We start from the raw sequence: 287,573 nt of genomic DNA, 5'->3' as shown, positions 1-287,573 counted from the left end.
GAGGGAGAAGCAGGTTCCATGCGGGAAGCCCGATACAGGACTCCATCCCAGGACCCCAGGATCACAACCTGAGCCAAAGGCAGATGCTCAACCACTGAGTCACCAGGTGTCCTGCATCAGTTTTTCTAAGTTTTTATTTCACCCCTCTAGAATTCCCAGAAATATGGACCAAGATGTTCATATATTTAGAAAAACATACGAACCGATTACTTTTAAATTACTTTTAAATTACAAACTAAAGGAACCCCAAACTATCCAACTTCATATCCACACGCAGAAATTCTAACATCACAGTTCGAAACTTCTAAGTCTAATTACTGTGCCAGTATTAGGATTATAATGCACCCCATTCTTGATTATTCAAAGACTAATTATCTAGGCCAGGCACTTAAGCTTGTCCCTATTCCCTTGGTTTTTTGCCATTTGGTTATTTTAAGGTTCACTGGCCTCTTCACATGTCAGGCAGAGGAAATAGAATATGAGACTCAAATCAGCAAATTTTAACTTCTCATATGATCTACCCCAAATTTTGGGATACAGGAGGAATAGCTAATAGGACAAATGAGGTTCTCTATGCATTTGATTTATTCACCGCGTTGTCTTTCTCCAATGATAAGCTGGCCAGATGTCTTGAAGTAAGTAAAATAACACTTGATTTTAACTCTTTGACCTTCCTATTGTTTCACTTTATTGATTAATTTTGTCCCTCAGATCCCAGTTCTTCCTCCCTTTGTCCTTCCTTCTCCCTTTCCTTTCTGTCAGCAAGATTTACATTTATTTACTAAATGACAGTACTTTATTTCTGACTTTGAAAGGGAATCCCTAGGATATCCAGGCCTTTCCTATCACACTTTTAACTCTACTAGATTTGTTAAGCTAGACCCTCCCTTCTATATGCTTACATGCTTACATGCTAACCCCAGCAGAGAATGGGGTGCAGTCCTGTAGCTCCTCCCTCAACTATAAGTTTTTCATGTCTTGTCACTTTAGATACTCATACAGATTTTTAAGACGACCCACTATCCAGCCACATGGCTCTCTCTACTTCCACTATGTACCTTTGTAAGTGACAAAATCCTTAGCGAATAGGATATAAACCAAAGCATTACTTCTTTCAGTCCTGCCTTCCCATCATCGCTTGTTCAGCAGCCAAAGCCACAAAAGTTTCCTACAGTTTGAGCTGTATAGGATTCCCCAACCCAGGCCAGAATCCCCATGAAGAAGACTCTTTTCCAGGTGGCCTTTTTACAAAGTCAACCACGAACTGCTAGGGGAGAAGGATATAAAATGGTATTACCTAGAGATGTGTAGATGGCATATGGAGCACAGATGATAAGCAGAAATAACCTAGAAAGTTGGCACCAATAGAAAGATGCCAGTAATAAAATACAGCAATAACTGATATGGTAATTAAAATAAAAATAAAATATTATAGATATCCCTGAAAGATACAAGGTAGACTTGAACAAATGGAATGTTTCGTCTATCCCTGGATAGGATGATTCAACATCATAAATACATTGGTTCTTCCTAAGTTTTATTTATAAATTTAATTCAATACCAATAAAAATGCCAACAAGATTTTCTGTGGAATTGGGCAAGTTGAAACTGAAGTTCATATGGAAAGCAAACATGCAAGAATAGTCAGGAAAATACTGAGAAAGAAAAGCCATAAAGTTGTGATGGGAGGGGGAACTGGCTATCACCAGACATTAAAACATGCTAGTGGAAGCTTGTAAGTTCCTACTTAGTCTACAGGTTAGAGAAAGGCTTTTAATCATGGTTCAAAACCGAGAGGCAATTAAAAAAAGATTATTAAATGTGATTACATAACAATAAACATTTTTGTATGGCAAAAGAAAAAACACTATAAGCAAAGTCAAATGTCTTTGATAAGCTAAAAGAAAATATTTGCGACACATGCCACATACCACCAGCAGTCAATATCCCAAATATATAAATAACTCTTAAAAATACAAAAACAATGGCTTAAAATGGAAGAATGACATGAACACACACACACACACATATGATCTAAAGTAGCCTTTAAACATATAAAAAGTGATCAGATTCACTCATAATTACAGAAATGCAAACTTAAACACTGAGATGCCATTTCTCATTTCTTAGATTGGTGAAAAATTTTAAATGTGACAATATATTCTCTTGGCAAGGCTGTAAAGCAACAAGCACTCACATACAATGCTGATGAGAAGGCAAACTGATGGACCCTTCTGGAAGATAATTTGGCCATATCTAACAAAGTATATATGCACATATCTTTTGACTCAGGAATTCCACTTTTAGGATTCTAGCCTAAAGGTATATCTCAAGTAATACAAAAATACAGATTGACAAGATTATTCATTGTGTAGTAGTGTAAGTGCAAAATATTAGAGACAATCTAAATGTACATACACAGGAGAGTAGTTGAAAAAACTGTGGTTCATCCACACAATGGAGTACTGCATTATAAGCAGCAAACAAGGAAAAGGAAGAGCTCTATGAACTGATATGGAGGGATTTTCAGGATATGTTGTTAAGTGAAAAAAAAGCAAAGTACAAAGACAGTATCCACAGTATGTAACCTTTCATGTATGAAAGACAGAAATGTAAGAAAATATATATCTGCTCATTTGTATAAAAGGAATACAGGAAGGGATAAAGCAGTAACTAATGAGCATGGTTACTTTCTGGTTGGTGGAAAAAGAGGGCATGGGAACAGGTAGTAAGGATGAAGGGAGTGACATGTCTCTGAATATACCTTTTTATATAACTTTGGCTCTTAGAACCATGGTAAAGTTTCATGGTAATATATATTTTGTGGATAATGAAAACCATGTTCCCTACTCTCAGAGAAAGAAGCTACAACTCAGGAAAAGAGAAAAGCTGGAATAAACCCTGTGGTGTTAAATTGAAATCAGAGGTATCAGCACAAACTCATGGATTTTAATATACGTACCAATGGATACATACAGGAATAAATTATACACACACACACACATATACATGTGTGTTTATCTACATACATATATTTTCTGGCTCTTCCACTTGAGAGAGTCTAGAAAAAAACTGACACTTGGTCATTTAGGCACACTCAGTGCCCAGATCCTAGTTTCTAAATAACATTCTCCTATGATAGGGACCTAGGCTTCTTGGAGAAGTGGCCAGTTCTACAGCTGAGAAAGGGAAAATACAAGGTAAGCCTGGAACATCTTATGTGTCAGAAAGTAAAGAAGTGTTCAAAAAAGCTATAGACCTGTTACAAGGACATGGAATCCAACCTGAAGAAGCTCCTAACAACCAAAGCTGTTATTTTGACTAACAAAATAACAATAATAATAATAGTAATTGATTATAATCCACAGAATATACAGCAAATACCCATGAGACCATATTAATCTAAATAAATAATCAGCCACAATTAAACAGGGAATAAGCTAGTTACAAGAAGACAAATACTGTTATATTCCTCTTCTATGACATTTTTGGAGGAGTTAAATTCACAGGCACAGAAGGTAGAATGGTGGAGGTAAGAATAGGGAGTTAGTATTTAGTGTGTACAGAGCTGCAGCTGGGGAAGATGAAAGAACTTCTGGAGCTGGATGGTGGTGATAGCTACACAACAGTGTGAATGTCCTTAATACTGCAGAAGTGTACACTTAAATATAGTTAAAATGGTAAATTTTATGTTACACATATAAAAATTTTTAATGTATTTAAAAAGCAAAAATAAAAATAAATACTAAACAGAAGAATGTCCAGCTCTTCCTTAGAGAACTCTAATAAATGCAGAAAGAATGAGGGAAAATAAGAAAACCTCCAGTAAGCCAATGCTAGTGTATTAACTGCTGCTGTTAGTGGATGTTAAAATTTTTTGAGCAAAAGTATGCTGAGGGTTGTCTGGGTGGTGCAGTCAGTTGAGCATCTGACTGTTGGTTTTAGTTTAGGTCCTGATCTCAGGGTCATGAGATCAAGCCCCACATCAGGCTCTGCACTGAGTGGGGAGTCTGCTGGAGATTCTCTCTCCCTTTCCCTCTGCCTAACCCTACTCTCTTTCGCGTGCTATCTCTTTCTCCAAAAATCAATCAATCAATCGATCAATCTCTTTTTTTAAAGTATAATGAGAAACAGGGTATTTGCATAGTCAGAGTATCTCCCCAAAGATATTTATAAATTACAAAGGGGAAGATATTAACTTTAAAGTGCAAAAACTTGGCAGACACCATCCTAGCTATGTGTTCAAAGGTACTACTACCACTAATAAGACATATCAACATAAGAGATATGGATATTCTTGCCAAAATGCATCATCAAAACCCAATCATGAGAAAACATTAGACATACCTAAACTGAGGGACATTCCACAAGACAACTGATCTCTAAAACTTCAGAAGAATCAAGATCTTTAACCCAAGGGAAGATTGAGGAGCAGCTGGGGAACGATTTCCTATAAAGGACATTATTGGCATAGCCCGAGAAAGTAGAACAGTGTTTGAGTACTATAAGGTAGTAACATATCAGTTAATTTCCCTATTTTGACAATTGCATTGCAGTTATATAAGAGACACACTTACATGTAGGAAATACATACTCAAGTACTCAGGGGTAACAGGACATTAGGTCAGCAATGTAGTCTCAAATTGTTTGGTGAGAAGAAAACTACTTGTACTGAACTAAAAGATAAAGGGCTGGAAAACATGAAAGAATGGGAGAAGCTCCAGCATTTATCTCATATAATTTCAAAAGCAGAGAATTAAGGAAGGGGCAAAGAGGAGGCAAGGGGCAAAGGCACCACTGAAGAAGTAACAGCTGAGAACAGCTAAGAATTTTCCAGGCTGGGGAGTGAAGAAAGCCCAGAGTGAATGTTTACATCAATTGCTGAGACAGAACAACAAAAATAAATCCACATCTAAGCATACCATAGTGAAAATTCTAAACAGCAGGGATAAAGAGAAAATCCTAAATGCTACCAGGAGAGAAGACAGATTACCTACAAAGAGGCAGTCATTAGGCTGAAAGCAGGCTTCCCATGGGTGAATTGACGCCAGCAGATACTAGAGAAATAGCTTCCAAGAGATAAGCAAAATAATGCAAAACCAGTGTTGCTCTGACCGCAGTAGGTCTTGAAAGGATATCCCTCAGCAAGAAGAAAACTGAACGCAGAAGTAAGGAGTGGGATTTAAGGGATATACTTAGCAAAGAAATTAACAAAACGGCCTGTAAATCTACCTAAGTAGTGGTTACTGATAATCACAACAGCAACCACAGCTACAACAACAACTAATTTTTGCCTTTAAAAGCTGGTAAAACGAACAATAAAATGGCAGATTGTGGGTAATTAAAGCCTGATAAATTCCTTGTCTTGTTCAGAAAGAATAGAACAACTGAAGCATTATAGGCTTTTGGTAGAGAGCTTAATGTGTATGTTAAAAAATTATTTAAAAATTAGAATTAAAATTTTCAAACTGCTGAGGTGGAGGGAAAGAATAATAGTGTATAAATCCAAAATAGAGCAAGAAATGATTTTTTTAAGTAGGTAAAAGCTTGGTAAATAAAAATAACATAAGGTAGTAAAAATAAGTCCAGCTATGTCATTAATCACAATCAATGGAAACTGATTAAACACAGCTAATCAAGAAAGCTACTATATCAATAAAGAAATAGACATCAGCAATGAGCTCAAGAGATGCACCTAAAACAAATAAAGAAAAAAAAGAGATGAGAAAAGATAACCCAGGCAAATAGTAAGCAAAAGATTTTGAGTGAGCAATCCTGACAGTAGATAAAATGGAATTTAAGGCTACAGCATTAACAGAGATAAAGAGCTTCATTCTAAAATGATTTTTTAAGTCTAGAAAAGATTATAACTATATATAGATTATAGCTATCATGAATTATATGCATCTATTAATACAGTGTAGATATATAAGATATAAATACATATATGATATAAAATCTTAAAGATTTTATCTTTAAGTAATTTCTACACCCAATGTGGGGCTTGAATGCACAACCCTATGATCAAGAGTTGCATGCTCCACTGACTGAGGTAGCCAGGTGCCCCAGCATAGGTGCATATAAATAAGAAATTTTCTTATAAATAAGAAACAGAATTACAAAGAAAACTGCATAATCCACATTCAGAGTAAAAGATTTTAACACAACACTCTCTGAGACACTTATAAGTCTGACAAAGGATCAGACAACACAATTAACAAACATGATATATTGGACAGATGCATTAGGAGAACACTATACCAAAAAATAGAAAACATACATTTTTCACGTATATGTGGCAAATTTACAAAAAAAATCAATCGTTAATCACAATGGAAGTTTCAACAAAATTCAAAACATCAATAACATATCCATATCCAATATCAGTTTGCATACTCTGACCACAGTATAATTAAATTAGAATCAAGAATAAAAGAGTAAAAATAAAAACACCCTTATTCTATTTGGAAATGAAAACTGCATTTTTAAATAATCAAAGATTAAAGAAGAAAATACAATGGAAATTGTAAAAGATTTAGAACTAAAGGCAATAAAAATATTTGCTCTTTAAAAGTGTTCTTTTGGGGTGCCCAGGTGAGTGATTCAGTTGGTTAAGTGTCTGACTCTTGATTTCGTCTCAAGTCACGATCTGGAGGTTGTGGGAGCCAGTCCTGTGGCACTCAGTGCGAGTCTGCTCAAAATTCTCTCCCTCTGCCCCTCCCCTGACTCAGGTGCATGTGTGTGCATGCTCTCTCTCTCTCTCTCTCTAAAAGGAAGAAAAGAAAAAGAAAAGAAAAGAAAGAAAGAGAGAGAGAGAGAGAGAGAGAAAGAAAGAAAGAAAGAAAGAAAGAAAGAAAGAAAGAAAGAAAGAAAGAAAGAAAGAAAATCTTTTTTAAAAAGTATTCTTTTAAAACTTACAGGATGTAGCAATACCAACTCTAAACCTTCTCCCCTCCTCTCTCCCAGTGCATTCACCTAGAGCCATGGCCTAGACAAGCAAATATCCTTCCTGCCTATCTTAAGAATGCAGAAGGGGTGAGGTGTTTTCCAGTTTAATCATCATATGGGTCCTAGACTCATCCTGCAGATCTTGAATCCAACTTCCCACCTTGCTAGGGATCTCTTTCTCTCCTGTTCTTCATTAAGAGTCTATTAAAATTGAAGGTCAAAGGATGAAAACAAGGGAATCTAAGGACTGTCTTTATTTTTTTCTAGGTTCAAAATTCATATTTTTTTAAAAGATTTATTTATTTATTTATTTATTTATTTATTTATTTATTTGAGAGAGAGAGAGAGCAAGTGGAGGGAAGGGGTAGAGAGAGAGGGAGAAGCAGACTCCCTGCTGATCAGTGAGCTTGATGTGGGGCTCAATCCCAGGACCCTGAGATCATGACCTAAGCTGCAGGCAGACACTTCACTGACTGAGCCACCCAGGTGCCCCCAAAATTCATCTTAATATTTAAAAAAAGTTCAGCATTGTAGGTGCATTTGTAGGAGCATTTATATGGATTACTGTGCTGTGATTGCTTAAGAATGAGGACTTGGTTTTGCAGGTAGCTTCTTGGGATATCCAGCCTACCATTTTGCCCACACTGGAGTGTCACCATTTATTAAGTTACCTCTTCTTTCTGCCTCAGTTTTGTCTTCTATAAAATGGGAATAATAATGGAATCTACCTTATAACTTTGGTGTGGGGAGTCAGTGAGAGAGTACATGTAGAGTCCCTGGCACTGGTAAGTGCTCAATAAATTCTGACTATTAGCAGCAGCAGTTGTCCTGAAAACTTAGTATCAACAGAGTACAGAAGAAATCAATATCACAGAGCAATCTCATCTATGAATATACACGAAAAATTTCTAAGTAAAAAAAAAATTAAGCATGAAATCCAGTAGGGGTATAAAATGGCCAGGTAGGTTTATCTCAGGTGATTCCACATTTAAAATTTTGTTTATAAAAATCAACCAATGTAGTTGACCTTACTGAAAGATTAAATGGAGAAACAATATGATCATCCTAATGGACATGGTCAAAGCCACAGAATTCAAGCTTCGGTCATTGTAATCACCCTCAGCAAGTAGGGGGTGGAAGAGCCTCCTCAATCTAATGAAGTAACTACAAAACACCAAGATCAAACATCAGAAATAAAGGTGATTCTTCAGAAGGATTACCACTGAAATCACAAGTAAAACAAGGAGTTTACTTTCACCATGATTAGTCAACATTATACTGGAGTTTCTTCACTAGTGCTGACCAATAGGAATGTATTGAGAGCCACACATGCATTTTTAAATTTTCTAGTAGGCACATTAAAAAAAGTCAAAATAAATAGAAGAAATTCACTTTAATAATACATTTTATTTAACCCAGTATATCCAAATTGTCATGTCAACATACAATCAATCCAAAAAATTATCAATGAGGTATTTTACCTTTTTTTCATATTAAATCTTCAAAATCTCATTTCTTTACATGTGTAACATGACACAGACTAGCCACATTTCGGGTGCTCAGTTGGCACATGTGTAAGGGTGCTAATCAGGGAAACTCATCAGGCTGAAAAATTTAAAAGTCTGAAAATGACAAATACTGGCAAGAATATGGAGGAAGGACTCATACATTGCTGACAGAAGCTCTCCTACCATTTGGAGAACAATATCTAACATTGGAAAACATGTATAATATTCAGCCTAATAATTCCACTTCTAGATATAAATTTTTAGGAAAATTCTCCCTTACGTGTGTAAATAAATTGTCTTCAGCATTGCTTGTAATTGGGGAAAAAAATGGAAAGACACTAAATAGCCATAGGTAGAAAAAGGAGAACAACTGAGTTATACTTATAGAAAGGAGTAATATACAGTAGATAAAATGAGCTACATGTAAATATAGTAAAATAGGCCACACTTAAGAACAACAACAGAACAATATATAACTATACACACACACACATACACACACATAGTATGAAAGCATTTATATGGAATTTACAAAATGTATAAAAACAATACTGCATATATTTTAGCCAAATTCTATATTTAGTAAAAATATAAACAATACAGAAGATGGCTGCAGAGCAGAATCACAATAATGGTGCCTCTGGGAAGGAAGAGAAGGAAGGAAATGAAAATGAGGAAAGAAGGGATCAAAGATTTATCAGTAAGGCATTAGTTCTTTGATTTTAAAAAAATCTGAAGCAAATATAATAAATGCCATTTGGAAGTTCTGCTTGATGGCTACTGGGTATTACCCAGTGTTGCTTTTAGCAGTTTTCTGTATTTGGGGAAGTTTTCTTTTTTTTGGGGGGGGGAAGTTTTCATGATAGTAATCATTTAATGCTTCTTTCTATTTATGTATCAAAGATGAAAGATGCTTCCTAGCTACATAGAAGCAGAACAGCTGTTACTAAAAGGAAACGAAAGTTCTGCATATGAAGATCTGTGTGTACATACCTACACAATGGATGCACACAAGCAACTGGCAGAAGTCCAGTCTGGTATTAAACAGGCAGTGGCCTATGTCTAGAATAGTGTCTCACACAAAGCAAGCACTCCATCAGTACTAGTTCAATGAATGCATGAAGTGTGTTGTGCTAGTGGGTGGGACTCTCAAGAGCCAATTTGCACAGAGGGAGGTTTGCCATGATTGTTGTGCTGTGATTGCTTAAGAATGAGGACTTGGTTTTGCAGGTAACATTTGAGGGTTCACAGTGGGGAAAAATATGGTGCCTGACCTAGATATTGGTCATCAGTCCAACTGAGGTCTCTTCACTTTATAAAAAGAGGAAGAGTATCTAGGATACAGGGGAAGTGACTTCTCCCCGAGGTTACTCTGAGCACAGTCATTCTACTTTGGTAGCCAGGTGACAGAGCACATCACACACTGGATGAGCATGAGAAAGTTGGAGGAAGGATATTTTCCCTACTTCCTCAGAATCCAGTATGGCTTTGGCTCAGCAAAGACTCCAGGACACTGACTTACTTTGGAACTTCATGACTTTAATACGGAAAGGTATATGTATGTTAACTGATAGAGTTTCATGGTAACTTGACCTACTATTACATAATTTTCAGGATCTCTAGATGAAACCACTTGCCCACATAGAATATGTATATACCATAAAAGCTGGTCGAACAACAATCTATGGAAAGATAGATGATAGCAATAATAGGTAACTTTTCCCCTAAATGAGAAGATATCCACTCTACTAGAAAAAATTTAGCTGCTATGAGATGGAGCAAATATGCCAAACTCTTGAGACTTCTCTGTTAAAAAAAAAAAAAAAGTCAGATCCTCAGGAATGTTTTTCAATTAACTATGCTCTGTGCATAACAAACCTAAGTATGAGAATTGGCAATGAGACCTATAGATAGTGAAAGGAAGGGGATTTTGAGCACTTCACGTTGTCTTTTTTGGCTCCAAGTTAAGAGAACCAGGATGTGGTTTCAATTTTGGATGTGCTAATTATGTTTGTCAATTGTGAGCTTTGCTTAATTAATTAGTCATGCAAATTTAACTTTAGTATTTTTTGCACATCTAAATCATTACTATAGCAATTAAAAAGCTGCTTTGATTAGCCCCTTTCACAGTGCATAGCACAGCATACTTTTGTCAATTTCCTTTTGACAATCTAGCATTTGGGTACTGTTTGGAGAAAATATATATGTTTGGGGAAAAATAACAACCAAGACAGGTGACAAGAAAAGTGGCCTAGCATGAAAGCTTAGTCACCAACTGTTGACAAAATAAAATCAGTGAATACAGACCAGAAATTATAATGGCAAATGTTCAGAAGGAATTCCCAGGGGTGGACAGAAGTTGGTGTGCTGAATAAACCAGGAATATGTTTCTTTTGGTAAATTAAGGTGGGAAGAAGATTTAAATGTCTTTGGTCTGAAATCAATGTCAAAACCTATAAAAAAAAAAAAAACACCATAGAAACCAAGCCTGTGCCTGTCTGGGAGACCTAGCTTGACTTTCATAATCATTAATAAACACTGTGGCCAGGTGAAGCCTTGTGCCAAGGGAAGCTCTCCCCAGGGCCATTTCATACTTTAACAAGCCCAACTGTCAGGAACATTTTATGATATTAAGTTAAACTTCCTCTTAATTGCTAAATAAGTGTTGCATTCCCCTATGAACTACCTGTGGATGCTGTATTACTCTCTGCAGAGTGAGAACTTCACACATAGTGGGATTTAAGAGAGTTCTCCCACCCAATGGAAATTAGTAGCAAATTCAAGAACAAATATAGACTTTTAGTCCCCAACCCCTGCCCTGTTCAGAGCTTTGTGTCAACCAAACCTTCCCATCCCATCCCCTCAGCACCAGATCTACAGGCAGGATGACAGCTAATAGCTTATTTCACATCCATGATGTTTTTAAAGATAGAACCAACAGCGACTATTTACAGAATATAATGCCATTTCTCATTTTAAAGTCATCCCCAGGGGTGCCTGGGTGGCTCAATCAGTTAAGCATCTGCCTTTGGCTCAGGTCATGACCCCTGCATCAGGCTCCCTGCTCAGTGGGGGAGCCTGCTTCTCCCTCTCCTCCCCGCTCATGCTCTCCCTCACTCTCACTCCATCTCTAAAAAATAAAATAAATAAATCTTTAAAAAATAAAATAAAGTCATGTCCAAAGGCTAATAACTTCACACATCTGGTTTGACTCAGAGGGTTACCAGCATCTCTGTAGAATCCAGCTGTGGAATAGAAAATAATATATCATCTAAGAAGTGGATGACCCACAGGCAGCACATGAAAAACCACTATGGAATGCTCTAAGGTATATTAATACAGAGGGGGAAAGAGCTTTGGGTGACTCATGGAAAACTCAGAGCCAACAAAGGTAAACGAATGGAAAAAGGTGAAGGAGAGAAGAGTTTCTTTAAGGAGTCTTCAGTGATAAAAAAAACAAAAACAAAAACAAAAGCAAAAAACGTATGCCTTTCCTGAACACTCCAGAACAAATCATTGTGCTATCAGTTAGAATTCAACAAATGTGGCCCTGTTGTTCCAAACTTTGAGAAATTTAATAACTAAAAAAACATGATTAGGATTCCACAGTTCCTCAATAACCCAAATCTTCCAGTGCCCTGATACAATTGAAATTTATTTTCAAATTTTTCTCAATAAACTTGCCCCCCTGAAAATATCTCAAATATGTGAATATGCAGATACGTATATACATGTGTGCTGAATATATTCTTATTAAATTCTCAGACACTTAGGGCTTCTCAGTAAAGACCTGTGCTGGAGACTTGTTTTCTCCCACCTGCTCACAGACCTCCCTTAGCAATCTCACTCACACACACACACACACACACACACACACACACACACACAGCATTGTCTTCAATCTTCCACCATTCTGGATTCCTCCACTGCACATATTGATAAACTCCTACCTCCCACCCCAGCATTTTCTCTGGCAATCATGTTCTCTCTCCTTCTGCCTTCACAGCCATCCTCATGAAGATGTCTAGTCTCACTGTCTCTGCTTCCTTGCCACTTACTTACTTCTCAGCCCACTTCAATCTGCTTTCCACTGAAACTGATCCTGTGGAAGTCTCCCAAGCCTCTCCAGCCGACAATTCAAGAGAGGATTTCTCAGTCTATTCCATGAGGTCTTCCTAAAGCCCTGGACACTGCTCATGTGTCCCCTCTTGAAACACTGCTGCCAAGGCTTCCCTGGTTCAACTTTCTCTCAATCTCCTCTCTCTCCCCATCTCCCTTCTCAGCCTCCTTAACTAGCTTGCCCTCTTCCAACATCTCCCTAAAAGTTGAAAGCCCCATAGGCTTTCCTCAGCACCATTCTCATTCTCCTAGTCTCCCTGTGGTAGACATATTCATCTAAATTGGAAGCCTAGGACTTACCCTGACATGCTGTCATCTTCTTCTCCACTTTCAATGCACCTCTAGGCCTATTGACTTTATGCCTTCACTTTCTACCCAGCTTCTCTGTTCTCTAATCTACTGTACAAATTTCAACCAGAGTGAGATTTCTTTTTTTGAGAGAGTGGCGGGGGGGGGGGGGGGAGATGCAGAGGGAGTGGGAGAGAATCTCATGTGGGGAGTCGGATGTGGGGGTCAATCTCACAACCCTGAGATCATGACTGAGTTGAAACCAAGAGTCAGATGCTTAACCAGCTGAGGTACCCAGAAGCCCCTGGAGTGATATTTCTAAGAAGCAAACCTGATCATATCACTTTGCTGCTTGACACCTTACTGTGGTTCTCCATCAATTACAGGTGTGGATTTCTAACTTTTAAAAAAATTTTATTAAGATTTTATTTATTTACTCATGAGAAGCAGAGACATAGGCAGGGGGAAGCACACTCCCTGTGGGAAGCCCAATGCAGAACTTGATACCAGGACCCTGGGATCACGACCTGAGCCAAAGGCAGATGATCAACTACTGAGCCACCCAGGTGCCACTCTAACTTTTTTTAAAGGAATATTTTCTACACTAGGAGGCCATGAATTGTGTATGTCAGCACAAGGCCTAGTACCTACTATGTGCTCAATGAACAGCTATTGAGAAAAATGAAGTCCTGCTTCAAGCATGCACATGTAAACCTGCATGGTTCCTATAGAAGCAGGAGTAGGGGTACCTTCTTGCCTTGACCACATTCCCACCAACATCTCAGGCATCTCTGTGAATCCCCTGATATCCTAGGGCATATGTGGAAAACCAAAGACCTGTGTGATAACGTTCAAGCTCCCTAGCATGGCTACAGATGCTTGATAAACTGATTTCTACTCACTCTCTAACATCATTTCCAATTGCACTCTGTCTTCACCCTTCACTCTAGCCTTGCCAAACTGAATTACTTGCCATGCCTAGACTTGTAAGGGCTTTGCACATGTAGTTCTTTCTGCCTAGAATATTCTTACTCTCCTTGATTAGCCTAGAAAACTCCAACTTATTCTTTAAAACCAGCAAAAAAATAAAACCTTTTCTGATTCCATAAGCAGAATATATCATTCCTTTTGTGTATAAATATATCTTATACATATCTTTATTAAAAATTTTTTTTTAATTTTTAAAGGTTTATTTGGGAGCGAGAAGAAGAGAGAGAGAGAGAGAGAGAGAGAGAGAATGCAAATGACTGGGGAGAAGGGCAGAGGGAGAGAATCTCAAGTAGACTCCCTGCTGCTGAGCATGGAGCCTGATGCAGAGCTTAATCTCACGACCCTGAGATCATGACCAGAGCTGAACTCATGAGTCTGATGCTTACCCATTGGGCCACCCAGATGCCTTTTTTATAAATTTTATACTCTAAATCAATTCTTATTTATAGGCATCGCTCTTCTTCTAGTGGGGCTACGAAGGCGAAGACTATTTCTGATTTATCTTTATAAACCAGAGCCTAGCAAAGTGCCTAGTACCCAGAAGGTACTCATTGTATGTTTGTATAGTGAACAAAATTCTACTGGAACAAATCATTCTTTTATCATATCCTTTTTGTAATGAGGTGGAGAACAAACATTTTTTAATCCTTTCCATCATTTTTGCAAGTCACAGGGTGTCCCATATTAAAAATTGGCCAGTTAACCTTCTACTATCCATGTTTCAGCAGAAATGAATTTGGATTAAGCCTTGTGGATACACCCAAATATTTAGAGAGAATATTAGTCTTTTTTAATTGAAATTGAGATGTCTGAGATCTAATGGGTTATTGTAGCTGTCTCTCTCTTGGGAAATATTGAAATAATGTATTGCATTATACAATGAGTTTTATACAATGAGATAAATACGAAAGGAGAAGCATGTGGATCATATTTGTTCAATGTGGACAAGACTGACAGAGTACAAGAATCTGATCCCTTAACGGATTCAGATGGGGGCCATCTCTTTAGTGACATAAAATTGGAAGTGAGAAACATCAGATGGAGATTAGTTAAAGAAAATTTGATGGCAGAATTTAACTCAAGCTATGAAAATGAGACTTTTTGCAATTTAAAAATATCCTCTAATTCTCCCCCAGTGGCCTCCAGAGTCAGTGTTTCTACATCAATTGTTGCATTAGTTTCCTTATGATTCTGAAACATTGTGTTGGTCTCCTGATAGATTATTTTGTCTTCCACTTCTGGGACAGTTTTGCAATTATGTAGCCTTGAATTATATACATCTTTCACATATATCACTCAATCATGCTATGGTAACAACTAATTTATCTACCATCTTATTCACCAAAAAACCCCCAAATGGTATAACACAAAAATCCTGCAAATACCTATATAATGCATTGATGTTCACAAAGATAGTTTTGCAGGACCCTGAATTAGCCTCTGAATCATGGAAGAGAGATGAAATTAATCCCTTGAGTCTTGTTTCAGATACAAGTATAATTTTTGTATTCTAATTCCCTGAAAAACCATGATTCAGATAGTGCATATATGAAGTATGTATGTGTGAAATTTTAAAATTTGTAATACCAAGTTCACCAACCATGATCTATGATAGACTCTAAATTAGGGATTCTCAAAGTGTGCTCTGGAGATCCTAAGGAAACTGGATAATATTTCAGAAGTTCTACAAGGTCAAAACTGAATTTATAATAATACTAAGACAAGATTCATCTTTTTTATTCCCCTTCTCTCACAAGTTGGAGTTTTCCAGAGGCTACATAATATGTGATATTAAAACAGATTGAATGCAGAAGCAGATATGAGAATCTAGCCTTTTTCTATTAAGCCAGACATGAAAGATATTTGCAAAATGTAAAACAATCTCATAAATTTGGGCTTGGAAAATACAGTTTTATTTCATAAAATATGCTATGGTAAAATGCAGTGGAAGAATCTGGAATTTATTGTGCTCCCTGAACCTGATGAGTCGGTGTCTTTTACCTATTCTGGAAAATTCTCACCTATTATCTCTTCAAACATTTCCAATCCTTCCCATTCTCTTCTCCATCTAGAATACCAATACATGTTTTTCCTTTTCATGTTTATGTGTTCAGCATTTTTCATACTTTCCATCCTCATAACTTTGGGCTACACTTTGGGTACATCCTTTAGATCTTTCCAGTATGCTAATTCTTTTTACAGCTGAGTCTGATCTTCTTATATAGCCTTTCTACTCCATTCTAAAATTCAATTATTGTATTTTTTATTTTTAAAAGTTCTATTTTGTTTTTAAAAAATCAGTCTTGTTTATACTATGTATGTATTCTTAGTTATATCTTCTGATATCATTTCCTTAAGTCTTCTAAAAATATAAAACTCATTTTATATTCACTTATCTGATGGCTTGATTATCTGAAGGTACTAAAGGTCTAATAATGGCTGTTTTCTCCACTTGCAACATACATGGAAATCTTTTTTTCCTCTATGATGCAAGTTTGGATTATCAGTTTATGTTCCATCAAGCCTTAGATCCATGGGAATCTTATGCAGCCTGGGTTGAAGATATGAGTCTTTACAGATTTGCATTTGCTTCTGTTAGGCACCCAAAGTGCCAAGGTAATATATATATATATATATATATATATATATATATATATATATATATATATATATTAGAACCCCTAATCAATTTGAGGACAGGCCTCTGGTAATGAATTCTGAGGAGGCATTGTGTTATTAGGCCAGGCTAGAGAATGTACCTTAGAGCCTCCTTTTTTGCTGGTTTTTTTTTTTTTTTTTTTTTCTATAGCCCATCTTTTCATGACAAATGTAGTGCTTGAAGATTCCAGTTCCAGTGAGGGTCCTCATTTCCCCTTGATTCTCGAGATGCTGGGCCCAAGGTCTAGTCTTCCTGTGACTGTTAAACACTGAACATCTTGGTTACCTGGAACAGCAAATACCCTTGGGCATCAGTGGCTTCAATGCCTGCTTCTTTCCTTGTTTTTCAGCTTCTTCATTTTTGGTACTTGGCGATTTGCCTTACTTTTTTGCAACCCTAGCTTTACAGATGAGATATTTGTTATATGTTGTTTAATATTTCAGGGGTCTTTTTGGGGGGGAAGGTGTTCAGATTATCTAGTTTGCCTATTGTTCAGGAATACAAATTGGCACATTTCTGAAATATAAAATGCACATTCCACTTGATCTCAAGGAATTTATTCTTTGAATGAAAATTTGGCAATATCTATCAAAGTTCAAAATATATACAAATTTTAATCCAGCAATTCTACTTCATATGAATTTATCCTACATATATACTCACATTTGTATAAAATGCCACATGAATAATGTTAATTGTTGCAGGCTTAGTGAAAGTTTGAGGATTATAATAACAGTGTAAATGTTCATCATTAGGAGACTAGTTCAATAAAGTACTTCTGACAATATTTTGCAACAGTTAGAGGAATTTAAAAAGATCTATATGAGCTGATATAAAAAATGTTTATGATGCAGGTACACAACTTTTTTTATGTAAAAAATACAAGATATGCTTATATGTGCTTACATATTCATTAAAAGCTTCTGAAAAGATACACAATTAGCTGTTAATAATAGTTTACCCCACAAATTGGAATTGAAACATTGTTATACAAATATTGCTTCTAAATGATAAATGTGCTAATTTGAGATGATTTTTTACCCATTTATTAATATCAGCTCCTTACTTCTTTATTATCATTAGCAGTGCTACTGGAGAGCACTTCTTCTCTACAAACTATTCTACAACTCCTATCATTTACTACCTGTCCGTTATTCCTTATCTGTCAATTATCCCAAGTAATCTGGTTGCCCTCTGCTGACTTTACTAGGACGCTCATTATCTAATGCTCTAAATATAATGGCAGAGACTGAAATAGGCAGATTTCCCACTCTCATCTGCGCTAAGATTCCTAATGGTTTACAGTCTATGTAAGCACATATAAAGGAGCTGGAATTTAAATGCATTCCACTCCAGAGGAAACAAAGGGCTCACTGAGAATTAAGTGAAGAAGCTAGGCCAAGGCTTTGGCTGTGTTACAGCTTGATCACCAGGAGATATTGATATCAACATCTGAGCCTGGATGCAACTTCTGACTGGATTTTGAATTTTCAACAAGCTGCTCAATTTGTAAGGACTAGTAGCTGAATTAGGCATTTGCACATGTAGGAACATTTTCTGGCATAAGCCTAAAGGTTTTTCTTTCACATGAAGAACTCCTGGTGATGACAGTGTTCAGCTACAGACTTACTTAATTTCCCATTAGATTTATATGCACAAATATGACAGACTCCACATACTTTTATGTAGCCTTTCACATATTAAAACATGACTTCCTTTTTCATTCTCTTTGAAATAGGCTTCATGTTCATTCTATGATGAAAGATGGCCCAGATACTATTCTACATCTGGACTACAATTTGCATCATTTTGTATGCTATGTCTTGAGTTATGTGTTTAAGATATTTTTGTGCAAATAGGGTGTTTTGATTATGAGTGGCATTTGTTTGTTTTAGTTTGATGGGTTGGGGGTTTTTTGGCTTTTATTTTAGTTTGTTTTGAGAAAGAATGGAGAAAAAGATCAGAAGAGAAAAGTTTTCCTTTTAGGAATATGATTATTTCCATTTTAAGTTTCTTTTTTTAAAAGAGTGTAATACCACTTACAGAGTTTAAAAGCAATACTGTACATTATCTCTGGATGCCTGCAAGCACATCAGTGATAAAACTATACCTGCATATAAGCAGTATAAAATTGTAAGAGAGACATCTTGGTGTCCCCCAGGAAAGCCTCCGACCAGGACTAGGGTGCAGGGCATTTATTGAGAGATGATCCAAGGGAACAGGAGTGATGGTTAAGGTAAAATTAGACAAGAAAAAAAGAGAAAAGCAAGGAATTCAGAACCTTGGAGAATTGTCTGTCCCTAAGGATGTTAAACAAAGTTCTGTCCCCTTTAGTTGATGTTTCTCCTGAGGGTGTTAATTCTCTCCTATCTTCTTTTTTTCTTCAGGTAATAGTTCTTGACACAACTTTCTTTTTTTTCCATCTTTACTGAGGTATAATTGACAAAATTGTAATATATTTAAAGTGACAATGTGATGATTTGACACATGTATACATGAAAGGTTTCCCACCATCAAGTTAATTAACAAACACATACATCACCTCAATTATTTACCTTTATTTTCCCTTTTCTGGTGAGAATATTTAGGTTCTATTCTTTTAGCAAATTTCAATCATATATTACAGTGTTAGATCCCAAAAACTAATTCATCTTCTTAAAAAAGATTTTATTTACTTACTTGAGAGAGAGAGAGCATAAGCAAGTGGAGGGGCAGAGGAAGAAGGAAGAGGGAGAAACAGATTCCCCACTGAGCAGGAAGCCCCACATCCCTGAGACCATGACCCAAGCTGAAGGCAGATGCTTAAGCTACTGAGCCACCCAGGAGCTTAAGACCCTATTCGTATTATAACTAAAGTCTGTATCCTTTTTAACAGCATCCTCCAAATTTTCCCAACCCCTAATTTTTCTAAACCACTAGTCTACCCTGTTTCTATGAGTACTATAAAATAAAATAATAAAAGTGGCAAGAGTGAGCATCCTTGTCTTGTTTCTGATCTTAGAGGGAAAGCTTTCAGCTTTTCATCACTGAGTATAATGCTAGTATGGCCTTGTCATCTATGGTCTTTATTATGTTGAGATACGTTCCTTCTACACTCAGCTTGTGAGAGTTTTTATCATAAAAATGTTGAATTTTGTCACATGCTTTTTCTACATCTATTGAGAAGACCATATGGTTTTTATCCTTCATTATATTAATGTGGTACATCTAATTTATTGATCTACATATGTTGAACCATCCTTGTATCACTGGAATAAATATCATTTGATCTTGGTGTATGATCTTTTTAATGTACTGTTGGATTTGGTTTACAAATATTTTGTTGAGGATTTTTGCATCTGTGTTCATCAGGGATAATGGCCTGTAGTTTCCTTTTCTTATCGTGTCCATGTCTTTCTTTGGTACCAGATAAATGCTGACCTTGTAAACGAGTTTGAAAGTAATTCTCCTCTTCTATTTTTTGTAAGAGTTTGAGAAGGGTTGGTACTAATTCTTCTTTAAATGTTTGGTAGAATTTACCAGTGAAGGTATTTGGTCCTGGACTTTTCTTTGTTGAAAAGTTTTGATTACTAATTAAATGTCCTTACTGGTAATTGGTCTGTTTAGATTTTCTATGTCATTATGATTCAGTCTTGGCAGGTTGTATATTTCTAGAAAGGTATTCATTTCTTCTAGGTTGTCTAATTTGTTGGCATATAAGAGCAGTTTCTTATGGTATTTAGTATTTCTGTGTTATCAGTTGTAATGCCTCCTTTTTCATTTCTGATTTTACTTGGGTCTTCTTTCTTTTTTTCTTAGTCTACCTAAAGATTTGTCAATTTTATTTTTCCTAAAATCCAGCTCTCAGTTTCATTGATCTTTTCTATTGTCTTTTTAGTCTCTATTTCATTTCCTTTTTCTCTGTTCTTACGTTATCTCCTTTCTTCTATAAATTTGGGCTTAGTCTGTTCTTCTTTTTCTAGTTCATTGAGGTGGAAAATTAGATTGCTTATTGGAGATTTTTTTCTTAATGTTGGCATTTCTTGCTATAAACTTCACTCTTAGGATGGCTTTTGGAGTACCCTGTAAGTGTTGGCGTGTTGTGTTTCCATTTTCATTTGTCTCAAGGTATTTTTAAAATGTCCTTTTTTAAAAAGATTTTATTTATTTATTCATGAAAGACACAAAGAGAGAGAGGCAGAGACACAGGCAGAGGGAGAAGCAGGCTCCATGCAGGGAGTCCAATGTGGGACTCTATCCTAGAACTCCAGGATCACACCCTGAATCAAAGGCAGAGGCTCAATTGCTGAGCCACCCAGATGTCCCTAAAATTTCCCTTTTGATACCTCTTCTTTAACCCAATGTCTAGCAGCATGTTATTTAATCTCCATGTATTTGCAGATTTTTTCCATTTTTTTCTTGTAATTGATTTCTAGTCTCATGACATCATGGTCAGAAAAGATGCTTTATATGATTTCAATATTCTTTTTTTTTTTTTTTTTTTTTTTTTTTTTTTTAATTTTTTTTATTTATGATAGTCACACAGAGAGAGAGAGAGGCAGAGACATAGGCAGAGGGAGAAGCAGGCTCCATGCACCGGTAGCCCGACATGGGATTCGATCCCGGGTCTCCAGGATCGCGCCCTGGGCCAAAGGCAGGCGCCAAACCGCTGCGCCACCCAGGGATCCCCATGATTTCAATATTCTTAAATTTATTAAGACCTGTTTCCTCACCTAACATATAATCTTTCCTGGAGAATATTCCATGTGTGCTTGAAAAGAACGTGTGTATTCCATTGCTGTTGGATTGGAATGTTCTGTATGTCTGTTAGACCCACCTGGTCTAATGCATATTTTAAGTCAAATGTTTCCCTATTGACTTTCTGTCGGAATGATCTATCCATTACTCAAAGTGGGGTACTAAAGTTTCCTACTATTTTTTTAAAAGATGTATTTACTTATTTTAGAGAGAGAGCAGCACACATAGTGGGTGGGGGGAGGAGTGGCAGAGGGAGATGGAAAGAGAGAATCTCAATCCAATCAATCTCAATCAAACTGAGCATGGAGCCTAATTTAGAGCTCAATCCCAGGGCCCAAGATCATGACCTGAGCTGAAATCAAAAGTTGGATACTTAACTGACTGACCCATCCAGGTGCCCCCCTCCACTATTCTATATATCTCTCCTTTCAGATCTGTCAGCATTTGCTTTATACATTTAAGTGTTCTGATATTGAGTGTGCAAATATTTACAATTATTATACACCCTTGTTGAATGGCCCCTTTATAATTATATAATTATCTTGTCTCCTGTTACAGTTTTTGGCTTAAAACCCATCTTCTCTGATGTGTGTATGTGTGTACTCATGCTTTCATTGGTTTCCATTTGCATGGAATATCTTTTACCAGCCCTTCACTTTTCATTTATATGCTTCTTTAACTTTCACAAAGATGGCGTTTTTTCTAAGAAAATAGAAGACAACAACACATTTGTGTTCACTGTGGATGTCAAGGCCAATAAGCACCAGATCAAACAGGCTGTGAAGAAGCTCTATGACATTGATGTGGCCAAGGTCAACACCATGATCAGGCTTGATGGAGAGAAGAAAGCATATGTTCGACTGGCTCCTGACTATGATGTTTTGGATGTTGCCAACAAAATTGGAATCATCTAAACTGAGTCCAGCCAGCTATAAATCTAAATATAAATTTTTTCACACACACACATAAAAAGACTGAAGTGAGTTTCTTGTAGGCAGAATAGAGTTAAGTCTTCATTTTTTAATCCATTCAGCTACTCTGGATCTTTTGACTGAAGAATTTAGTCCATCTATGTTTAAGTAATTATTGACAGATATAGACTTACTACTGCCATTTTATTATTTTCTGGCTTTTTTGTAGTTCCTTTGTTCCTTTCTTCTTGTCTTGTTCTCTTCTGCTGTGATTTGACCACTTTCTGTAGTGGTATTTTTTATTCCTTTCCCTTTACTTTTGTGTATTTACTACAAGTTCTTACTTTGTGGTTACCAAGAGGCTTACATAAAACAGTTTACAGTCTATTCTAAGTTGATAATGACTTAATTTCAAATACATATAAAAGTGTTACATTTTTATATACCCCCAAATTTTATTTTCTTGATGTCACAATGCACATCTTTTAATACTGTGTGTCCATTAACAAATTACTATAGTTAGGTGCAATTGTAAATGGGATTGACTCCTTAATTTCTCTTTTTTCAGTCTCATTGTTAGTGTATAGAAATGCCATTGATTTCTGGGCATTGATTTTGTATCCTGCCATGCTACCAAATTGCTATATGAGTTCTAGCAAACTTGGGGTGGAGGCTTTTGGGTTTTCTATGTAGAGTATCATGTCATCGGCGAAGAGGGAGAGTTTGACTTCTTCTTTGCCAGTTGGAATGCCTTTAAGGTCTTTTTGTTGTCTGATTGCTGAGGCTAGGACTTCCAGTACTATGTTGAATAGCAGTGGTGAGAGTGGACATCCCTGTCTTGTTCCTGATCTTAGGGAAAAGGCTTCCAGTGCTTCCCCATTGAGAATGATATTTGCTGTGGGCTCTTCGTAGATGGCTTTTAAGATGTTGAGGAATGTTCCCTCTATCCCTACACTCTGAAGAGTTTTGATCAGGAATAGATGCTGTATTTTGTCAAATGCTTTCTCTGCATCTAATGAGAGGATCATATGGTTCTCGGTTTTTCTCTTGCTGATATGATGAATCACACTGATTGTTTTATGAGTGTTGAACCAGCCTTGTGTCCCGGGGATAAATCCTACTTGGTCATGGTGAATAATTTCCTTAATGTATTGTTGGATCCTATTGGCTAGCATCTTGTTGAGAATTTTTGCATCCATGTTCATCAGGGATATTGGTCTATAATTCTCCTTTTTGGTGGGGTCTTTGTCTGGTTTTGGAATTAAGGTGATGCTGGCCTCATAGAACGAATTTGGAAGTACTCCATCTCTTTCTATCTTTCCAATCAATGCCCAGAAATCAGTGGCATTTCTATACACTAACAATGAGATTGAAGAAAGAGAAATTAAGGAGTCAATCCCATTTACAATTGCACCCAAAAGCATAAGATACCTAGGAATAAACCTAACCAAAGAGGTAAAGGATCTATACCCTAAAAACTATAGAACACTTCTGAAAGAAATTGAGGAAGACACAAAGAGATGGAAAAATATTCTATGCTCATGGATTGGCAGAATTAATATTGTGAAAATGTAAATGTTACCCAGGGCAATTTACACGTTTAATGCAATCCCTATCAAAATACCATGGACTTTCTTCAGAGAGTTAGAACAAATTATTTTAAGATTTGTGTGGAATCAGAAAAGACCCCGAATAGCCAGGGGAATTTTACAAAAGAAAACCATATCTGGGGGCATCACAATGCCAGATTTCAGGTTGTACTACAAAGCTGTGGTCATCAAGACAGTGTGGTACTGGCACAAAAACAGACACATAGATCAATGGAACAGAATAGAGAACCCAGAAGTGGACCCTGAACTTTATGGTCAACTAATATTCGATAAAGGAGGAAAGACTATCCACTGGAAGAAAGACAGTCTCTTCAATAAATAGTGCTGGGAAAATTGGACATCCACATGCAGAAGAATGAAACTAGACCACTCTCTTTCACCATACACAAAGATAAACTCAAAATGGATGAAAGATCTAAATGTGAGACAAGATTCCATCAAAATCCTAGAGGAGAACACAGGCAACACCCTTTTTGAACTCAGCCACAGTAACTTCTTGCAAGATACATCCACGAAGGCAAAAGAAAAAAAAAAAAAAAAAGAACTATTGGGACTTCATCAAGATAAGAAGCTTTTGCACAGCAAAGGATACAGTCAACAAAACTGAAAGACAACCTACAGAATGGGAGAAGATATTTGCAAATGACATATCAGATAAAGGATACTATAGATCTAGTTTCCAAGATCTATAAAGAACTTATTAAACTCAACACCAAAGAAACAAACAATCCAATCATGAAATGGGCAAAAGACATGAAGAGAAATCTCACAGAGGAAGACATAGACATAGCCAACATGCACATGAGAAAATGCTCTGCATCACTTGCCATCAGGGAAATACAAATCAAAACCACAATGAGATACCACCTCACACCAGTGAGAATAGGGAAAATTAACAAGGCAGGAAACCACAAATGTTGGAGAGGATGCGGAGAAAAGGGAACCCTCTTACACTCTTGGTGGGAATGTGAAATGGTGCAGCCACTCTGGAAAACTGTGTGGAGGTTCCTCAGAGTTAAAAATAGACCTGCCCTACGACCCAGCAATTGCACTGTTGGGGATTTACCCCAAAGATTCAGATGCAATGAAACACCGGGACACCAGCACCCTGATGTTTATAGCAGCAATGTCCACAATAGCCAAACTGTGGAAGGAGCCTCGGTGTCCATCAAAAGATGAATGGATAAAGACGATGTGGTTTATGTATACAATGGAATATTACTCAGCCATTAGAAATGACAAATACCCACCATTTGCTTCAATGTGGATGGAACTGGAGGGTATTATGCTGAGTGAAGTAAGTCAATCGGAGAAGGACAAACAGTGTATGTTCTCATTCATTTGGGGAATATAAATAATAGTGAAAGGGAATATAAGGGAAGGGAGAAGAAATGTGTGGGAAATATCAGAAAGAGAGACAGAACATAAAGACTCCTAACTCTGGGAAACAAACTAGGGGTGCTGGAAGGGGAGGAGGGTGGGGGGTGGGGGTGAATGGGTGACAGGCACTGAGGGGGGCACTCGACGGGATGAGCACTGGATGTTATTCTGTATATTGGTAAATTGAACACCAATAAAAAATAAATTTATTAAAAAAACAAATTACTATAGTTATATTTAATACTTTTGTATTTAACTTTCAAACTAAAGTTATAAGTGATTTATCCATCACCATTGCAATATTAGATTATTCCAAATTTAACTATGCATTTACCTTTACCAGTGAGTTTTATATTTTCATGTAGTTATTTAATTAGTGGGGCACCTGCATGGCTCAGGTCATGATCCCAGGGTCCTGGGATCAAGTCCTGTATCAGGCTCCCAGCAGGAAGCCTGCTTCTCTCTCAGCCTATGCCTCTGCCTCTCTGTGTCGCTCATGAATAAATAAGTGAAATCTTTAAAAAAAAAAAAAAAAGCGGGGAGGGGGGAATCCCTGGGTGGCTCTGCCGTTTGGTGCCTGCCTTTCGCCCAGGGCACGATCCTGGAGTCCTGGGATCGAGTCCCGAGTCGGGCTCCCGGCATGGAGCCTGCCTCTCACTCTCTCTCTCTCTGTGTCTATTATAAATAAATAAATAAATCTTTTTTTTTTTAAAGGATACTAATTAGTATCTTTTCATTTTACCATGAAGAACTCTCTTCAACATTTCTTATAAAACTGGTCTAATGGTGATTAATTCTTTCAGCTTTTGTCTGGAAAACTCTCTCCTTAAATTTATCTTTATCTCTCGTTAAATTCTGAGGAACAATTTTGCCAGGTAGAATATTCTTGATTGACAGTCCTTTCAGCACTTTGAATATATCATCTTACTCTCTTCTGGCCTGCAAAGTTTCTGCTGAAAAATTCTGCTGATAGTTTTATGGGAGCTCCCCTAAATGTTGCTTTTCTCATGCTACTCTCTCTGTCTTAAATTTTTGACAATTTAACAATAATATGTATTGATGTGTCTTTAGCTTCATCTTATTTGGTATTATTTGGGCTTCCTGGATCTGTATGTTTGTTTCTCTTCCCAGGTTACGAAAGTTTTCAGACTTTAATTCTTTAAGTAAGCTTTCTGCTCTTTCTCTCTTCTCTTTTGGGACTCCTATAATGCATATATATGTCAGTTTTATGGTGTCCCATAAGTCCCTGAAGCTATCTTCACTTTTTTTTCTTTTGCTCCTCTTATTGGATAAATATGACTGCTCTGTCTTCAAGCTCACTAATCTTTTCTTCCACTTGTCTAGTCTATTGCTGAACTCCTGCTGAATTTTCAGTTCAGTTATTGTACTCTTCAGCAATATGATGTGTTTGGTACTTTTTAATATTTTCTTTTTTAAAAAAAGATTTTATTTGTTTAATCATGAAAGACACACACAGAGAGAGCAAAAGAGAGAGAGAGAGAGAGAGAGAGAGAGAGAGAGGCACAGGCACAGGCAGAGGGAGAAGCAGGCTCCATGCTGGGAGCCCGAGGTGGGACTTGATCCCGGGTCTCCAGGATCAGGCCCTGGGCTGAAGGTGGCGCTAAACCTCTGAGCCACTAGGGCTGCCCCTTAATATTTTCTATCTCTTTGTTGAAATTCTCTTTGCTCATCCATTGCTTTCCTGCCCTCAGTAAGCATCTTTATGATTGTTATTTGGACTCTCTACCAGTTAAATCACTTATCTCCATTTTATTAAAATTGGCTTCTAGAGATTTATTATGTTGTTTTAACATATCCCCCCTATCCTTCATTTTCCTTGACCCTCTGTGTTGGGTTCTGAACATTAGATAAAATAGTTACTTCTTCTAGTCCTGACATCTAGTGTAGATGAATGCTGTCAATCAGCCTGGCCTGAGCTCTTAGTTGTCCCACTAAAATGTTTGTGATTTTTTAAGCTACTGTATTTATTCTCCAGTAGCTGGTGGCTCCGGTAGCTGAGGGTGTGCCAAGACCTGTCAGTGTCCAAAGGGGAGGATTGCAATCAGCACACAAATGCAGGCTGATTAGAAGCCAGATCCTCAAGCAGCAACTGGGAAAGTATGTGGTTAAACCTCTCCAAGGAAAATCTGGGAGATGGGTATTTTTGCCTGCTCCCTCTAAACTGAGCCTAGGTGTACAGCCATGGAGGGATGCCCTGCACCCATTTGAAAACTGTTTCTGGGACGCCCGGGTGGCTCAGCAGTTGAGCATCTGCCTTCCGCCCAGGATGTGATCCTGGAGCCCTGGGATCGAGTCCCATATCGGGCTCCCTGCATGGAGCCTGCTTCTCCCTCTGCCTGTATCTCTGCCTCTCTCTGTGTCTCTCATGAATAAATAAATAAAATCTTAAAAAAGAAAAGAAAAGAAAGAAAACTGTTTCTTTGCTATGGGATTCATACATGCAAGCCCCATTAGCTATCAGAGCCAGGTAATTCAGGGGTCCAACTCTCATGCTACAACTGCAAAAGCTGTGGAAGGCCAGGTATGTACAAAAGCTCCTTCAAAAGACATGTTGGAGGGCAGCCCTGGTGGCCCAGCGGTTTAGCGCCACCTTCAGCCCAAGATGTGATCCTGGAGATCTGGGATCGAGCCCCACCTCAGGCTCCCTGCATGGAGCCTGCTTCTCCCTCTGCCTGTTTGTCTCTGCCTCTCTCTCTCTCTCTCTCTGTCATGAATAAATAAATAAAATCTTAAAAAAAAAAAAAAAAAGACATGTTGGAGACCTGGTTTTATCACTGAAGTGATTAAGGTAGAAGGCAATGACAGTGACCATGAACTCCCCCAGGCTCTGTGGAAGATTGCAGCAGTTAGCCCTCATATGTGTGCAAATTAGAAGCCAGACCCTCAGGCAGCAGATGGTAAGGTATGCAGTCAGTTTGTTTCCAAAGAAAGATAGGAAGATGAATATTTTTGCATACTCCATATTTGCTGAGATGTTGAGGGACAGCTACAGTGAGTGTTCACTCACCTGTTAAAAACTACTTCTTTGTTTTCCGTAGTCCTGTGAGTCTTGTGAATACAAGCCCTATTGGCTTTCAGAGCTAGGGGTTTGGGGAGCCCATCCCTTGAGTGGGAGCCTTAAAGGTTGGGGCACTAAATGTGCAATTCAAACTCTATGCTTCTGAGGGAGAAGTTGAAGTTAAGGGTTCCCTCCCAATTATATGGCACTGTGCCATAGGTGGGGTTTATGATGACAGCATGTCCTGGAATTTCTTACTCATTTTGCTGTAGGTATTTTCTCAGTTATCTGATGTGTAAGGAGTCATTCAACTATATTCCGGATTTCTCTCAGAGGGAACTGCTCCATATGTAGCTTTACATTAGGTGCATTTGTGGGAGAAAGGAGGTTTAGAAGCCTCCTATGTTGCTTTCTTGGTCCTTTCCCACTTTTGAGTTTTTATTTACTTCAAAATCCATGAGAGTTGACCCTGAGTTCTTTGGAGGATGAGATATGTTTAAACACAAATAACAGGGTGCATGGGTGGCTCAGTCAGTTAAACAACGGCCTTTGGCTCAGGTCATGATCCTGGAGTCCTGGGATGGAGTCCCACATCTGGCTCCCTGTTTTGATGGAGAATCGGCTTTTCCCTCTGCCCATCCCCCACTCATGCTCTCTCTTGCTCTTTCTCAAATAAATAAAATCGAAAGAAAGAAAGAAAGAAAGAAAGAAAGAAAGAAAGAAAGAGAGAGAGAAAGAAAGAACAAAAATAGTGTTGTGAGGTAATGTGGTCTATGGGTGCTCGAAGAGAATTGGCCCCCAAAATATCTCTTATAATAGCCTTCTTCAATGCCAATATCTACTCATTCTTTGTATTTCCCAGTCTTCTGTTAAAACACAGACACTTTTAAAGAGAGATATTTGGGGTCCACAGTCAATCATTTAGCTCTATGTTCACCATATCACTTTTCAATGTGAGAAGCTGATGGTGACTTAAAAATCATTCATGTAATAAGAAGGTGGTGGAAAAGCATGAAAGTGAGGGCCATGGGAGAGTAGGGTAGGAAAAATTTCAGACCATCAGCAAAAATGTATCAATACTTGCACATTCAAAAGGTGTTTTAGTTGCAAAATGGAGAAAATAGTTAAAACAAGTGTCCAAATCTTTAATTTCCTAAATATGGCCAAAGATGTAGTGTAACTGAAACTCATACTAGAGATAAAAACATACATGTTTGGAAAAGAACTTTAGGATTCCATTCCTATGATCATTGTGCTTGAAATAGAAGTAAAATTGTTTCTTATTCCAAACACACAGAACTTCTGAGTAAAATATTAGTAGAAAAAAATTAACACATAGCCAAGCTTAAAAGAAAGCAAGAATTCTCCCCAACTGACAGGAATGAATTGGGAATATAAGGCCAGAGCAACAAGAGACATTATGAAGAAGTGGTATTAAATCTAATAATGGGTCTTGGGGCTGGAAACTGCAAGGCACAGAGGCAGAAAATACAGCTTTGGGCTAGAAGCAGGAGAAAGCTGGAAGCTGGGCTTCCAAATAAAGCCAAAGCCCTTTAAGGACTGCTTTGACTGTGGCAACCAAATGGAGAAAACTTTACTCACCAGCTCAGCAAAGCAGTTAAGTTGTTATCTTCCCAGAACACTGTGTAAATTCTCCTGTGAGACAGTAAATCATTCAGATATTCTTGCTGAATTACTTAAGGGTGTACTTCAGGAAAAAGGAAATTGAACCCAAAAGGAAAGAAGGGACTAAAAAAAGCAACAAAGAGGTAAGAAACTGGTAAAACATCAACAACAACAATAACAATAATGTCACATTTCATGGATATTAAAACAAGAAAGAACTTCAATAATGGACATGTGAGACTCAGGTTGGATTTGAAAATAAAATCTGGTTATAGGTTGACTCTAAGAGCCACAACTAAACCATAAGGACACAGAAAAGTTAAAAATAAATAATGGAAAAACATACCAGGAAAATACTTACAAATCATATTTGCTTTAATATCAAGCAAAAAATAATGTATGAACAAAGACAGTATTAGTAGGAATACATAAAAATTAAAAAATCAACTCATTAAAAGATATAATAATTCCAAACTTGCATAAACCTAACCACACAGCTTCAAAATATACAGGGAAAATAGTTATAATAATAGAGGAAAAGATGCACAATCATGATTGATTTTTTTATGTGCCTCTGTAATCAAAAGATAAAAACATTGAGGCTGTAAATGATATGATAACACAATTAACAGACTTGCCGTAATGACCATAATTATATGGTGCATGCAAATGATAATGCATGCAACAATTTAAAAACTTACATTCTTTTTATTTTTTATTTATTTATTTTTTTAAGATTTATTTATTTATGATAGACATAGAGAGAGAGAGAGACAAAGGAGGAGGGAGAAGCAGGCTCCATGCCAGGAGCCTGACGCGGGACTCGATCCCGGGACTCCAGGATCACGCCCTGGGCCAAAGGCAGGCGCCAAACCGCTGAGCCACCCAAGGATCCCTACATTCGTTTTAAAATAAAAATGGAACATTTATGAATGCTGTCCACATAATAGGACAAAGACAAATCTCAAAAACCACCAAGGAAAATATCAAACAGACCATGATATCTACTCAAAATGTAGTAAGTTTAGAAATTGGTAACAAAAAAAGATCTAAAAATATTACATATATTTGGAAATTTTCAATTTACTCCTAAATAATTTATGAATTAAAAGAAAAACTCACAATGAAAATTATAAAATATTTAAAACTGGTTCACAATAAAAAAGTATATTTCTATATGTGTGGGGCGTAACTAAATGAACAAATTATAAAACATGAAAAATTAAAAACTAATGACTCAAGAGATTTGGAGGAAGTTGGTAGAATGACAAAACAAATATAAAAGCAGAAATTAATGAAATGGGAAACAAAGAAACAATAGGAACAAACCTTAAACTTGTTTTTTGAAAATAAAAAAATAAATGAACTATTTTGTGATTAAGACTAATCATGGGGAAAACATGAAGACACAAATAAAGCAGATACAAAAGTAAAGGGGGGCACAAATACAATAGACATTTTTAAAAATCATAAGAAAATAGGTTGAGTAACCTGCTGCCAGTAAGTCTGGAAACATAACAAAATTTGAATGATTCTCTAGAAAAGATAACTTAACAAAACAGACTCAGAAAATCAAAAATCTGGGATCAAGTCCCACATCAGGCTCCTTGTGGGGAGCCTGCTTCTCCCTCTGTCTCTGCCTCTCTCTCTCTCTCTCTCTGCCTCTCCTGAATAAATAAATAAAATCTTAAAAAACAATAATAATAAAATGAAATGTAAACCTAACAGTGCCCAGTATTTTCGCTAATCTCATGTGTACCAAAAATGTATATGTTATTAATATTTAGCTACCTAAAAAAAATATTTAGCTACCTAATCAAATATTTAAAAATCTTGAAGAAATGCAAGCTTGCTAACATGTGAAGAACTCTGAGAAATTGTAGGGAAAATGCAAAAATGAGAAATCAGAGAAGAGCTCACAAAGACTAGGAGACTGAAATGAAAAAAAGTTAAGGCAGAGAAAGTTGACCAAAGGGAACTTCTGAAAATGACAAGAGTGAAGTGTTCTGGTAGGGATCTTCAAAGAGAAGTACCAGATACAAATCCTTAACTGGATGTAAACAGCAAAGACAAGCGTAACATAAAAGAGGAGAGTGCTACTCTGCAGACTGCATTTCATGATACGGGTACAAAAGTTAAGTGCATCAAATAAATATGGTCATGGTGGAATTCCGCGCTGAAACACCTACTCGGGACGAGAGCTGTTTTCATTGCATACATGAGAAACAGAAGAATCCAGTCAACATATATACAAAAGGGCACTAAGATGGAATCACTGTATTTAGTCACAAACCATATGGTTTTCTCAAATACAACAATTATACCAATTGAGAATTGTATCTAAGATAGTTAATTGTGTTTACCATGCAATATAAGTAAATATGAATAAATAAGATTAGTTGCTATTTTATCATTTACAAATAGGAGCTGCTAAAACCACATATGTTCAGTAGTTGCTGTCATGAATCTTTGGAAATAGCAAGAATCATGATGCAGACTTCCACAGAGTATCAGAGCTTTGAGGTAAAAAGAGGAAAACTTCCTCAAATTTGAAAGTAGAAAAGGTGGTATCATCAGAAGCTTACAATCACTGTCTAGCAGTACTTGCTTTCAACCCTAGAAAGGTTGGCATGTCAGTTTAATGGAGGGTGTTGATGATGACACATGTGAAAACCTCATCTCCCCAAAGTTCTTCCAAGATTAGGTGAGAAGAAGATCAGGGGCCTTGAACCAAGTGAAAAATCAGGTTGGTTCAGGTACAGTTTGAAGTATCTTGGTTTGTGTTTGGTTTCTGCTACTTGAAGTCATTAAACACATAATGCATTGATTCCTAAACATATTGATTTGTTGGGAGAATTTTAGTTTTGGTTGGAGAGTATTATTGAAAAGAACCACAAAAAATTGCAATAGCAAATATTTTCAAATATTTTAGCTGTCTGTTTGTTGTCATCTTCATATTTCTAAACAATGTTCTTAAACTGCTATGTCTTAATTCATGGATTTTGGACACTAACCATTGACTTATCACACTATTTTGGTGATGATGTAGCTCACTTACATCCACCCTCCCCTCCTCACTTTTCCATTATAAGTATATCCCATGTTTTCTTTTTTTATCAAAGCAAGAATCAGATTTATTAAATATTTGAATACTGTTTATTGCTGTGTTATGCAGTTGACTACGATTACTTCTTTTTTCTCTGTGCAACTTTTTTCTCTAAATAATTGTTCAGTAACTGTTCTTCCTTAGGATTGGCTATTGTGCTGCTATTGTGTTGTTCTAGTGACTAGATCTTCCCATACCCTTTAAGAGCAATTTAATTCAACTTTTCATTTGGTGTAAGCAAGATGATGATCCTTTTTCCCTGGAGCCCTCCACCCTCCATGCCAGTCTGGACCAGTTGCTTTCTAGGCCTAAACACAAAGCTGTCATCCTGAGATCTTCCTTCGGCACTATCCTGAGAATCCCTTACCAATTTCTGCTGCTTCCTGAATCTCAAACCTCCTCTTTCTTGGCTAGTGTCTCGCTGTGGTGAAACTCATCCTCCTGTAGCTTCCTTGGAGAAGGTAAATGGGTAAGGCTGAGGAGGTCTCATCAGTCAAAATGCACCTTTTAACTTAATCTCCCTGCTCCTCTTCTTCAGTTTTTGACTTTGGGATATCATGAAAGGTTCTTAAGTAAAGATTATTTCAGAGAAAGCAACTATTATAGCTATAGCTTTATATCATTTGCAAGTGCCAGGATAGGTTGTAAAAAACATATTATCAATAAGTCCAAAATATGGAGTATTCAGAGTAAAGGGTTTTTACCATAAGTCACAGAGTAGAAAGGATATAATTTATAATGCAAGGGCATCTCCCAGAGTGCATAATGTAGAAGAAAAGCCTTTTCTGGGCTGGAAGAAGGCATCAGGGCAGAGAGAGGGAGGTGAAGAGCAATAAAGTGGAGACTCAGTGGAAGTCTATTTTCTCCCCTGCCATCCTGGAATTGAAACCCCAAGGGATGATGGAAACTCACAGCCTTAGGAAACATGGGCAGGCATGCTCACACATACTTCTCAGAGCACAGCCCAGGAAGCGACAATGTGAGCAGAGGGGCAAAGCAAAAATGTGCAAAGAGGATGACCTTAATTCAAATCTGATTTCACTTATATCAAGTTAGATAGGGAAGACAGACAGTGATATGTGTTGGTTTCTATTTTTCCTAGAAGTAACCTTGGGTTACACACTACTTAGGAACAGCAGAGTTATAAGCAGTGTACCCATGGTGATGTGGTTAAGCTGAGCCAGGGCAGTAGAGTCTGTCTGCTTTGTCAATCATTAATTCTGAAAGCCTTGGGAGCTTTTACAGGTTGGTACACATGCTGATATGGCTGAGAATGGGGACCATGATTGAAGAGCATCCACAAAGGGCCACCGTCCTATTTAGATGATCCTTTTTTACTCTATCTAGCTGAAACGAAAAGTTATTCAGGAACACAGTGAGAAAAAAAAAAAAAAAAGAACACAGTGAGCAAAAAGCAAACCTGTCATCAGGTTTGGCATCCTCCTCAAGAAGTCAGACATCCTTTCATTTTCCAGAGTCCACATGAAAAGTCTGTAGCATCCAGTGATAACATAAAGAACACCCAAACTGGAGCTTGCAAGAGTGGCTTCCACCCTTGTGTACCACTAGCAGTAATGTGAACTGGTGCAGCCACTATGGAGAACAGCATGGAGGTTTCTCAAAAATAACCCAGCAATTCCATTTCTGGGAATATGTCCAAAGAAAATGAAATCATTATCTCAAAGAAATATCTGCACTTCACTGTTTACTCTAGTAACATTGTTCACAATAGCCCATACATTGAAACAACCTAAGCATCTATCAACTGATGAATGGATAAAGAAAATGTTACACACACATATACATATACACACACATACACACACGGAGCAATATTATTCAGCCTTTAAAAAAGAAGGAAATCCTGCCATTTGCAACAACATGGATGAAATCGGAGGACATTATACTAAGTGAAATCAGCCAAACAGAAAGACAAATACTACATGATTTCACTTTATATGTGGAACCTAAAAAAGTCATACTCTTAGAGCCAGAGAATAGAAAGGTGGTTGTCAGGGGTTCAGGGGAGGGGGAAATGGGAAGATGTTGGTCAAAGGGTACAAAGTTTCAGTTATGCAAGATGAATACGTTCTGGGGATGTAATATACAGCATGGTTACCATAGTTAACAACACTGTACTTATTATACTTGAAATTTGCTAAGAGGCTGAATCTTGAGTATTCTCACCAAACACAAAAAGATGGTAATGATGTGAGGTGATGGATATGTCAATTAGCTCGATTGCAGTGATCATTTCATAACATATACATATATTAAAACATCACTGGGGAGCCTGGCTGGCTCAGGCAGTGGAGCTTATGACTGTTGATCTTGAGGTTGTGAGTTTGAGCCCCACATTGGGGGCAGAGATCACTTAAAAACAAAAATCTTTTTAAAAAATCACTTGCCTACCTTAAATACATGTAATTTTTATTTGTCAGTTATACTTTAATAAAGCTGAAAAAAATAAACAGTGTGTTCTTATTCATTTTCTTAATAACTAGCTCTGTGACCTTGAACCAGTCACATCTCTTCTCTCAGCTTGTTAGCTTTCTATAATTGAAAGGGTCGAACTGTGCCTTTGTCCTATGGGTCATCTGAGTGCTTCAGCAGGAAAGGCAGCTGAATAATTTTAGGTGGCTGAAGTGAATAAAAATTAGATTTCAACCACAATGCTGTTATTATTAAATGGCTACCTAATCAGACCTCTCTTTCATCCCAAATTAATCTGTAATGATTTAAATTATAACTTACAGTTTTTGAAGTGCTTGCTTCTACATTTTCCCCTTTTTCTCCCTTCAACCCATTTGAGGTAAATAGGGCAGGCATTTATATCTCCATTATTTTCCTTGTTGGGTGAATGTACTACTCTCACCCCAGGATCTCCACGGTCTATAGCAGCAACTCTCACGTCAAGATCCATAGAGGGCACCTATTACAAAGTCTTATTTCTGAGTCCTTCTAGACCCACTAAATCAGAAGCTCTGAGCCTGAGGTCCTGGGATTTATTTGCATTTCTGATAAAACACTTCCAGGTGATTTCTATACACCATAAATGTGAGAATCACTAGTTTACAGAACATGTGAAGCCTTATTATGTGTCAGGCACTGTACTAGCTGCTTACATATATCCTTTCATTCAATCCTTATAGATTTATGGAAAGTTTGCAATGGTAGCTATGACAGTGTATCCTCACCCAGTTTCTGTGGCCCTTACTGTTATTATTCATATCACTGCGATTAGTTTGCCAAAATTAAGAAACCAACATTGGGAAATTAGTGTTAACTAAACTCTTAATTTTATTTGGCTTTCACAAGTTTTTACATTAATGTCTTTTTTTTTAAGATTTTATTTATTCATGAGACAGAGAGAGGCAGAAACACAGGCAGAGAGAGAAGCAGCTCCATGCAGGGAGCCTGATGTGGGATTCCATCTTGGGACTCCAGGATCATGCCCTCGGCCAAAGGCAGGTGCCCAACCGCTGAGCCACCCAGGTGTCCCTACATTAATGTCTTTTTTTCTGTGCTAGGATCCAGTCCAGAAGACTACATTGCATTCAGTTGTCATGTGACTGGTCTGTGACAACTTCTCTGGTCTGTGACAGTTCCTTAGTGTTTCTTTCCCATTGGTGACCTTGGCAGTTTTGAGGAGTACTGGTTAGGGATTTTACAGAATATTCCTCAAATTGGATTTGTCTGATAAATTTTTCTCATGGGTATTTTTCAAAGATTACCACAGACAGGAAGTGTCTTTCTCATCACATGATATCAGGGGTACATGATATTCATAGGACATCACGTGGTGATGTTAGTAAAGTATATGTTTGTAATCCCAATTCAACCAATTAGGAAACAAAAGTTTATCAAGCCCACTGTTCCATGGCTGCTAAGTGATGGAACTAGGTAAAATTTCATTTCCTTCTTCTGCCATTTTGGTTGCAAGGGACCATTCCAGCTTTAGCCTCCCCCCATAGAACCCTCCAACCAATCTGACTTGCCATTCCCCTACATTGTTTCATGCTTCACTCAGCACCCAAGTTTTCCATGTTTTCAGTGTTCACCTCAAATTCAAACCCCTCTTTGAAACTACCTATGACTCCCAACATAGTCTTGTTTGATGAAATCCTGAAGCACTTACTGTCTGCCTCTAATTTTCTACTTTGTGCATATTTTCTTAACCTCTGTGTTTCCAAGCTAACATGGAATGATAAGGGAGAGAGACCAGCCTGCATGAGAATCCATTTGCTCCTGAACTAAATGACCTTAGTATCTTATCCTCTTCAATCCTCCACACTGTAGTCAGAGGAATGCTTCCAAACCACAAATCTAATTATACCATTTCCTTGCTTAAAACTTTTCAATGTCTCCCCATTATCTGCAATGAAAGTCCAAATGTCTGATCCTCACATATAAGGCCTTTCATGATATGACCCCTGTCTACTATTTCACCTCTAGCCATTGCTTCACTCTTCACAAAACCCTGCATTTCAGTCATGATGAACTACTGGCAATTTCTAAGTACCATGTGACCTCTCTGAGTCCCATGCCTTTGCATCTGCTCTATTATCAGTGAGGATGCCATTGTGGGAGACTCCAGTTCAGACCGGCTGATAGAACAAGGACAAGTAAAACATCATGTGACAGGAAGCTAAAAAGCAGGGACAGTTGTCCAGCAATTCAACAATGTCATTGAAGACCCATGTGGGTCTTTTTCTCTGTTTGCTTTGCCATCCTCAGAAAACTCAATTTGCCCTCAGATTGACTCCCTTCGTAGTCATAAGATGGCTGCAGTAGTTCTAAACATCCCTTCTAAGCACAGCAATCTCTAGAGACCAAAACAAACAAACAAACAAACAAACAAACAAAAACAAGCAATCTTTTCCAGTGTTTCCCTCTTAAGAGCAAGAAACATTTCCTAAAGTCCCCCAAACAGATTTCCTTTTATATCTCATTGGCCCAAACTGGATGGTATGCCCGCCCCTTAGCTAATCAAACAAGAGTAATGGACCTACCATAATTGGCTTAACCTAATCAACACCCCTGAAAGTAGGACTAGGTCAAGGGGGCAGAACACACCTAAGCAAAATGCCAGCTCTTCCGGAAAGAAAGGTGATGGGTGTTGACCAGGCAGCTAACAGTGTTGCCCACACTGTCATTGTTGCCTTATCTTCCTTATCTACCAGATAGACTCCTTTTTGTCCTATAAGACTCAACTCAAATGGTACCTCTTTCGGGAAGCTTTCTCTGGTATCATCAAGCATACAGAATGCCACATCCTCTAAACTCCTATATTACTGGGTTCATACTTCTACTATAGCACTTATTACATATCTATAATTCTGCTACCTTCAGAAAGAATGAAACCCTAGAAGAAATGACCATATTCTATTAACCTTTTGAGCTCAACGTTGTTGAAAAAAAGAGGTAAAAAGAAGAAGAAAGGAAGGGAGGGAGGAAGGAAGGGAAGAACTTAACTTCTCTGAATCTCAGGCTGTTCATCTGTAAAATAGGAATTGTTTTAATTCCTAATAATTGTTTTAAAGATTAAATGGTATAAAAATTAATGGTAAAAGCATACAACACAGTTTCTAACACATAGCTTCACATATATTTTTAAAGAATATGCACTCATCCTATATTGTTTAAATACCATCCTCCCATCCTTCACATGCATTTCCTAGCACAATGCTCTGTACAAGTATACTTGCTCAATAAATGTGTTGATAGCTTGTTTCAATCTAAAAAAATACAGATTACTGAACAAATTAAACAAGCAGTTCACCTTGCCACGTCCTGATTTTTATTAGACTGGCTAAGAGAACTTTTAACATTTCCCCAATTCTCTATTAACAGAATTCTTAATTGAGGTTCTCCTACAACCGCCCCAGAATATGAGATATGCATTCTCTGCTTCAGCGACCTCTCACTAGGCACTCTTTTGCTTTTCCACTCCACTCTCCTCAGTATTCTGGGCTTCATTTCAGATCTTTCTGAGGTATTCTTTCCTCCCCTTCCTAACACTTCTTTGTTGCTAAAAATAGGTGATGTCCCTTCGGAGCAAAAACACTTGGCAAATCAGTTAGCTTTTATAGGTACAGCTTTATACTGGTCCCTGTAAGATTGGGGGATGGACTAAGTAAAGGAAGAAGCTCACCACCATCCCTTTCTCTCTGTGTACCCCTACATTCCTCAAAGGAGTTTACAAAATGTATGTAAAAATAGTAATATCATACTCATCAAAAATGCACAGGCTAAAGGATGCTAAGTGAGACTTTGCAGAATGCTAAAGAGTAAACAAAACAGCAAGCTCAGAAAATCACCAGAAAGCATTTTGAGGAAACATTTCATTAAAGAGCCCCATACCCAACTCAACAAACTGGGACTGGAGCTGTTGCTGGTTATGATTTAGTAATATACCAAGGAAAAGTGGAACATGTAGAATGGCCAGTTTCCTTCAGATTATAATGGATATAGTCAGGAATTCTCTCATTTAGACTATCTCCTGATATGATACTGTCAGCCTGAGTCCTGCTTGCACTTAGTTCCTATACATCCTGTGAAATTTTGTGACATTAACCCTGAAAGAGGCATCAGTCAGCATATTATGTAAAATATTATTCTCAGCATATTATGTAGAATATTATTATTTTATTGAAAATACTTGAGTATTTTGGCTTGAAAATACTCCCTTTCTCTGCAAGTGAAAATTTCCTATTAGATACAATATTTTATCTTCCTTACATCTGGTATATGTGTGAATTCCATGTATTTATGTAGATAGATCCATATCTCCGTGGATATTGAGGCATGAGCATGTTGTTGCACACACATGTATATATTTGTGCATGAATTTGTGTATGTACATACTTGAAAATGAAAGTGTTCTCACCACTCTGTACTTTTGAAATTCATCTCTGGAGTTGCATTGTCCTAATTTCTTTGAATGAAAGTAGCAAAGTTACAGCACAAACTGAAATGGCTCAGGCCTACATTTAAAGGTAACTAGCCCAATTTAGTACTCAATTAAATCCTATTCTGTTTCATCTATTAGCAACTGTGTCGAGCTGCTTGTCAACTGCTCTTTTCTGATTCTTCCATCCTCAACTCAAAAGTCATTCCACCTTCTCTGTCTTTTCTAGAGTTCATGTCAAGTTCCCTGCCTGCTATTCAGTATTTCACACATATCCTTAGAGTCATAGTTCTCATAGCTTGATTTGTAGGCCTCTGGTTATCTGTCAAAAAGATTCCTTAGTTATAAAAATAGCCCAACAAGTGAGTCATACAAAAATGAATATAAGAGGTCAGAGGGAAGTATGAAGAATTAGAAATATTCTCTAATAAAAATTGTTATTATCACAGAATAGAGCAGAAAGAGTAGATCAACATCCCAACAATGTCATCACTGATGGGCTACCTAGCCATTAACTGACCATCTCCAGTGCTAGGAAACAGAGAACCATCACTAAGCATGCCTTCCAACCATGACAACACTTTCTTGTATATCATGGTCATATTTGTCTTCCAGTAGTTTCTACCATTCAAGTATTCATCTAAAGCCCATTAGAGTAATTATTATCCTCTAGTGGTTGGTCTTTGAGATACTGTTTTAAGAATTGAATGAAAATTATACACTCTCTCCATAGAAAACTGCACATGCAAAGATAATTCTTCTTGCAATTTCAGAGAGCTCAAAAGTCCTAAGAAGCCTATCCACCCGTGGACTCTCAGGTAAAGAATTCCTCACTACTGTTTTGTACTTAGTAGAGAAATGGAGGAAAAGTAAGCCATGATTTCCTCCTTCAAGTTCACCTTCCAATAACAAATACTTGTGAAACATTTAATAGCAATAAAGCAGTATATGGTGAAGTACTCATTGTATATGGAGAGGCAGAAAATTCTGCTCCTCCTTAGACAGCAGGATGGAAGTCCTTGCAAATGGCCATCGTGCATTCATATTCCCTAAGAAAAATAAAAGTCTTTTGTTATGTTCTCAAAAGCATCAGCTGATAGCACAGTAACAGAAGAATAGAGGAGGGTGCTAGCCACGGTAAGGCACATAGTACTCAATAAATGTTTGGTGAATAAGTAAATGATCCAAGAATAAAATGTTCCTTGATCCTCCAGAGGAGAAAGTTGAAAGGAACAATAAAAATATTTCATTAGCCTCCAAGCCTCCTTAAGCTTCCGTCCACCTCACCACTTAATCCAAAAATGTCAAAGTATTTCTAAACCTAAACAAACCTCTAGGAGACATGTTTTAGATGAGTTTTAAAAGGTTAAGAAGATGTGTCCAAGGTCACAAAAGCCAAACCATAGAATAGAATGCAGAAGGTTCTCCACTCCAACTGAATCTTAGGAAGCTAGTACTCACACTCTCATTTTAATTTTTTAATAATGATACCTTCTAATAGAGTAATTGGACAGCTTTCAGAAGTGATTAATTTTCTTTGAAATCCAGATGTTAACTCTGCTCTCTTTATATGAGGGTGACCTTGAAAGTACAATAAAGAAACTTCATCAAACAAAGTGACCAGAAAAAAACTCTTGGCTGGTTCACATTGATTTCTATTTGTCCTCTAACACTGCTCTTTAATGAACATAAAATATTTCCTTTTGGGTTGGGCTGTTGCTCTTTAGTTCTTCATATCATATCCTTAAAGTAAGACACATTTAATGACTTGTTCCAAAGTCTGGTGGCAGAGTAAAAACAGTAAAACAGCAACTGAATACACTGACTTCAGGGTTCCCAGCTTAATATGTTATTCAATAGCCAATTAACAGTTACTAATGCATTCTAGAATATATGTATATTTTTACCATAGTGTTGATAGACGAATGGGGAAACAGTCCTTATTTTTTCATTTAAAATATACAGAGTCAGCAAGTTCAGAGAAACAGCAATTCAGAAGCGTAATCCTGAACAGATGGCTCCTCTCCACATGCTATCTCTGAAGGGGATTTTTTTCAAGGTAAATAGACACAAATGTTTTGGTGCATTGTGTACCAAACTATAGATCTCACAAGAAGCATTTTCCAGCAGGAAACAAGTTTCTTATTAATCACATTTCATGACAAAGACAAAAACTGGTCTGTGAGTTAAAAATAGAGCTACACTACGACCCAGCAATTGCACTGCTTGGGGATTTACCCCAAAGATACAGATGCAGTGAAAGACCAAGACACCTGCACCCCAATGTTTATAGCAGCAATGTCCACAATAGCCAAACTGTGGAAAGAACCTTGGTGTCCATTGAAAGATGAACGGATAAAGAAGATGTGGTCTATGTATACAATGGAATATTACTCAGCCATTAGATATGACGAATACCCACCATTTGCTTCAACATGGATAGAACTGGAGGGTATTATGCTAAGTGAAGTTAAGTCAACCAGAGAAGGACAAACATTACATGGTTTCATTCATTCGGGGAATATAAAAAATAGTGAAAGGGATTAAAGGGGAAAGGAGAGAAAATGAGTGGGAAATATCAGAGAGGGTGACAGAACATGAGAGAGTTCTAACTCTGGGAAACAAACAAAGGGTAGTGTAATGGGAGGTGGGCGGGGGTGGGGGTGATGGGTGACGGGCACTGAGGGGGGCACTTGACCGTATGAGCACTGGGTGTTATACTGTATGTTGGCAAATCGAGCTCCAATAAAAAAAATACCAAAAAAAAAAAAAGGTCTGTGAACTAGTTTAAGGCATACACTGCAATTCCATCATTAAACTTTTATTGATCGACAATATGTTCAGTTATTTCTAAGGTATTTAAGTCATTTCAAATCTGCCCATTCTCTTTCCCTCATTCCTATACCTACCCCACACCACCCCCATTAATCCCTAACAACATTAGCCACAAAGGCAGTATGTCTCTCCTTAAAACATCCCTCTTCTAAAACAAAACAAAACAAAACTTTTTAAAATTAAAACGTTTCTCGGGATCCCTGGGTGGCGCAGCGGTTTGGCGCTTGCCTTTGGCCCGGGGCGCGATCCTGGAGACCCGGGATCGAATCCCGTGTCGGGCTCCCGGTGCATGGAGCCTGCTTCTCCCTCTGCCTGTGTCTCTGCCTCTCTCTCTCACTGCATGCCTATCATAAATAAATAAAAAAAATTTAAAAAAAATAAAAAATAAAAAAATAAAACGTTTCTCTTCTATCCAACAAAGTCTGAGTGTGTTTAGGAGGACAGTATATATTGTTGTTTATTGTTATTGTTAAGTTAATGAAAACTTATTCAATTCAACAAATGTATTTCAGGGAGCCACACTATGAAGGGGTAAAAGATACAAGTCCCAATTCTGTCATTGATTAAATGACATTCAAGACACATTGTAATTTCTTGCCTCAGTTCCACCATCAGTGATATCTGACCTGCTCACTTGATAAACCTTTGTATAAACATGTTCATTCATTCATTCACTCAACAAATTTTCATTGAGCCCCTACTCTGTGCTAAGCACTGGCATGGTGCTATAGATATAGTAGGAAAGCAAACAGACCTGAGCCTGACATCACGGGCTTTACCTGTAAGAATAAACAGAAGGAAACAAAAGTGAACGCTGTGTTTGAATACGAAAGTTAGAGAAAGATATCCTAACTTGGAAGCTTTTGGACTGTGGCCTCCTTTTACCCAGACTTATAGGTAAGGCTCCAGAGAAATGGTATGGATTACAAGAGAAAAACATTATCAAATATGCAAAAAGCGACCACCTCATAACTACTTCATTATCCTATTGGCTCAAAATATGACTTCAAATACAATCCAAAATGTTTCTTATTTTAAGTGTGCTCCCTTACCCTGACTTGCTCATGGTGGCTTTTTTTTTTTTTTTTTGGGAAGCAAGTTGCTACATATAAATTTATGTATAGGACTTTAAATACAAATACACAAACAAGAGCAGCATCCTCAACAACAATGGATGGTGCACTATCTTCTGTAGCCCAATAGTTCCCACAACATGGCTAAGTAAACCACTGAAAGACATGAAATTATTGCAGGTGGTACATAAATAACATTTTTGTAATAGTTATGTGTTTATCTTAATGTGTATGAGAAAAAAACATAACCAGCATGTAAAAGCCATGATTTCACTGATTTGGGGCTTAGTATGAGGCTAAAGTACATAGTCATGTAAAAGTCCACTTTCTGCAGCCCACATGAATTACAGGAGCAAGGCTCTGAATGTTTCCAACCTTGTACCATAACTTCAGAGACACAGGAAGTACAAGTGTTATCACTAGCAATTGGATCTCCCATCCTGAAGGACCAATCTGAACTTCCTGCAGTCTTGCCTGAGATAGGTCATACTGTTACTGAAAGTAGCAACAGCTCCAGAAGTGTTGGGGAAATCTTAACTGGCTCATCTTGAGTCACTTGCCCCCTTGAAGTGAACATTGTGGCCAGTGGGAGGAGATTCTCAAATTAGCCAGTCCTAAACTTTGTTGTCGCCTTTGGCACCCGAGCTAGAGTAACCCCACCTAAACCATATGGATTAACAAGGGAGGAGACGTGGTTCCACAAAAGAAAACCAAGAGACTATCCTCTGTATGTATAATGAAGATAGCAACTCTTACATTGTAATATTGTGGTGAGAATTTTTAAAATAAGTAATGTACTTGCCTGACTGACTCAATGAATGGTGCAAAGCCAGCATTCAACAAATGGTGGACTAGTAGCAGTAATAATTGTTATTATGGTTTGTTAACATGATGATTATTGTTGTTACAGTTGTGGCTTCTAACACAGTTTTAGGGCCCCATTTGTTAATTATTTTATCAATCCATAAGTGAAGGATAATTATTTGAATATAATCTCTGAAGAGCCATTAAGTCTAGGTAGCACTTCCTTCAATTATATCCTGAGTTTGTTTATCATCTTCATGCGTAATCAAGGTACTCAGAATTACCACAATCAGTGTCTCACCAAATAGCTTCTGCTACATTCTTAAGTGACATGTAGTTTTACCATAACATAATTTTATCTAAATGATTATACACCGATAGTGTCAGTATTTACGGTAATGCTATATTTACAATAGACTGTAATGTATTTTTCATAGAGCCCATATGATATTGTGAGCTAATTTAGTGTTTAGAGTTTCAAAATTAAAAGTAGTGATAATAAGGATAAAACAACAGTATCAGCAAGAGCTTAGAAACATTGTTAGAATCTTTGCTTTTTATTTTTTTTTATTTATTTTTTTTTTTTTATTTTTTTATTTTTTTAGAATCTTTGCTTTTTAAAAGGCATGTTATGCAGTCAGGGAGAAGAATTAAAATAAATGTAGAAATTGAAAAATAAAAAATAAAAAAAAATAAAAAAAAAAAGAAATTGAAAAATAACAAAATAAAGCCAGTTATACCTGTGTGGACCAAGGATAGTACTGTATACACCCTTTAAATAACCCAATTAATTGATAGATTGGCATAAATTCAAAAGTTAACCAACATATTTCAGTAAGACAATATATGAATAAAACATACTTGGTTCATCATTTTATGAGTAGACTTAAGATTATCATCTGTTAAGATTATCATGAAAAAATACACATAATAAATATAAAGAATTAAATAAATTTCTTCAATATATTAGGCCCTCAACAGAATGTAAAAACAAACTTTTAAAATATAGATACAGTATATTTTACCTTTATTGCAGCAAACCTTGATAAAAGTCAGTAGAAATGAGACAAAGGTGGGTGAAATATTGCCTAAATATCATAAATTTAAAATATTCTATAATAAGTCATAGTAATGAATTTTAAAATCTTGGAACTATGTGTGCTAATTATGGCTGATTTTTTTAATGCAAAAATGATATCCAAAAGAAACCAAAAAATGAGCTCACCTTAAAATTAAATTCTATCTGGACTGTCAAATAAATTAAATGTTATAGGGACGCCTGGGTGGCTCAGTGGTTGGGTATCTGCCTTCAGCTCAGGGCATGACCTTGGGGTCCTAGGATCCAGTGCCACATCGGGCTCCCTGCAGGGAGCCTGCTTCTCCCTCTGTCTATGTCTCTACCTCTCTCGGTGTGTCTCTCATGAATAAATAAAATCTTAAAAAAAAAAAAAAGAAAAAGAAAGAAAGAAGGAAAGAAAGAAAGAAAGAAAGAAAGAAAGAAAGAAAGAAAGAAACTAAAAAAAAAAAAAGATATCACTCCACTATCTTCTCTCATTTCCAAAGAAAAGTCACTCTCATCCTTATCTTTGTTCCTGTGCACATAGCGCATCTTTATTCCTTGATTGCCTTTAAACTTTTTCTTTAATCACTGGTTTTGAGCAGTCTGATTATGATGAGCCTTGGTATAGCTTTCTTCAAGTTTCTCATGCTTGCAGTTCACTGTGATCTTTGGATCTATGAGTTTGTAGTTTACATCAAAATTTGAACATTTTTGGTCTTTTTTTTTTCAAATATTTTTCTACTTTTCCTCTGGGAACTCAAATTATAAATATATTGGCTCTCTTACCTCAATGATGCTCTTCTCATTTTTTTTAGCAGTTTTACTGAGACATAATTCACATACCATAAAATTCATCTGTTTAAAGCATATGCATCAATAACTTTTAGCATATTCAGAAAGTTGTCCAACCATTACCACATCATAATTTTAGAACACTCTCATCACCCCCAAAGAATATCCATTATATTAGTTTTCTATGGCTGCTGCTGCTGCAATAAGTTACACAAATTTGGTAGCTTAAGCAATATGAATTTATTATCTTAGAGTTCTGGAGTCAGAAATCTGAAATGGCCTCACTGGGCTAAAATTAAAATGATGGCAGGCCTGCATTCTGTTTTAGAGGTTTAGGGAAACATCCATTTCCTTGCTTTTTCCAGCTTCTAGTGGGCATCCACACTTATTGCTTCATAGTCCCCTTCCTCCATCTAAAAAGTCAGCAACTGCATGTCTCTGACCATTCATATCTCCCTCTCAGACCAAACATGAGAGAGGGTCTCCATTTTTAAAGATTCATATGATTAGATATTTATGTGGCTAACTCAGGATAATCCCCCCCATCTCAAGGTCTATGTACTTACTTGATCACTTCTGCAGATTCCATTTTGTCATGTAAGGTAATATATTTGTAAGTTCTAAAGATTAAAATATGGACATATTTGGAGACCATTATTATGCCTAGCACACCCATTTACAGTAATTCCCCATCCTCCCCCACCCTACACTAGACAACCACTAATTAGCTTTCTGTCTTTATAGATGTGCCTATTTTGGACACTTCATATAAATGGAATTTTATGATATCTAGTCTCCCGTGCTTGTTTTCTTTCACTTACCATAATGTTTTCAAGGTTCATCCATGTTGTACTATGTATAAGTACTTCATTCTTTTTTATGGTTTAACAATATTCCACCATATGAATATGCCACATTTTGTTCATCATTTCATCAAATGATTGACAATTGGCCTGTTTGTATTTTGGGACTACTATGAACAATGCAGCTATGAAGATTAAGCTTTTGTGTGTATGTATGTTTCCGTTTTTCTTGGGGATAGGAATTGAATTGTTGGGTCATGAGGTGTATTCAATTTTTTGAGAAACTACCAAAGTAGCTGCACCATTTTACTTTCCCCTTAGGAATGTATGATGGTTCCAATTTTTCCACATGCTTGTGGAACTTTATTGTTTATTTTATTACAGCCATTCCAGTGAGTGTAAATTGGTAGTTCATTATATTTTTGATTTGCATGTCTCTGGTGGCTAATGATATTGAGCATCTTGTTATGTGAATATTGGCCATTTGTATATCTTCCTGGGAGAAATCTTTCAGATCCTGTTTCCATTTTTAAATTGGGTTATTTGTCTCTTTTCATATTGATTTGTAAGAGTTCTTTATATATTCTGTATATAAGTCCCTAAATAGACAGATTTGCATATTTTTTACCCACCTATGGGCTGCCTTGCACTTTCTTGATGATGTCCTTTGAAGCACTGAAAGGTTTTAGTTTAGATGAAGTCCAACTTACCTATTTTCCTTTCGTGCTTGCACTTTTCATGTTGTATCTAAGAAAACATCTCCTCAATATTATGAATATTATTAAAACTTACTCCTATGGTTTCTTCTAAAAATTTTATTATTATAGTTCTAATATTTAGGTCTTGGGCCCACTTTGAGATAATTTCTGTGTATGGTGTGAGGTACAGATCCAATTTTATTCTTTTTAATGTGAGCATCTAGATTGTTCTTTATTTGATTATCTCAGCACTCTTGTTGAAAATCAATTGAGAGTTTATTTCCGGACTCTTAATCCTTTTATATTGATCTATATGTCTCTATATGTTTGTCCTTGTGCCAGGATTACACTGGCAATTTTACACTTCTTGAATACAAAATCAAGAAGCATGAGTCCTCCAGCTTGGTTCTTCCTTTCTAGAACTATTTTAGCTATTGTGGGTCCCTTGCATTTCCTCATGAATTTTAGGATAAGCTTGACAATTTCTTCAAAATAAGCCAACTGAGAATTTGGTAGGGGTATGTTGAAACTGTAGATCAATTTGGGCAATATTTCCATCTTAATAATACTAGGTTTCCAATCCATGAACATGGGATGTCTTTCCATTTATTTGGATCTTCTTAAAATTCTCTCAACAGTACTATGTAGTTTTCAATGAGCAAATCCTATAATTCTTTTTTAAAATTTTATTGACAAGTTTTTTGCTTTTTATTCTATTGTAAATTATAGTTTTCTTCATTTTGCTTTCAGATTGTCTATTGATAGTGTATTGAAATACAACTGCCTTGTATATTGATCTTACATCTTGCAAACTTGCTAGATCTTGTCATTTACAAATGAGACTTTTACTTCTTTTCAATCTTGATGCCTTTTATTTTTTTCTTGCTTAATTTACCTGACCAGTATCTCCAGTAAAATATTAAATAGAATAACAGCTGACATCCTAACTTTGGGATATTAGGGAGAAAGCATTCAGTCTTTCACCATTAAATATAATGTTATCTGTGGGGTTTTCATAGATGCCTTTTATCAAGTTGAAGTAGTTTTCTTCTATTCCTACTTTTTTTACTGGTTTTATCAAGAAAGAGTGCTGGAATTTGTCAAAAATTCCTTTTCTGTGTCAACTGAGATGATAATGTTTACTCTCCTTTTATTCTATGAAGATGGTGTATTACATCGTTTTTCAGATACCAAACCAACCTTGGGTATATTCCTGAGATAAATCCGACTTTGTCATGGTGCATCTCCTGTGTACATGATTGAATTCAGTTTGCTAGCATTTTGTTAAAGATTTTTACATCTGCATTTGCAATGGATATTGGTTTGAAGTTTTTCTGTGATATCCTCGGTTTTGGTATTACAGAAATACTGGTATCATAGATTGAGTTGAGAAGTATTTCTTCCTCTTCTATTTTTTGAAACAGTTTACAAAATATTAGAATTCATCTTTAAAAGTTTGGTAGATTTCACCAGTGAGACCATTTAGGCCTGCAATTTGTGGGAAATTTTATTTCACTTTGTTTTTCAAGATCTTATTTTTAAGTAATCTCTACACCCAATGGTGGGCTTGAACTCACAACTCCAAGATCAAAAGTCACATGCTCTATCAACTGAGCCAGTTAAGCACCCAGGAAAATTTTTAATTATTAATCCAAACTTTACTCAGATCTTTTACCTTTTCTTGAGTCAGTTTCAACAGTTTGCTCATTTAATCCATGTTATTTAATTAGTTGGCACACAACTAATTCATTGCATTCCTTTGTAATCTTTGAAAAAGATTACAAGAAAAAGATAATCTTTTTCTCTAAGATTAGTGATAATTTCCTCTCTTTCTGATTTTAGTAATTTGAGTGTTTTCTCTTTTTTTTTCTTGATCAGTCTATGTGTTTGTATTCTGTTGATTTTTTCAGAGAACCAACTTTTGGCTTTATTGATGTTCTCTGTTTTTATATTCTCTATTTCTTCTATTCTACTCTTATTTCCTTCCTCGGCTAGCTTTGGGTTATTTGCTCTTCTCTTTTAGTTTCTTATAGTGGAAGATACAGATTTTAGATATTCTTTTTTAATATAGGCATTTATAAATTTCCCTCTAAGCACTGCATTAGCTGAATATCATAAGTGCCGGCATGTTGTTTTCACATTCATTTATTTTAAAATATTTCCTAATTTCTCTACTTAGGAATATGTTACTTTCAACATATTTGTTAATTTTCCAAATTTATTTCTGTTATTAGTTTCTAATTTAATTCCATTGTGGTTAGGGATGCTCTTTTTTACTTAATCTTTTTAAGTTTGAGGCTTGTTTCATGGCCTAACATTGATATAGCCTGGAGAACATTTCATGTGGGCTTGAGAAGAATGCGAATCTTGCTGTTTTGGGGTGGAGTATTCTATAGATCCCTGTTAGGCCTGGTTGACTTATATGCTGTGCAAATCCTCTATTTCCTTGCTGATCTTCTGCATAATTGTTCATTCATTATTGAGAGTTGGATAACAAAGTGTCCAACCATTATTACTAAATTGTCTATTTTTCCCTTCAATTCTATCCATTTTTTAAAAGATTTTATTTATTCATGAGAGAGAGAGAGAGAGAGAGAGAGAGGCAGAGACATTGGCAGAGGGAGAAGCAGGCCCCAGGCAGGGAGCCTGATGTGGGACTTGATCTCGGGACTCCAGGATCAATCCCTGGGCTGGAGGCAGATGCTTAACTGCTGAGCCAGCCGGTGTCCCAATTCTGTCCATTTTCGTTCCACATATTTTGAGGCACTATTAAGTGCATATATGTTTGTAATTGTTTTATACCCAAATGTTATTATTAAATCTTCCTTGCATCATTATAAAATATGTTTCTACTAACAATTTTTGTCTTAAAAATCTATTTTGTCTGATATAAATGTAGCCACTAAGCTCTCTTTTGGTACTATTTGCATGGTATATCTTTTTTTCCATCCTCTTATTTGTAATGCATTTGTGTCTTTGAAACTAAAGTGTATCTCTTGTAAACATCATATAGTTGGGTCTTATTTCTGCCTTTTACTTGGAGAATTTAGTCCATTTATATTTAATATAATTATTGATAATGTATGATTTATGTCTGCCTCAAATTTTAATTCTTCTTTCTCTGTGTGTTTCATTTGAATAGTTTCTATTTTATATTATTAAGTTCATGAATCTTTTTTCTTTAATATCTAATATGGTATAAATCCCATCTAGTTTATTTTTTACCTAAGACATTATAATTTTCATCTCTAGACATTTAATTTTTATTATTAAAAAACATTCTAAGCCCTACTTCAAGATAAGAAGCAGTTAAATAACTTTTATGGTCTTTGCTAATTCTAATATCTGTGTGAGTTCTAATTTCCTTTTGCTTAATGGCTTGCCCTCCATATTATGGGTCAGATTTTCTTGCTTATTTGAATGCATGTAATATTTATTTGGATGTCAGACATTCTGAGTATTACCTTGTTAGGTACTGGGTATTTTTGTACTTTTTTTTAAAGATTTTATTTATTTATTCATGAGAGACAAAGGGAGAGAGAGAGAGAGAGAGAGAGGCAGAGACACAGGCAGAGAGAGAAGCAGGCTCCATGCAGGGAGCCTGATGCAGGACTCGATCCCAGGTCTCCAGGAGCACACCCTGGGCCAAAAGCAGGCACTAAACCACTGAACCATCCAGGGATCCCCATTTTTGTAAAAATATTCTTGAGTTTTGTTTCATAACAATAAAGTTCCTTGGAAACAGTTTGATCATTTTGGATCTTTCTTGTTGGGTAGGATCAATGTGACATTTAGCCTGAAACTGATTATTCTCCACTACTGAAACAATATCCTTCTGAGTTCTCTCAAATACTCCATGAATTGTGAAATGTCCTGGTCTAGCCAACAAGAAGGACAGGCCTTATTATTGGACCTGTGTGAGTGCTGCCACTGCTCCCTCTAATCGTCTCTGATGGTTCCTTCCCAGTCTTAGGCAGTTTCCTCACATGCATGTGCCAATTACCAACCTGAATATTTAAGAAGGACTCTGCAGATATCCAGAGTTCTTTCTGTGTGCAGATCTTTCCCCTCCAGAACTCTGTAATGATAACTCTAGCTTCCTTGGTCATTTTGGTTTCTCAATTCCATCTGCTCAACCCAGGAGTCTGCTGAACTCCACCTGGATTCTCCCTCCCTGTACCACAGACTGAAAATTCCCTTAAGGCAGTAAACTGTGGCAATCATAGGGTCATCTCATTTGTTTCCTGTCTTTCAGGAATCAGTGTCCTTTACTGCTTGATGTCTAAGGTCTTGAAATACATTCTCATGTATTTTGTCTGTTTTTTTTTTTTTTTTTTTCTAGTTGTTCCAAGAGGGAGGATAAACAGGCAAATACTGTTTACTCCATCTTGACCAGAAACGGAACTCTTGCTCTGGGTTTCTTGATGTCCCCTGGGGGTCCCAAATGACTCAGAACTTTTTCTACATCACTGGGAGTGCATTTTCACATACCTGATATAATGGAGTAGAAGGTACACAACAAGCCCTTTGAAGTATTCTTTTCAAAAATGTTTAACTGAATCTGAGGAATATTGCATCTGGACCAGCGTGGGCCTCAATAAGCCACAACCCTATAACAGAGAAGTTCTCTTGCACTTGAACTCCTCTGTCTCCAGGGCTCCTGTGTCCAGCTCTTTAATTTTTATGCCAATCTATACATGAACTTATGATACTCCTATAATGTCATACACTGATGAAGGCAATATTTAAGCATGAATCCAGACCCAAGAAGAGGAAGACACATTCTTCCACTGTCCTAAAATGCAGGCTGCTGATAGAGACATTGATTCACACACTTCTTAGACACCTAGCTATCTTCACCACAGAGAAGTCAGAGCCCAAAGCATAAACCAGAATCTGAACTCTTTAAATTGTAGTATGTTTAAATGACTTACTAGCCATTTAAGAGGTAGGAATTAGAACCTCTGTAAAGTTCCCAGTAAACAGAAAAATATAAACAAAAATAATATTCTAAAATACAACGATTGTGATATTCAGAAAATGCTCATGGAAAAGTGATTTTCTCATGATCTGTCAAAGTCAGATTTGGTTGGTGATGGGATGAGCCTAAGGAATAATCAAGGTCCAGAGACTAGACCAAGTTTGTCGAAGTGCGGTTTTTGTACTCAAAATTATTTAGAGATATATGTTTAAATGCAGGATTCTAAGCCCTGTTTCAGAATAACTAAATCACAATTTCTAAGGGTGAAGCCCCAGAACCTGCACTTTCAATAATCACTTTTGGTGATTTTAATGCACAATAAAGTTTGATAATGACTCTGGACAATACCACTAAAATTGGACAGGGTAGCAGATTCATTCAATGAACACCAAAAGGAAAAACTCCAAATATGAAGGCAAGACATGGTGTCAAGGGAATTTGGCAGTAAGCAGATAGTTCATGTAGACCATTATGGGAGTGGGAGGAAGGCCCTACAATGTCAACAGATGGAGACCAAAAATGGAGAGAGGTGTTAGGAGTTGAGGATTAGCAATAGGTAAAATTTCAAACAGATAGATGATGGACTTCAGAGATGTGGCAGCTTTGTAGTAAGTCATGCAGACTTAGGTTTAATAATTGCATTCTAATTTCTACAAAGTTGAAGGGATCAAAGTAGAATTCCAAAACCGAAGCTGGGCCAGAAAGAACCTAAAAGAGCCTATTACTGGAACCAGTCACAAGGACCAAGGTGAGAGGCTGTTCTGTTGGGCCAGGGCTGGCTCAAAGAAGGACCAGCACAGAGACTAATTTAATGCTTAGCCACCAAAAAGCACATCTAGGGGCTCTTGGATTTCCTTGGTCACAGCATGGATCAGTCCAGGACCCATTACAAGAGTTAGCTTGCCTCAGGGAGCAAGGACTGACTGCAAAGGACCTATCTGACCCAACTTCCCATTCCCTACTTGAATTCTGTTTCGGACGTAAGCCTCAGGATGTTGTCATGGGGGTTATAGTGGTTCTTCTCAGTAGTTATAATGCAGACAGCCAGCTGTAAAGGAGGTTGAGTCCTAAATAGAATAGCTTCCTAAGGGGAACAAGGGGTAAGTGGATCTTGGAGCCAATAGTAAGTTGTCCTCACTCCCAAGAAATTCTGAAATGTCACAGCCTAGTCAATCCAGGGTACAGAACCCAGATATTCTCTGTTCAATTCACTTTTCTTTAAAATAGCAGATTACTTTTGCAGGGAAAGAAACACTTTAATTTTTATCTCACTATTAGTTGAACCTGTAAATCCTTGGTTCTTTCAAGCTTAGTGCTTGGTATCTCTAAAGTTGTGAAAGTATATGCCGAATTCCTCTATTCCCTCCATGAAACTCAGCAAACAGGCAGGGAGCAACTAGTAGTCTCTAATAGAGTGCTTACTAATCTGGCAGATGTACTCTGGGAGTGTGGGAAGTAAGTGAAGCATTGGGAGAACTGTTAGAGTCAATGCCAGAGAAAATCAAAATGGTAAGGCTGAACAGATCTAGTAGAGGGTGTTGAGAGAAGGCTGGACCCTTCAAGCTTTTCTGCCCCTTTGGTTACTTAACTACTAGCTGTCTCACTCCGGGGATCTATAGGATTCCCTTGGCTATCCGTCTCCAGCCCTGTGGGATGTTCCCCACTCATCCCATTCACCCACAAAGAAATATGCTCAAAATCAATTGGGTGGTGATTATGAGCCATTATCTGCCTGCTGTGCTGAAAGGAATATGAGGCAATCTGGAGAAAACCTCTTCATGATGTGCGTTAAAAAAAAAAAAAATTCCAGTATATCTAAGAGTGGTGTCATTCCTACGTTGAAAAATCAAAGTCGAGCTATGGTTCTTTCATAATACTGGCTTGTTTTGTTTACAAAAGTGTCCTATTTCTAAAGCAAATGCTGTAAGAGCTATGGAAGAGTCATTCTTGATCTGAAGGGAGGAAAAGAGGAAAGGGAATCATTTCAAAAGTAGAATAAGATTTATTTATTTATTTATTTATTTATTTATTTATTTATTTATGATAGACAGAGAGAGAGAGAGAGGCAGAGACACAGGAGGAGGGAGAAGCAGGCTCCATGCCAGGAGCCCAACGTGGGACTCGATCCCGGGACTCTAGGATCGCGCCCTGGGCCAAAGGCAGGCACTAAACCACTGAGCCACCCAGGGATCCCCTCAAAAGTAGAATAGACGGATTCAGATTCAAGGACTGAATGGATTTGTAACATTTTCTCACTATGCTCCATTGGTGGGGCCAATGTTGCTCTGCCTCCTATAGTCTCCCCAATGTCACTCTCCAGGATCTCTGTCCACTTAACTCAGATTTAGAATTATGTATGTAGAATACAGCAGGTGCCTGAAATTCAATTCTGTGATTAAGGAAATGAAGGCCTGGAAAAAAGAACTGAATGTCCCAAAGTTGGCTGAACCAAGACCAAATCTTCTGTCTCTTGATTCTCAGTCCAGTGTTCTTTCCACTCTGCTGCCTTTCTTGATGTCACTTCCTTTTAGTTTTCAAAATTACTTTCATTTATTATTTGTCCAAGTCTACTGGAACTAAAGCTTTCTAATATCTTCCTTTAACAGCTGTACATCAACTACTCTGCATTTCTAGCTGTTTTCTTTGGGGGAGGTGTCACAAAACATGGAGAGCATTCTAATAATTGTGTGTTATAAAAATAATTTATTCTGTATTAAGAGCTAGGAATCATTTATTGGAATAAATATCATGGGATCACAAATTGCTTAGATAAAGTCCATTTATGATGATCAATAATATCTGCTAATGCAAGGGAAGATTATTGAGTAAGGTAAGAACTAACAAAAACGTGAATAATACAATTAGCCAAGCTGCTATTTCAAAGAGCAACTTAGATATAATCTTTGAAGCTCGGATCTCGGGGAAGTAGCATGAAGTAGCAGGAAGGCCACTGTCTTAGAATGTAGAAAATTAGGGTGACCATCCTGATCGCAAAATTTATCAGCTGATCTTCAGTAAATCACTTGAACTTCTCTAAGCTTAACTTCATTATGCATGAAATGTAAATAGAAATCTTGGCTATTTCAAAGTTGTTAAAAGGATCAAATCAAATAATGTATGAGAGATGGTATGATTCAAAGATCAGAGACTATGTGTACCATGATGCCAGAGAGCCATGTGTGTTGTATTATACAGTTTACTCCTGGCATCTAGCACAGAATCTGGCACATGGTGCACACACACACTGGCACACTAGCAAGGCAAGAATGGGCCAAATGTCGTTCTTCTCATTATTTTCTTGCAGGAGAAATGACTGGTGTCACTTCTTTCCTAGAAAAAGCAGAGGTAGTAGAATCAAAAGAAAGGATGATCAAACTGACCAACTCTTTTCAAGCCCCATTCATCCACCTCTGAATCCGAGATCACACCATTGATTTTTTTTTTTTTTAAGATTGCTTTTAGGCATCCACCTCAATAATTTTGGTCATTTTAAAGTACTACATTCAGTGTTTTTACTGAAATCTGTATGTCTTCTCTTTGGTCTTTCAGAACAGCACTGGTTTTAATTTATAATGGATAAAATTAATTCAGAATCATCCTCCTTCTTTTTCTTTCCTCTCCTCTTAGCTCTCTCCAAAAGCTATGATGGCCATGAGAAGATGTAGCGACAGAGACAGCTTGAGAGGAAAATCAGTTCAGTTCTCTTCTTTCTACTTCTAGCTCCGAATGATTTTAACTAAAAGTCCTATGGGATAGGTGTCTGGTTAAAAATGTGTCTCTCTCTAAATTGCCTTCTTCAATTTTATAGATGTGCCCCCGTTACACACATAGGAATTTCATTAAAATGTTTTTTCTCTATCACAGAGGTCAGGATTTTTCAGGCCTTTGGAGAATAGATAGCATGCACAAACATCGGCTCAACTTAAGATGATGTTATCCCACTGGAACAGCATGTTCTTGGTATTTTGGCAGACTCTGGGAACACCCCCAAATCACATGTAGAGGATACAGACAGGTCACAAAATTAAATCAGTCTAGTCAACCTACTTCTACCCTCAACCCACTTCTAATAAGTTTGAATTAGTTAATGCCTCCCATCCTGTCCCCCTAGTCATACTTGTTAACAGCCAGTTCAAACTGGAATTAACTGGATTCAGATAAGATTCACCTACTTTTTGCTTTCACAAATACAACTGACAGGAACAAAGAAAAACATTTCTATTTGTATAGAGCAATGTGTTGATAATTCCTTGGACCTTGAAGCTTATAGAAGACAATGAGATAATGTCTAAAACGTGTTGGAGCTACACGCATGAAAGGCTCTATGGAGAAAGAAAATATGATAAATAATGCAAGAAACTTTCATGTCAGGAAACCTCCTGTCTTCTGGAGGACTTAGTAATTATTAAATAAATACTTTACGAATACATACCTGCTAATCTTATCTGTCAGCTTCAGCCAAGGGAGTTTGAAAAGTACTATTATTCCCATCATAACAAAAAGAATCTTGATTTCTAAAGAAAAATTTTTTCCAAGAAAATTCTAACACCTACCACAGGCTGGTAGGTGATGCCTTCATATTAAGCCAAACTTCTAACTTCAATTTCAGCTCTTGGTCAATCTTACCAATGTGAAAGCACTAGTCCTATCCCCTCAAACTTTCCACTCAGTCTCAGCCAAATGCATCCGTGGGGGGGATTCTCTTGCTATCCTAAATTGAGAAAACTCAGAAAGCACACCCTCTTTGGGGTTCTTGAACCATCAAAGTATGCTCAACAAATAATGTTCTTAAGAGTGACCACATAATGAATTTCAATAACTTAAGAGCTCAATTCAATTACCTACAAGTCTTAATCTGCTCCTTCATGCAAGTCCCTTCATTTAAAAACACACGAAACCTTTATTTCTTCCCTTGGCATCTTTATTCCTAACAATTATAAATAAAGAAACTACTTTTTTTCATGAACTCAACAAAATAACAAAAGAGACACAAAACTTAGCAAAGAATTTTCTGATGGGGACTTCAAAAATATTTGACATATGCTCTCTTCTCACCAAATGCCAATAAATCTCCCATTTGTTTATTAAAAATCAGTATCATTTCAGTTTCCAGAACCTTACTTGAAAACAAGCCACTACCTTTTTTAACTTACTCAATCTTAAAAATCTTCTCAAATCATCAAGTCACAAAATTTCTATTAGATTGAAAAATCAAAAAGTCTCAGAGCTGGGGAGAACTTTGGTAAATGATCTGATTTAACCCTGGCCTATAGATAGATGAATGTAGTTTATGAGTATTAAAACTGATGACCTGTGGACAGTGGGCCATGCTTGACCTTTTGGGACATACACCAAGTGGTAAGACAACCCCCTCACCTCAAAGGGGTTGATGTGTTTCCAATGATGTGTTTCCCAAATTGTACCAGTATCACTGAGGGGGAAAGGTATGATTGTAAAAACGAACATTTCCAGGCCCTGTCTCAGACTTGCTGACTCAGAAAGTTTAGGGATGGGACCCAGGAATCCACATCTTTTAAAGCATCCCAAGTAATTCTTAGCACCATTCAACATTTGAGAACCACTACTCTGGTAGGTCTGAGAGATGTGCTCAAAATAATACCAGTCAGAAAAGTGTTGAATATGGACTGAATGCGGGGGGGGGGGGGGGGGGGAGCTTGTCTTCTAGGGCCATAAACAAAAATTTGATCAGCATCTTCCTTCGTTAATGCCAGATATATCAGAAAACACTAAGTCATCTCTTAGCCCGACTCAGACATTTTTCTAAATTATGTTGACCACTAGGTTAGATTGTGAGCCATTAATTTCATAATAGATGAATAGAAACCCTTACTGGGGAATTTTAAAAGCTCTAGTGATCTACATTCTCCCTAAAATGCCTAACTCACTTGACATTTAGTATGGATTCATTTAGTTCGTGCACTACATGTTAGTCTATTTTCTTCCCATGACAATGGTGTTCATAAGGAATAGCAAATTTCATTATATTTTCCTTTGACAAAAAATATAAAAAACTAGTAAACATAAAGTTGAATTCATAAACGTGAGGTATTTGAACTTTAAAAAAGTAAACTCCTGACAGAATTAATTGGCACATACAGATTCTGTATAATGTATAATATCTAGCACTTTGTGTACATAAATATCATCTGGGGAGTAGCTATTGATGCAGATTGCCCAAGAGTTTGACTTGGTAGAAGTAAGACGGGTAATTGAATTTTTAAGTAGCACCCCAGCTAATTCTGATGTGAATGGTTTTGAAAAAAAAATTCCCAGGATTTCAAGAATCCAAGCTTATGCCTACCTAAACTTTCCTTTGAATCCAAACCAATATATTAAACACAGTATATTGTCAATGCATGCATATTTAATTAAAGTAATCACAAATGGGAAAAAGTAGGGAAATTCAGCTCATCTAATCAGAGCCCACATTCTATAATTCAGAACTGGGGAATCTTGTGTTTATCATAAATTACTGTCTTCTAGGATTAGGAGCCACATGTAGTAAAAAAGGCAACTTAACATAGGCTTTTGCTGTTGTCCCTTGTAGAGAGTATATGCAACATTCTAATTCCCTACTTTTCAAACTTAAAATATGATGAAGAGTGTGTGTATATGGCAAGGGAGATAGTTGACTGAGGGTACAGTAAATGCGCATGATTCTCCAACCAAAACAATAACCAGAGAAACACAATTCTGAGGATCATACAAAATAAAAGCAAATGGAATCTGTCCTTGATCACTCTCGATGTTAGGATTGTAATTTCTCCATTCCCACAGGAATTAATTGTGGACAAATTAAACACTTGTGGTATTATCTACTTACTAACAACTCAGAGAACAGGGATGTTCCCATCCTCATTTCCTTTGAGGAGTGCAGATATATGTGGGTTCTGGGGCTATGAGCATTCTCAGAGTCTAGAAAGTATGCTTTATATATTTACACGACGTTTTTCGCCTGAATAGTCTGCAAACCTATAAAAGGAGCTCTGTTTATTACTTAATGATGGCCTAACCTTGAACAAGTTATTTGCCCCGTCAGAGGCTCAGTTTCCTCAACTGTAAAATGGATACCCAGGCTGATCTGGATTCATAGTTCCAGCTCTTTCTGTTCTGCAGTGACACTCCCCATATCACAGTGCCTAACTGAGGTTTACATGGGAGGATCCTAAGAGGTAAATTTTACAAAAGCACCCAGTGAGCTGTAAAGCATTATACAGATGAAGTGGGTTATAATTAGTTTTATGAAGCCCAGTTATAAAGGTGCAAAATGACCCAGAAAAAGAAGACAGGGAGACAGACCTGAAATACAACATCTATAGTGCCTATCTACTATAGTGCCTGTCTAAATGGTAGATAGGTGCTTAATAAGTACTAAGTGAAGGGACACCTGGTGGCTCAGTGGTTAAGCATCTGCCTTTGGCTCAGGTCATGATCCCGGGGTCCTGGATTTGAGTTCCGCATCAGGCTCCCTATGGGAGCCTGCTTCTCCCTCTGCCTGTGTCTCTGACTCTCTCACTGGGTCTCTCATGAATAAATAAATAAAATCTTAAAAAAAAAAAAAAAAGTACTGAGTGAAGAACACACACAAAAAAACAGGTCTGTGCCTTCACCATACTAGGTATGATACCGAGAAGGAATAAATATAACAAAAAGCAAGGATAGTTTGATTTAACCATACAAGCCACAATTCCAACAGCCTAAAATCTTAAAAATGACTTGACATGAAAGAGGATCCAAATGTAAGATTGACCCAACATCTTCAAAGAAGTGGTTATATTCTTACCTCTTTGGTCTTTCAGATGCAGCCTTGTGGGGAAAACTGAATCTGGGTGAAGTTGCTGAATTTCTCCCTGTATCAGATAGATCTGCATGATCATCCTAGCAGGCTGTAGAGGAAACAATAGATTGTATAGAATATTGAGTGCCAAAGCTGTGTTTTGGATCTGGAAGGGTAATTTTTGGTGACATACTGATTTTAAGCAAACCAGATTTATCCCGTAAGTTTCCCTCCCCAGAGACACATCAAAAGGAGGCTAGGGGGTCAGAGCAGGGAGATAGTGAAGACGTTATTTATTTTATAAAACAGATTCTTTACCAGTCCTTTGTCCGTTTCCTAGAATACATAAAATGTGATTCAAATTTAAATATTCAAATTGCATTACATACAACCTTTGACATAGCTATTTATAGAAAGAGACAACACATTAAAAAATTCAAGGGAAAGAATTTTTTTTTTTCTGGGTGGGCCTTAACTTCGTTTCCCCCACCCCACATCCCCATTGCAAATATATTTTTATGCTGGGTGACGTTTCTAAAACAGGAGTGCTCTTTTCTATTGTTGAAATGAAACAAACAAGTTTGCTTTTAGAGCCACAGAAGTGCCCAACTGTTAGAAAAAAAAAAAAAAAAAAACGTTTTCCACTGGCCTCTTGCCTGCCCTATCCGCAAGCAACCTTTCCCATTGGCCCCTTTCTCTAGGAGGGCCCCTGGGGCTGTCTGTACTCACTGTAAAACCATTTTGTGCAGTGAGAACTAGTTTCTTCAAAATCCCAGGGACCACCCAGAACATGCCTGGTTTTTGGCAAATGTGTACGTGTTTCCTCGGTCTTTGATTAGCTGTATGTGAAGTAATCGACCCGGGTTTCTGGGTCTTTATTTGAAAAAGAGATGGGGAGAAAGTGTTTTTAAAAACTGATGAAAGGAAGAAAAGAAATCTGTTTTCTCACCAAAAATCTACTTAAAATTCATTTTACGTATTTGTGTTTGGGGGAAGGGGCAGGACGAGGGAATTCAAGACTTCAAACGAGCTAAATCGTTGCAGAATGAGTAAAAGCCGTTTTAAACTCTGGGTTGCGAGTAAGCCTGTGCCTCCCGACGCCGCGCTCCCGGGGTGGGCCCCGCGGCCCGCGCCCACAGCCGCGGCCGGGATCCCGGAGCAGGCGCCGCGATGGCCCCGGGGGGCACGGGCTCCCGGACTCCAGGCCCGGCTCTGGCTCCTCCTGTCGTCCCTCTCTCACGGCTTCCTCTCCCACATACTAGGTGCTCAGTTAATGCCTGTGGGTTGGGTGGGTTGGGTGGGTTGGGTCGCAGCAAGCGGGCACTCAGCAGCTGCCCCCACGCCGCCGGCGACGTTCGCTGAGGTCACCTGGGTCCCGGCTGCCGCGGCCCCGGCGCCTGGAAAGTGACCAAGAAGCAGAGCGGCCGGAGCCAAGATGGAGCGGAGGCGGGAGAACCGAGGAGGCAGCGCGGGGCGCGAGCTGGGGGGCCCACCTGCCGGCGGCGCTCCATTGACCAGGAGGTCCGCGCAGCCCGCGCGCACGCGGGGCGGGGGCGGGGGCGGGGGCGGCGGCGGCGGCGGGGAGGGAGGGACGCCCCGGCGCGCGCCCGGCCCCAGGCTCCGCCCCGCCAGGCTCCGCACGCGCCCACTTCGCGGAGCCGCGGGCCGGGGGCCGCCGGGAGAGGGGAGGTCGCGCCGCGCGCGCACGCGCGCCGCCGCCGACTGACGCGGGCCCCGGCGCGCGCCTCCCCCGCCCCCCAACCCCGGTCCCGGGGGCCCGGCGCGCGGCCCTGCTGACGTCAGCGGGCGGCTTGCGGTGCGGGGTGCGCAGAGCCGCTGGCGCACTCGCGCGCTGCGCTCGCCCCCTCCCCCGCCCGGGCTGTGGCGCGCGCGCTCGCTGGCTCTCCCTTCATTTTTTTCCTCCCCTCCCTCCAGCCTCCCCGCGTCTCTCTCTCTCTCCCCCCTCGAGCTGCCAGCTGCCCGCGGCTCCCTCGCGCTCCTCTCCCTCTCCCGTAGGCTCCACCGAGCGATGCGAGCTTTGGGAGACAGCGACGCCGCCTCCCGCTAGAGACCTGCCCCCCGGCCCGGCCCGGCCCCCTGCCCAGCCCTGCCCTGCGCGCGGGGGTCGGCGAAGGCGCCGCGGACGCACCGACGGCTGAGGACCCGCGATGCACATGCACTAGCAGCACCCCCTCACTCGCTCCCTCCACACCCCGCGCCGCCGCCGCCGCCGCCGCCGCCGCCGCCGCCGCCTCCTCCTCCTCCGGCAGCAGCGGCAGGAGGACCCACCCTGCCCCCCACCCCACCCTCCGCCGGCTCCGGCTCCGGCTCCGGCTGCGGCTCCTGCCTCAACTATTATTTTATTTATTTTGGGTCGTGCACAAGCCTCAGTGCCTGCAGCCCGCGCCTCCTCGGACCGCGGGCGCCTCCTCCCTCGGCCCCGGAGCCCCAGACCCCGGCCACCTTCGCCTCGACACCCCTAGAGCCCGCCAGCTGCCGCCAGTCTCCGCTGCTGGGATCTTGTCCGCGGCTGTCTTTTTGGGGGGTTCTGGTTTCCCGACATTTTTGTTTTCAGCCAAGGGAAGGATATCGTGGTTTTTTTGTTGTTGTTGTTGTTTTGTTTTTGGTTTTTTTTTTTTTTTTTTTCCCCACTGAGCCCAGGCTCTGCTCTCTGGGGGGGTGGGGGGCGCGCCGAGCCGGGGAGCCGTGCCAGCCGAGTCGTGCGGGCTGTGGCAGGGAAGGGGCCACCATGGGATGTACTCTGAGCGCAGAGGAGAGAGCCGCCCTCGAGCGGAGCAAGGCGATTGAGAAAAACCTCAAAGAGGATGGCATCAGCGCCGCCAAAGACGTGAAATTACTCCTGCTGGGTAAGGACCGGGGCTGCCACCCCCATCTCGCGACCCCGAACACTCCGCACCCGCCTCCGCCCGCTCTCCCACCCTGCTCGTGCCTGGGGAGACCTGGTCCCCCGGTTCGGTCCACCCTCTCGCATGCCTTACCCACCCTCCCTCCCCCTCCGTTCCCCTAAGCTGACACTCACCAGTTTTTCCCCCGGTCTGTCCCAACAGGGGCTGGAGAATCAGGAAAAAGCACCATTGTGAAGCAGATGAAGTAAGTCCCTGTGGCATTGGGATTTGTACTTTTATTAATAATTTTTTGTCATTTGTATTATCTTGCTCATTCCACATTGCTCTCCAGGCCTGGTTTCTGATTCATGCGCGCGCGCGCACACACACACACACACACACACACACCTGGATTTGATTCCCCTCCCCCACGCCCTACGTTGGTTCTGGGTCCTCCACCCCAACTCCCGGGTGGGTGGTTTTTCTTTTTTTTTTTTTTTTTTTGCAGGGGGGGGGGGAGGGAGGGAAGTGGAGCGCCTGTAGTTTGTATGAATGACAGTGTCCGCCATATTGATCAGAACATCACACTATTGGCATGATTCTAATCATTACTCTTGCTCCTTGGGTGTATCACTACCTCCATTATTGTCTGTTTCATTCTGTATTTCTCTCTCCTCCCTCCCTCCACCACCACCACCACCACCACCACCCATTCCACATCCATAATCCCACTTGCCCCTGCTCTTCTCCTGGGGCAGTGATTTTGAACTTGGCTAAAACATGGAAGGGACCCAGCCCTAGACTGGGGTGGAGGATCAAGTGTCTGCTGTTCATGGATTTGGTGCTGAATTGGGAGGTTGTGGTTTCTACCCCCCCCCCCCCCCCCCCCCCTTCAGAGAAGCACTAGGGTTAGGGGAAGGGGTATGTGGTAGGGGAGAGGTGGGCTTCCAAGCAGATATTATGACTGGCACAGCAGTATCCAAGGCAGAGGTGGACGGGGATGCTGGTTGAGGCTGAATGCCCAGCCCTTGTTTCCCCCCTCGTCGCCCCCCCCCCCCAAGCCTTTGCTCTCCTGACACTCCCTGGCCTTTATCAATGTATTTATTTACACTCTGCATAGGCCATCTTCCTTATAAATCTACCCTCAATGCGGATTTCAGGCCCCACTTGCCAGCCGCCCCCTTCTGCCTTACATATCAGTTTCGCCTCCTAATTAACTGGGGGTGGATTTGAGTGATGGTTGAAAATTAAAACAAAATGGGATATTCCTTCCCTTCCACACTTTGTCGGTTAGGAGCCTCGCCCCTCCTTCCCACTCTTGAAGCTTGCTTCTTGCCCCATCCACTCCGCAATTCCTGGCGAGCCCACCAGGCAGCTTTGCTTGGGAGGGGGTGGCCTGTGGGGAAGGGGTGTGTGCCCTCGGGGCCTCCTGGCCCTGCTGCTTCCGTTGGCCTGTCAGTTCGGGACGTTAAGACCGTTTAGCGAGGATTCCACGTCGCTTTGCTGTGACACCTTCGTGCACACACAGCTCCTAATTAGGGGTTGCTGTGCAGTAAACAAAAATGATTATTTTTCAGCTTGACAGAATAGCTGAAGTAATTGCATCCCGTAGGAAAACAATGGAAAATAAAAACCCCTTTCGCGGAAAGGTGGGTGGGAGACAAAACATGCTTGCGGTTTCAGAACCAAGATGCAAAAAAATCTTGCATGTGTAACAGGCATGACAAGCGGGTTCTAGGCGGCGCCATGATGGTAGGGAATAGCGACTCGGAGACAATTTCCCCACGTCTGCTTGACATATTCTTATTTTCCTTCGAGAGCTCCCTGGGGCTTGCTTTGCAGAGGCCCCCTCGGCTCGCCGCACCCCTCTGAGCCACGGGTAATTTGGCCTGGGGCTCCTCTAGAGCTTGTGCAGCCCAAATGGATGGGGAGGCGGGGCCTGGGGAATTGCTCTTTGCAACAAGGTGCATGTTGCATCTGCCTGGAGCCCTTGCGGGTCGGCAAATGCAGGCAGCGCCACCCCTCTCTCCCAGAAGGGGATGTTTCAAAACTTCAGGAGTCTGTAATCTGCAGTGGCGGCCTCGGAGCCGGCTAGAAGCCCCAGCCACCGGGCTGAGTGAGGTTTCAGGCGTTGCAAGTGGTGGACAGCGCCCAGCTGAGGCCGGAAAAGTCGCTGATGCTCAGCTCGGAGGCGCTCGGCTCGGTGCGGACTGGGCGCGGGGCTCGGAGGGACTCGGCAGTGTTCGGAACGGAGTCGGGGCCCCGGCGGAGAGAACCGAGCCTCTTCGGAGGGGGCCGAAGGCATTCGGGAAGGCTCAGGGAAGTCGCGGGTGGGGGGCGGGGGTGGGGGAGTCTGCAAATTAACTTTGCATCCACCAAGGCAGCTCCCTCCCTGCTTCTCCCGAACATGCCCTATAAATTAGGTTGATTTAATAAGAAGTTTAAAAATATATACTGAGTCCCCCAAAGGGTATCTCGCCTTTTTTATTCAAAGAGAGCTGAGCTCTCCGAGGAAATAGGTGTGCCATTTTAGAATGAAAGAAAATTCCTAATTATATAGTGGGACAGGAAATCTTAAATGAAGGCTGTAAGTAGGCTTTTCCCAGGAAAGTCTTATGTGGCTCATATTTAGTTACACTGAGGAGGGGGAAAAGGGCAGGCCTTTGATGTGTGAGATATCAGAGCATATCTTCTCTTTTCCCTGTCCCCCCCCCCCATGTTTCTTACACCCACAGGATATATTTTTGAAGAAAAATGTTGGGCAAAACTGAGATTTTTGTAGGTAAAATTATTAAAATATATTTTTAAATATACTAACTCTTTAGAAAATAGGTTAGGTTTGTTCAAAAGGTCAGTGAGAAAGACTTCTGGCCATGTAGATTTTGCCACAAGGGACCCTGGCATCCTGTCCTCCTGAAGCATTCATGAATGGCAGCCTTTCCTTTGAGCCCTCCAGCTTGGCTTGAAATAAATCAGATCAGGGCCTTGTGCCAAGCTGGATGCAGGACTTGTTTTATTAACCACAAAATGTGGGATTGGTGTCACTGTATCCTAGTGACAAATTCTTTTGAGTCCTCCCTTGCAGAGATGATTTTCCCCAATCGCCACTTGACCGAGAGTCACTTGAGTCAGGAGATCTGTACTGTGGGTGGGGCAGGGTCCAAAATGTGGGCGGCACTTACAGAAGGCAGTTTTGAACTTGACTATGCAGTGTGATTGGTGACCAACCTATCAGGCCATATGTATGAATTAATTTGGATGCTGCTTTATTTCACTTAGGTAGATGGAATTAGAGAGTTCTCCATGGGTGGTTGCCCTGTGAGAACTTGATGATTTCCTAATAGGGTCCAGGATTTAATAGCTCCTGTTATATTAAGAGAAAGAATATTGATATTCAGACATCTCCAGACCCTTTTAAATCAGCGTTTCCAGAAGAGCAAAGAGCCATTCCGTTGAGTTCATATTCTCATCTGTGTTGTGGCATGATGATTGGCTTCCATATATGCCCCAGTAAGTGAAGTTATATGACAAGGGGCTGATCGTATATGCTGCTTAGAACAAAGTGTTAACACCCACATCAGGCTAGAAATGCAGGAAAACTGACCTTTGAAATTCTTCTGCTTGATACATGTTATAGTGGGAAACCTCTGTCCATTTAACAGATGCCACATATTAGACCATCATTTTTAAAAGCCTGATTCTTAATACTTTATTAAAAGTTTCATTTGAACATAGCTTGCTGGGGTGTTTTTTTCTTAGCATATGTGATCATGAGCTCGCTTTTGGGAGCTCTGTGTCAGACAATCCAAAATATTTCAGCACTGAGACATAAACAACAATAATTGAAACAGCACAAATAAAATTTTACACACACCATGAGTAATCAGTGACCTTTTTTAATATGTGGTATTTAAATAATTCTGCTCGTTAGGAGGCTGTGACCTTACCTGTGATATGGCCTCATCATTTTTGCAATCTGTGGGAGTCTTTTATTCAGACTAACCAAAATTTTTAAAGGAGGTGTTAATTTTATTTAACTACCAAAACCTTTACAAAGAGCCCTCTTGAAGAATTATATTTTATGAAGTATGGAAGCAACAGATTATCGACTTAAGTGACTTCCCATTTTGAGCAGTGACAAACTGTTTGGGCTAGCCTGATGAAAATGTGAAATGAACTTGTGGAGTTGCTGTAAGCACCACAGTTTGCCCTCATTTGAGGTGTTGACTTTTCTGTGATGTCACATCTAGGCTATCTGTTTCTGGAGCAGTAAATGGATTTTTAGGAAGATAGAGTTAGAAGGTGGCAATGAGGCGTGGCCTGCAGGCTGCTGGCCTTATATGTAAAAGGACACGGTAAAATGGAGCACTCCCAGGGTGCCTGTTTGGTGCCAAATTCTAGGATTTGCCTGGTGAAGATGTCATTTCTCCTACAAATATCCCAGCCCTTACAGTGGGTTATGATTCTTGAGGACAGACCCCATCCTATGGGGGAAGGGTGTCTTAAGAAGTCACCTGCTGCCAAAAGCTGGTGGTTTCCTCCGCCCCCAGCTGACCCAGCCTTTGTACGTAGGGTGTCTCCTGTTTGGCTTAGGTTCATGGCGAGCTTGTGTTCATTCAGCACGCTGCGCTGTTCAGTGCCTACTAAGTGGTGGTCATGAGCGGAAGGGAATGGCCACCCGCAGCCATTGCCCTGTAAAAGTGCAGCTGTCTAAAGGGGCGTTTCCCTGCACATCCCCAAAGGGTCCCACATGGAGGCAGCACTCTGGAGAGCTACTCTTTCAGATTTGTGGACTTGTTATTTCTGCAATCATCTCTTTGCCTGCTTTACCCTTCCCCCATCCTCCTGTCTCCATGTTTATTCAAATGGATGCACCCTGCTCTCTGGAGACTGTGTGAGCGCAAACAGAATGTCAGATCAAGTAGCAGATGAGTTCTCCTTTGCTGATGGATGGTGCTTTCTCCCTGCTTACTGTTCACTGAGCTGTAAATACCAACAGACCTTCCTGCCAGAAGAGTAGCAAACAGTCCACCTGATCTCCTCAGGAATCAGCCCATGGAACCCTTGAACCTCACTTACCTGTTGGATCCTGTCTGCTGGTTGAAAGGGTCGTTCCTGAGCTGATTAAATGGATGAGGCTTCATTCAGGATCAACATGGCTCTAAAGGAATAAGGAATTTCTGTTCTCTCTGTGTGGGACTAGATTAGATTCACAGTACTCAGAGGCAGAGTACTGTCTGGTCTCTTTAACACTTGGAACTCCCCAGATTATAGTGTGCTCCTCAGTGTGCCACATCTGCTCAAGATAGGGCAGGTCACTCATGCTCTTCAGCTGCTCACAGTACCTATTTCTGTTAACACTGGAGATTTAATGTGAGCAGAATATTAAATGTTTTTCTGACATGTGGTCAGTCCATCTGGATGCAGGGACTGGGTTCCCCATCTCCCAGGGTGTCTTCAGACTCTCATTTCTTATGAAGCTAGAGAGACCTTTATCATAAGAGCCACATTGTGATCTGAAAGACAAAAGACAAGCTGGGAAGGGGATGATTTCAAAGTGAGAAAACATATTGGAAAGGGTTACCCCCAAACTTGACACTGGCAAAGAACAACTTTTGATGTCGACAAAAGAAAATGTGTGTATGTGTACCCATACTACATGAATTTAAGAACAGCAGGTACTATGAGTACTTTTACCTTATGGATTGCATCACCATAAATAGCTTAATGGTGCTCAAATGATCCCCATTCTAGGCATTTGTTTAAATTTGCATCACATTCTTATTTTATCCTGTGCTTCTTGCTCAAACACAATACTGGTTAGAAAAGAAACCGTCCAGCAAATCCATCATTAGCATAGAGGGAAAGGAGAGGAAGGAGCAGCAGCCTGTTACCGGTTCAAGAAAATAGCTAGTTTCTTTTTTAGAGAAGCCATTTGGCATCTCTAAAATTGAGAGGTGATTAAGAGCATGCACTCTGTAACCAGGTTACCTGGCTTCAAATCTTAGCTCTGCCACTAACTAGGTGTGTGACCTTAAACACGTTACTTAACTTTTTGTACCTCAGTATCTTTGCCTGTGAAATGGGGCTGATAATAAAAATACCTAATAGGGTTGTTGCAAACAGTAAATAATGTAGTATATGAAATGCCCTTATAACAGTGTTCTAGAAATCATTATACAAATGTCAGCTGTAGTTTTTATTCTTTTGACTGATTAGTGGGTGTTCCCTTCCCATATGGAGTTCTCTTCTGAAGTATGTGGGCCTTATCTTCCTTGGGAGCCAGAACTGGAGTGCTGTGGTTCATGCTCGTGGCTTCTTCCCCTTGCCTGCTCTGCAGCACCAGTTATATAACTCACTGTGTTGTCATAACTGATGTGACATTTTTGATGGTGCAGCTGCTTCAGTCCATGAGGCTGGAGTGATGTTACAAACTGTGGGAAAGAGCACTGGACCAGGAGTCAAGACAAGTGGTTCTCCCCCTGCCTTTTTGGGGGTTCTGTTTCCCCCAACTCCTTCCCTGTTCCAAGTGGTCCATAGAATTGGGGACTGCCTTCATTTTCAGGGTCTTTGAGGTCTTTGATGCAAGAGGTTCTAAACATAAAAGCATCAATTATGGTTCCATCCTGCGGGGGTAGGGGGTACCTATGAAAGCTCTTTGAAGGCCAAGATAATTGCAGAATAGCAACCTCAACCACAAAGCTTTGTCGGCCAAGAAAAGTCATAGTCCTGAAAGGCATTTTGAGGAAACCACCTCTAACCAAACTTTTCATGCAGATGTGGTTCTCAAACCAAAGAGGAGGATCTGAAAGTATCCTGTTAGTAAAAAACAGGATGTTTCTGGGAGGAGAGCCCCAGTGACATGCTAGAGGGAGAAGTGGTTTGTCTGTGGCTTCCAGGATTCTTAGAATCTCCTTAGAAATGGAGACAGCCTGGCTCGACCAGGGATGCCTGCAGGTGAAGGAACTTGCCTGAGTTCAGGTGCCTCAGATCCCAGCGATTGGGAGATTTGCAGACCAGTAAAAGGGGAGGATGGGGAGAACTGTGCTTTAATTTTGACTCATTCTCTAATTTGACTTTGAGCAGGTCAGTTAGCCCCTGTGAGCCTCAGTTTGTTCATCTCTTAATTAGAATATGGGCTTTCACCACAGAATTTCTCAGGCCTCTTTCAGGTTTCTAGATCTAAGATCCAGTAAATGCAAAGAGAAACCTAGAAGCCTGAAATGCAAGGGGGAATAGTGGGAGTATTTACCGCCCACAGCTTTTATCTGCTGAGCCATCTTTAGTTCTAATTTTCTTTACAGAGAAGAGGAAAAACATTGTGCTTTTCATAGCACAAAAAAAAATTAAAGTAAAATAAAATCCTCCAAGGCTAATAGTCAATGCCCTGAACTTGTCCCCTTACTCACTTAATTTCTCAACCAAGAAGGAGGAAAGAGAAAAGGGGAAGAGTATGTAAGAATAGTACTCCATAGCCAAGAATCTACCTGGATTTTCTATGTCATAGCCAACTGATAGGTTTTCTGTGGAAGATTGTTACTTTGTAGGGACAGCTTCTCCATGCCATAAAATCAGCCCTGGGTCACCTGCCTTCAGGGTCTCAGAGCACTAATAATTGTTACATATTGTCAATCAATTATGTGTGTGATGGATCTGTCTCCTTTGCTAGTTTTGGTGCCCCTTCCTTACCAGGGCTCCCTAAAGCAGGGACAGTGACTTGATTTTGCTCATAATACAGCACTGAGCCCAATGTCTGGCACATAGGAAGTGCTTCATAAATGCTTGATAAGAAAAGAGAAAGAAATAAGGTTCACAAGGAACTCAAACTCATTTGTACATAAGCCCGAGTAATAATATTTGAAACCTTTGAGGATCGTAGCATTCAGCATTTTCAATCCGATCCATAATCCTCATTTGTTTTTTTCATATCAACCTATGAGGAAATTATAGCCATCAACTCCATCTTTCAGATGAGGAAGCGAGGCTCAGAGAAGTTGGGTGACTTGCTCAAGGCCACACAGCTTCATAAGTAACAGCGATGTATTCAAACTGTGATTTGTTTAATTCCAAAGCCTACATCCTTTCTGTTCTAACCCTGCATGGTTCTTACTAGACCACCACCAATGCGGGCAAAGGAGAGCTGGTGGACTGGGACCCAGTGCCCATCAGCAGATGGAATCGGCATTAGTGTTGGTTGAATAGTGGCTGAAAGAATAGCAAGTGCTTGATTGGTGCTGGGTTCCTTTTGGAGGTGGAGGTGGTGGCCATCCTCACGTGTGACATTGATTCTGACACCAGAGTGTTTCCTAACCATCACCTGGACAGCTCCTGAAATCATTTCCCATTGCTGCCTCAGAAGTGTGGGCCATTTGTGGGTGGCAGCAGAAAGAAGTTGCCACCGAAGACTTTGGCTTTGGTAGAAGCAAGTGGTTCTGAGCAGACTTGGGAAAGACAGAACAATAATATACATGTCCATTCAACCATCTATCCATCAATCAATCCATCTTTCCATCCATAAGCATTTACTGAGCATCTACTGTATGCTGGATGTATACATGGTGTCATAGAAGTAGAGAGGAAAGTCTAGCTAGGTCCCTGCCCTTCCGGAATCTAGCCTAAAGGGAGCAACATGTAAAAGACACTTATACTTCGGGAGCAGGAAGCCCACAAGGAAAAAAATTTAAAAAAAAAAAAAAAAAAGGAAGCCCACAAGGCTATGGGAGAATGGAGGACGCCATCTCTAGGCAGGAAGTTCAGGGAGGAAGTGGCACATGGGCTGTCTTAAAAATGGGTGGTAGCTAGCCAGGTGGGAAAAAAGAATGCCAGGCAGAGAGGCCAACATGTAGAAAGTCTCTAAGATATGTCAGCACGTGGTGCAGGCCGGGAATGTCAAATAGGTTGGTTTGATTAGAGCTCAGTCTGTAAGGGGAATGAACACAGATGAAGGAGGAAGGAGGAGGTAGAGATAGATCATGAAGGGTCTGGTCTACTATGCTAAGGACTTTAGATTTTATTCTGAATACAATGAGATGCCACCAGGAGGACTTTTTAAAAAATTTTTATTGAGGTGTGATTAATGACATTATATTGCTTCAGGTATTCAATGTAATGATTTGATATCTGTAAATTGCAAAATAATCACCACAATAAGCCCAGTCAACATCTATCACCACACACAGGTAATAGATTTTTTTCCTTGTGATGAGAATTTTCAGGAACCATAGGGTTCCAAGGAAATGGGTGGCAGGATCATCTTTTGCACTTGAAAAAGATCATATGTGTGGACTAGAGGGAGTAGTGTCTGGAGGTTAAGAGACCAGGTGGAAAGTTATTTTTGTGATCCAGATAGGAAAAGATTAAGAACTTAAAGCAGTGGAATAGGAAAAGGGAACAGACTTAAGAGGCATTTGGGCAATGGAATAATTGAACTTATTTGATAGTCAATTGGAAGGACATTGTGGAGAAACTTCATTTTATTTATTTATTTTTAAAATTTATTTGTTTATTTGATAGAGAGCAAGCAAGCAAACATGAGTAGGGGAGAGGGGCAGAGGGAGAGGAAGCAGACTCCTTGCTAAGCAGGGAGCCTGATGTAGGGCTTGATCCTAGGACTCTTGAGATCATGACCTGAGCCAAAGGCAGATGCTTAACCAACTGAGCCAGGCAGGTGCCCCAAGGAACTTCATTTTAAAGGATATAGACAAGGGGGCGCCTGGCTGGCTCATCCAGAAGAGCATGTGATTCTTGATCTTGGAGTCATAAGAATGAGCCCACACTGGGTGTAGAGATTACTTAAAATAAAATCTGGGACGCCTGGGTGGAGCTTAGTGGTTGAGCATCTGCCTTCAACTCAGGGCATGATCCTGGGGTCCTGGGATCGAGTCCCACATTGGGCTCCCTGAGGGGAGCCTGCTTCTCTCTCTGCCGATGTCTCTGCCTCTCTAAGTCTCTCATAAGTAAGTAAATGAAATCTTTAAAAAATTTAAAAAATAAAATCCTTAAAAATAAATAAAGGATATAGACAAGAATGAGTCCAGGGCTCCTGGTTTGGGCTACTGGTGAGGTGATAGTGCCATTCCTTGAGATGGAGCAATGTAGGAGGGAGAGGGAAGGCCTGCAGAGAAAAATAATGACATATTTTGTTCCTGATCCTGTGGATCGTCCAAATGGAGATCCCTGGCAGGAAGTCAGATATGTGGGGTAGGACATAGGGCAAAACCAGGGAGAAGGGTCAGTTTGAGATTCTGTGCTGCTGTGGGCAGTGGGAGCCATGAAAGTTGGTCACCTCACCAGGCTGAGTGAAAAGGCAGAGGATGCATCCCCCACCGCTCACATACACTCCAGCTCCAGGATATGACAGTCATTTAGGAAGAGGAGCCTGTGAGAGAAACCGAGAAGGGGTGAGCTGAGGGATGGAAAGGAAGCCAGGTGGAGCAGCAGCATGTAAGCCAAGGAAGGAAGGAATTTCTAGAAGGAAGAGGTTAATTGAGTCAGATACTGCAGTAGTCAAATAAGCTGAAGACTGATGGGTGTCCATGGATCTGGGAAATTATTGGTGAACTTGGCAAGAGCAATCCCAGTGGAGCGGCAGATGAAAAGCCAAACTGCAGTGGGAGTTAAGTAAGTGGGACTGAGCAAGTGGAGGCTGTGAATGGAGGCCCCTGGAAAAGAAACATGGGTTCTCGAAGGAAAGAGACAGAGGGAGAGAGGGAGGGAATAGAATTGAACAAGTGCTTTATTTTTATTGTTCATTTGACTAGCATGGTGGAACCTGGATCCACTGAGAAGCAGAAAGGAAAGGGCCCAGATGGAGAGAGATGTCAAAGGTAGAGGAAAACAGTGGCAGAAGGAGCAAAGCCCCAAGAGGACAGGCAGAGAGACAGGGTGCAAAGTATGGTTGGGCAACCTGGTATTGACACAAATGTCAGAGACTGTCAGAGGGCAGTGAGGACAAGAGAATACATAGAGAAACTTGGAGGGGGGATGGTGGGGACAAGATGTTGAGGGAGTTCCAGCCTTACCTTTTTTTCACTGAAGTGAGAAGAATTAAAAAGCAGCTGTGCTTTTTTTTTTTTTTTCCCCTGGAACACCAAAGACTGGTAACCTTTCTTCTATTCAAACCATTCATTTATTCATTTGCCCAATATTTATCTAGCACCTGTTATGTGTTAGGCACTGTTCTGGGTGCTTGGAGATTCAGTAGTGAACCAGTCATGTCCCAGGGGACTCAGGCAATAACTTCATAAACAAATAATCAGGCATAGTAATTGCAGACTGTGAAAAATTTTTTGGAGTCACACCTTTGGGTAAGACCTGACGCTGATCACCGAGGGATTCAATTCCCGCCCTCAGAGAGTTGAGTCAGTTGAAGGAGACAAATTGGTACCATGAAGGCCCAGAAGAGGCAACAATGGAGTCAATTTGGACAAGGGCTCAGGATTACATGTGCCTCAGACAGCTAGGTAGGGAAATGAGAGTTTAGTCGACACCCATTGCTTTGCCCTTTCCAGGCTGTTCCAGTAAGACCACCTATCACCTCCCCCCACTGCCCACCCCCACCACTTGAAGATAAGAAGTAAGTGTGTGACCCAGGCCTTGCCATTCAAAAAAAGTCCCCTTTTTCTGGCCACACAGTGACTGGGGGATAGGATGAGACTCAGTCCAGGCCAGTCAGAATCCTTCTTTGAAATTTGATGGACAGTACAAGAAAGAAGCTCTTCATCTGGGATCCCAACAGGGTCTTCACTGGGTTGGAATGGTGAAAGCCAGGAGCTGTCTGTAGCTGCGTTTCCATATCTCCATTACTCTGCAAGGAGGAAGCTTACTTTATCACGGGAGATACTGGGCCGTGAGGGAGGGAATGAGGAGAAGATAGGAGACAGAGGAAGCCAGAAAGACATCTGACAGTAATTATTATAATCTCTGAAGCTGGCTCTGTGGACCTGAAAGTTAATGTGAACTGATAAATCCCTTCTTTTACATAAACGAATTTCAGCTGGAATTCTTTCCTTGCCATCCAGGAAGAAGAAACAGTGTGAGCTAAGTGCAGAAGCAGTGCTCAAACATGCAGGCGCTGTGCCATCAGGGAGCAGTGGGCAGTCATGTGTGACCTGAGGGTTTGTGGGAATATGAGGAAAAGTGGTTCAAAAGGAAGAGTGGAGCTAGACTGCTCTGCTAAGGCACATATACTTTGAATATAGAGTAGGGTGCCAAGTGGCAGAGCTCAAAGAGGAAGACCAGAGAAGAGGTTTAAAAGCAGAGAGAGATTTTTGTAGGCTGAACTAGGAAATCGAAGGGAAAGGCAATGGGAAACTGGGTGGGGGAAGAGATTTTGGGAGGCAGAATGGATGAGACCTGGTGTCCAGCTGAGAATGGGGAGAAGAGAGTAGATCAGACAAGTCCTCCGGGGTGTTGGAATTTGGTGATGCCATCAAGTCAGGAGGCATAGGTAATAGAAAGAAGGGCAACTCAAACCACAAGCCTGAATTTTGGGTCCTTGCAGGATAACTTGTATTATGTTCACATGGCTCAGTGTTTGTCTTAGGAAGTTGTTCTGGCATTTAGAAGAGAGGTCAGGGAAGGCAGGAGGATTGGGCTCCGCTGCCCTGTGTCCTGAGGCCATTAGAGTGGATGCAGTTCCCTGGGGGTGGGTATGCAGATGCAGAGGAGAACCGGACGGAGGGGGGGGGGCACTGTTGTGGAGGCAAACAGGGAAACCTGCATTCGGTAGTCTCTTTTTTTTATATAAATTTATTTTTTTATTGGTGTTCAATTTGCCAACATATAGAATAACACCCAGTGCTCATCCCATCAAGTGCCCCCCTCAGTGCCCGTCACCCAGTCACCCCCACCCCCCGCCCACCTCCCCTTCTACCACCCCTAGTTCGTTTCCAAGAGTTAGGAGTTTCTCATGTTCTGTCTCCCTCCCTGATATTTCCCACTCATTTTTCTCCTTTCCCCTTTATTCCCTTTCACTATTTTTTATATTTCCCAAATGAATGAGACCATATAATGTTTGTCCTTCTCCGATTGATTTATTTCACTCAGCATAATACCCTCCAGTTCATCCACGTCGAAGCAAATGGTGGGTATTTGTCGTTTCTAATGGCTGAGTAATATTCCATTGTATACATTTCAGTAGTCTCATAAGTATCTTCACTTGGGAAAAGGGACTGGGAGTCATAGGAGCAGGGGGAGCCACCTGCTGAGAACCCCAGGGAGGGGCAGTGCTTTGGGAAGCTGTGTGTGGCAGCATAGTTCGGTTCCGTGGCACTGCCAAGCTAGCTAGATAAGGACTGAGAAAGGGCCATTGTGTTCCGTGATTGAGGCCATCAATGGCCTTTGAAAGAGCAGTTTCAGTGGAAGGAAGGGGGTGGAAGGCAAACTCAAGAACATCCTAGGGTCTATAAGTCTGAGTCCTACGCCAGCTCTGTTCATCTTTAGCTCTGTGGCCCCAGGCAAGTTCCTTAACTTCTCTAGGCCTCAGTAGCTTCTCATATAGACTTAGCTGGATCCAATGATCGATAAGCTCCCGCTCAAGTCTTTAGGTCATAATTTAAATTTTGCTGTCCAACAAAACAGATGTTCTCGTGGCAAAGGAATTCCGTGCTTTCTCCCTTGGCCGCCCCCAGCTGAGATAATAAATTATAACAAAATTAAGCTTTCAGAAGTCTAGTGCTAATTGAGAGAGAAAACTGGGACATCAGCTCAGGGAATTGTGGACACCAGTGTGTATGCGTCCACGTGCACACTCCACGGAGAGGTTGGAGCCCTGGAAGGGAGGAATTTGCCTCCAGATGCTATCCTGGAATACGAAACCAGGACCCTGTGCTCCTCTTCCTTGGAGGGGGGGGGGTGGGCAGGGAGGGAGTGCTGAAGATGGTTCCAGAGTGCAGCTACAGAACGACCTCGGGGGTCCCCCTTTCACTGGATTCACACGAAGACAAAGAAGGCTTGTGAGCTTGAGTTGGCTGTATGGGGAAGCTCCAGCCAGGGTGGGCCAAGAGGAGCTGGAGGGACCCACGCCTCAGGAGAGGAACAAGCCCGAGGTCACCCAAAGGCGAGGGCAGGGGAGGTGCCGGCTCTCTCTCAGGCATCTGTGGCCCTGTCAGTGAGGGACTTTGGGGAAGGGATGGTAGAATGGCACCTGGTTCTGAGTTACTGCTAGTCTTCCTACCCTTTTGTTCCCCGTGTGCAAAAAGCCCTGTCCTTTTTTAAATCTTTTCCCGAAAGTTTCAATTACATGGATCTCACTATAAGGTCTCTGGCTCCTCTTTGCTCATTCTCCGAATACCAGTGGTAGACCAGTCATATGTTGGCACTAAGTTTCTGGGAACAGAGTTCTTAATGAAACTGACAGGCTCCCTGCCCTCATGGACCTTACAGTTTTGGAGAAGGGACACAGACAATAAACAAGTAAATGAACGAGGAAGGTCATTTCGTACAGTGATGTGTTCTAAAGGAGAAAGTAAGGCTTGAATAGAAGAGAGTGGTTGGCAGAAATGAGGGATAAGGAATCAGGTCAAGAAAAGATCTGAGGAAGGGGTGCCTGGGAGGCTCAGTCAGTTAAGCGTCCCACTCTTTTATTTTTAAGATTTTATTTATTTATTCACAAAAGACACAGAGAGAGAGAGAGGCAGAGACACAGGCAGAGGGAGGAGAAGCAGGCTGCATGTAGGGAGCCTGATGTGGGACTTGATCCCAAACTCTGGGATCACGCCCTGAACTGAAGGCAGATGCTCAACCACTGAGCCACCCAGACGTCTCATAAGCTTCCTACTCTTGATTTCAGCTCAGGTCATGAGATCGAGCCCCACATCAGGCTCCATGCTGAGCATGGAAACTGCTTAAGATTCTCTCTCTTCTTTTCCTCCTCCCACCCTACCCTGCACATGCATGTATTCTCTCTCTCTGTCTCTGTCTCTCTCTCTGTCTCTCTCTCTGTCTCTCATTCTAGCTCTTAAAAAAAAAGGCATCTGAGGAAGAGGGAACAGCAAATGCAAGCACCCTGAAGCAGAAATGAGCAGAAGGAAGGCTAGGGAGGCTGGGCACAAGATGGAATTAAAGAGATGGGGGTGGGGTGGGGTAGGGCAGGAGGGGGGGCACTGTTCAGGGCCTGGTGGCCATGCAGGGAGAGACATTTGGGTTTCACACTGAATGCTAAGAGTGATTGAAATATGGGACAACTTGACCAACCATAAGAGCACAAATCACATCACTGGTTTCTGGGGAAGGTGGGAAAGAGAAATGGACTACAAAGGGGCACAAGGGAGCTTTTGATGGTGATAGAAGTGTTCTGTCTCTTAATTGTATGGTGGTCACACAACCATATATATTTATCAAACCTCGTCAAACTGTATGCCTAAAAATGAATTTACCGTAATTAAATTATAATTCAATAAATCTGCCTTGTAAAATGTACATTATTTCATTAAAAAAGAAAACAATTTCAGTAAGCCTTAACAAAATCCCTTTGGCTGCCGTGTGGAAGACGGAGGGAGTGCACAAGCCTTGTACAGACTAAGCAGTGCCCTCACTGCTGGTCTTACAGTTGAGCCTGTATTAAGTGCTTCTCCTGGTGGCTTTCTTAGGTCAGTTTATTGATATGTGTTCCCAATTTTCCGTTTACTTAGCTTTCCTTTACAATTGGTTTGAGAGCTCAATGTGGGTAGAAGCCATCTGCCTCTTTCATGTGGGCCCATGGTAGATGCTTGTTACATATTATTGTCCTCACATTTTAATGGTTCTTGAGAATTTACAAGCTGTTTCCATGTTCATTATCACTTTTGGGCCTAACAACAGTCCTGTCAGGCCACGTAGACAACACCTGTATCCCCATTTTCTAGACCAAGAAACTGAGGCAAAAAGAAGTCTATGTAGCAATATCAGAGAAACCTAAATCTTGGAGATCTTAGTTTTGCCATTTGTGGACTCTCAGTGTGATTTGAGGAAAATTAGGTAGTCTCTTAAAACCTCAATTTCTTAATCATGAGAAAGAGATGAAAAAGAAACACATTGTGAGGATTAAATGAAGTAACAAATAAAAGGACTTAGCACATAGTTGAAATTCACTAAATGTTTGCTGTTTGTATCATTTTTACTATCAGAGAAAAAAGATTTATTCAGGTTAATATCGTCAGTACATGATGGAACTAGATCCCAGTTTTTCTTGTTTCATTATGTCCCTCCTTCCATCACATCACTCAGTACATTCTAACTGGTTGGCAATTGATTGGTCCAGGGCTAATTAATACTTTTTATCAAGTCAGACCCTTCAGTGCAGTCATTGATTAATTCAACAAATATTTATTGAGCACCCACCATATGTGCAACACTGTGTAGGATATGATGGTGAGCCAAGACAGGCTTCATCTCTGCCCTTGAAAATGGAGATGTCCTTCCAATTAATAAGCACCATGGCCAGGTAAAAGCTGGATGATGCTGTAGGTTAGTTGGAGGAAGCTGAGTGAACACCTACATCAGTTTGGGGTGTGGGAAGACTTCCTGGAGGAGGCCACATTGAAAATGTCTTTTTTTTTAATAACAAAAAAGTCTTTTAATTATGACATAAATTAATATATGCACAATGTTCAAAATGTTCATTTGTTTTAAAAAGCAAGCATTCATGTAACCGTCAACGGGTAAAAAACTAAGATGTTGCTAATGACCAGGAAAGTTCCCTAAATATTCCTTCTTGATCACAGCTCCCTCCCTTACTCCCTACCACCTGACTTTCATGGTGTTTCCTTATCTATCTGTAGAATTTACCACCCATGTATGTATTCTATAATCATGTGGTTCAGTTTTTCCTGGTTTGGATGTAATTGGAATCATACTGTTATGCATTATTAAGTGATATCTTTCATTCAATATTGCATTTGTATTCATGTTGTATGTAGTTGTATTTCTTTTATTTTTATTACTGATAGTACTCTATAGCATTCTCTTCTAAAACTTATAATTTTTCTGTGTATTATTCACAAATATTTGTGTACATTGATGAATATGCTATATGTTATCAACTTCAATGATAATAGTATACATTGTTATTTACCAGCTATGGTAGTGTAATTTATTTATCCATTCTACTGTTGATGTACCTTTGGGTTATTTTAAATTTGAGGCAGTTATAAAGGATGCTGCTATGAACACCCATATGGATATATATCCTAAGACACATGTATCTGTGAAGCATTCTTTGCAGTGGAATTGCTGGGAATCTTCACCTATATTAGAGAATGCCACATTGTTTTCCAAAGTGGTTATTCCATTTTATATTTGCACTAGCAGACAGAATTCCTGTTATTCCAAATTCTTGCCAATATTTGGTGTTGTCAGACTTTTACATTTTTGCCAGCTGTAGTAGCTCACTGTGCTTTTACTTTACATATTCTAGATTACTGATGAGATAGAGCAGCTTTTCACATATGTATTGGACATTTAATTTCCCCTTGTGTGAAGCACCTGTTCTTTTGTGACCTTGTAGATTAGGTTATAATTTTATTATTAATCTGTAAGGGTTCTTTATATGTTCACGATACTAGTCCTTTTCCAATTTTATTCATTACAAATAGTACCTCCCATTCTCTAGCTTATTTTTTCACTTTGTTAACCATGATAAAAAGAAGTTCTTATTTTTAATGTAGTCAGATTTTTCAGTCTTCCTCCTTTTGGTTATTATTTTTTGTGTTCTTATTTAAGTAATCTTTCTTTATCTTGAAATGGTAAAAGCTACCCTCTTTTTTTTTTGCCCTCTTCTAAAAGCTTTGAAGCTTTTTTCCTTCCATATTTAGGTGTTTAATTCACATATAACTCTTATATAGGGGGTAAGATAGAGGTCTAGTTTTATTTTTTTCCCTAATAGATACCTATTTGTGCCAGCATTGCTTATCCAAAAGGCCATTTTTTCAGTCACGGTTCTGTAGAACTACCTCTATTTTAAGTCATGTGTTTATATATGCAGGGACCTGTTTCTTGTCTCTTTAGACTCTATTCCTATGTCAGTACCACACTGTCTCGATTACTACAGCTTTATAATATGTCTTGATGTTTAGTTTAGCAAATCCCTCCTTTTGGTCATCTTCATGAATTTTTTGGCTATTCTCGGCCCTTTGTGTTTGCATGTAAATTAGTATCAGTTTATGATACTAATCTATTTGGATAGAATTGACATCTTTATATTTGACATCTTTAAATCTTGAGTTTTCCTGATCCATCTACATGTTATGTTTTACCGTTTATGTAGGTTATCATAATTTCTTTCAAAAATATTTATAATGATTCTCATAGAGGTCTTTTATACTTTGTTAGATTTATAGCTAGATACTTGATATTTATAGCGGTCTTATAACATTTTTTTGAATTGCATTTTGTATGTGTTGGTAGTATATAGAAATACAAGAGATTTTTGTGTATTGATTTTGTATTCATGAACTTTTCTTTTTATATAAATTCTAATGGTTAGAATTAGATTGTGAGGCCCAGAGAAGGGAGTGACCTTTCTAGGTTCCCATGGCTAGCTAGTAACAGAGCAAGAATGAGTGTAGTCCCATTTCTCCCATTTCTACTTCCTAATAACTGTTCAGGAAGGGTTGGGGGTAATCCAGCTGGGAAGAAGGAAAAAACATTTACTGAACACCTATTATTTATGATGTTTACTACACATGATCAGCTTAACTCTCATTGGAGGCCAGTTTTTGGTTATCCCCATTTTATAGATGAAGGAAGTATTCAGAGAGCTTCTTCAAAAAAATTTGTTCAGGGTCACACCTTGGTTCATCACAGAGAGGACATTCCAAACTGGAGGAGTCCTATTTCTTTTTCATGCATATACTAGTCTGTACACCTTCTCATTCAAGTTTAGACACCCACAGAAGTCTTTGGGCCTCCTACCCTCAACCAGGCTGTCTCTCAGGGCCCCCTCTCTGCTGGAGCTGCCTCTTATAAAGCTGTACTATCATCCTCAGACTCACAGGGGCCTGCTTATTGTCAACTCCTGGGTTGAGTTCCTACCCAAAGTCCTGAGATCACTTCCACTCCGTCCCCCCTACATAGTTCTCTCCCAACTGAGAAAATTAGTTCACAACTTGTTGGGTTCTAGGAACCAAATTAGGAGTTGCCCTGGGCATCTTGTTTCAGTCCTCACTTGAAAATATGGTTGGGGTTTTATGACCCTGCTTTGTTATACAGTGGATCAGAGAGAATTTATGGTGCAGTCCTTCCTGGCACCCCTTCACCCCAGTCTGGCTGATTGGCGGGAGCTGCCTGCGCGCAAAGAGGAGATTTGCTGTTGCTGGCTGTGCAAAGAAATTGTGAAATGCTGTTTGTGCACACAGCCCAGCAGTGCTCTATTCAGGATGACAGCTTCCTACTCTGGAACACACGGCCCTTCACAGGCTGACTGTAAATTATGCAACTCTGGAGTTAAACAATGAGGACTAATGGGGGAAAGGAGGGGACAAACTGGATTTCGGCCTGGATCTGCAGCGGTAGAGTGCACACTTTGGCTACTTGGCGATCAATGGGAGGAAGGTCTTTAGCAATTGAGAAAAGCCAGGAAGTCCTGTCACAGTGCTACTTGTGAGAGTGGGTTTTAACTTTTGAAAAAATGTAAATGTTCTTTTCAAACTCTGTTTATCAATTCAGGGAGAGTTTTAGAAACTAGGAGGGACATGTACAAAAGAAAGTAGTCATATGGTGTTACCAAAAGTAATTGAATGCTGTACACAGTATTTAACCTTTGTCCTCATGGCCTCAAGTCATCATTTTTTTCTTCCTGCTTTGTGCTAAAAGTCAGCAGTGCCCCAAAGGGCAATTGATGTACAGACCATTTCCCACCCCCTGTCCCCCCTGCCCTGCCCTATGGTCTTGGAATGCAATTAACTCCCACTTTGATATGCTTTCTATAATTTTCCTGTCTCTTCACTTGCTGTCATCTGTCATGTCTTGATGCTTTCTGTGTTCCTACCTCAAACCTTATCTCCCTTCTCTGGTTCTACTCTGAATCTGTAATGGCCTAGAAAACTACATGTCTGGGTTTGTCACAATAGTGTGTCGGGCAAGAATAAATAAGATATAAGTGAGGACCTCTTTTACAAGCAGAGCACTTGTGCTTTAGTACCTGGACCTTTCTGCCCTTGTGCCTGTTAATGGCATGGTATTAAGTATGTAAAAATGAATTGGCGACTGTGAACTGCTCTACAAACGTCCATGATGGGGACAGGGTTGCTATTGTTGTGCACCTCTGGTGCTCAGAGTTCTTCATTGCCCTTCATGGCTCCTAGAAGGGTTTTGATTCACAGTAATTGCTGGACAAGTAGCTTCCAGATAAGGGTGATGCATGGTCATTTGTTAACAAAAGATGGTGGGCTGGCTTTAGCAGCAAGGAAGCTGCTATGAAGAATCTCTGTAGTGAAAGGGTTCTGCTGGGCCCTTTCTGTAAAATGGCATGGGCACACCTGGATACCATGTGGGGTCAGGCCATGTGATGGGCCGGGACATCCCCAGGAGCCCTCTGCAGTGGTGGGCAGCATGGATATCCACTCACCTGCATGCGAACTTAAGGTCATTCAGTGAAGCCAAGCAGACCAAGTTGCTAGTTTGGGGTCAAGGCCTACACTAGCAATTCTTCCAGGGAAGAAGCAATGTGAAGTTGGCTATTTTTGGATGTCTGTAGCACTCACACTAAAGTGCTTGAAACCCCTTTAGTCAAAATGCTCTCCACCAATACTGTCCATTCATTTTTTCACTCTGTAGATATGTACTGAGTGCCTCCTGCATAAGGCAGAGGAGTAGGGAATATATTACCATTTGAAACAGTGGTCTGGGAAGGCCACCCTGAGAAGCTGAAATTAGACCTGATGGAGACAAGGGAGCTTGCCACGTGCAGTTGGGGAAGAGGGAATGAAGGGGTGAAGACTCGCAATCAGGATTGTGCCTGGTGTGCATGTGAGGAACCACAGGGAGGTCTGCATAGCTCCAGAGTCACCAATGAACTGGGGAAAGGGGTCAGTGATTGTTTGGAGTGTAGGGTCAGAAAGAAAGGTTCGTCACTAACTACATAGATCTTTTGTCTTGTGGGCGTGTAGACCGTGATTCACTGCAAGGCCAGCTGCTTGGGGGTGAGGGGTGGGGTGTTCTACATATGTATGTGTTCTGACAAAGGACATTGGCAGGAAGGAACCCTGCCAGAAACAAAGTGGGTTGACCCTGCATGCCTAGGAAGGACCACTCATTTCTGGCTAGCCTGCAGGAGACAAGCACTGAGAGAGAGGGTGGGCCACTCTGTCCTGCTGGTCTCCTAGTGGAAGAGGCTCATCACTGGCTGCAGTTCAGCAGCCTGCTCTGCCACAGCACAGTTTCCAGGCTGTGAGCACTGAGGCTTGAATGAGGACAGGGAGGCTGTCCTACAGATCCCATTTAGGGTGGCTGACCCAGGTGTGGCCTCGGCATTAGACACACCCAGCAAGCAAACATGATGTCAAGGTGCAGATCCCCAGGAACCAGAGCCACAGGGCATCTGTGCAGTATAGCCAGAAGGTTTAGTAGTATGCAAGTGAACACATATGTTAGTATGTTTATTTTAATGTGTTTTGGGATAAAAGGTCTCCAACACATCAAAACCATAGTGTTACGGATAATTATGGTTTAGGATGAAGTTCAAGTAGCAAGACATTTTTTTTTTTTTTTTTAAAAAGACCCAAGAACCACGAAGGTGGCAAAAAAAATATTTGGGTAGTGCTATCCTCAACTCTACTGTCAGCATGGCAGTGTTGATTCCAAGCAAGGGTTCTTGCCCCTCTAAGGGACAAGACAGAGCTCCCCCTCTGTCATCTTGGGGAGGAGGTAGCGGTATCTCTGTCCCAACCCCAGGCCCATGAGCTGCTCTAGTCAATCATCTTTCCCACACTTGCCTGACAGGCATGTCTGTGCCATTGCCTGGGCCAGCCCTGGCCCTTCACTACTCTCTCAGCCTTTCTCTGGGTCTGGTACATAGAATCTCCCTTAGCTTTCTTCCAGAAATGCTGCTTTTGCCCTTGGCCATCCTGTTCAACCACATCAAATGGTTTCCTTTCACCCTTTGCATTGGGTCTGTAACTGTCCTGAGCTCGGAGAACATAACCACAGTCCAGCTTACCACACTGATCTGCTTACCACACTGATCTGGAGCTGTCTCTCACTCTGTAGAATGCTTCTCTCTGACATCCACCCAGACCCCTGCCTCCATATCTGCTTCTGTGCTGGATGCCAAGGCAGGCTTCCTGTCCTCTTCGTGTGCAGGTCCAGCCTCCGAGGGCCAGCTTGGGTCTCATCTGCTCTGGGGGCATTCCTCTGAATGCTAACTCACACTGGTATTTCCATTCTCTAAATTATATTGTATATGGTGTCTGTACCACAGCATTAGAGTTTTTTAATATGCTATCATGGTCCCTTCGTTTATCTGGGTTTCATACACATGCACAGGTACCAGAACAATCTTGCTCTCCACAAGCCTAGCAGAGAGCTCTGCCCATGAGCTGTTTGGAGAGAAGCAGTTCGAGTATAGTGGTAAAGTGTACTAGCTTTGGTGTTAGCACTGCCTGGTCTGAATCCTCACTGTACCACCTTTTAGCTTTTGTGACCTTGGGCAAGTAGAGGACAATATGAAACAGAGGGGAAAGTATTTAGCCCCATACTAGGAACATAATAATTAATGACCATAGCTGTTATTGTTCACCAATTGTCAAGCATTTGGTACGTGTAAGACTCGCTTCTTCATCTAGACTGTAAACCTCTTGTGGAGGGAATCCCAATTTGTAATCATTTCTACCCCATAAGCCAGATAGGTCCAAGGTGCACAGTGAATACTCAGGATAAATTTACATAGTAAGTTGAGTGGCCATTTACACTCTTTTGGGTTTTCTTGTAAATTGACCGTTGGGCATAGAAGTTGCTGCAATGCTTTTGTGAAACTTCAGGATAATACATGGTATGTGTTATTTGTGTACTTGGGTCCCCAGTGGGTTAAGGATTGCTGAGCCTGTTGCACCACAGCTCTTTATTGAGCACTTACTGTATGTATGGAGAGGGAAGGGCTCTGCTGCTCCCCCCCCCCCCCGCCCCCGTGGAAGAAACTTCCATCTATGACTCCCCTGTGTCCCTTCTCCATAGCCTAGACCTGTGCCTCTGTTCCCTTGTGCTGCAGATCTCCCATTTTCAACTCATTCCATCAGGTGCTAGGGCCAGATTTAAGCAGTAGAGGAGTCTATGGCAGGGCCTTTCGTTTCCTTCCCATACATTTACTGCTAAGGGCAAAAACCTAAAAGAAGTAGTATCTTGATCTAGGCAGTGCTTCCACAGGATATACTTCTATACAAATCTGCTGGGCTGTGTACCTAAAATCTGTATGTCTTACTATATGTATTGTTCTGTATGTATTACTATATGTGTCATTTCTCAGTCCTTTAAAGGGTGATAATAAGGGCCTGGGAAATTAAGCAGTGCCCCTCTCAGGAGAGTCAGATTCTGCGGGGAACAAGGAGGATCCTCAAAAGAGGAGGGCATGCCCCAGACACCCCAGTTTTCCCTGCTCAAATGCAAGCATCAGCCAGCCATCTGTGAACCTTCTTCATCCCCAGTGTTTGCACCTGAAAGTGAGGGACTGGGAGAAGATGCCCCAGCACCTACTTTAGATGCCCTGAACTGCCCAGTACCCAAGTTCATGGCCACAGCTTTGGCACAAACCTGCCTGCCACTGCGGAGCCCAGAGATTCATGTCCTGTCTCTGCCATCTGTGGGCTAGGAATTAGCAAGTCCTTACCTTCTCTGAGCCTCAAGGAAGTTCTGCCCCCTGTATGATGGTAATAAGACCTGCATTATTAGTCTCATATGGTTGTCAGGAGTAGCAAAGGAGATGAGGGATGTGGAAGTCTTATAGGGATAAAATATAAACTATCAACGAGCACACCCCCAGGCTCAGCGTTAAGTCCACCAATGTTTGAGGGCCCAGGTTTTAAGGGGCAGTAATTTCCAGTGGTTGTGTGTAGGCTCTAGAAGCAGACTACCTGGGTTTATTGGTCCTGGCCCTGCCACTTACTAGCTGTATGACCTTGGCAAGCTGCTCACACTCCTGGTGCCTCAGTTTCCTTAGTTATAAACTAAGGATAATGACAGCACTTGCCCTACAGTGTTGTACTAAGGATTAGATGAGTTAATCCAAGTGAAGAACTTTACCTAGGGCTCAGTTATGCAGCTAATACTACCATGGGCAAGGATGTCTAAGTGTTGAGAGGACATCTTTATAGAGCAGAAACGGACAAAAAAAATTTTTCTAGAGGTCTTATTTGAATGTAACTGCTTCATGCTGTAGCTATATTTTCCATGACTTGGGGCTTGAGATTGATTATTTGCTGTATTTGGTAAGTTTTTCCATCCTGAAGCCTTTAATCTTTCAAGTTTGTCTGATAAATAAAGGCCCCATGTGACATGTCCTTGCCTTCGGAGTTTTGCTGCAGCATCAGTTGTGAGCTCTGATTTACAATTCAGCGAAATAGTGACAGACTGGGTCTTCTTGTTCAATTCAAGGTGATTGCTGCATAGTCATTTTTAACAGGACACCAGATTTAGCTAACTGCTTGCAGCGAGGTAGTGTTCACAGTAAATTCGGGATGGTGGTTATACAGGCCAGGCCTCTGCAGCATCCTACTATGAGCCTAGATTCTAAGAAGTCCTGTACAGCTGACCTAGTGGCTTCAGTGCTGCCCAAGGGGGTAGGAGACCTCTGTCATTAGTCAAGTGTTGACTCTTTTTTCATCCAACTTTTTTTTTTTTTTAAGATTTTATTTATTTATTTATTTATTTATTTATTTATTTATTTATTTATTTATTTATTTATTTATTTATGAGAAACACAGAAAGAGAGGCAGAGACACAGGCAGAGTGAGAAGCAGGCTCCCTATGGGGAGGACCCCAGGATCACACCCTGAGCCGAAGGCACACACTCACCACTGAGCCATCTGGGTGTCCCTTCATCCAGCTTTTTAAATGAGTGTTTATGAAGCCCTTGGCTGAATACTGTAGGGAATGCAGAGAAGTAAGAGGGGACACATTTGTTGGAGGTCTGCCCTGTGCCAGGTGTTTTACATGCATTAAGGTGATTTAGTCATCAGACATTACACCATGAAGTAGGTATTATGACTCTCTTCTTACAGAAGAGAAACCTCAAGCAAGCTTAGGTCTGTTGTCCAAGTTCATCCTCATGGAGTGTGGCCAGGATGTGTTCTCAAGAGCTTTCCTAGGACCCTGTGTTGCACTGTTCCACGGTTATCATTCCTATTGTGTTATGTATTATGAATAAATGATCTTACTTCTGAGCAACTTAAAATCAAATAAGAGAGATAAAAACACATAAGTAAATAAATTATAACACATGGTAAAGCCCAGTAAGGGGCAAAGAATGTGTTGTGTATGTTCCAAAGAAGGGAAAGAGGGAAGAAGTACGTACTCAGATGGAGGCAAGGGAGATGCCAAACAGCTTGTCATCTGAAATCAGTTCTGTTGTGCTTTGCATTGTGGTCCAAATGTCCAGTGCATATTTCTGGTATTCTGGGGAATCCTAAAAACAGTTACAAAGCCGTGCACAATCCTAAGTGGGCTAGGCAGTCTTCCCAAATGGCCTACTGTGGCTTCCCTCTACTTTTCCTTCCTGCCCTTTGCAAGAGGTGAAAAATGTCCCCTTGCATTGAACAAAGCTGTTCCCTTCCCAGGCTGGATGCTCACCTGGTTCTCACTGTCCTGAGCCAGGAGATGATTTCTCTCTGGGCCTCAAGAAGTCTTTCCTGGTAAGTGAGGATGGACCATCACACAGCCTTTCCGTTCTTGCCAGGGTGTGAGTTGTTGGGAGTGACGTGGGGCAGGAGGTACCACTGTCAGTGGAGAAACAAAAGCAGAGCATTCATGTTCTGTGGTGATGTGTGTGGCGAGAAAGATTTCCAGCATAAAATTCTCACATAAAATGTGAGATGGTGAGACCTGACAGTGAATTTGGGGCCCAACCACACCACCCACAATGCTAACTGGCTCCACAGGCCACTTGAGAAGGGCATTTTTTCTGCTCCCATGAGAGCTCCACCGCAGCTTGCTGGCGCCCTACTGCCCGATTCCCTGGGATAGGTTCTGTGCACTCTGGCCCTGCCTGCCTCCCTAGCCTCTTCCCTCACCAGTCGCCTTGCCTCCTTGCACGCTTGAACCACAATGATCTTCCTTCAGTTTCTGACACAGACTCTGTGCTGTCTCATGCATCTCCAGGCCATGTTCCACATGGTGCCCTATTCCTGGCACCCTTTCTACCCCACTCTGCCTGGCCAGATCCGGGCCTGCTCACCATCCGGGCCTCCGTACAGCAAGCACTTCACAAGAAGCATTCTTTGAACCCATAAGCCACTGGTGTTCCTGTCACATGGTGGTCAGACATACCCACTGCTCCTGTTATCTTTTCATTGTGGGTATATGCCCACACCTTTTTTAAAATATGAAAGACATCATTTTGAGGGAATGTGCTCAGTTAGAGCCATTCCTTGCTTCTACGAACTCTGAGCTACACCTCTGGATTGACCCATTCCAGAGAAAAGTCACTGCACCCTAGGGACATATATATATATATATATTTTTGGAAATGTATTTATGTTTTTATTCCAGAACAATCAAAAGATTTGAAGTACCGTTTTGGTCTATATCACATTGTATACACACTTTGGTTCTGCTCCCTCCCTTATGCAAATCCACAGATACAAAATGTGGAAAATATGCAGTTTGCATCTTAGAAATAATAGCATCCCCACAGAGGACCTCATGAGACCTGGAGATTCAGCTCAAAATGGGCAGCCCACTCCTCTGCCTCAGCACTGCCATGGCACAAAGGCAAGTTACATCCATATGTTAAAATGTCAAGAACATTAAATGTCCTAATGTCAAAGACCTGGTTGCTGGTGGAGATGCTGATGCGCTCAGGGAGCATACTGGTACTTAATTACCAGACCTTTTCCATCCCAGTGGATCTTGGGTTGAAACCACCACATTGTGTTAAGGTTTGCTACAATTAGCCCTCCCCTCTCTTGCAAGCCCCAGCTTAGGGAGGAAGTTCCTGTGTGGTTGAGAGGTCAGCCAAGCTTAGAAAGCTAGGGTGTCCCATAGTGTCTTTGCTCTTCTTTACACCATCTCACAACAAAAGACTTCTTGGAAATCCCCTTAGTTGGTCAGATAATCATGTTATAATTGCCTTCCAAAAAGCCAGAGGTCTTTAAAGTTTTGTCTTTTGTAACAGATAATCAGAGATCTTTCCTTCTCCCATCCTGTATCCCATCCCCCAGGTAAAGATACTAATATACCAAGAGTAATTTTAACTTTTTCTGGGTCACACAGCAAACCAGAAGTTAAGACTTGAACCCACATCCCTCGACTCTTGACACAGGCCTTTGTCCATTGCCATGTTCTGCTCCTTACGTGGCTCTGTCATGACTTCTGTTCTCTGGAAGAATGTTAAAACCCCCAACCCACAAAATAGCCCCTGTGAGAGAGAAGCCTCTGGAGGCATGTGCTAAAGTTCCCAGAGAGGGGAGATATCTGCCTCTTGGCTCTCATCAGTATGATAAAGTCCTGATGCCTTGGGCTCTCCAAGGGTCTGAGGATCTCAGTTTCCAGAACTAGAGAAGGCCCTCATCAGTCCAAAAATCCAGCAAAGCAGAGGAAGATGGCCTGTCTGCCTGATGCTAAGAAACAGTATGACTGGAATGGTAGGCCCAGAAACATGCCAAGAAGGGCAAGATTTGGAGGCACTTGCTGGCAAAGCTCTTCCACACCTATTATTTTTGTGAAACCTCCCCATAGCTCCTTGGACAGCTGTGTGGGAAAGAGGTCTCTGGCCTCTTTTTGCAGGTAAAGAAACAAGTTGGAGGCAGACGTGGGACTAGGACTCAGACCTCGTATAGCCTGGGGGATCTGCCATTGCCCACCTGCCTGCAAAAATTCACCCCCACCTCCTCCACTCACACTTTCTTCCCCGCATGAACACACCTTGGAGGATGTTTTCAAGAATCATTCTTTTCAAAATCATTTACTAAGAGCCTACTACAGCCAGGTTCCATGATAAGCTCCAGGCTCTGGAACAGAGTGGTACTTTAACTTTCTCCTGCAAGTGTTCAGAGCCTCTTGGAGGAGGTAAGGGCCTAAAACTGGGGTTGTTAATGTCGCTCAGGTCGGAGACCTCTTTGAGAAACTCGTGAAACTATTAAGAGTCTCCTCAGAAAAATGCTCCTGTGTTTTTGAATTTGAAGAAACAGTGTTTGTATAGGGGGTTAACAGTCTCCCAAAGGCAGGCTCTTGACCCAACACATCCTGCCTGGGCTGCTTCTGGATCACAGATAAAGAAACTCTGGACCACATAATGAGATCACAGCCTTGTTCCTTGAAAATAGTTGTTAAGTCTCCAAAGGCAGCTCGTCACAGCAAACAGAGGATGGGAGCATGGGTGTGTCTCTGTGGCAGTGGTTATCATGTGAGCAAAGTTGTACCAGTGCCAGTGTCCTCTAATCTCTGATTTGTCATCCTAGAGATGAGGAGGAAGCCAAGGCAGAGAAAAAGGTGACCAGCACCAGAGTCAGTGATGGTGCTCAGAAAGAGGGAGCTGTGGGCCCAAGCACCCTACTTCTGTGGGGGAACGGCAGGAGACCAGATGGAATGTGGGGGAGACTTAGAAAAAGAGCCAAGAGTCAAGCACCAGAGTTTTGCAATGGGATTTCACAGAGTTTTTAAGAGCTCAACTTTGAGATGAACAGGAGGTTTAGAAAGCCTTTATAAGGTCTTCCTAAGTGCTGCTGACAGCTAAGAGTGGCATGCCCCTGAGAGTCTATGATTATCTCACTGGAGAGATCTTTATGGGAGCCTTATTAAGAACAGAGCATGTCAGTGGGAGGGAGCAAGGGAGCAGCAACGTGTTCACAGCTCTGGAGGGCAAGTGAGGCAGCTTCCTTGGTTTGCAGCGTGTCTTGCAGTCCGTTTCATTATCTTCGCAACAGACCCACGAGAGTGGCAGAGAACCCCCCTGCACCCCAGAAATTTTAGGACACTAGGGTTGTCCTAGCAAGAGGTAGTGGGCTCCCTGTCTAAAGGTATCCTTAAGATAAACCCTTGAATGACCCCTGGGTTTGCCCCTGTACAGCCAGGGTGATGTGACAATCCAGATTAGAATGTACCCCCAGGCCCTGGGGCTCTATGATTCCCTGGATTGGTGGCCTCCAAAAAAAGAGCATCAAGGCTGTTCCCCCAGTGAGATTTTATCCCCTCACGTGTGCTCCCTGGTGCAGGAATTCCAGTCAGCCCCTCTGAAGACTTGAGGCTCACCCTGGAGCCTGGGAGCCTGCGCTTCCACCTCCTGTGGAAATGCAAAAATGGAGTGAGCCAAGGATAAACCCAGGAGACAGATCCTGGGAGAGCATGCAGGTCAGCCCTTCCTTTGACACATGGGAAAACAATGTGACATAGCTTTGCTGCTACATTTATGAGAACTGCTGATGAGGGTGATAACGGTAGCTAACATATTTTGAGTGCTTGCCCAGTGCCAGGTACAGTGAATTGGTATTAATCTTATGCATTCTCTGTGAGATGAGCATCATAGTGTGGTTGAGTATCCGTGTTATGCACAAAGGCCCTGCATAGAATGTGGGCCCTGGAGCCCCAGCCCCCAGATCTAATACCTTCTAGGTATTAGGTAGTAGCTGTATTAGTTTCCAATTGCTTCTGTTCCACATTACCACCAATTTCGTGGCTTAAAACAATACAATTTATTATCTTAGAGTTCTATAGGTCAGAAGTCTGGTACAGGTCCCACTAGACTAAAATCAAAGTGTTGGCAGGTTTCGTTCCTTTCTGGAATCTTGAGGGGGAGAATCATTTCTTGCCCTTCCGGGTTACTGGCCGAATTCAGTTCCTGGTGATTGTAGGACTCCCCCTTTTCTTCCTGGTTGTCACCTAAGGGCTGTTCCCAGTTTCTGGAGGCTGCCACCTTCCTTGGTTTATAGCCCCTTCCCTCCATCATCAGAGCCTGCAGTGGTGAGTGGAATCCTCCATCGCATCTCTCTGGTCCCTCTTCTCTCACTGCATCTCTCTCTGACCCAATTGGGAAAGGATTCATGTGATTAGACCAGGCCTACCTGGATAATCCAGGATAATCTTCTCATCTCAATGTCCATAACCTTAATGACATCTGCAAAGCCCCTTTTGCTGAGTAAGGATGCAGAGGGATTAGGGTGGGGACTTCTTTGGGAGGCCATTCATTATTCTCTTATCACAGTGACCAAGGGAAGAGTACTTGACTTCTTGGTTCTGTTAAGTGAGGAAGATGATGGTACCTGCCTCTTAAAGGCCAGCAGCGTAGGTCCTGGCACAGTGGTAAATGCTTACTCGGTATTAGCTGTGGGAATTATTATCAAACCTGTTCTATAGTTAAAGAAACCAAGTCTAAGAGACATTATGTAGCTTGTCCAAGGAATAACATTCAAAACTCTATGAGAGAAAGGGAACATTTCATTCATCTCTTTCATCCCTGTAGCCCCTAACATAGTGCCCGCCCCAGAAAGATGCTCAGTAAATGTATGTGAAATGAACAACTGAGAAGCAGAAAGAGAAAATGACCCCTATGAGCACCATTAGACTCAAGGGAGTGTCAGAGATGAAGAGAACCTCTTAGAGGTCAATAGCTCAAGCCCCTCATTTTACAGCTGTAAAACAACTGTAAATCAACTCAGTGGAGAGGGGACCTGCCTGTCTCCGGTGAGCCCCAGAATGTAGCCTGTGCCTCCCTGGCCAGTACGTTTTTCTCTGCACCAAACTGTATTCACTTCTGTAGGGATTTCTAGACTCTGTGGGCCTAGCCAAGCCAAAGGCAGTCCAGTGAGTTAGAGGTATTGACTCTGGACCTGGCCCCTGGCACAGCCTTGGAGGGAGGAACTAGCATAGAAGAGAAAGCCTCCACCCTCTCAGAGGTGGCCTCTGGCAAGACCTGTCTGCAGCATGTTCTTCTGGCTTCTGTAGGTTTCTGGAGGCAGCTGCCTAGTAGAACAGCAACGAGATGCCTGATGCCCACTCATGCCTGCATTACTGTTCCCTTGCTGCAGCAGAAGGCCGCGTGGCTGGCAGTCAGGGCGCCTGGGTTTATTCTACCCATTTCACTTAGAGCATTATGGGACCAGGGGCCATTTGGTTCCTTGCGACATTTGTTCAGTTGCCACATTTGTAACCCATCTGGACGTCTCCACAGTTCCAAGTGACAACCCTGGATATCAAGCCCCTTTCAGAGGGGTGGTTTGAGAACATTCACATCAGCCTCAGGGACAGAGATGTACTGTTGTCCTGAGAGCTCCCTGGCTCTGCTTAGACTGAACACAGCTTAGCAGCCAATGAGATCTTTCTGGACAGCTGGTAGTGTCCCCTATCTCCGTAAGAGCCAGCTAAGGCGGGACGGAGTGCAGCCCAGTGTCTGTGGTCTCCAAGGCTGTGCCAGGCTACCCCTGACACGAGGCCGCCACAGGGAAAGCCATTATATTTCTACAGAGCAGAATGTGGCGTTTACCCTGTCTCTTGGGAATTAGGGCTTCATCATTGTGTCTGGTTGTGTGAGGAGAGTTGAGCAAACTGAATTGCTCCTTTCTAGGTGAGAAATGTCAAATATCACAATGTTCCGGGTACCGGGTAGCTTGTTGGAGCAATGGAAGATGTGGTGGAGGGTACCGTGCAAGTGGAGCTAATGTGTGCTCGGACTGTACGCAAGCCCAGGGTTTGGCACTTTTGTAAATGGCCTACATTGACTTACACCAATCCCTTGAGGCAGATAGAATTTTCCGCAGTTTTACAGATGAAGAAATGGAGTCTGGGAAGTGGTGACTCAGCCTGGTCACCCAGAGGGTACTAGCAGGGATTATTTGGGCTCTAAGTAGTTGAATCTGAGCATCATTTGGCTGTCAGGTCAGCATGTAGGTGTGTGCATTCTGTCCAGGTCTGATGGGGCTGGAGGAGTTTTCTTGCCAACCTTCTGATGGGAAGATGGAGTTCGTTCTAGCAGAGAGGAATAATAGCAGCCCCATCTATCAGTAAGACAGGTCAGTGCTTACTGAGTGTGTGCTGTGTGTGCCATTCTAGGCACTGGCCATACAGTTGTAGGAGTCAGAGTCCTCAGAGAGCAGCCATTCTAATCTCAGGAAGACGCACAAGCACAAGTAATAGATGACAGGTACTGAATGCCATGAAGAAAACAAGAGGGGGAACTGTGATAGAGGAGAGCTAAAGCCACTGCTTTAGCTAAGTGGTTGTTGTTGGGGGGTGTGGCAATTTCCTTAGGGACATCTGAGCTTGGACCCCAATGCCAAATAAGGGTAGTCATGCAAAGACCTGGGAAAGAACTTTCCAAACTGGAGGAACAAGAGGAACACAAAGACAGAGATGGTGGTGAGCACGTGATGACTGGGCACCAGGAAGGCTACCAGGGTGGCTGAAGCCAAGTGGGGGATGGTGAGGGGGAGCCTGGGGCTGTGGGAGGGGCCCAGGGGCCGTCAGGGCCCTCAAGAAGATGTGGTAAGAAGTCCCCAGAGGGAGTGAATTTGAAGAGATATGATCTGATTTATAATTTGATAGCTCACTCTGGCTGCTAAGTGGAGGAGTGAGAGAGAGCAAGGAAACAGGGAGACAGCCTCCTAGTCTTCCAGGTGGGTGAGAGGTGGGGGCAACTGGGACCTGGGTTGTGGTCCTGGATGTGAGAACTTCCTGGAGTTGGGAAGTATTTGGAGCATGATTAGGACAGTGGCGTGCTGCTCAGCCAGCCCAAGGTGGGAGGGAAGCTCTCCCCAAGGTGGGAGGGAAGATGAATATTGGACATCTATTTTACAAGTCCCCGGCATACGCATACTTCATCTCATTTAAATACTAACCCTTCCAATACCACTGCTGTTTGGTGGTCTCTTCTCCAGTTGCAGAAGAATAAAGCACAGATAAAAGGGGCTAATAAACTTAACCAAAGTTGGACAGCCAGTAAATAGCAAAGCTGAGTTTGAACTCAGTTGGGTTTCATTCACCCCTAAGAGCCTAACCATTGCACTGCCTCCCGCCCTGAAACCGTGCCATCTTCATCTCTACCTATATTTCTTAGGAGTTTGAAAGTAGGTCTTGAGAAGGTTTGTGAACAACCTTCAGACCAGAGATTGCAGTGTGGTTGCCTCGAGACCCTACCCTACCCTCAGATATGTTATATGGGGCATGGGTTTTTTTTGTTTGTTTTATGAAGAGGAGCTTTTCTTGTTTGTTTCATTTTGTTTTATTGGCCTATATGGCATTAAAAAAAAAAAAAAAAAGAAAGAAAGAAAAACTATTGTTTTAGGTGAGTTCTCTGGCCACCACCTCAGACTCCCCCCACTCCCCCACACCTGCCTGCCTCACACACATGTGGTACAGTAGGATCGACAGGAAGGTCTCACCCTGGAGTTGGCTTGACCAGGTGACCCTGAATGCTGCTACAGAGCTGATGGCATTTTCCAGAGCCAGGGAAGGAGTCCAGCCTGCCTCCATCTGGACAGGTTTATGCATCCCAGGCGCCACCAGAGAGGAAAGCTGGGACAGCAAGGCTCCCCAGACCTTTTGGATTTCATACCTCTTTAGTACAAAAAACGTTGGGGTCTGTATCCTTAACATATGCAATTATATTATGTATATTAAAATGTGTAAGGACAAATAGAAAAATTGAAAAATTGTTGTAACTAGAAATGTTTGTGTTTCTTCCCCTCCCTGTGGATCATGGCCATGTGCTCCCTCCGTGTCCACCCCCACTGGTGAGCCAGGCCTGCTGGCCTAGAGCTAATGCCCGTGGGAAGAGCCCTGGGGGGCTTGGAGCCCCAGGGCTGCTCATTAGTTTACTGCGTGCTATGCTGGGAGCTCGGCTTCTCACCTCACTGCCTCAGGGCTGCACACATGTCCCCTTCTTAGGGCTTTTCCGACCACCTGCCCTGTATCAACTAGCATCCCACTTCACTGTTGCCACCTCTTCTCTTTCCCTGCCTTTTATTTCCCAAAAGTACCAACTGCTCTGTGATGTGTTTATGTACATCTTTTGTTCATTATGTGTCTTTCCCTATGTGTGCTCCAGGAAAGCAAGGATCAGTTGTTGTTCTCTGCTGTGTGCCTGGCACATAGAAGGAACTTAATAAATATTTGTTGATTGAACAAATTACCTCCTCTCTATATAACCTGCTTAGCGAACCTTTGTGATGGAGGAGAAATGAAAAATGACTTTACTGCTTGAAAAGAGAATTTAGAGGATAGAAGTAGAATTGTGTGTAAGGAGTGTCTGCTTTGTTGGAAGACGCCACAGTTGTCTTCCCTATTGTTGGGGGGACAGAAGCTATGAGTAACGGGGTCTCTGCTGACTACGAGACACTGTCCTTGGAGGTGATAGACAAAAAGAAAGAATTTAATCTTCACCATAACCCAGTGAGGTGCATTTATTATCTCAGTTTTACAGAATGAAAGCAAACAAACAAACAAAAGAAACACTTGAGGCCCAGAAACTCCAATGTATCTAACTCCAAAGTGTGGAAAACCATGGGGCCTTACGACAGGCACCCAGAGAGTATCTGTAGAATGAAAGCAAGCCCAGTGCTTTACACTCCTAAAGCTTCTCAGGCTCTTCTACCACAAAGCCCTCATGGAAGGGCAGTGTGTGCCCAGGGAGGCCACAGGGTGCCGCCACCTGCAGCAGCCCACCTCAGGCCCAGAGTTTCTGTGACATCTGGCTTTTTATTCTAAAAACTCACATGAAATTCATATCATAAAACAAATCCCTCTTGTTTGTCTTACCGTAAAAATGATGCTTCTGATTATTTAGCTACTTATATGACATAATTTTTTTTAAGACTTTAGTTAGACCTGCTACTCTGCATTTAGCTCCTGAGTAGTATGCTCCTGGTGTGAGTTCTGTACACCAGGAGTTCTCTGGCCCAGCGTGCAAAGGCCACAGTGGAGTGTGGTGTGGGGCCTGGTCTCTTCCATCCCCTCAGCAGGATCTCGTGCTACTCGTCCCTGTGTAAACATGGCTTGTCCAGAGGAAACGGGATGTTCACTTCCAAGCCCGAGCCATCTGTTGTTTCAGACCTGGATGCTGGCTGCACCTGGGCGAATGGGGCCTTTGGCAAACAGAGCCTTGCCCAGCCCCCTGATAAGGGTTTGCCTCTCAAGCAGATTTTATAGCTCTGCCCTTCATCCCCAGTCAGAGAGTGGGTGGGGAGAGTATGAAATAGCCCTGAAGCTGTTGGAATAACCTTTATGGTTTGTTTTATGTAAACCAGAGGTCCAGTGTGGTATGTGAAACGGACCACAGAGACTCAGCCTGCAAGACTTTGATGTCGGTAGAGCCAAGGGCCTTTGGGAAAGGACCTCTTTTCAAGTTAACGCCAGTGATGGAGTTTCCCATCACTTCTAAGGGGGGAGTGATGGCGTTCCCCTGGCTCTTGGATGAGGTTTCTTTATCTATATGTCTTTGTTTTCCTTTCCCCGGAAACCCAGTCCTTGCATGTTCAGAGTCATACAGTGCTTGACAACTGAAAGGGCTCTTAGATTCCATCCAGCTCACATATTTTGCAGACGGGAAACTGAGGCCCTACCCCATTGCGATCTGTTGGTCTGTGGCCTCACAGTCCAGGGCTGTGTAGTTGGCGCCCTACATGTCTGTCTCTGTTGGGAAAGAGCTGAAGCTTTGCTCACTCTTCTGATCAGTTAAACTCCACCCCATGAATATATCATAAAACTGGGTCCCAAAGACACAGCAAGAGGCAAGGAGAATGAGGATGATCAAATCAAAAGACGGTGCCACCATTACATGGGCAGTCTGGCTTACTCTGTCTCTGAAGGACTTGCTTGGTTCCCTACTCAGACCCAATATGACCAGGTCCCAACCCACTAAAGCCTAGGGTGGCTGACTTGGAGAGTGTGACTGGCTCAGTGAGTCTGACTTAGAACAGATCACTCCACTCATCTTCGTTCAGATCTCTAACCAAATGTCACCTCTTCCAGGAAGCCTTCTTTCAAAATGACACCCTGCCTTTTAAGATAGTACTCTTTGGGTGCCTAGGTGGTTTAGTCAGTTCAGCATCTGACTCTTGGTTTCAGCTCACATCATGATCTCAAGGGTTGTGGGCTCGAGCCCTGTGTTGGACTCTGTGTCATGTGGAGTCTGCTTTAGGTTCTCTCTCCCTCACACACACACACACACTCTCTCTCTCTCAAAGAAATAAATAAAAACTTAAAAAAAAATAGCACCCCCTCATTGCTTACTGTCCCCTTACTCTGCTTAATTCTTCCCTTACCATAACCTCTCATGTATTTATTTGTTCATTGTCTGTTTTCCCTTTCCAAAATAGACCTTGCCTGAAGGCCAGGGCCAGGTCTGCTTTATTCACAGCCATATCCCCAGAACCTAGAAGAGTACCTGGCATGTCCTGTGTGCTTAATACATATTTGTTGAATGAATAAAAGGAGTGTGGGGGATTGGAAGAGCTGGGTATAGTGTGAGGGTACTGGAAGGAATTGGGCAGTTCTGGGGATGATGAAGAGATCTGGAATGGGCAAGAAGGAAGTGTGTGTGCAGACTGGGGGCCTCTGCACGATGTGGAGCACTGGAGGTGCTTCTAGACCAGTAGGTAGCAGTGGGAAAAGAGGCCATGGTAGGATAGGGTTAGAGACAAAGTAGTATTTGGAGGGGCAGCTGGAAGGGGCTGGATCAAGACAAAGAGTGAATACCTTCCTGATTTCTGAACCACTTATAATTTCTGAACCACTTACCATAAATCTGAACACAGACTGTGATTCTTTCAAAACCCACCAAGCTTGATACTGGGCACTGGCATCTGAAGTCAAGAGGTTTTGATTCCACAGCAGCGCAACCTGTATTTCCCTAGGTGCCTCTGGTCCTTTGAGCCTGGTCCCAGGAGGCAGGCTGTGTCTCATTTACAGCGTCACCCCATGCTGCCCGCCACTGGGTGGCAGATCCTAGTGAGAAAGAATTGAGAGAGCTGGAGGGACCCCCAGTCCATCTAGTCCATCATCATCTGTTGCAGAAGGGTGAGTGGGGACTGATGCCCAGCGTGGATAAAGGACCTATCTAAGGGCACACAGTGGGAGATCCTGAGGTCAGGACCTGAGCTGAAACCAAGAGTCTAGCCACCCAGGTGCCCTTGAGGGTGTGAGCTTTTAATGTTCTATACCCTCCCCATAAAATAGTTGTAAGGCATGTAAATCTAGAAAACGCTGCTGATTGAATCCCTGTCTTGGGAAAACTCAGTGGTCTTTAGTATATTAAAGGCTCTGAGAAGTTCTGTAGTTAAAAAACAAAAACAAACAAACAAAAAAACTCCCAGCAGCTCTTTTGGTATTATTCCCTCACAAAACCTCTTTGACCTCAGAACTCTTTTTTGCATGAAAAGCTGTTGGCCTCTCACAGACCTGGTCTCCTCCAGCCACAGACCAACTACCTCACTCACTCAAGTGAGTACCTTTTGCTTTTTATTTTATACACATTTTTTTTTTACTTTAATAGTAAAATATACTGGGGAAAATATGTTCTATAGGCCTTCTCAAAGGGGGTGGGGGTGGAGTGCCCCCAACTAGCCTTTGCTGCTTCTTACTAGAAGGAAAAACAATAGCTTCACAAGGACATTTCTTCTTTATATCCTTGTAATTCTGTTTTTATTGTCTTAAGAGCATATAGGCTCTTTCCATTTTGTGGGTATAGCAAAGCCTGCCTTCTACACAAATGGTTTTTAAGATAAACCATTGGGAAGTTGCATCAGTGACACTCACATAGCTTGGGAGGCAGAATGTCATTGCAATGAAATTGGTTTGAATCCTGCCATGACCAGGGAATGTTATTCAATTTGGCTATAATCGTAGTTTCCTCACCTGTTAAGTGGGGTGCTCACAATATCTGCCTAAGGCTCTCTTGAGGATGACATGACATTCATGTTTAGCATTTAGAATGGTGTGCAGTGCAATGCCAATATTTATTGAACATTTGCGTATTAATATTATTTTCACTAAAATGAAAGCTCCATGTAGGCAGCAACTTTGTTTTGCACACTACTGTACTCCCAGTGTTTAGAACAGGGGCTGGCACATAAATGCTTAGTAAAGATGCGTTGAATGAGTGAGAAAGCAAATGGATGGTCTTTTGTAAACATTTATGAGAATCAGATTCCAGAAAAGCAGGCATCAGGTTGAAAATGAGCTGCTTTCGGCAGGGTGAGGCTTTGACTTCCTCTGCCCTATCCTCTGTGCATAAATGGGGAGCCAGCACTCAAGAGAATGCAAGTCACAACGTAGAACCCAGAAGCAGAGTGCAAGGCAATTTCCTGGAAGGTGACCGTCATCTGAATGTTTTGGGCCTCGAGTTTCCAAGCCTTGTGGATTTCTATTCCTGGTTATTGCACGCAGATCCGTGTTTGCCTCAGCCGGAGAGTTACCAGCATGACAACCATTTACCTTTGTAGTGTCGCAGGAAAGAGGCTGCCTCTGGAGCTGCTTTCCAGAAGGGAAAGTAGGCTTGCTGTCTAAGTGGGACCAAGAGCCCTCTGACCACCTTGGCATCCTTGCCCCCCAAAGGCTCCACATTCCTTCCTCTGGAGTTTGCACCACAAAATGGCATGTGAACCCTTGGCCTGCCGATGTTGATTTTATTTTCTCTTGAGGAAACAAAACTGAGGCACCAGACCAAAATAAGCAGCCCAGACACTGTGCTGACCTGGCTCTGCTGGGAAACCATAATATTGATTTGCCCCTGGCCTCTCTTGGCCTTCAGTAACCCTAACTCTGCCTGGGGTACCTAAGCTGAGCGGTTGGTTGCACTCTATCTCATGGCAGCGTGTTCATCTATACACCTATGTCCAAATTGTTTCATTCCTAAAGGAGCCGGGATTTACCCAGACTCAAGTATTTTTAAGGACTGTGAGTGGCCCAAACATTCCCAGTCTCTGGTGACACTCCAATGGGAGTCTATCTGTCCCACTCTCTCTGGCTAAAGGACCCAGTAGCAACTAGTCTAGGGAGTGGCAAAGGTCTGAGCAAAATGTGTGACCAGCCAGGCTCATGGCCTTGGCCCTCTGGCCCAGAATGTCCTGAGGCTGGGGACACTTATGACTGGGGAGAGGTGTATATCAGACTGATCTCTGGAAATGGGGGTGGACAAAAATGCTTGAGTCCTGCCGCCGAATGCTGTCTTTCAGGAAGTGCAGCTGGGAAGAGAGATTAGTTGTGATTCAGCCAGGCCTGAGATTCCTCAGTGTTCCCATGGGGTTCTAAGAGCCAGTTTGGAGAGAGCTCACCAAAGGCAAAAGCCTGGAGTGAGCCTGTGAACTGTTTCAGAGCTGATTCAGCTTCTCTCAGCTCTGCAGCTTCCATTTCCCCCAGTCCCTGGGTCATTTGCTTCTCATATCTGGAGATCTTCTCTGAGAGCATAGGAGTTCTTGAGGGCATGTGGTTCAGAATAGGACCAGTGCCCACACCCTATCCCCAGAGCACAGTTGTTCTAGTGACCTCAGTGGGTGTGCAGACAGCCCTTTCCAATTCACACATTCCCCCAAGAGAACACATTCTAGCCCTAAGAATTGAAGAAACCAGTCTGCCTCTCTCCCTATGGTCAACAGTATCACAATATCTTAAGACCTGTTCACCCCGAGGTGACAGGTGCATGGCCATTTACATCTGCACTGCACCTGGCTTGTGAATATTCAGCCACCAGCTTCCCTTGAGAATGTATTCCATATCTCTCTTACCCCCAGCTCCCGAGGGAGTTTAAATGTGGGCCCAGGTGCTTGAGATCCATAGATGACACTCATTCTTTGACCAGGCAGGGATGCTTAGCCACAGCTCACAGCTCTGAGGGTGTGGTGAGAAACAGGGGAAAAGGTATCAGGTTTGTGCCCTCTTGATGGCTGACAATTGAGATGAATTATTACTTCTAGCATGTGAAATTTCAGAATTGCCCTCTGATTGCCATCAGGATGTTAACAAATGTCTCTACATGGTGTAGATCATCCAGAAACATGAAAAAGATTTAGAATCACAGAAAAGTCCAGGAGCTTAAAGAGAGCATGTATCTCACCCAGTCCTTTAACAAAGGAGGAAGCTGATGCCCACAGAGGCCACAAGGATGTAAGCAGGTGAATGGCTTCCACTCTGGCAGCTTCTGCCACTATCATTTCCCCTCACTTCCTGGGGTATCCCTTAGGAGTACACATCAATCTAAAGCTTGTCTCCAAAGGTAGTGCTCATGGTGGAATGCTTGCTAAGAAAGAACTTTCCACTTTTGTGGGACTTTGGTGGAGATATGGAGTGTGTCCAGCCTTTTTCCGGCCTCCCTGACTTCTCTGCTGTGTGGGCTGCAGCCTCTGTGTCCTTTTACCCTCTGACTGCATCACCTAGCTCTATCCTGGGACTGAGAAAGAGTAATCCCCCTTGCAGCTAGATTGTTGGACCAAGATGAATGTACAATGATTCTGGCAGGAGGTAAGATACTGATCTTCACCATTGGACCTGTGTACATCTTATGTGTCAAATAGGAAAGGAAATAGAGTGACACTTTATGTACATGGCCTGGCTAAGTCTTTGTCATTTGAAATCATCACAAACAGGGGTCAGGACTCACCTGAGATGGTAAGTCTGAGTCATAGCGTAGTCTGACATGGGGAAGCTAGCATCCATCTTAAGATAATGACTTTGTTGTCATTTGTCAGCCCAGTCTCCATTTGAGTCCAGGCACTCCCACTTGATTGGACTTCTTAGGTAAAGAGGATACTATGTTTTCCCATCATTGCTTTTCAAATCTTTCCTGAAGATGCTGAACTGATTGACCTTTGCTGACAAATCCATATTGATTTCCTTTGAAGAAAATAAATGAGTAGTAGGGGCAATTCTGGCTGTAGATGATGTTGGAACACCAAACTTTTAGAACTGTTGGAGAGAAGGGAGCCTGTGTTAAATTGTGTCTTTTCTGTTCCCACACACACAACACACACACACACACACATACACACACACACATACACACACACAGAGGGATCTGTTTAAATCTGTGGAATTAGCTATCAGAGGTAGACTGAAAGAGAAGAAGGAGAAGTACCCTTCTTAGGGACTTTAGAGATTCCCATATATGTTTTACAATAGATCTGAAACTCACTGGTCCAGGCCGGCCCCATCAGTTTAATTGGCCAGGCTCAGAGAGATGAAATACTAGTCTTTGGTCATCCTGCAAACAAAACTCCTGACTCCCAGTCTAGTACTCTGTTTCACTACACCGTGTTACTTCTCTTTTGGAGTGATCGTTCCTGGCTGGCCCATGACTTACCAGAGCAGACTGGCCTTTTGGCCTTATCATCACACCAGCAGCTTTGTTCCCAAACTTCCGTGATCATCACATACCTTATGGCTTTGAATTACTTGTTTCACAAATTCCGACTCACCAATAGAGAATGAAGTTTTACCACCATTAAATATTTTCAGATGCTGAATACATTCTGGAAAGAGTAGTCAGACGTGCTGTAACCAGCAGCAGTGTTGGTGGAGTGTATGGGTTGGCACATTTGGATGTCTGTATTTAGTTCCACAACTGACTGCTCGGTGATCTTGGATAAGTTTATTTCATTTATCTGTGCCTCAGATACCTCGTCTAAAAGATGGGAATAGTAATGGGACCTAATTTATAAAGTTGTGAGGATTGAACGTAATATTATATACAAAGTGGTTAGCATGCTGGTGGCACATAAAAAGTGTTCAGAGAATATTTGCCACCATCATCCTTAATGTCACCATAACATCATTTTATTCTCTTTTCTCTTTTTTGTTTATTTTTATTTTTTTTATTTTTATTTACTTATGATAGTCACACAGAGAGAGAGAGAGAGGCAGAGACACAGGCAGAGAGAGAAGCAGGCTCCATGAACCGGGAGCCCGACGCGGGATTCGATCCCGGGACTCCAGGATCACGCCCTGGGCCAAAGGCAGGCGCCAAACCACTGCGCCACCCAGGGATCCCATCTTTTTTGTTTAGATTAATCTCTCTTATAGTTGTAGGTATTATCAACTGACACAAATAGAGATGAAGGATCAAAGAACTAAAGAGTAATAACATGAGACTAGTGGGGTTTGTGCAGTCATCCAACAGATATTTATTTTATTATTTTTTTAAGATTTTATTTATTTATTCGTGAGAGACACACAGAGAGGCAGAGACACAGGCAGAGTGAGAAGCCGGCTCCATGCAGGGAGCCCAACGTGGGACTCAGTCCTGGGTCTCCAGGATCATGCCCTGGGCCAAAAGCAGGCACTAAACCGCTGAGCCACCCAGGGATTCCTAACAGATATTTATTTTAAACACTTAATATATGCAAGCTGGATTTTGGAGTAAATAAGATAGATGTGGTCCTACCTCCATGAATCATACCATCTTGGAAGGGATACTGGCATCCAAAGGGTAATTACAACCCTGTAGAGTGTCACCACGTGGATGCCCTGTGTCTGAGAGAGGAAGGAGAGAGAAGAAATCATGCATTCTGGTGGCCACTCCACTGTCCCAACCAGAAGAACTCAATGATCTCCCTGGAAATCGGTTTGTATAAAATAACTCCAGGGGGAAAAACAGAGCCGTTCCATTTCCAAACTGGAACTCTCCCCCCATGTGTTTTTGGGAAGCACAGATGCCTTGGCATTTCCCCTCTAACAATAACAGAGATTGTTCACAATTATGAATGGTTTTGGTTGACTTCAGCTCCAACAAAACCATGAATCATTTCATAACTTCTGAAATTGCAAAGAAATAACAAACACTCTGGCTCCAGGGGGGAAAAATGGACAAGTTATGGAGCACAAAGTCATCTAAATTAAAACATGAATCCTTTTTTGTTTATTTAGCAGCTGCACATTGCAAGGCCAACTGGCAGTGGATAAAAAAGTTCAGTATCTAGGTACCTGGGAGCACCACTAATATGGTCTCATCTGTATAATCCATAACTGGCTATGATATAACCTCTGTTCTCCAGTTTTCTCAAAACTTTCAGCCCAGAGCACCATTTCATACCTTTTATCATGTTCTAAGGAAGTGAGAGGGAAAGGAATGGGTTGAGTCTCATGTGACAGAGGGTCTCCATCACAGATCCCCATCATAGACATAGGTGGGACCACTTTTTCCAGTAGACTTGTTGGGTCCTTCTGATACTTGGCCACAAGGTGAAGTTTTTAAAAGGTGGGGCTAGGAGGGCCAGGCTTCCCTATCTGTGACAGTCTGTGTTTGAGGTGCTGACAGAGGCTGAGATTGGAGATACAGGCTGAGATATAGGTTGGCAGCTCCTTCTCTTCCATCTTAGTCTAGAAAGATGCACTTTTTTTCTTAAAAAAAAAGTATATCCTGACCAAAAACACTCAAATGTCCTTGCCCATGCATGCATTCAGAAGCGCAACTGGGCTTTAACATCTCAGAGCTAAGACCAGGTTGAAAGGTAAGGGCAGACGCGTGATAACAGGACCATGGTCTCTGAATCTTGCCATTCATCCTATGAGGTTCTTTCTTCCTTTTTTTTTTAATAAAAAAATATTTTATTATTTAAAAGTAGATTTAATAGTAGTAGGTAGATTATATCAAATTGCACTTTAAAAGGTTGCACAAATTGATACCCTCACTGAAATGTGAATGAGATTTAACATCTTTTTATATGTAGAAATGGCAGTTATTTCTTCTGTGAATTACTCGTTCATATTCTTCACTTATTTTTCCATTGTGTTCAACTTTTTTCTTTTTTTGTTCTTCTAAAATTTTATTTTATTTTTTTAATAAATTTATTTTTTATTGGTGTTCAATTTACCAACATACAGAATAACACCCAGTGCTCATCCTGTCAAGTGTCCCCCTCAGTGCCCGTCACCCACTCACCCCCACCCTCTGCCCTCCTCCCCTTCCACCACCCCTAGTTCGTTTCCCAGAGTTAGGAGTCTTTATGTTCTGTCTCCTTTTCTGATATTTCCCACACATTTCTTCTCCCTTCCCTTATATTCCCTTTCACTATTATTTATATTCCCCAAATGAATGAGAACATACACTGTTTGTCCTTCTCCAATTGACTTATTTCACTCAGCATAATACCCTCCAGTTCCATCCACGTTGAAGCAAATGGTGGGTATTTGTCGTTTCTAATGGCTGAGGAATATTCCACTGTATACATAAACCACATCTTCTTTATCCATTCATCTTTCGATGGACACTGAGGCTCCTTCCACAGTTTGGCTATTGTGGACATTCCTGCTATAAACATCGGGGTGCAGGTGTCCCGGCGTTTCATTGCATCTGAATCTTTGGGGTAAATCCCCAACAGTGCAATTGCTGGGTCGTAGGGCAGGTCTATTTTTAACTCTGAGGAACCTCCACACAGTTTTCCAGAGTGGCTGCACCAGTTCACATTCCCACCAAGAGGGTAAGAGGGTTCCCTTTTCTCCGCATCCTCTCCAATATTTGTGGTTTCCTGCCTTGTTAATTTTTCCCATTCTCACTGGTGTGAGGTGGTATCTCATTGTGGTTTTGATTTGTATTTCCCTGATGGCAAGTGATGCGGAGCATTTTCTCATGGCCATGTCTATGTCTTCCTCTGTGAGATTTCTCTTCATGTCTTTTGCCCATTTCATGATTGGATTGTTTGTTTCTTTGGTGTTGAGTTTAATAAGTTCTTTATAGATATCTGATACGTCATTTGCAAATATCTTCTCCCATTCTGTAGGTTGTCTTTTAGTTTTGTTGACTGTATCCTTTGCTGTGCAAAAGCTTCTTATCTTGTTGAAGTCCCAATAGTTCATTTTTGCTTTTGTTTCTTTTGCCTTCGTGGATGTATCTTGCAAGAAGTTACTGTGGCCGAGTTCAAAAAGGGTGTTGCCTGTGTTCTCCTCTAGGATTTTGATGGAATCTTGTCTCACATTTAGATCTTTCATCCATTTTGAGTTTATCTTTGTGTATGGTGAAAGAGAGTGGTCTAGTTTCATTCTTCTGCATGTGGATGTCCAATTTTCCCAGCACCAATTATTGAAGAGACTGTCTTTGTTCCAGTGGATAGTCTTTCCTCCTTTATCGAATATTAGTTGACCATAAAGTTGAGGGTCCACTTCTGGGTTCTCTATTCTGTTCCATTGATCTATGTGTCTGTTTTTGTGCCAGTACCACACTGTCTTGATGACCACAGCTTTGTAGTACAACCTGAAATCTGGCATTGTGATGCCCCCAGATATGGCTTTCTTTTTTAAAATTCCCCTGGCTATTCGGGGTCTTTTCTGATTCCACACAAATTTTAAAATAATTTGTTCTAACTCTCTGAAGAAAGTCCATGGTATTTTGATAGGGTTTGCATTAAACGTGTAAATTGCTCTGGGTAACATTGACATTTTCACAATATTAATTCTGCCAATCCATGAGCATGGAATATTTTTCCATCTCTTTGTGTCTTTCTCAATTTCTTTCAGAAGTGTTCTATAGTTTTTAGGGTATAGATCCTTTACCTCTTTGGTTAGGTTTATTCCTAGGTATCTTATGCTTTTGGGTGCAATTGTAAGTGGGATTGACTCCTTAATTTCTCTTTCTTCAGTCTCAGTGTATAGAAATACCACTGATTTCTGGGCATTGATTGGAAAGATAGAAAGAGATGGAGTACTTCCAAATTCGTTCTATGAGGCCAGCATCACCTTAATTCCAAAACCAGACAAAGACCCCACCAAAAGGAGAATTACAGACCAATATCCCTGATGAACATGGATGCAAAAATTCTCAACAAGATACTGGCCAATAGGATCCAACGATACGTTAAGAAAATTATTCACCATGACCAAGTAGGATTTATCCCCGGGACACAAGGCTGGTTCAACACTCATAACACAATCGATGTGATTCATCATATCAGCAAGAGAAAAACCGAGAACCATATGATCCTCTCATTAGATGCAGAGAAAGCATTTGACAAAATACAGCATCCATTCCTGATCAAAACTCTTCAGAGTGTAGGGATAGAGGGAACATTCCTCAACATCTTAAAAGCCATCTATGAAAAGCCCACAGCAAATATCATTCTCAATGGGGAAGCACTGGGAGCCTTTCCCCTAAGATCAGGAACAAGACAGGGATGTCCACTCTCACCACTGCTATTCAACATAGTACTGGAAGTCCTAGCCTCAGCAATCAGACAACAACCTTAAAGGCATTCCAATTGGCAAAGAAGAAGTCAAACTCTCCCTCTTCGCCGATGACATGATACTCTACATAGAAAACCCAAAAGCATCCACCCCAAGATTGCTAGAACTCATACAACAATTTGGTAGCGTGGCAGGATACAAAATCAATGCCCAGAAATCAGAGGTTCTTTTTTTAACATTAGTAATGTCAATGTAGCTACAAAAATTTGTCAAAAAGGTCCTTTTGGAAAACAGGTTCTAGTGAGCCATTATTGCCTCAACTCTGCTTCTGCTCTTGGCCTGTCTCCACTGTGGGAAGGAACAAGACAGACAGCAGTAGACTAAGACCTGCTGCTCTGGCTTGCCCTTCCATACACACATTTGTTTTTAATAACATTTTTGTTTACAATTAATACTTGTGTATTGTAGATAAATTAGACCATAAAGACTTAAAAAATGGAAGAAAATAAGTATCTCCTACGTTTCCACTACTCAAAGAAACCATGGCTAGCATTTTGATATATATATTTACAGACTTATTTCAAACAGAAAGAAGAATGCCTACACATACATTCTTTCAATGCAATGTATGTGTTTTTAAACAAAAATCAGGAATGCCACGTGGTTCAGTGGTTGCGCCTGCCTTCGACCCAGGGCATGATCCTGGAGTCCCAGGATTGAGTCTCGCATGGGCTCCCTGCATGGAGCCTGCTTCTCCCTCTGCCTATGTCTCTGCCTCTTTCTCTCTCTCATGAATAAATAAATAAAATCTTAAAAAAAAATCAGTATCAAACTGAATACATAATTTTATTAACCCTCCCTATACTTAATACTGACTCTGAACATTTTCCCATATCAAACAAATATGATTGCATATCACTTTGCATGCTGTGTGGACCTCTTGAAAGGTCTTTCTTTTGTTTCTCTCTTCTTGCCTTTAGAAACAGAGACAATAGAAAATGTACTTTACCATTGCATCACAGACTCACATCTTGAGCACCTTTGAAAGTTTTGCCATGGCCAATCACAAACACACCACCTGAGACTCTTCCTGCTCTGAGTTGTAATTATGAGTACACTCAGTATATCAGCCATGAGCCATGACCAGGGTGAAGGCCACCTCTGTAAAATGCACCAGCAGCTTTGGCACTATGGATATAGTGGGAAATTGCCTTGGTGCTGCTCAGAAGCACTGAGTAGTTGCCTCAACAAAGAAAAATTTTTAATAGAACTATCTTCGATAATTAGATGCTTTAATAAAAAGCCAGGTCAGTGTTCCCTTCTCCAGTCTAGGCTTCCTGTAGCTGGGGAAAAAAAAAACCCTGCAGGGACAGAGAAGGTCCTAGGGACATACTGGATAGGCCCTGTCCTCCCAGCTGCAAAGCCCACAAAGAATGGTAAAACACTACCAGATAATAATATCTGTCCCCTTTTGGAGCCTATATCTAGAGGCACTGAGGCATCATATTCTTCTGGTTTTAACGAAGAATTGTTTTGTGATGAGTATTCGAGATAATTGCTCAATGTTTATTATTTTGATGAAAAGTTAAGAATTTTCATATTTACAAGTACCTGGATGGTTCAGGGGTTGAGCATCTGCCTTTGGTTCAGGGCGTGATTCTGGAGTCCCGGGATTGAGTCCCACACTGGGCACCCTGCATGGAGCCTGCTTCTCCCTCTGCTTATGTCTCTGCCTCTCTCTCTCTCTGTGTCTCTCATGAATAAATAAATAAAATCTTAATTTTTTTTTAATTTTCATATTTAGAGCAGATTGGCTAATGTAGGAGCCTACTACATATAATCCAGTTGCCACACCCTTCTGAATGTCATTGTTAATTATCCCTGAAGCCTTCGGCCATGGATCTCTTTTCCAAAGTGGATATATAAGATTATTTATCCATTAAAAGACAGAGACAGATAGCATACAGCATCTCAGGGTAGGCCTTGACAGAGGCTGTGATAGTGCCTTTGGAGAAGGGTCTCAGTAACTGCTCTTGGGCTATTCAGAAGAGGAGGCCTATCTCCACAAAGGTAGGTCAGGCTTTCAAATCAGGAGTACAATTTGTCATTGTCCCCTGGGACTGGAGAAGATGAATGGGTGGCTGGTCTAGAAAGTGAAGCAAGAGCCCTCATATAACATATGCTGGGTGGCTCAGTTGGTTAAGTGTCTGCCTTTGGCTCAGGTCATGATCCTGGGGTCCTGGGATCAGGCTCTCTGCTCGATGAGGGGTCATTCTCCCTCTCTCCCCGTACATGCTTGCCCCCCCGCCCCCTTTGAAATAAATAAATAAATAAATAAATAAATAAATAAATAAATAAATAAATAAATAAAAAAAAAAAAGCTTTAAAAAAATCCACATGCTGGGTTCAGGGCAGGGACTCAGCCAGCTCCTGATGGCTGGGGAAGAGATGGGAGATACATCTGAAAGTCTTCTCAGCAGCCTCTGGGGAAGTGTCCTCTTGTTGGTTTCTGCTCAGTCTGTGTCGGGCTCAGGAGTGGGAACACGCAGGTGTGGAGATGCTTTGTTTTATGAAAACCATTCCCTGGACGCTTGCTTGTCCCTCTGGTTATGCAAAGTGTTTTGCTGTTCCCCACATCCAGATTTAGTTTAGTTTAGTTACCCCATATCCAGATTTAGTGAGTGCCTTACCTTCAGGTGTCTGTGGAGGAGGCAGCTGTGAATACTAGAGTAACTTTACTTCCCAGGGTAATAGCAGTTTTCCATCATTTCCCTAAAATGGCTTTTTTTTTTGTCCCATCATTCATGGCCCTGTTTAATGCTTTTATTGGGTGCTGGGTCCCCTATGTATATACTTTTGAACGTGTCAGTTTGATGGCATTTCTCCTGTTGTCTTGGACTTTAACTGAACCTCTATCAGAATCTAATTGTTCCCATTTCTATAGACCTTTGTCAGTTCATCCGGGAAATGCCTATACAACATTCTACTTGATCTTGGTTTGACTGGTTGATTGGCCTAGACTATGATTTTCTCCCTCTCTCCAGGCCGGATGCTGAGGGTAGTAACAAGGTTGTGGGGTTTGAAGCAGGTCGGGACCCGACCCGAGTCGGGTCATCCTTCAGAGCCCAGGTGTGGGAGGGGTGTTTGGAAAACTGTAATAGGACAAGTTCTCTGTGGGCTCTGGCTTGATTTATGTTGGCTCAGGATGGCCACCCTTGTGCAGAGGGAGAAGACAGGTGACAGCCAAGGACCAGGCGCCTCCAGGGGAAAAGCGCTCCTTCCAGGAAGGTGACATTGGCACCATCCCACACCCTCCTGGGCTCTGTCCTCCTCACACTCTTCACACAGGCTCTCGTCACCAAGTCATGGAGCAGGGGCAGACCATGAGAACAGAGCAGTCCTGCTGCTGCAGCCCAAAAGGAGCCATGCAGTACTTTTCCGCAGACACTACAGTGCTCCTGTACAATTTCTCCTGCTGAGTTTGGAACACTCTGGGTGGTGCCCAGAGCCTGTGTGGTAATCCCCACCATCAGGGAATGCCAGGATGGTGGAGCATCAAAACTGGGGGTGGGTTGGGGTGGGGGAGGCATCACTTCTCAAACACACATCTCAGCCTGGTGTGCAGCCTTGGAAGTGCAGGTGGGACTGTACATAGCATCCCACTCTGTCACTAAGTAGGGGGGCTTGAGCCCCCTCTTCTGTTCTCTTCTAGTCCTTCTGATCAAGTCGAGGAGAGAGTTTCAGTTGGGCACTAAGACGTCTTTAGTATCCCCCTCTAAGGTTTGCTAATCTTCTTTTTAACAGAAAGCATTTTGTTACATGGTTTTGTTCCCATTGTGTTTATTTTCATAGTTAACTCTTATTTAAAGCATGTGATCCCGGCTTTCCGTTTAAGGCAACAATATAAAATTTCTTTTTTAAATAATAAGATATATTTGCTTCTAGCTTATAGAATTATATTAAACTACTAGGCTAATCCAATATGGTGGGACATGACTATGAGCACAAATCATGACTAAAGTTTGAGAAATGCTCAATCAGACCTGTTCTCTTCCTTACCACACAGCCCTCGTATCCTTTCTTGCCAAGGCAGCTGAGAAGGCATTTTGATTGAGTGTGTGTGGATTATATCACTCACAGGAACTCCTGATTACAGGCCTGTGGGAGCTGAATATGAGCTGAGGTCGTGCTATTGCTGGCAGAGCCCCCAGTCTTGAGCCTCAAGGGGAAGCCACACTTGGGAAAATGAAAAGCCCTGGACTTGGGAGTTCCCTGTACCATAGCTAGAAACAGCCTGCATTACAGGGTGGTCACCACCGGAACCAGGGGGTGGGGTGGGGGGCGGGGGTTGTGGAGGTCACTCAGCCCACTCTCCTGCCAGCATAGGACAGCTTCAGAGACTGCAAAAACACTAATAACAAACATGTTACTGAGCTCTTACTATGTGCTGGCACTTCACATGGGTTATCTTATTTACTTCTTGTAATGCTAAAAGGTAATAGTAGTAGTGGTAGTTGTAAGAGGAGGAAGAGGAGGAAGAAAAAGATGGGGGGAAATGTTGATATTTATCTCCCCCAAAATGATCTGCAGATCCATTGCAATGCCTATCAGAATCCCAGATGACTTTGTTGTAGAATTTGACAGCTGATTATAAAATTTCTGTGGAATTTCAGGGAATCCAAAATAGCAAAAATAATCTTGAAATAAGAAAAATAAAGTAGAAAAAAAAGAAAAAGAAAATAGAACTTATGCCTTCCAGTTTCAAAACTTACTACAAAGCAATAGAAATCAAACAGTGTGGTACTGGCACAGGATAGACATATATAGATCAATGAAGTAAAGTTGAGAGTCCAGAAATAAACTCATTATACGTATGGCCAACTGACTTTTTTACAAGGGTGCCAAATCCAATCAATGAGGAAAGAATAGTCTTTTCAACAAATGTTGCTGGGACAACTGGATAGTCATGCCAAAGAATGGTGTTGGACCCTTATCTGACACCATATATAAAATTTTTCTCAAGATGGATCAGACCTAAATGTAGGAGCAAAAACTATAAAACACAGGGATAAATCTTTATGAGTTTGGTAAAAGATTCTTAGATATGACACCAAACACATAAGCAACAAAATTGAAAAATAGATAAATTGGGCTTTGTGAAGGTTAAATAGCTTTTGTGTTTCAAGACATGATCAAGAAAGTGCAAAGACAGCCCAAAGAATGGGAGAAAATATATGGAATTCATATATCTGATAAGGAATTTGTATCCAGAATAAATGAAGGACTCTGGCAATTCAAAAGACAAATATCCTAATTTAAAAAGGGGCAAAGGATCTAAATAGATACTTCCCCAAAAGTGATATACAGATGGCCAAGAAGTATATGAAAAGATGCTCAACATCATTAGCCATCAGAAAAATGCAAATAGGGATCCCTGGGTGGCGCAGCGGTTTGGCGCCTGCCTTTGGCCCAGGGTGCGATCCTGGAGACCCGGGATCGAATCCCACGTCGGGCTCCCGGTGCATGGAGCCTGCTTCTCCCTCTGCCTTTGTCTCTGCTCGCCTCTCTCTCTCTCTCTCTCTCTCTCTCTCTCTCTCTGACTATCATAAATTAAAAAAAAAAGAAAAAGAAAAAGAAAAATGCAAATAATAAAAACCACAAGATACCACTTAACACCCACTCGGATGGCTAGAATCATAAAGTCAGAGAACTCATGGATGAAGAAATCAGAACTCTCGTGCACTCCTGATCAGAACTCTTGTGCACTCCTGGTGGGAACAGAAGATTGATACAGCTGCCAAGAGAAGCAGTCTGGCAACTCCTCAAACAGTGAAACAGAGTTACCTTACAACTCTGTGGTCTGACTTCATGACTTCATGGTTGGAAAATAACCCAAATAGACAAATGGGTAAACAAAAGGTGGTACATCCATACAATGGAACATCATTCAACCATAAAAAGAAATGAAATACTGATGTGTGATATCACATGGATGAACTGTAAAAGCACTGAACTACATGAGAAAAGCCAGTCACAAAAGACCACATACTATATGATTCCATTCATGTGAAAGTCTAGAGTAAGGAAATTGATAGGGACCAAAAATAGATCACCAGTTGCTTAGGTATGAGAAGGGACCTGGAAGGGGAGGTGAGGAGTGGGTGATGGCTAATGGTTGCAGGATTTCTTTTTGAGGTAACAAAAATCGTCCAAAATGGAGTGTGGTGACGATTGCACATATCTGTGACTATCCCCCAGATTATTGAATTGTATACTTTATTTTTTTTTAATTTTTATTTATTTATGATAGAGAGAGAGAGAGAGGCAGAGACACAGGCAGAGGGAGAAGCAGGCTCCATGCACCGGGAGCCTGATGTGGGATTCGATCCCGGGTCTCCAGGATCGCGCCCTGGGCCAAAGGCAGGTGCTAAACCGCTGCGCCACCCAGGGTTCCCTGAATTGTATACTTTAAATAAGTGAGTTGTATGATATGTGAATTATATCCCAATAAATCTATTATTTACTGAGTACTTACCAAGTGCCAGTCATGGTTCTAAGTATTTAACCTGTATTAATTGACTTTGTTTTCACAGTCACCCAAGGAGGCATGCCTTATTATATGAATATCCCCCATTTTGCAGCTGAAGAAACTAAAGCAAAGTTGCTCCAGGGACTATTCTTGCCTTAGCCCATAGGAAAAATGAGGCACAGAGCTTAAGAGCTGTGTCTGTGGTGGCCACGTAACAAGCACACAGTGGAGGGAGAATTGTAGTCTGATACCAGATCCCCCCACTCTTGGCCACTCACTGTGCTGTACTAGATGGAAAGAATGTCCTTGGGGAGTCACTGTCTACTTGAACACGTGCATAAAGGAGAAAGACATGCAAGCAACACTGTGTGGCTGACCATCTACACTAATTTACACAGACTTTAGTGAAGGCACAGCATTACTGGGCCTGTTTCCTCTTCTCTTAAACCACGTCTTAGGGACACCTGGGTGGCTCAGTGGTTGACCGTCTGCCTTTGGCTCGGGTCATGATCCTGGGGTCCAGGGATTGAGTCCCACATCAGGCTCCCTACAGGGAGCCTGCTTCTCCCTCTGCCTATGTCTCTGCCTCTTTCTTTGTGTCTCTCATTAAAAAATAAATAAAATCTTTAAAAAAACAAAAATCCATGTCTTAGGCTAGATGCAAGAGAGCCCCATCCTGGGGTTTTTGAAGGTAGTAATGCAGGTCTATGGGACAACCTTTAGCATTAAAAAAAAAATAAATTCTAGCAGAGATCCTGTGAAAAGGCCTCACAGTCTAATGAGACTGTGGAGCGTCTTTGCTCTTAGCTGGAATTACATCCAACCAGGACGGTAACCCTGGTTACCTCAGGCTGATGAGAAGCTCTGATTAGCAGTTACATATCTGACTCGCTTAGCAAAAATAAGAAATTGAATCCTCCATTGCCTGAGAAGTCCTGTGTGCTTTCCTAGCCTGTTCTCTGGACCACTTGTTGGAGGAGGCTGGCACACGTCTGGAGGCCTCTACCTCTTTGTCAGGTTGTGATTCTCCAAGGTCCTTTGACTTCCATGGGACTTGCCCTGCCCTGGACAACTGGCTTCCTCTGGTCACTCAGATCCCAGCTAAGGAGGCCTCTCCTCCTCACTCAGGAGTTCCCTGTGGAAGGCTGGAGCCAAGGCAATCAGCCAGCCAGTGGGGGGCCAGCCGCCATAGCCAGGCTGACCTAACACCCATGTTGTCAGGAGAATGGGCAGGGCCTGCCGTGCTCTGAGCCACCACTGCTTTTTCTCTTTTAGCAGAAAGCAAGGCCCCACGCCCACTCACTAGCACCATCCTCCATTGTACCTAGGGAGCTCTGCAAATAAGTCAGATTAGGAATAATTGAGGTATAGACCGCATTGATGGCTCCTCAGGCCGATTCCAGCTCTACTAGTGTTCCATGTCACTAATTTTCAAAACGTGTTTCACTGAAATGTTTCCATTGCATAAAATGGTGCCTTTGGGAACAGCCCACACTAGAGTCTAAAGACAATTGAGCCACGAAGAAGCCATTAAACAACATTTATTTATTTTTATAGATGAAGAAACCCTTTTTGGCTTTTTTAAAAAGATGCCTCATCTGCCACTGTTTGGTCCGGGGAGACGTGACCTTTTAGTCAGCTGGTGCTGCTGCCCTGCTAATCAGGATCATTTATCCATCTGTCAAAATCCATGACTGGTGCTTCTGCCCTGTGCAACTATTAAGTTCACTTTGTATGGATTTGTCTTGGAATCACAGCCTTGATGCTGCATTTGATTCATCTTGGCTGGGGTGATGCTCAGGTCTTTTGTGGAAGAGTTCATGGCCCTGACCAGTTAGAGTGGCATGCCCTGGGGGAGCCAGAAAATCTTGCTCACTGACTCATTAAGGCACAAACATAGCAGGCAATGCATTGCCCTAGGTATTTGAGAAACACATAGAAGTTGATGTGGATGTGGTCCTGACCCAGAAGGAGGTAGTGGATGTCTGTGAGGGTAAATGTTTTGTAAGGTGCATGCATTGCTCACCCTAATACAGAGGGAGAAAATGCTTGGGCCAGATGGAGGGCTGGGGCACTTGAATATAAGGAGCAGCTATTGGATGCTCGAGGCCCATGGGAGATTTTCTGGAGGATATAGCGTTTGAGCTGTCCCCTAAGGAATCTGTAAGATTTGGGAACTGATATGGTGTACTTTCTCTGTCAAAACATGGCCCACTGAGAACAAGAAAAATAGCAGTTGAGACACTCAGAGTACCAAGTCTGGAGGCTACAGCCGAGGGGGCGGATAAAGGGGAGGTTCCTTCAGAAGATCATCAGGGTAAATCACTTCCCCTCTCTGTGCCGGGTTCTCCATTCTCAACATGGTGGGGCTAGTAAGACAGATGGTCATCTGCTTTCTGCTCTCACTTCTGAAAATCCAGTCCAAGCTCCTTGTTTATTTAGAGGCACTGATGTGCAGCTACCATCCATTAGGTGGTGGCGGCGCATGGTGCTGAGTGCTTCACATATACCAGAAATGCCCAGGGAGCTCAAGGCATTTGCTCAGCAGATACATCTATTCACCTAGCAGACCATGAGAAGTACTTCTGTGTGCCAGGTCAAGTGCTGCCCTCAGCACAATATAATTAGCCACACACGCATGGCCAGTGCTCTAGTGAAGCTTAGAAAGTTTTACGGAGGAGAACAACAGTAAACACACACACACACACACACACACACACTCACACAAAGCAATCTCATTATAAATTGTGGAAAATACAGGCATTTTAGGAGAGAGGCTAGTGGGAGGGTTGTAGTTTAGTTCGGGTATGTTGGGGGAAGGGGCAGCAGAATTCAAACCCAGACCTTCTGAGTTCAGAGCCTAATTCGTGATGACTCTGCTGCTTCCCAGCTGAGATCTCTGCAGGTACCCTGACTGAGTTTGAGACAGAAATTGGGTCTCCCAAGCCCCTAGGTTCACCTCCTTTCCTCACAGCCCAGGCATCCTTCAGGCTATGACCTCAGGGCACACACCTGTCTGCCTGACGTAGGGGGAAACATGGCTGACTCCCACCGAGACACCTCTCTGAGGTGAAGTCAGAGGCACCCTAATGCCCAAACTCCTTTCCCTCCAGCTCCTCAGGGCTCATGAGTCTCAGGTCCTCCTAAAACAGTCGTTAAGCTTTCCTCAAAGGTCATGTTATGGAAAACCCCTATTTAAACCTGCCAGCTGTAATCACAAAGGGCATCAGTGAGAAAAACCTCCCGTATGGAGTCTGTGTTCATGGTGACACACCCAGGTCGCAATCTGGGACACTGGAGCCCTGTGCACAGAAGCTGGGATCCCGCTGCAGGCATCCCTGGATCCTACCACTGCCTGGTGAGTGGGTAATTGAGTTCAGGGTCTCCTGGCTAAACACCACTCTGGGCACTTCTGGGTGGGGGCCCAGGACAGGGAGCCGGTGTGTCCGTGAACCAAAGGTGCCTCTCCTGGGCCCAGGGTTTCCTTCAGGAATGGTTCACAAGCACCACTGTCCCCCTAGTACTCTGCTGGGGCCTTGTCTGTGCTGCATGTTCTCCTCCATGTGTCCCCCCTGCCATGCCAACCCCAATCATCTCTGTGGCCAAGCTGCTACTGTCTTTCTTTTTACCTGCCCCACCTTTCCTTTCCTACAACCCTTGCCCTTGGCATGGTCCTCCCAGCTCTCTTCCCTGGGTATCCACCTCTTCAAAAAGATTTTATTTTATTTATATATATATATATATATATATATATATATATATATATATATATATATATATTTAAGATCTTATTTATTTATTCATGATAGACACAGAGAGATAGAGAGAGAGGTAGAGACACAGGCAAAGGGAGAAGCAGGCTCCATGCAGGGAGCCCGACGTTGGACTCGATCCTAGGTCTCCAGGATCAGCCCTGGGCTGAAGGCAGCGCTAAACCACTGACCCACCCGGGCTGCCCTCAAAAAGATTTTTCAAAGAGCAAAAGTTGAATTTGCATTTGTTCATTAAATAAATTGATCAAATAGACCTTATTATGTAATATTTTGTACATATAAAAAGAATATATATGACACCTGGGTGGCTCAGTCTGTTGGGCATCTGCCTTCAGCTCAGGTCACGATCCTGGGATGAAGGATCCTGGGGTCCTGGGATCAAGAGTCCTGCAGTGGGCTCCCTGCTCTGAGGAGAGTCTGCTTCTCCCTCTCCTTCTGCCTGCCACTCCCCTTGCTTGTGCGCTCTCTCTGTGTCAAATAAATAAATAAAATATTTTTTTAAAAAAGAATATATGACATCAATATAAAGTATTAATAAAAAGCCCGTTTGCCAGGTTAAATATCCTTTGTGACCCACCTCTAGAGTGACAGTCTCTTTAACTGGTCATTTTTCTCCTTTCTCCCCAGTGTAATTCAATGTTCACATGACTGCTGAGGCAGCCTTTCCTCAGCTCAGTTCCCCTCAGTCTCTCTCACACACATGTGTACACACAGGTGTGCACCTCTGTACTTCCCAGAGCACACAGGCTGGGACTGGCCATTCTGAGTGGAACATAACCGCCTGCACCCTGCACTCTGCTATCTGCCTCCCTTGGAGCGCACACTTTCCTTTACCTGGAGTAACCCCACCCACATGTCCCACATCTCTGCCTGTCACACCCACCTCTCCTAGGCCGAGAAGTGTCATGGTTTTCCCAAAGCCACACCTGATTTCTCCATCAGTTATGCTTCCTCCTCCTCTGAGGCCATTTAGAACATGGGTGGTTTTTCTTTTCTCTTGCAACGTCTGACATTTTGCTGCTTTTTATTAAGGTTAGTTTTTCTAGATGTTATCTCACATACAGGATTATAAGCCACTGTGGACTAAACCCATGTCTTTGAATTTGCAAGGTCAAAGTAGACCACTGTGCATGTGATTAATGCTCAATAAATAATTGGATTACAATGAATTGAACAGTCCTCCAAAGCCCAACTCATGTCTTCCCTGAAGCCCTGTAAAAAGAGGCACTCATTTGTCTCCCTAGGGAAACAGGGGCTCCTTAGGCAGGAATATGGTTGATTCTTGGTGAATACTACCTAGATGAAGGAATATTTGCAAGTATTCCACCAAAGATAGAGGGTTGGATTAAATGCTAAGGCAAAAAAAAAAAAAAAGTTAACCTGTGCCACTTCTTGATAAATAATTTCCCTATAATGATATTTGGAATTGCAAACTAAGTATTGTGTGAAGACAAAGCAATTATGACATTGAATGTGCATTTTTACAAATATCAGTTAAGGATCACAGATCTCAGAAAATTATTCATAAAAGTTTGAAGTCCCTCTATAAGTATCTTTGGGGGTTAGGGGTTTTGAGGGAAGTTTTGTCTGTATGGTCTCACTTATCTGTACCTTTAACAAAACACAAACTGCTTTGCTTTAAAGAAAAATGCTAAGAAAAACATGCACAATTCTTTGAAACAATTTTTAATAGTATATGTATGCCTTTCATTTTTACTGTCATAACAGGATTTATCATATTAAAACCTCCACCAGCCTTAACTGTTCTATTTTTCTGTGATATTCTCCAGTCCTTGTCCATTGGTAGCAAAGAAACTTTTCATTTCTGCCAGAAATGAAATCAGGGTACTGATGTGAACATGAAATCATTATGAATGTAAAATCTAGTAGACAAACTTTGTGAGCTCCCACTAAGGTACAAAATCCTGTGCTGCAAGTAGGGAGAAATAAGGAGTTTGTCCACTAAACACATGTTCGCCAAGTACCTGCTCTGTGCCTGGAGCTGCTCTGGTCTTTGAGGTGCAGTGCTGAATAAGGCAGAGTCCCCAAAGAGAGAGAAAAGTAATATGTAAGGGGCAGGTAAGCCCTCTTTTATAAAGGAAAATAAAGCCCAGGAAGGAGGGTAGAGGGAGCTGAGGGTGTTGGAGACCTCTCCTCTAAGATAACTGAAATCGGAGACTTGAAGGAAGTGTGGGAGAGCGTGAAGAGTATTCCCAGCAAAGGCAACACTAAAGGCCATGACATGGGGCCTCAGGTGTTTAAGGGCTGACGAACGGTGGGCTGGGGAATTGGGAGGTCAGGAGACTGTGCAGGAGGCTCGCCTTAGCCATGTTTGAGGTTGTAGTAAGGACTTGAGCTGCTGTTCTGAGATGATGGGAGTCTTTGGAAAGGATTGATCTCACTGTGCAGAACAGTCTGGGGGCAAGGACTGGACACGGGAGAAGGTTAGAGACTGTTGGAGTTACTCAAGAGAGAAACCGTGGTGGCCTGGACCAGGGCAGTAGAGCTTTGGGGAGGTAGTAGAGTGGTTCTGGATATGTTTCGAAGGTAAAACCAACAAGATTTCCTTTACTCGATTGTGAATGTGAGAGAAAGAAGAAATCAAGGGTGAGTCCAAGGTTTGGGGCCCAGGTAACTGATAAAATGGAGATGCTGCTCACTGAGACCTAGAACACAGGCAGAACAGATTTGGATGGCAGAGTCAGGAGTTCTGTTTGGACACATGAGGCTAGATATGCCTCTTCCCAGTGTCATGGCAGACACTGCCATAGCACGGGTCCCCACTCAACTCCACTGTATCCCCAACATCTCCTCAACACTGTACTTCAGAAACTCACTCCTAGAATGAAAACTGTTCCTGGTATTAACAGAAAATCCAGTGAGTGTGCTTTGGGGATGAGGCTATTGCTATGGACTGGCATGATCTGGGACAGTTCCAAGGAGGAGCAGATTTTGAGGTGAGATTTCTTACCAGTTAGGGGGCTATTGGTTTTAAGTAACAGAGAACACAGCCCCATGTGGCTGAAACCATATAGGAAAGTATTAGCTCACAGATCAAGAAGCCTGGAAATGAAGCAGTCCCCGCATTGCCCAGTGAAGCCATCAGGGACCCAGGACTTTCTGCTTTTGCTTTCAGTTAGCCCCAGCACATCAGCTAGCTCCTTGCTGCAGCAGCTCCAGGCAGCATGGATTCACACACCTAAATCCAGGTGCAATAAAAGGGTCTAGCCCTTCCTTGTTTCAGAAGCCCTACTGGTAGACTTGCCCTGAGTCTCATTGGACAGATTTGGGTCACATATCTCTTCTTAAGCCAGTCATTGGCTAGGCAGGTGGAGTTATATGAGGCGCTTAGACCAGTCAGGAAGAGATAACAGATGTCAGAACTCAGCTGCTACTTGGCCAGCAAGGAAGAGAGGAAACAAGGTGGATGGCTCGGCCACCAACATGTCCTCCCCACCTTGTATTGTCAGGAGAAATCAGTGCTGAGAGTTAGGAAGGGAAGATGCTCTAGGTGAGATGAAAAGCTTGAGAGAGGCACAGCAGCATAAGATATAAGGTAGGTCCATGAGACAAACTGGCTGGGTTGATGAATTGCATAGTGTGGCAGAAAGGCCAGAAAGAAACCATAACCACAGAGCTTATCCACCTTCTTGGATAATCAAAGATCTAAAGAATAGTCCTTAAAAACCACAGATCTCAAAGATCATTCCATCTCAAGGAAGGAATTCTTGAAGAACTTAGAGGCTTGGACAATTAGAATAGGAAAGGCTACTCCTAAGTAGAAAGTGGTAAGTAAGTAATAAGAAGAAAGAAGTGAGAATTTTCCTAAACAGTTCTACTTTGTACTGAAGATGAATGTCCTCAGCCCTGTGCTAAGCCCTGTGCTAAGGCCAGGGTTAGTTGACAGCTCTTGGGTAGAAAGTGGAGCATGCGGGACAGAATATTTCCCTTTGGAAAACATAGCCAGAAATGCATTCTGATTCTTGATCATTCCTGCTTTCATTCAGGTTGTTTATCCGTCCCTTTCAGTTGCAGATGATAGAAATCCTGCCCACACTGGCTTAAATTAAAAAGAAACTTAGCAACACCTGTCACTGAAAAGTCTGGATTCAAGGGCTCCAAAGACATCATCAGCACTTGATGTGTCTCGCCTCTGCTTTCCTCTGTTAACTTCACTCTCAGATGGGCTTCCCCTCTTAGGGCCACAAGGTGGGCTGCCCCTGCCTCAGGCCATCCTCATCCTCAGCTGTAAATCCCCTTACAAAGCATGGCTTTCTTTCCTGGGTATCCCAGGAAAAAGCTTACTGCTTCCTGCTGATTGTAATTGGCTGACATTCCCATCCCTGAACCAACCACTGTGGCTTTGAGAAATGTAGCGTGCTCAGACCTCACCTTAATGACATTGACCCAGAGCCGGGGAGGGGTGGCACTCCAAACTCCTGATAGAGGAGTTCTAGACACCAGAACACAGCTGGCAAAAGGTGAAACAATACTAGAATGTCCCAAGCCGCGAATATCCAATCCAAAATTCTACTTCCACGTCCAGGAAATATCTAACATCTTTTAGTCTAACATGCCTTCATGTGTTTTACACCCTATTACAAGCCATCGCAGACATCTCATTTCATCCCCACAATATCCCTAAGAAAGTGGCGGGGTGAGAATTATCCCACTGTACAGATGGTCAGAGAAATTAACTTATTTATTCAGGGTCATCCAGATAGGAAATAGCAGGTCTGGCGTGGGAATCCAGGTCTTGTGGCTCTAAGGCCACAGTTCTAGCCTACTCTGCCAGGAAAACTGCCCATTACATTTATGACTCACTGAGTCTGCATGCATATTTGAAGAGAGAAGTTCTCAAAACTGCACAAATGAAATCAAGTTGAAGAGTCCGCTCAAGGAGTTAACATCACTTGAAGGCTTGCAATATGTAAATGGTAAAATAAAGAACATCATTAAGCTCAAGGGCATGTTTTAATAACAGTTAATTAACTTGTACAAACAGTCAGCAAATATTTCCCCCTTCTGCTGAGATGGGCCCTAGGAAGGATTGTAACATCGAACCCCAGGTGGCCAAGTGTGAACTGGATTTTCCTAATAGTCTCCTTTATAAAGAAGAGCTTGCCTGTGAGTGAGCCTCCTTGTACTCCCCACCTCCCCGTCCCCTTGCTGTCCCCCAGACCATCATCAGCTGATGGGCCTGCAGATCACGTCACAGAATTCAGTCGCTCCCAAGGTTGGTACCCTTAGCTTTTCTCTGTGGGAGTCCTTTCCATACCAAGTGCGATTGTGTGCCCACCACCCACTTTACCTGAACTCCCAACTCCAGTTGGCCAGCCAGGCTGCCATGTTCCTGATCAGGAGGTGGTTCTAGGGTAGATTCAAGCACACCCTGTTAGAGTTCTGGGTGTTTGTAAGTACTTTTTCTGGGGTCCACATAGAATCAGAAGGCTTCAGGTGAGAAGGCACTAGCTAGTGTCACCAGTTCTCAGAGGCCCTGTTATGAGGACAACAAATTAGACCTGTTCCCTACAGAAGGAGCAAGGGCAGAATTTATAAGGAGTAAGAAATTATTCTCCACCCTCAGTGTAGGGCCACATCAAAGAGGATAGAAGGAAGTCCCATGTCAAGTGAGTTGATTAGGCCAGAAATTTGAGTTTGTAATTCACTGGGAATAAATATGAAAGTTGCAAAGTAAATAATAGGTACTGTACTGTGTGTCCCCCCGGTTATTAGTCTGTGGGTTATTATTGCAGAGCAATAATGGGACCGAGGCGGACAGCCTCTGTGAACCCAGGTCTTCTGACTCCCAAGTCCCTCAGCTGGTCCCCCATATGCCAGGAGTCTGCCAGGAGCCTCTCAGATGAGGGCTCAGATAAGCAGTGAGCCCTGTGCTGTACTGACCAGCTTCAGCAGGACGCCAGAGGTGTGTGGAGAGCAAGGTCAGCCCCGGAGGGAATCGGGATGAGCTGGGCCACTCTAGCACCTTGGTTGCAGTTAAACAGAAGCCTGGCTCTGCTTCCTACATCCTGTGTAACCTTGAGTGAATGAGTTCATTTCTCCTCGTGTCTATGTTGTCCTCTGCAACATGGGGATGATAAGAGTGCCTTCCTCAGAGAGGGCGGGTGGAATGAGATGGTGCATGCAAACCACTGAGCATGCTGTCTGGCACAGAGCAGAGCAGTTCTTCAGCACGTTCCCCTCAGGCTGCAGGCTCCCCACCTCCTCCGTCCCACCTTGGGGTCTGGGTCCTCCCCCCGGGGTTCCAGTGTTACTTCGGCACCCACCCTCCATGAAGACTGTAACCTCATTGGGAACATTCAAGTGGACTCACAGACGCACTATATACTTCTCCTGGTACCGGCCCAGTCTTGCTGCTCCTCAAGGGCAGTTGGGTGGGCCCCCTCTTCATAGAGTGGAGGCATCCAGCTGCTCTGATATGCTGCCTCCCTACCGCTCTCTGGGCCTTCCTGGCAGGCAGAGTCCAAGGCGCCCCAAGGAGGTGCCATGCCAGAGCCCGACTCTGAGGCTGCAGTAGGGCTTGTGGGTGATGGGCCGACACACTTGCCTCCTTCCAGGAGTTCATCTGGGGAGCTGTTCCCTCCTGACCTCTGAGTGTCCGATGAGATAGCAGTGGCAGCAACCACCTCTGGAGCCAAGTGTTTGAGCAGGGAATGGCGTCACCCTCCTCCAGGCCTCCCCTAGCCTGGCCAGGTTCTGGCCAGCTCTCCCAAAAAGGCTGTCTCGGGGACCCTGGGTCTGTTGCCAGGACCCATCGCCCCCACCACTCTTCCATCTCACCCGCAGCAGCGTGTGACTCGCCTTATCACAGAGATTAGCGGGAAGGAAGCCTGGGATATGGAGTCAGAAGACTGCATTCAGAGCCCCAGTATGGCTGCTTGCCAGCTTGTGACCTTGAACAAGTCACATTACCTTTCCAAACTTCTGCTTTTTCTCCTGGAAGACGGGGAGAAAGAGGATAGCTGTCCTTTCTCCTTAATAGAATATATGTGAATGTCAAATAAGTTAACTCCTGGTGTAATGCTTAGGTGGTTGAGAAGCTTTTAAATAAAGCCAGAGGTGAATCTTAGAAATGAAAATATTTTTTTGCAGTCTGGTGGGGCAGATATTATTGACCACTTTTTTCATCCATTTGGTTTTGGTGGTTGACAGCATACTGAACTGGATTGCCAGTCCAGTGCCACTCTCACTGGACTTATCAGCTTAGTTTCAATGCTGATCTTTATGTTACACTGCTGGGTCTCTCTCTGATCCAGTCCCCACTAAGAGGCAGGTGGGGCTCTGACCTAATGGGCTGCGCACTTGCGTCATCTTCTGGAAACGGGGGATGTGTGAGTGGCTGAGTGGGAGAGAGGATCCAGCATTGAGCCTCTACCTCCTCAGTCTGGGAGTGGGAGAGAGATGTCAAGTCTTCCTGTGATCAAGCTCCCAATTAGAAAAACAAAACAAAACCTTCTTGAAATTCTAATTGGAATTTGTATTAAATTCCAATATATGAGGTGGGGTGGGACGGGAAGGGAAGATTTTTAAAAAATATTAAGTGCTCCCATTCAAAAACATGTGTCTTTTCTTCAAATCTGTTTTATTGCCTTCAGTAGAATCTTTTTTTTTTTTTTTTGAAGTGTAACATATCTGGTAAATATACACAAATCTTAATGTACAACTTGATGAATTTTCACAAAGTGAACACACCCAGGTACTCAACACCCAAGTCAAGATATAGAACATGGTGGGCACTGCTCTCTTTTCATGATTACCCCCACCTGGATAGCCACCCTTCTGGCTTCCAAAGCAGAGATCGGTTTTGCCTCTTTTGGTATTTTATATAAATGGAATCATACAGTATATACGCTTTTGTTTTTGTCTTTCACATAACATTCAGGTTTATCCATTCTGCTGTGTATATAGTTGTCGTTTCTCTGCATTAGTGTATAGTATTACATTGTGTGACTGACCACAATTCTATTTATTCCTTCCCCAAATGATGGAGGTGATTTCTGATTTTGAGTTATTATCAATAGTGCTGCTAGGAACATTCTTGTTCATGGCTTTTGGTGAACATATATGAGTACATGTACTCAAGTTCTCTTGAGTATAGACCTAGGAACAGAACTGTTGGGGATTAAATTTTCATAGTTTTCTTCATGTAGGCTTCTTGTATAATTTATCCCTAAATATTTATAATTTTTTCACTGTCATGAATAAGCTATTTGCTTTCTTTTCTTTCTTAGGTACTTATTGCTAATGGGAGAAAACATTAATCTTTGAATATTTATCTTAGATTTAGCCACCTTACTGTTTCTCTTAATTATAGTAGACTTTTAAAAACAAAACAAAACAGGGGCACCTAGGTGGCTCAGTAGTTGAGTGTTTGCCTTTGATTTAGGGCATGGTCCTGTGATCCTGGGATTGAGTCCTGCATCGGGCTCCCTGCAGAGAGCCTGCTTCTCCCTCTGCCTATGTCTCTGCCCCCCTCTGTGTGTCTCTCATGAATAAAATAAATAATCTTTAAAAACAAAACAAACGCAGTAGCCTCTTAGTTTTTCTGAATATACAGATATCATCAAAAGGATATTTTAGCTCTTGTTTTACATCACTGACACCACTTTCTTGCTTTACTACATTAGGTTGTAGTGGTAGATCTTGATAAGTACTAATGGTGATTACTGCCATCTTATCCAGCTCTAGATTTTAATGGAAATGATTATAGAATATCACTGTTTATAATCATATTTTCTGTTGGGCTTTGGTAAACAGTTTTTATTTTGTATAAGTAATTAGCTTCTATTCCTGGTTTTTAATGAAGAATGATTTAAATGTTACCAAGTACATTTTCAGCATCTATTGATGTGAGCAAATAGCTTTTCCCTTTTTGTGGTTGCCATAGAAAACACTGTTGAAATACTCACATTCCTAGAATGAACAGGTTACATGGTAACATGTTTTTTCTCATGAGACATGGCCATATTCAATGTGATAATTTTCTAAAATAATTTTTGCATAACTTATAATAAATGAGAATGGTCTGTAGTGTTCTTTCTTATGCTAGCTTCTTCATGTTTTAGTAATTAACGTTATGATGGCTTCATAGCACTAATTGGGGGATTCTCTATCTTTTAGTGTGACCAAGGATCCTTGAAATAATGTTGAAATTGTCTGTTGCTAAAGGTTGGCTAAAATTCACTGAATCTATCTGGCACTAAATACCTAGTGCCATTTTCAGTAATAGATCTTTAATCACCTTTCCAACTTTCTCTATGGCAAATTGTTTTTTTTCAAACGTTTCTCTACTTATTGGGTCAATTTTAGCAATTTATATTTGGCTAGAGAATTATGAGATTTTCATGTTTGTGGCCATAGATCTGCATGCAGTGTTCTTTTATGATTTTGTCTTTCTCTTCTGCAGCTGTGGGTGGGTATCCTTTCTCATTTCTCATCTTTATTTGCTCTTCTCTTAATTGGCTCACTAGGTTTTATTTTACTCATTACATTTATTTATATTATCTTCTATTCCACTATTTTTTAATTTTATGAATTCCAGCTTTTTTTTTTTTTTTTTTTTTTTTTATGATAGACATAGAAAGAGAGGCAGAGACACAGGAGGAGGGAGAAGCAGGCTCCATGCCGGGAGCCCGACGTGGGACTCAATCCCGGGACTCCAGGATCGCGCCCTGGGCCAAAGGCAGGCGCTAAACCGCTGAGCCACCCAGGGATCCCCCCAGCTTTTAACTTAGTAATTTATAATCGTAGTTGCATTTGATTTGGTTCATTCTTTCTGTGATCTCTTAAGAAAAGGACTAAATCCCTTTATTCTTCATATTTCTTCTTTAATCCTATGGGCTTTGACTCTCCTCTGAGCATGACTTTTTCTCTGTCCCGTGAGGATTGGTACGAAATGTTCTCTTTTACTGTTTTCTATATAGTTTGTCATTTCCCTTTTGATTTCCTTTTTAATCCTAGATTTATCTAGGAGTGGGTTTCTTAATTTCTTAATTTCTAAGTCAATATTTTTCTTCTCACCTTTTTTAAATTTCTAATTTTGTTGATTGTGATCAGAAACTGTGGTCTATGAAAGCTTTCTTTTGTAAAATTTGTTAAGGTTTTAGCTCTGAAATTCAACACATGATCAATTTTTGTAAATGATCCAGGTCCCTAAAAGTAATCCATTCTGTACTCCAGGAATGTAAGGTCATGTATAATATTTCTAGTAATTCAAGTTATATGACTCATTGTCTTTGTTATCTTAATTAATATTTGCCTATAAGGTGTGTTCAATAGACATCTTTGAAATTTCACACTAAAATTTCATTTATTCAACTTCCAATACACGCTTTATATTTAGTTTCTCTCTCGTTTAATGTTTACAGGTTTCGGATGATTCTAACTGCTTCATAATGCATTCCCTTTATCAGGGCACCTGGGTGGCTCAGTGGGTTAAGAGTCTGACTCTTGATTTCAGCTCAGGTCTTGATCTCAGGGTTGCGAGTTCAAGCCTCACACTGGATTATGGAACCTACATACAAGAACAGCAAAAAACATTAAAAACAACAACAACAAACATTCTGTTATCATTACAGATATCGTTATTTAGCCTCTGCAATTTTTTAAACTAAAATTCCCCTTTGCCTAATTAATTTTGACACTACTACTTCCCTTCTGTTTGCATGCGTCTGGTATCTTTTTTTCTATGCATTTATTTTCAACATTTCTACATACCTTTATTTTAATCAGTTTTCTTATAAATATCATCTACCTGGGTTTTGGTTTTTGTTTTAATTTTTTAACCCCATCTGCTGTCTTTTAGTGAGAAATTTAGCCCATTAATTGATGTTGATTTTATTCCTTCCATCTAATAGTATGTTTTTAATTTCCTTCCATCATTATTTCTAGGTTTTTTTCTTTCTTATTTGTGCTGATTTGATGTAGTTGCTTTGCATTCCCTTCTTTTTCCCATGCCAATCTGGAATTTCTCTACTTTTCCATCGTATTAAAGGTTACACTCCTTTCCTCTTAATTCATAACAAAAGACATATTGCTCCACTATTATTTGAAAGCAAGATAACATGAATTAACTACTTCTCCCTCCAGGATGCTCCATTTCCTCCCTGCTTTTCTCTACTTCAATGGGATGAGACCTTAGAATTATTTCCCTGTCCACTACTTAAGATGAGACCATGGAAGACTTTTATTCCCTTCCTCTTCAATGCCTTGATTTTGTTAGAATTATTTAATATCTTTAGCTTTAGGCTGTTGTTGGAATTTCCCTCATATTATGGCCCTTCTATTTTCAGAGTCCTTATTAACCAGTTCCATTTAGGTTTCTGAGATGAGGGAGGGAGCAAATGTGTAAGCAAGTGTCTGTATTCATCAGAGTTTCCCGACCTGTTCATTTTCCTCCACAGTAAAGTCATTTTTCTGGTGCATTTATTGTTTGTTCGTTTTTTATTTTTTCAAGATCTTATTTATTTATTTGAGAGAGAGACAGAGAGCATGAGAGAGCACAAGCACAAGTGGGAGGTGCAGACGGAGAGAAAAAACAGGCTTCCCCCTGAGCAGAGAGCCCAATGGGGGCTCAATCCCACCACTCCGGGATCATGACCTGAGCCAAAGGCAGGTGCTTAACCAACTGAGCCACCCAGGTACCCCTGTTGTTTGTTACTTTAAGTATTTTTCATGTATCAGTGATAAACTCTGTGATTTCTTGCATATCTGAAAATATCTTTTGCCCTGAAAAATGATGGGCAAAGTATTTGAGGGGCTTTGGTTCTCTTTTCTGAGTCATCTGTATGTAGATAGTATTCCATGCTCTTACAGCTCCTAGTGTTTCAGATGAGAAGTCTAATGTCACTCTGATTTGTTTGTTTGTTTGTTTTCTTGTAGGCAATATGTTCTTTCTGTCTAGAAGCTATTTTTTTAAAGAATTAATTTATTTGAGAGACAGCGAGCCCACAGGGGGAGGGGCAGAGGGAGAGAGAGAGAGAGACTCTGAAGCAGAGTCTACACTAAGTGCAGAGTCTGATGCAGGGCTTGATCCCAGGACCCTGAGATTATGACCTGAGCTGAAACCAAGAGTCAGACACTTAACCAGCTGTCTGGAAGCTTTTAAAGTTTTGTGTTCATCCTCAAAGTTGGAGAACTTTACCAGGATAACCAATGTGTATGTTTCTTCTTGTCATCTTTCCTGGAACTTTGTGAGCTCATGCAGTCTGCAGACTCATCTTTTTTCAACACAGGGAAATTGTCTTCTCTTTATCATTTAATTACTGGCTTTCCTCCATCAGCTCCTTTTGCTTCTTCTAGAACTCAATATTCTCAGGTTAGATCTCCCTGGGTCTGTCTTCCAGGCCTTTTATCTTTTCCCTCATGGATTCTGTCTCTATATTTTTGCTCTAGACTTGGAGAGTTTTTCCATTTGGTCTTCCAGGCCACTAACTCACATCTCAACAGGGATTTACCTCCTATTGTTGGGAAGACTGATTTTTTTCTTAATATGCAGCAGGTCTTTTATGTCTGGCCTGAATAGCTTTAGGGCACACGTGATTTTCTGTTCGACTTGTCATTTGTCTCTTAGAGCAGCTCTGCTTCGGCAGCCATACGTACTGCTTGTCCTGCTGATCTTCTGCTAGTAGAACTTGGAAGTGTGTTGTCAGTGTTCTTTGTTTGATGTTGGCGCCTTGGTTGTGGAGTCTGGAGCAGCAGCACTCCATTGTGGAGTGGAGGTACCCTTGCCCTCTGGGCCAGTGGTGTCAAAGCCGGTGAGCCGCCAGCATGTGCTTGGGTCATAGGGACAAATCTTTTCTCCCTGGCCTCCCTCATCTCCTTCAGCCCCACAGGCAGAGGGTCAGGTGGTGTGCAGCCCACATATTCAGCTACATCTTGGCCTCCTGCAGTCCAGGGAGACCTGGGCTGCTTCAAGCAAATATCCTCTCTCCTCCCGTCCTCTCCTCCCTACACTCTCACACACATACTGGGCTCTACAGGTGTCTCTTGGCCAGGCTCTTCCTAGCATTTGCAGCTTTTGTTCCTTGCTCTGACATTCTCTGCAGCTGGTCTTCAGATAAAGGGGAGAGATCCCCATACCAGTTTTTCAGTCTTATTTCCTGCACATATCCCCACCTGCCTCAAAGCCTCAGCAGTTCTCTGATTTGGAATGGGCAGATAGAAAGGGGATGCTAATCTCCTTCGGGTTACTCTGTTCCCAGAATCACTGTCACTCTCTGTCAGTATCCAGTGGGTCAGCTGAGTCTGGATAACCCCCTACCCTTCCCTTCCTCGGGGCACTCAGGCACTTGACCATCCTGCCCCCATCCCCTAAAGCCCCCTCCACTCTTCTGTTTGCTGGAATCAGATTAGACACTGGGCTGGATTCCAGAATCATATGTTCCAAGGTCCCTTGCATTGCAGACTAGACACTGTTGATGACCCTTGAGATGACTTGCTCTAGTATCAGGGACACAGGGTTCAATAACCGTGAAACCCATGGTGGGAAAGCTTTTTGGTTTTGGGTTTGGGTTTGTTTTTTTTTTTTTTTCCAGTTCTTTTTTTTTATTCTTCTGATTATGAGAAATAGAAAGTCATGGGTTTGGTGTTACTATGTCTTTGACACCTCTTTAACACTTATTAATCTCTGTTTTAACAAAAAAAAAAAGAGCAGGTTTCTTGCTCAGAGTCTTTGGTAGGCAACAGAATTTGCCTTCAGCTGGGGTGGGGAAGGCTGATAGGGGATGAGGTTTGGAAGGAAAATCAGTAGTTCAGTGAGGGACCTCTCTCAGGTCTGCAGTGCCTAGTACATATCCAAGTGGGGATGTTGAGTAGGCAGTCCAGAGTCTGAGCCCTGGGGTATTCCAGTGTTTAGAGATTGGATTCTTTCCTCATTGTCAACCAGTACATAGGTACCTTTCCCACTTGTTGGCTGAGTGCCTTTGCATTGGCTAGCTCAAGAGATTTGCTTCCCATCACTTCTGGACCACTTCTCGGCAGCCGAGGCCACGTGATGGTCATTAGTGTTCCATATGTCTAACCCAGCAGCACTTACTTAAGTGCAAACATGGACTGTGGCCAGACTTCCAGCTGTGCAGAGCCTTCTGGTTGGCCTTGTATCCTGCAAGATCCATGGGGTGTGCGGTATCCTCCAACAAGGCTGCATAGAAAGATGGAAGCAAGCTGGACCTGTTTCCCAAGTTTGAACATGGTTCATACTAAATGTTCCAGATTCACTGAATCTGTCAAATTCCTGGCTACTACCCTTATTTAATAAGGCAACAAAAAAAGGGGGAAGGAGAAGTCTGCCATTAGTTTAGCACTTTTCCTTCCTACTAACATACTAGAAATGTTTATTCTGCCAGGAACATGTGGCTAATGTCGCTTAACCAGCTCTTTGGAGGGGTCACCATGCCGACAGGGCCGGCAGGTAATAGCTAAGGGCTGTGGATTAGTGGGGCCTGTCTGGTTGCCGGAGCACATCAGCCCTGCCAATGGCAGGCAGCCAGACTCAGGTCCCACCCAAACAAGGCAGAGCCACACATCTGATTTTTTTCAGAGGCCAGAAATCAGTATCTTTTTGTGAGAATTCTCCTGATTTATAAACATTTGCTGCAATAAGAACCAAAATAAACAACAACAACAAAAAAAACCCTCCAAACTACTGCAGGCCAAACAAAATACTCTCTTTCTATCTGGCCCAAATGCAGGCTGCAGATGACTGGTCTGAGGCCTCTGCTCAGGGACAGTGGACCAGCCAGTTGCCCTGGTTCTTGCGCCTCCCCCCAACTACTGTAAAGTGGGGCACTGTGAGGGCCATTGGGATGGACGTTATAGAGGGAACCCTGCTTCAATCCCCAGGGCTACTGTTTACCAGCTCCATGACATCGGCCACACAGTTGATTAACCTCCCTAAGCCTCAGTGTCCTTATCTATAGAATGGGGATAACTGTGTTACCTATCCCTGAGATGTGTTGTGAGGATTAAGTGAGATAATGTATATAAATACCTAGTCCAAAGTTAGTATTTAATCAGTAGGAGCTGTTATTATTCAAATAGTATCTGTGAAAATGCTAGGAGAACTTAAAAAGGAAGCATTGGGTATTCATCATTATTAGGGGCAAGGACACAACAGCCAGGAAGCTCCTCACTGTGTCTCCCCAGCAGTGGTAGGCAGCAGGGCCATACCACTAATGGCCTCACTCAGCTTTCTCACCTTTATTTTGTTCACGAAAGCAATGGCTGTGTTACTATCCCTGACGTCCCGGGACTTGCTGTCCTAGTGCCATGTCTCCACAGCTTCCCTGTGGGCTGGTGTCAGAGGCGGGCTGCCCTCCCACACGGGGCCCTACCACACTCAGCCTCTGGGCAGCTCTCCCCACCCAGGATCGAGGGGTGCTAGGAAAACAGAGGGAGGGTTTTTGTCATCTCCTTCGGGAGAAGTGAGGGTTTGCTGCATGCCATGCCTCTTGCCCGAGAGCAGGGCTGGGAGAAGTTTTAGTCTGAGATTGGACAGGGGACCCCGTGTAGCTCTGGCCCCCAGAGCCCTGATGGTACTTCTTATTTGGATGTGACATCGCGGTCCGAGCTGCTCCTGTACACAGCTCTTTGTTCTTTGTAGAAAGCACTGCCAAGCACACACTTGGCTTCAGATGGTCCATTATTTGAGGTCCAGAGTATGGTAACAGGCTTGAAACAACAGACCCGCAGCGGGAAGCAGAATCTTTGCTTAGGCATTCCTGCGCAACCAGCAGAAGAGCCTCAGGGATTGTTTGTGATCAGTGCGAGTCAGCAAGTCCACGTTGGAGCTGGGGAATGCTGGAGCCTGCAGGGGCGGCCTGCTTTCCAAGGGCAGCGGCAGCAACCCCCAGGAAGGCCCGTCAGGGACCAGAACCACATACCAAATTAGACCAAGTGCACCATCAGCTTCACACACTGTAGGAATGCCATGACAGAGCGTGCTCTCCACCGAAGAGACCAAGACCATGTCTTGCACTTAGTAGGCATTAGGAGGTGTTTGTTGAATTGAATTCCATTCTTGGCAGCCCTGTTTGTGTCCGATGCTGGAAAATTGTCTTCTCTGACCTTCCCACCATCCTTCCCAGTCCCTAACCACCTCTGCTCCCAGGCTGTTCTAATCAGCATGTAGGTTGAAGCTCAAAGCCCAGAGGATGCAAAAGTGCCCTAGGGCAGTTGTCTCAGCAGTCGCCTATGGTGATAATAAACAAAATGAATGTGGTGGAGATACGTGGCAGTGTCAGGGATCCCCCAGGACAGACTCCATCCATTCATTTGTTGTTCACATCTCCTGCAACCATGTGTCTGGCTCCGTGGCTTTCAGCACAATGAAAGCAGAGACGCATCACAAGGCATCAGAATATCAGGTAGAGAACATTGAGCAGAGCAGATACAGCGCTGGAAGTGGTTGCAGAAAAGCCAGGACAGGGGCGCCTGAGTGGCTCAGTTGGTTCAGCATCAGCTCTTGGTTTCACCTAGGGTCGTGATCTCAGGTTCATGGGATCGAGCCCCATGTTGGGCTCTGGGCTCAGTGTGGAGTCTGCTTGTCTGTCTCCATCTGCTTCTACCTCTACTCATGTTCTCTCTCTCTCTCTCTCTCTCTCTCTCTCTCTCTCTCTCTCAAATAAATAATAGAATATTAAAAAAGAAGAAGAAGAAGAAGAGCCAGGACAGGGGTTGATCTCATGAGGATTTAGTGATGACTGGATGTTTAATGAGGGTTAAGAGCTTCTGATTCAGGGCCAGTGTGACAAGAGAAACCTGACTGTGGGTACCCCTTAATGTGGCAATGCCTTTCCCCTCCTTTCCAGGCAGCCAGCGCTTTTACCCCCTCCTCAATCTGGTCTCCTTTGAATGTGCTTGAGGGTCAGCAGTGTTTCTTGGAAACTGTGGTCCACAAGCCATCCATAGAGTGGTCAGGGGCTCGGGCTCTTGGGAAGACCTGCCTTTCCTGACCCTAAGAAAGCTCGTTAACTTCTCTGTTAGCCAGTTTCCTCGAGGAAACTAAACCTTTCACTAAGGCTGGATACTGGGAGGTAAGGTCTGAGGGTGGTTGGAGGGAGTCAGGATGTGGATGTCCCTGAAGACCTCAGCGCATGCTGGCAGCCTATGGGGGCTTCAACAGCTGCTAGCTTCATTGTCCTTTCTCACTACCCATCCTCACAGATGGAAAGAGCTCAGACAATTGGCAGTATGCGTTTCTCTTGTGTCCGTACCTGAAATCCTAATGAGCCTCTGACTGAGTGCACAGATTCTTAGGATGGCCACATGAGAGGCCCATCCTCCTTGGAACACTTGATTTCAGTCTGAGCCAATTTCAGGCTCAATTCCCATTCATAGCCCCTGAGCTGCTAGCTACTGGCCCAGAAGCAGGTCTCCTCAGCATCAGTTCAAAGACCATGAGGGACCAGGAACTAGTCACCCTCCTGTTGGCCTCGCAAGTGAGCAACAGATCCACCAACGGAGCCCTGATTCCATTGCATGTCAACCCCACCCAAGGCAAAATCAGCCGAGAGGGCACAGCTGGGCTCCCAGCAGTATCTGTTCCACCTGCAGTCTGGGTGGATGCCTTTGGCCATAAGAGCAGAATACACGGCCCTACCCAAACATCTCTAGAGAGAGGAATGGATGTGGAAGCCCACAAAGTGATTTCTGTGGACTCTCTCTTTTGGGCCATGACCATACCATAGTGGTTATTAATGAGGAGCTTCCATCTGCTTGAGGAGGGCTGGGGTGGGAAGCCCCAGAGGCCACGGTGGGGCTATTTAAATCCACCACACAGAGACCAGCATCCTTTCTGGGTCACATCCACTGCCAGAGAAGGAAGGCTGGCTGGGCTGGGGTTTGCTCCATTTTTCTGTGATTATATTTCTCTTGATCTGGCAAGACAGGCCCTCACCTGGAATTCTCCCTCACCTTCTTTCAAAGACTCAATAAAGGGATGATGCAGAGGGAACCAGAAGAATGTGGCTCACGTGTTTCAGAAAGGCTCAGGGACCTGAATGCAGACATGGCCGTCTTTGTCCAACGAAAGTTGGCATGACAACTGACTGGCTGCTGCTGTTTGATTGGAGGGACACATGAGTTACCTTGGAGAGGAATGTGGATTCAGACTTGCTTTTGGCAGACTTTCCTGCAAGTGTTGCCCCAGCGGGCATGAGAAATGTGATTTCCCCCAAGGAGCCTTGTTTCAGTGATCTGTACCTCTTGCCTTGAACTCTCCTTGGCAGAGATCTGAGCAGGGTACTTTTTATGTGTCTCTCTGTTTCAGAACAAACACTCACCTAGAATTGTCTGCCATCTGGGGCAATGCTTGGGGGAGCTCTATGGCACATCTCAAAGTCATCCCCTGAGTGCATGCCAAGCAGTCTGAACTGGAGAACAGGGGGTTCTTTTCATGCCCTTTTGTCTCTTTAAGTTGGTGGTGGGTGTTTTGGTGTCCTTCCTCCCAAGCAGAAGAAAAACAAGTCCTCGTTTAAAAAGAAGAGAAAGGGGAGAACCAAGGGCCTGTGAAAAGCCTTTTCCAGGTTGCCTTGGTCTGTAATCTAGAAAAGAAGCAAGAAGAGTGGAGTTCCTGATGCTTTTTTGGGCTTTCGGGGCAGTGGACAGTGCCTGGGGAGCCGCTGGCCCCTGATAATGCCTGTAGGAGAAAGTGACCTGCATGCAGCTTGACTTGGCTGCTTTGAAGTGGGCCTGGGGCAGATGTTTTCCTGCAGTGTCATAGCCCTCAGAACCCTAAGAAGCCAAACAATAACCAGACACCCCCTTTCAGATCAGGAAGTCTGTGTGGCTAGTCCAATGTCTGTCACCATCCTTCCAGACAAAATCCCGGGGTCTCTGTGGTCATCATCATTGCAGTGTGGCTGAAGCACAAAAGGAAACATTGTGTCATGTAACTGAGTAGCCCGGGCATAGCTAGATCCAGGTACGCGCTACCCTGACTGGGCCGGTGGGGAGCAGGGCCGCACCCCAGGAACTTAGGCTAGAGATAGGGAGAGACCCCATGGTGGGAGGAAGGATGGTTCTCCAAAGGAGGGGCGAATAGAAGTTGGGCAAACAAAAACAGCAGATGTCTGCTACAACCCTCATTTGCCATTTACAAAGCTCATCTTTGCTCATAAGGCGGATTCTGCAGTGAGTCACTGCTGCACCCCACAGCGAGTGGCAAGGGAGCCGAGAGGAACCCAGATAGGAGCCCTCCCACAGATTGTCAGAGTCCCACCTGGTCTGCTGAGATGACAGAGCCTGTCATCCTGAGATTGGAAGAGGAGATGCTTTAGATGGCTCAAGTTGGCAAAAGCCTTGTCTGTGAGCTGTCTTCCAGAGACAGTGGGCTCCAGGGGTCTTTTCTCTCTTTCCTGTGGTTCATGAGACCGCACCCAGGGCCTAATGAACAGGGATCATAAATAATGAACAAGCATACTGTAAACAGGCAGGGAAAAAGGGCTTTTTTTCCCCAAAGGATTGAACAAGATGAGCAAAGCTCTGCAGCCTCACTTGTAGCATTCTCCACAAAATATAATTAAAAAGCTGTTCACACTGCCCCTCAATGTATAATATTATTCATATATTAAACATAGTGTACTAATAAGAATACTTCATTTCATTATGTCAGCAGAAGAAAGGGCAATCTAGCAGCTGCCCTAATCAGGCAGATGGGAAACCAGAAATGTTACTTAGATTTAAGCAGTAAAATCGACATTGAACCAATTTGCCTCACTACAGGCTTTTACTGTGTTTAATGAAAGCTCATGGCTTTACATAAGGCATTGTAAAAAGGGCTTAGAAGCCATAAAGCTCTCTGTCATGTCTTTGCAACATAACCAATGAATTTTAACAGTTGGATTTCAAAGAATGGCTTTGGATTTTTCCAGAAGTGAGCATAGAGTAGGCAACATAAGGTATCTGTATGTGCTGGCCCTTAGGAAACCTATATAAGCCAAGGTTAGGGGTAAAAGGGAGTGAACTCCCACCAGTGAATGAGGGAGTAATTCTAATTAACATCACTAGAAAAAGGGCCACAGACCCTGGCCCCTGAGGGGGAAGACTAGTCAGCATCCAAGGTGGGAAGACAGGAGTAACAACCAGAGGTTGAGGTGGTAGGTGAGTCAGGGGAGCCCATTCATCCTGGCCCACAATTTAAAGGTTACCTACCATCATAGGAAGGAGTCATGTGTAGAGCTGCCATTTTGGAGCTGACGAGGCGCTAAATGATCACGTTTCATTCAGCCATCCAGCCACCATTAACTGCCCATTCACCATGTCTAGGCACTGCTTAGGGTACTGTGGTTTGTAAACGAGACAGACAAGGCCCTCACCCTCATAGAGCTCATTGGAATGTGGGGAGACGGTATACATGTAAATAGATATATCATAAGGCAGGAAATGATGGTGGGAGCAGTCTTTTTTTAGCCATAGTGATCTGAGGAGGTGATATTTGAGCAGAACTTGAATTGAGCAAGGTATGCAGGTCTCTGTTTCAGAGCTGCTCAGTTTTTGGTCCATCAAGAGTCCCTGTAATTTCTTGCCGCCATGTTTTATGAGCTGTTGGATTCCAAATAGACTACATTTGGCAAAGACAGAGATATGACTACGGAACTGGGTTAACCTGAGTGAAGCAGGGTCACCACAGGGAACTGACACAACCCAAGTCCAAAGCTGAGGCAGCACACATAGGACATGTCCAAGCTCACTGTCGCTGGTCAATGGTGGAGCCAATGCCAGGCCCCAGGTCTCCAGGGCAACTAAACTAAGATCTAAGCTGTAACAGTAAATGGAGCATTTCTTAAAAATGCTGACATGATTGGGAGGCCATAGGAGGTTATGCCTCCAATACCAAGGTGGAGTCCCAGGTCAAGGTGATGATGCTGACCTAAGAAGGGTGAGCCAGACACCCTAGCTCTCTGGGGACTTCTTTCGCCCTTTCCACTTGGGGTCATGATGCTTGTTAGTGGCCAAACTTCCTAAGAACCTGGCAGGTCTTCTGTCTCCAAGGCCAAGGTCCCAGGATTCAGACCAGCCAAACTGCTAAGAAGCAGAGCTCTAGAAGGCAGTGCTCTGAGCGTCACACCTGCCTAGAATGGGAGCTGGCATGTGCCCCCCACCCTCCCAGCACTGAGAGTCTTGGGAAAGGACAAGGTCCACATTACTTTCCAGATAATGGCAGCAGAGTCTCTGTACTGGAATCACAAGTCCTGGCCTTGCCCCTGGCTCCGTCTGGTGACAATTGGCAGCTGACATCATTGCTTCTGGCCTGAGTTACCCCTTATTAAAAATGGCATCTTTATAACAGATTTCTGCAAGTCACTGTCAACAGGACATATCCCTTGTTTTGTACCAGTCATTCCCCTGGGCGACTGATTTGTTTAATACTGTTATTTTAAAGACCCTTCTATTCTGTTATTCTTAGACTATCAAGTCTTAAATATCATATTAATTACTAAAGGATCTTACCTACTTTTTAAATAAATTTTCACAAACCATGCAACTCCATTTCACCATTAAATAGCTGGATTTTAAATTGGATCTTTCTTCTCTTCTTTTCAAATCACTGAAAGATCCCATTTGTGCTCACACGCTTCACTTGAGCCCAGCCTATAAGGCCGGGGGTCACCCAGCCTCTGGCTTATTCTGTGCAGGTTTTGTAGCTTTCTGCCCTTATTAGGAGAAATTCGCTCATGGTCAGGCAGCCTCCCCAGCAGCTGACTTTGAAGCTGGGAAGAGCTAGCTTCCATCTACAAGCAACCCAAGAGTCCACTGATGGTCCAATGACTCAGGCCCCACTCAGATGAAGGGACACCAAGCAGCCAGTGACAACTGCTGCATGATGCAGAGGCACACGGTGTGATTCCATTTCAGGAAAGACCGTGTACATACGGACTCTCAGATAAAAGGACTGAAATACACACTAACATGTGGATGGTGCTTCCCTCCAGGTGGTGGGATGATGGCTGATTTTTTTTCTTCTTTTTTGCTTAGCTGTGTAAGTTGGAATCCATAAGTGTTCCAACAACAGGCCTTTCAGACAGAGCTGGAGAAGTTAGGGAAAGAGGAGGGAAAGCTATCATTTAAAGGCGATCCACACTTAGAAGCAAAAAAGAAAAAAAAAGCAACGGTAGAAATCACAATGGTTTTGGGAGGACACTACACTTTTTTATTTTATTTTGTTTTATTTTTTTAAAATATTTATTTATTTATCTATGATAGACAGGGAGAGAGAGAGGCAGAGACACTGGAGGAGGGAGAAGCAGGCTCCATGCTGGGAACCCGACGCAGGACTTGATCCTGGGACTCCAGGATTGTGCCCTGGGCCAAAGGCAGGCGCTAAACCGCTGAGCCACCCAGGGATCCCCGACTTTTTTATTTTAATAGGTTTTAATGCATATTATGAAAAAAATATAAGTTGTACAATAACCCCATGTGATCAGCTCCCTGCTGCCCTCTTTGACCTCATCTCCCCCCCCCCCCCCCACTTTCCCTGGTACTTATTCCATTGTGGCCCCACTAACTCTTCACCATTCTTCTAACACAGAGGAGGGGGGCAGGGCCTTTACACTTGCTGTTCTCTCTACTCAAAATATTCTTCCTCACATATATGCAGGGTTCAGTTATCATCATTCAGGCCTCAGTTTCATATGCCACCTTCTTTCCTGGCTCCTAACTCCACCCCGCCAAACCCCATCCCTCTACCCTTCTTGTGTTCATCACTCTAAATATTATTTATTCAGTTATTTATTTTCTGTCTTCCCCAGCTACATGGTGAGTCCTTTGAAGTCAAGGTCTATGTCTGTCCTGTCCACCACTGTCTGCTGGGTGCTGTAGGACTGGTACCTGGCATGAGTAGTCAGTTCTATGGATGAGAGGAAGAGGAAGTCATCACCTTCAGGAAAGCTCTGGCTCTGCCAGTTATGGAAGCTTAGACACAAGCGAAGCTTCTGACCCCCATCAGGGCCTCCGGGTCCCACTGCCTCTGCTCTGGGGAGAGGAACTCTGGGAAGTCAGAAATTGAGGTCTCAGCATATTACCTTGTAAGCACACAGGTCTCATCTCTGCCAGTGGTCTCTGAGCTGGTCATTCAAAACATGGATACCCTCCACCCATTCATCTAGGTCAAGACAAACTGCTGCTCTGGGTAGGAGGCAGACCCAAGGCCCCGGGAGACAAGACAAGTATTTTTTTTTTTTTAAGATTTTATTTATTTATTCATGAGAAACATGCAGAGAGAGGCAGAGACACAGGCAGAGGGAGAAGCAGGCTCCCCATAGGGAGTCTGATGTGGGACTCGATCCCAGGATCCTGGGATCGTGGCCTGAACTGAGGCAGACGTTCAACCACTGAGCCACCCACGGGTCCCGAGACAAGACTAGTTTAGTCCTGCTTTGGCACTGATCAGTCTGTGACTTCTACATAATACCAGCAGTTGGTAATAATGGGCCTGTGTGCCAGCTTCTCCTTGCACATTCTTTAACACTGCTGATGGCCCTGTGAGGGACAGTCATTATCCCTAATTTAAAGAGTAGAGACCCAAAAAAAAACGAAAGAAAGAAAAATAAAGAGTGGAGACCTGGGCCCACAGAGGTCGGCAACCTGCCCACAGTCCATGCTGTTAGCAAGTAGGAGAGTCAGGGAGTGTCTAGCTCCTAACAGGTGCTCAATATATACATTTATGGAATGAATGAAGGAAAGAATGATGTCCTCTAGGGAACTGGAGCTGCTGCAGGGCTGGAAACACCCATCTCCCATCCACCTCTGGCCCTGCCCACACAGTACCTCCTGGACCACTGTTGACTGCTCCACTTAGTCCTCACTCTTGGTGGCACCCACAGAATCAGGGGCCAGGGTCTTTCCTGCAGTTCACACCCAACTTAAGCTTGATCCTTCTGTGAACAGTCAATGGGAGCTTCAACAGGGAAGAGAAGAGGTGGGGCCTCCTGCAGGACCTTCTCCTCTGCCTTTTGTTTCGGGTGCCTCCCCTCAAGCTGGCTGGCTCTTCCTGCTGGCTGGTGTTGTGACGTTTCCCACACTGGATTAGCTTGCATGTTTTCCAGGAGATTGGGTGGAACCGTCCCTGGGGAGGAAACATCAGACCTACGCCCTCGCCAGATCCAGAGCAGCCTCCCGACTGGGATCTCTGGCTTCCAGTCCCACCTGCCAGCCCAGGAAGCTCCTTCCGTTCCTTTACAGCACGTTTCCCAGCACCCCGTGTGCCTGCTGGGCGCGGGTGGGGGACCTCTGGAAGACACGCAGAGACTGCGTACAGAAGCGGCTCTCCAGAGAGCCGGTGTGGCATGTGCTGATTCCCTCTCCGGAGTCCTGTGTTGTTCTCTGTCCCTGCAGCCAGCTCGTGTGCAACTTTCCTTGCTGCCCCCAAGCCCATACTATAGGTCCTCCTCTCGTATCTCTTGCCCATGATATTTTTCTTCTTGGTGGCATTTATTCCAATTGTAATTTAATCAATCATTTGTGAAATTGCTTATTTGATACATACCTTCTGCAGTAGGAGTCAAGCTCTCTGGTGTCTGCCAGTTGACTCTTCTGTCCCCAGCACCTGACACCGTGCCTGGTACATAGTAGCTACCCAGACAATATGGGGAAAGTGCATTAGGGGACGAGTGAATGAATGAACCAGAGACGCTTACAAACTACCTTCAAAGAAGCCTCCAAATTATTAGGAGCTAGAGATTTTAAGATAGAAGAGGGAAAATCTTTCTGTTTTGCAATTGATAGATGTTTTTCTTGCCTGGTGTCACCCACTAACCTCCTACTTCAGGGGAGCACTACGGAAAGCAAGGAGCCTGTGGCACAATGGAGAACCTCCTGGAATTTTGTCCCTACTCCATCACAAGCTAACTGTATGCCTATAGGCAAATCTCTTCTCTGTAAGTCATAAGTTCCCACCTGGAAAATGACTATTTCTGTGTTGGCTCCAAGGAGGACCATTTCCCTATCCCAGGTAGAGGGCATCATGGCAAGAGCATGCCCCCTGGTATCAGATGGCCCCAGGGTTCATTTGACATTTAGGGAGCATCACTGGGAAACCGCTGTGCCCCTTTCATCTGCCATCCTCAGGGTGGTGGCATTTAACCTCACAGTCACAAGATGGCTGCCATGGCGCCAGTGTTCACTTTCTCACATAACCACATATAGAGGCAAGAATCCAGGGGATGGCCGGGGGAGGGACAGCCAGGGGTAGAGGAACGGTGGAGTAGGGAGGCAGAAAAGCTGTTCTCTCTTTGAACCAAGAAGGAAAACCTTTTCTCAGAGGCAGGTCCAGCCACTTCCCCCTCAGTCTTACTTGAACTGGATCACATGGTCACTCTTAGCTGCAAGGGACGCAGGGAGAGGACCTCACCATGATAAGAAGGGAATGGCTTTTGGGTGACAGACCCTTCAGTTGGCCCTTGGCAGATACCACAATAGTTAGCTTTCTTGTTCTCAACACTCGCCTTATTGTCCAGAAGGAGAATACCAAGGAGGCAGGGACCAGGCCTCATGGGCTTCAGAGTCTGATGAGATCTTATATCCAGCTGAACCTAGGTGACACATGCCAGGAAATTCCTATTGATTAATGACTCTCCCCTTCTTACTCTAGACCCCTCTCCTGGCCAAAGTGGTCCCCTCTGTTAAACATGAAGTGTCTGCCTCCCACCAAAAAGTATGTGTTGTTCTTTCAAATAACAAATGCACATTTTTTTAGTGAAACAAAACAGACATGTAAAGAGAAAAAAAAAGTCACCAAATGCCACTGCCTTAAAGTGATTATTGATGATATTTTGTTAAGCATCCAGCCCTTCTCCCCCCTACTCCCTCCACACCCCTTCCTCCTACCAGCACCATCACACACAAATGTAGTTTTATAACAATGGCTGCGCAGGACACACCAGATACTCTAAGGGTGTTTTCATGTTACAATCCTGTCCAGGCTCCATGCAGTCTGATAGGTTCTATGGAGCTCCTAATTGCTGGTGTGTGTCATTAACTCACTGTTGGATTAAAAACGCATTCTGTGAATCCAGGGAAGTCGTTTCCCACCACTGCGAGGCAGGGGTGTGGCTCCAGGGCCATCTCCCTATTGCTGACCACATCTCCCTGATGACTGGGAACTGTTGTCAGTGGTAAGGTGCTCAGCACTGACCCTCACCTACAACAGTCAGCATATGAATCCCCAGCTGCAATTAGAAACACATAACATCCCTAAGCAGCCCCCAAATCAGGAAATTCAGCCTTTCAACCCACTGTTGCTTGGCTGATGTTCATTAGGCAAATGAGTAGCTTCTCTGCTCCAGTGCCAAGAAAGCCCCCTCTCCCTGCGTCCTTCTTTCTGTGGCTGTTGCTGTGGCTATCTCCTCCTGGCAAGCAGTGGTCCAACCATGGCTTCCTGGCTTTCCTGCCCTGTGGCCCTGGGTTATGTCCTCTCCTCAAGAAGAGAGACATGGGACAGCCAGCAAACTGCACTCCCTGCCCCACTGCCATCCTGTCACCAAATACAACAACAATAACAACAATAATAACAGCGGGACCAATTGAGTGCTTACCATGCCCAGCACTTCTCTTTATGTAGAGGAGGTGAGGAGGGTTGGTACTACCAGGCCCATCTCTGTGGAAAGCTGAGGGAGCTGAAACACTAGGCAGCTAAAAAAATGACTCTGCTCCATAGCTCGAGTCTGGCTCCCAAAGCACCCCCTTAATCTGGATCCCCAATGGGACTATGGTGGAGAGCAGAGAGACAGTCCCAGTGCTGGAGAAAGGGAAGTGGAGGAGGGGCATTTAGTCCAGGCTGGAGATAGTGTGAAGATTATGCATTCTAGCCACCTAGGGCCCTCGAGTTTCTGAGCCTCCAGAAACTAGGAGGAAAAGTGTGTGTTGGTGCATTCATCACAATCTCAGAAGCATCTGTGATTCAAAGGAGGAGAATGGCTACTGGGGCAGATGATCCTCTACGGTCTCTTCCAGCTCCTGAGCCTGTGGTTCTGTGACCATATAAGGCCACTGTGCCCAGGGAGTCTCACTGCAGCTGAGTGCAATCCTGTGCTGAGAGGGGGAAGCAGAGAGCAAAGAAAGCCCTTGTCCAGGCCTCCTGTAAGGTCCCTAAGGCAGCAAAGATGAGGAGCCAAGGCAGGGGAGGCAAGGGGTCCCTCCTTGTTTGCCTCTTCCTAGGAATTTCAGACTTGCTCTGGTGGGCTTGGATTCATCCCGCCCCCCTTCCATTTCTACTTGAGATCTCCTCCTTCAGTTGCATTGCCAGGTTTCCAGAGTCCAGCTGGTGGCTCCTGTCCAAAGTCAAACATTGAGGGCTACAGAGGCAGCCTTTGCCTGCTGGTTCTTCTGGTTTGGTAGCTTGGTCCACCCTTCAGAGTCCCTGAGCTTGTGGTGGGCACGATTGCAGCATCTAACCTGGCTTCCCTCTGCTACCCTGGCTCTGCAGGCGTAAGAAATCTGGTGGATTCCCACCCCAACATTCTCTCTCTCTCTCTCTCTCTCTCTCTCTCTCTCAGACACACACACACACCTCTGTTAGTGAGCTCCTTGGGCAGGGGTGGGGCTTGTGTATCTGTCTAATCCTGGCTCACATAGTTATGTCCCACTTTCTCTGAGTACTGTCCAGAGCCCAGTGCTGTGCCAAATAATATGGAGAGGAAGAAGTGAGAAGGGTGAGATGTGGTACCTGGCCTCCAGGGGCAGGCAGGCTGGTGGTAAAAGTAATAGACAAGCCTAGCAGGAGATGATCTCTAATGATTGTCATTAATCAAGGTGCAGAGCATGTTTGAGTCATGACTGTATTAATTGTAAGTGGCAGAAACACAAGTCAAATTAGCTTATGCAAAAATAAGAGGGAATTATTGGGCTCCTGTCACTCAGAAGCGTAAAGGAGGATTAGCTTCAGGTATGACTGGATCCAGTGGCTCAAATGATGTCCCTGGGACTTTATTCTACACTTGGATGAAGATCAGTTTGTAGGGCTGCTGCAGTGTGATGCCAGAGATGCCACTGTCACTAAGGTGTCGCATGCAGCCTCACTCCTGCTTTACAAATCCTGGAGTTACCTCCCCAGGACTCAGACCTCAGCTGAGACCAGACTCCCCTGGGCTGCCTCTCCAACCCCTGACCAGGGGCACCTGGCTGGCTCAGTTGGTAAAGTATGTGCCTCTCAATCTCAGGGATGTAAGCTCAAGCCCCATGTTGGGCATAGAGCCTACTTTAAAAATACATACACACATACATACACCCTGACAAGACACCTCCTTTCTTTGCCCCACACTCCTGGGCTGATATCATAGGACATGTTCTGATACTCACTTTGTGTGTGAAATCTCTGGATCTTCTGGGAGCCTGGATATAGGATGTGTAGGTTTTTATTATACTTGCTTGACAGAAGAAGAGGTGAGCCCGAGAAAGACAGAGTAATCTGCTAATGTCTTCTCAGCCTAGGAGCAGAGCATGGGTCCCCAGTACACTTCACTTTTGTACTCTGCCTCAATGCTTGGACTGGACTGGATAGAAAACTGCCTGGAGGGTCTCAGCCTGGTGCCTGGGGTGGCACAAGATAAAGAAGCTTCATGTAAGGTTTGCAGAAATGATTCAATGTGGGAGAAACTTGCTCTAGTCCTGTTAGTTTTGTAACTTGTTCAGACTGGCTTATATTAGCTTAAAATTGGGCTTCCTGTTTCAGGGTAGAATTTTAAATTGGCCTCTACCAAGAAGTAGTGCTAACACTGGAAAAGTTGGACCATACAAAACAATATATATAAAAAAAAACAACAACAAAAAAAGATACTGTTAGTAATCCCACCACTCAGGGGAAAACACTAAAATTTTTAAGAATCAATCCTTTTAGTATTACTTTCATGCCACCTTCCTCATCTTCTTTGCCCTCCACCAGCAATGATTTGAGTCATATATCCTTAAAAGTATCACTTAAGATCTTTATTTTCTATTTCCCCATCTTATCTGGAGAGGCAGAGTAGAGCAGTGGAAGGCTGACTCCTTAGGCTCAGGAGCCAGGCAGATGTGGGCAAGCCCAGTTCTATCCCTGGGTGTCATTGGTAAAGGACTTAACCCTTCAGGTCTTGAGTTTCTTATCTACGAGGAGCTATTGTGAGGAATAAATGCCAAGTGCCTGTCACATCATAAGTATATAATAAATGGTAGCTCTGAATAGTAATACCCACATTCTAAAGTCAGAATCCCCCGAACAGAACTTCCTTCATTGGTGGTGTAAAAGAAACAAAATAGAGATGCCTAGGCAGCTCAATAGTTGAGCATCTTTCTTTGGCTCAGGGCATGATCCTGGGGTCCTGGGATCGAGTCCCATAGGAGCCTCTCTGCAGGGAGCCTGCTTCTCTGCCTGTGTCTCTACCTCTGTCTCTCTGTGTCTTTCATAAATAAATAAGTAAAATCTTGAAAGAAAGAAAGAAAGAAAGAAAGAAAGAAAGAAAGAAAGAAAGAAAGAAAGAAAGAAAGAAAGAAAGAAGAAAGAAAGAAAGAAAGAAAGAAAGAAAGAAAGAAAGAAAGAAAGAAAGAAAAGAAAAAAGGAAGGAAGGAAGGAAGGAAGGAAGGAAGGAAGGAAGGAAGGAAGGAAGGAAGGAAGGAAGGAAGGAAATAATAACAGCAGCTGATGTTTGAGGACTTACTATTTGTGTTAGGGTGGTATGATGAGTGATACTAATGGGTGTGAAAAATTAGAGTTCCAAACCCTAGTGGAGGCAGATCCTGAAGGCAGCCAAGGACCTAGAGAGTATTACCAGGAGAGTGGTAAGGCCTGCTGGTCCAGAACATAGAATGAGAAACTCATTGCACTGGTTTCTTGAGAGAGAGTATCATGAGGACTGACTAGTCCCAGCTGCACCTCTTAGGTTACCCAGCAAGTCCCACCCTTGGAGGGGTGTCTGGTTGTGGAGCCTGGGTAACAATTGGCTTTTTAAAAAAAAAAAAAAAAAGATTTTATTTATTTATTCGTAGAGACACAGCTAGAGAGAGAGAGAGGCAGAGATACAGGCAGAGGGAGAAGCAGGCACCACACAGGGAGCCCGATGCGGGACTCGATCCCAGGTCTCCAGGATCACGCCCTGGGCTGCAAGCGGCGCCAAACCGCTGCGCCACCAGGGCTGCCCACAATTGGCTTTTTTATATAGCTTTTAAGTTGTCTACAATTTACAGTATATATCTTAACTTACCATGCTTTACTTTTAAGTGCTTCATTTATCAGAATTTTTCAACAGTATATTTCTATTTTAGCCCTCCCATCCTTTGTGCTATAATTGCATATGTTTTAGTTTTACATATATTATAAATATCACAATGCCTTTTTTTTTTTAAAGCCTTTTTCCTCTCTTTGCTTTAGTTTGGATAGTTTCCATTGTGTTCAAGGTCACTAACCTTCTATGAGTTAACCCCATACTGGGAAATTTTTATCTCAAATATTGTATTTTCATCTCTAGATATCCCATTCTGTTCTTTTTTGTGTCTTCCATTCTCTACTCATTATATTCATATTTTCCTTTAATTTCTTGAAAATATTTTAAATAGGTATTTTTAAAGTCTTTACTGTTAATTATATCATCTCTGTCACTCCTGAGTCTGCTTTTGTTAACTGGTTGTGGGTCACATTGGCTTCTTTGCATAGCCAGGAATTTTGTATTGGATGCTGGATATTAAAAATATCATATTGTTGAGTGTCTGATTTTGTTGTTGTCACTGAAAGTATTGAACTTTATTCTAATTAAGTTACTTAGGGGTCAGCTTGTTTTTTTTTTTTTGTTTTTTTTTTTTTTTAAGGCTAATTTTTAAGCAGGGGCAGGTCTAAAGTAGCTTTAACTCTAGGGCCAGTTTCGCCCTACTGCTATGGCATGAGCCTTCTTAGGGTCTCTGCTGAGTGTCCTCAGTGTTCAGCAAGGACTCTCCACTCTGCCTAGGTCAGAACTTGCACATCTTCCAGCCTTGGATGAGCCCTGGGAAGTATTCTGCTTTTAAGCTCCCTGGTGTTTGCTCCTTGCTGAGCTCATGCGGTCTTACCTTATTCAGCTCAAGACCCAAGAAGATGCCTATTCATGCAAAGGGAGCTTCCTTTCTCTTTGTCTCTCTAGTTTTCTCTCCTGGAATCCCAGCCACCTCAGCCTTCCTGAACTTGGATCTTTGCCTCATCAACTTAATAATTCTGCACTCTGCCTAGGCTCTCTGAGCCTGCGCTGAGGGCTGGTAAATGCCTCCAGGGGAAAGCCGAGGCCATCACAGAACTCCCCATTATTTGTTTCCCTTTGTCTCCAGGATCACAGTCCTATATGGTCTCCGAAACTGCTTGTTTCATATATTTTCTCCAATTTTCTAGTTGTTTACAGTGGGACCTAGCAACTTCTTTAAGATCCCTCTAGGGTAGTGCACCAATGATCCAGACTGGGTGTATACTCCCTCTGGAAACTTGCACAGAAATAGATGTAGGGGTAAAGAAGCCCATGAAGTCAGAAAGGTCATTCTGATCTGCTTCTTAGAGAAACCCCAGATAAAGACCTAACACCAGTATCAAGTCAGATTTTACAAAAAGAATTATTAGTGTCCATCCACTGGTGGATGGATAAATAAGATGTGGTATATCCATACAATGAATATAATTTGGCAATAAAAGGAAATGGAGTACTGAAAGTTTCTGTGACATAATGAATCTTGGGTACCCGGGTGATGGGTGGTTGAGTGTCTGCCTTTGGTGCAGGGAGTGATCCCGGAGTCCTAGGATCGAATCCTCCATCAGGCTCCCTGTGGAGAGCCTGCTTCTCCCTCTATGTCTCTGCCTCTCTTTCTGTGTCTCTCATGAATAAATAAGTAAAATCTTAAAAAAAAAAAAAAGCATGATGAATCTTGAAACATGATGCTAAGTGAAATAAGCTAGTTATAAAAGACCACTTATTGTATGATACCATTTATTTATGTCCAGAATAGGCAAATCTATAGAAACAGAATACAGCTTTGCGGTTGCTTACTGGGCATGGGGGTGAGGAGTGACTGCTATAGGTAGTAGGTTTCTTTTGGGGGAAGGGACAAAATGTTCTAAAATTAGACTGCAAGTGATCATTGCCCAAGCCCACGAATGGACTAAAAAACTTGATCGCACACTTTAAATGGGTGGATTGTACAGAATGTGAATTATATCTCAGTAAAACTGTTTTTTAAAAAAAGAACTGTGAGCAATTTCCTTCTGTACTGAGAGTAATGAAGGGATGGAAAGCAATGGAAAGCGCTGTGGGGGGTTGGAAGAGAAGTCTCAGCTCTTAGATGGATGTATGTTCATATTGTAAGTAATATTCAACCCTGAACTGAAAAATGTGACCAGTGAGGAGTTTGCACAGTTTTCTTGGGGGAGATGGTGTCTACTGTCAGATGTTAGTCTTTGAATCCACTCACTCTTTCTTAATTGCTCCAACCATAAGAGAATTCTTGCCAAATTTTGGTTTTTTCATCTCTTCCCCGCCTTCTCTCCTGTTGGGAACCTGGTTGGCAGTGAGCACGTGTTGAGTGGCTATTATCTGCAGGGAGATGGGACATTAGGGCACGTCTGGCCTTACCCCTGAGCTCAGAGGAACCTGAGAACAGGAGGGCAGAGAGTGTCATGTGGCCTCTGGGAACTGTGATGTCAGCTTTGTCATGTCACTGTTCAGAGCCACCAGAATAAGGTTGACGTGGTAGTCAAATCCTAGCCAAGGACAGAAGAGTAGACACATGCCTTCTGTTGAGTCTTCTACTGTCAAAGATGAAGAAGATTCATTTTAAGTGAGTCCTCTTACATGTAAGCACTGTGGATTTTCTGCAAAAGAAAAATCATTACTCACTTGCAGGTTCCTGCAGGGGTCTTCATCAGTGTAATTCTACGTGGAAACTTAGGTTAAGACCATGAGCTTTGCTTAAAAATACTAACCGCTAACACTTACTGAGTGCTTACTGTGTGTTCCTCCTGTTCTAAGCATTTTCAAGTATAACTAGCACCTTGTTGCCTGATACTTCTTTTGCTATATATAAGTAGTATAAAAGACTATATTTCTTTTTGCCACTATTCTGTTTTTCTGCTTAATTCTCAGTAATTCAGGTAAACTCCTCTTTCAGATGTTATGGTACTAGTGCAGCAGCTGAGGGATTGAGCATCCAGGTTAGACACAGCCCTAGGCCAGCTGAGCCAAGAGGTTGGCCCCAGGGGTGTCACATGCCTGGTGTTCCTTGGTACCAAGTGAGGACAGTGCACTCATCAGATGTGGTGTGTGTGGTTTCTCTCTAGGATCATTCACGAAGATGGCTTCTCTGGAGAAGACGTGAAACAGTACAAGCCTGTTGTCTACAGCAACACTATCCAGTCCCTGGCAGCCATCGTCCGGGCCATGGACACTTTGGGCATTGAATATGGTGACAAGGAGAGAAAGGTAGGCCATTGTGCCCATGGGCACTGCAAGGAGAGGTCCTGTGCTCTTTATAGTGTCGACTCTCTTACAGGAACCAGAAGAGACTGTTGTCTATGAAAGAGAAGTCTAGTCACCAACCTAAACCAGTGTACCAGTCAGCCTGGCAAATCCAGTCAAACAGAGGCTTAGGTGATAAGCATACCTCCAAAGCAAAGTCACCAACAAAGACAGCAGCCACAAAATGTGGGATTTATCTTGCATGTGACAAAGGATTACTGATGTCCTAAATTGGGACTCCCACAGCACTGTACAAGTACTTGCCCTTGAGTAGTTAACTTGAGCAGAAAAAGTATTTCTCAAACCAAGCGAGCACTAACTGAGCACCATCTCCCCTTTTTAGCAGAGCTTTCCTTCCCTTCTTGGGGGAGTGGGTATCCATTTGAATTTGACTCTTTCCTCCTTTACACCAAGGGATGTGTCCCAGGTGAGTCTGAGGACCTAAGGTGCTCTCCTTCCTGCGAGAAGTTGATATCCTAGGACAGGGACTATTTTACCTCTTTTTTTTTAGGTTTTCTTTAAATTCCAGTTAGTTAACATACACTGTAATATTAACTTAAGGTGTACAGTTTAGTGATTCAGCACTTACATACAAGGGACTGTTTTTCAGTTGAGTTCCCAGGTGTTTGATAAGTGATGAATGGAATAAGTGTATAAAAGCCTGTTATTTGCAAACATTTGCATTAACTGTAAGACTAAAGCATCTACAGCTATGCTTGGCAAAGCTAAATAAAAGAGCAAGAGAAAGAAGGAAAAACATCCTTAGAGAGTTCTATCTAGAAGTAGCTCTTTGTAGGACTGTGAATCCCAGCAATCCTTTCCCTGCGTCCTGGAGGGAAGAGAAAGGGAGCACATGGGGAGGTCTTTGAGCGCCTGGGCCCTGCATTGGAGTCTTTGGATAGAGAGAATTAATCTCTGAATACTGTGTGATTCAGTTGTGCGTTCTATACATATCCTTTATATTTGCTAAAAGAATCAGCTCCCTCACAGAGGAAAACGATCCTTGCCTCTGGGTCTGATAAGTGATCTATGACAAATAGGTTTAAATGTAAAATTCAATATTTTATGCACAAAATTCTAATTCCATGGGGCAGAGTCATCCTGTCATCCTGCCTCGGCTCCTCCTCCACAGGGGGATTTGTTGACTGCGGGTGTGTCTGAGGCCAGCCTGGGCCAGAGAAGCCCGGTGCTGGCCGGAGGGCCAGGGTCCCATCCACTGCTCCTCTGGGAGGTGGAGTCCACCAGCTGATTTCACAGAGGAAGCGCTTCTGCTTCTGCCAGCCCGGGGAGGGGGGACCAGCTTCGGTTCGGTCATAGAGCCAAGGACTGTGGAAAGAGGGGCACTCCTGGTTCTTTAGTCTTATTTCCATGAAGTATAAATTGACAGCTTTCAGCGTACCAGGCAGTGTGCTGACTGCTAGGGATTCAGAAATGGACACAGTGGGAGTGGTACCCTGAGAAACCAGGCATCCAGCACATGCCTTACTCAGGTCATCAGCATTAGCCAAGATGGTTACAGGGCTCCATTCATTTTAATAATGATGGCCACAGTGGTAATAGGATCATTTACTGACCACCCCCCTCTCTGCCAAGCACTATATTAAGCATTTTACATATGTTAACTCATTTTAATGAACTCATGCTTTAAAGCCCAGAGCAGGAAACACTTGGTGTGATCTTTAGACCAGGACAGGCCACAGGCCTCTTGGCCAGAAAGTGTAAGGTACCTGATTCTGTTACCCAAATGATAGGTTCCATACAAAAGGCACATGTGTCCACAGCACATACCCTACATACTTGCACACACACATACATACACGGCCTGTGAGGTGTATGTGTGGTCACTGTCATGCCTGCCTCCTAACCAGCTTTTCCTTTCCAAAAACTTCCTGCCCTGATTAAAACCCAGAAAAGTCACTATGACTTTGGAATCCTTTTCTTCAATTCTGAAAGCACTACTTATTCCTGTGGGATTTCCCCCTCCCCCTGCCCCCTCACCCATTTGATTATCCTAAATAGAGAGGTAGTTGCTTGGGAATTGCTGAGAATAAGACATATCAAGGACTGTGCTGGGGGCCCCTGGGGCCTCTTTGGCTGTTCCTCTTCTGTGAGGTTTCCCTGTCAAGACAGTCATCGAGTAGGAGGGCAGGGAAAGTGTCAAGGCAGAGGGGATCAGGAACAGAGTGGAGACACCCAGGAGAGTCCACTGGACACAGTAGCATTGGAGCCCAGTCCTGTTACAGTGGGCTGCACCATGGCAGATGGCTGACCCATCCCCAGCAGCACAGGCTCCTCAGGCACAATCCTTCTGGCTGACAAAGGCCTCCAAGCCCTGGGGCACCTCCTCCCTCTGTTAGATCACCTGTGAGGAGCAGAAAAGAGAAGTTGACCCAAGACTCAGGCCAAAGTGAGCCAGACCTCTGGGAAAGGTATTTTCTAGAAGCGCACTGGTATGGATTTGCAGTCTGGGTAGCTGAGTGTAGGGACTATAAATCAGGGTGGGGGTGTGGGGAGAGCTGTTTCAGACTGAAGTTTCCCCTGGACCTGGAAGGGTCATCAGGGATGAAACTTGGCTATGAGAAGGAGCCAGCTATGGGAGCAGAAGGGGACAAAGGTTCCAGACAAACACCAAGGCCCTGAGAGAAGAGTGAGGCTGACATGTTGGGAGAGAGAAAGCCTGAACTACACCCTGGGAGAGGGGTGAGGCCCTGGGGTACTGGACGCCTTCCAATCAGGTCTACCTACAGCCGGCCAAGTGGTGCCCAGATGCCTTGACCCCAGGGCTGGTTCTCCAATCTCTTTCCTCTCTCAGGGCCCAGGGGTGGCCCAATTGGAGGATCTGCTGTTTGGATGTTGTAGGAACTGCCCCATGCAGAGCAGACCCAAACTTGTATTTTGGCCTCAAAAGACCTCCTTCACTCTCTTGGCTTCTCCCCTAATCCATCATGAAATATCTAGAGGAAGACAGCCCCACATCCAGAGCCTACTTGGGCCAGCCAGCTTTGCAGTCTCCATACAAAGAAGCATCTAGAAGTTTCCTTGCTGTATCTCATTAAAACAGGTGTCCCTGACTTCTCCTGGCAGGTGGCTCATCACCCACCCTGGTCCCCCAGTGTAGGGAGGAGTAACTGGTTTCTCCTTCAGCCTCCCTGTGCATGAGCCTAAGCCTGAAAAAGCTGCTACACGGGGCAAGCAGCAGGGATCTCCTTACATCAGTCCACACCCCATGCCCCAGCCACACCAGGCCGCAGACCCCCTACCCAAAGACACCACACATTCCCATTCCTCCAGGTCTTGGCTCAGGCTGTATTCTCTGCCTCCAATGCCTTTCTCTCCTTCTCTTCCTTCTGATATTCCTTCTATTAAGTGACACCCAGCCTAGCTCCTTTCTCTTCCATGAAGGTTTTCTTCTCCATCTTCTTGACAACAAAACTCAGCTCAAGGCTTTCTCTCCATTGAGAGCTTACTCATGTACTGGTATGAAAATTGGTTATGTTACTCTTTTCTTAGAGCAGTGACCCTTGCACTCTAGGGTGATCAAAACCATTTGAGCAGCTAATGAAAGGAATGAGCCTCCTCTCCAGAACAATGCACACATGCACACATCTGGGAAATTTGCATACAATTTGAGGAGGCTCTGGCACTCATAAAGCCCACCAGTGGAGCCTAGAATAAGAACTCCTTCATAATTTCACAAGGCCTGTCCTTCTGCACAAGGCCTGTGTCATTCATCTTTTGGTCCCCTCCTCATTCAAACAACCTGCACTGTGCTCAGAATATAAATCTCCCAAAAAGTCCCTTGAGTGGAATGACAAGTCTAATTCCAAAAGTGTCATAGAAAAAAGTAGAAGCACCTGTAATTTATCACTAAATGAGCAGTTGTTGATTGAGTACCTACTATGGGTAGGCTTTGCACTAAGCCCTGTGTAAACATTCAGAGGTATGTGACACAGAGCCTTTAAGGGGGGGTGGGGGGAACAAACCATAAGAGAATCTTAATGATAAAGAACAAACTGAAGATTGATGGAAGGAGGTGGGGTGGGGAGGATGAGCTCAATGGGTGATGGACATTAAGGAGGGCATGTGTTGTGATGAGCACTAGGTGTTATGTGTAAGGGATGAATCATAAATTCTACTCCTGAAACTAATACTGCACTATATGTTAACTAACTAGAATTTAAATAAAAATTTGGAAAAAAAAAAAAAAAAGGAGTTGATCTCCTTGGGAAGACAGGGCTCACTAGCAGAATGCACTCAGCTAGCTGTTACTGGGGGTCAGGGAGAGCCTCTTACCAGAAGTGAGGCTGATACTGACCCTGAAGTAGGGGTGTGGCTTGACAAGGCAGATGTGGGTAAGGAAAAGGACTGGAAGCAGGAAGAACAGGAACAAAGGCAGTAGGTTGGTAGCAGCCAAATCAGATCTGATGGACAAAGGAGGCCAGGAACAGGAACAAAGGGTGAGGATATGGCAAGGTGTGGGAGAGCTAGAAGACGTAGTGAGGTCCAGAAGGTGTGCCAAGGAGTTTGTGTTTCTTCCCGTTGACAGCAGGCAGACATTGATAGATTTTTGAGCTGGGGAGGGGTGGGATGAAAATGAGTTTTTTAGGAGATTCTCATGATGGTGGTGTGGAGGTGGAGGGACTGGTGGGAGGACTGCAAGTGGGGAGGAGGGTTGGGGAGCTACAGTGAATGATACACAGGCGGAGTGTGGTTTTCTATGGGGTTGGAAAGGAAGCACAGCAATGTGATGTGTGGTGATGAGAGGCAGATGAGGGCCTGGGATGGAATGGATGGGCTATCAGGGCCGAAAGGCAAGGATCCAGAGACTGGGAGCAAGTGAACCCTCTGGAAGCAAGCAGGAGGTGGAGCTGGGCTGGGCCCAGGGTGCTATGCCTGGTGGGAGTGATCAGCAAGCAGATGGATCAGAGAACTGAAGCTTTGGGAATTAAAGGTGATGATAAGTGACTTCCGGTCAGTATGTTTCAGGGCCCGATTTAAACAACTGGCATTAATTACTTAATCCTCAAGAGTACCTGTGCAGTGGTTCGATGGTTATTCCTTACAAGTGAAGAAAATGAGGCTGAGAGGCTCAGTGACTTGCCCAAGGTTATGCAGGCACAATATATACATATATGATCTGGATCAGACCCCTAATGAAGCTATCATCCACATGGTTCAGGTCCAGAGCAGAGTTCCATTTAAATAGGCACAATCAGGCACAGCAGATCTTTAAAACAACCTCAGTCTTTATCCTAAGACTCTCTAGAAATATGAAAAGGGACCCAAAGAACAGCTGCCACTGCTTTTCTCATATATCCTTTTACATCTTCCTCTTGTCTACCCCACCCCTACTGCCTTGGGCTGCTGTCCCCCCAAAGTCTGCAGACACTCCTTCTCTGCACCTCCCCCCTTCCAGTCTGCAAGGCTTTCCCTCTCTTGGCCTGTTTCTCCTTCTCTCTCCCACCTCTTGTCTCCCTCCTCCTTCCTCTCCTCTCTGCCTGTGAGAGGTTCTCTCTCATCATCTCCCTCCATCTCTCTTTCCCCCAACCTCCTTTCTCTCACTCTCTCCCCCTCCCTCCCTCCACACACTCCTCCCCCCCACCCACTCATTATCATGTAAATTGTCTTAACCTTTGGAGCTGGGCTCTCCCCCTCCTGCTTCCTCTGTTTTCAGCCTTGGGCCTTCATCTGCATCATAAAAGTGGAGAAACTGGTCTGGTGAAACTGGCCTGAACCCAGACATTAGAAGAAAGGCTGGGGGAAAACGGACAATAACAGGATTAGAAGGTTCACTTGGACCAGTGGGGGGATGGGGAAATAGTCCCTTGTTAATAGATTTTATCACACAAATACATATGAGCAGACGTAACCTTTATGTGCATGTTTCTGGATACTCACGTGTGTAACATACATTGTAAACTAACAGGGCAGTGGGAAGAGGTAATGCCTTGAACTTGCAGGAGGCTTTGTTCAGTTGAAAATATTCTCATTTTCATTTGTTCACCATTTGTATATGTGCTTATTTCTCTCATCAAATTATAAACTCCTTGAGGACAATATAGGTCTTCAGTACAATGCCTGATACAAGTATTAGATACTGTGTTGATATCCCAGCTATTCCACCAGCTCTATGGCACTGAGGCAAACCTCCTCAGTGCTCAGTGTTTGTGTCTTTAAAATGGGCATAATCCCAATACCTTCTTCATTCATCTGCTCTAACATTAAGTGAGATAATGCTGCAACGTGCTCAGGATAGTGCCTGACGCATAGAAAGTTCTCAACACATATTAACTCTTGCTCTTTTATTTTGTTTAAAATTATTGATAAAATCTTGATGAATTATCTTCCCAGCAACTTAGTGAGGAGTGGGTACAGTTTTATCTGCATTTTGCGTGTTAGAAACAGAGGCACAAGGCACTTAATTGGCTGCGCAAGGTGGTTGACCTAAACAGGACTGAAGATTGGTGCTGGTTGGCATGGCTGCCAGGTGCTCTTCTATTCCACCAAGGGGCTTCATTAGAACTGCCCCCCACCCCCGAGATAATGGCAGCTCTTTGGGGAGGCTGAATCACATTTCATACTTGGTTTCCAGAATGTCATTGGATCTCCTCTGGTAAAGGAAATATTGACATTTAAGTCACACCATGGAGCTCAGAACTCCTTTTTTTTAATCCGGGAAATATTGTGGCGCATTCACCCTGTAGTGTGCATGAATTCTGAAACGAGCAAAAACAAGACTGCTCTCCGGCCTGTGTCTGCCTGAGTTCCCCCGGGGCCTGGAGAAACCTCAGTGGTGGTTGTCAGATCTGATGGGGGTCAGGGGTGGTGACAGATAAAGGCCTAAGTGCATCCGTGCCCATACTTGAGGCCTGGAACAAGCTTCTGCTGGACAGCAGCATGCACACCTGTCACATGCTGCACACCCAGGCTCTCCAGCTACACCAGCCCAGGCCGAGTCCTGCTCTGACCTTTTGCCTGCGCAGATTGGTAGAGTTGGAAACTCCTCCGTTCGAGACCATCTAAAGTCTACTGTTCCATTTTGCAGATGCGGCAAAATAGGCCCCATCTGGCCCAAACAGGAAAGGGACTTACTCAAGGGATAATGTGGCATACCCAGGACTAGGACTCCAGGTTTCCGGAATCATGGTCACTTCTCTTTCCATCTGACCAGTCTGCCTCAGATGACCCAGCCAATGTGGGGCCTCATTTTCCTTCATTCGGTTGGTCAGTTAATAGTCTCACGAATACTTACCAAGCACTTATTTCCTGGCCGACCATGTGTAGGATGGCAGAGTTGATCCAAAGATAAAAAGATTTAAGGGCTCCCAAACTTGGGCAGAGATCATGTCCTGGGATGAGAAGGTAGACTTTGTGATTTCTGAGGCCTCAAGCAGCTCTGGCTTTCCAGCTCTGCCAGACTAAATGCAGCCAGGTCGGCCCCCTCCCTGTGGTCCAAAAGCCAGATGAGGCCCCAGGCTCCAGATCTAAGACAGGCACCTGTTGTCTAATAATAGTGAAAGGGAATATAAGGGAAGGGGGAAGAAATGTGTGGGAAATATCAGAAAGGGAGACAGAACGTAAAGACTGTTAACTCTGGGAAACGAACTAGGGGTGTTGGAAGGGGAGGAGGGCGGGGGGTGGGAGTGAATGGGTGACGGGCACTGGGGGTTATTCTGTATGTTAGTAAATTGAACACCAATAAAAAAAAAAAAAAAAAAACTCATGGCCCAAATAAGTTAATAAAACCAAGGCATGGTTAATGGAAAAAAAAAGAAAGGGGTGCGCCGAGGTGATGGGAGGCACAGTGCAGAGTCCTGGGGTGGCAGCGAGCGCTCTGGGGGATGGGGACTCCGAGGTGGTGGCAGAGGTGGGGCTTAGTTTTTTCTCTGGTTTTTGCCTTGGTCTTAGTCCCACTGTCTTAGTCTCCTCAGGCTGATGTAACAACAGTACTGTAGATTTAAACAACAAAAATGTGTTTCTCACCATTTTGGAGTTTGGGAAGTCCCAGATCAGCAGATGAGACCCACTTCCTGGCTCCTGGACAACTGTCTCCTCACTGGGTCCTCACATGGCAGAAGGGCTCAGGGAGCTCTGTGGGCTCACTTTTATAAGGGTCCCCATGACCTCATCACCTCTCACGGACCCTCCTCCTAATATCATTAACACTGGGGATTAGGTTTCAACACAGGACTTTGCAAGGGGGCAGAGACACAAACATCCAGTCTATAGCACCACCGTAGCTCAGAAAGTCGATGTTGTCCCCGGTGGCACCAGAGACAAAAAAGCAGCTGGTGGCAGGTGAATTCTGGCAATGCAGACCTGGTGGCAGAAGTCCGGGGGAAGAACATCCATCCAGATGATCCTGGGGCAGACTCCCCGGGCAGAGCACTGTAGTCAGGCACCCTCAGCCCCACCCTTCCCCAGCACCCCAACTTCTGGCTCCTCAGGTGTGGCCGAGGCCACAGCCAGCCCTGGCCCCCATCTGACCCCAATGTCCCTTCCGTGCCATGTCAAGTAGAGGGGTGTTAAGGCTGGGCCTCTGTAGTCTTTGTCCATTCACATGTTCATTGCTTGTAGAAAGGGGCCTGGGATTTTAAAAGAAAGAAAAGGAAAAGAAAGCGTAAATGGGAGAACCCACAGGAACAAAATGCAGTAAACAGTCAATGAAAGCCACAGGCTATGATGCTTGCACTTGCACACACACTCTCTCTCTGTGTCTCTCTTGCGCCAGCTTACTCCCCTCCCCCCTGCAAGCCCCTAATTACTCTGCTCTGATAAACATTCCAGAGCCTCAGAATTGACCGGGATCTCCACTAATGGCCCTTCCCATGGGTGTCCAGAAGGCCCTCTATGTTACAGCCCTTCCCGTGTCTATTTGGCCACCCCACAGGGGGAACTGCTAGCTTCTTCTTTGTAGAGGGATCCTTGATACATTCTTCAGGCTCAGCATCATTGTTTTAAAGGGGCTAGCGAGCTCACAAGCAGTCCTCCCAGCCTCTGTAGATGGCAAAGAATGGCTAAGAGAGGCTTGCCTGGCCAGTGCCAATTTTGTGAGATTCCTGGCATATTGAATTCCCAAGTCAAGATCATGAAACTGTGGTATAGTTTAAATGTCTATGCCTAGCAATTAATACCTTGGACCCACCACAAATACAATGCAATATAGTTGTGCCACCTAAAAAGCAGCTACAAGACTTATGCATTAATTCACAGGGCAGTGCCAGCTGTGTGGTCCCATCTGTGGTAGATCATAGGGGAAGGCTTTGTGATGAGTGATGTCACCTTTTACTACAGAGGTCTCTCCCTGACTAGGTCTATTAATTACCTCCCTTGCTCCAAGACCCAAATTAGAGCCCTTTGTGAACATGTGGTCCCTTCGTGGTGACCCAACACACCGCAGAGGAGCCTGTTTGCTGAAATCCAACTCATTGGTAGGTGTCAGGGATAGAGAAAGGGGTTATTGTTGAGGCAGCAGCACCATGTGGGGGAGACTAGGAGTCACAGGCCAGATGGGGATGGCCAAGGTGGCATCTGGGTCTCTACCCAGCTCAGAGGCCCTGCTCATTTGGAGATGGGGGCTAAAGCAGGGGCAGGAGGTTTGCAGGTAGTACCACACACGGGGGCGGGAGTGGCTTCACAACATGTTTTACTCAGTTTCCCCCTCCTTCGTATTACTTGCAAGGCAACTGACAGTGGTCCGGTATCACTGCCAAAGGCCCTTCTTTGGACAAGTTAGGACTCTTTTGGTCACAAGTATAGAAGGCAGCATCAAACAGACTTATGAAAAAAAATCACCTGGCTCAGGGATTAAGTCTAGAGGTACAGCTACAGGTGAGACTTGATTCAGCAGTTCTGATGACATCCCTAGCTTTTCCTCATTTCTCCGCTCTGTCCCATTGTGTGGTCTTCACTGTGGGCTCCACAAAATGGGACATACAGAGACATGGCACACCTTATAGGCTCTTCCCTGAATAGCTCCCTAAGGCCTAGGAGTCCCTCTCTCTCGGTGGCCCTGTTGGATCACATGCCCATCCCTTAACCACTCACTGTGACCAGAGTTTACCAGGGGCTAGAGCCGGGCCTTGGAGTCAGAGAGACATGACCTTGAGTCCTAGCTTTGCCTTTCACTGCATTGGACTGCAGGCTGGTCACCTGGCTCAGTGTCCCTCAGATTCCTCATCTAAAAAGTGAGAATAATAGTACCACATGTTTACAGGGTTGTTCTGGTTAAAAGATAGAATGCAGATGAAGAGCTAAGCAAAGTGCCTAGCACCTGGTAAGTGTTCAATAAACATTTTCATTTTCCTCTTAACTCTACTTCACTGCTTGTCTGGTGAAGAGCCAGGACTAGAAGCCTGGACATGACAAGTGTTTCAAAATTGGGGTGAAGAGTGAGTGCCAAGGCCTCTGAAACTACTGCAGGTCAAAGAGAGGGCCTCACCCCTCACCTCTGCAAAAGGGACCTGTTGGTTCTGGTTCTGACTCCAGGCTGGGAGACAGGCACTCCAGCCCCTGCCCTCTTGCTGGCTTTGCAAGAGGGAGCTGAGGAGCATCAGCTCCTGAACCGGAGCCCAGCAAGGCCTGAGAGAGAAGCCGAAAGAGGGAGAGACAGGAGAGAAGAAGCAGGGTCACAGAGAGAAGGAGGAGAGGCAGACAGTTCTAGATGCCTGAGAAGTACATGAGGTGTTTCTTCATGAGTGGAAGGGTTACCCCATCGGGTGTCCCAGAGTCAGTGGGGTGATTAGCACAGTGCTCGGCAGCTGCTTATACATTTATGTTGGGGCTGCCTTGGCCCTGTGAGCGTCATTCCAAAAGCATACCCCCTCCCCAGGCCCTGCAGGTGCAAATGTCTTCTCCCTCTCCTACGTGCCCACATCTATCTCTCTTTCATTCACCCATCCATTCATTTGAGAAATGTGTGTTGTGGCTATGTCTGTGCTGTCAGTGTGCCAAGCCCGGGCACACAGTGGTGAGCAGAAACAGGCAGGAGTGCTACTGTCCTAGAGCTCAGCCTGGGGAAAGATGGACACTCCTTAGACCTCTAAAGAGCTGAGAGCATCCTGGCTGCAGGCCCATTCTGGCCTGTGCTAGAGGACGAGGTATCTGAGAAAGAGCTGCAGGGACTGGCATAAGTGAAGCAAACATGAGCGCGAGAGAAGAGGCAGGACATTGCAGGCAGATGGAATAGCATGTACAAAGGCCCTGAGGTGAGGAGTCCTGGCCAAGTGTATGGGTCTGGAAGGAGGCCAAGGTGGCTGATGCCCAAAGGTCGAGGGGGCAGAGGGGTAAGAAATGAGGCTGAAGAAGGAGCCAGGGGGCCTGCCAGACGAGAGGAGCTTCTCAGCCATGGGAGGAATTTTGGCTTTGTTCCTAGCTCAGAAGGAAGGCACTGAAGGTTTTCCCCTGTGGCTCCCAGGTGGAAAATGGATAGGTGGTGGCAAGAATGGCACCAGGGAAAGGAGCAGAGAGGCTACTGTGGGGATCCAGGGAGAGAGAGGGACACAGTCTGTCCCAAGAAAGGACTGGGCCTCACTCTGGTTCTGCCCACCATCCATCTGACATGAAACCCTGTGCCATATTGCCCCGCTGGACCACAGACTCCTCCAGGCACACTGCCTGGCTTGGAGCCTGCCTTCATTCCCTCAAGCCCCTGCCCTTGGACTCTGTTTCCTCATCAGTAAACTAGAGATAATTCCATAATTATGATAACAAATAACCATGGACAGGGAGCCCTTGCGCTGCAGTGTGCTCTGCAAACATGGCATGAACATGTTACTTTCACCAACGCCCACAGGCCCTTCTGGCTCAGACAGGGAGCTCACGTCACCCAGCACAAGTGCTAGCAGGCCAAGTTCCCTCCTTCGTCTCTTCTGAGGCAGCCCAGGAGCAGCTGACAGCTCCTTGAGGAGCTGTGGACCAAGAGCGTTCACACACCCAGACTGCCCTCCCTCCCCCAGTATCTCTGGTCCGAGGTCCCCAGGGTGCAGTCCTGAAATAGCTCACTGCCAAATTAGGTCCAGCGTTTCCAGCTCTGTGGGCGCCTCCCCTCCTTTCCCAGCCCTCCGTCTTCCTTCCTTTCTCCTTCCTGCCACACTTCCCTGCATGGTGCCCGGACCAGCTGGTTCCCCTGATGACAACTGGCCAAGGAAGGGAAGGAGCTCTCTGGGCCCAGGGAGCCTGCTGGGGGCTCTGCGCCTGCGCACCTAGATGGTGACTAGGCTTGACTAGTCAGGGTTACCCCTGACTTGACTCCCAGATTCTGCCCTCCCCAGGACAGGGTCCAGGGGCTTTGGCCTGCAGCAAGGACCCTGAGGGTGACCTCCCTGACTCGTGCGTCCTCTCGTGGAGAATGACCTGCACCTCCTCGAAGTGAAGCTCTGGGTGTGGTGGGCAAAGAGGGCATAGGGGTCAGACAGGTACAGAGTTAAAACTGGATCCTCCTTTTTCAGCTCTATGATGTCAGGCAGCTTCTCATCTACCCTAAACCTCAGTTTTCTCATCTGTAAGAAGGAAATAATGCCAGTGTGTATTTCAGGGGCACCTGGTTGGCTCAGTTGGTAGTGTGTGACTCTTGATCTCAGGATGGTGAGTTCAAGACCCAGGTTGTGGGTATAGATTACTTTAAAAAATATCTTAAAAGGGAAGCCCCGGTGGTGCAGCGGTTTAGCGCCGCCTACAGCCCAGGGCGTGATCCTGGAGACCCTAGATTGAGTCCCACGTCAGGCTCTCTGTATGATGCCTGCTTCTCCTTCTGCCTGTGTCTCTGCCTCTCTCTCTCCGTCTCTATGAATAAATAAATAAAATATTTTTAAAAATATATCTTAAAAAAAAAACAGCGTATTTCAGTCAGAATACAGGCTTACCTGCTGCAACCAAGACCCCTAAATAATGGTGACATATGTAAGAGAAAGACGTTTCTCTCTTGCCTCAGCTGCCCATATGTGACACAGGATCAGGCCCTTCTGTCCACAGCTGAGATGCTCTGTACTCTTCAGGATCACTGCTTCCATTTCAGATCGGAGAAGTGTCTCCAGCAGCAGGGGGCAGAAGAAGAGAGGGGTTACATCGTTGAAGGCCTTCACCATTAGGCCGTGGAGGATAGCTTCTCCGTGGCATGGGCCAAGAGTTGTCAAGCTGTGGAAGAGCCCGTGCAGAGCAGCGTTCCACTATCACTGCATAGTGGGCAGGATGGTGCACGTCCTCGCTAGTGCTTGTTGCTTCCTGTCAGTTTGCTTCAGACTTAACCTTTTATCCAAAGACCAGCAGTTCTTCCCTGACCCAGAGCGTCAGAGTGTCAGACACCCCTCCGTGGGGCAAGCCTCCCTCCACAGCACGGGTCTCTGCCTTGCCCAGTGCCTCCGGCTGCTCCTCAGGGACCCATGCTTCCCTTCACTGGGCCTCTCTCTCCCTTGTGGTCTGTGATGGCCCTACGAGAGTGGAATCACAGCTTTCTTAGTGAGCACTTGCTGTGAACGCACGATTTGGTGCTAGAAGAATCATTGACACCCTTCCAGCCTGGGACTCCTCAGGCAGTATTCCTGTGAGGTGATCGAGCAAAACATGCTTTTCTTGTCGAGTAAGTTTGGGAACGTGGACTACATCTCCTCTTGGGAAAGCACAACATACAGTCCAGTGTCAAAGACATTCTGCACCCTGCAGAAAGGACGCTTGTTGATGTGCGTCTCGTCCAGAGTTTCCCAATCCTGTTTTGAGTCATCTGATTAAGTTATGTAACCACTCCCTGGGACCTGCGTTCTTGCTCAGGTCCTTGCTTTTACAGAAGGGGAGACAGAGGCGCAGTGGGAGGAGAGGCTGGTGTAAGATCACATCACAGGTCACAGCAGAGCTGCTTTCCAGTCCAGGGGTTTTCTTCCACTTGCACACATCTCTCCTGTCCTCATGGGAAGCAAGAGCCACACTCTCACTTTCCAGGGACTGCTTCAGATCTTTCTTCCCTGCTCCATAGTCCCCATCCCACACCTCTGCTACGTATCTGGTCTCCCCAAACACTAGGAGGGCAGGGCCATTGCCCTGTGCTGCCGTTGCTTCTGCTGGTGGGACACAGGACCTCTGTGACCAAGAGTGAAACACCATACGTTGGGCTGGTGGTCTCGTCCTTGCCATCCCTGAATTAGAGTGGGTCCAAGGTTATCCTTCTAAGACTCCACCCTCACGTGCACTCTGCTTGTGCCCAGAAGCATGGAGAAGGGCAGCCCTGGGCACCTCTGTAAGCTGATAATGCTTGCCCTGTGCCCGTACTGTTCTGACCACTGTCTCCATGTGAACTCATTTGGTCTTTGTCTTGCCCCTGTGAGGGCATCCCGTTTCTTGGTGGGACCCCCACTGATATATAGATTCCATTACTGTCCTCATTCTACAGATGAGAAAAACTGACATTCAGAGGGAGGAACTAACAGTGAAGCCCAAGGTCCCACTGCTGTGGAGCAGGTGCAAACTCAGGCAGTCTGAACCAGAATGTGTGCTTTTAACTGGTCTAATGAGGATGCGGGCCCATGTTCTCCATCTGGGCTTCCCCACTAGGAAGATCGTGGGGAGCCATGGTCTGAGGCCAGGCTCTGAACTGTGTACATAGATGGGCAGTGAATCCAAGAAAACCGGGAAAGGACCAGCCTTAGCTAGCCATGGACTCAGACGCCATGCCGGGGTCACTCAGCCTGCTGGCAGATGAGGCCAAGGTGCTGACAGAGCAACTGTTCCATCCCCTGCACTGGCTCCTGGGCCTTGCCAGCCACAGGGGTGAGTGGGTGAGAAGACTGCTCCAGTGTCACCCTCTGAAGCATGCCCAGAGCATATCCGTGGGCTCCAAGTCCTAGAAGTTTTCAATCTGGGCAGGGAGAGGAGAATCAGGCTTCACCTCTGCAAGAAAGAGTAGGGAAGATAGGAAATGCATCCCCACCAGCCACCCAGCTCGAGAGGGAGAACAGCCGGTGTGGGGCCAGTCTAATTCTCTGTGACTCTGACGTCCCAAGGGTCAGGAGCCCAGTCTGCCTGGGATTCCCCAGGAGCGCAGCAAGGAGGGCCTGGGGTCTTAATCACATGAGGATCCTTCTCAAGCCAGAGGCATGCCAGGCCTCAGCTCCTGGCAGAAGAACACGGACCCTTGACAGAAAAGCCTGGTTCCTGGCCCGGCCCCTCTCCTGGCTGGCTGTGTGATCTCAAACAACTCCCTTATCCTGCAGGGCTATACAGAAGAACCAGATGGCCTCTAAGATCTCCCGTCCACCTCCTCCCCCAAGTTAGTTCTATAAATTCTAAACAGTTCTATAAATTCTCCTGGCAGAGCTTGCTAAGGTTAGGTGATTGCCAGCACAAGGCTCTTTCCTCGTATCCAAAAGAGAAAGAGCCGCAGAGTTGCAAAAGCAGGACATGGGTGGAAGTTGAAGGCTGACTTCTCTCAAGGTGGGAATTGCTGTCAGTGGCAGAGGCAGCCCTGCCCCGGTGGGGGCTTTCCATAAGCACCCAGGGCCTGCTGCTTGGGGTGGGGACCAGGGTGCCTCTGTAAGGATGGATGAGGTCCCAGCCCCACGGGAGCCCCAGTAGGACCGGCACTGTATAAGCCACTGAGCCGTGGGGACGAAGCCACTAAGTCAGGCAGAAAAACACTGTCAAGTGTGACCACTGCTGTGTCTGTGTCAAGGGTAACCGTGTTGCGGGGCGGCAGGGGCAGACCAAGGGCTGGGTAAAGCTGTCAGTTTGGTTCTGATCAATCTGGAAGGCTCCCTGGGTGTTGGGGAGAGGGAAGGTAGGTTTCCGGAGCTGCTTGCTTGACGAGAAGTAGACTGCAACGCATACGGGGCGGGTCCAGGGTAGGGGTGTGACTCCAGGGAGGCCCCTGGGCATTGTCATAAACAGTTGGCACACATGTCATTGACAGACTCACACACCCCAAACCCAGAGCACATGGGCAGGTGTGCCATGGTGCTCAGAACAGTGGTACGTGCTGCTGCTGCTGCCTTCAGGCCCGTCTAGCACCCCACTCGCCCCACTCAAGTTCCCAAGAGTCTCCTCACCAGCACTCAGCCTGTCCTGCCCCTCAGAGTCTGTGCTCTGTGCCACAGCTAGCAGGAACTTCTACAAATGCATAGCTAAGGGGCACCTGGGTGGCTCAGTCAGTTAAGTGTCTGCCTTCAGCTTAGGTAGGTCGTGATCACACGGTCCCCACGTGGGAGGTGGGGGAGAATTGGTGGAGAATTGGTGGAGAATCTACTTCTCCTTCTCCCTCTGCCCGGCCCCCCGCCGTCTTGTGCTTCTGTTTCTCTCTCTCTCTCTCTCTCTCTCTCTCTCTCTCTCACACACACACACACACACACACACAATCACTCTTGCTCACTCTTATTCCCTCTCAAATGAATAAATAAAATCTTAAACAAACAAACAAATGCAAAGCTAATCCTCTGTTTACCAGCCCTCTGCACTATTGGCCCTCAAAATGAGCCCTGCCAGCCTTGGGTCTGTGCTCCTGCCACAGGATCTGCTTCTCATGTCTTAAATGCTGCAACTTCATGGCTCCAGAACCCCTGTGGGAGACGCCGTCTCCTACTTCTGTTCACCCCACTCATCCCTACCACCTGCACCCCACCTCCTTAGACTTGGGATCTATGTCACCTCTGGGAATCCTTGCCTGACCAGCCCCACTCCCTCCCCCAGATCAAGCCAGGCCTTTTTGTCTTGATGCTCTCAGGGCCCTTGGCCCCTTCATGACCTCATCACATTTGTAAATGTTTGTGTGTAGAATATATGACCCCCTGCTAGACCACAGAGAAGGGCCAGTGCCTGTATGACTACAAGTGGAATCAGTACCCAGCACCCAGCATAGCACCTGGGCCAGAGCAGGTAGGTGCTCAGTTAAACTCTACTCCATAAACAGAGTTACTTGCCTATAGTGTGCTGAGTTGTCTGCTAGGGTCAGAATGTACATATCTCTGGTCCACCCCACCTTCCAAAACTGAAAGGCCACTCCTTGCCAATGTCTCTGTTGAGCCCAGGAAACAGCTTTAGGCAGGCTCTTCTCTACCCAGCCCTCTTGGTGCTCCAGCCTCAGGAAGCAACTGTCACAGAGTCAAGAGTCCCTGAAGACACCGTGAACCCTGCAGGCTTGGTGGAGTCAGAGTGTCAGGCGGCCATCTTCCTCCCCAAGCCATGGCCTGAGAAGAGTCTCAGGATGGTGTGAGTTCTGGATTTTAGGCCCAGCTTTACTAGTGGCTAGCTAGCTGTGTGGTCCTATGAAAACCTCAGAATGCATGCTCTGACTGGGTCTCTTGGCCAGCTGACTGTGTTGATCCTGAGGCTCCTGGGGCCATGGCATCCTCAGATGTACAGGGAGATGGCTTCCCATGAGTATAATCAAAAGTGAGTATCCCATGGAGTGTCACCAAAAGAACCAGCCAGAATTAGGTACATACACTCTATGTACCTGAATTCCCCATAGCACCGAAAAGTCCTGAGTTGGGGTTATAAGAACCCCCAGAATGTTGGGTGAGAGTATGGAGACTGTGCTATGGGGGAGCCAGAGGCCCTGGTGGCCCTGGAGCTCCCTATTGTCACTACCTAGGCCTGGACATCTCTCCATCCTTCCTCCAATGTTTACAGAGCACATGCAAGTGCCAGGCTGGCAGCAGACAAATCAATGTACATGGGGGCTCACAGACTTGTCACCTCCATTCCAGCACCGAGCATAGTGTTCAGGCGCACACGCTGTACAGCTAGCCTGCCTTCTCACAGAGCACAGTGCTGCTGCTCGCCAGTGGTGTGGCCCGGGGGAAATTGCCATCCACTCTGTTCTCCTTTTTCCTTAACTATCATCTACCTTGTGCGTGGCACAGTGTGAAGGGCTCGGCCAGTTGCCCAACATGTTAGTACACAAAAGCTCCTTATTCATCTGCTCAGGCTGCCATAACGAAACATAGACTGGGTAGGTCAAAAAACAAATTTCTTTTCTCACAGTCCTGGAGGCAAGAAGTCTGAGGTCAAGGAGAGCTCTCTCCCTAACCTGAAGATGGCGACCTTCTCACTATGTCCCCACATGGTCTTTCCTAGGTACATGCCCACAGAGAGGGAGAGAAAGCTCTCTGATAAGGACGCTAATCCTATCAAATCAGGGCCCTACCCTTATGATCTCATTTAACCTCAATCATTTCTTCACTCCAAATGCAGCACTGAGAGCTAGGGCTTTGACATAGGAATCTTGGGTGGATACATATATTCAGTCTATAGACTCTAAGACTTAGCCTTTATGATCTACTACCCTGATTTGACTCTCAATGATAAACTTACCTGCATGTATATAGCCTTTACCAATTACACAACTCCGTGGTGAGCCCCCTCTAAGGGCAGAAACCCAAGCTCTGGGCTTGGCACAAAAGTAAATCCCTGTCAGTTCTGACATCTTTTCCCTAATGACCAAGGATGTTGAGTGTTTTTTGTCATATCTTCTTGGTTATTTATATATATTCTTCGGAGAAATTGTCTCTTAAAACCTTTGCCCATTTTTCAGTTAGATTATCTTATTGTTGAGTTTTAAGAGTTCTTTATGTATTCTCAGTACTAGTCCCTTCTCAGATATATGATTTACAGATAGTTTCTCCTGTTCCATGGGTTGTCTTTCCCCATCCTCAATGGTGTCCTTTGACATCCCGCCCACTTCTGCCCCTGCCCCCTCATTTGGGCCTCCATCTCCTTTCTGGGCCTGCTCCTCTTTCTTGTGTTCTCGTCTGGGAACTTGCACTCCTGGGGCTATGGGAACTGGTTCTTACCTGTTTCATGGACATTCTCTCCCAGTGTCACCAATATGTTCTCACCCTGCCAGCAGCCTGACCTGTACCCAGACTGTTGTTGTCCTTGGGTTTGGGGGGTTCTGAGGCTGTGTGCTGAGCTGTGCCCACAGCCCCACAGCATGAGTGTGGACAAGGGGAGAGGAGACCACCATACACTGCCCACTGCCTCCTCAGTGCTTTGCATGCATCCCCAGAATAGTGTCAAAAGACACTAGTATTTTCTCAACCCTGTGGATAAAATAGATTTACCATCCAGGACTGTACCATATGTGCCTGGCTCGTGGGCAACAAGTCCCCCTATCCTCTTTAGTTAGTGTCTACTCTGGGAGGGTCCTGGGGCTGTTCAGAAATACTAGAGAAAGTATAGGTACTTCCCCAGGACTACGTCCCAATACAGTAGCTACAGAAGTCCCTTGACACTTCAGAAAATGCCTGACTTCACCTGCTGGGACAAACCACTCCACAATCTCAATAGCTAAACATAGGAAAGGATTGTTTCTTGTTCACATCAGGGTCAGATGTCAGAGGTGGAGGGGTATGCTAGCCACACGGTGAAGAGCCAGCTCCTTCTCTCTGATCAGTGGCTTTGCTAGGCCCTCGGAGCCTTCTGCTGGACACATTGAAGGTTATGAGAGAATGTTTTGGGGGTCAGGCCATACATCATTGGCCAGAACTTGGTCCCTTGGTCATACCTAATGCCAGGAGATCTGGGAAATGTCCGGCTATGATCTCACAAAGAAAAGTCAAAATGCTCTTGACCATAGGAAGCATCTGGCCCGGGCCTCAGATGTGAATTTGAGCCAAATAGCTTCTAGCTCCTTAAAGCACTGCCTCCAAAGTGGTGAGAGGTCCATTTTTGTGGCTCCTTCGGCCCCGTTTCCTGCCCCACGCTGGGGCCTGGCTGAGAGGTTAAAGAGCGTTGATTGTCTGGGACATGAGGGAGCAAAGCTTCGAGCTCACTTGGTGGCAATTGTGGTCCGGTGTCCCCTTGTTGTCCTGTCTCCTTTATCCCAACTCCATAAACATGGGCTGTCCTGGTGCTGGCATGCATGACAGCTCTGGGGCTTGGACCCCATGTGCTGTGTGCCAGCGTTCTAAGGACTTCTTTTCTATCAATGTTTCTCTGGCATGACATACATACTTTGGTGAGTAGAAGATTAGGTAATACATGTAAACCTTTTATTTTTACTTTTGAGGTTATGTATTTATGATAATGTGTTTTAGAAGAAAATTACTGACGTAAGACCCATAACTTTGCATAAATTGTCACTCAAAATGAAGCTAATTTGGGGGCTCTACTGATACGGGGGAGAAGTGGCCACATGAATGATTGAATTTGGGAACTTTGTATGGGATGAAAAGGCTCAGCTGCCAGTCTACCCTGTTGAAATATGGTGCCAGTGCTCACTGGCTGTATGACCTCACTTGTATCCATTTCCCTCCTCTGTAGCATGTCCGCATAATAAATATATGGGGGTAGGGAGGTTAGGGTGTCAAATGATACATACTATCTGCTCACTAGGTACTGGTTACTAATGTTAGTTACTGGGAAAAACTGCATCACATCATTTAACTATGCCAATACTTCTGTGATAGGTGTTATTAATGCCATTTTATAGATGAACAAAGAAAAGCTAGCTAAGTCACTTGTCCAATGAGCAGCAGAGCCAGGCTCTGACCCTGGCATGCCTCACTCCAAAGCTGGGCTCTCCAAGGGGAATTCAGTTACAGTCCTGGCTCTGGGGCTCACTTAGGGGGCCACTTGGAACAGGCCACATCCCTCTCTGAGCCCCAGGCTTCCCACGTGTATGGGGCAGGGGACCAGCTTAGTGCTTTGTGCAGGACCCAGCCTGCAGAACTTAAGGATTCACATCAAGCACTGCAGAAGCCTTTGCTTTAAAAACAAAACAAAACAAAAAACAGAAAAGATAAAAACTAGACAGAACGTGATTAGATGCATACAAGCTTTGGCCCTCTCAGATCATCTTCCTGGCTCTGGAGTCTCACTGCCGTCTTTCTCCAAACACCTCAATATTTCGTTGTGACCAGGCTGCAGAATCACCCCAGAAACAGACCAACATTTTTTTTTATCTGTTCATCTGTTGATGGACATCTGAGTTATTTTCTTTCTGGGGCTAATATGAATAATGCTGCAAGGGGGCACCTAGGTGGCTTTGTCAGTCGAGTGTCCGACTTCAGCTCAGGTCATGATCCCCAGGGATTGAGCCTCTCTTTGGGCTCCCTGCTCAGCGGAGAGCCTACTTCTCCCTCCGCCTCCTTCTCCAGCTCATGTACATGGTGCCCACTTGCTCAATCTCTCTGTCTCAAATAAAATCTCTAAAAAAAAAAGAATAATGCTGCCCAAAATATTGATGTGAGGTTTTTGTTGTAAACATTTTCTTATTTTCTCTTGGTAAATATCTAGGAGTGGAACTGCTGGATCATGTGGTAGGGATATGTGAACCATATACAAATCTTTCAAACTGTGGTCCAACGTGGTTGTACTGTTTAAAACTCCGTGAGCAACGTAGGAGAGCTCCTGCCGTGCTGCACCATCATTGACACTTGGAATTGTCAGCGCTTTTCATTTTAGCTCTTCTAGTCTGGACGTTTGGTATTTCACTGTGATTTTGATTTACATTTCCTGATGACGGATGATATTTAGTGCCTTTTAATGTGCTTTTTGGCCATTCATATATCCTCTTTTGTAAAGTATCAGTTCAAATCTTTTATTCTTTCCTTTTAATGGGTTGTTTGTCTTCTTATTACGGACTTCTAAGAGTTTTTAAAAAATATGTCCTGGATCCAGGTTCTCTGTCAGATACACGTATTGTGAATATTTTCTCCAGAGCATGGCTTGCCGTTGCGATGAACATTTTTAAACGGATGAGTGACTGTTGATTTGTAGACTCTTCAACTTCCATCTCTAGCCCATACCACCCTTTATTTTTTTTTAAGATTTTATTTATTTATTCATGAGAGACACACACAGAGAGAGGGAGAGACACAGGAAGAGGTAGAAGCAGGCTCCAAGCAGGGAGCTTGATGTGGGACTTGATCCCGGGTCTCCAGGATCCTACCCTGGGCTGAAGGCAGGCACTAAACTGCTAAGCCACCCAGGGATCCCCCCATACCACCCTCTTGAATGTTGGCAACCCCTTTACTAATTATTTCTGTCTGGCTTTGGGATAGCCTTATCTGCAGGTGAGGATGTGGAACTGCATTAGGGCCTGTGCTTGCAACTCTGGAATCAGACAATCTGAGGTCCTAGGCCCAGTCCCGTGGCTTCTGAGTGGGTGGATCCTTCACCTCTGCTCTCTACATTTTGCTTTTCTGGCTTGTAAAATGGCAACAGTGAATCCATGTCTCCACAGCTGATGTGAAGATTAAAAGACATGATAATTGTAAAGCACCTAGTGAGAGCACACAAAAGCCCAGTTGTGCCTGTTAGCTCGTGTCACTAAGACCTCTCAGCACCCGACCCCAGTGACCCCAGCCCCTGCAAAACTGGCGACATAAAGGAGCCTTCTTCTACCTTCTTTTGTCCTTTAACATAAAACATTATGTTGCTTTCAGGGGTATACCACAATGATCCAATATATGTATGTATTGTTACCTTCCTTCTTTATACTGAACATACCACCTTCCTCCCTGTTACTCAAGCCAAAAACCTTGGATTTCCTGTCCGCTCACTTCCTGTTCCAGAATGGCTCCTGAATCATCTTCTTTGTCTGTCTGTACAGGCCTCTGCCCCAGTCAGGCCTCCTCCTTCTCTCCAGTGCTCTTAGAATAAACTCCTTACCAAGACAGTCCCCCTGCCTTCTGTCAACCCCATCTTGCACTCTGCATGCCACAGCCACCAAATGCCAAAGACTTCCTTTCTGACCCAGGAACCCGGGGCTCCTGGGGTGCCTGTTTGGGGGAGACCACTTTGTAAGGGCAAGGCTCAGTTGTCACTAGCCTCTTCCCTAGTTATAAATAACAGGCTCTATTCTTAGCCCACCAGCCGTTAGTTCTCCTCCCCTACCTTCCAGAGCCTCCGTCAGGGACCTTGGCTGTCCTTCTTGGAGACAGGCCATTCCTTGGCCTTTGGCAGGACCCATTCCTTCAAGACGTGATCAGAAAATTCAATTATAAAACCAATTACCGATTTCCTGAGCTTTACAAGGAAGACAAGAAAGTTTGATTAAGTTTGAATTCCTGTTTGGCAGATTGCCAGCCAAGGCCAAATGGGCTTGTGGGAGATTCTTGTTGTTGATCCTGTTTTGTTTTGTGGTTATACTCTTAGAGTGGGGGGAAGGTACATGGGTTCCCCCCACCACTTGCTGAATGGCTGTTCCCTGTTGTGATGCAGGAGATGTAAATCCCCCAAAGACTCGTTGCTAGGGCGACAGGCTCCGGAATTGAGCTCAGCTAAACAAAGTCCTTCAGCTCTGAAGGGAGCAACATTTGTTTCCCTTGTGGAGTCCAGTTATAGCGGCCTCAACAAAGCTGCCTTCAAGGACGCCCGCATGAACAGGGATCCAGAAGTGGCTCACTGGTCACTTTAGAGTAGCTTCAGCAGTGTGGTTGAGCTCTGTCTGTTTCCAGCGCCTACCCAAGGGTCCCACAGATACGGAGGTCTAGGATCCAAAGGTCAAAAGACCATGCGTCTCCCCAGGGAGTCACTTCTCCCCAGTACCTGCCTGCAGCCTGCTGGGCCCAGGCAGCGAGGACCCTGGGCAGGTAGGGATTGGAAAGCAAACCTTTTGTCCCCAGCCAAAGCACCTTGGTTTTTCAGGGGCGCCTGGAAAATTGAATAGAACCTGTGCTAGGAGCTGGCTGAGGCTCCAGGTCTGGTCCTGTTCCCAGGTTCCTTTCTAGGAATAAAATGATCATCTCCCAGTTCTTTGGAAGCTGTAAATCATCCCAGAACTCTTCCTACAAGAGGCATATTATCCAAAAAGTGGTGATGGAGCTCCACTCAACAGTGTCTCCCCCAAGCCTGAAATGCCCCAGTTAGAGATGGAGCTTTTTGGGTTTTAAAGGCTTTTAGGTCTCTAGGAATCCTGGCTAAAGTACTAAAACCCTTGGTTGGAGAATCATCTTCCAGTGATGATTAGCCTTTTGGCCATCTGAGAAAACAGCCTTGGGAGTAGGATATGTGATTCCTTGTACTTGAGGTGGGATCAGATAAATTCCCCCTGCCTCCCAGCTTAATCGAGGCCAGGCCCAAAAGTCACCCCTTACACCAAAAAAAACAGTCACCCCTCTAATGTCTATGTGACCTACACCTCACAAGGCACTCACACCTTGCCCTTTGTCCATACAGCAGCCTCACTAGCCAGCCTGAGGCAGCGAGGCTCAGAGAGTTCCTCACTGGCCTTGCCCAGCATCACACTGATGATAAGTCCAGATCCTGAACTTAGACCTGGGGCTTCTGAGTCCAACCCAACCCTCTTTCTTTTGCACACACAGCCTCCAGCTGCATCGAAGCCATGGGCACAGTGCACCATGTCTGATCGGCTTGTTTGTTTGTTTTTACAAGGTGAGAATTTTTTCCAAGTTTTGAATTTGAGGGCTTTTTTTTTCTTCTCTCTTTTTTTTTAAATGAAACTGTTACAGCTTCCTGGTGGAGTTGTAATTAGGAAATCCTGGGTTAGTCAGGTAGACAGAATTGACAAATAACCAGGTGGTGCTGGATAGAGTACTTTTTCCCTCCTTAGAATTCCAAGTTTTACCAAATTGAGGGGAAGGAGTTGTGATGAGGAAAATGTGTGCAGCTGTGCTGATTCCCTCCTTAATGTACAACCAGACAATAAAAATGCCATCTTTGTGTGGGGTGATATTCTAGATGTGCAGACAGGAGGTGGCAGTGGAGAGGTGGGGAGAAACCGGAAGGAGGAACCCAGACTGGGGTCTGGGCTTTGTCAAGAAGGGTATTAGTAGCCCAGAGGGAGGGAAGGGCTCTTGAAGCAAGTGCCCGGATAGACCCCACTGTCACCCTGTTCAGCCTGCACTTCTGAGTGACAGTGGTGACAGCGGGGCAGTGACCAACTACCTCATAAATGGAGCTTTGTCCCAGACCCTGTCGTTTCTGGTTTTAGTGTAACTGACATGCTTCATTTTAATAGTGACATATCTATTTTAATACGAATCCAAAAGATAGGTAGCCCCTTCAGCTCATGATGGCCAAGATACTAGAAGGCCAGAGTCGGGGCTTAAGTTTTTTCAGAAGTGAGTCAAGTAAAAATAACAGTGTGCACTGAAGGGGGAGTACACAGATAAGGCAGGAGTTCTGAAAGCAGAGCAGAGAGGACTGAAGTCTGGGAATGCTCACCTGCCCAGCAGAGCTAGTTGAGTCTGCGATCCTGCTCATTTTACAGATAAGGAGACCTAGGCTCAGAAAGGGTGAGTGACTTGCCCATGGTCACACAGCTGATAAATGACAGAGACCAGGACCAAGCCCCAGGCCTGCCTGACTCCACAGGCAGGTCACCAGTCCCAGGGTGGCTCAGAGCACACAGCCCAGGGGAACATTGTCATCTTCAGTCCTGAGGTGAAGCCCCTTTCTGGGGCTGTCTGCTGGAGAAGGAAGGCTTTTCTGGCTCTTTACTGAAAGGTTAATGGAGGTGAATCCCACTTTGGGGAAGTGGGGCCCTTGGTCTGCTTCCTCCAATCGGCATCTATTTCTCTCAAATAAAAGCCTTTTCAGGAAGAGCCCGGTGTGGCACTGCATGTGACTGTCAGAGCTGCAACTGCCAAGCAGTCACTGTGCGGCCTGTCCTGGGCCTCCGGCTCTGCCGCAGCCAGGTCCTCCCTTTCTTCCGTTTCCCTTCCTCCCCGGCCCCTCCAAGCTCTTCCTTTTCTTCTTTCATTCTTGTCTCTGAATCACTTTTTCCAATAAGCTATCAGTATATCAAATACCCCCTGAATGATTTCAGAAAGCCTCCTCCTGGTAAGTGAAGCCTTGGAGTTGGAAACACATTTATATTTATGTGGGACCAGGACTTCAGAACATTATTAAATTTGCATGGGGAGGCGGCAGAGGAGCCTCTTCAATGCAGCATAGATGGTGAGGGACCAGCATCTTCCACAGGATGGGGATCATCACACAGGCAACTTTGCCAGGCTTTTGCTCCACTGGGAGAAATCAGCCCCATTTACCGGGCATCCGGGAGGGGCCCCGCCCCAGACCATCAGAACAACACTTGTGGCTTAGACACCACTTGGATTCCTGTGTTTTATGATAGGCCAGGTTCCTAATCAGGGATTCTGGGACTGTAACCCCCAAAATAAAAGGAAAGTTGGGGTATGTGTGTGTGTATGTGTGTGTGCACACGCACCTGTACATCTGATGTGTAGTCCCAGGTGTGGTTTTGTGTATGTTTGGCTAAGAGAGAGCCTCAAGCTTTGTCAAAGCCCCCTCAAAGGGGCCACCTATAATCCTGAAAAGGTTCCATTAAAAGACCCACTATGTGTCAGCATGCAGGCTACTAGCTGAAGACTTTGAGAAGAGTAAATTCAATCTCATGGAAATTAGAGCTCAGAAAAGAAAAACAATTAAGGAGAACAGCCAGACTGTGGTCTCACAATGCAAAGGATATAAAGAAGCAGGTGCAGTAAATGGGTGCCTGCTTCAAGTTAAGGTGGTAACCACCTGGCTTCTGCTGGCTGCTCACCATGTGTCCGGCACTGTTCTAAAAGGCTTATATTCAACCCTGTTTTTTATATTAAAAAGAGTATCTTTTAAAACAAACTTTTATATAAATAGGTCTGAAAATCATACCCCTGCTTTTGGCCCAGCAGACCTTGATGGAGCAGATGGCGTGTTTGTGGCAGTACTATAGGCGTTCTTGTTTTCTTGGACTGCTTCAGGGCGGTCAGTTGAACCACCAATGAGAGGAGTTCTACTTAAACCTCATTTTACAAATTGGGGACTGACCCATCGCCCACTAACTTGTCAGGGTTCCCAGTGAGTGCTAGCATTTGTTCCAGAAACCTGACCTTTGCCACTAGTGGTCCTCTAAGGTGCTAGTTCTCACCAGCCCACTCGCCGCCCCAGTGGTTCTGTCTCAGCCGAGTGCAAGGTCAATCCCAAGACTTCCAGGAGCTCTGATCTCAGCCTCTGTGGCCATATGAACACAGGCCAGCCAATGCTGACCGTGACAGCAAGTGATGGCAGTGGTTAACAGTATCAGAACTATGGTGATCTAGAAAATGGAGCTTAGGCCCACCTAAACAGTAGAGTTGATTGAGGGCTTTCCATTTCAAGCCCCCAGAAATATTGCTGGACCATGTAACACACTTCCTTAAGTCTGTTGGGGTGACTTGGATGTGCTTTTGAGGATCCAGGCTCTTAGAGAAGAGGTGTGGTAGGTCCAAAAGCACAGGCTTTGGGAATCAGGATGATCTAGAGACACCCCCCAGCTATAACTCCAGCTCGGGGACCTCTTAGACTTCATTCTCCTTTGTCTTGCTCTCAGTTGCTTTTCCAGGGGATGAAGAGGGCACAGGAGGCAGAGCCATTTGTCTGTTGACTCTCTTAAGCACTTTTCACACAGGTGGGTGATTTTTTTCCACTATTGTTTTGTATGTGCATGTGTATAAAGAGAGAGTGGGAAAAAAAAAAGAGAGATTGGCAGCATTTTGTGTTTTTTTTTTTTTTAATTTGGCTGTTGTGATTTTTTTGTTTTGTTTCAGTGAGTTTTTAGCTAGACTCCTGACTTAAACTTGTTTTACCGTGCATTTCTTCCAAGTGGAACACAGCTCAATGATTGCGCTTGATTGAGGGCTTCAGTCAGAGCAGCTCAGACAAATGTGATTAATAAACCACAGTGGCCATTACGTTGAGTTCTTACTATGCATCATGTTGAGTTCTTACTATGCAGTTACTATGCATTGACTATGTAAGTCAAGAGCACTTGACTATACTAACTCATTTAAAACTCACCACGTGCTATGAGATACACGCTGTTATCATCCTCATTTTACAGCTGAAGACAAACTCAAAGCGGCTAGGAAGACCCAGACCCCAAATGCAATCACTGCTCACGGTGTTGCTTTCTGGAAGTGAGGGCGTGGGCCAAGAGTCCTCGGGCCCCGAGTGCTGCCACCCCAGGTCCTGCCAGCCTCATCCCGACAGCAGCACCTGTGTCCTGTCTCATGTGGATGTGAACCGTCTTCCCAGTCTGCAGCTGAGAATCTGCTGCTTCTAGGCCCACTGACTCCCCGTCTCCACCTGCATTTTTAAGTTCTCAGGGACACCAGCACCAGCCCAGGCAGGCTGAGGTTCCCTGGGCCCCCAGCTGCTTGGCAGTGCAAACTGTGGCCTCTCCCCAGTGGGTTTCCAGCACCACCTGCTCCTTCCCTCACTGCCTAGCCCCACTTCCCGCTTCCTGGCTAGCCCGAGCTTGCTCCAACCTCCTTGCCAGGAGCCACCAGCTGAGCCACCATTGACCCTGTAGCAGTCAGCCAATCCCTTCCTCCCCGTACCTCACTTTCCAACTTGTATGATGAGGGAGCATAGATAGCATCATTTCTAAGGGTGCTTCCAGCTCCAACATTCCCCCACACCTCTGTCTTCTTTCATCTGATGACTGCAGGAACCTCCTTGGTATAATTTCTGTGATCACCCTCTGGCTTTCCCACCACCCTCCCACGGCTTCCCATCACACCCAAAATAAAGTCTGACTCCTTTCCATGGTCAGCAGTGCCCTGCGTGATGGGGGCAGGGGGTGGTGGTCCCACACTGGCTGGTGCTCTGAAGGGGCCTTGGGCACAGCCTGCCCACTAGCCCTGCCTGATAACCATCACTGTGTGTACTCATTCCTCCCCTAACCTGTGTCCTTAACTTTATATGTATGTCTTGCCCTGACATTTCCCTTTTTTTACAGTCCCAAATTATTAAAATTTGCTGCTGCTTCCAATTAATTGAGTGAATCATGGGAAAATACTTTTTTTCTATCTATAAATAATTCTACCTAAAATTTTTCTGGGAAAATAAAATGCTACGGCCAGCATCCATCCAGCACACACCCAGCGCATATCATCTAGCTTCCCAGCTTCAGCTTATGTACCTCCCAACATCATCTTTGGAACTCCCCCTGGCCTAAAACAGGACCTCTGAGGGCCATCCAGGTGAAATCAGTAGACAAGGGCCATAGGAGTCATAAGCAGCCTTCAAGCACTACTTCTGCCACTTCTGGACAGTTTCACACGGCTTCATCCCCACCCTTTATGTGGCTGGCTCTGTGCCCTGGCCCATGGCTGGGGTGGGGTGCATCAGGGAAAGACACAGCTCCTTCCCCAAGAGGAGTCACAGTCTTGTGTTCAAGATGGACACAGGGAAGCTCATTCAGCAGCTGACTGTGATCCAGAGCCCAGCATAGGACCTCAGAAGATAGCCAGTGTGGAAGCTGACATAGAGCCTTCCCAGGCAGATACTCTCCACCATTATGTCCTGGTGCACAAAATGCGCTACAGGCATGCCCAAAGAATCCTCTCTTATGTTTACTACAAGGTGCTGTACAGATACCATCATTTGCTATGACATGGGAAAGGTTGGGAAGCCCACCCTAGAAGCTGTAGAGCTGTAGATGGCATTTAGGTGGCAAGGCCTTGCATAAAGGCTTCACCTTCTGGGGTGGGAAAGCCCTTCATGATGGTTGAACTCTTTAAGTACTTGCATGCTTGTTGCAACATTGCAGAATATGATGGTATCAGTGACCTTGGACATGATCACATCCAAAGAGGAGCAGAGATGTGGTGTGTGGGCTCTTGAGTCTGACAGTCCCTGCTTATCATTCACAGCACTGAACCTCAACCTGACTCCTCTCAGGGAACCAGTGTCCCGGGGAGCCAATACCATGATCAGAGTTGGCCCTTAAATTGAAGTGAGCTTCCCACCTCTGGTCTACCCGGTACAGCCCCCTTACTTTACTAGCATAGCAGGGAAGGTAACCTGGAAGACCACAGTGGGGAGAACACTTACTTGCACCTCGAGTCTTCCAAACCCCTGGTACGATGCTTTTTTGGCTCGTCCCCTACCAAGTTCATTTGTTCAGCAAATGTTTCCTGAGTCCCTGCTGTATGCCCAGCTCAGCAGTAGATCCTAAATGCAAGGAGCTCGGTGTGGGAGCTCAGGGTCCAGGGAAACACATGCCCTAGAAGATGGTAAGAGCTACACTCAGTGGCACCCTTATGGGGGTGGGGAGGAGGCAGAGATCCTGCAACCCCAGACTTCAATGAGTCTCTCCTCACTTGTTTCTTAGGAACTATGCCAACCAGCTGGACACCCATGTTCTGCTCACTCCCTGCTGAAGTCCTTGCCCCAGATTCCAGTCTTGTCTCTCGGGATGACCAAGACCTGTGGCCATCCCAGTAGAGTAGATCACTGGTCCTTCTCTGAGCTGGTACTCCTGACATGTTTGTCATTTATTCAGTGGATCCAGGGAGGTACTAATTTTCTATTAATGAAAGTGAATTTTTTTATTGTTCAAAATAAGGAGTATATTAGAAGCACTGAATATAACATTTTTTTAGATAACATTAACTTTTTGAGAGCTGAGGCTCTCATATCCATCAATTGTAGGGAGAGAAGACTGGTTCCCCATAGTTCCTGAGGAGAGAAGGAACCTGTGTGGACATAATTAGTTAGGCTCAAATGTCAGTTTACAAGTTCCTTCTCTCTCTCTCTCTCTCTCTCTTTCTTTTTAATATTGGCAAACATCCTCCACTTTTCTGAAGTTCATTTTCTTCAGTTTTCATTTGCAGGATAGGTCTCCCTCACTAGTGACCCAAGAGCAGACCATTCCTTTGAAACCTTTGTGAACCACAGTGACATAAAGCAAACAAGTAATTACTGTTAATTTATATGGAAAAATTGGGGGGCATTTTGAGGGCCCAAAAAATAATCATAATTTTAGGCTTTTCTGATACCTTGAAACATGTCTTGCTAACGGATGCATAAAATAAATGACGATAAAGCACAGATGCTCAAAGACACATTTCAAAGCTGTGGCGGCTGGATGCTGAAATGCTGAGTATAGGAGCTCCCAGGGAAGGAGCTTGGTGGGGCCCTGTGTTACAGGCTTGCTGCAGAAGAAATGCTGAATGCTGGTTTTGCTTTTTGCCTTTTTTATTTGTTTCTGTAAAAGCGAAAATCCTCTTTGGATGACTTTTGGTTAGTGGAAACAGGTACTAATGTAGGTCTTCTTGTAAATGAGAAGTGGCATAACACAAACTTTCAGAAAGTAGAGAATCTCTATATTCCAAGCCAGACAATTTCTTAAGAGGAATATCAGAGGGTTTGAAATTGAGATGATAGAACAGACCCTTTCACCCTGCAGATAACCCTGGACCAGGCATAACACAGTTGCACAATTCCTCTGACTACCCATCGTGCATGTGCATTCCACACATATGAGGTTGCATCCGTATTCAGGCCCCCCGTGGAGGACACCACCTGCCTTGGCTGGAATAGGACCAGCACACTTGCCTGCAGTTGCTGTGGAAGCATCCAGGACAGGCAGGGTCACTTGGCATCGTATTTCCATTCCTACCTGTGGCATGTTGGCTTTTCTCATGACTGGTCTGCTGCATAACCTCACTTACCCATGTTTCCTTTTGAATTGAGCAGAGACTTTGAGAGCGGGCTCTGGATGGTCCCTTCTCTGCTATCTTGTGCTGCTGGGCCTCTGGAGAACTAGGAGATGACACCTGGTATCCATCTCAACTTATGGGCTAGAATTCATTCTTTCCACAGGGAGCACCTTGTCAACAGAGCAGATGCAGACCCTGCCCTTGTGGAGGTCACAATCTTTCCAGGAAGAGAGTTACTGAGGAAACAAACATACCTAATTATACATTTTGATAAGTCCTAGTCAAGAAAAGAATGCTGGCAAGGGAATAATAAGGGGCACCTGCTTTAGATGGGGAGGGGAGTGGTCAGGAAGAGCTTTCTCTAGGAGTTATATTCCAACTGAAACTGGAAGAATAAGGAGGAGCAGTCTTGTAGGATTGAGGCAGCAGGAGGAGAGGTACAAAGGCCCTGAGGTGGAAATGAGCTTGTATGTGTGTTACAAAGCCTAGAAATGGGGCAGGGTGGCTGGCAGGTGGTTAGTAAGGGCAGGGGTGCCTCAGGATGAGGGTCAAGAGGAGGCAGGACCCAGACCTGCACTGCTTTGTGGGTAGAGTTTGGAATGATGGAAACAGAACTCCTGCTCCTAGCCCAAAAGAGAGCCCAACCTTGGGAGTGTGTTCTGCCCCTGGGTGGCTTGAACAACAGGACTTTATTCTCTCTCTAGAATCTGAGACTGAGGTATCATCAGAGTTGGTTTCCTCTGAAGCCTCTCCCTGGCTTGTAGATGTCAGTCTTTTCCCTGTGTCCTCACAGAGTCTTCCCTCCATGTGTATCCTAATCTCCTTTAAGGATGCCAGCCATAATAGATTAGGGCCCAATCTGAAGATCTCCCTTTAACTTAATTACTCCTTTAAAGACCCTCCCTCCAAGTACAGTCACATTCTGAGGTACTGGGTGGTTAGGGCTTCAGTTTATGAATTTGGAGAGACACAGTTCAGCCCATAATGGGACATACTCACATACTCCTTTAGGGAAGGTTGGGGTTGTGGTTTAGCATTTGCAGAATGCTTCCAGAGCCCAGAGGAGACTCACCTAAGCAGCCTGCCCTCTCTTTGTTAAAGGAGATGATTAGCATGTTTAGGGGTATCAGAGACATAATGGCACCAAACTGAAACTTTCTTACTCACGATTAGTCAGAGTCCTTGAAAGAATTAGAAACCTCCCAGGTGTAACTCAGTGGTATTAACACGGGGTTCCCAGTGGCCCGCACTTTGGGGACTCTCCTTCAAGCATGCTGGGCAGAGCAGCCAGCAGAATCTCAACAGGAAAGCCAGTGATAGGCTGAGTGAGCCACCGGGGCAGTGGCCTGGTGAACACCGACAGGGGACAGCGCTGGCCAAGCCACCTAGCCTCTGTAGTGTCCCCTCCCAGCCCCTAGCAGAGCCCCTCGCTCAGGAGAGAGGCCCAGAAGGTGCTGTGCTCAATTAAACAGAGGAAGAAGCCTCAACAGACATCCCATGAGAACTCTCAGATCAGTGAGCTTTCAGATTTCTGGGGAGCCAGAGGACAGCTGACCCCAGTGGATGGAGGTGTATGCGGACCCACAGATGAGCTCCGGGTTCCCCCCCTGCCCCCACCTTATGCTGGAGGTAAAAATAACTACAAGGGGAGATATGTCCTAGAGAAATTACCTTGAAATTCGGAAAACATGAAGCCTGACTCCATCTAATTAAGATGACATTTTGCAAAGGGAGGAGGATAGGGAGAGGCCTGGGTGGCATTTTAAATTGCAAGCTGATTGTACAGCCTCTCTAATTTTGGTTCTGAGCAAAGTTTCCAATTGGAACAGAGGACCGACTTCAAAGGCATCGCCTACTGCTGGCCAGGCAAAGAGAGTGAAAAGACCAGCATGGGGCCTCTGAGCACAATGTGGCTGGGACTGGAGCAAAGGCTTGGGGCTGCAGGGAGCCACAGCCCTCCGGAGCCTGCTGTGCCTTTTAGGGGATCAGTGGACCCGCTCCTAGGAGGAGAGCTAATTGAAGCAGTGGCCTTGCCCTTGAAGAATGAGCTTTTGTCCAGCCTGGGCCATCTTGGGGGCACTTACTGGGCAGAGCTCTGGCCTGGGCTAGCTGTAGGCATTGCTCCACCCCAGTCTCCCCCTGTGCTATAGAAATAAGCCTGGTTCTTGTGCCGTGGCTGCCAGCATCCTGGGAAGGGGGACCACTCCCTCCTAGGGACTCCTCCCTGTGAGCCTCTAAGGCCCAAACAGTGGAGAAAGCCCGCCTCTTCCCTCCCAGACTCCCCAAATAGGCAACCTTGTCCCTTTCAACCTGGAAAGTGGAGGATGGACCTCCAAGGTGGAGGCACAGTGACTAGCTGGCCCAGGGAGACACCCAAGGCACAAGATCTGTTCTGCTCTCTGGACAGATCAGCCCCAGGTATGATGAGCCAGCTACCCTTGGAAGCCCCTTCATGTCCCTCCTTTTGTCCACCCTGTGTTAGCTCACAAAGATGGCTTACCAAGCAGACTTCTGTTACTGTAATCATTACTCATACTACCAATACTCATCTCCGTGTACATCCGCACACCCATGCACCTGCACACCATGCTTTAGCAGTGCACAGTTCAGAGAGCACGTGTACTCGGACCCTGGGTCCTCACTAACCCTGGGTCAAAGACACGGCATGGCGACCACCACCATTGTAGTTGAGGAAACTAAGTCACCGAGGGTTGGAATGATGTGCCCTTGGAGACCAGACTCTTGCATTTTCCACAAATCCAATGACCTTGTGCCACTGCCTCCCACTTTATTCCCTTGGACTAGCCCCCACCCTCCTGATCACTCATGGAGGTCTCTGCGCCGTTCATTGCCTGTGTTCTCCACCTCCCTGTCTGCAAAGGTCTTTACCCAGATCCTCTGAAGGGAGGGAGGCAGGGTGGTGAGGTGGCTGAGGAGCAAGGAATAGCAGAATGAGTTCTAGTAAGTGGTGGGCAGGGTGGCCTTGGTTCCAAAATGTGGGAGCCATTGAGGGCTGGGGTGTGATTAAATGTTTTCTTGGCAGTAGATGAAAGGGACAGAGCCTGGAAGCCAGGAGACTAGACCCCTGCTGTCATCCATAGAGGAAAGGCAAGAGTGACCTTACAAGAAGAAGGGTTAGGATCACAGCTCAGACCTTTCTGGGGGCAAATGACAGTTGTTGGGAGTCAGACTGGCTATAGGGACAGAAGAAGGGAAGAGAGTGGAGCTGGCCTCAGGGTCTCCAGCTGGCATGACCAGAAGCACAGAATTACCACTGCAGATGGACCATGTGTCCCCAAAGAGTGACACAGGCATTCCTGGGGGCACACAAGATGACCTGGCTGTTCATACAGACCAACAGCTTTTGTTGGAATACTTTTATGTATTTTAGTGTATGTTAGAAAAGTTAAAACACAGATCTCTGATTTCATGGGTGTTATTGTTTAGGATAAGCTAATTATTTAAAATGAGTCCATTTGAGGTAATTTTTAAAAATTAAGTAAATTGTAGTGGTTCTGTGCTGCTCTGGCGGAAATCACAGGACTGAGACGGAAAGGAAGGCCGTGTTGGAGACTGTGGCACAGGAACCCAGGTGCAGGGGAGAGGGTGGGGTTGACCGGGAACGTGCCAAGCCCAGTGGAGGAGCCAGTAAACCAACCAGAGCTCAGGTGGGGTCTCTCAGCAGCCTTCTGCACAGAGGAGGATCTGCTGATATCCCGCCCAGGGAGAAGGTGGCTTACGAAAGCAAGGAGGGCTTTGAGGACTGAGCAACTTAAATGTTGGATGGAGGGATGGGGCCACACAGAAGACAGCCAGCAGCAGACTGATGTGACCCAGAAGACAGCACACCACCCAGGAGGCAACATCCATGGCCTGGCACCCAGAGAGAGGAGAGGTCAGCAGGCAGCAGCTGGTGATGGTGAGGGGAGTGAAAGCCCCGGCAGGAGGTGGGCAGGGAGGGGCAGGACCAAAGGAGGAAGCACGGAAAGACAGTGGCTGGTCAGGGAATCAGTGCTGGGGACAGACTTAGGATGGGAGGCCAGAGCATGAGCCTAGGTGGAAACAAGGGAGAGAGAAGTCCCCAAAGGAAGAATGGAAGAGGGTAGGGGTGGGGCGGGGTGATGATGGAGGACCAACAGAGGTAGAGTCAGGACCAGACTTCCCATCCCCACCCTTTCAGCAGGTCAAGTCTAACTAAGGTGAAATGAAGTGTACAGTGATTTTCCTTTAGGGGGTTTTGCTGAAGTTCATTTGGTGGCTAAGTGAGGTCTCAGAGGCTTGGGAAGTGGCAGTTCTGGATTAGGATTCAGCAGCTCCCTCATAGGAGGGGGTTCTACTCCCCCACCCACCCACCCCATCAGCACACAGAGAGAAGAGTCATACAGCCCCTGCTTGGGGGGACACCCACCTCACTGAGGGTAAGCGCCCACTTAGCCAGAGGGCTACTGGGGACAGGTGGGCAGGACAGGTGTCCCTCCCTCCTCCTTCCATCATCTGTGGTGGCTGTGGTACTGGGCACTTACTACCTTCATGTTCCCTTTCAAGAGGACATTGGCAGCGAGGAGACCAGAAGTGCCCATGACAACAAAGCTCCTTAGCAGGCCAGAATCCCTAGTTCTCCTGCATTTGGTGTCCAAACAGTTTGGGGCAATTCCCTCAACAAAGTTGAGGCCTCAAGTTGGCTGCCAAGGGTGAGGAGATGGCAGGGGGTTTGTTCAGGACAGAATCACTGTTGCCAGTGATTCCCCACCCTAGTGAAGGAAGGCACAGTTGCCGTTTTCCTTCTAATGAGAAGGTCATAGACTCCTTTGGAGCTGTGACACCGTGCACTCATTCTTACTTGAAACCAAAACTAGCAAACCAAGGAGAGAGGCATGGACAGAGAAGGAAACAGGAAGTCTCTGGCCACGGAAACCTGGAGCCCATGGCATGCCCACCCCATCTCCTGTGCTGTGCCCCAGCAAGTAGTGTACATTCCCTGTAAGTCTGGATGGTTCTCCAAGCTTCACGGAACCTAAAGCCAAGGCCCTGCTGGTGGGAGAGGGTCAAGGCCATGCAGAATGGGGAGGTGAAGTGGAATGTTCCCAGCCCATTGCCTAGAGGCTGGAGCCGGATTCATTGCTCTTGGGTATGCTCCTTCTGCTCCAAGTCCTGAGGACACCTGGGCATGTGCCTGTGTTACACTGCACGCTAAGGGAAGGTGCTTCCCAAGTGAAGGAAGTGGGCAGGTTTTAACTAGCATGATGGATGCACATGTTGATTTTTATCTCAGTAGTTCTTAACCTACTTTAATGCATATAGGAAAAGATAAAAACTGTGACTCTCTTGGGTGGCTCAGTTAAGCATCTGCCTCTCGATTTCAGCTCAGGTCATGATCTCAGGTCGTGAAATTGAGCTCTGCGTTGGTCTGCGTGCTCAGTGCGGAGTCTGCTTAAGATTCTCTCTCTCTCTCTCTCTGCCTGGCCCACTGCTTGCGTGCCCATACACACACACACACACACACACACATACACTGTGTGTGTGTGTCTCTCTCAAATAAATAAATAAATAAATAAATAAATAAATAAATAAATAAATAAATAAATAAATAAATAAAAATCTTTAAAAAAGAAAAAGATAAAAACTAACCTATCAAATATCCTTTTGGGTATATTGTTAGTGATACTAGATTTCCTTTCTCTTAAAATAAGTTTTAAATAGATACAAGTCTAAAGAAAAACATTAAGTCAATGCATTAAGTCTATGCAACACAGGGAGTATCCAAACACAGCAGAATTTTAACATCATATTTTGAGCACCTACTGTGCACCATGTTCTGTGATACAAGAGTGAACAAAAAAAAAATGCCAGTGGCAGGTATGCCAATGGCTAAGGCACAGGAGACACTGCTGTGGGGCACCCTTTCCTATTTGCAGGGGAATGGAGGTGCATCACAGATTTTTTGATATTCCAGGAAACCAGCCTCTGCCTTTCTCCACTTACTGAGAGAGCAGTCTTTTTCCTGTCCAGGAACCAGGAGAGGAGGAACACTAGCAGCACCCAGAAGGGCCCCTCTGGTGACTACCACAAATATTGCTGGTATTTCCTGGCTTACATGCAACATAAGGTTATTTCCTGCCCATCTGATGGTCTAGGGCAAGTGCTCTGGGTAGATGGCTCTCCTCCACACAGTGATTCATGGACTAGCTCCTTCCATCTTATGGCACCACCACCACCACCCAGGACTGTGTCATCACATACATTCAGGGGGCACACTTACATCCTAGGAGTCATGGGCCACACGTGGCACACTCCACATTCACACTTCCTTGACTATAGCTCACTTACAAGGTAGGTGGCCTGTTGAAGAGTCTCGAACCCAGGGGCCATGTGAGGGCTGAAACTAAGCCCACCCTCTCCTTGCTAGGCCATATAGCCTCGAGAAAGGAACTGCCGACAAAGGTGCTGTGGGGGCTGGCATCTAGCCTGGCTGGGACTGGGGCAGAGGAGAGAGAGGAGACGGGACAGAAGATGGCAAGGGTGACCATGGAGGGGAGAGAAGCCGAAGCCCAGGGGTACCAGGTGGCCTCTTTTGTGGCCAGCAGTTTCAGAGAGTGAAGGCTGGCTTGAGCCTGTGCACACGTCTCCCCACCTAGGTAGGGGATTCCACTGCCTCTCCTCACTGAGCCCCCATGCAGCAGTGTTGAGCCTCGGGCATTGAAGTCCCTGACCACACTCTCATGCCCAGGTCTATGCAATCAGGGCCTTGTCCTTACCCCATGCCCTTGATCATCGAGGGTCAATGTCAGAAAGACAAGGATGGCTGGACCTTAGCAGGGACGGGAGGCCATGCCTTGGAGACAGCTGTCAAAGTGGTAGCACCCAGGCTGAACAGCTCCCATCCACCTGGCCCCACGCTGTCTGCAGACCCCATGGAGTGCAGCTCTCTATCCTCCCCTGACTACTAACCTAACGAGAGAGAGGCTCCCAGAGGCTTCACCCAATTCCAAGGCTCCCCCTGCCCTGTGCTCCTCTCTCATGGCCAGGCGCTGGGAGTCAGGGGAGGTGACATCCAGCCTGGTCCCACCATGCCTTCCACCTCCTCCTGTTCACAGGGTGGCCCACTGGAACTCTGCTTAGCCTATCTGGTGTACAGCTATGGGTGCCACTCTGCCTTGCCAGTGTTTTGGTTGACAAGAGTATTTGTCATCCTTGTTTCTTTATATCTGTCACCATCCTACCTGCCTCACCTGTAAACGGTGCCAGTGTCAACACACACACTGGGTCCCCAGAGTGGGCACCACCTGGGATCACCATCACCTTAGCAGCAGGGCTAAGGAAAGCCAGTGGTGGCAGCAAGAGAGGGTCCCAGGTGCCAGCTTTCCCAGAACCTGCCCTCAAGGAGAAGCCAGAAGACCAGGGCTCTGGCCTGATGCTGCCCCCAGGCTTGCTGGGTGACCTTGGACAAGGGCCCACCTCCCTTACACAGGCCTGTTTTCCCCTCGGAGCATGAGGTAGGAAGCAGTGCTGCATGACCTCTGGAGCCAGATGGCTAGACTTCAGATCCCAGCTGTACCACCTACTAGCTGGGTGACCTTGGACCTGCCTCATAACCCATCTGACCTTTGGTGTCTCTGATCATAAAAGGGTGAAATGATACTACTTCTGAACATTAAATGAACTAAAGTCCATGGAAAGTGCTCACTAAATACTGGTTACTATTACTATGTCTTAGGGCCCCTCCTTGGCAGCCAGAGTTCTGAACAGGCATGTTCACACATGTGTCTCCATATGTGGGTCTGTGTCCCCAGCTCCAAGACTCACAATGGACACAGTAGTAGCCTGGCTTTGCTGATCCTTTGGACCTGGTTGGTTTGGCCTGCCCTGGGGTTTGGCTTACCCCAGAGGTTCCTTCTGAACCCCAAGCCCAGCAGCCTTCCACCACCACTGGCCTTTGACAAAAACCTGTGCAATTCTCGATTTTCTAACACCAAGGCTCCAGGCCCCAGCTCTCATCCCATAAGCTGTGTGAATCAGTCACACTTCTGCAAGTGGAGCCCTCATCAGCTGGCCCTTACCTGTGCTGGCTGGAGGGTCTTGAGAGACCAGCTGCTTGCGGGGGGTGGGGGTGCAGGCAAGTGGAGGTGCCTGCCACTGTTCTGTGCAGTGAGATGGTATGGTGAAGGGTCACCACATTTACCAATTCACTAAGTCAGAAAGTGATTCCTTCCTCTCTTTCAGCGTGAGAAGCTCAAGAGGAAAGTCTCAGGCTGGTGCTAGTATCTCCTTAACAACTCTGAACACTCCCCCTTGTTAACAAAGAGAAGAAGCCTTCAGCAGGCAGCAGAATCCTGCTAGAATGTTACATTAGTGTCTGCTTTCATTGTAGTTATTCTTATGGGTAACTTCCATAAAATACTTAACACAGGTTTTCCATTTACTGTAGGGATATGAAGTTTATAAAGTACAAAGATATATCTAAGAAAATTAATAACGGGTAGTCATCAGGTGAAACAGGATTCTTGCAGAAGTTATAAAGATGCTAGAGAAGAATGTTTCAGAAAGAATAATCTGGTCTAGTGATTCTCAAACTTTTTGGTTTGGGGACCCCTTAAACTCTTTAAAAATTATTGAGGACCTAATTTTATGTAGGTGACAGCTATCAAGGTTTATTGCATTAGAAATTAAAACCAAGGGTGATCACTTCAGCAGCACATATACTAAAAATTGGAATGATGTAGAGAGGAATTAGTATGGCCCCTGCATAAGGATGACACACAAATTTGTGAAATGTTCCATATTTTTCTGCTTCTATCTTGTTTTATTTTTTTTTTCTTTGGGGCATGAGGGGTCCTAGAGCAGTGCCTGGTACATAATAGGCACTCAAGTATTTGTTGGAAAAAAATTAAAACCAAGAAAAATTTTAAATATTCATTCATTTAAAAATAACTATAATAAACCTATTACACATTAATATAAATAACATTTTTATGAAAAAATTATTCTAGTTTCTAAAAATGTTTCATAAAAAGAATGTCATTGTTTTACATTTTTGCAAATCTCTTTAATAAATGGCTGGCTTAATAGAAGATACCTTGATTCTCCTATGTGCTTCTGCATTCAATCTATCATGATGTGTTGCTTTGGTTGAAGAATAGGAATGAAATTTGGCCCCACATAAACGCATAGTCAGAAAAGGAAGGAGTGTTTTACTAGCCTTTTCAGATAATTCTTTGAAACTCACCCAAACTGGACAAGTGGTGGCTTCTTAAAGGTTGGTTGCAATCTGAAACTGTATCAGGGACCCTTTCCTGTGATGTTACATTAAAATCCATCAGTCTCTATAACAAATGGTGCTGGAGCAACTGTAACATCACATGCAAAAAGAAAACAACAACAAAAAAGAATCTAGATACAGGCTTTCCACCTTTCCCAAAAATTAACTTGAAATGGATCACAGATGATAGATCTAAATGTAAAAATCAAAACTATAGAACTCCTCAAAGGAACATAGGAGGAAATCATGATGACCTTCAGTATGATGATGACTTTTAGATAGAACACCAAGGTCACAATCCATGAAAGAAGTAGATAAACTGCTTTTCGTAGAAATTTAAAACTGCTCTATGAGGGCTACCATCAAGAGAAGAAGAGAAGCCATGGGCCAGGACAAAACATCTGCTAAAAAAGCATGTTTAATAGAAGACTGGTACCCAAAACATACAAAGAACTGTTAAAATTCAACAGTAAGAAAACAACCCAATTTAAAAATGGGCCAAAGACTAACAGACACATCACGAAAGAAGATGTACGGATGGCAAATAAGCATATGAAGAGATGTTCCACATCGTATGTCATCAGGGAAACACAAATTAAAACAACAATCTCCCACTACACGCCTAGTGGAATGGCCCAAAACTGGAACACTGGCAACTCCAAATACTGACAAGGACGTGGAACAACAGGACTCTCATTTATTGCTGGAGAAAAGGCAGAATGGTGCCACACTTTGGAAGGCAGTTTGGCAGTTTCTTACAAGGTGAAACAGACTCCTACCCCAGGATCCAGCAATCACATTGTTCCATATTGACTCAAAAGATGTGAAAACTGGGCAGCCTGGGTGGCCCAGCGGTTTGGCACCGCCTTCCGCTTGGGGTGTGATCCTGGAGACCGGAGATCAAGTCCCACGTCAGGCTCCCTGCATGGAGCCTGCTTCTTCCTCTGCCTGTGTCTCTGCCTCTCTCTCTCTCTCTCTCTCTCTCTCTCTCTCTGTCTCTCATGAATAAATAAAATCTTAAAAGAAAGAAAAAGATGTGAAAACTTTTGTCCACACAAAATCCTGCACACGGGTGTTCACAGCAACTTTATTCATTTTTTAAAAGATTTTATATGTTTATTTGAGAGGGAGGGCGTGCATGAGTAGGGAGAGGGGTAGAGGGTGAAGGAAAAGCAGACTCACCACTGAGCAGGGAGCCCGACATGGGGCTCGATCCCAGGACCCTGGAATTATGACCTGAGCTGAAGGCAGATGCTTAACTGACTGAGCCCCCCAGGTATCCCCCAGCAACTTTATTCATAATTGTCAAAACTTGGAAGCAACGAAGATATCTTTCAGTAGGTGAATGGATTAGTAAACTGGTATATACGCACCATGGAATGCTATTCCACACTAAAAAGAAATAAACTATCAAGTCGTGAAAAGACATGGAGGAACTTTAAATGCATATTATGAAGTGAAAGGAGCCAATCTGAAAAGGCTGCATACTATATAATTCCAACTGTGTGATATTCTGGAAAAGGCAAAACAATGGGGACAGCACAAGATCAGAGTGGTTTCCAGAGGCAGGGACGAAGGGAAGGAGTAGAAAGGCAGAACAGGTGATTTTTAGGGCAGTGGAAATACTCTGTATAATACCGTAATTTTATGGATACATGGCATTATTAATATGTCCAAACCCATAGAATGTACAATAGTAAGAGTGAACCCTGAGGTTAGGGAGGGTCATCCTTGGCAACAAGTGGGCCATTCTGGTGAGGGATGTGGATAGTGGGGGAGGCTGTGCATGGATGCTGGCAGGGTTGTATGGGAAATGGCTACCTTCCTCTCAATTTTGTTATAAACCTAAAACTGCTCTTAAAAAAATAAAATCTTTTTAAAACATCCATTGATCTGCTCTACACTCTGAATGGGTCTCTTACCCATTCATGATTTTATTTTATTTTATTTTATTTTATTTTATTTTATTTTATTTTATTTTTTAAGATTTATTCACTTATTTATTTATGATACAGAGAGAGAGAGAGAGAGAGAGAGAGGCAGAGACATAGGAGGAGGGAGAAGCAGGCTCCATGCCGGGAGCCTGACGCGGGACTCGATCCCGGGACTCCAGGATCGCGCCCTGGGCCAAAGGCAGGCGCCAAACCGCTGAGCCACCCAGGGATCCTCCCCATTCATGATTTTAACACCATTTTGGTCATTTGGAAAATATTAGTTCAGAGTTACATAGATCTTCCAAATGTTGACATGTTTCAGCATACAGTATTATTAAAAACTCACATTTCTTAACACTGACACCGATCTCATCAAAAAAGTCTTTTAGGTATTAGGAAGCTGTCAAGCTCATGATGGTAAAGACAAGTTTTCCAACATTCTTTCACTTGAAAGCTGGAATTTTTTTTTTCATTTTGGTGACAGAGTTGTTAGTTTTTTTCCTTGAAATGATGGGCTCACTCGGTTTGTTTTCAGAAAATATCTTCCAGAGACCAAATCCAAACTACCATTGTTTGTCAGGCATTCTTTTAAATAAAAGTGCTGTCCCATGGATAAAGGGACTATTTTGGCTGGCAGCTCAGTCTTACAAGTGCCTTTCCTCCAGAAAGCCACCCGTCCTCCGGTTTGCATAATTGTGTTATGCATCCTTCCCATTTCATTACACAGAATATGAAAAAGATACTCAGGGTAGAGATTTTTTTAATTCTTAATTTTTTCCTACTTCAAGGACATTCTTAAGTAAAAGTGGCATCTTCTGTGATCCACCATGTGAATTCATGGTGTCAAACATGTAGTGGCAACTGGTATAGTTTGGTGGTCTTGCTTCCTGCTCAGGAGCTTGCGGTTTTATCTCTTACGGCTTTTGCACTATCTGTGCAAGCAGCTGACACTGTTAGAAAGGCAAATAATGTCTTAGTATTGTCATGAACACAGTTTTGATCTTCTGGACCCCCTGCAAGGGCCTCTGAGACCCCCAGGGGTGCAGACCACACCTTGAGAACCACTGGTGTAGTCAATCTCTTCTTTGTGCCTTTGGGGACCTTCAGACCCCAAAGAAGAGATGAGGCTGCCCAGGGTCCCAGAGCCAGTTGGAGGCAGGGCCAAATCTTCTCTGACACCTAATGTCCCTGAGACCTGGAAGCTGAGTGACATGCTCCTTTTTGAACAGAGGCAGTATCTGATCACATTGATGGTGAACGGATGCCTCCAGTGAGGGGACAATGAGACAGGAAAGGGTATCAATGAATAAGCCTAAGTAGAGGCACCAATCAGCCAAACCTGTCCTCTTGCAGCTTGGCCTGCCTTCCTGCAACCCCTGCCATGCATATGGTAGTCCCACCTCCATCTTCCCTCTTCCATAATTATGTTGCTAATATCTCCCAGCCGAGGCGGCTCTCATTAAGCTATTCACCATCGTCACTTTGTGTTCTGAAAAGATGAGGTTGGCCATTATCACTTTTCTTTCCCTTTGACTGAGCTCTGTGTGGGTAATTTTCTTCTGCCCTTGTTCGTTTCTTAGAAATTTAGCCTCACCAATTTTAGTTCTTTTCTCCTATCTTAGAACATTGTGCTCAGGAGAAAGGCGGCAGAGGATGAGGGTATCACAGATTTGGAAATTTCTGTCCCATTCACCTTTAGATTTATTTTTGACTGAACAGTGCCTGCTTGGTGGCTGGGCTGTCCCCCATGCTCCTGTTGAGAGACACTTGGGAGGTGCAGGCTAGCAGGTCTGGACCCGCCAAGGGGAGAAAGCAAAGCACCAAGAGAGAGTGGTGCCATGTCAGGCTGTTCCAAAGTGGGTGACAAGACTGCATCTCCACTTCATACCTGGGGATCTGAGGCAATCAGAAACCTTGGTGATGGAAACATACCGTTGCACCCCCAACCCTGAGGGCCCAGTACATGTCTATCCCACATCCCCCCCCCCCAACCCTGCATAGCACAGCCAGCTGTGCCCTGGCAAACCTCCCTACAGGCCCTCACCCCATTCTGCACTGACCTCAGCACTCCCCTGCCCAGAAGCAGTAGACTAACTACTGCCCTTTACCCTGCCAATCTCCCTACCCAGCCTGGCACCCAATTCCCTCCAGGGGTGGCCTGGGGAGACAGACAGGATAAAGCAGCTTTTGCTGAGAATGGCAGAGCTGGGACAGGGAGGGGGTGAGCACTGAAAGCCCAGGGCACAAATGCTACCGCTACCGGGGAGGCAGAGGGAGAGAGAGAGTGTCCCAGGCCCCACCTCCAGGGAGCATCAGCATTTGCTCTGTGGGACTCAGATTAGCAGTCCTGCCACGGGACCTTGGCTGCCTCCAGCCCTGTCTCTGTGGAGCTGCACACGTTCACACTCAGCTACTTGGAAGAGAAGCTCCACCAAGATGTAGTCTGGGTGGGAGCCCCTTGGGCCACCCATGCAGGTGAGGTGACTGTTCCTAGTTTAATGTCTAAGGGTCACATGGACCTCCAAGCCTACCATCATCCTCAGGCCCTGCCAATGGCCAGAAGGGCATCTGATGCCCTCAAGGAGCCTTTGATTAGGGTCTCTGCCCTTGCCCCTTTAATTCCCTCCTCAGGGAAGACCTATCTCTAGCCTGTCCCCTGCTTCCTGAGCATGATTGACCCCTGACTGCCCATCCCCCAGACATACCTCTCTCATATTCGTTCATCCACACCAATTTCTTCCCTCAGTGTCTGCCTCCCAGGAGGCAGTTCCATGGATGTGTCTCATGCCCCCACTGACTGCAAGCTTGGGCAAGCAGGGTCCAGGTCCTGCTGGGTGATGTGTCCCCAGTGCCCAGCCATGGGCTCAGCATGGGAAGACATCCGGCCAGCCTATAGTGAAGAAGGTGTCACTGGACTAGCCCTGGCTGCTCCTGCTTTACTTGGGCCAGGGCCAGGGCCAGGGGTAGGATACCACACCAATCGCAGGGGCTGTGACAGATGGTTTCTGAGTGGTAACTTCTAGGTGTGGAGTGTTGGAACCAGTGAAGGAGTCTCAGAAGACTCAGGCCACAGTAGCCCCCATAAGCCCAGGTTCTTAAAGATAGATAGTAAGCCAATAGAGAGAACTGCTTCTAAATATTTGGAAAATCCAAGGGTTTTGAGGCTGGAAAGAGTGTGATCCTTCAGAAAACCCAAGTTTCTCCACTTCCACAGGAGGCAGCCTGGGTCCCCAACAGAGAAGGTTCCCAGAAGGGCTTAGAACAAATCCCTGAAGATTGCAGGCCCCTGACAAGAGAGGGGGCCCTGGGCAGAAGGAGGGAGAGTCAAGGGGGCAGTTCTCCCCTGCTGTGTTTAGGGCACCAGCTAATGGACTGGGGAGGTTCAGGTAGTATGTTCTTTTTATGCCAAACTTAAGGCCGAGACTGTACTCATTAGTGGGTGTACAGTGGATAAATCAGTAAATAGGTGGATGAAAGGGTGGGTAGCTAGATAGATCAAGAAGGAGTGAAAGGAATAGGCATGCCAGTGAGTAATTAAGGGACAGACAGGTGCTGGTGTAGGATAGAAGGGAGGCAAAGGGACAGGTAGGTGGGTGTGGAAGTGAGTGGATGGTTGAACAAGGGTAGCTGATAGGTAGATGATGTAATGGGTGGGTGGATGGCTGAGTGGGTGGATGGATGATGTTTGATGGGTAGGCACCTTCGATAGGTAGTACAGAGTACAGGGATGTGTGGATGGATGGATGGATGGATGGATGGATGGATGGATGGATGGGCAAATTTGATAGGAGGCAAGACTGGAGGGCAGCCCTGGTGGCACAGCGGTTTAGCGCCGCCTGCGGCCTGGGGTGTGATCCTGGAGACCCGGGATCGAGTCCCATATCGGGTGTCCTGTGTGGAGCCTGCTTCTCCCTCTGCCTGTGTCTCTGCCTCTCTCTTGCTCTCTCTGAATGAATAAATAAATAAAATCTTTAAAAGAAAAAAAAAAAAGACTGGAGACCACCAAGTCCTTGATTCTGCTTCAGGATCTTTCTAGGGAACCAAGAAGGTTCCCTTCCTTTCCTTAGGACAAGTGGTAGACCTATGACTTTCCCCAGCTTTCCCAGAGACCCTGTGAACTGACCGCATGTTGTAGGCACAGGCCCTGCTAAGACCCTTAAGCCCAAGTGAAGAAAGAGCCCCAAGGATACCTGGCCCCCAGCCACTAAATGCCTGTAGTGCTCCAATTGTCACCACTAACAAAAACACCTTACAAATGTCTAAACTAATCCCTGGTGTGGCACCACTTCACTGAGAGTCACAATGAAGGAGCCATTGGTCAGCCCAGGGCCAGGAAGGCAGGCCCCTGCCAGAGGGGTGAGGGAGGGGCCTGTCCCCACCCCTGTCCCCACTCTCCGGGAGGCCTGGGGCCTGGCCACAGAGAGGAAGGGAGAGCCCTCCCCTAGGTGTGAGAGAGAGAACTGTCGTGCTGCCTTGGGGGCACAGGCCTGGGTGGGCTGGGCTGACAGCTTCTGACTGCCCAGCATGCCCCCTGCCCACCATGCTCCACCAGCTGGCATTGCAGTGTGGAGGCCAGGCCTCCAGCGGCTGGAGTCTCCGTGCCTCTTCCCCTTGAGGAACAGTGGGGCAGCCTGGTGGTCCAAGGAAGGCAGCGACGCCTTCCAGGCCCTCCAGGCCCTGCCCAGCTTGGTCTTTTGAGCTCAGGCTGACCTTCTTGCTCCCGCTCCGTTGGCCTGTGTGTTTTTGCCCCCTGGCGGGAGCCAGGACAACTACAGCTCACAGGGCGGGGCGGGGCGGGGCAGGGTCAGGTGCAGGCTTTTCCCTGTAGCTAGAGGACTAGGTGCCCGTGTGCACACACATGTGTGTGTTTGTGCATGTGCAAGCGCCTGTGCATGCATGTGTTCACATTTCACTCAGCCTGGGAGATTAGCGATGGAGCCAAACTCTGAAAGATCCAAAGCAGCTCCTCAAATGGAAGGGGTTATTATTATAATTACAATGATTATTGTTATCAAGATGATCATGCTTGCCTGAAAAGTCTCGTACAAAAGCAGCCTGATTTTATGTCAGCTTGTTGTTTGTGTCTGAGGGACTTCATCTCTGCCTATAATAACTAACATTTGCAGGGCTCTTTATGTTGCGAAGCCGAGTCGCATCCTTAGCCTGTTTCATCTGCGCAGACAGCCCCGGGGGCGGAGGAGGGGGCAACTAACCCGGGAACAGAGGCTGGGGGAGGTGAGGCGGTGACGTGCCTGTCCAAGGTCACAGGGCCAGAAAGCTGCAGAGCCAGCATGTGAACCTGGGTCACCTGACCGAAAAGCCCTGCTCACTTCCCCACCACACCCTTTGCATCTCATCTCTGTGAGGCAGGAAGCTCTTTGTTGCACCTCAGCTCCAAGCCTTTTTGCCGCTGTTTATTGAAAAGTGCACACTGCCCTGAAGAGGAGGGAGAGGTTGGGAAGAAGCACGCATTAAATTAGAAGTGTAGTTTCTGCGGATGAATACACCTGGGCACCGCCCAGCCCCTGGCAGCGCCTGGCTGGTGAATGGAAGTGTGTGGTGTGCATCCCCGTGGCTCAGCTGGGCCGCTGCCAGCTGTCCTGGGTCAGCCCTCACTAGCGCCCCCCAGTGTGGCCCAGCCGCAGCTCTGGGAGGGCTGAGCTCGGGAAGCCAGGGCCGAGTGGTGTCTTTGCTCCAGAAGCAGCCGGCCCATGGCAGAGGGCTTTCTGGAAGTAGAGCCCCTCACTCCTGGACGCCAGTGAGCAGTCCTACTGATGACCCTGCCGGTGTCCCAACTGTCCTCTGGGTCTCGGGTGCTGCTTCCCGAGCATGCTCATGGCTGGTCCCGAGCAGCACACGTCCTCCTTGTGGGAGGCCCCCGGCCCTACACCAGAGCGAGGGTCCCCCTGTGTGCTGTCGGCGCCCTGCTCTCTGGCAATGGCCCAAGGCAGCCCACCTCTGGGAAGTGCCCTGCAGTCTGTGCTGAGCTCCCCACCCCACCAGACGGTGGAGATATCCCCTGGGCTCGTCTCCACACGCCCCTTTGTCTCTCCCCCTGCCCACTCCTGTCTCCAGACGTTGACAGATAGTTTACCTAGGGGGTCCTCCATAGTTGTGGGGGTCCCCAACAGTACCTCACCTCCACCAAGAGCAGCCTCCCGCCATCTGTATGTCAACATTATGAGCAGGGTGCCACATTAATGCTGTTTTTAAATCATTGATGTGGTAAAAAAAAGAATCCTCCAGGTATCCTTGAGAAGTCACAGCCTCTCCATAGCCTCCCAATCCTAAAGTGATAAGAATGGCATCTTGCCCACATTCATGTTCCAAATGCACGGTGTGGCTGTGCCCTGGAATATTCCACCTGTTTACATACACACACACACATACACACACATTGCAGGAGACACAGGTTGACCTCCTCATCTTCCCGTGGCCCCCCAGCAGCAGCTCAGCCCACCCCCAGTTTCATGCTGTGCTGGTGCTCTCCGTTTGCCCGCACAACAGCCCGGTGAAGGGAATGATGACTGTTGTCCCCATTTCTCAGAGGAGGACATTGAGCCTCAGAAAAAGGAAAGCCTTGCTCAAACTAGGAGCCCAGACTGGAGCCCAGGTCTGGGTGGCTCCCGAGCCTATGGGCCTGAATCCCCAGAAGGCTGCCCAGAGGGTGGGTGCCATGGGAGCTGGACATTAAGCCAAGGCAGTCCCAGCTGGTGGAGCATGGTGGGCAGGGGGGGCATGCTGGGCAGTTGAAGCTGTCAGCCCAGCCCACCTAGGCCTGTGCCCCCAAGGCAGCACGACACACCTAGGGGAGAGCCCTCCCTTCCTCTCTGTGGCCAGGCCTCGGGACAGTGGGGACAGGGGTGGGGATAGGCCCCTCCCTCACCCCTCTGGCAGGGGCCCACCTTCCTGGCCCTGGGCTGGTAGATGCTTCCCTCAGTGTGACCCTCAGTGAAGTGGTGCCACACCAGGGGCAGTTTAGACATTTGTGGGGTGTTTTTGTTAGTGGTGAGAATTGGGACACTTTGGGCATTTTAGTGGCTGGGGGCCAGGCATGCCGGTGTGTGACAGAGCCACATAGGGAAGAATGTCTTGTGCTGCACTCAGCTGTGCAGGGCCCTGTGGGCACACCTGTCAGTGAGCAGCCTAATTAAACTCCTCACAGAACTGTTAGCAGAATCCCACCATGCTGCCTCTAGGGTCCAGCACGTGGCCAGTGCCCACAGCACACCTACTGCCACACACTGGTGGCATAGTACAACATGTGGGCACCATACCCAGAGCATGGCCCAGACGCTAAGAGAGGTGGGGAGTCAGAGGAGCTGTGTGGGTCCCAGTAATGGCAGGTAGGCCTGATGGTCTCAGCAGACCAGGAGATGGAATGGTCAGGACTATTTGAGATACAAATGCAAAAGTAAATCAAAACGTATCCTCAAACTGGATTTGGAAAAAAATCAAGAGATTGACTCAAGTAACTAGAAGGCCAGAGGTATATGTGACTGCCGGATTTGGGTATTGCCTGTTAGCATGTCTCAGGATGTCTCCCTCTCCAGCTCTGCTTTCCTCAGTGATGGCTTCACAATCAGGTGTGCCCTCCCTTTGAGTGTCTCTTTCCTAAAAGTTTCTGCAAATATCCTGGTGCTGCTTGAGCCTGGGGCTGCTTGTAGTCTAATCTGACAAACATGGATTCTTCGTCCATCCCAGATTGTTCACTGAGGCCAGCGGGATGATTGGCTAGGCCCAGACCACGTGTCCACCACTGGAACCAGGGGACAGAGTCAGCCCCACCCAGACCACTCATGATGTGGGTCAGAAGAAGTGCTCTCCTTCAGGAAAGCTGAGACTCTAGGGCCAGAAAATGAGGGAATGGAAGGCATCTTAGTGGAGAGGGAGTGGGATTGGGGGACGGGGACTTAGTATGAGACCTGGGGAGCTGTGAAAAATCAGGAAACTATCCCTGCCCTGAGGAACAGGCACACAAGATACCAGCTGTGATGTGTGGTCAGTGCGCTGTTGGACAGACTCTGCCTGGGGGCATCACAGAGGGCTTCCCTGAGGAAGTGACATTTGAGATGGGGAAGAGTCCAGGCACACAGATCATCTGGGCAGTAGCGCACTGTGAAGTGGGATAACCCTGGTTTACCTGGGCAGCAAAAAGAAGGGCTGTGTGTTTGGAGCCCCATGAGAGGGGAAAGGTGGGAGGAGATTGAGACAGATGGGTAGGCAGGGGCTCAGGGGCCAAGGTAAGGAGTTTGGAATTTAAATATTTATATTTAAATTTAAACTCTATTGAAAGAGTTTAAACAGGGAGAGTTATTGTGCCCAGTAAGATTAGGTTTAACTGTGAATATCTGAGGCCCCGAAAAGTGATTTCAATAATAAATTTATTTTAAATTTTAAAAAAAGTTCAAAAGGTATGAGGTGTCCACAAAGTTGTCAAGGACCTAGGGCTGTTTTCTACTATCCCTAGGGTATGGACCTTGTCTTCATGATCCAAGTTGGCTGCTAGAGCTCCAGCCACTACATCCAAGTTCCAGCTTCAGGAATGAGGAAGTAAGAGAAAAGGGTGCAACTTCCCTTTAAAAAGGACACTTTGGTTTACCTCTCATTGGGTGGAACTTGTCACTTGGTCACACCTAGCAGTGAGCAAAGTTGGGAAATGCATCTTTTATTTGGATGTCAGGATGCTTGGTTCTTTTTCTAAGGGAGAAGGAGAGAATTGATGTCACACTAACAATTTCCTGCTGGCTGCCATATGAGGAACAGACTAGAGAGAAGCAAGGAGGGAGTCCTTGGGAGGGGACTGAGGGCAGCCAGAAGGACGGTGCTGGCTCGGACCCGGGGAGGTGTGTGAGAAGATGGGGAGAAGCAGTCTGAAAACAGCTTTAATAGAAAAACCAGCAGGACACCAGACAGGGAAGCAGCAGAAACAAGGGTGAGGCCTAGTCTGAGTCTGAGCAGCTGGGCTGGTGGTGGGGCCGTGGGCAGGGAGGGGGAGGATGTGCACCTGCACAGCACCCCCAGCACCGCCACACCTTGGGGATGAGGTGAAGTTGGGAGGACAGCTCCAGAGCCTGGGCTGTCCCCTGGAGGACTCCCAGTGAGCCATCCATCCCAGCCTTCCCCGAGCTGTACAGTTTGTCCTGCTGGAACCCCAGGACACAGGCAGGGAACCTCACGAAGGCGTTGAGAGTGGCCTTGGTTGTGAGGCACACCTGGCTACGAGGCACTCAGGCCAGAGGGTGTCTCCCACCCTCACCCCTGTCCTGACTCCCTTCCCACACAGCTGACAGGAACCATGACGGTGCCGCCCAGAGGAGGAAGTTGGGAAAGCTCTGGCCAGGTTCTCCAGCTGCATTCCTCAGACAGGACAGACAGACAAGACAGCCAGCACATGGGGGGCTGAGGAAGACCAAGCTTCATTCCCCAAGGTCACCCAGGCACTCGGGAGCAGTGTCAGTGTGTAGGCCCCTGATTCATAGGCCTGTTTTTAGCCACAGGTGGAGGCAGCACCCCGGCTCACCCACCCTGCCTGAGCCACTGCCTGCCTAGGGCACCCATCACCTGGGCCCCAGGGCCAGTTTTCCAGGTCAGTGTCCCCAGGGGAGGCTCAGATGCTGCAGAAACTCGTCTCCACATGGTTCAGAACCTGAGAGGCCAGCCTGTCTTGGCAGGCAGCCCTCTGTGTCAGCTGTGGGTGACTTGGGAATCCAAAGGCTGGGATCTTTGGGACCGCACCCCTTGGGAGCTGGACCTGGGCTAGCACTGTGGGCTTGGCCTGCTAGCCTCCAGGCAGTTGGAGCTTCCTTCCCAGGGTAGACTGCCACCAGAACTTTCCCATCCACCTTCTGCAGTAGACGGGCCTTGGCCTCGTAAGTAGCTACCTAGCTGGACAGCTCAATGCTGGAAAGTTTCCATGGAAGACTTTGACCCCACATACCTTTTGTACGGAATCTTTTGTCAGCCACAGAGTGCCCAGATGCTAAACCTCATTTCCTTTGTGTCTTTCCTACCCCACGGAACACCTGCAGATTTCCAGCAATTTCCCTCACTTCTTGAGCACGTGCCATGGGTGAAGTAGTCTGTGTTTCCTCTAGCTCAGAGGACCGGAGGGCCCTGAGGGTAGAGGGATCAGCTAGTGATGATTACCAGGCACGCGAAAAGAAGACCCGACACCAGAGGACCCGTGATGTCAGGGACAGGGCAGGCCAGGGGCACCCCACTCCCAACCCTCAGCAAGGGCTCAGCCCTAGTGGGTTCCAGCCTGTGCACACGGAAACTGGGGGAAAGGCAGCCAGAGGCGGGGTCCCCGGAATGTCGACACCAACTGCTCAGCCTGGGGGGATGCCTTGCACCCACTCAGCTCCCTGGACCTGCCTCTCCCAGTGCCCCCTGTCCTGACTGGGCCTGGGATGTGCGAGGGGCCAGGCCACCTAGAGGATGCTTTTCCTGCTTCTTTCGGGTAGCTTCATTTTTAGGAGCTTCCCCAGGAGTGGGACGGGGGTCTTGGTGATACGGCTGATTCTGGGGAGGCATATCCTCTTAGGCTGACCCTCCTGAAAAATCCCAAGTGAAGAACATAGCCAGCCCAGAGCTGGGCATGTGCCTGCCAGCCACCTCACTCCATCCTTGCCTCAGCTTCGCACACCTACCTTCCCGGGCCCCTGACATGCACTGGAAGCTGGTCCGGGCCCCACAGGACCTTGGGCCAGTGTATAGCCACCCCTACTCCTCACCTGGCCCTGCACTTCTAACCACACCTCTTTCTGTGCCATTGGGATGTCCCCCAGCACCCAGCTGCTGTAGCACCCACTAAGAGGAAGGTACCCCGAGGCACACAGGGGCCACGAGGCAGAGATGTTCTTCAGAGGCCTCTGGGATACCATGCAGAGGGACCACGTGGTGGCCGCCTCCTGCTTTGGGGTCAGGAGAGTGATCTGAGCCAGGCCCTGTCACAATAGCAATGTGTGAAGACTCAGCACGTAAAGTTTGCCCAGGGTTTGGGCTCAGACAGGCACCTTGTTGTTCTGGTCTGGGTTCCTCAAGAAGTTGACCCTGAGACAAGGATTTGAGTGAGACAAGGAGTTTATTAAGGTCATTGCAAGAAGCACCAAGGGACAGTGGAGGTCACCCAGGGAAGAGAGGGGAACAAAGGGAGAGAGGATGTAGTGTAGGGGAGGGGTCGGATCTGAGCTGTGGGTAGCCAGGGCTCGGAACCCTGGGGATCCCTTGAAAGTGCGCAGACAGGTCTCAGTGTCCTCTCCCTGGGAGGGTGAGGAAGGCCAGCTGCGTGCCCACCAACTCCTGTCTGTCCTGAACACTAACTCCCAAACCCCACAGCCTGCCAGCTGCCCGGGAACAGAGCACCCCCAAGGCAAGGCCAGGGGCCGGGCCCTCTGCAGGATCCCTCTGAGGTGGCCTGACCCGGCAAGCTCCCAGGTATGAATGGGGCTCCACAGCAGCTCCTGCTCCAATCTCAACATTAAAAGCAGCAGTCATCTCAAATGGACCCTTCTGGTTAATGCCTGTCACCCTTGGTGTGTACCCTGCCCAGGCACTGTTGGCCATCAGGGGTGCTGCGGTCAGCATCTACCCTCAGCACATGTGGGTCTTATCCCAGAGGCTGGCCTTGGGGCCGGAGCCTCCTAATCTCAAGTCCCAGCTCTGGCACTTCCCACCTATGAGAGTAGGTGAGTGCCATCCTCCATCTGGCCCTCAGTTTCCTGAACTGTAAAATGGGGACAGCAGCACAATGACTATGGCCTCAAAGGTACTAACAAACCTTCCCTAACTCAGTCACTTACAATAGCAGTTATTTCTTTTCGTGAGCCAGGAGTTCTGTTGGGGATCAGAGACCCAGGGTGGCTCAGCTGTGCTCCGTGTGTCCCTCATCCTCTTGCTGGGATGAACATAGGAGTCCGGGTGTTCATGATGATAGCAGGACAAGCGGGACCCTGCCAGGCCTCGGAAGGGCTGGCCGTGGAACTTCCACATCCTTATGTGGGCATGTCCCATGGCCACTCATAGTCAGGGACGGGGCAAATGTGCTGTGCTTCCAGGGGACAAGGACTGCAAAGGGCGTGGACTCAGGCAGGGCTGAAGACCCAGGCCCATTGATGCAGTCTGCCCTTCCCCCTCCCCTGAGGTGCTGGAGTATGTGCACAGGAGCATCCTTTGTAGGCTACAAAGTACTGTGTGTGTGTGCAAGGTGAGGTGCTGGTGAGGTCCTATGCCTTCTCCAAGACCACACTGCCTTCCAGGTTTCGGTGTTACACGTATGTGATCCACTGTCTCTGAAAATGGTGATACCCCTTTGGTATCCCAGAGGAAGGGAAGGGGGAAGATATGTGTTCATTATGCAATACCGTTCACGCAAATCCAGCAGAGTCTCAGCCTCCACCGTGTGTCTTGGGCAAATTACAGCCCCGCAGCAGAGGAGGAAGGGGAGAGGCAGGGAAAGGCAAACTCCCTGTCTCTCTATTCACCCTCTGCCCTCCCCTTGTCTAACCAGGTCTGGGTCTCCCTGACTCTACAGAGAGGTAGACCAGAGGTCAACAGCAAATACATAACTAAAAAGTAATAAAATCAAGTTTTGGGGCGCCTGGGTGGCTCAGTTGGTCAAGCGTCCGACTCTTGATTTTGGCTCAGGTTATGATCTCAGGGTCATGAGATCGAGCCCCATGTTGGGCTCTGCACTCAGTGGGGAGTCTGCTTGAGATCCTCTCTCTGTCTGCTTCCCCCACACACTTGCTCTCTCTCCCTCTGTCTCTCAAATAAGTAAAATATCTAAAATAAATAAATAAATAAATAATAAGTTTTAACTTTGAGCTAGCTAAAGGCCTAAACTCTTGACACTGAATATTGATATAACTGGAGAACCAGCCTCTCCATTCCCCTTCCCCCAATGTACAGCTCCCCTGGGGCCCCGTCCCTCCACTACCTGGAATTCTCAAGTAACCAATATGTCCATCTCCCTGATTTATCCAATGCCAGGGACTTTGCTCCATTTGGGTAAGAAGTAGAGGAAATTGCATTAGTCAAGAACATTGTTGTTGTTGTTGTTGTTGTTGTTGTTGTTTTCTCTCCAAAAGCAAATACTTTGGGGCACCTGGGTGGCTCAGTGGTTGAGCATCTCCCAGACCGGAATTGAGTCCTGCATCGGCCTCCCCACAGGGAGCCTGCTTTCCCTCTGCCTGTGTCTCTGCCTCTCTCTATCTCTCATGAATAAATAGATAAAATCTCAAAACAAACAAACAGACAAAAAACCACAAATACTCTGCAAAAGCCCTGTTTTCAAAACAGATGAAAGCAGAGCTACCCTGGTTGAGCTGGCAGGTGGAGACGAGACCCCATCCAGGCCCGTCCTGCCCGTAGCAGACACTCAGGCTGCACAGGGCATGGTTGGAAACCGCTGCATGTGAGCGTCCCTGTGACAGAAGGCTGTGAGGGCCCTTGGGCCCCAGGGCCCTGGAGACCAGACTGTGTCCAGTGACCCGGAGCAGGCTGAGGCCTGAGCCACTGTCCCGGTGCCCAAGTAGGTGGCCGGCCCGGGCTCTGACCCCACCGAAGCCTCAGAGCCCCCACCTATCTTCTTCTCACAGGCTGATGCTAAGATGGTGTGCGACGTGGTGAGTCGGATGGAAGACACCGAGCCCTTTTCTGCAGAACTGCTTTCCGCCATGATGCGGCTCTGGGGTGACTCAGGAATCCAGGAGTGCTTCAACAGGTCTCGGGAGTATCAGCTCAACGATTCTGCCAAATAGTGAGTGTGTCAGTCCTGGGAGGCCGCCAGCAGGGCACGGATGTGGCATGGAAAGGGGGGGCACGCAGGGAGGGGTCCTTGGCGAGTCAGAACTGCCGGGACATGTCAGGAAAGGTGTCGGGAAGGAGTGGGAAGGGGCTGTTCCTCCCACCCCTTGGATAAGGATGAGGCCAGGGAAGCAGAGGACACCAGAGACCAGTAGGGCTCCCGGGCGCGGGGCCCTCCACCTCTGTGCCCTGGGTGGGGCCTGGACTCCAGTCTAACAACTTTTTCCCACTGGAGAAACCTGACCCTGTAAGTACAAATCAAGAGCCATATAGGCAGAAAATAATTGACGATTTGTTTTTGTTTCATTTTAGAGAAAATAAGCTTTCCATTGCTCTATCTTTAAAGTTAGCATTTTAAATAAGAATAAGGAAATAAAGAAATAATCGAACATATCCTTTGATAGTGTGTTATAACCAAATAAGGGAAGAAAAGGAGAGATGAGAGAAGGGAGGGGAAGAAAGGGAGAGGGAAGGAGAGGGATGAGGCCACTGGAAGCCAGAGAAGGCTCAAAGGGGGAGAAAGGGAGAGGCAGAGGAAGCGGCCTGTGGGGCTCTTCATGTGACAGCAGCTCAGGCGTCCCTAAGGTTACGTGGCCTCTTTCCTAGATCGGCCCCACATCCCTGGGAATGGTCCGCACTAGTTGGGGACTAACTTCTGTCCTGGAGAGGTTGGGACGACACCCCACTTTTGTAGTCTTGTGCCTGTGGCGTCAGTGGGAGCCTCTGGGCTTCAGCCCATGGTCTTAGGACAGGTGTGCTCCGCCACCGATCTGATCCAGGCATCCTCACCCCCGCTGCTGTCAGGACCACTGCGCCCCCAGGAGACATTTGGCAACGGCTGGAGACACTCTTGATTGTCTGACTAGGGTGGAGTTGCTGGCTGCCGGTGGACAGAGGCCAGGCATGTCGCTGAATGTCCTTCAGTGCGCAGGATGGCCCTACACGGCAAGGAATCATCTGGCCCAACATGTCAGTAGTGCTGAGCCTGAGAAACCCTGGCCAGCAAACCCTGGCGCTGTAGCAGAAGCTAGGGCCCAGAAAATGGCACTTGCTCATGGATGTCAACCACAGTGACAGCTGTCAAACTAGGGACTTGAGTGAGGCCACAGCGTCTTCCCATTTCTGCAAACCTAGACTGTCTACTGGGTGAATGCTAGGTCCTGGGAGTCCAGGTGGTAGGGAGCCAGGCCCAGGCCCTGAGGGGCCCCCAGGGACACCTCGGTGGGTAGGGGTGCGTACCCACTGCTGCCGGTATGTACTCAAATCACTTCTGCAGTGGACCCAGGTCTTTCCCCTGAGTCGTTTGGTGGGGAACAGCTTCCCTGCCCCTGCTGGGCCCCAGTCCAGGGCCTTCCCATCCCTCATCCCCCCGGGGCCATCAAATTGTGCTCTCCACCTAAATTGTTGCCCATTTAATTATGACATAAATACATTGCAAAAACAATTTTTTTTAACACTACAGAGAGTATAAAATTAATAGTAACCTCCTTCTCCCCTTCCAACTTCAATTTTCATTTCTCGGTCCCAGTGTTAAGAACCTGACCCTCCCACCTACCAGAGCATTTAGTGGCCTCCAGTATGGAATCCGAGGAATTCAGTGCACCTGCCTGCCTCCGGTGTCTCTTCTCCACTTCCACCACCAGTTTTTTGCTAGTTAGGGGATTACTTGTGATTCTTCTGGTGGTTACCTTTATAACTTTAAATAAGAAACATGAGTCAATATTTGTCAACTCCCCACCAAGTCAGCTGAGGAAACCTGCCTCCTTCTCTTTGTGTTTGTCCCTGGGACAGGGTCCGGGGGCAGAGGAGGGCAGGAACCCACAGCAGTCAGGACCAAAGGGCCTTAAGCCTTCCTGGTCCAGGCTTTGTGGTCACGGTGTTAGCAGCCAGGTCCCCTTTTCTTACAGAATCTGGGGTGCAATATACAAAACAGTTAACTGGATTTGTTGTGACTGAGAGAGAGGGAGCCCCACAGAGTTGTCTCGGGCTCTAATCCCAGGGGGATGGTGCGAGTGGCTCCCGAAGGCCCCGATTCCTTTACCAACTTCCCCAGCCCCATCCTCACACTTGACAGGTAAGGACAGGGCCCGGAGGGGACAGGGAGGTGGCCCGTGCTGCCAGGCTCCCTGCACTCAGGCCCCTGTGGGCAGGGCTGGCTCTCCCTTCATCCCTGTGAGTGACACTGAGACAAGCCCCAGCAGCCCGGAAGCCTGAGCACATCCAGGCAGGGGCCGTAGGAGCTAGTTCCATGGTTTGGGTAGGGCAGTTTTTCCTCCCGCCCCTGTCTCTGGAGCCCTCCCCTCAGGTTTGCTCCCGTACCCCGCCAAGCCTGCTCAGGCTCTCCACCACTCCTACGGCAGCCCCGTGTACCCCCATGCACCCCCGGGGCCTCAGGCCCCTCCCCGTGTCCTGCCTGTGCCTCCTCTTCCAGTCCACGGAGGGCCTGGCTGGTCCTCTCCTGCCACGTCACCCTCAGTCCCTTGCCCACTGGGATGACTCTCACTGTCTGCCGCCAGCCCCCCCCCCACCCACCCTCTGAGTGCTGCCTCCTCAGTGTCCATGCGGACATCTCAGTACATCTGAGGTCTGTACGTGCCGCCGGGCTCCCAGCTGCCAGCCTGGCCCAGCCTGCCCTGGCCCCGCTCTTCCTCCACTAAGAGCAGCTGCATTACACCACGAGGAGGTGGCTTTCCTGGGTTCTGCCTTCCACATCCCACCTTCCACGTCCCACCTCCCATCGCTGTATCCTGCCGGCATGCAGGGTTGCAACAACCTCCTGACAGGTGTCCCTACTCCCCCCTGAGATGCTCTCCTTACAGCCACAGAGTCCTCATTCCCACACTCTTCCATCAGAGCCTTCCAGAAGCTTCCCATCTTGCTCAGAGGGAAAGCCCAAGTGCCTACACATGATGCCCCACCCTTGCCTCCATTACCCCACTCCAGCCCCAAGGCTCACTACTCCTGCCACAGGTGCGTCCCACCACACCACCCCTTCACAGGCCTGCATCCCAGGCTCCTCCTCCACCACAGGATGGCCTCTGCACCCACTGGCTTCATGCTGGGCACGGTGGGCAGCTCACCCAGCTCCCCTCAACCTCCTTCTCCAGCCACCCTCTGTCCATTAGCCACACTTCTCCAGCTTTCTCCTTACCAACTTCCTATCTCTCCTGCTGACACCACCTCCTGACATGTTCTGTATCTTAATCGTTAACTATCTCACATGTGCGTGCATGCACACGCACACGCACACACACAAATGTAGGCTCTGGGAAGATAGGGACTGTACTGGTCGTGTTCATTGCCTCATCCCACACCCAGGACAGTGGTACATAGAGTAGGTGCCCCTCCCACATGCTCATCGTCCCCTCCCCTGGCCATGTCCCTGTGTGAGGCTCAGCCAGCATAGAGACAGAGAGCCAGATTTTCTGTCTAAAGGTGGTTTCCCCAGCCCTGGTGTCCAGCCGGAGACAACAAAACAGGGGTCCTTTCAAAACCAGTAAAGCTCCTAAGCAGAGGCAGTTGGAGTGATGCTAGAGGAGCCGGTGGGCAGGGCACAAGGGGTCACGCTCAGAGGGCTTAGGAGGATTGGGAAGGGCTGATCCTAGAAGCTCCCGTGGGCCTGGCCAGGAGATGCTGGGGCAGCCAGAGCTTCCAGGTCTGCTCTGCAGCCTCTGGTCCCCAACTTCCACAGAGGAGAGGAGGCCTGGAGGCCTGTTTAAGGGTACCACTTTGGGAATCAGGTATCTCCAGACTCAAATGCTAGCAGTGTCCCTTTTCTAACAGTGTGACTTGAAGCTTATGCCTCCTACCCTTGGGAATCCCTCATTTAGTTTTATTTCTTGAGGGAAAAATGCTCACAAGGATTTTAGGTAGGCTTGGATTATTGGTTTAAGAGCACAAACCCTCATTGGTGAAGGTATCCCCCCCTTCCAGCCCCATGAACATCCTCAAACTGAGAAACTGACTCGCACATGTCCCAGAGCTAGTGCTGACCGGGAACCTCACATTGTCCTGTGGCTTGGACCCTCGGGGCTCCTCCCCTGTGAGCTGTGTGTGGTCCTCCCCCAGCAGGTGGGGCAGGGGCAGGTGGCAGAGCCAGCCCTGTGAGTCACTGACTCCTCCTTCAGGCCTGGCCCATCTCCCTTCTCCCTGGTTTTCCAGATACCACCCCGCTTTGGGTTCAAACCTAACCCTCACAGATCCCCCAAAGCCTTCCCAGCTGCCTGGCCTGGGTGGATAAAGTGCAAAGACATAATCTGTCTCCAGAGCAAGTGGTATTGTGAAGAGAGCCCCGGTGCCAAAGACGTGGGTCCAGCCACTGCCTGGTTGTATGACCTCTGAGGCGCTCTTCCAAGGGCATCAAATGGGAAGATGCAGTAGACGCCCTGATAGACCCTAAGCAAGTACAGAAAGGTGGGCGGATGCCCAGAGGAAACACTCAAGAGTACTGTTAAGAGGTGGACCTGGAGCAAGATGTCTGGGTTTGAGCCCTGGCTCACAGCCAGGCAAGGTACTTATCTAGTTTTCTAAACTGTAAAATGGTACATATAATTCAGGGAAATTAAGGAAGAAACATGATCACACATGTGAAGAGTAAAATGTAACCATTGGCCACTATTATTTTAAGATGAAGACATGGCGAAGTGGCATCACAAACATGTTAGTCTCGTGTAAGACCTCTAAATGAACCTGGAGCAGTGCACACGGCCCTTGGTCTAAGTTAGAGGCTCTTTGAGAACATGAGGGCTGGGCATAGGCTCCTGCTACGGTGGGCACCTCCCACCCTCTGCCCCCAACACCGGTCCTGGGTGAGGTGGTGCCATCGTTTCCGTGGTCAGCACCCAAGAGGTGCTGCCTAGGGTTGGGCTGGCTTGTTCCAGGGCCCTGTGTGTTCCCATCCCCAGCTACCTGGACAGCCTGGATCGGATCGGGGCCGCCGACTACCAGCCCACTGAGCAAGATATCCTCCGAACCAGGGTCAAAACCACCGGCATCGTAGAAACCCACTTCACATTCAAGAACCTCCACTTCAGGTAAGTCCCAGGGAGCCCCCCGAACCCTGGTGAGGGCACTGTGACAGGTGGGAGACACCAGCCTCTTGACCTCTTGACCTCGTCTGCCTTGGGGAGCTTTCCACTGGGGACAGGCAGTTCGAGACAAGAAGGGACCTGTCTGTGAGTCTGTCTTCCACCAAGTTCAGGGGCCAGGATGACCAGGGAGGCTTCCTGGAAGAGGCATCCTGGAGGGGGTCTCCAAGGAACAGGGAGGATGTGAGTGGACAAAGGAGGGGAGTCCTGTCCCTGAGTGACTTCTGAGGAGGAGGAGGAGGAGGAGGGAAAATCCCCCTGGTGGCCCCTCAAAGGCCTCCCTGTGTGGAGAGGGAAAGAGGGATGGATAAGCCCAAGCAGTGTCTGTGCGACCTCAAGGACCCAGATAATCTCAGAGCTGGAAGGGGCTCAGAAATCAGCTGACCCACCATCTCTAGGTACATGTGGGGAAACCGAGGCTGTGCCCAAGCACAGAGCACAGCTCAAGTCTAGGAGCTCTGAGTGCCTCAGAACAGAAGCCTGAGGCATGAAGCTGGATTTCTCAGGGCCTCCTGGAGATTGTGCCCCCACCTGCGGTAACCTCTCTGTACTGAGGCCTGAGAGTCCCGGTCCTGCCCCCACCTACCTTCCAGATGTGGTTCCTGGTGTCCGTGGAGCAGGAAGAGAGGCTGGGGATCCCATACCACCTCCCAAGCTCCTGCCTGCTCCCAGACAGGCTGAGGGAGCTGGGGTTCTGTCTCCGGGGCCCTGGGCCCAACAGGCAGCATTGGACACAAGAGCCTCCCCTAAACCTGGGAAGTGCAGCACCGGGCCAAGTGTCTCCAGCTTGCCCCTCTGGGCATAGGGCTGCGCAGCAGGCAGAGTCTGAGCATACGCATGGTGGAGGGCTCACAGAGCCATGCCCCTGCCCCTGTATTTCAGATGTGGAAGCAGGATCCAAGTGGAGGTGGGGGTGAGACGGGAACTCCACCTGCTTCCTTGCCTGGAGCTTACGCTGGCCTCTGCCTGCAATTGTTCTCTGCCGGGAGGGCTTGGGGTCCCTGTACATACAGGGCCAGGGCCCAGGCCTAGGTGGCATGAGACTGACCTCTGACTTCCAGGACATTGGTCCCACCTGCCCACAGCCCTCGTGTTCCCTGGGAGGTGGTGTCTAGAGGGGGAGAGGCAGGTAGCCAGCTGCCAGGAAGGGCTGGCATAGAGCAGAGATGAGGCTTTGTCTGCAGATGCACCCAGGCCAAACCCTAGTCCCACCATCCTCGTTCTTGCCAGGACCACGGGGCCCTCACCCTGTGGTGCCTCCTTTTTCCTCCAAGTAATGGGTGCTGATCCCAGCCCCCCTGACATTCCCCCCCCCCCCCAGGTTTGGAGTTTGCCGAGACCACAGACAGGAATGGACACATTCGGAAGGCCAGGAACAGGATGTGCACATTGCCCCTTGTGGGCAGAGGGCCTCACAGAGGCATTTATGGGGGGAGCCAGCCGAGGTGCACCCCTTCATGCAGCTGCAGGTGTTCGAGCCCCAGCATGTGAGCGCAGCCCCTTGCCGGGCAGACGGCACTAGTCTGCCCATCAGCACCCTCTCAGGGCTTGCAGGCATTCCCACACCTGTCTACGCCCCACCATCCATGGCCCATAGCTCTCCTCTCTCTCCACCAGGCTGTTCGACGTCGGGGGCCAGCGATCTGAACGCAAGAAGTGGATCCACTGCTTCGAGGACGTCACAGCCATTATCTTCTGCGTCGCACTCAGCGGCTACGACCAGGTGCTCCATGAAGACGAGACCACGGTGAGTGGCCCTGGGCCTGCCCGGCCTGTGACCGCACTCAGCGGCTGGGGTTCCGCCACTGGGGGGCCGGGCCTGCTACTTCTTGCAACTGCAGCCAGGCAGACGCCTCGTGATGCAGGCGCAGGAGAGGCCACGGAGGCCCGCCCTGGCTCAGGGGCTGTGTACAGATGGATGACAGACATCCCTGCAACCTCTGGGCTGCCAGCAGTTAGTGCCTCTTCAGTAATCACAGCAGAGACACAGAGGCCATGGCGCCAGAACGGAATTAAGCAAATCCTAAAAGAAATCAAGGTGTAGTCAAGCAAGAATATATGTAAGACAGACAGCTGTTCTTAGGCCTGAGAGCCCGCCCTGAGCGCTGGCCAGGCTGTGGCCAGGAGAGCCATCTGTGGCCGGCAGGGGCACGGCCGTGGTGTGCTGGTTCCTGGCAGCAGGGTGCAGGGCCCCTCCTCAGAGGATGCAGCCCCGGCTTCCACCTGCTGTCCCCCCATCGTCCTCAGTCCAGGGCCTCGGAGGACGGCCCAGCTGGCTTCAAAGGGAGACCCTCACCTGGAGAGAGGTGCAGCCTTCCTCTGGGCCTACTCCCGGTTCCCTGCCCAATTCCAGTGGCCCACTCCCTACCTCTGTTACCTTTATCTGTCAAAGCAGGGTAACAATAGTACCTTTGTCGGGGGCCATCAGCGATAGAATCACAGGTTGCGCATGAAATGCTCAGAACAGTTTCTGGCACGGCAGCACTCAGCTGCGGGTTGTGGTGTCACTGGCCACTGTCTCTGTTTGTGGGGGGTGTCAGAGCCTCTGGGGGAAGCCAGTGTTGGCATGATGCACCCGTGGGCTCCCTGGAGACGAGCCTGTGGCATCTCCTGGGGGCTCTGGGGTCCTGGCTGTGGGGTCGTGCCCTTGGCATTTGTCAGCTGCTTCTGTGGGGAGCACACTCCGACCCTCACTCAGACCTACACTCAGACCCCGAGGCTCTCAAAGTCGGCACTGAGAGCATGAAGCAGTTTGCAGTCATGGTAGACCCTGGACAAGGTGGGCTTCTCTCTGGGTGTGTCTCCGCCTCGGCCCTGGCCTGTCACTCCCACAGGGCTGCTGTGCAGATCTGAGAGGCTGTGGGCTGGGGGTGCCGTGCTGTGGGGAGAGACCCACATGGTGCTGAGTCTTGGCAGAGTGGGACTGGAGCCGCCGGCAGGGTGGGTGATCCTCATGCTGCTTTGTCCACCTTGCCTTCCTCTTTTGGGGCCAACTACATCCCTAAGTTGAGTTCCAACAAGGCCCTCTAAGCCCCGCCTTGTCCAGGGGCAAGGTCCTGGGGCCTTGGCTGTGAGCTCTCTCTGGTAACAGTCATCCTCAGTGGCCTCGGCAAGCTGCAGCTTCTAGCTCCCTGGAGCCTGGTGGGTAGACACGTACCCTGGGCTGTGCTTGGACCCAGACTCACTGGCCACCCCACAGCCCGGGATGGCTCCTGGCTGCGCCCCCCACCGTGCATCCCTGCACGGGGACAGCCCCAGCACATCTCTCACTGTTCGCCGATGACTCTTTGTTTTTGGAGCTGCTATTCGCTGTCCAGGCAGCCACCTGCATGATTTGGGCTGCACTTGGCTCATCTCGCTCCCTCCAATGCCCAGTAGTAAGAAGCAGGGCTGGGCAGTGAGTGCGATGCTAGCCCAGCCACAGGTTGCAAAGAAAACTGAGAACTGGAGGGTAGGAGGGCCCCTCCCCTGCCACCTGCCCTCCCGGGCATGCACACAGCCTAAACCCAGGTTCCAGGCTCAGCAGCCACAGGGCTGGGCCTCTCACTCGCCCAGAAGCACAAGGGACACCTGTGTGGGTTTGGCCGCCACAAGGCCCCCAGTGAATGTGGGGCTGGTTAGGTGCCAGGCCTTGTGCTCTGTCCAGCCTGGCCAGACCTCTGCAAGCACCTCATCAGCCCCGCTACTGTGCTGGGAGCCCAGCCCCCACACTCCTCGCCTCCTTCTCTTCCTGCCTTTACTGTTCCTCTTCTACCCTCTATCCTCTCTCTTCCTGCCCCGTTTCCGCTGCCCTTGTTCATAAGGGCAGAAGCACAGGACCTTGGGGAAGCCAAGGCCAAGAATGGGCTTTTTCTGGAGCCCTTTTTGCCCCAAAGCAGGCTGCCTCTGCCTACTGGGAAGAGCAGCAGCCCCTCCAGGAATGGGCTTCAGGACATGACAACCATGCACAAAGACGGCTCAGTGCCACGGGGGCAGCAAGAACAATACCATTGCTAGAGAACCAAGTGAATGTCTGTGTGTCTGGGACACGGCAGCATTGGGCAGCTGGGGAGCCAGAAGGGTCTGGTCCAGAGCCTGGTCCCGGCCCCACATCTGCCACCGGGTGAGCATGGGCAGCCTCTCCCTTCCTCCTTCATAAAATGTCCTCAGTGGTTGAGCAGCCTCATGGGCAGTGGTGAGACCCACAGCACCCAGGACTCTGCGCTCAGGAGATGGCTGCGGTCAGGCTGCTCCAGCCAAGCGTGTGGCGAAAGGACGAGCTGTGAGACACAGACACTCCACCCCCGGGAGGCAAGAACTAGACCCTGCTGACTGTCCTTGGTCCTCACACTTCCTCTGTGCTTAGCCCACACGACCCTCGAGGCACTCATGGGACAGCCAAGACAGAGGAGCCTGACCAGGGGGCTCCAGGCCGCCCACCCACCGGCAGGCCGCCCCATCCACTGCACCCTGGCAGCCCGAGGGTTTCGTCCTGTCCTCATGCCTCAGGCCGGTGGCTCCAGCGGCCCCAGGCCTCGGCCTGCCACCACTTCTTCACTGCCACTGTCGTCTCCACCGCCAGCCGGGCCTTAACTTGTCAAACCAAGGCCAAAACCATGAGCAGATTCTGAGAGATGCTCCAAGCTGGGCAGGTATGAAGCGCCTCCCTCCAACCGAAACCACCAGTTAAGAGTTGAAAGCACCAGGTTGTCAGGGCCCCGCCGGGTGACTTTGCTGTGACTGCCTGCCCCGCCCATTCCCACCGTCCTCGTCCTTGGTCCCAGGGGACCGTGGCCTCCGCCAGCCTGTGTAGGGGCCTCAGGATGGGCTGGCCTTGACTCCCCGAACCCAAGACTGGTTGAGCCAATATTTCAGTTTTTTCTCTCTCTTTTCCTCCTGTATTCTGGGTTTTTATCTTCCTTTCTGTGTTAATCTGTTTTGCTGGGTTTCTTCTTGGGGTTCTTCTGGCCACTCTACTGAGAAACCAGCCCCAACAACTGGCTCGCACCCAGAGCCACCCCCGGCCCAGCCGTGGCCCAGCCAACCAACCCAATCCCCCGACTACACCAAGGCCACAGCAAGATCACCCCCCAGACGCTGTCCCCCTGGTGTCTGCTTCCAACTCTGGATTAATTCGAGGATCTCTCCATCCTCGGTTAATGTTTCCCAAAGGAATGTGTGCACCCTCCCACCCCTGCTGGTGAAACCGAATGAGACCCTGGTAGAGAACTGTGCATGGCCCATGGCTCCGTGTAGACGTGTCGGATGGTGGTGCCCCCTGCGTGCATGGTGCATGTCCTCTCTGTGAGCTGGGGCCCATCCAGGGACTTCGCTGGCCTGGGCCAGGGGGCGGGGGACGGGGGGCAGCCTGCCCGCGTGTGGAGTGAAGTAAGGAGCGTGTCTCATTTGTCCTGCAGGTTGTCCCATCTCCATCCCTCAGTGGTGCATTTAGCCACCTCCGTGGGCCTTTCCTTTGCTTGGCGCGCTGTGTCGGTGGCCGTGGGGAGTCGGGTGCCCCGGGCACTGCCAGCCCTCACCTGCCTCTCCACTCTGTTGCAGAACCGCATGCACGAGTCCCTGAAGCTTTTCGACAGCATCTGCAACAACAAATGGTTCACAGACACATCTGTCATCCTGTTTCTTAACAAGAAGGACATATTTGAAGAGAAGATCAAGAAGTCCCCGTTAACCATCTGCTTCCCCGAATACACAGGTAGAGAGCCCCCATCCCGGCAGCTAGAGCAGGAGCCTGCGTCACTGCTTCTGGCCACGTGAATCCCTGAGGGAGCCACCCCGTTACTGAGCCCAGTGAGCCTTCACCGTGCTCTGAGGATGCAGGGCATTCTGTGAGGAAGAACCCAGCACAGAGCCGAAGACGGGCCTCCCCCATCCCCAAGATGTGCCGCTGGGAGGCCGGCTGGGCAGGCGGGCCGCTCGAGTTTCCTGGTCAGGGGGTGCAAGGCTGGAATCTTGGCTCTGCCACACGCACAGGCTGTGTGAGCTCCACCCCTCTGGGGGCCTCGGCTCAGGCATCTGTAAACACAGTATCGGAGAGGTGACAGCATCAGGGTGACAAGGGGCTTAAAAGCGGGGCTTTGGGTCAGGCAGCCCGAGGGTCATGCCCAGCTCTGCCACTCATAGCAGGTTACATAACTTGTCGAGGCTCCCGCTTCCACGTCTGCAAGTTGGGGTTAATCACTGGGATTAAGCAGCCCTCCCTCAGGACTTGCTGTGAGGACAAAGTGAGCTAATGAGCATGGAGAACTTAGCGTGGCAGCGGCCCATGATAAGTGCCCACTGAGCATTTGCTATTACTGTTTTTTTTTAAGACTTTATTTATTTATTCATGAGAGAGGCAGAGACAGAGGCAGAGGGAGAAGTGGGCTCCTCACAGGGAGCCCGATGTGGGACTGGATCCCAGGACCCCAGGATCACGTGCTGAGCCAGAGGCAGGGGCTCAACCGCTGAGCCACCCAGGCATCCCTGCTATCACTGTGAAGACTGTAACTAACACGTGCTGTAACAGCACCTCCTGCACGGGCTCTTATAAGATACGAGTGGCCCCTTGGCTATGACAGGGCTTCTCAAGCAGCAGAGCCCCTGGGCTCCCTGCAGAGGGGCTAAGGAGGTCAGAGCCACCTCTGTTAATGTTGCCACAGTTTGCCTAACTGTGGGACATACGGACAGCCAGGGAAGGCAGCGTAAACGGGGCCCCTGCACCAGCAGAGGTGGTCAGAACAGCCCAAGTGCCCACTGGCTTTTCCAGATGACCAGAGCCTGGCCAGAGGGGTGAGTGGGTGGAGAAGTGGGCATCCCCGGTCTGACCAGCCCCTGACCTGGAAAGCACAGGGCAGGGGCAGAGTCCCAATGAGGCAGGCCTGTCAGGGAAGCCCCCAGGCCAAACCCTACTTCCCTGAGAGTAGATGTGGGGGGTCGGGGCTTTGGGCCAGGCAGGCAGTATTGTCTCCATTTCCCCAAAGGCCAGGCCCCCCAGTGGCAGGCGAACGGAGATGGACAAGGCCCTCATGCCCCCCAGTCAGCCGCCTTGTAGCCATGAGTTGGGGGTTTGTGGGTCCCACCCTGGGTGATCTGGGCTGTGGCCTGCGGTAGAGCGGAAGCAGGCAAGATGGGCTGGTCACTGAGGCTAGTTTGGAGCTCAGGAGGCCTGAGTGATTACCTGTAAGTCCAGGGACACTCTCCCTCACCTCCTGCCCTGATTTCAGAAGGAGCTGTGGTCTGGTAAGCCCTCAAGGCCAGGCCCATGTGCCCAGGTACCTAAGGGGCTGCCACCCCCAGACTTCCACCCCAGTGAGCACTGTGGCTGTAAGATCCAGCTCCATTCCCTGCCTGCCTTTGGCAGGTGCTGGCAGCCCTACGATGCCTGGGCCGAGACTCCTGGAGCCTGTGGGGGCTTCAGTGCAAAGCCAGGAGTCCTGTTCTGCTTCTCCCGGACAGCAACTGCTTTCTGGAAACACCTGGCCCTGGGCTCACCGGGAACAGGGTACTGTGGCACCCCCCAGGACGGCAGCGGCGCCAGGCAGTTGTTAATACCTGGTAGCGAATGTGAGAAAGGCAAAGGGTGAGAAGGAGGAGGGAGGAGGCCAAGGTGGCTCACGGGCGCCCAGCAATGGCCAAAAGAGGTGACCCGGGGAGGACCTGCCTACAGGGTGTCTCAGCCAGGGCCACCCTCTCTAAGCAAGACCCACAGCCACAGCATTAAGAACACTTGGAGCAAGAGGCAGTGGGTGCAAATTTAAAAGGAAATCAGAAGCTTCATGATACAGGACTCACCCTTAATACAGATGAGGCACAGCGAGCTTTGATCATTATGCTTCGTTGTTTTCATGCTGGACGCGGACTCCAGACTGGATTTCGCGTCCCCTGTTGGCTTAGCTGAGCCCTGGACCCCACCCCACCGTCAGGTTTTGCCCTTGGGGTTGTCGCAGGGGAGGCCGGGCCTCGCCTCACCGGCCCACCCCTGGTCTCTTCTGCAGGCCCCAGTGCCTTCACAGAAGCCGTGGCTTACATCCAGGCCCAATACGAGAGCAAGAACAAGTCAGCCCACAAGGAGATCTACACCCACGTCACCTGCGCCACTGACACCAACAACATCCAGTTTGTCTTTGATGCCGTGACGGACGTCATCATCGCCAAAAACCTGCGGGGCTGCGGCCTCTACTGAGCCCCTGCCTCACCTGCCGGCTGCCCACCTCCCTGCCTGGCCCTCTGCCCCATCCTCTGCCCTGGAACCGGAGCACCGCCACCGCTCACGCCACTCTCTGCACTCGACCAAGAAGCCTCAGGGGCGGGAGCACGGAGGGAGAGCACAGGCACACCTCCACCGGCTGCCCTGCCCCCAGGCATCAGAACATGTGGTAACATGGGGCTGCGCAGGCACCCACCCTGCTGGCCTCTGCTTCGCCTCTGAGTGTCGTGTCCTGGGGGGAGGGAGGCCTGGCCGCCGTTTGGCCCAGAATGGGCATGCACTACACTCGGTGACTCGTGACTCGTACTCCAAGTCCCAGGGTCTCCTCCTGTGTGAGGGTGGCTCCGGGGGGCAGGGTGCTGGCCAGGGTGGGGCCAGCAGGAGCCCCTGCTCAGCTTTTTCTGAGGTCTCTCTGGTCGAGGGCAGCTCCGTCACCAAAAGCCAGGGTGGGACCCTCCCAAAGGCGAGAGGGTCCCAGAGCTCGACCTTGGCAAGTGCCTCCCTCCTTCTACCTGGATCTCAGCCCCCTGGCCCAGGCCCTTTCTTCTCTGGGCCATCCTTCCTTGCACACCCTTGGTTCCTGTTGCCTTCCTGGGAACCCCGATCCCTGACTCCTCAGAGATCAGGGAATGCTTCTGAGACTGACATACTGCAGAGGCCTGTGGTTGATGGTGGGAGGGGTGGAGCCTCGCGCCTGGAGGGAGGTGGGGGGAGGAGGAGGGGAGGCTGAGGGGAAGTAGCTGTGGTGTTGACTGGGATGAGAGCCTCACATGCCCGGTGCTCAAGGCTCAGGGGTGACCCACACTTTCTCTCAGTCGCCTGGGTGTCACGCAGCTGCTCTAGAATGTGAGTAGACCTGCTTTTCCTTCTCGAATTCACAGTGAATCCAACTCAGCAAGGGCAGGCAGGGCCCTTCAGGCCCTGTGTTCTGTGGCTGGGGAGGCCCAAGCCTGCAGCCAAGACCCTAGCTTCCTTCTGTCTCAGTGAGGAAACCAGAGTCTGTCCAAAGCCTGTGGCATCCTGCCAGCCCTCAGGAGCAGAGGAGGACAGAGGGTGGGACCACCATCCTCAAACGTACACTATGAGGGAGGCCAGGCTGGCTCCCAGCGCCCCCTTCTCTGGAGGGAGTCCTAGGTTACCTTGCAAGGGCTTTGCTACAGAGGTCCCTGAGCAGAAAGGGGTGGGGTGACTGTGGTAACCCAGGCCCTCGCTGGCCTCGGGCGGTCAGCACACCTCTCTCTCACATGCAGGGGCCTCCCATGGGCCAAGGCCACCAGCCAACACCCCAGGCAGGCTCTCCCTGGGAGCCCTGGGGTGCCCCTGGGGAGGCCTCTGGCTCCTTCTTCAAGCCATCTGCCCTCCCGGGCTCCACTCCGGACTGCCTTCCCAGCCCCCTGGATGGCCTAGAGCCAGGAAGAGCCCCATGCCATCAGCTTTGGGTTTCTTGGTTCCAGCAGGCATGAAGCCCTGGCTGGTGCACGGGAAGCCCAGGGCGTCCTCCCTAGTGCCAGATGCCTCATCTGGTGCTCTCGCTGCTGCCCCTGGCCTTGTGGGAAATCATGAGGCGGCCAGGCTGCAGGAACCGGCCCACCAGCCCAAGTCCAGTACTTGTACCAGGTACCTTGTAGCAGGTGCTGGGGCACAGCAGAGGACAGGCCCCTAGAACCAACAGTCCCGACGCCATGAGCAGCCAGGGCCAGTGAGGCCATTCTGCCCAGCAGCAAAGACACAGGAGTTATGTCCCGGCCTTACCACCCTGCTGTGATCAGCTGCGCCCCTAACTCTGCCCCGTGAGCCCGCACTCCAAAGCAGCTGCCGAGAGGAGAGGTGCTTGGCCAGCCCCACCTCTAAGGCCATGGCCCTGGACGTGGAAGTCACTGGCCACCTGGGCCTAGGGCTCTCCATCGCCCCGCTGCCCCCACCCGGACCCCTGTCTGCAGCATTAGAGGGGCCAGAGGGGCAGGTCACTTGGGGCCTTCCTGTCCTTCTGTGCCCTGTGCCGCCCTGCTGCTGCTTGCAATGCTCCCACTGTCTCGCCCGGGGTGGAAGCCCCCAAGGAGCGGGTATCCAGGATGAAGTTCCCTCCCTCCGCTGCGTCTCCCATCCTCGTCACACCGGTGGCTCCACTGTGGGGAGGGATGACAGAGGGTGACAATGAATTTTGGCTCCGTCGCGTGTATAAGGGGAAGAGGTTGAGAGTGTGAGAGACGAGACGTGGGTGGGTCTCTTGTCTACAGTGGCCCCGTGCATGTCCCCAAAAGGACCGTGCTTAGTGTCTGAGGATCGCCCTCATTTAGCAGGCTAAGGAAAAACTGGATTTCTAGGAGGAGCACCTTTGCCAAACCCATGAAAACCGTGCCTGCCATCTAGCTGCCTGTGAGCAAGTTCCGTGCCCTGCACCCATTGCCCTCACGAAGGCCCAGCCTTGGCCTTCCTGCTGAGAACTGAGAGAGCTCCGGGGCTCTCTGGCCTGGCTGGGGGGAGCGGTTCCCCGGGCCCAGTGGGGGCTCTCCCTGGCTCTGGGTCCCCTGCCAACAGCTGCGACACTCTGCCTTCTGTGGCCAGCTTCCACGGAGGCCTTAGATGCCGGGCCGGCCCCTTCGTCTCCCGTCTGGCCCAGCAGGGGTCGTGCCCAGCAGGCATCGTGTGCGCCTGCCCAGGAGTGGTGGCGGACAGGCGGGAGACCCCCACCCGCTCTGGTGCCGGCAGGCAGAGCCACCTCTGGCCCCCGCCCAGCCCCCACCCCGCGGCGCCGTCCACGTCCACGCCTGCGCTGGGCAGCAGCAGCGAGGGCCCCCCTAGGCCGCCGGCCCGCAAGCCGCCGGGCCGCCTAGTCCTCTCCCCAGGCCCTGCCCTTTGCAGGCCGAGCCCTGCGGGGGGGCTGCTCCCAAGAGTGTTTCCAGTTACCCTCCCCCGGGCCTCCCTGAGGCAGGGAAATCCGCCGGCCCAGCGGCCGCAGCTCTGTCCAGCCCCCTTGAGCAGGTTCTCCTCTGAGCCTTGCGGAAGTTAGGTGCACCCTGGCAGCTCGCAGGCCCTGAGGCCCGAGGCTCTGGCTCTGTGGCCACCATGGATTCAGTCCCCCGAGTTGGCGCCCAAGCCTACAGACTGAAGGGTCCCAGCGGCCCCGGGCAGGGGACAGGGCACAGCAGCAGACCGGGGAACAGGGCCAGCGTGGGAGCTGCCGCTGGGTGTTGGTGGTCGGGCCTCCGCCTCCCCACAGCCACCCCGCAGGGAAGCCAGTCCTGAACCTTGCCGCCCAGAGGCGTAGTGGGGCCTCCCCTCTGGGGGCTCTGGGGCTGCGGACACACCCCGCCCCAGGCAGACCAAGACCCCCGGCGAGGGAGAGGCAGGCTGGCACAGAAGCAGGAAGGCGGCCTTCGAGTCCCACAGTCCCAGGCCCTCGGCAGAGAGGGGGTCCCTCTGGAGGGGAAGCTTTCTGCTCCAGGCCCAGTGCTCAGGACCACCAGCAGGAGCCCACAGTCCATTTGCACAGCCTGCAGCTCTGCCGCCCTGCTGAGCACAGGCCCGGCCATCTCCCTCCCCCCGCCCCACCCCTGCTGCCTCCCTGGCAGCAGCCAGGCCCTGGGGCTCCTGCTCCTCTCCTGGCTCCTCCCCAGTGTACCTCCTAGACCTCCTCCCAACCCTCCCCCCAGATCTCCTCCCCCCCGTCCCCCCCCCCCCCGCCTCCTCCTCACCATACCCCCCAGACCTCCTTTCTGACCGTCCCTCCCCAGGCCCCTTCCCCACCATCCCCCCCCCATCTCTCCCCCCCACCATCCCCCCCAGGCTTCCTCCCCACCTGCTTTGGCCCATCTGCCCCCACCCTGTCCCCAGCAAAGGGGAGCCAGGGCCTGCTCCCTCCTTAGCAAACCTCCCTGAAGTGCAGCGGCCCCACCTGCCAGCCCTGCCGCCGCCCACCCCACATTAACTATAATTTTGTAAGAAGAGTGACTTGTTGGTTTAATAAATCTCTAGTTACTGTAATAATTTATTGGCTGCCGTAATGTATTTATTAGTGACCTGCCGTTAATAAAAGTGCCAGCTTCCTCGCGTGAGCGTGCTGTGTTGTGTCCGCACTCAGAGCTTCCGCCAGTGTAGCCGCACGACACCATGACACCCACACCTGTCCTCGCGCTCGGCCCAGCCACCCCGGGGCCAGGACTGCGGGCCACCTGGCCAAGGGGCACAGTCTTCTGGGGGCCGGAGGATCCTGGCAACCGGCCGGGCCCTGCTGACCCCTCGGGGTGGTCACAGCGTGCCTGGTGGGGCCACACCACTGCCCTGGGGACACAGCGGCCAGGGGGCCCAAGCTTTCCTGCAGCGGCGGGGGCGGGTGTGCGGGCCAGGAAGGTGACCGGCAGGAGGGGGTGGCTGTTGCCTGCTTGTCATCTCTGGCTTCTTCCTCTGTTCTCACGTGGTGCTGTCTCCATTTCGTGTGTCCTCCTGCGTCCCCCTCCTCCGGGGCAGCTTGCAAGGACGAGCTCCGGGCTCCTTGGGGGTGGGTTGCAGTCAGTGTGCGCAGGGCGGCGGTCAGGCCTGCGGGTGGGGACGGGCTCAGTGCCGGCGCCTCCCCTCCCCACGGTTCTCCTGAGCCTCCAGGACCTCCTCCGAGACCCTCCCCGCAAACCCGGCTCCCACTGCGCAGAGCTGCAGGCCAGAGACCTCCGCGTGCGTGCACCGTCCCCCCGCTAGACTGTGTGCTCTGGGAGCAGGTGCGTGCGTGTGCCCGGCCCCCTGGGCAGAGGCCGTGGGGGGCTGAGCCGAGCGCAACTGCACTCGTCCTGCAAGCCCTTCAGCCCGGCCTGCTCGGCTCAGGTCACCCGGGCCACCCCTCCTGGTCCTGAGCCCTCCAGCATATGTCCCCACCGCGACCCCCGGGGCTGATGCTGGGGCGGTTGTGCAGTGGACTTGGGAGCTGGCCTCTGGCCATGGGCTTCCAGCTCTTGGTGGAGCAGCTACGGAACCAGGTGGCTGTGTGGAGGGAGGCCTTTTCGTTTGAGTCCTCGGGTGGCAGAGCATCCCTACTCCTCCTGCGGAGGTGGCACAGGGAGCCCGAGTGTCCCCAGCCCTCGGCCTTGGCCTCCACCCATCCTCTGAACAGGCCCGGTGGAGTCCACCAGGGCAGATGGGTCCCCCCACTCCCCGAGTGCAGCTGTGCAGACAACAGGCCCGCGGGGGGCTGGGGGTGGAATGTGCCGGTCGAGGCCAGGAGGGTAACAGGATCAGAGGTTTTGCTGAACCGGTCTCAGAGCACAAGGACAGGGCCGTTTGCTGCAGCTCCCAGAGGAGCCGAGAACCAGGCTCCCGAGGGGCAGCTGAGAACTCGTTCTAGCAACTGGCCTTAGCCATAAGAACGGGGGTGGGGGCTGTGAGACCCTTGGTCACAGGCCACTGGTGTAATAATGCAGTCACAAAGAGGGACTGAAGATGCACAGAGCTGGTCATGACCCTCTATTATTTATTGCTCTAAAGGTCTGCTCGTTTGCTGGACAAACCCATTTCGTGTCATTAGCTCTGCATCTGGCCCAGGGCCGGGTACACGCCTCTGCTCTTCTGGGCCCCAGCTCCGTCGCCTGTCTGTATTCCCTAGGGGTTGGTGAGACTATGTCACATGAGGCAGGTGAAGTGCTGGGCTTGGTGCTTGGCAGAGCGGGGCCTGGTGACCTCTGGTGGCCAGTCCACTATCCTCCTCACCCGCCTTTCTCTCAGAACCAGCTCAGCCCCGGGGAATGAGGTGACCCCCATTGAATGCTGCCCAGGGATGCCCACGCCTCCTCTCTGCAATAGTTTGTTTCAGTGTGGCCTGGAGTAACCCACAGAGCTGGGTTTGGAGTGGCTAAGTTCCCAGGGCTAGGACAGGGTCCTTGGGGAAAGTGGGTGGCTGTCCCTTCCCCTGGGAAGGTACCTTTCATGGAGGAACCACCTTCCCATGCAGAAATGCCTTCGCTCGCAGAGACGTGCTCCCCTGCGTTGCCAAGAAACATTCCTCAGGTTCGTGTGCTTGACACCCCACAGTAGGATGAGTCTGTCCTCGCCCAGGGCACAGGGCTGTCCCCCTCAGGTCCTGCTCTACTTGGAGTGCCCAGGATAGTCACTCCTTTGCTAAATGGACTTCTGTGTGCAAGACAGTACTTCATGTCTGCACCACTTCAAACTCCTTGCAGGGTCGGACACGGCTGAGTGTGACCCCACCAGAGGGGTCAGTGGCCAGGCTCCCCAGAGCTCTTGGAGGCAGCTGGGCAGGAACATGTCTCCCCAGAGTGGTGGCCCCCCGAGGATGCTGGCAGGAGCCTGGTGTGACTTCCCCTCCGACTGCAGGAGGGGTGCCAAGTCCCTCACCGCTCCCAGAGGATGTCACCCACAGATTGGGCCCCAGAGAAAGACCTGGACAGGAAGTGCCAAAGCCCAGCTCCCCGGGGCCTCCATTCCAGCACCTTCCCCCGACCCCTGCACACCCGCCCATGCAGGGAGACCCTCCGGCGGCTGGGGACTCTGCCACAGGGAGAGCCCACGTCAGCCTTTCCTCAGCCTCACCCAGGAGCCATGGTGGGTCCGGGTCCAGTGTCTGCCATTAGCCCCAGGAGGAGGGTGTAGACCGCCCGGATCGGCGGACTGAGCCACGCTGTGCTGTGACAGGTCGCAGTTCCACTGTCCCCTTCAGAGGAGCCCTGGGCGCACAGGAGGCCCGCCGAGCTGCTGAGCAGCCCCGTTCCTCCCTCTGAAGCCTAATTCTCTTCTTGTCTCTCCCTGTGCCCCCCCCCCCCCCCCGCTCTCTCTCCCCGCCTGGGGCTGCAGAACCGCATGCACGAGTCTCTCATGCTCTTCGACTCCATCTGTAACAACAAGTTCTTCATCGATACCTCCATCATTCTCTTCCTCAACAAGAAAGATCTCTTCGGTGAGAAGATCAAGAAGTCACCTTTGACCATCTGCTTTCCTGAGTACACAGGTGGGTGTCGGGAGGCCCCGCCTCTGCCGGGGAGCCCGCTCTCCCAGAGCCACCTGCCGGAGCCGGCTGCGCAAGGGCTCTGCCCCGGGCCGGCAGGGACCGGGGACCGCAGAGACCAGGGACCAGGGACCGGGGCCGGCAGGGACCGGGGACAGGGAGACGGCAGGCTGCGGCCGGGCTTGGCGCATCCCAGGAGGCAGCCCGGGCGCCGTGGGAAAGGGAGCCTCCTGACCCACGGGTGTTGCAGTCACCGACCGAGCGCCACCTGGCAGGAATCAGGAGGCGGGAAGGGCCACAGGCCTCCTCTGTCATCTCGCTCACCCTCTAGAACAACTGCCCTGCCGCCCCCGCCCGCCGCGGCCTCCCCTGAGCCCCGCGCTGGCCTGGGCTGCCCTTTACCCCTTCCTGCTTGGGTGCCCCACTGGGGCCTTCACCCCTCCCCCACCACCCCTGCTCCCCCCACCCATGCCCCTCTCCGTCCCCCCACTCTACCTGCTGTCCCCCTCTTCCTGTGCCCCTGGCTCTTTCCTCAAATCACACCACTCTGACCCCACAAGCCTCCTCTGCCCCGGCCTGCCTCTCTCTGGCCTTCTGGGGTGTGGGTGGCACTGTCTCTCTCACGAGGCTCCCGGGAGGATGCATCACTGACCCCCCCAAAGACGCTCCTTCAGAAGGGGTGGATGCGGCGTCAGGTGCCTCTCGCCGGTTCGGCCGCTGCTGAAGGCTGGAGCGGTGCTGGTGGGAGAGCGCAGCCTTCATCCCTCTAGTGGCCCCTGCAGGGAAGGGGGTCTAGGGGTGGAGAGGAGGATGTGTCCCAAGGAGGCTCAGCCAGGAGCCCACGTTCTGACCACCCCAGGGAGACATGACAGCATGGACTCAGCTCCCGGGACTCTGCAGGTCCCCGAGCCAGCCAGAGTCCAGAAGAGATGGGTGCCAGCCCCCCAACCCCCGTCTACTAGGAGCAGGAGTCGGCCTTCACCCTTGGGTGGGGAGGGGGACCTATCTCCTCACTGATGCACCACCCTGCTTGCGAATCTGCAGGGCGCTTGACACCCTGGGTGCGTGGAGAGGGGATGGGCATGGGCTCCAAGAGGCGGGCGGGCAGAAGCAGCCTCAGAGCCAGCCCGCCTGCGGCCGCGGGCAGACCAACCACCCCGTCACCGTTCATCTGGGGCCCGCAGAGGCTGCTGGGGGTGCCAACGGCTTGGGGGACCTTGTGCGTGGATGGAGGGACAGAGCCAGGCACCAAGCCCACTTAGCACCGGCCGTCACCATCAGTGTTACCCAGAGAATGAAAACCAAGAAAGGGGGCACTGGCCCCGGAGTCTACAGGTCTGGGGGGCATGGGGCAAGCCGGAAAGGCCCAGCCCCCCGCTGCCCCGGAGCCGAGGGGCCCATGGGGGGCCTGGCTGCAGCTCGCTCTCAAAGATGGGACTGACCTCCCTCAGCCTCAGCTGGGCCCTTTGGGACCAGTTCAGGGCCTTAGAAAGTTGTGACCGGAGAGGGGCTCGGCAGCCAGAGCCCCCACAGGCCTCCCTGCAAAGGCTCTTCCCTGTCCCCTGGGTCCTGCTCCACGGGAACCCAGTTTGGGACAGGGTCCATGGACTGGTGAGTGTTAGTGCTGGGCAGCGTAGGGCTCTGGGCGCCCCAGAGAAAGTCGGTCTGAATCTGGGAAACCTCGCAGAGTTTTGCAGGGCCTCCAGAGGAATCCAGCTAGAGTTCACGCCTCACCACGATGGGTGACAAACATCACCAGCGCGGTGGCGCCACGGGGTGCCAAGGCCTGCGGGACACACAGCGAGCTAGGGGGCAGGGGCCGGAGGCAGCTCTAAGGGGCGGCCGGACCGTGTGAGGGTAGTGACCGCCGCCGCTGGGCACCCCTGCCATGTGGCTGGGGCGCCCCCGTGGGCTTCTCACCTCCCCAGTGCCCTTCCTGGCCTCTGCGACAGGACGCTCCCTGAAGAGGTCCACCGCGGGGCTGGGTCTAGTCTTCGAGCTGCCACTGACTTGAGGTTTTCACCGCAGACTCCGGGCACTTTGGCGTTTGGTGCCGGGCCCACAGCAGAGTGGAGGAGGGGACTCTGCCCCGAGCCCCCCTCAGAAACATCCCCACCCCCTTACCTTTGGCCCCGTCTGCCCCTGTGACTCACACCCTCCAGCGGGAGAATGGGCGGGGGAGGGGTGCGGCTGGGGCCGGGGGAGAAAGGTCGGATGGGTTCCACGCTGGCCAGATCCTAGCTGCGCTCAGGAAGATGGGACACCTTCCTCTGATGGACTTTTAGGCAATTCCGGGTCGGTCCACGTTTCATGGTAATTGAAAGCTGCCTCCGGGGCAGAGCTGCAGAGGTCTGGGTGTAGCTGGTTCTTTGCGGGTACCCCCACACCGTCCACAGGTCTCCCCGCCAGGCCCCAGGCAGGCTCAAGGGGGCAGCCCAGGGATCGTGGAGGGCAGCGGGCCAGTTACGCTGCACACGCCTTAACCTCCGCACCCGGGGGATACCGCTGCTCCCACGTCCCATCCCTGCCAAGGGGCTCCTCGGGAGAGGAAGCCCTCAAGAAAGGAGCGCGGGTACCGCTCGACACCCGCCACACCTGGGACACCACGATCCCGGGTCACCCCCTTCCTGGGAGCTCTTCCATCAGACTTCACTGTCTTGTGTCTCAGAAGCAGCAGGACTGGTGTAGACCACGGGTGAGTGTCGTGATGGCAGCCCCGGGCCCCAGCCTCGGTGTGCCCTGCTAGAAAGCCAAGGCGGCGCCCTGTGGCCCGTGCACCCCCAGGGGCCTGGGTGGGTCCAGTGTGAAAACAGAGTGAAAGGCCTTGAAAAGGCAAGAGCTGGGTGAACACGAAGCTGACGGTCTTTCACGTAAGATGCAACCACACCTTGGGGCAGGTGCGGCCGCAGCTGCCTCTGAGCCCGCCCGCCGGGTCCTGCTGCCCCGGAACCCCACCGCCCGCGGCTCCGGCAGGAGTTCCCAGCACCCCCACCCCGCCACGGCTCTCACCGGGCCTCTCCCCTGTTGTCTCGTTGCAGGCCCCAATACCTATGAGGATGCGGCCGCCTACATCCAAGCACAATTTGAAAGCAAAAACCGCTCACCCAACAAAGAAATTTATTGTCACATGACTTGTGCCACAGACACGAATAATATCCAGGTGGTATTCGACGCCGTCACCGACATAATCATTGCCAACAACCTGCGGGGCTGCGGCTTGTACTGACCTCTTGTCCTGTATAGCAACCTATTTGGTAATGATTCCAGCACTCACAGAAAAGCTTGCGCGTGCACACACACACACACACACACACACACCACTAACAAATGCAAGTTGGTAAATAAACTTTAAAAAGGTATAACAAGACCTTATATATATACAAATATATATTAAAAAATTCTTTTTAGTTTGTAATTAGAAAGAGCTTCGGACAGAACTGACCACCATCCCATAGATCACCAGGGATTTTCGGGAACAGCACATGAGCATGCACGTGTCGGCGTGCACACGCACTCACACACACGCCGTGATGGGGGTCTGATTTGGGAGGCCATCCTTCTAAGAACAGCCACGTGATCTTACTCCGTGACCCACTGCTATGAGCAGAGGGCAAAGGGAGGCCCGGCAGTAGTCCGGCCCCTCTGAAGCCGTGTTCTCAGTTCTGTCCTGCTCTCCCACAAATTCCAAAGCCCTTCAAAAAATGGCCAACACCCTAAACACCTCCCTACCCTCTCCTCCCAACGAGAGGAAAACTAAGGCTGCTTCTCCTGTGGGTGGCGGCGGTGGCTGTTCATGTCAAGAATTTAGAAGAATCGTTGCTCCGACCAATCCACTGTCTCCTGAGTTTTCTTTATTCAAAGGCGAGAGTCGGAGGAATGGGAGACTTGGCCTGCTTTCTAGAAGCAGCTGAGGGGCGGGGACATTGAGACCAGGGCTGCCCTTCACCTGCAGAGCCGAAGCCAGGCCCCTGGAGAAGAGAAGGGCCTGGAGGGAGCAGGGGGGAGGTGAGGACCCTGGACGTCCTGATCCTCCTGATGCCGCCCCACCTCGCCCTACCCCCATATTATGGAAAACACTGTAGGGTTGTTTCGTTTTGTTTTTTTTTTTTTGGTTGGTTGGTTGGATTTTAAAATCAAAGAAAATGGTCAGACTGGACCCCTTATCTCTCTCTCTACAGACCGCTTCCCGGACTCTTTGCTGTTGGCGTTCACCTCCTGGTAGCATGACCTTTTGGCCTTTGTAAGACACACAGCCTTTCTGTGTCAAGCCCCTGTCCAACCTACGACCCCAGAGTGACTGACGGCTGTGTATTTCTGTAGAATGCTGTAGAATCTGGTTTTAGTTGAGTCTTTACATTTAGAATTTGAAAGGAAAAAAAAGAACATTTCTCATGTGCTTTGTAGCTTAAAAAAAGAGGAAAAAGGAAAACACCATTTCATCCATATTTGTCTTTTTTTTTTTTTTTGGAAATAAAGCAGCATACACATCTGCACCTGCACCCCCAACCATCCCCAGTGTAGAGGGCCCCCCCCCTCGCCCACGCACCTGCCGAGGTGCCACCTGTCTGCCCGCCCTTCCTGGGGGCTTGGGTCCTGGGGAGCGGGCTCAGGCTGCACTGCCCAGAGCGCCCCAGCCCATGCCCACGTGCCCCAGCCCACCCCAGGCTCCCTCCAGGTTTGCATAGAAAAGCACAGCTCTCACTGGCCAGTGGCTGCCAGAACGACTACCGATCAAACATATAAATCGAGCCCTATAGAAGATTTTCCTGCCAAACTCCTTCCTATAGATTCCCTTTATGATTTTTTAAGTTTTTGTTTTTTTGTTTTTATTTTTGTCCCAGTAAGCACTATGTATCACATACCAGATCAGCTTTCATTGTCTTTGGGAAACGGGGTTGTGGATTTTTTTCCTTTTGACATTTTCGCTTCTCAGTCTCTCAGATGGATGCTCCCTTTGTGTGTGTGCGCCCCTCTCCACCTTTTCCTTTGTTTCAGTGACCTGTGTTTGCTCCTTCTCATGTGGGGATGTTTGTGCTGCAGATAAAAAGAACAACAACAACAACAAAAATTTTTAAACACCACAACATGGAAAAAAAAACAAAAAAAAATTTTAAAAACAGATGGAATGTAGTGTTTACATGAAAGCCAGTTTTCATGATCAGTCCTATGTCATTTCTACTTTGACTAGTATCCAAACCCCAAACCTCTCCACGGTGTCACTTTTAAGACTTACTATTTGCTGAAGAAGACCAGTCACGGCCATTTCAGATAAAGAGGAGGCGAAAAGACAAAACATACAAAAAAATTAAAAATACAGAAAAAAAAAAAACTTGAAAAATGGAAAAAAGAAAAAAAAAAAAAGCCCAAGGGTCTTTCTAAGCCTTTCTATTCCCAATCGGTGAGGTTTCTGTGATATCTTACACACTGCCAGTCTACTTCTCTGACTAATGGAAAATTCATGTGTAGCTCAATAAAGAGAATGTTTGTCTGTATTCCTGAGTCTCTCACCCTCGGCCTTCATTCTGACAGGAGGGAAGGAGGCATCTGACTGGGCCATAGGCCGGGGGAGGCTGGCGGGTAGGGGCCAGATAAGGACCTCCACCCACCCCACCCCCCCAGGGGAGCCAGCTGGGCTCAGCCACCTGGGAGCAAGGAAGGCCCAGGTATGGGCCCTTCCCCACCTGCAGATGGGCAGGGTGGGGGGTGGGCAAAGCAGGTAACCCCAAATTTTGTGCTAAGACCTGGTCCTATTTCTTCCTGCCAGTCAGTGGTCCCACCAAAGCCAAAGGATGGGTGGTCCTAAGAACAAGGCCAAGTTGCCTGGGCCTTCCACACCAAGGGGTCACATCCATCCACCTGGACACCTTTTAAAGCCTCTCCCGCTGCACCGGGGGGGCCGGGAAGCCCACCGCAGGACAATCAGGAGAACGGATCGGCGCAGCCCGGCACGAGCAACCGGGTTCTCCTCTCCTACAGGCTCTGGGTCTTACCTCCTCTCCGCTAGCTTGCCAGGTTGGTGTTGGAATAATCAGCACGTCGCTTGGGACTGGGACCCGGAGGGGACCCAGCCCGGCAAAGTCCTTGTGTCCAGTCCACAGATCACTTCTTAGCCAAGCAGCCGGTGCTACAGCCAGCTGGGGAGAGGGTAGGGCCTCCTCTCCATACGCCAGCAAGCGGCAGTTACTAGCCTGGGGAGCCCCCCGCTAGCAATCCCAGGGGCCTCAATCTAGAGGGGCTGGCGGTAGAGGTGCACAGCATGGCACGGAGCTAGGAATAACAAGAGGCTAACTCTCTCCGTTGTAAGGAACTGGCCGGGCACCCTTGGCCTTCCCGCGGCCTCTCGTGCCCTTCCCACCAGCAACCCTCACCCCAGCCTGTGTGCAGGGGGAGGCCCACATCATCTCCAGTGGTGGCGAGGCTGCGCTCATGGCCACAACTGGACAGGACACTGGAGGTTTTGCCCTGGAGGGCAAACCAGGACGCAGACAGGTCAAAGGATGCTGTGACCTTGTCTGCTTGAAGTTCCCTGAAAACGAGTTCTATTCTAGCAGTATTCTTTCCTAACTTTCGAAGGAGTTTGGTGGGTAAAACAGGTCTCTCAGCCTTATCTTCCTTAAAATGGAAGTCAGGAAGCAGTTAGGGGGTAAAGAGTACACGGAAAGGCAAATCAATTAGAACAAGGAGCATGAGGGCAGAACCTCTGCATCAGTTTCTAGAAGCTCCTCGAGTGACCCTAAAGAGCAGTCGGGCTGGAACCACTTCTAACCTAACAGGAGTAAGAGGGGAGAGGAGCTGGAGGCTTCTAGGTGACACAGGGCCTTCAGAGCAGGTGGGCAGAGGGCACTCCTCGACCAGCAGGTCCGGGAGGCCGTGGCTTGCCGCGCCTGCGGTGTCCTGCTCAGCAGAGTGCTCGGCTGGCTTTGCACCCCGGACCATGTCTGCTGGCGGAAGACAGCACGTTGTCGACACAGCTCCGGTGGGAAACTGGGTCCACGTGGCCACCTGGACACCTAGATTTCTACCAGCAGCACAAGTGAGACATCCAAAAGGACCACCATCCTGTGGTTCATAAAATCCTCAAAATTTGGAGGGGGCAGTGGGACTGACGAGAACCTAACACAGCAACAAAACAGGGCCCATAAGAAAACGGAGGGAGCAACATAGACCACTGCCTAGAGCCCAGAGAGGACGAGGGCACCTCCGCCACCGCTCACCACAGCACCTCCCACTCCATTCTCGGCTAACAAACGCGAACCAGCAGCCTGGCCTCAGCTCTGGGCCCGGATGGCTAAGCACAGGACGGGTGCCCTCGGCCCAGAAGATACCATGGGATGGGGACCCCACCCAACAGAAGACCCTGGCCTGGCCTTCTGCCACCACCCTTAGCATCTGTCCCAGATGCCCCCAAGAAGGGACACAAGCCAAGAGACAGTGTAGTGCCCAGGATCCTATACCATCCAGGTGCAGAATCAAAGGATGACTTGAGGACTTCTCTCCTTGGGTCATTCTCAGCTATGGGAGGCAGGTCTCCGCTTTGATCGCGGTCTTACGGCTGTATTCCAAGGTCTCCGGACCCTCTAAAGTTCTTTCCAGGCCGTTCCCTCTTTTCGCTCATTTGAAACCTAAGAACACATGGAGTTAGGGTCACCTTTAAAGTGTACAACATGCAGGGGGGAAGGATGGGGGAAAAAACCCTCCAACGGTTTCCAACAGAAAACGGTTCACATAAAATCAAAGTGGGACCTAACTAATTTGGCCCCTCTGAAAAAAACTACCTTACTTCCAGCCACACACAACACACACTAGAAGAGTTTGCCTTTTATTATTATTATTATTGTTTTACAATAAAAACAGATAGCTATGCTCTCAGCAAAACAAAACCAATTTTTAAAAAAATCACAGAAATCTACTAACAGCATTTCGAGGTAAGGCTTTTGAAAGATTTATTCAAATAAATTATCTTGGCCTAAACATTTACTCATCACTCTTTTCAATTACTTGTCAACATTCCAAAAACTTTCAGTTATGTAAAATACATTTAACTTTGCCAATAATTTTAGATAATACTGGATTCTTCCCAAAAGGACTACCATAAAACTATGCTTTAAAACATTAAAAAAAAAATCCAATAGGACATAAAACCGAACTATGTAGCCTGTGATTGCGTGTTTCAAGTCCTGGAAGTTAAAGATGTGAAGAATTTGAAGAACAGGTTCAAGACCTGGGTCTGCCCCGAGGCAGGTGGATTCAACATCTTACCTTTCTATGTTTAATTAAACCAACAAGAGCAAAGGGATGAAAATGAAGAGCTCCAGGGAAGAAAGATACAAAAGAGATCTTTATTTCTCCAAGAAAGCCCTCTAATAGTGACTGGCCTGCTTCCTAAGGTCCTCATTTTCTCTAGGGACCAGACCCACAGGCCTCGGCATTGCCTAATTTACTTGACGAAGGAATTGAAACTGGAAACCAAAGCCTGCTACTCAGCCCCCATGGCTGGGGTGGGTGGAGGACCCTGAAACCCGGAGTGGGGACGGATACGTGGGGAAGGGGGGCGGGGGGGCACTCGTGAGCTGTAGGAGCACGGGCGTGAACGGAAAGGGGCTCAGCGGGCAGTTCTGGATGTCCGGGGACACGGCCGGTCACCTACTCCCACTCTCCGGCCCTGGCCTTCCCCCTCCTCTGCTCCACCTAACAAACCAAGAGTGACTCTTCCAAGATGCCCTTACAGCCTGGAGGCTCGGGGGGCTTGGGGTGCTCAGGGGGCTCAGGGGCCTGGCCTCCGTAGTGTTCTCAATGCCACCCACCCAAGAAGGGCTGTACACGGTGGTGGAGTCAGGCCCGGGCCGCACGCTCCCCGTGGTGCTTCAGCGGAGCTGCCCCCGCCCTGCCGGCCAGATCTGGAGCCCAGGATGGCAGCGTCCGCGTGCCCTCTCCGAGCAGCAGCAGCCCGGAAGCCGCCGGCCGCAGGGTCTCTGGTTGCCCTGTTCCACTCGGTCACCCCCACCCCCAAGAAGTCCAGCCAACACCAGAGATCATGCCTTGAGTTCAAATGTGCAGTGTTTCTAAATGGAAGAGAAATGTCACATAGAAAGTATTACAAAAAAGGATTAAGTTTGTCAGCTGTCCAAACACTAGTAAGACCACATGCTTTGTACAGCGCAGCGGGCCGAGCCCCTTGGCACACGGCGGGGGGCCCGGGCCTCTGCGGCCGCGCTGCTGGGGCCGGCGGCGAGCGAGCGCTAGGAGATCTGCTGCTTCTGGAGCCTCCGTTCAGCCGCCGCAGCCAGCATCCTCCGACGCAGGGTCACAGGGTCGGAGTTCGTGCCTTCTGATGTGAGGCAGCTCTCAGAGGCGGAGGCGGACTCGACTTCAGAACTTCGGTTCAGGAAACGCCTACAAAAAAGCCCAAAGGACTCGTGTGAGGGGCGAGGGATGACGGACAAAAGAAGCTCTGGAACACAACCTGCAGAAAGACCCAGGCTGCGTCTTCATCTGTGATTCCCCATTTCCCAGGAGCCACCGTGAGGCGGTCATTCAGCAGTGGGCTGTGAAGAAGACACCTGTCCCGGGACAGAGGAGCAGAAGCTCTGGGCACTGGGGACAAGGCCCGCCCGGGGGCTCTTCAGCCCCTCCTTCTCGACGGGTCACCGGGAGGAACACCCCGAGCTCCACTACAGGCACGGTGGCCAGGCCGGGGTTTGGGGCCCTGAGTCTGTCACATGAACATAATTACAGCGCTCCCTCTGGGAGGCCAGAGAATCAGACTCCTTACCACAACGGGCCCAGGTCACACTGGCCCATGGGTACAGTGTGGACGACCACAGGAGACCACCGGCAGCACCAGCCTGCTGGAGGTTACCAGTTAGGTGCGGACCCTTTGGTTTTCCACCAGAGATTGGGAATCTGAATGATTATAATGGTTATCCAATGTTGGCCATCTGTTCAAAAAGGCACCATGTGGGCCTGATGTGACGAGGGCCTTTGGGCCACTGGGTTGTGACTCAAGATTTATAGGAGCAAGAGCCAGAGGATCAACTTACTTGCGAGCTTGCTGCAGGAGGTCATCCTTACGCTGGACCAGCATGCGCTGCCTCTCGTCTGCAGACTTGGAGAAGCGGCTCCCCCGGGCCTCAAAGTCTTCCCCCTCACTGGGCTCCACCTCCACCTCACTGAAATCCAAGGCCTCCTCCAGCCGAGGACTGAGGTCTAGTGGCACACGCTCAGTCTGGGCACACAGGAAGCAAGGGACTGCTGTGACCACAGGCCACCCTCCCAAGCAGATCCCCCACCCAACCCAAGTGCTCCAAATGATGTGCTTCAAGACCCAGGGGAGGCAGGCTGCCAGGTGGGGAACCACCAGCATACATATAATGGCTGATGTGGACTCCTGAAGGGCAGGCTGTTGCGTCGGGCTTATGCACCGCTAAGAACAGCACCTGACTTGAGCCAGACATTCGATATCAGCAAGGTTTATTATACATGATTACCAGTGTGAAAGACACAGGCACCCTGACACTGTACTCTCAGAAAATAATAAAGTTAACTCCAAGCTTGTATTCTGGGAAGTTTTGTTCAACTCTACTAATTGCTCTAAAACTTAAACAAGTCTTACCGCATTTACTGCAAAAATTTTACATCTTTACTTGACTCTTAAAACAGAGGTAGACAGATTAAAAGGGATAAATTCTAAGGATCTTTTTAAACAAATATAAATCACATGATTCCTTGTGTGACAGAATATTAAAATGGGACTCTCTGTTTTGGCTGAAGCTCTGAACACTATAACAATGCCCAGGCGCCCCACACACTTAGGGGGGTGCCTGACCATCTATGTTCCTGCTACCAGATGGGCCCAGGCTGGCCAGGGTCAGCCCAGCACCTGCCTCTAGGTAATAGGAGTTGAGGTGGAAGAGGCTGAGAGATTGGCCCATTTGTAAGATTTCCTATGTGTGGCACTTAACTGTCACCCACAATCACCACCCTTACCCGCCTTCAGCCTAGCAAGTAAGGGGACTTTAAGAGAGCCACATTCCAGACTAATATTCTCTGTAGTTTGGGGGCCCTGGGAACTGGTGGTGACTGGCACACCCAAGGAATCTCAAGACAAAGGTACTATCTGCTGGTGGTAGATAAAAAAAAAAGGCTGTGAGGGGAGCAAATTCAACGTGTGACAGTAAGGCCCTGCTGTGTGTCCTGAGGGACAGCTGTGGGTCTTCAGCTCAAGAGCAGGAAGGAACCAGCCTGAGGTTGTTGAAACAGACTCTGCCCAAAGGACTGCCTATAAGGTGATGCAGCCTCCATGAAGGTAGGGGTGGTCATAACATAAAGAGCCAGCCGAAGTTGGGGTTTCTGGTGCTAGATGCAGCGGCGGCGGCAGCGGGGGGGGGGGGGGGGGGGGGGGGGGGAAGGGGGGGGTTGGTCTATAGGATAACTGTGATGCCCACACACATGCTGGGGTCACTTGGCCTGAGTGAACCCACCCTTCTCCCAAGCCTGACTCTGGAGGAGGTAGACAGAGCAGCTGGTGAGTGGAGGAGGAGATGAAGGAAGGGATCAGACACCCAGCCCCAGGCCTGCAGGCTTCTAAGCCAGCCTGAGCGCAGGCGGGGGCAGGGGGGACACTCTGCATCCAGTACCGGCACAGTTAATGCCATGCTTGAGCTACACTGAGGTCTTTGCTAATAGACTGTGACCCAAGGACTTCTTACTTCTTGACAATGGCTGAAAACGCTAGATAGCACGCTCTTTGTGAAGTAAGTACTTTCCCTTCACTGTGCCAGAAAAAATTCAGAAATCTTCACATCAACTATAAAACCAGAGTTGGTGAATGGGGACAGAAAGTGAACGTGCTCCACCCCCAGGAGCCCCCAACCAGCCCTGCACTCAAACCTAGACTGGGCCAGCTATCCAAGATGCGGGAATGCAAAACTGAATCCCTTCTTCAAAAGCCAGGCACCATTTTACCAATGCTGCCCAATCCAAATATGGATTTGGGTATGAAAAATTTATCTCGGCAATGGATTTGAAAAAGTTTTAGTTTTTACAGTTTCCTATTTGCAGGGAAAAACATGCAAGGCGAAAGCAGCTTCCATGTCACTGAACCATTAGAGCAGTTGCTCCAAGAAGAGCCTGAGAGACACTGGTGGACAAGGCAGCACCAGTGCTGGACCCCAGCCCCATGTGTGGGAAGCCCCACCTCACAAACACAGAAACACAAAGACAGGGTTGTTTGGGGGTTTTGCCAGTATCTTAAGAAAGTTTCTAGAAAGTATGATAACTGATTAGCAAATGGGAGTTACGGATAAGGGGTATGAACCGGAACCCCCAGGACGGGGACAGGAACCTCTGCCCTGGAAACCAGGACAGAGGAGCTGCTTGTGGAAGGGGTGGATGAGTCACCCAGGTGTGCATCTCCTCAGAGCCGGCTCCCAGCATAACCACACCCCTCCCCACCTCCACACCAGTCTGAGGGTCTCGTTTGCATGAAGTGCATGGAAGCACCTGGAAATGCCAAGTTCTGACAAGTGAAGTGTGGGGAAGACCTTGATGGTTTCAGCTCAAGAGAGCCAAGCCCCAGTTGGTCCCCGTCTGGGTACAGATGTCCAATCACCTTGGGTCCAGCCTGGACCCCACTTCCCTCTGCCCGTCCTAGTGCTCAAACTGAAGGTAGCCAAGCTGGCCCAGGGACAGCATGACTCCATTCTCCTCCATGGCCCTGGGTGGAAAGGCAGGCCATGTCGTGGGCACATCTTGGCTTGTTAACCCAAAACACTGGGACAATGTGGCCCAGGGCCTTCTCTGACACCCCTGCCCTCCGGAACATCACAGGCAGGACTGGAGACCACTGCAGGCCGCACACAACTGCCCCCGGCCCCAAACCCTCTCCCCTCAGGGGCAGATCTTACCTGCACAGAAGCTTCTCCCTCCTCCTGGTCTCCATTTGGCCTTTCCACGGGACTGTTCAATGCAGGCCTGATGCCATCTGAGCGCTGCAAGGGAAACAGCACCACAAACAGTATGGAGCTGCTCAGGGTTTAAGGAACAGAGCTGGGGAAAACGTGGGGTAGAGAGGGAGCTCTGGTCCCCAGCACTGCCTGGGTTTTGACAGTGTGTGGCAGCAAAGAAATGAAGCTGCTACTAAGATCAAAGTGAGGAGAGGGGAGCCTGAGGCCCGAGCCTGGGTTATCACCTGGCTCCAATTGAGATTCTCCTCAGTAACAGCGACCGCACGACACACACAAATCAACAGCAGGTAATGCTGACTGAGCATTTGCGGAAACCCAACATGTCTGCCTCATTTAGCTTAACACCCTGTGAAGTGGGTACTGTTGCTCTTCTTTTAGCCAGTCTGAGACCTTGGCCAATGCCGTGGAGGCTCTGGAGCCCTGCCCATGTCCCCGAAAGGTCCTGCCAGCTGGCCAGTTTCTGTGCCGCTCCTGAGAACTCACTCTGGCTCCACGAGGTCACTATGCATGCCACCTCCTCAAGCGGCCCTCAGCCAACAGCTGATGGGAAGTGGTATCTAAACACCCCCACTCACCGCCCCTCCAGAGGTCCCCAATGGGATCAAGCTCTTGTCCTCCATGACAGTAAGCTGTTCTCACAAGCCCTTACTGGCCACCTTCCCTCCCCTATCTCCAAGCCCCGCCTGCTGCTGTGTGTCCTGGAACCTTCCCAAACGACCCAATGGCACTTGACCTTGTCCCTAGGGTCTGCTGCTGGATAATCCAAAGTCAACAACCAGGTCAAATGGGGAAGGATAGATAAGCTATGTCCTACATCAGCCCATTTGACTCCAAACTCCAGGCTCTCTTGAAAGAGTCTCAAGTTTTAGGATTTTATAACAGATTTCCATACATCCTCATACATGAAGTTGAATAATTTCTTGTTAAATGACTCCCTGGTCATGTACAGATGATCCCTTGGGCCTGCCAGAAAGCTTCCTTCAAAATGTTAATACTTGGGTCAAACTCACTATGTCATATATCTAAAACTAATATAACATTGTTTGTCAACTACCCTTCCATACTAAAATTTAAAATAAAATGTTACTACTTCTTGTACTCAAAGAGGTTATATAATGGGCCAGGAAATCTGACCTTTTTTAAAACAGGAGTACAAGCATCACATAGCTATTACACACCTAATGGAAAACGGTACCAATGTGAAAAACCAACCAGGGACAGAGGGCATTACCTCCTGAGAGCTGGGGGTCAGCAAACAATAGCCTGCAGGCCAAATTCACCTTCTGCCTATTTTGTAAGTAAATGTTCCCTAGAACACAGGCAGGCACATCCACTCACATATTGTCCACGGCTGCTTCGGCATTACCGTGGCAGAGCTGAGACATTACAACAGAGGCTGCGCGGCTCACAAAGCCTAAAATATTTCTATCTGCCCTTTAGGGAAGGTTGCCGATCCTTGTCCAAGAAGCACCAATGCTAGGACCTCCCGGACTGGCCGGGCAGGCACGTCTGCCTGCCTATCTGTACAGAACAGTGTCGCCAGTACATTTATCTTAATCTAAACCCCTTGGATGGGTCGGTCCTCAGATAAAATTCAGAAAGTTAGCAAATTCATAGAAACCCTTCATCAAATCATGAATGATATTCAATTAAGGAAGTAAGAAGTTAATCTACAGGATTCAATCTTCGTGAAGACAGAATCTATTTTTCACACATCAAACCCCAACTTACCTGTGTGGGAAAAGGTACTTGAATCCGTCCTTCTAAAATGTTGTCTGTTGTTATTTCTACGGAGCGTGTCAGCTGGAGGTCCTGCAGCACGAGATGGTAGGGAACCTGGGGAAACATCTCTTGAATCTGATGAGCCTGTAGGAATACGGGAGGCAACGTTCATTCTCCACATTCCTGCTCAGCGCCATCGTGTATGGCAAGCTCTGGATGGATGCTGAGCCTGACACCAGCCTTGAGAACACAGGCAAGGGGCCCCTCTAGTCTGTGATCCCCATCAAACCTCACTCCTTCTGGAGTTTCTCCAGGATGCCAAACAGGTAACTTGGGATAGCATCAATTTCAAAATAAAAAAGGGCATGGAAATACAGCTGGATCCCAAAACAGGCTAGACTAGAATATTCCAGTTTTAAAAAGTGCTCATTTTAAAGCTCGGTATAACTCAGGTCAAAACAAAACAAAACAAAAAGCATTCTTAAAGAATCGTCAAAAAGAACAAACTTCTGATACAAACCCACATGGACGAATTTCAAATGCATTAGGTTAAGTTAAACAGCCTGGCTCAAAAGGCTATGTACTATAGAATTCCATTTATACAACATTCTAGAATAGGCGAAATTAAAGGGACAGAAGATTGGTGGTAGGTAGCTGCCAGAGACTGGGGCTGGGGAGGAAGTGATTACAAAGGGATAATGTGTCATTTGCGGGAGGGGAGATGGAACTGTTCCAGATCTTAAGTATGGTGATTGCCACACAATTGTATGAGTTTGACAAAATGCACAGAGTTGGATACAATGAAGGGTGAATCTACCATATGTAAATTACACCACAATCAGAAAAAAAAAAAAGATTAAAAAGAACGTAAACACTAGAGCTGTAGGTTTCAAACTGCACTCTAGAAACGTCTAAGAGTCCAGTAGAGCTGTGAGCAGCAGCCGGTGTGTAGGCTCAGCACACCACCGCCCACACTCATATTAAAGAGGCTCAGATTTTTTCATGTATGTATATTCGTTTTACAATGCTTATATTCATGGAAAAGCCCCAGGGGTCAAAAGAAGAAAAGAGCAGGAAAAAGATGATTGCTTTAGAAGCACAAGGAAGTTGGCTACTGGGGTGCCAGCTCCTCAGGAGCACAGCGTCACAGCTATGGGAGGAGGGGGAAGCATCCGACGTCAGAGCCTTGAGAGCAGAGATCAGGGTGAAACAGGCACAAAGCTTTGTTTAGCGTCTCACTGGGGTCGGAGGGAAAGACAAGCAGAGTCCAGCAGCAGGACCCACGGCCCCCACACGCCTAGGACCCCTCATGGTTTATATGAATGAGAGCCCATTATTTTTTTCTCCAGGGCAAGTATCAAAGTTAAGTGGAACGGAGTCCACAAAAATCTCAACAATCAGATAACACTCTTCTCTACTCCTAAACAGCTTCCCCCTCATTTCCCAAATAAAAACATGCTCAAGATTCATTTGACTAGACCAAAGCTTTCCTCCAGAAAATCCAGTGAATTCAATACTGGATCTTTATAAAAAATGTATGGGTCCAGTACATTTGTTGTGCTAAAAATAGGCTTTTCCAACCCGTCATGGAGCTGGAAGAAGCAGAGCCAGAGCCTGAGAATTCTAAACGCATCCACTTATTCCTAGAGGGTACGTGCCCAAGATTCTGATTTCTTTAGGGAACAGGTGAGGTAGTCTACGTGCAGAGCTTCCACAGCTGCCAGACCCTGCAGTACACACGCAGAGCCTGCCAGGAGCCGGCGGGTGGCCACATTAGGCTGCCACACTGCAGACCATCTATGCCCATTATAGTCACTCACATACTCTGCTGAGTGGCTGAGCACTTCCTCCAGGAAGCAAGAGCCAGCAGGAACCAGGCCTTCCTTTTTTTTTTAATCAAAGGAAGGAAATTCTGACCCCTGCTATGATTTTTTTTAACCAATTCTAAGTGTACAGTAGTGCGCACCATAGGCATATTACTGTGCAACAAATCTCTAGAAATTTCCCATCTTGCAAAACTGAAACACTGAACAGCACCTCCCCAGGGCCCTCTCCCTGAGCCACTGGCAATCACCATTCTAAGAGTGACTGAGTTAGGCACCTCATTTAAGTGGAATCATTCAGTGTTTGTCTTCTTGCGACTGTCTTATTTCGTTAGTATAATGTTCTCTAGGTTCATCCATGTTATAGCACACGGTAAGATTTCCTTCTTTTCTGAAGACTAGTATTTCACACTTTCAGAATCCATTCACCTCTGATGGACATTCAGGTGGTTCCCACCTCTTGGTTATGATGAGCCAGGCCTTCTATTTATACCACATCTCAGTGACCTGATGGAGCTACCTCCATTCCTCCTGCTAACCAAGGCAAACATCTCTCCCACTCCAGCTCCCGACCCCACCATCCAGCTCAAGAACTTTGCCCTTCAATTTTTACTTTCCTGTTTGTGCTCCACCTCTGAGATCCCTCTCAAAGTGATCACTCCCATTCGCACCCCAAACATGCTTTTGAATCTATCTTTAAAAAAGTCCCAGGCGTACTCCAAAGAAATGAAAGCAGAGTCTCAGAGACATTCATACTCCCATGCCTATCACAGCATTATTCACAAGAGCCAAAAGGCAGAAGCAACCCAGGGGTCCATCAGTGGAGGATGGATAAGCAAAATGTGATCTACCTGGACAATGGAATCTTGGTGAAAAGGAAGGAAATTCTGACCTCTGCTACGACACAGAGGAACCATGGTAAGTGACATAAGCCAGCCAAAATGACAACCCCAGGGGCCTGGGTGTATGGAGGAGAGGGTGGGGGCATGACTTCACTGGATCCTTCTCCACAGCTTCTGAAACTTGTGTATAAATGGCCTGTTTAAAAAAATCTTAAAAACCAAAACTCCCGATACCATAACCCTCTGGAGCTACCACCTCTATCCTTCCGCCCCCTTTACAACACAGTCTGTTTCTCCAGCTCCCACTCATTTCCAATCTACTGCGAGTAGCCAATCCCACAGGCCACAGAAACCACTTGTTCCTCTGCAGCTAACCAACCACCTCCTTTCTGCTGAATCCAACGTGTCCTCCTCCGACCTTACTTTCTAAGAATTCCAAGTCTTCTCCTCCTGGTGAGCTACATCTTCTCCTGGAAAGAGACTGGGTCCCTGCCTCCAGTAGCACCTACAGACCCAGAATTCCCAAGGGTCCGTGTCTCCAGCTAGATCTGCTCAGCGAGGTGCAGATGTTGACGTGGCAAGCCCACTTGGAGGGCTCACGCCCAGTGGGAGGGGCTGCCGACGCCCAGTCTGCAGTCCTGCTTCTACCCCGTCTTGCCCCCAAATTTGCTGGGTGGCTTCACTGCAACCTACCATGTCAGCTTCCGTTCTCTGCCTCCCTCACCCATCATCCTTCCACCAAAAGCAAAGTGTCGTCCAGTCCTGCCAGCTCATTGCTCAGCAAGTGCTTTCAAGCTGTCCCTTCTTCTCACTTTCACTACCAATGCCCTGGTCCCCCCACCATGGTTCTCACCCGCACTACTGCAGCCTCCTAACTGGGCTCACTGCCTCCATCTCTGCTCCTCCACTATCCAGTCTCCCAGAAGCAAATCATTCTGTTAAATGTTCTGTCCATCCCTTGGGGGAGGAGAAAGGCCTTGAACAACCTTCCAATACTTCTACAATAAAATCTAAACTGGAGGGGCATCTGGGTGGCTCAGTCAGTGTAACGTCTGCCTTCAGCTCAGGTCATGATCTTGGGGTCCCGGGATGGAGCCCCATGTCAGGCTCCACGTCAGCAGAGAGCCTGCTTCTCCCTCTCCCTCTGCCCCTCCTCTCTGGTCGTGCGCTCTCTCTCAAATAAATAAATAAAATCTACACTGGACTGTGGCCTACTAATAACTCTGCATGACCTGGCCCTGCAAGCTCAGTTTACATCACAATTTTGGTCCCTGACTTGCTAGGTCCAACCACAGTGACCTCTCTGCTTCCAGCACCTTCTTGCCTCCTGGCCTCTGCACCTACAATTTCCATTGCCTCTGTTTCCCCCAATTGCCTCCTTCTCGGCCTTCATGTCTCAGCTGAAGTATCACCCCCTAAGAGAGAACTCCTTGGATGCCTCCTCTCAAATAGCCCTTACCACTCCCACCACTGCTGCATCGCCAGCCTTATTCCCTTCAGAGCACTCACTGCATCAGCAATGAGCTCACTTATTTGTGCTTATGATCAGTCTCCCAGCCAGAATCCATGCCTCCTGGGAGTAGGGCCCACATTCACCTTGTTTATATAGCAGGTGCTATGCGACTGTTTACACTGCAGAAATGGGTTTTCAGGACAGGTTTGTTCGATAAATATGTTAAGATAAAGGAATGAATGAACAAATGAACCAGCGATGCTCTGAAGTACTAACCAGGCTTACCCAGGTCAGCCAGAGGCTATCTAAGCAGGACTAAGGTAGTTATTAGCATTTTAAGACTCCTGCATTTACTATCATAGTGAACACTAATTTGCAATGATAATGACACGAAGCCTCTAACTCTATAGAACAAAAATACACACCAGATGACAAAGCTTTAAAAGAATACAAACACTATTTGAAGAATATCCTTGCGCCAAAAGCACACATGCCTCCATATCTCAAGGTATACAGGTGTACTCCCACAGATGTGTGTGTGCTTCCTTATTTGGGGGAGGAGTGGGGACAGATGTCAGGAAAACACATTGGGTAGGCCTAATACAACTTTTAATAAAAGGCCCATCATGCTCTCTAGTCACAAGCCTCCAAATAATTTTGGCTAAAATCAAGTAGAGTCCCAAGATAGGCCTAGATCCCAAGAGAGTGAACACAGCAGTGCTCAGAAAAGGATAAATCATCTGCCACACAACTAAAGCAAAAAAAAGCTGGCTTCCAGAGCAGTTTCAAATTTTATAACACAGGAATTTAAGCGGTCCCAGGGAATATAGAAAACGCCCCTGAAAATCCCACTCTTCTGCCAGAGTGGAGCATACGTGCTGCACAGCGTCCTCCTCTCTTAGCCATCTTGAAGCAGTTGGTGGTCCTTACCATTGCATTCAGCTGGGAGTTGCTGGCCTGCGTAATGCCTAGAATGTTGGTGGTGTGCATCACTTCTACTGAAAAACTCGGCAACCAACTGGCAATCCGGGACCCTGAAACAAACAAAAACCCAGCACAGATTAGAGATCCCTTTTCCTGTGTTGTCTACCCTACAGTCGGCCACTCTGGGGCACCAGCTGGTTCCACTGAGGGCTTACCGTAGGCCAGGCCTTTTGTACCAAGGCTTTCACATAGATTAGATCACTTAATCATGTCTAGAAACTCACATGGTACCATCTGTTTTTAACCCCATTTTATTCTTCTCAGAGATAGTTCCCTTGCTGTTTTGTTCCCATGGCACTCAGATGTTAGATAACTTGCCAGAGGTCATACAAGTATGGTGGTCAGTATCTGAAGCCAGACAGTAAGGTTCCAGAACACTTCACCACCAGGCTCTCCTGGTGTCTTGTGGCCCTGGATCCACCCATCAGTCCACTCTCAGTCTGGCAGATAAGGAATGTTTGCAAGGTTCTATAGCTGCTGCAACAGAGGCATTTATGCTCCTCTTTCACACTACACAATAATTACTCATGTGGACACATCCCTTTCCCAATTATGTTCAAGAAGTATTTTCTATTTAATCATCTGATTTGAAGACCCTGATTTTCTCATTTGATTCGAAATTCTTTTCAAATAGTCCCATGATACAGGCTTGTGGACTAAAGGTGCCATGAAGTCTGCTGCTTCTCTCATTTCCCTAAAAAAAGGGGATCCTAAGATAAAACACCAGAGGCTCCTGGGTGGCTCAGTAGGTTGGGCATCTGACTTTTGGTTTCAGCTCAGGTCATGATCTTAAGGTCATGAGATGGAGCCCTGTGTCGGCTCTGTGCTCAGCAGGGAGTCTACTTAGGATTCTCTCCCTCACCCTGCCCCCTCCCTCTCAAATAAAAAATAAAATCTTTAAAACAACAACAACAAAATACTACCAAGTATTGGATGTGAAACAACTTATTAGCAAGCCACATATTTAGGGGTTATTTTTCTCTCCTTTGCAAAGAGGCACTGAGGCATGGAATATAAAAACAAGCTAAATGGCTGTCTCAAGGTCTTGCTCAACAAAATGTGCCCATTAAAAAATGAGATACTTATTTCATGTACTTACCAGGGAGAAACAGTTGACTTTTCTAGTTCAAGTTTTTAGTAATAATTCGTAAAGTAACAGATTACACAGCTGGGCCCCATGTGTGAGATCTGCCAGCATATTTCAAAGTCACACCTGATAGAGACCTGAGCTGACAGTCCAAAAAGTGGCTGCCTCTAAGCCCTCCAGCAGCCCCATCCCCTGGTCTCAGAGACTGGGTCCTACTACCCTTGATTCTCCTTGTAGGGGTCTCACCAACATGCCACAACTCCCACCATACTTTACCCTTGGAAACTCAAACTCCAGATTTGAATAGCACATCCCCTAACAAAATTCCAGGGATACCTGTTTTACACTAACAAATAGGAACTCAAAGAATTTAGTCGTATCAAAGTTGATGAGAATCTAAAAGAGCTTATTGCAATGTGAATTAAGGAAAGATAGTCAATTAGCTCCTAACATGAGGTCCATGGCTTTAGAATTTTAAGTGCAGTTTTTTACTACAACCCCTTTCAACACTGGTGAGAGGTAAAACATTCATATTTTATGGACAAGGAAAAGGTTCCAGCTCAGATTCTGCTTCTGGTACTCATTAGAAAGGCTGCTCCATGATACTCCATTATATGCTTATGCACTACACTGATGCAATAAATTATTAGCAACGGTTAACTATTAAACTGATTAAGTGTGCTCCTCAGAGGTATGGTTGAGTCAATATACAGACCTCCTCATCCTCCCTGCCCCCACCCCCGTATTCACAGAGAATCCAGCAAATGCCTGGCACAGAATAACTCCCTGGGGCTACCCATACCTACTGAACACTTTCAATTAAGATTAAAACATTTCTATTAAACTGGCCTACACCAATTTATACCTGGCCTACACAGGGCAATTTATAATTAAAACAGCATCCTGTCAGGGGAGAAAGCCCCTCGGGTATGGCTTTAAAACTTGAAACTAACCATCAAAGTGGAAGAAATGATTGTGTTGGTTTAGGCGAGGTCGGCCTTCAGTGGCTGCTACAGGCACCAAATTCTCATCCAAGTTGTCTCCTTGCTGGTCCTCCCGGACCCGGTTATTGTCAGCAATATTAAGAGACATTCTGCATGTTGGGCAGGAGGTGTCTTGTTCTAGCCAGGAACGAAGGCAGGAGCTACCAAAAAGTCCAAAATAAGATATCCTTAGCATATTTTGTGAGAATTCACCAGAAGCACTCTGAATATAGCAAATGTGTTGCAATTTTAGCTTTTATTTGCCAATAGTGAGATTTAAATATTGAGAAACATTTGCTGACATTCCTTTTTCACTGATACACTTCTAATGTGTTCTGCTGTGAATGTTAATTTGTCAACATACGTGGTCACCTAGTGAGCTCCTTCCTGGTCATGACCCTTCTGCAGTAAGACTCCATCACATGACCCACCATCTTCCTTTCCAACTCCATTTGACTACTTCAAAATCCATGTGGCTGAATCACCCAACATCCTGGCCTCTCGTGAATTTGATTCTTTTACTCCAGCAATCTGTTCTCTCACTCTACTTTGGTTACTCATTAACATGGTCATAATGTTGGCTTTCTCTTCAAACTCTTGATGTCAAAGATCTCACTCTAACTGAAGCTCCTCTCTCCTTCCAGCACACCCCTTATTTGTTGAGAGCACTGGTACACGATGATACCACCTTCTCAAGCATCACAACTCCTCATGTCCTCACTCCCATCTTTACATTTCTTACTTACAACTGCTTCCTTATGCCCACCACCTTAGCTTCTCCAACCCTCTACTATTTATACTCTGCTTTCCCAACCAGGCTGGAAGCCTCTTTTGCCCTCTCTCTCAGGAAATGACAGTGGCCTAATTATGTCAGACACAGTAACTACTTATGCTGTCCATCAACGGGACGTGAACTAACAAAACCAGGAAGGTTGGATGAAATGATCTCTGAAGTTCCTTCCTATATTATAATAATATATTACCTTTCTTCTAAGATCTCAAGGAGCCTTCCCATCCCATAACATGTTATCTTTCCTTTAAGAGTACAAGGAGGGACTGAATAAAAAAAGAGCTCACTTCCTCTGTGTCATTTTTAGTATCTGAGGACATGGGCACATATAATGTTACAAAGGAGATCCTCACCCCAATGTGATGATCCCCAGAACCTCTGGGCAATGTATCAGTACTTACATGTCAAAATTGTCCCTGGCAGATTATAAGGGAAAGGAGGAAACTGAGTAGGGAAAGATTAGAGAGGAAGACAAACCATGAGAGACTCCTAACTCTGGGAAACAAACAAAGGGTTGCAGAAGGGGAGGTGAGTGGGGGTAAGGGGGTAACTCGGTGACGGGCACTAAGGAGGTCACTTGATAGGATAAGCACTAGGTGTAATATTCTATGTTGGCAAATTGAATTTAAATAAAACAACAACAACAACAAAAACCCAAACTGTCCCCAACACCACGATGGAGCTACTTCTTACTATCTTTGAGCCAGAAGAGTTTATGATAATAATGTGACAAAATAATGAGTGTGTACAGCTAATTCTATCATATTTGAAATATACATCACCTATATATATAAAGTACTTGTTTGTGATCATTCAAATCAGTCAAATAAATGATTATATCTTTTAAAAGTTTGCTTCCCTTCCTCATAAGTAATGATTAATTAATTAAAGTCTGCTTCCCTAACATCCTTAAATCATACCACCAGTAAAATTAGCCTAGTGTGGGACTACAAAAGTATGTTAAGATCCTGGGCACCCTCCAATAATGCTACACTGTGACATACTTTTCATAAGCATCCCTAATTTTATTTCGTAATCTGCAAAAACCTCCCACATATATAATAGCCTGAAAATCCCAAGGTGAGGACAACCAGATACAGGTGCCTTAAAAATAAAATGCTAGAGTTCCCCAGCTAAAGAAACCAAATTTCAGAGAAGACAGGTATTTTTCTCTATGACTATACTAATACTCTACTCAAAGAGTATTTCTCTCTCTTTTAAGTATGATACTTCAATGTAATGAAATATTCATCAGACTCTGTAATCTTACAAAGACATCTATCAAAACAAATTACCTAGCTATACAATCTGCTGGAATTTACACATTTAGTTTTATCACAAATTAAAATGCATTTGCCCTTGATTATTGTAGTATAAGCCCTGACAGTCAGCTTTTCTTTTTGTAGTGCAGGTACTTGTTTTAGGCTTTGATTGTTGAGGTACTCACCTCCAAGAAGACTATCTCAAATAAACACAGTGCCAGCTACATGACTAAGTAGAGAGCCAGCAACACCCCCTCCCCCCAATTTATTTTAGAGTTCTTGGTTGATTTTGGTTAGCTGACCAAGTAAAGTAGGTTATATTTTCTCTTCCTGTGCTTTAAACTCCTATTCTTGTGTTTTAAGCATTTTTTTAAAGATTTATTTATTTTAGCTGAGTGAAGTAAGTCAGTCGGAAAAGGACAAACATTATATGTTCTCATTCATTTGGGGAATATAAATAATAGTGAAAGGGAATATAAGGGAAGGGAGAAGAAATGTGTGGGAAATATCAGAAAGGGAGACAGAACGTAAAGACTGCTAACTCTGGGAAACGAACTAGGGGTGGTAGAAGGGGAGGAGGGCGGGGGGGTGGGAGTGAATGGGTGACGGGCACTGGGGGTTATTCTGTATGTTGGTAAATTGAACACCAATAAATAAATTTAAAAAAAAAGATATTACAAAAAAAAAAAGATTTATTTATTTTAGAGGGAGTGTGTGGGGGGGTGGGGGGGCAGAAGGAGAGGGAGGGAGAGAAGCAGACTCTCTGCTGAGGGTGGAGCCCCTCCCACAATCCTGAGATCACAACCTGAGCCAAAATCAAGAGTTAGACACTTAACTGACTGAGCCACCCAGGTGCCCATCTATTTTTATGTTTTAAATTGACCAATGAAGAGTGAATCCAGGACACCCTGGGTTTCTACCCTCCACCCTAATAAAAGGAGAACCCTAGGCCCATGCTTTCATCCCATCCACAACCTCACTGTGGCTCCAGGTGTGCCATGTGCTTTCCAAGACCTTTGAGTATAAACCCTTTGTCCCCAAAGTTTCCTGATGGTCACTGCTAAGGGTGTCTTGCAGTCATAAAAAGAACCACAGGAGCCAGTGCAGCCCTAAAACTGATTATCGATAAGTTGAGACCAGCACAAAACAACTATTATCCCACAATCTTATTCCCATCGTATTAACCAAAGCTACAATGTAAGGCAAACCAAGAGGTCCTATTAATGTTTGCTCACTCGACCCAAGGCAGGTGAGTATTTTAAAAATTAAGCACTTGAGCAATTAGGAAATACTCTGAGACAAATGAAAACAAAATCACAACATAGCAAAATTTATGAGATGTAGCAAAAGCAATGTTCAGAGGCAAATTTTGTAACTACTAATGCATGAAAAGAAAAAAATTTCAGGGACATCTGGGTGGCTCAGTGATTGAGCATCTGCCTTCAGCTCAGGTTGTGATCCCAGGGTCCTGGGATGGAGCCTGGCATCGGGCTCCCCACTGGGGGTCTGCTTCTCCCTCTACCTATGTCTCTGCCTCTCTCTCTCTCCATGTCTCTCATGAATAAATAAATAAAATCTTTAAAAAATAAATTTCAAATCAACAGCCTAGAAAAAGAACAACAAAACCCAAAGCCAGAAGGAAGGAAATAATAAAGATCAGAGCAGGGCAGACCGGGTGGCTCAGTGGTTTAGCACCGCCTTCAGCCCAGGGCCTGATCCTGGAGACCCAGGATGGAGTCCCGCTTGGGCTCCCTGCGTGGAGCCTGCTTCTCCCTCTGCCTGTGTCTCTGCCTCTCTCTCTCTCTCTCTGTGTCTCTCTCTCTGTGTCTCCATGAATGAATAAATAAAATCTAAAAAAAAAAAAAAAAAGAGTTGCATGCTCTGGCTTTGATGGGCATGGTACTCATTTACATACATAAATTAAAAAAAAAAGATCAGAGCAGAGGTAACTGGAACAGAGAAGAGAAAAACAACAGAGTAACCAAGTAACCAATGAAACCAAAAGCCAGTTCTTAAAAAAAAAAGTCAGTTTTTAGCTAGATTAAGAAAAAAATAGATATGAAAACTAAAATCATGGGCAGCCCGGGTGGTTCAGCAGTTTAGGGCTGCCTTCAGTCCAGGGCGTGATCCTGGGGACCCGGAATCGAGTCCCACATTGGGCTTCCTGCATGGAGCCTGCTTCTCCCTCTACCTGGGTCTCTGCCTCTCTCTCTGTGTCTCTCATGAGTAAATAAATAAAAAATCTTAAAAGAAAATTAAAATCAGAAATAAAAGTATGGAAAAAAAAGAAAGACAGTATGAACATCACTACCAACCTTACAGAAATGATAAGGATTACAACAGAATGCTAGAATTAACTGCAATCCAACAAATTAGAGAATATAGCAAAAAGTGGCACATTTCTACCAATACTGAAATTACCTAAATTGACTCAAGAAGAAAGAAGTTTTATATAAGAGACTGACTCAGTCAAAAAATCTCCCAGAAAGGAAAAGCCCAGAACCAGTGAACTCCACCCAAATATGTCAAGAAAAATGAACACCAATCCAACTCAAGCTCTTCCAAAACATAGGAGAGAAAACTTCCTAACACATACTCTAGGCCAGCATTACCCTGATACCAATTCCAGACACAGAGGCCACAAGAAAAGATAACTGCTGGCCAGTATCTCTAATGAATAGAGATGCAAAAATCCCCAACAAAATACCAGTGAACCAAATCCAACAGCACATTAAAAAGATGACATACACTGCGAACAAAAGGGATTTACTTAACCTAGAACTGCAAGTGTGGTTGAACATAAGAAAATGAATCAATGTAACACATCACATTAGAACAAAGGGGGAAAAAACATATGATAATCCCAATAGAGGCAGAAAAATCATTTTACAAAATTGAACACTCTTGTGAAAAAAATACTCAGCAAACTAGGAATAGAAGGGAATGTCCTAAAAGGACATTCATGAAAAACCCATCAGTAATATCATACTCAATTGTAAAAGACTGAAAGCTTTTCCTCTAAGCTCAGGAACAAAACAAAGATGCTTGTGTTCACTGCTGCTACACAGTATTATACAGCAAGACCTAACCAGAGCAATTAGGCAAGAAAAAGAAATAAAAACTTAAAACTTCCAAAATGTAAAAATGAAGCAAAACCAACTCTATTTGCTGATATGATCCTTTATAGAAAATCCCAAACATACACACAAAAAAGCTACTATATAGCTAATCATCAAATTCAGAAAAGTTGCACAGTACAAGAGCAACACATAAAAATTGTTTCTATACACCAGAAACAATCCAAACAGGAAATTAAGAAAATAATTCCATTTACAATAATACCCAAAAGAATAAAATACCTAGAAATAAATTTAACCAAGGAGATGAAAATCTTGATACTAAAAACCACAAAAGATTGCTGAAAGAAATTAAAGAAGACCTAAATAACAGGAAAGACATCCCACGTTCAAGGCTTGGAATACATGATACTCTTATAATAGTAATATCCTCCAAAGCAATCTACAGATTCAATGCAATCCCTGCTAAATTCCAATGGCCTTTTTTGCAGAAATGGGAAAGTGGATCCATTTGGGAGGGACCCCACAGACAAAACAATATTGAAAAAGAGAAAGTTGGAAGACTCACCATTTCCCAGTTTCAAAGTTTACTATAAACATACAGTAATCAAAACAGCAGAGTACTGGAATAAAGACAGGCATATAGACCCCTGGAATTGAATAGAGTCCAGAAATAAACCCAACATCTATGGCCAACAGATTTCAACAGGGTCCCAAGACTATTCAACACGGAAAGAGCAGATTTTTCAACAAATGATGTTGAGACAACTGGACAATCACATGCAAAAGAATAAAGTCACACCTCTCCCTCACTTCGTGTAAAACTATTAATTCGAAATTGACCAATGACCTAAAATATAAGAGCTAAAACCATAAAACTAGAAGAAAACACAGAAGTAAATCTTCATGACCTCAGATTCAGCAATGGATTCTTAGATTTGACACTAAAAGCATCAGTAAACAAAGAAAAATAGATACAGGACTTCATAGTAATGAAAACTGTGTGCATCAAAGGACATTGTTAAGAAATAAAAAGAACAGCTACAGAATGAGAGAAGATATTTGCAAATCATAACATCTGATCAAAGTTTAGTATCTAGAATATATAAAAAAACTCTTACAACTTATTAGCAAAAAGACAAACAACCCAATTTAAAAATAGGCCAAAGACTTGATCAGACATTTTCCAAAGAAGATATACAAATGGCCAGCAAGCACAATGTTAAGAATCAAGGGTCACTAAGGAAATGTAAGTCAAAATCCCAATAAGATACCACTTCCCACTAGCACAGCTATAGGAAAATAGAAAAAAATGATAAATGTGAAGTATAAAGTGTGAAGAAATTAGAACCTTCATACATTGTTGGTGGGATGTAAAATGGTGTAGCTGCTGGAAAAGTTTGGTAGTTCCTCAAGCAGTTAAAAATAGAATTATATATGACCCAGAAATTCCACTCCTAGGTATATACCCTAAAAGTACCTATTTTTAGGCACAAAACAAAAGCAGATACTTGTTCACAAATTTGATCATAGCATTATTTGCAATAGCCAAATGGTAGAAATAACCCAAATGTCCATCAACAGATGAATGGGTAGTTTATTATAAACTCATTTAAATTCAGCCATAAAAAAGGAATGAAGCGCTGATATTTGCTACAAGTTGGATCTGAAAACAATCTGCTGAGTGAAAGAAGCCAGCCACAAGAGGTAGGATTCCTTTTATATGAACAGTCCAGGAGAGGCAAATTCAGAGACAGAAGCAGATTAATGGTTGTCTGGTGATAGGGGAGGGAGAAATGGGGACAGATTACTTTAATTAGCATGGGGTGTTATTCTGTGATGATGAGAAAGTTTTGAAACTAGAAAGAAGTGGCAGCTACACAACATTGAATACACTAAACGCCACGGAATTATACGCTTCAAGATGTTTAATTGCATGTTATGTGAATTTTGCCTTCACCAAAAAAGGAAATCATAAACTTAATCTAATCATGTGCTTTAGGTTTCTTCTGGACTAAAGATCACTCTTAGAGTTAGTCTTCCCAACCGTCTGCAAGCTCCTCTGGAGAAATGAGTGTGGATTCTCTGGTCTTCCAACCTCAACTAACAGCAGCCCTATACATGCAGTTATCCAGCCGCAAAACCAGGAGAATCCCTGGTCCCTCTTCCAGATCTCATTCTCACAGCCAATCCAGCACCGCATACCTCCTATTCCTCTGATCTATCCACTTCTCCCCAACCCTCTTCCACCACTGTAATCCAAGCTACTCTCAACACACACCTGCATCATTGCAGCCCCTACTAACTAGTTTTCCTGATCTTCTCAAGCTGTAAACCTGATACCCCAATCCCTCCTAAAACCCTTCAATAACTTCTCACCTTTTCCACTGGCCCTCAAGCCTCTGCAGGGCCCAGCTCCTGCCGGCTTCTCCTGCCTCAGCAAATGCCACTCCCCTCTTATGCTCTAAGTCCTGGTCATACCAGTTCTAGTCCAGTCCCTTCCACACACCCCATTCCCTCCTGCTAGAGGATCACTCTCCTTTTGCTGACTCAACTCCTACTCACCACCCAGAGTCACTTCCTCCAGGCTTGAGTCAGATTCCTCTGTTACAAGTTCTCAAGAACCACATTTTTTTCCTCTGGAGCACTAGCTCAGTTATACTTAACACATTCAGAAATGTGCCTGGCTAATTTATGTTCATCTCTTCCATTAAGCCATATGCTGCATGAAAGCAAACACCGTATCTTTGGTTTCGTTTTATCCCCAGACCCCAAAAGAACACCTAGCACATAAAAAATTCTATCAATATATATGTTCTCTATAAATGGACCCTCAACTCTATGGTCAACTAATCTTTGACAAAGCTGGCAAGAATACCCAATAGAAAAAAGGCAGTCTCTTCAACAAATGGTGTTGGGAAAACTGGACAGCCACATGCAGATGAATGAAAATGGACCACTTTCTGACACCATCCACAAAAATACATTCAAAATAGATGAAAGACCTAAACATGAGACAAAATCATCAAAATCCTAGAGAACACAGGAAGCAATCTCTCTGACCTTAGCCATAGCAACATCTTACTAGACATGTCACCGGAGGCAAGGGGAACAGAAGCAAAAATGAACTATTGGGACTTCACCAAGATAAAAAGCTTCTGCACAGCAAAAGAAACAATCAACAAAGCTCAAAGGCAACCTTTAGCATGGGAGAAGATATCTGTAAACGACATATCTGATAAAGGGTTAGTATCCAAAATCTATAAAGAACCTATCAAACTTAATACCCAAAAAAAGAAATTACCCAGTTATTAAATGGGCAGAAGACATGAAGAACACTTTTCCAAAGAAGACATCCAGATGGCTAATAGGCACATGAAAAAATGCTCAACATCCACTCATCATCAGGGAAATGCAAATCAAAATCACGATAAGGTATTACCTCCTACCTGTCAGAATGGCTAAAATTAACAATACAAGAAACAACAGGTATTGGCAAGGATGCAGAAAGAGGGGAACCCTCTGGCACTGCTGGTGGGAAAGCAAACTGGTGCGACCACTCTGGAGAAGTTTGGAGGTTCCTCAAAAAGTTAAAAATAGAACTACTGTACAATCCAGCAATTGCATTACTCCCCAAAGAAAACAAAAATACAGATTTGAAGGAGTACATGCACCCCAATGTTTATAGCAGCATTTGCAACAATAGCCAAACTATGGAGAGAGCCCAAGTGTCCATCAACTGATGAAGAGATTTAAAAAATGTGGTATACACAATGGAATATTACTCAGCTATTAGAAATGACAAATACCCACCATTTGCTTCAACGTGGATGGAACTGGAGGGTATTATGCTGAGTGAAGTAAGTCAGTCGGAGAAGGACAAACATTATATGTTCTCATTCATTTGGGGAATATAAATAATAGTGAAAGGGAATATAAGGGAAGGGAGAAGAAATGTGTGGGAAATATCAGAAAGGGAGACAGAACGTAAAGACTGCTAACTCTGGGAAACGAACTAGGGGTGGTAGAAGGGGAGGAGGGCGGGGGGTGGGAGTGAATGGGTGACGGGCACTGGGGGTTATTCTGTATGTTAGTAAATTGAACACCAATAAAAAATAAATTTAAAAAAATTGGAAAAAAAATGTGGTATACATATACAATGTATATACAATGGAATACAATGGAATATACAATTGAATATAACTCAGCCATTAAAAAACTGAAATCTTGCCATCTGCAGCAATGTGGATGGAGTTTTTAAGTGAGAGAAGGAGGGATCCCTGGGTGGCGCAGCGGTTTGGCGCCTGCCTTTGGCCCAGGGCGCGATCCTGGAGACCTGGGATCGAATCCCACATCAGGCTCCCGGTGCATGGAGCCTGCTTCTCCCTCTGCCTATGTCTCTGCCTCTCTCTCTCTCTGTATGACTATCATAAATAAATAATAAAAAAATTAAAAAAAAATTAAGTGAGAGAAGGAGAAATACCATTATGATCTTACTCATATGTGTAATTTAAGAAAGAAAACATGATAATATGGGAGGGAGAAAAGACAAAAGAGAGGTAAACAAACCATAAGAGACTCTCAATGAGAGAAAGAAAGTTCTCCAATAAGAAGAAACTGAGGGTTGATGGAGGGAAGTGGGAGGCGACGGGCTAGATGAGTGATGAGCATTAAGGAGAGCACCTATTGTGATGAGCACTGGGTGTTGTATGTAAGTCATTAATCATTGAATTCTACTCCTGAAACCAATATTGCACTGTATATTAACTAAAATTTAAGTTAAAAAAATGTTTAAATTTTAAAACAGTAAAATTAAAATAAATAAAATATATGTGTTTAGTTACTGATACTCAAGCTCCAAAGTCTAATATTAAAAAAGAAGAAAAATGATTTGGGAATACAAAATTAAAACAGGGAAATTAAAGATGTAAAGATAAAAACTTTCTCAATGTGCAAAAATGATCACAGATGCAAAAGACCAAAGATACTTCAGAGATACCTCAACATCAAAAATATCCAATGCAGGGGCGCCTGGGTGGCTCAGTCAGTTAAGCGTCTGCCTTCAGCTCAGGTCATGATCCTGGGGTCCTGGCATCAAATCCCACATCGAACCCCGCATCAGGTCCCCTGCTCAGTGGGGAGTCTGCTCTCCTGTCTCCCCCTGCTCCTCCCCTCACTCATGTTCTCTCTCTCAAATTAAAAAAAATCTTAAAAAAAAAACAACAGGATTTTCTGAAAATGGTGTTTGATTACCCTTGATAACATAGTCAGGTTTTCTGGACTGTTCAGTGGTCCTGGTCCAGTCCCTAACTGAGCCCACCTCCCTGGCATGTTGTTTTCCTGTTGCTTTTGTGCACGTGCAAAATGGAAAAATATTGTCTCTTGTCCCAGTGAGCACATAAACTTTTTGAAAGCAAGGATTCCCCCTGCTTTCTTTTAAATTTTACAGGCATATTCATTCTACTTCAGGATTTAAATTCATAAGAGATATGAAGACAGTTAGTAGACCCAGAAATTAAGATGGCAGGCCGTGAGTGGGGAAGAGTCCTGCTGTATAGAGAAGAGGCTGAGGGATGGAGGACAGCCCAAAGCTTCCCTTAGCACCACTGTCAGCTCCACGGCCAGTTTGAGGTAATGTCCCCAGTCCCCTGCTAGAACGGACCTGGAGCCTGGGCACAGAAAGCATCCCCCTGCCCTGGACAGAACACCCGTCCCTACTTGTGGAAAAGATGTCCGCAGGGCAGCTTCCTCGCGGCCTGCATGGAGTCCCAGCAGATGGCACAGTCATCATTGTTGACGGCCAGCTCCTCTGGAGTTGCAACCGCAAACCTGTAGAAGACACACACACCCAGCAGATAGTATGTCAATTCCACACATGTATACGGAGTGCTGCCTTATAAACTGCACTCCTGGACAGCAGTTAACAAAGGAATCTGGTTCAGTGCAACATTCCCAACCATCAAAAACATTATATCTGCTTTCTCTTCACAGCCCATCAAAGAGCAAGAAACTTACACAAAGAAACTAACTCTGTCTTAACAACAGCTCCTGTTAGTTCCTTCAACATAACACGCTAGCTAAAAATGACTTGAGGGAACATTTCTGGGCAAACCAGAGTTAAGACCCCCCCCTCCAACCTGGCCCAAGAGCCAAACTGTTCCCCTGGACACTAAAAGGTCACCCATTCATCTCATACCTTCAGGCTTGGTTTACCCTCAGTTTGGCAACTGAGGCAAGTGAGTCCCTCCTCTGGTGAGGTTAAGAGTGTGTATGTGTATAAACATGCATGTGTAAAGAATAAGTGAGACCTACTTCATAAAATAGAAGACAGAAGCCCAAAGAGGCTTCTGTTTAATGATGATAATAAAAATAAAGGTGTCATAAGAACCACTTAATATTTTAGTGAGCAGCTACTACATACCCATACTGTTCAAAGTATGTTACCTGCAGTATCCCACTGACTCCTCCCAACAGCTCCAGGAAGAAGGCTCTGCTATCATCTCGAGAGTAGAAACAACTAAGGCACAGAGATTTAATTAAAGTGCCCCCAAATAACACAGCAACTGAGGATTCACACCCAAAGCCCAGAACCTCCACTTAGTCTCTTCATCATTCTGTTAATAGTCTACAAAAGTGGTTCTTGTATGACCTGGGATCTATTATTATGAAAGATCTAAAATGAGGCCGGTTGGGCAACATCAGCTTCTGCTCCCTCACCTGGCTTCCATGTTCCCGACCACACGCAAGTAGTTCTTGTGCCGGCGGATTCGACGCTGCACTTCATGGAAGAGATAACGCAGCTGCATGAAGATGACCAAGCTGGCCATGGATAACCAGATGTTGCCAAATAACTTTATGGGAAGGACAGAGAACAAAACACACAATAAAAATGAATATGAGCTTGCTAGTGACAGTGCCACAGAAGCTATTATTGTGGTTAAAGTGAACTGAAACAATCTTTTCAGCAAGCAAATGCACATATTTATCTCACCACCATAAACAATTTATGTGCAATTTGGCCTAGTCATTCCATCACCAGCTATCTTTTCCCAAGAACTAATCAGAAAATTAGGGATCCCTGGGTGGCTCAGCGGTTTGGCGCCTGCCTTCAGCCCAGGGAGTGATCCTGGAGACCTGGGATCGAGTCCCACATTGGGCTCCCTGCATGGAGCCTGCTTCTCCCTCTGCCTGTGTCTCTGCCTGCTTCTCTCTCTTTGTGCCTCTCATGAATAAATAAATAAAATCTTTAAAAAAAAAATTAAAAGCTTTACATACAAAGACATCCATCCATGCAATTATAAAAAAGAAAACCAGGAAATGAGCAAAATGTCCAGTAGGGAAGGTTGTAAATTCATATAATATTTATTATATAGTCATTAATTTTATTATAAAATAAGGCTATATATTAATATTACACTATGTTAAATGTATAATGTTTCTAAAGATTTAATTAGGGATCCCTGGGTGGCTCAGCGGTTTAGTGCCTGCCTTCAGCCCGGGGTATGATCCTGGAGACCCAGGATCGAGTCCCACATCAGGCTCCCTGCATAGAGCCTGCTTCTCCCTCTGCCTGCATCTCTGCCTCTCTCTCTCTCGTGAATAAGTAAATAAAATCTTTTAAAAAAAATTTAGGACTGTATGCATCTGAACATGAAAAGAAGCAATAAATGCAATAAAATGTTAACAGTTCTCCCTGGGCACTTGGGGGCTTTAAACAAAAGCTATACATGGTTTTTTAAAGTATATTTTCAAAAAGGAGACTTAGAAATGTTCTGTGTCTAACCAGTAATTTTTTTAAAGATTAAGTATGTAAATAAATAAAAATAAAGATGGATTTATTTATTGTGGGGGAAGGGCAATGGGGAAAGGGAATGAGAATTTTAAATATACTCCATGCAGAGCATGGAGCCTGATGTGGGGCTCGAACTTATGACCTGAGCCGAAACCAAGAGTCAGACACTTAACTGACTACACCTCCCAGGCGCCCCAACCCAGTAATCTTTAAATGCACCTTTAATAGGCTTATAATATAAATCAACTGCCCACCAAATACGTTGATTCTCACCATTATTAGATCACTGAAGCGCTAACCACTGAAGTACATTTTCAACACCATAATTCTTGCACAGCAAAATAAAATGTAAACAATGAAGTAGGCAGAATTAAGTATAAATGTTTTCTTTTTAATTATAAAGCAGAAAATGTATGAATCCATGAAGTAGCTAACACTGCGAGAATTCCCATTACTCCTACAAAGTAAGTGCTACATATTAGAAGCCACAGAAGCTATGGGGAAACAGAGAATTCCCTTATTTTCATGTTAGAACAATTACCAGTGACTTGGTCAGTGGAGTTAACACAGTGTCCTAGGAGGAGAGCAAACTTAGCCTTGAGCTAGGCTCCAGCCCAAGTGCACCACTGCTTTATATCCAGTGGCAGAAAGACAGAGGGGCATGGCTGCGTTTGTTTCAACAGTCTTTATGTAGTTTCCACAAATGTTTCATTTACATGTACTAACCAGAGTTCCTGATTCTAAAACACTTAGCTCAGTTAGAGCTCCTTCTGAGGAAGCTTACCAACATATGAATATGGTGCATGAGGTCCAGGGACAAGAGAGTGAGCTCCATGACAAAATCTGTGTAATAGACATAGGTTCCTTTTCCTTCCCAAGTCCCTTCATGGTTGAGGTCCCAGAGGTGAATTACATATCTGCAGTGAACAGAGAAAAATCATTTTAGTAACTTACTGTTACAATTTAATTTGGCTTAAACATGATGCAGTATAGCCACATTTTTATAGATTTTATACATGTTACATCTTAAAATCAACTGTATGGGTAGACCTCAATCGCCTCCCTCCCAAAGTTCTACTCACCGTAAAATCACGTGAGCAGTCCTCACTGTCACAAGAAGAGACTATATAAAGAAAGATGTATTTTTTCTTTAGTAAAATTTGGAAATATAAAAAGCAAACATTTGTCAGTTCAATTACAGCACTGGTTATTCCCGGGGGGGGGGGGGGGGATGGATGGGACGAATGTGGTCAGAAGGTAAAAACTTCAGTTGCAAGATAATTAAGGAGTAGGGATGTCATCTCCAACATAATGAGTGCGGTTAACACTGCTGTGGTACTTCTGAAAGTTGTAGAGAGGGTAATCCTTCTCATCACAAAGAAAAAACCCTTCTCTTTCTTTTTCTGTATCTATAATGAAATGATGGCTGTTAAGGAAACTTACGGTGATAATCACTTCACAATCTATGTCAGTTAACCATTAGGCTGTACACCTTAAAAGTCAATGGTGTAAGTCAATTATATCTGAACAAAACTGAAATAAAAAAAGCAGGTTGTTCAAGTTTACCAACTATTTTTTTTATCCACTTCAAATTTCCATGAAATATTTTCATGACCTAGAAACCAACTTTCATTGAGCCTTTTCCTGTCAATAGGTGACAATCGATTATACCCGTCCATCTCCTGGGGCTGCCTCCTACAATCCTGAGGCTCATTCTAGTAGTATGACAATCACTTCTATTTTATACAGCAGGAAGTCATCATCACTGATTACCTCAAAGGGTGTTTGAATACTTGGTGATCCTATACCCAAAGTATAGTTTAGGTACCACAATCCAAGATGAGTACCTGCTCTCTACATAACGTTTTGTACACCCCCTTTGCCCACACAAAAGCAAAAAGAATGAAGGAAATAAAAAATAAAATAAGCTCTTCATAGTATTTGATATTACAGAAATTGATTGTAAGAAAATTTCCTCTTAAACTACCAGAATAGAACTATTATATTGTTTGAGATTTGGAAATTCCAGTTTATAAATGGAAAACATTTTACATAGAGAAACAGTATAAATTTTAAAATATGATTAAGTTCAAAATATAGAAACTATAACATGATAAATTATCTTAAGTCAATAGTAATGAGCTAAAATTATATACTATAGTATGATCCAAAAAAGCCTAATTTAAATGTCTTTATTTTTAGGTATACCTTTCCCAAAGTTTGGGTTAAAATTAATTAAAAGTAAAATAGTACGAATATCAGACTATCACGCAAATGGTGATTATAAAATATATGTAAAGCAAAGTAACATAAATCAATGCAAAAACATTTTTACACAGATTTTTTTTTCAAGAGGAACATACACAAAGTATTTATCTAGAATTGTAAATGATTTACTAAGTACCTAAACATCCCTTTCCTAATTTGTTACACTACATTGTATTCTGAAATCAATTCTATTAAGCAAAATAAAACTTTAAAAAAAATTTTTTTAAATAAATTCTTACCCATGTGGTTCTCAAACTCACAACACCCAGATCAAAAGTCACTCCACCAAATGACCCAGCCAGGTACCCCAATAAATTTTAATCCTATTCTAACAAATACCCAAAAAGTAGTTCAAACTTAGTGTTTTGATATTAGCTAATTAGCTTTAATAATTTATTATTTCATCTTTTTCTTTAATAGTAGCAATTACTATTAATTTTTAATTAATAGGAGTAATTAATAGTAGGCAAAGAGATATTTTGCCTTTGGCCTGAGGGAGAAAGCAAACATAGCAACTGAATAGAAGGACATATAAAAAATTTTATTTCTACTGAACAAAAATGATTATTTTCAGAAAGTTTTAAAGAGTAAATTTAAAATGTACATGAATATGATTGTTCTTCCAAAACAAAGAAGTTTATATATATTATTCTATAAAATCTTAATTTATATCCCATTTAAAATCCCAATTAATTTACGGAACATAACGTACGTTATTATTTTCATCTCAAATTCTCACACATATCTACATATTAAGTGTGTGTGTATTTTTTTCCTAGAAGGCTCCAACCCAACATGGGGCTTGAACTCATCACCCTGAGATTGCGAGTCCCATATTCCACCGACCAAGCCAGCCAGGTACTCCTTAAATAACCCAATTATAAAATATTTCCTTATTCATCACCACCAATCAGTCTTCATTATATCTTAGGAGGAATTGGGAGTCACAGGGCTTGAATTGTGCCACTGCTGACTCTGAAACTTCAAATCATTCACTGCACCCTCTACACTAGTTTTCCCCATTTATAAAGAGAAATAATAAAATGAGTCAACACACATAAGGTATTTAGAGCAATCCCCAGCATACAGTAAAGCACTATATAAATGTCAGCAAAACTTAATACTTTTTATTAAGTTGTAGCAAAGATTACAGGAAATCATACATTTCTCCCTTCAATATCAGTACCCAACACAAAAGCAAGGAATTCAAGATATGCTCATTAAGACAAAAGACCCTCAGTCACCGTGCAGGGGGCTTGAAAACACACAGGAGTAGATGGGGACAACACCTGCATCCACTTACCTCCGCCGCCATGAAAGCCAGCGTGTGCATCCCGTGCGTGTAGCCAGTGACACAGCAGACCACTGCTAATCCACAGCAAGAAAGCAGCATCGCGATCAACAGAGACAGAACCCGCCCGTGGCTACTCATGGGTGTGGTGGGAGAAAACGACAGCTGAAATGCACAATAGAGAGGAAAGAAGCTCATCCTTCTTCACTGTGGTATTAAGCTTCCCTGAGAAATGCAATGTTAGTGTTTGGGAGTCTCTGCTCAGGAACTCGGGCTTAGCAGCACCACCAAACACCAAGCACAGAAAAGCACCCCATTACTGGATGGTCAAAATTCTCCACCCAACTTAAACGTGAGCATGAGCGAATATTGAGAGATTTCTACTGCTTAATTTACGGAACATAACATATGTTATTATTTTCATCTCAAATTCTCAAGGATCTTCCTACTAGTGGAATGATAAGTCTCTCTCCAAGCAGTTTTCCAAAGGTATGTAATTCTCTCAACATTGGCTAGCACTCCAGACTGCATCATGTCCTTATGTGTTTCTTTCTCCATCGGACTCCCCCCCTCCTCCCGAAAAGTCCCTTGGAGAACATTCCTATGGTGTTTAAGGCTGAGACAACCGAAATGTCATCCAGGTGCAGAGTTCCCGCTATCACAATGTTCCATTGACAGTGTACAAGGGGAGGCCCAGGACTGGAACTCTGAGCAAGAGGGTGGAGGTAACACAGCTATTAGGGAGGACTAACTCATGATGTTAGTCCGGGTGCGCTGAAGAATGAGGGTGCACACCCACAGCTGATCTGAAGCTGAGAGGCAGATCTTGTACCCAGACAGGGAAGGACCTTGGGACACTAGAGGGCTAATTCAGTCCTTGCCCAGAGGTGGAAACAGTGTAGACTAGTTAGAAAGAAGGCTCCAAGAATCAGAGGGAACAATGGAAGGAGGCTAGAACAGAAAATATCTGGAAGATAGCCGCTTTAAATCAGGTTAGACACTAAGCTTTCCCCGTGCCGTGATCAGAATGTGGGCTGGAACGCAATCTGCCAGTGGAGGGAAAGGGAACCTCCTGAGGAGACCCTGACCCTGAGTTCTTTGGCTGCTGCAGGAAGTTCCTCAAGAAATAGGCAGCAGCCACCTGATCTAGGAGCCTTGCCCTGGAGACCTACCTGGGACTTGCCCATTATGGCTCATTCATCTTACACAATGCAAGCTCCGCAAACATGTGACTAAGCAAACAAAGAGCTTGGCTAAGACTTGGCTGAAAACTCACATATTCAAATCGGTCCTTGCAGAGCTGAACCATCAGATGTAGAAATACAAGTCCAGCAAACCAGAGGCACCACATGACCACCTCTTCCACTGTCTGCACATTCAGCACACCAAAAATGAAAATGAACTTGTAGAAAATAAAATTCCAGAACTTGTCTTTGAGGTGCTGCAAAGACAAATATTTATAAAGGTTTAGTACTATTACATCTAACCTATTTAAGAGAAGTTAACACAACAAAAATGTGCTGCCCTGTAGAAAATATTCTACGGTCAGCTAACATTTGTTTGCAAGATATTGGAAGGTAAAGACAAAAATAAACTCTCTGAAGAATAAAGATAAGACACCTAGAAAGTAATGTGTAGACTCTAGATTGTAACCCTCAGTCAGTTATAAAATTTGAGCCACCAAAGGGGGAGTGACAGTAGTCTAGTACCTTGCATATTAGGGGTAATACAAATACTTCCAACACAAAATCTAAAAATTGGTGATACTGCTACAAGTATCATTTTTAATACTTCTCCTCTCTGGATTCTTAAAACAGACAACAGAAAAAAATAAGTTCTTTTTTTCTTAAAGATCTTTCTGATGAAAAAATAACCTATGCTCATTTGCCAGCCTGTAATCGATAAGATAAAAATGATGCCTTAGCATTTTTATGCATTTTTCTTGTCTTCCTAATGTGCAAAACCTTAATTTTTGTACACTGCTTTATTTCACTTCTCATACTGTGAGAATCTTTCCAGTAGCAGTGAATAATTTGTGTATATACCATTTTAGTGGTTGCAGGACAATGGAATTGTTTTTAATTTTTCTCCATTCAGAAAATGTTGCAATGAATATCTCTGCCAGAGTTGCTATTTCTTCAGCATTACGGAATCAAAGGTTACGAATGTTTTTATGATTTCTAATAAGCACCACCCACCTGGTTTCCAAAGAAGCTGTATAAATGTCCTCTCCCAGGGGCAGTGGGAGAGTACATTGCCTACACGGAGGATATCCAGTTTTTAAAATCTTTACTACCCTGAAGAAAAAGGGCAAGGAGAAGAGTCTATCCAACAGATACTAAAATATACTATCGAGCCATCTGTGGGAGGAGTGGGAGCTGAGTCAAGAGGTAAGAATGGGACAGGGCTTCTAAGTCTATTTTCAGAAATAGTTCTGAACCATATAAATGTTTCACCAATTAAAAAAAAAAAAAAAAAAAAAACAGAAAAAAAAAAGCAAAATTGATTAGAGAGAGAAATAACCGAACCTAAATGTGTAAAAAATGAAGGACTACTGAAAGATAAGATTATTTTGAGAACTTTTACACACTGTACTGACCGTACACCATTTACACAAAGAACAAATGGGACTAGGAATCTTTGGTGAGTGCCTGTTTTCAGATCTGGGACAGGTAAAGTACAAGGCGAACCCGACATTTTGTGCCTGGGTTTTGAATCTTCACTCTACCATGTATTTGCTGTGCAACTTAGGATGAGTCACTTAACATTCCCATGCTTTGGTCTCTCCATCTAGAAGATGGACCTTATGACCCCAGTATCTGCCTCATAGAATTGTTGAAGGAGCTAAATAAGCTAATATACGTACAATGTTTGGATATGTGCCATAGTAGGCACTACATGCTATAAAAAAGAATTCCTTCTTCTAAACCTCCACTGAACAGTTTTATTTTTATCCCATTTTCAGCATTCAATGTCTCTGCCTCCAGCATGACTTTATTTCTTGAGCTTTCTTGAAATACCCACAGAGCAAACCCATGTCAATTCTGCAGCATTCTAACTCAAACTCAGGCTTGATACATGCCACTGAATGACATTCATACAAAAAAAAAAAAAAAATCATCACGGTGGTGAGCACAGAATAAGTGTATAGAGCTGCTGAATCACTGTGTGGCATAGCTGAAACTAATATAACACTGCATCAACTATACTTGAACAAGTTTTAAATAAATAAATAAATGAAAGATGTGATCTGTACTGAAAAACTGAAAATAAAGTAACAGACGTGCCTTTTTCCATAGCCATGGTAAAAATCTCTGTAATGTTCCAAGGTAATGTTCTCTGTAAATTTTGAACTGCTATTTAACATTTCAGAAAAACGAAAGCAGTAGATTAAGGCCCACTGGTGCCAGATCAAGCCACCAGCAAGGAGATGGCTTGCCGGGCCTGACCATTTTCTGGCCCACAAGCCAGAAGTTTTTCTTCACAAAGAGAGAAGCATCAAAAGGAGCCTGTATCCTACCCCAAAACAACCTCCCACTGATGCTTCCTAGGAGACCCCTGGAGTTGACATTTTGGAGAAAGTACTGAATACTCACTAATGAAAATTCTCTGGGAGAACACACAAAGTCCTGCTCATAAGAGCATCCAAGGGCTCAACCAGAGTAGCCTTGTTTTAGCTCTGAACTAGGACCTCAGCTGCTCCAATAACAGAGGACTTGGGTTGAAAGGGTAGGTAAGGAGTGAGGCCAATAGAAGTTCAAAGTAGCAGGTCCCTGTGTCTCATGACTGGGATAAGATAAACTCAAGTTTAGTTCTGTTTGTATGTTGTTGTTTTAAGGCCAGTTCTAAATTCTTATTTTTAAACACACCATTCTATATTCTACACTAAAATTCTTGGGGGACTGCCAAGCTGTACAGTATGCTTGTGGCATATTCTTTATTAAAAGCACGTCCTGCTCATATACGTGTACATTCTGGGAGTAATGTTCCAATGTCAGACTATCCCACCTGAAACAAAAACAATTCACCTAATTTTCTGCTTGTAGAACAATGGATCTTAATTGACTTGTCCAAAGGGAGAAATTTAAATCTCTTGGTAATCCCTTTGGAAAAGGGCCTATATTCTAAAGAGTGATATTTATTATTATTCAAACTAAAGCAATTCTATGCTTCTTTAAAAACTGCATTTATGAAAGGCATGGGGAAAACAGCTATAGAGAACAGTCTCGGGGCAACCTGGCTACACTGAATATGGACTATGGATTCCAGAAAGTATTTCATCAATGCTAAGTTTCCTGATTTTGATCATTGTGCTATAGTTACATAAGAAAATATCCTTGATTTTGGGAAACACATACTGAATGAAGTATTTGGGAACATAGGGACAGGATGCCCACAACTTACTCTCAAATGGATCAAAAAATACGCAAAATATAAATAAAAGGCAAATATGAAAGCAAATTGGACAGAATGTTAACAACGGTGAATCTAGATCAGGGTATATGGAAGTTCTTCAGACTATTCAGGCAACTTTTCTGTAAGTTTAAAATTATACCAAACGCAAAGTTAAAAATATATATATATATGGTCACTAAAATCAGGCTTAGCCTTGGACTTACCTGCCTCTCACTCACTCGAAGAGGGCCAAACACAATACACTGGATTAGCTTAGCCACCAGCATCAAAACACAGCATGCAGTATTTACTAGAACCTGTTTACAAACCAAAGAAACAAAGTTTATTTCCTCCTATTGAAAGGTAAAAGCAGCTCTAAAAATTTCGTATTAGAGGGGCATCTGGGTGGCTCAGTCAGTTAAGCATCTGCCTTCGGCTTAGGTCTTGATCCCAGGATCCTGGGATGGAGCCCCATGTCTTGTCAGGCTTCCTGCTCATCGGGCAGTCTGCTTCTCCCTCTCCCTCTGCCCCTCTCCCTGCTTGTGTATGTGCTCTCTCTCACTCGCGATTTCTCGTTCTCTCTCAAATAAAATCTTTTATAAAAAATTTGTATTAAGAATTCAGCAATCATTCCTAATGACTGAGCCTCTCCAGTTCAAGTAATATTTGAAGGGGCACACTTTTAGGTGTGGAGGAGAAATGAGGAGTGGGAAGGAGAGGTATCAGCTTACCATTTAATTCACCGAGCCCTGTTCCAATATGTACCATCCAGCAGGCCACCTTCCCTTTCAGCCTTTACTGAACTGTATGTAAACTTTGTACTGAATATACAGAACTGTATGCACCTTGCAAGTCACAGATATCTCCTAGGGACATCATTCCTATATTAAGATTTTAATAGCCTTGAATAAAACTTTTCTAGAAGTTGAAGTTATCATGAAGTAAAATCCAGCACCCAAATATCCTACTCTGCCCTGCCAAACAAATAGCAAGTGAGGTTGATGGTCACAAAAAAGCCCTAAGACCATAAAAAACTAAGCACCCCCAATACATACATACACACACACAAATATGCGCGCGCGAGCACTACAATGGGACAATCTGCCAGTCAAAAGATAAATGTCCTCCACGCTCAGTGTTGGCCTTCATGTAAAGATTCTGGGGCATCAGAGGTAAATGGAATTGAGAAACCAAGAAGAAGGAAGAAGGGGTATCTGAGAACTGGAATGCAACCAGGAGCCACCAATGTAAAACCAAGGCCTTCTTCAACAGGAGGTGGGTAATCTCTTTCCTTAGATTATTAAGATATGGATACCCCGACACCTACACAGCAAATCTAACACTCACAAAATGAAAGCGGGGGCTGCCCTTGACCAAGATGCTAGTGGGGCACATCTTATCACTGATGCTCAAATGATTTTTAAAACTCTGCTTGAGGGACATGAGGGTAGCAGCTCAGCGGTTGATCATTTGCCTTCGGCTCAAGTCATGATCCCAGGTCTGGGGAATCGAGTCCCACATCGGGCTCCCTACATGGATGGAGCCTGCTTCTCCCTCTGTGTCTCTGCCTCTCTCTCTGCATCTCTCATGAATAAATAAATAAAATCTTTAAAAAAATAAAACTCTCCATGACCCCAAAAGCCATAAAAGACCTTGATAAAGACAGTAAACATGACTTTTATTGAGAGCAAATGGAAATGAACTCCAACTCAACGTAGACTGTCTGAAGCTTTGATTCACTAACTTTACAAGAAGGTTGCCACATTCTTCTTCCTGGGTCATTCTTCCTTCTGCTCTTAAAAGAAGCAAATGATATTGAAAAAAAAAAAGATGTCAGATCCCCCTTAGTATCTCATCCCATCCGCTTTGGCAGCCCTGATTCATTACAAGATTAAATTAGGTTTAGTCCTATTCTGCCTAATGGGATAAGGAAATGTGATACATTTTTAAAGAATTTTAAAAAAAAAAGTTCATCTGAAACTGTTCTGGTAATTAAATCCTGCAAATAATCAGGAAAAAAAAAAAAACAAATAAGTTACCCAAAACATCCTATATCCCTAACTTGTGACTCCCTGTAGAACAGCCCTATTTGAAACAGTTCAACAAATAGCTTAGAATATTAATTTTTAAGGAGATGAAATAGACGTGAAAAAGGTTCATTTTCACTATGTTCTAAACCAGCCAATGGGAACTTCAGTCAGGAAAATTTCATCAGACAAAATCACAACCACAACCCTCAGGGCCACCTCTCCTAGCTGAGCAGAGTTTTTTTTGTTTTAAAGTAAACTCTACCACCAAAGGGGGCCTGGACCTCACAACCCTGAGGATCAAGAGTCACATGATCTATCGACTGAGCCAGCCAGGTGCCCCTGAACACAATTTTTAAAATCACAACACAATTTTTAAAAAGAATTCTTGCCGGTTTTGCATGTAGGCATTGGAAATAGGGAAATAAAGTCCACACATTTAGCACCAACTTGTTCAAGGCTTGTGAGAGGTTAAGAGAAATGAAGGAGCTCTGGACCCTGCATTCAAAGAGCTTTTAGTATCTACAGGACACAGAACTTGATAAGCATCTAACAACACACCAAGCAGGTTGCTGGGAGCATAATCAATGCAGGAGAAGAAAGTAAATTTGGGGTGGCTTAATCATTGATCTACCCAAAAGCACATTCTTGTGCATCTTGGGTTACAAAACAAAAAGTAAAGTATTATTTATCATTTCTCAGTTACATTTCTTAAGGTTCAAAAATGCAGTTTAAAAAAAAAAATCAGTATTTTTTTAAGTGAAAGTCTATCATAATCCCATCACTCATAATCATTTCTTATTTTAATTTCAAAGGAAGATTTAAAAATTAGCAAAGGTAAGAAGGAAAAAAGCTTGAGAAAATATACTGATATTAGAAAGGGAATTTATGTAAAAAAGAGCTAACCTTTTGTGAACTTTATATGAAAGCTAGAGCTACACAGAATTGGAAGCAACTAAAAATTATTTTAAGGGATCCCTGGGTGGCGCAGCGGTTTGGTGCCTGCCTTTGGCCCAGGGCGTGATCCTGGAGACCCGGGATCGAATCCCACATCGGGCTCTCGGTGCATGGAGCCTGCTTCTCCCTCTGCCTGTGTCTCTGCCTCTCTCTCTCTCTCTGTGACTATCATGAATAAATAAATAAAATCTTTAAAAAAAAATTATTTTAAGATGATGAACAAAGTGTTTTTAAAAACACTTTCAGGGGATCCCTGGGTGGCGCAGCGGTTTGGCGCCTGCCTTTGGCCCAGGGCGCGATCCTAGAGGCCCGGGATCGAATCCCACGTCGGGCTTCCGGTGCATGGAGCCTGCTTCTCCCTCTGCCTGTGTCTCTGCCTCTCTCTCACTGTGTGCCTATCATAAATAAATAAAAATTTTTTTAAAAAAATTTTAAAAATAAATAAATAAATAAATAAAAATAAAAACACTTTCAGGATTATTAACTATTTTTTTCTATGTCTATTTATAGAAAAATGGTTTAATATATGATAAATTCTTAACTTTAAAACTGACAAAGCCTTGAAAAATTGCAAATATGGAAAGAAACATAATTGTAGCATTCCTCACTTAAAAGCATATCCCACCAACTATACACTTCAATTAAAAAAAAAAAACTTGTACAAAATTTTTTTTTACCTATGTGTGAGCATTTGCTAAATTTCACACTGTATAAAATCGTGTTTCTGGGCCTCTGAATAGGAGAGAAAGATAAATAAATGAATATTTCTTTCTACCGGGGATAAGTGTTATTTTCTAACTGACGTAAAATATTTCATTCTAAAAAATTAAAAATAAATAAATAAATAAATAAATAAATAAATATGCTAAAGCAAAACTCAAATCAGATCCCACAGGGTCACCAGTAATATTCTTATAGAAACCACACTTTAGCCTAGATGTGTAAATCCACAGAACCAGGAAACCTTCAATAATCAAAATGAGGCTCATCTCCAGCAAGCCTGGTCTGAACCACCACTTTATCCACACAGACCACACTAAAAGTACTAACTTCATTTTATCTGTTCTATGCAACTGCTAGTTTTTCCTTGCAGGTAGAATCCAAACTTAAATGTAAAGATATGGGGTTCACTGGAGCACTGTTCACTAATGGCAGAAAAATGGAGAAAAAGTAAATGTTCCCCCAGAGAGACAAGTTCAATAAACTGCGAAACAGCCACTCAGTGGAATACCATGAAGCCGGGAAAATTAACTCAACAGCTTTGCTACTTACTAGCATTGTCTGGAACCTTCCAGATCATTTGTTCACTGAAAAAAAGCAAGGTGTAGAAATGCCATTACCCTGCTACCCTGTATGCAAAAGAGAAAGGGTATGCATCCGTACACACAGACGCGTATGTATCATCGTAGATGTGGACAGTGTCAAGGACTTGATCAACCTGGATGTTTCTTAGTCTCCTATTCGACACCAGCATTACTTACAAGCACATGGTAATGGCCACTTCTGGGAAAGGGAAGCAGATTTACTCTTCACTATACGTCACTTGTGTCATTTTTAACTTCTGTACCATGATCATGTGTTATTTCTTTTAATTAATTTTTCTAAAGTTTAGAGTCCATTGAACTTTCTGACCAGTTCTAAAGTTCCACATTTATTTTTCCTATCATGATAGGAGACTGACTGATAACTAGTAAAACCCAAACTGGGTGGCCTCAGTGATCCTGTTATATGGTGTTTCTATTGTATTAAAATACTTCAGAAGAGTTTCTCATATCTAATGCAGTGTAAAAAATTAAATAGTATTTTTTAAGACCTCACCGAACATCTTTCTTTTGGATTTAGCCTTCCCAAAATAGAAACAGGTTTTGTTTGTGCCTGAGTAGCCTAGAACAGAAAACATCAGATAATAGTGACCCAAGGAACCTCTACTTAATCAGGCTTGAAGTAATTCCCTTTAAGGCCCTGTAAGAAAATTTCCCTCCCAGAATGGTTCTACTGTGCTACTTGAAAACAACAGAAACTAAATTATAAAACAGTTTAGCCTGAGAGGAAAAGAGGAAAGAGTGATAACTCTCTTAAACAGCTTAGCCACATTTATCACTATGTAACCCTGGAGGTATTTTTGATCCTGTAAAATGCTGGCCACAATGGGGTGTTATTTATGAGCTTGTGATGAAATGCGGTTCTATTATCAGGAACTGTCCCAAGGACTGGATCAATATGGTATTTCTTAGTCTCCTATTTAACACTAGCACTAACCCCCATATCCACACCATTTGTCTGTCTCTTCTCTGTAAGAACAACTGGAATATGTTATCTCTCTGCAGGCTCTGACAAGCATAAAATTCAATAAAGGGGCACCCTTGGTGGTGAGCCTCAGACTCTTGGTTTTGGCTTGGGTCATGATCTCAGGGTCGTGAGACTGAGCCCTGAGTCCAGCTCCACGCTCAGTGCAGAGTCAGCTTGAGACTGGCTCTCCCTCTCGTTCCGTCCCCCACCCCCACACTACTCTCTCACATTCCTGCTCTCTCTCTCAAATAAATAAATCTTAAAAAACAAAAAAATGAAATGCGAAGATGCATACTCCCCCCATTACATGGATGATCAGATTCCTCTTTTCACAATATCAAGGAAATAAGTGAGTTTATGTATACAGAGCACTCAGCATGCACTTAGCAAGCAATCAAATTGTCTCTTTCCCCCTCACCTGAGGATATTTCCTATATTTTCAAGTTGTTTATTTAGGCTCATATCCTATTATTTAGAAGTGTAGTCTTTCTCTTTAGCTGCTCCAACATTTCTAAAGCCAATATTTTTCTCTCTACTTCTTTGGAATATTCAACTTATAAAGACTCAAACCTAGTAAATTACTTTCAATTCTGAAGTTTCGTAATTATATGAAGATGAGCTCTTTAAAGCAGAAGTCAGCCACTTTTTCTCTAATGGGCTATCAGATAATAAATATTTTAGGCTCAGTAGGCCATACACTGTCACAAAGTCTTCCTCTTAAAAAAAAGAACTTAAAAAATATAAAAGCCATCATTAGCTAACAGACTGTACAAAATAGGCCAGGCCAAATAGGCCACTAGTTTGCCCATCCCTGCTCTAAATGGTCAGTTCACTTTTCTCCATTTTCATTTTTGGTGATTTTCCCCCCTAGAGACTTCTATTTAAATTACTTGATTTGCATAAACTAACCCAGAACTTTAACACTTATTTCGTATTCCCATTTCTCCATTTTACCATGTCCTGCTCTTAAAAAATTTTAGAAGCAAGTCTGTAAAAAAAATAGGGGAGGGAGAGGAACAGAAAGGAGACAGTAATGAAAATAACAAGAATAAAGACGTGCAAGAGCCAAATACACCTGTACAATTCAAAACAATATTATGGAATGGATCAAGAGGTACTTCAACGCAAGTAACATCTGAAAAGTGTAAAATAAAACTAGAAATGAGCAACAAAACCTAATCCCGTATGAAACTTTAGAATGAAAGTTCTAGAAAGACATGAAGAAACAAGTGATCACATCAAACGTGGGGATTTGCTAGTGTGAGAACCCTGGAGCCTCCGCTCCAACCTATTCTCAACACCCACACCAAGAGGACCACTTGGAGAGACCTCCTTTGGGGAGGTCTTAATTCACATCTCCTGGCCTCTTCCCATTTACATAATGGGAAAGGCCCTCACCACTGCTGCCAAAGGTGCCCCCTGAGAAAAACGTATCATCATGACAGGCTCTCCTCCCCTCCCACTTAAACCCTATGGCCCACAAAATGATGTCCATACTCCTTAGCAGGGCAGTCAAGATTTACATAATCTGACCCTCACCCCACATCCTATCCTCCCTAATCCATTTCCCAACCACCAGTGTGCCTAAAAAAATCACTTGGGACATTTATCAAAATGAAGATTCCAAGGCTCTGCCCCTCCCCTTGAATTGAACCCTGGATAGAATCTGAGAAACTACATTTTTCTAGTACCAGGTTGCCATTCTGAGAAATACCCCGTTACAGGGGTTGGTCACTTCCTTCACCTCCTGGGACTCCTGGATCTCACTTTTACCTTCCCAACCTCACTCAATCATAGCACCCAACGGGGGTTGTAATTTAAGAGCCCCGTGTATGGGCCGCTCTGCATAGGCCCTGCACCACCTTTCATACACCGTCTGAACTTCACATGCTGCTCTCTTCTCCACATGCAGTACACCATGCTACTTGCTGAGATCCTTCTCACCTCCCAAGGCTGGGTATAAATACCATCTTTCATGCATTCTTCCCCTAGGCATCACTTCCTCTTTCTTCCAGACTCTGCTATTTTCTTTATACATCTATCATCACTTATCAAATTTTGCTTTATTTGTATATGGATTGCTTCGAGGGTCAGGGGAAAGGGTTCACAGCTATGCCCTCCAGAGTACCCCTAAATGGTAGCTCTGAAAGGGTTTGAGTTTATAGTAATCAAAACCTCCTGAGATGCTATCAGACCTACATTAATTTAAATTGTGATCTACAAAGGTAAGTTTTAAAAGATTCCAATACGCCAAATAACAGCTATCATGATTTGCAAATTGGTGGAAAGATCCGTTTTTGTTTTGTCTTGCTTGGTTTTTTAAAATTTGAATCTGAATGTCTTTGGGCAGGGTGCCAAAAGGATCCATTTTGACCAAGGCCCCACCATAAATATTCACTCAATCATGCTGTCAGGCTAAGGAAACAGGCTTTTGAGATGTGACTCCTGCTCAGCTACTAAAGAAGACTATGCCCATGGGCGATGAGGAAAGCTTACAGAGCACACGTGGAGGGTCTGAGAAACCAAGGCAGGTTGGCATGAAAGTGAGAACCACCAGGAAAGAGGTTAGAAAAACAGTAAGATCACCTGAAAAATGAAAACAATCAACAGATCAGGAAGAAATGTGAAACCTGCTTTTAGGTAAGATCGCTAAAGAAAAAGCTGGAGGGAAATGTAAATATTCTAAAAAGAAGTATTTTTTTGCAGGAAAATCAACAGGCTTTTTGTAGTGTTTTATGAAGAGTGTTAACCTTGGAATTTGAACAAGGGTTTGGTAAAAACAAAAGCAAAAAAACTCCCGGGGGTGGGGGGGGGGTAAATTCACTAAACAATAGTAGTTCAATTCTATAGTGGTTCTGCCTCTTGTACTTCTACATCAAAGAATACGTTATAATCTTCACATTTGGCAGAAACACTCTTCACATCACTTTAAGTTGTTTACCTGCTAACTCAAATGAAAAAAACAGATTGGAGAGAAGACAAAAGAGGAGTTCTTTCTCTTCTTCTCCCCTACTGTTTACACAGTACCAAGTGGCAAGTGCACAGCCTGGAAGGAATAAAACTTCACCCTTCACTGCCTGCTACTAATCTCTCCATCAGAAGGACCAAGAGACTTAATCCACAGCCCACCGAGTTCATAAATCCCACAGCTTCCTGATGAAGCACACACAGTGGGATTAATTATAACAAATGAGTTGTACATCATCCTCGCTCCTCGGAATATTAATGTTAGTCATTTACAGCCTACTCTTAACCCCAAATGAGAACTGTAGGAGAAGACAAGCCCCAAGACACCGCAGTAAACCCGAGTGACAGCCTTGAATCCTGGCTCCACTTTTCTGACCCGTGTGTGCGCGCACGTGTACAGACGCGGCATTCAAGGCCAAGGTGGAAGCAAAGCTCTTTAGCCGAAACCGCGCTGGTCTGCCCAGCCCGACACGATCTGTCCTAAGGGGCGCAGCCAGCATCTATGCCTTGTAGGTGCTGCTTATCTCGCGCTGGCAGACACACCGCAGGCGCCGCGGTCCAGTGGGCCACGGACGGGAGGGGCCCTGGGCGCGAAGCGGGAGCTGCCCCTGCCCCTGCCCCTGCCCCTGCCCCGCAATGCGCGCCCGCCCTCAGGCATGCGGGAAGGCGCCGTAAGCCACCGGGAAAGGCAACGGGGAAGGCGGCACGGTCTGCGCGCGTGTCTGACCCGGACAGGCAATCCCGCGCTCGACGGCGAGGGGAAAAACAAAGACAAAATCAGAAAAGCAAAGAAAGAGAAAAGTTACGGGGGAGGCCGGGGCCCTCGGGGGCGTCCCAGCACACCCAGGAGCGTCCGATCCCGCGCCCCGCGGGCCCAGCCGGGAGCCGCGTCCCGGGGACCCACCCCCCCGCCCCCCAGGCCGCGCGCCGCGGGCCCCGGGGCGGCGACCCCGGCCCAGCCACGCCCCCCGCGCATAATGGGCGTCATGGCGGCCCCCGCCCCGCCGGCCCGCTCGGCGGCGGCCCGGGCAGCGTCGCTCACCCACACGAACAGGCTGTCGGAGAGCAGGTACTGGGCCACGTCGCGGGCGCGGGGGCCGCCGGCGCCGGGCCGCGCGGGCACGGCCAGCTCCGCCTGCAGCGGGGCGGTTGGCGGCTCCGGCTCCCCCGGCTCGGCCTCGGGCTGGCTGAGGGCGCGGTAGGCGCTGACGATGGTGCCGAGCAGGGCCAGGCCGCTGAGGCCCGTGTAGGTGCGGAGGCTGGGCCACGGGAAGCGCTCCAGGAAGAGCAGCGGCATGGCGGCAGCGGCGGCCTCCAGGCCCCAGGCCTCCCCGAGCCGCGGCCGGTCCCCGCGGCGGCCTCGCGAACGGCGCCCTCGGGCTCTGGCGTCGCCGCCGCCGCCGCCGCCGCCGCCGCGCCGGGCCGGGCCGCTCCGCTCCTGGCCGCTCGCGCCGCTCCGCCCCGCGCCGCTCCCGCTGCTGCCCCTGCCGGCGCGGAAGAGCCTCGGCGGGCTCGGGGCGAGCCCCCCCACCCCAGCCGGGCGCGGGCGGGACGGGCGCGGGGGCGCGGCCTCCGGCCCCGGCCCCCGCCCCCAGCAGTCGCGCCGCCGCAGCCCCGCCCCGCCCCGCCCCGCCCCTCCCCGCCGGGTCAGCGCCCTCCCGGGGCCCCCGCCCGCCGAGCCCAAGCGCCTCCCGGCCCCAGGCCGCACCCGCCGCCCGCGCACACCTGGGGCCTCGAGCTTCCCTGGCGGTCAGGAGATGCTGCGGAGGGACGGGCAGGCTCGGCCCTCAGAAAGAGGATCGTTCATCAACAGCCTGCATTGAATCAACAGCCAGGAGGGTTACCGCAAGTTTCTGTGGTTCACTAACGGCCTGGAGCAGCGTCTAAAACGGACCTTGGTTTAGCAGGAAATGACAGCAGGTAGGTATATAAAATAGTGCAGCTTCTTTGGAAAATTGTTAGTTCCTCAAAAACTTAAACACACGAGTAACCCTTGGACTTCACGATTCCACTACGAGACGTACCCAAGAGAAATGAAATCAGAACTCCACGCAAAAGTTGTACACAAGTGTTGCTAACAGCCTTATTCATAATAAATAGCCGAGGGTGGAAACAAGTGCTGTATGGGCAAAATACAATCCATACAACGGACTATTATTCAGACATGAAAACGAACTCACATGACACATGCTGCTACAACATGGAGAAACCTTGAACATGCTCAGTGAAAGCAGCCGGATACAAAAGGCCACACATTGTGGTTCCAAGTATACGAAACATCCAGAATGGGCAAATACATATACAGACCCAGAAAGCAAATTAATGGTTGCTGGGGTGGATGGGGGTGGGGGGTGGAGGGTAAAAGCTAAATATAGATTTTTTTTTTAATTGTGTTGACAGCTCCACAACTCTGAATTTAGTAAAGATCATTTTATTGTGCACTTTCATTAAGCTCTGACCAAAAAAAAAACAAAAAACAAAAACGCTACCCCAAAAAAGTGAGCTTGAATTATGCCTGCACCTGCTCCAGAGTAGGTGCTCAGTAAATATGTTCAATCTTACACTTTCAAAAGAAAAGGACTAAACCATTTTCAAGTCTCTGTCATCTCTAATATTCTAAAAGGCTATTAATTAGAAAACAAAGATTTCTCAAAGTTATTACCATCCACTTTGGAATTTTTAGAAACATCCTATTCAAGGGCCTGTGATGGAACAAAACAATTTGGCTTTGGAGACCGGGATGTGGTTACTTACACTTTTTTTTTTTTTTTTTTTTAAATAGGCTCCACACTCAGCATGGAGCCCAACGTGGAGTTTGATCTCCTGACCCTGAGATGGAGACCCTGGAGCTGAGATCGAGTTGGATGCTTATTTAACTAAGCCACTCAGGAAATCCTCTGAAATTTTTTTTTTTTTTAGCATGGTCAGAACTCACCTTCTAAAAGCAATTACTGTTTGGGTTTTTTTGCATTGTATTCTACTCCATCAAAGGACCAGGGGAGGAGGCAAGACACAGAATTAATATTTAAGCGAGCCCAGGAAGCCTGGACATAGGTAAAGGGACTATCTTAATCACTTGAGTCTTAAGGCTCAAATGTGGCAGGAAGGTAAACATACCAGACCTTAAAAGGCTGGTCCAGCTTAGACAAGAAAATCTGTAGAGTCCACGATGGAAGCTAGAGCTCTCTGCACTCCCACCCTCGTTTCAGAGTACCATTTATGCTTTCTGGATTCCTCAGAAACTTTGAGCAGGCCCCAAAGTCTCCTAATGATGACTATGAAACTGAATTTTCTGCCTTCTCTATAGAATGGTGCCTCTGATTTGGCTTGATTTAAAGGATCTTTTTTTAAATTATCATTTCAGACAAACCAGTTTGTATAGATTGAGTCACACCTAGATACATTATTGCTATACTTTTTAAATATCTGACATCCTTTCATATTCTATGACTTCATTTGATTTTCACCATCCTTTGAGAAAGGCTGAGTAGTTTGTTGTTCTTGAAGATCCTCAAAATCCTGGAAACTGAATTTCATTATCTAACCAATAACCTTAAATGTACTCCCACAGAGAACTCTGTTGTTTCATTAGTTGGACCAATGTGTTCCACTACTAAATCTAGCAGAGGGAAAAACATTAACCAACTCAAGTTGTAGGGAAAAAAGTTAATGGGCATATTTCAATTTTTAAAAGCTTTTCTTTAATAATTTTTCATAGCTTTTTGGCAGTTGCTATAAAATATACTAGTAAAATTCTCAGAGAAATTTAACAATAACTTTATCAGGTTTTGTTCGACTTTTGTTCAGATATAAAACCTCAAGGCTGTGGTTTTATGACACATCTGTTGTCTTTCGGGTACACTGCTTCTATTTAAGATGCTGAAATGACATTACACAGTATTACATAAGCAGCAAGCATGGTATCACAGAACATCATGACTTCTAGGCAAGTTTGAGGAAAAAAAACCTTAAAGGAACTAACACAGAGATTAATAGACAGGGAAACTGAATCCCTCCCCGGCCTCCCCCGCCCACCCCCCCCACCCCCCCCCCCCATGATACCACAACATACAGTTAGCAAAATTCTGCAGCAGCTTCTAAATCCCAGTCTTCAGGTTGCAAATTCAGGGACCCCTTCACAATGCAGGAAACTAGATCTGCCTAAGACCCCTACTAACACACATCAGGGAAGTGCCAGCAGGAGAGGGCAACATCAATGCCTCGGTTCTTCAGGCCTTCACTATTCTGTCAAGTTGTCTCTTACCTAATGGCCCCTGGCCAACACCACTGAAAAAGAACTGTGCAGGATTTCTAATGGCACACTAAGGGTAGTAGCCACACACAAGGAATCATTGTTTTATTTTTTTAATTGAAGTGACAATAAAATAAAATTTTAAAAAAAGTGACCATTTTAATCAAACTTTTACTTTACAAATATAAAAATATAACCAAAACTTCAGTTTCTTTTATACATTTTCTGTAAGTGTAATGCCATAAAAATTCTCAAAGCCAAACCATAAATGATGCTAGTACACAAGGATGTAAACACAGTTGTTACCAAAAGCTTTACGTTTTTATATGTGCTGATCTTTCCCTCAACAGAGAACATAATACATTTTCCCAATTTTTCTCTAGTCCTACGGTTACAATTCATCATTAAAATACAAATTACACCTAAACTGGCTTCATTAAGACTTACTTAGGTTTTATTAAGTTTTTTTCACAAAAACAAGCTTGATAAATATGAGCTAATGTTAAAATGTATTTTATAGCTCAAGTCAAATTACAGTATTATGTTTCTCATCACATATCTGAACAACAAAGGCAAACTACCTGAAATGAGTCCAGTTTAACCCAAATAATAAGGGATGCAAAACAAGTGGAATAATTATAAAGAAATCAAACCTTTGCTATGGAATTGGACTTGTAGTACAGTCAAAAACCACGAAGACTTCTCTGGGGAAGCAACATACAAACCACACACCCCCTGAAGCAGTCTTAGTAATCGGCCCATACTGTCCCAAACACCATGAACCAGTGAAAACATTAAGTTTGAGAAACTCCAACATGGAAAAGCTACTCCAAGCATTTCACCTCAAGTGACAGAGTAAGTACTTAAAAAACAAAGTCATTGGAGCACCTGGGTGGCTCAGCGGTTGAGCACCTACCTTCGGCTCAGGGCGTGATCCCAAGGTCCTGGGATCCAGTCCCTCATCGGGCTCCTTGCATGGAGCCTGCTTCTCCCTCTGCTTATGTCTCTGTCTCTCTCTTTCTGTGTCTCTCATGAATAAATAAATTAATATCTTAAAAAAAAAGTCATTAAAAACCTGAGAGCTTAAGAGTCCCATAATTTAAGAGAGGAAATTTTACGCTGCTTGCTTGCTGGCCTGTTGAATTTGGAGGACCTCTACTTCTCACTTCAATTAAGCATGGAAGGAAACAGACTGGCTAATCTGGCTATGTTTTATCCAAATAAATACTAATTGAATGGAACATGTTAATAAAATAATAAGCTAACATAAGACAATGATAAAAAATAAATCTCCTGATCTGCTGTTAAAAGTATAAAATCATAAAATTATCATAATGCCATTTTAAATATTATCTACTTATTAAAAAGTCACAAGTCTTCATCACTTGGGAAAAAAAACAAATTTCACTTTTCTTCAAAGGGGTATCAATTCTAAATGACTGAAAACATCTGAGTAAAACTTTTAGTTTTATCCCCCAAACAAGTATTTTCCAGTACCATTTAGTAGATTTATGTAGAATATGCACTACTTGGACTACTCAGGGAAAACAACATGGCATATATTGTTCTTATACAATGCAAAAGAGGACTCTCATTTATAAACAAATCTGGAACACGGGAGGCATTCAAAACTACATATCAGTCCATCAAGAATTCACATTAAAATTATTCAGTATTTAATATGTAGAGAATTGGAATGCACAATTTAAGACTGTTAGTACTTAAAGAAGTACAGTTAAGAATTTAAATACATTGAGACAATTGTTAAACAATCCCTTGTACCTTCTAATGTTCTAGGAATACATCAGATTTTTTTTTTTTTTTTAAAGATTTTATTTATTTATTCATGATAGTCACACACAGAGAGAGAGAGAGAGGCAGAGACACAGGCAGAGGGAGAAGCAGGCTCCATGCAGGGAGCCCGATGTGGGATTTGATCCCGGGTCTCCAGGATCGCGCCCTGGGCCAAAGGCAGGCGCCAAACCGCTGCGCCACCCAGGGATCCCGGAATACATCAGATTTAAATTCCCTAGTTCTCCATCAGGAAATCTAAAACATGAGAGTATTAAGATACAATTGTAGCTGACTAGTTCAAAGACAGCTTTAAAAAAAATCTGTGTGTTGTCAATTTTACATTCAAAACCAGACCTTTTTAACATTGTAAAGTTAGGAACCCAGCCACCTTAAATCAAAGGTTTTTCTCACCTGGGCCCCAACATATAGATGACTGACTCAAGCACTTACTGCAAAGTATTGATCAAGAATTCATTTCTAGGTCAAAGCT

At 45.6% G+C, this 287,573-nt stretch overlaps 2 protein-coding genes, 4 long non-coding RNA genes and 1 other non-coding gene across 11 annotated transcripts; 3 read left to right on the top strand and 4 right to left on the bottom strand.

Moving 5' to 3' along the window:
• Positions 1–62,938: 62,938 nt before the first annotated feature.
• Positions 62,939–235,555, top strand: GNAO1 (G protein subunit alpha o1). Of its 2 annotated transcripts, XM_038531014.1 has the most exons (9): positions 62,940–63,522; positions 63,724–63,766; positions 153,293–153,434; positions 209,638–209,798; positions 214,750–214,878; positions 216,550–216,679; positions 229,913–230,066; positions 233,102–233,317; positions 234,242–235,555. In XM_038531014.1, the coding sequence occupies exons 1-8, from the start codon at positions 63,405–63,407 to the stop codon at positions 233,287–233,289; spliced, it is 1,065 nt and encodes a 354-aa protein (XP_038386942.1). In that variant the 5' UTR covers positions 62,940–63,404; the 3' UTR covers positions 233,290–233,317; positions 234,242–235,555. The 2 variants fall into 2 exon arrangements, with proteins under 2 accessions (XP_038386943.1, XP_038386942.1); XM_038531015.1 differs by lacking the exons at positions 229,913–230,066; positions 233,102–233,317; positions 234,242–235,555 and adding exons at positions 220,471–220,624; positions 222,906–226,753 and having other exon boundaries at positions 62,939–63,522.
• LOC119870320 lies at positions 133,522–136,348 on the bottom strand. The gene is made up of 2 exons (XR_005355729.1): positions 135,236–136,348; positions 133,522–134,179 (listed from the first exon to the last, which is right to left on the bottom strand). It is a non-coding gene; the product is annotated as an uncharacterized LOC119870320 (long non-coding RNA).
• Positions 159,100–176,412, bottom strand: LOC111092770. 2 transcript variants are annotated; one of them, XR_005355725.1, is made up of 5 exons: positions 176,292–176,412; positions 166,334–168,347; positions 161,454–162,055; positions 160,723–160,819; positions 159,100–159,224 (listed from the first exon to the last, which is right to left on the bottom strand). It is a non-coding gene; the product is annotated as an uncharacterized LOC111092770 (long non-coding RNA). The 2 variants fall into 2 exon arrangements; XR_005355724.1 differs by lacking the exons at positions 159,100–159,224; positions 160,723–160,819 and having other exon boundaries at positions 161,170–162,055.
• Positions 177,488–181,228, top strand: LOC111092773. The gene is made up of 3 exons (XR_005355727.1): positions 177,488–177,791; positions 180,730–180,807; positions 180,947–181,228. It is a non-coding gene; the product is annotated as an uncharacterized LOC111092773 (long non-coding RNA).
• Positions 193,522–193,630, top strand: LOC119870617. Its single transcript, XR_005356266.1, has one exon. It is a non-coding gene; the product is annotated as a U6 spliceosomal RNA (small nuclear RNA).
• Positions 234,138–237,509, bottom strand: LOC111092768. Its single transcript, XR_005355723.1, has 2 exons — positions 236,054–237,509; positions 234,138–235,097 (listed from the first exon to the last, which is right to left on the bottom strand). It is a non-coding gene; the product is annotated as an uncharacterized LOC111092768 (long non-coding RNA).
• Positions 237,510–237,866: 357 nt separating this feature from the next.
• On the bottom strand, positions 237,867–282,499 carry AMFR (autocrine motility factor receptor). Of its 3 annotated transcripts, XM_038531008.1 has the most exons (15): positions 282,080–282,436; positions 277,600–277,665; positions 273,022–273,114; positions 269,679–269,843; positions 268,415–268,567; positions 265,926–265,966; positions 265,628–265,760; positions 263,769–263,902; positions 262,770–262,880; positions 251,893–252,083; positions 249,799–249,902; positions 244,760–244,894; positions 242,969–243,052; positions 240,104–240,288; positions 237,867–239,456 (listed from the first exon to the last, which is right to left on the bottom strand). In XM_038531008.1, the coding sequence occupies exons 1-15, from the start codon at positions 282,332–282,334 to the stop codon at positions 239,303–239,305; spliced, it is 2,004 nt and encodes a 667-aa protein (XP_038386936.1). In that variant the 5' UTR covers positions 282,335–282,436; the 3' UTR covers positions 237,867–239,302. The 3 variants fall into 3 exon arrangements, with proteins under 3 accessions (XP_038386936.1, XP_038386937.1, XP_038386938.1); XM_038531009.1 differs by lacking the exon at positions 277,600–277,665 and having other exon boundaries at positions 282,080–282,499; XM_038531010.1 differs by lacking the exons at positions 277,600–277,665; positions 282,080–282,436 and adding an exon at positions 273,529–273,550.
• Between the last annotated feature and the right edge of the window lie 5,074 nt (positions 282,500–287,573).

The sequence above is a fragment of the Canis lupus genome, chromosome 2, assembly GCF_011100685.1.
Source record: "Canis lupus familiaris isolate Mischka breed German Shepherd chromosome 2, alternate assembly UU_Cfam_GSD_1.0, whole genome shotgun sequence".
Lineage (NCBI taxonomy): Eukaryota > Metazoa > Chordata > Mammalia > Carnivora > Canidae > Canis > Canis lupus.
The sequence above is the reverse complement of the archived record's forward strand: the minus strand, read 5'-3'. Positions and strand labels throughout refer to the sequence as shown.

Excerpts from the sequence above, each read along its gene's own strand:
- AMFR (XM_038531008.1), bottom strand. The coding sequence starts at position 282,334 with ATGCCGCTGCTCTTCCTGGAGCGCTTCCCGTGGCCCAGCCTCCGCACC. Across the intron at positions 262,881-263,768 it reads GTCGGGAACATGGAAGCCAG|GTTTGCGGTTGCAACTCCAG; the intron begins GTGAGGGAGCAG and ends TGTCTTCTACAG. Across the intron at positions 239,457-240,103 it reads CTCCTGCAGCAAGCTCGCAA|GCGTTTCCTGAACCGAAGTT; the intron begins GTAAGTTGATCC and ends GCTTTTTTGTAG.
- GNAO1 (XM_038531014.1), top strand. The coding sequence starts at position 63,405 with ATGGGATGTACTCTGAGCGCAGAGGAGAGAGCCGCCCTCGAGCGGAGC. Across the intron at positions 209,799-214,749 it reads CTCAACGATTCTGCCAAATA|CTACCTGGACAGCCTGGATC; the intron begins GTGAGTGTGTCA and ends TCCCATCCCCAG. Across the intron at positions 214,879-216,549 it reads TTCAAGAACCTCCACTTCAG|GCTGTTCGACGTCGGGGGCC; the intron begins GTAAGTCCCAGG and ends TCTCTCCACCAG.